The 286,826-nt window shown below is 46.9% G+C and overlaps 4 protein-coding genes and 2 long non-coding RNA genes across 23 annotated transcripts; 3 read left to right on the forward strand and 3 right to left on the reverse strand.

Moving 5' to 3' along the window:
• The first annotated feature begins 666 nt into the window (after positions 1-666).
• ST14 (ST14 transmembrane serine protease matriptase) lies at positions 667-40,582 on the forward strand. Of its 4 annotated transcripts, XM_067751583.1 has the most exons (20): positions 2,712-2,975; positions 13,619-14,759; positions 23,567-23,726; positions 23,949-24,076; positions 24,312-24,382; positions 24,924-25,081; positions 25,235-25,270; positions 25,545-25,785; positions 29,567-29,706; positions 29,884-29,981; positions 30,638-30,747; positions 30,832-30,962; positions 32,103-32,207; positions 32,498-32,608; positions 32,694-32,807; positions 33,045-33,167; positions 33,833-34,019; positions 39,068-39,342; positions 39,685-39,821; positions 39,898-40,582. In XM_067751583.1, the coding sequence occupies exons 3-20, from the start codon at positions 23,570-23,572 to the stop codon at positions 40,057-40,059; spliced, it is 2,484 nt and encodes an 827-aa protein (XP_067607684.1). In that variant the 5' UTR covers positions 2,712-2,975; positions 13,619-14,759; positions 23,567-23,569; the 3' UTR covers positions 40,060-40,582. The 4 variants fall into 4 exon arrangements, with proteins under 4 accessions (XP_067607686.1, XP_067607684.1, XP_067607683.1 ...); XM_067751585.1 differs by lacking the exons at positions 2,712-2,975; positions 13,619-14,759 and adding an exon at positions 667-718; XM_067751582.1 differs by lacking the exon at positions 13,619-14,759.
• A 113-nt stretch (positions 40,583-40,695) lies between these two features.
• On the reverse strand, positions 40,696-46,973 carry LOC137231055 (uncharacterized). Its single transcript, XR_010946365.1, has 3 exons — positions 46,067-46,973; positions 41,880-42,193; positions 40,696-41,204 (listed from the first exon to the last, which is right to left on the reverse strand). It is a non-coding gene; the product is annotated as an uncharacterized lncRNA (long non-coding RNA).
• A 7,938-nt stretch (positions 46,974-54,911) lies between these two features.
• ZBTB44 (zinc finger and BTB domain containing 44) lies at positions 54,912-125,727 on the reverse strand. 4 transcript variants are annotated; one of them, XM_067751589.1, is made up of 6 exons: positions 125,592-125,727; positions 83,457-84,529; positions 68,298-68,382; positions 65,721-65,830; positions 64,079-64,379; positions 54,912-62,298 (listed from the first exon to the last, which is right to left on the reverse strand). In XM_067751589.1, exons 2-6 carry the CDS (start codon positions 84,472-84,474, stop codon positions 62,016-62,018), a joined length of 1,797 nt encoding a protein of 598 aa, XP_067607690.1. In that variant the 5' UTR covers positions 84,475-84,529; positions 125,592-125,727; the 3' UTR covers positions 54,912-62,015. The 4 variants fall into 4 exon arrangements, with proteins under 4 accessions (XP_067607690.1, XP_067607689.1, XP_067607688.1 ...); XM_067751588.1 differs by having other exon boundaries at positions 65,721-65,833; XM_067751587.1 differs by having other exon boundaries at positions 65,721-65,884.
• Positions 125,702-202,179, forward strand: LOC137231058 (uncharacterized). Of its 11 annotated transcripts, none has more exons than XR_010946376.1 (7): positions 125,702-125,839; positions 126,532-126,656; positions 127,210-127,450; positions 127,538-127,700; positions 135,108-135,319; positions 162,203-162,277; positions 181,226-184,769. It is a non-coding gene; the product is annotated as an uncharacterized lncRNA (long non-coding RNA). The 11 variants fall into 11 exon arrangements; XR_010946368.1 differs by lacking the exons at positions 125,702-125,839; positions 181,226-184,769 and adding exons at positions 193,079-201,904; positions 202,058-202,179 and having other exon boundaries at positions 126,071-126,656; XR_010946367.1 differs by lacking the exon at positions 125,702-125,839 and adding an exon at positions 158,576-158,741 and having other exon boundaries at positions 126,214-126,656.
• On the reverse strand, positions 194,521-213,681 carry ADAMTS8 (ADAM metallopeptidase with thrombospondin type 1 motif 8). The gene is made up of 9 exons (XM_067751586.1): positions 212,587-213,681; positions 204,943-205,182; positions 204,007-204,142; positions 203,305-203,472; positions 202,032-202,333; positions 199,875-200,058; positions 197,341-197,513; positions 197,042-197,217; positions 194,521-195,097 (listed from the first exon to the last, which is right to left on the reverse strand). Exons 1-9 carry the CDS (start codon positions 213,640-213,642, stop codon positions 194,527-194,529), a joined length of 3,006 nt encoding a protein of 1,001 aa, XP_067607687.1. The 5' UTR covers positions 213,643-213,681; the 3' UTR covers positions 194,521-194,526.
• Positions 213,682-228,642: 14,961 nt separating this feature from the next.
• On the forward strand, positions 228,643-254,585 carry ADAMTS15 (ADAM metallopeptidase with thrombospondin type 1 motif 15). 2 transcript variants are annotated; one of them, XM_067751592.1, is made up of 9 exons: positions 228,645-229,973; positions 240,895-241,027; positions 241,765-241,932; positions 242,110-242,393; positions 247,322-247,499; positions 249,205-249,386; positions 249,487-249,662; positions 251,157-251,275; positions 254,042-254,585. In XM_067751592.1, exons 1-9 carry the CDS (start codon positions 229,017-229,019, stop codon positions 254,152-254,154), a joined length of 2,310 nt encoding a protein of 769 aa, XP_067607693.1. In that variant the 5' UTR covers positions 228,645-229,016; the 3' UTR covers positions 254,155-254,585. The 2 variants fall into 2 exon arrangements, with proteins under 2 accessions (XP_067607692.1, XP_067607693.1); XM_067751591.1 differs by having other exon boundaries at positions 228,643-229,973; positions 251,157-254,585.
• Positions 254,586-286,826: the final 32,241 nt, after the last annotated feature.

Genomic DNA, 286,826 nt, shown 5'->3' on the forward strand with positions numbered 1-286,826 from the left:
TGCTTCCAGGATCACCTAGCCAGGGAGAGAAGGCATGGGGATTGCGCATTGCGTCCTCATGCTCCTACCTGGAAGAGGTGTGTATCGTTTGCCATTTGCCATTTCCCTGCCCACAGTTAGCCACAGGGCCACACCTAACTTCAAATTCCAGCCTGTGCCCAGAAGGCAGAGAGCTGGAAACACTCTGGTGAAGAACATGAATGACTAGTGCTGTGCAAGCGGCTTTGTCCCAATGTGCAGAGATGCTTGTGAAGGAGAAGGGCTTCCCAGCGGATGAGAAGCTTTAGGAAAGGTGCAAATGTGGGGAAGTCTGGCTGCAGAAAAGGGGTCCTAGTAGGAGTGCTGGGAGGCAAGTTTGCAAAGGAAGACAGGTCACGCTGTGAGAGCCAGGCAGGAAGTTGGATTTGATCCAGGAGACACTGCGGGTTTTACAGGAGCTGTGGTTTAGGATAAGTAACCTGATTGCCTGTGCCGGAGAGGTCAGAGGGTAGCAAACTGGAGGCAGGAGATCCAGTTGCTTACTATTATTATTTTTTCTAAACGCACCACTTTACTTTCCTTGTAAGGCAGCCAGACATTACAAACCTTAAGCACGTGACAGTCACATGATTTCTTCAATAAGCCCTAGAGCTTCCACAACTCTCCTGGGGCCTACAGCCTGAGCAGTCCTGAGGAGTCTAACGGCAATGCTTCCTCCACAGACACACGTTCCTTTGAGGTTTGTTTGTTTGTTTAATACATTTATTTATTTTTATCTATTTATTTTTGGCTGCTCTGGGTCTTCCTTGCTGCACGTGGGCTTTCTCTAGTTGCGGTGAGCGGGAGCTACTCTTTGTTGCGGTGTGCGGGCTTCTCATTGTGGTGGCTTCTCTTTTTGCGGAGCACTGGCTCTAGGCACGCGGGCTTCAGTAGTTGTGGCGTGTGGGCTCAGTAGTTGTGGTTCGCGGGCTCTAGAGCACAGGCTCAGTAGCTGTGGCACATGGGCTTAGTTGCTCCACGGCATGTGGGATCTTCCTGGACCAGGGCTCGAACCTGTGTCCCCTGCATTGGCAGGCGGATTCTTAACCACTGCGCCACCAGAGAAGCCCTGATGTTTGGGGTGTTGAACACAAGCTCACTGGATCATTTGTCTTCAACACAGTCCATTTCTGTTCCTAAAAGTATTCACTGTACTTTCTTCTCGATGAACATGCTGACACCATCTTGAACAACCTCCTCGTCAGAGTTTCCCTGTCTTCATATATTCTAGCAGGTAGCAAAGGCCATTACAGCCCTTGGTTTGGACACCAACTTTCACACCTACGTGTTCAGGCTTATCTTTCAGAAGTTGTTCTATCTTGTTTACTGCTGAAGGGATCAGGGTGAGGGTGGCCTGGGTGGGCTGCAGCTTCCTCTGGCTCACAGCACGGACACTGGCCCGGACTAACAAAGCCGACATCCTCGCTGCCCTGGTGCCCCGGTGCCTCTGGCCAGAGCTTGGCCACCTCTCTCCATGGACAGGGTGGGCACATTCTCCATTTGCTTCTTATACTAATCCAGACAAAGGGGGATAAGAGCTTGAAGTGGGGTCTTCTGAATGGGGAGGAAAGAGAGGTGGTACACATCAGCTACTAAAGAGAAAGACTTGCTCAGGTCTGGATCGAAGTAGGTATGAGATGCAAGGGGACTGCAGAGTCAAAGGCGATTCCACGGTTTGGAGCCTAGGAGAACAGTATTATAAATGGAGAAAACAGTGCAAGATGGCAAGTCTTGGAAGGAAGTTCAGGGCCTGCTGATTGCAAAGCAGGGGTTTTAATTTTGTTTACTCTTGTTTCCCAGCACCCAGAACAGTGCTTAGCGTATAATATGTGCTCAATAATATTTGTTGACTCTGTAACGCCAGTAGAACACAAATGGAGAAGTTCCCAAGCAATTGCGAATGCCGAAGTGGCACTCCTTCACGATGCCAGTGCTAGGAAGGCAGAGTTACTTACTTGAAGCCACAAGATGAATTGCCAAGAAAGTGTAGAGAAAAAAAGGAGGAGGCTGAACCTTGACATTTAGGGGCCAGAAAATGGGTTTTGTTTGGGTTTGGAGGGGTTATAACTGAGACCTGGATGTGGAGCAAGGTGGGGAGAAACTGAAGATGCAGGGGGGAGGGAGGGAAAGAAACCAAGGTGGGCCTCTAGGAGGCGGCAGGGAGGTCGACTTCCAGCGGAAAGGGCCACTTCTACTCGAGGAGGAGGGCGAGGGGGTGGGGATTAAGTTTCGCAGTTGTTCGGTCCTTCCCGCCCGCCTCTTCCGTGAGGGGACAGTGTGCGGACCGAGGGCCACCCCCAGTCAGGTCGCCACTAGCTCTTCCACCAACTTCAGGCGGTGGCCTCGCTTTCCCGCTTCCCGAGGGGAGGAGGCGGTCCCGAGCCCGGCGGGATGGGGGTGGGGGAGGGAATGGGGAGGGGAGGGGGAGGGGAGGGGAGGGGGAGGGGAGGGGAGGGGGAGGGGAGGGGACGGGGAGGGGAGGGGAGGGGGAGGGGGAGGGGAGGGGAGGGGGGGGAGGGGAGGGGAGGGGGAGGGGAGGGGGGGAGGGGAGGGGAGGGGGAGGGGAGGGGAGGGGAGGGGAGGGGAGGGGAGGGGGAGGGGGAGGGGAGGGGAGGGGAGGGGAGAGGAGAGGAGAGGAGGAGGGAAGGGGAGGGAAGGGGAGGGAAGGCGAGAGGAGGGCGCGGGCCCGGGAAGGTGCGGCGGCGGCGGCGTGGCGGGCGGGGCGGCCCGGGAGCCACACCCTGAAACTACCTGTGCGCGACAGGAAGGGCCCGGCAGAGCCTCGGCGGCCGGAGCGCTGGGCCTGAGACCGGAACCAGGCCCGCCCCGCGCCCCGGCCCCGCGGCGATGGCCTGAGCCACACGACCTTCGGGACCATGAAGAGCGAGCGGGCGCGCAGGGGCCCAGGCGGCTCCGGGGGCCTCGGCGCGGGACTCAAGTACACCTCGCGGCCGGAGGTGGGCGAGCGCGGGAGGCGCGGGCGGCTTCGGGGCGGGACGCGCGGGGGTCCGCGGCCGGGGGCCTGGGGGGGCCGGGGACCGGCGGGCCAGGGGTCTGGGGGCCGGGGGTCCCAGGGGGCCGGCAGCACCGAGCTTCTCTCGGCCAAGGGAGCCGCTACGCTGCCGGCTTGTGGCCGCGGCGCCGACCCGACAGGTGGAATTTCCTGCTCGGCGGGCTCCCGGCCGGACCTTCGGTTCCAGCCTCGCGGCGCCCTCCCCGGTTCCGGCGGTCCCGCAGTGCCCTGTCCCGGTCCTCCTGGCCCTCAGGCCTTTCCCTGGCCTGGAAGGGGGCTCATCTCGGTCCCTGAAGAACTCCGCGCTGTCCGTGCACATCGGGAAAGGAAGAAGCGGCGCAGGCTCTGAGTGGGTGGTTTGGGTCGGGGAAGGGATGTTTCCAGGGGGCTTTGGAGTCCTAGCGTTCTTGGCCTCTGCAGGAATTTGTTTTTGTCTTGCTGGTCAGAAGGCAATGGAGCACCTGTGCAGAGGGCAACTGGGAGACCAGAGCTTCGGTTGCCATGGAGCCTGGAGCTTAGGACTCCCAGGTGGAGCTTGTTTGGGCTTCTCCGAGGGCGGGGATGGAGCCCTTTGGGAAGGTGACTCTGGGACAGGATGTGAGAACCTGCGTCTTGAGCTTTTGGAGACACTGAAGCAGGAAGCTCTCGTTTGGCAGAAAGGACAAGGACATCTTAAAAGACCTTAAAAACGAACATTAAGTCTTACCGTAGAGAGGCGGGAATGGGCTGTTAGCTGCTTTATTGATGGCCACACCTAGGTAGCAGTGCCCAGGCGAAACTAGCAGCCAGGCCTCCACCTCTCTGCCAGCGGGGACCCCGGCGTCCTGGAAGGCCCGCGCACCGAGTGGGCGCTGAGAGGCAGGGGCTGTTTCAGGAGGGAGCAGCGGATGGTCTGCCCCTCCCTTTCTTCCGGGATCCTGGGGTCAGTAAGCTCCTCTGCTACCCCGCACTGCAGCCGTTGCTCCCATGCCAGGCCAGATTTTGGAGGTCTCTCAAATCAGTTCCTTTCTCCAAGAGGCATCCTGACTGAGGGAGCTTGCAGAAGACCAGATTCTGGGGCTTCCGTGGTTCCCTGAACCACAAATAGCAACTGAGTCTGGGCACTCTTGTTTTCTCCACTTTTCCACCGGCTTTGCGGAAGGAAGTGTGGACTCAGCAGCCAGTCTGGAGGCTGGAGTCTGTGTTCCCACTGAGTGTCTGCCCTGCTGGAGGTGGATGCAGCTGGGTGGCCAGCTTCTGCGGCTTCTGTTTCCTTTCTGTAATTGCCGTGTTTGTGAATCCCTGATAATTGCCTCTTGGGGCTCTGGACTCCTGCCTCAGCAGAGGGCCTGCTGTTTGGTGTTTGTTATTTCAGCACTGTTTTTCTTCCCTCCCTCCGGGTCACTTGTTTTTTCTCACTTCCCTTCCTGGGACTGTCTCCTGCTGACCCTGGGAGAGCTGGGTCTTCTGGACTCGCCTCTCACCGCCCACGCTCCACACTGTCCTCCGGGCTCCCACGGAGCTCCCACCCGTCAGCCCTCGCTTCCTTCCCCCTTGGTCCCTGCTCATTTCTCACCTGCCGTGAAGCTCATCCGTTCTCCTCTGGGCTCTTCCTTCCACTCCGTTTCTGCCATTTTCCCCCGCGTGGGTCACTCTGTCTTTTCTCCTGCCAGGCTCCGTTGAACCCACTCTGTACCTCGTCCTGAGCTGGGCTCTCAAAGACAGATAAGATATGGTTGTTTCCCTTAAGGAGCTTACCTTCTTGAGAGCCACGCTAAGAGCTGTGTGTGAACATTAGACGTGACTCACTGTCCCGAAGGAAGTAGCCTGCTGTGCCCAAAGCTCCTTTCTGTCTCTCCGGGAAGTCTTCAGATGTGCCTCTCCACTCCGTGCTTTCCCAGAGCTCTCAGCCCCTGGATCACCCTGCAGTGTTTGCAGTCAGGGTCTGCAGACTCTCCCTTGACTCGTCTTCTGACTGGGAGGGGCAGCTGCTGTCCCTGGGTTTGTCCTCGGCATTAGCAGAGCCTGGCTGGGTCCTGCGGGGCCTCACACGGCACTGCTGCGTTTGAGTTCCTTGCTCCTGGCCTCTTCCATCCCTGCGTGGCTGGAGAAGGATTCTGTTTGGTGGTGCTTGTACTGGCTGCCTCCTTCCCAAGGCTGATGACTCCGGCCCCTGCCCCACTTCCACCTGTTCCTGTTTAGTGGGAAGTGGTCACCTCTGTGTTCCCCATCGTCTCCGGAGCCCTGATGTACGTGTTGTGTCTGGGGACTGTGTGAGCCCTGCCTGTGTGAGAGCAGGGGCACAGATGCCAGTTGTGTGGCTGTTAACGAGAAGTGGGAAGCCTGCCTCACCGGGTGTCCTGGCTCCTGCTGAACCTTTGATGGTGGCGAGGAAGCTGCTTTGAAGGAGCTCTCGGTTCCTCCTCAAGTCAGCATTGCCCTGGGTGAGACTCAGTGTCTCCTCGGCAAGCAGAGACCAGGATTGAGAAGTCAGATGTGGTGGGATCAAACTCAGAGGTCGTAGGGGCCAGGCTGTGCCGCTGTGGCTATTCAGAGTCTCATCGCTTTGTTAATTGGTCGAACATTCACTCATCCACATAATAGCTATTTATTAGGTGCCCATGGATGGAGCATGTGCCAGGTGCTGGGTAATAGCCCTGAGAAGGAGCCCAGTCACACAGTCTCTGCCCTCAGGGAGTTGAGTTCTGCATGGTAAGGACTGGGTTCTGGAGAAGCCTGCGGGCCGCTTAGGAGGGATGTCTAACCCAGGCTCGAAGGGCCAGGGGGGGTGAATTGTGGCCAGAGCCATCTGTGATGTGGTGACAGGAGCATCCAACATGGAGCCAAGACCTGGTGCTGCTGCTTTCCCGCCAGGTGATCTCAGAGATGTTACCTAATCTCTCTATGCCTCAGTTTCTGTGGCTATAAAATGGGGATGATATATATGTTACAGGTTTTTTGCAAAGATTAAAGGGGATGCTTTACATGAAAGCCCTTTATAAGTTGCAGCCTGGTGTACAAATCACACAGTTTGAATTTCTGAGTTGGAAAAGCCTCAAGACAAACTGTAAGGTGACGTCGAGTCAGCAAGATGCATGGGAAGAGGCTGAGAACCCAGGTTGTCAGGATGCTAACTGCGCAGATATGCGGCCTACCTGCTGAACACAGGGAATGTCTTCGAGGGGTGCTGGGGAGTAGCATCCCAGCCATGGAAACCCTCTTCAGTTTTCATTTCTCTCCCTTTACTTGGCTTCTATGAGGAAAGTCCTCCTGTGAAAGGGAAATGGATGCTAAGACCGGCTACACATCCCTTTCTTCCTCCTACCACACAAAACAGAACTTCAAGCACTTCTTCCTTTCTCGGTTCTTTGAGCCTGTGCTGGCCTCTCCGGAAGGGGAAGGCCCCGTGCTGGGAGGTGTGTGCAGGGGTGAGAAGAGAGCAGGGGCGCTGGTAAGCAGTGGGAACTAAGACTGAGACCTGGGTGCTGTGAATGGACAGCAAGCCTGCGGGCCTTATAACACCCTTCCCTCCACCTCGGTCCTGGGAAGACCTGGAAATCGTGGCCCTCGTTTAGGACACGGGAAAACTGAGGGTAAGAGAAGACAACACTAGCTTGACAGCTGCCCAAGGAGGAAGCCCACGTCGCCTGCTGCCCCTGGGAATCACTCGGGCGTGGGTCTGTCCAGAGCCGGCTCCTTGGTGAAGGCGCATCTCATCACAGGCTTCCCAACCTGGGCCTCTCACTGCTAGCTGCGGCCTGTGGCCGCCGTGGTTCCGGAGTCCCCTGCTGCCAGCTCGTTCTCTGGTCTGTGGTTCTGCCCAGGCTGTTGGCTCCTGTCTCTCCTAAGAGAGAAAGTCTGTTCTTGGAAGAGGAGTGAGGGTGTGACAAGCCCCTAAGGAGCCCAGGTCCCAAAGATGTGGCTTCTGACCCTGCGCACTGGCTACTACTGGCGTGTTTAGAATACGGATAATCATCGCTGAGTTTATTGAGCATGTACCGTGTGTGGGTATTGTACCTCTTAGAGTAAGACTATTATTATTATCCTTTTATAGGTGAGGAAAGTGTAGCACAGAGAGGCTAAGTAACTTGCCTAAGGTCACAGAGGGAAACAGTGGTGAGATCAGGATTTGAACTCAGGCAGTCTGGCTTTACTATATTCTACTTGGACTGCTGCAGTGCAAGGCGGGGCTGGCAGCCCAGTGGGCTCAGGAAGGGGAGAATTACTAAGGGTAAGAGTTGGTTTGATTTCGTAAGAAAATGGATTTTCTCTACTTGGGATTTTCTGAAATGCCTGGGGCTTAGCGCGTTTATAATAACCATTTGGTAGCATAGAAATGGGAGATGGGAAGTTCCAGGATTCTCATGGAGTTCTCACCCTGGCTGGCAGAGGTGAGAAGGGTATTTGGGGTTTGCTCAGAGCTCATGGGCAGTAATTGCCCTTTTTTCTTTGCTAAGAACTTTTTTTTCTTTTTATATATTTATTTATGTATGTATTTGGCTGCACCGGGTCTTAGTTGTGGCACACGGGATCTTTAGTTGCAGCATGTGGGATCTATTTACCTGACCAGGGATCGAACCCGGGCCCCCTGCATTGGGAGCGTGGAGTCTTAACCACGGAGCCACCAGGGAAGTCCCACTGAGAACTTTGCTAGAAGCAGATTCCTATGAGAATTCTGTCTTGGAATCTCCTATTTTCAGAATTTGCTTATTCTGTCCAGGCTTAGCAACAGAACCTTTTGAACCCTTGTGATAGTTGGCTAACCGGTCGGAATCTTGGATCCTCTGTCTCTCTGAGTTAGTTGGTGGTGATGATGGTGAAAAGATGGAGAAGAAGATGGTGATAATCATTGCTACCCATCACTAAATACGAGGACTTCAGTGTATTCTCTTTCTCTATCCTCACAGCAGCTATACGCGAAAAACTTAGTTTACAGATGACAACACTGAGGTTCAGAGGGCTTGCATAATGGCCCAAAGGTAGAGGCACAGCAGGAGTTCAAACCTAGATCTGTGCACGTTCAAAGCTCATAGCCTTAACCTCAAAGCCATTGTACAGTTGTGTTCCAAGGGCAGGGGGATTGATGCACGTCCCCAGGCAAATCCTAGGACACATCGTCCAACAGAGTGCTGAGAACCAGGCGCCAACACAGATCCACTAAAGACCTCTCACACCAGACTCGTCCGCTTTCTCCTCTTGATGAGGTCACTCACCTGATAGACCAGGAGACTGGCTGGAGATGGGATTTCAACAGGCTTTGGAAAACGTAGCTTTGTTTTCACTACACACACGATTAAAAATCATAAGGGGACTCATCAGGTTGTTTACGTTTTGCATGACTCTTTCCAGTCTTCGCCACACGCTTGGGTTTTGTCTAGTGTGTTGCTGTACACGTACTGTTTATGTTCTGGAAGGCATATCAGCCTCCTATCTGCTGTCACGCTGGAGGGCCAGGGGCTGGAGGAGAGTCTGGTCTGGAGGGGGGTGTCTGGCTGAGCAGCTGGGCCTACGAGGGTCCCCTCGTGCATCCAAGTCCTTTGGGGCGGTGGCCTTGGGGCTGCCCCTGATTCCCTCCTTTGTCATTTCTTTTTTTAAAAATTAATTTTATTTATTTATTTTTGGCTGCGTTAGGTCTTCGTCGCTGTGCGGGGCTTTCTCTAGTTGCGGCGAGCGGGGGCTACTCTTCATTGTGGTGCGCGGGCTTCTCATTGCGGTGGCTTCTCTTGTTGCGGAGCACGGGCTCTAGGTATGTGGGCTTCAGTAGTTGTGGCACATAGGCTCAGTAGTTGTGGCTCACGGGCTCTAGAGCACAGGCTCAGCAGTTGTGGCGCATGGGCTTAGTTGCTCCGCGGCATGTGGGATTTTCCAGGACCAGGGCTCGAACCCGTGTCCCCTGCATTGGCAGGCGGATTCTTAACCACTGCGCCACCAGGGAAGCCCTGTGTCATTTCTTATCTAGTAACAACTCTGATGAAGTCTTGGAGGTTTGCTTCTCAGCTCTGTCGATGATACCCTAGTGGGAGGGAAAGGCCGATACCTCGGATGATTTAATCATGAGTCAGAAGGACCTAGGCTGCCTGCAGGAGAGGCTGCTGAGAATAGCACTGTGTCCAGCTGCCTTACGGGTAAGAGCACCACCCCGACAGCAGACGCAAAACCTCCACCCTCCCACAGCTGAGACGTGAGGGGCCTGAGGAGTGAACGGCACCACAGCAGATCCAGAAGTTTGAGTTGACGAAGCCAGGCATGTAATGTGGCTCCCTAAAATGTAAAGTAAAAAATTTCCCCCTCCCCGATGTTTTTATTTGTTTATACTATTTTTTTTTTGGCTGCACCCACGAGGCATGCGGGATCTTAGTTCCCGGACCAGGGATTGAACCCAGGCCCTCAGCAATGAAAACGCGGAGTCCTACGCACTGGACCGCCAGGGAATTCCCTAGAGAGGCATTTTAATAACTTGGTATTTCCTATGCATATTTTCTAAAAAAAGTTGCTTTCTTTTTTCTGATCATTAAAGTTAGGAAAGGACTTTTTAAAGTTGAGCAATACAGAAATACACACAGTGAAATTCCTCTGAAATTCTCTTCCCCAGGTTTTATAACCCCTATAAATAGTTTGGTTTCTGTTATCCCACAGTCTTCTATTTCCCCAAACGGAATCATGATGTCATTCCTGTTCTGCAGCTAAAGACATGGTTGTAATGAATTAATTCATCACACGTTTATTACAAATCTTAACCCATGCTAAGACTGTGGAGCAAGACACAGCCCCCTCTCCGCTCCCCCATCCTTAAGGAGCAGATGGTTGACTTTGAGAGACTGAGAGACTGGGATGCGGGTATGTTTGGGGTGATAGGGAAACTGGAGGCTGTCACCCCAGTAAAATGGTGGGGCAGGGGCTTTCCTTGGGAGCATCTCAAAGGAGACACCTAAGCTGAGTCTGGAAGGGTGGGAAGTGCCCAACAATTTGACTTTTTTTTTTTCATTTAACATTGTATTTTAGAGAGTTTTTCCATGTTACTTCCTACTCTTTGAAAAACCGCTCTTGCTGTGTAAACTTTCATCAGGTGGATCTGTCATTCTGTATTATTATTATTTTATTTGTATTATTTGTGCTAATTGACTGTGTTATTGGACAATTAATGGAAACAGAGCGATGGGGATAAGGGAAGAGATTGACGGGCAGCCCTCATGGGGCCCTTGCTGGTCAGGCCCCGTTTGGATTATGCTGTTGAATTCTGGGTTCCACATCTTAACGGGAATGTTGCTGCTGTGCAGATGGCCAGAGGTTCAGAAAACACTTTGAACCGTTGTTGAGCATTTTAGCCAGAGAAAGAGCAGACCCAGAAGAGTATTTCAGGAGCTTCCCTGAGCTGGAGGAATTAGGCTGGTTCTATTGCAGTGCTAATGTGCAGGGCTATTGTGATGCCGATCGCCCTAGGGGGAAGGGAGAACTTTGTAACACCGGCCTTAACTGAAAATACTCTTTGCCCCAGAAAGGGTGGCCTTGGGAGGACGGGAGATGCAATGATGTCTAAACTGTTTCAGCTCTAAGAATCCGATTCCAAGGACACAGTTCTCTCCTCTCTCCCGTCCTTTGACTTCTGTGCACAGGTTGTAATTGTGGACTGGGGCCTCCAGGTGCCCTCCCCTGGCGACGACGGGGCTTTCTTGTTTGCATATTCAGTGCTTTCTCCCAAACAGCTAGATTTGTAGCTGAGTGAACATTCCTGGGAGCTACTGAAAAGGTGGAAGAGGCGTTTCTGAATGTAGTCAATTCCTGGAGGCTGGTGTGCTTGGGGGTGTTTCCACTAACTTCTGCAGATCCCTGGGTCCAGCAAGGCAGCTGTTAAAAAAGGCTAAAAGGTACTGCGGAATACCACTCAGCAATAAAAAGGAGCCAAGCATTGATGCATGGTGCTCCAGGGAATCTTGCTGAGTGAAAAAAGCCAGCAATCCCCAAAGATTCTATACTGGATGATCCATTTATATAACATTTTTTAAAAAATTTTATTTATTTATTTATTTTTGGCTGCATTGGGTCTTCGAGGCTGCACGCGGGCTTTCTCTGGTTGCAGCGAGCGGGGGCTACTCTTCATTGCTGTGTGCGGGCTTCTCATTGCGGTGGCTTCTCTCGTTGCGGAGCACGGGCTCTAGAGCGCAGGCTCAGTAGTTGTGGAGGGCGGGCTTAGTTGCTCCACGGCAGAGGGATTATCTAACATTTTTGAAAGGACGGTTTTAGGCTAGTGGCTGGGGGGCAGAAGGGAAGTGGGTATGGTTGCAGAAGGGCAGTGGGAGGGATCCTTGCGTTGGAACTGTTCAGAATCTTGACACTTGGTAGTTACAGGAACATACACCAGTGATTAAATCGTATGGAACTTAATAGTTACACACAAAAGAGTACAAGTAGAATGGGAACTCTGAACCAGATCTGTGGGTTATATCAACATTGTGGTGTTATAACGTCGTCTTACGAGATGTTACCACTGAGGGAAACTGCGCAAAGTGTACAAGGGATCTTGGTATTATTTCTTACAACTGCATTTGGATTTACAGTGATCTCAGCAAAAATGTCAATAGCTAGAAAAAGCACTAGCCCATGAAATCGGAATGTGGGCTCGGTGAAAAGTCAAGAAGAAGGTTGGAAAGGAGTTACACGGCGCTGCCTTTATCTCTGTCTTGTTTAGTTTCTTTCTTGTTTAGTTTCTTGTTTCTTAGTTTCTTAGTCTTGTTTCTTGGTTCTTTGTTTAGTTTCTTTCTGGTTTAGCTTCTGGGGGAAGCTGCCTGGTTGTGCCCCTGCGGGCAGATACTTCTGCTCCCGGTCAGGTGACTGGAGCGGGAGAAAGGTGGGCGTGGCTGCCCCAGGAAGATGGTCTCTGGCCAGAAAGGACAGGGCAGGTGCAAAGTTTGTGGGATCAAAGAGACTGGCTGGGTTTGGGGGTGCTGCTCTGTTACACAATCTTGGAGCCCATCTGAGATGGAATTCTCTGGTTGGAATTACAAAAGAGGTTGTGCCCTGGGGGAGCATTTAACTGAGGGCTGGGAGAGGGTGAGACCGGGAGGGCCTAAACTTAGACACCTCGGTATCGGTATCAGGTATAGCAGGTGGCCGGGCTGGCTGACACCAGAGAGCTTGGGGGGCTATCAGCAGATCCCTGGGGTGTGGACTGAGCATTCTCTCCCCTTCTAGGGGTGGACACCTGTCTGGAAAGTTGCCTGGGTCCTGGCACCTGCCTTGGGTAGGCTACGTAATTCTGGCTAGGAAGAGAGAAGTCCTTCCTCCCATCAATCAGTCAGGTTCTAACCCTGCGCAAGGTCAACGGAAGGGGGTACGGGGTAGAGAAGCAGTACAAAGAGGAAAGTGGGGCAGCCTGACCTCCTAGGACTGCCTGTCCGCCCTCTGTGGCTGGGGGCTATCATTGATGCCAAGGGTCTGAGGGAGGTGAGGTCCCAGCGAGAAAGACTGTGGACCAGGGTGGTCCTTGGACACTTCCTGGAGGGGCTCGGCCCTGGGCTGTGTCCTCAGGGACAGGCTGGGCTTGGGAGGTGGTGACAGGAGCAGAGCCTTTCAGAGTGGCAGGATGGTGCCTGCTTCCTTACAGCCTTGGGGGCCTCCTGGCTGGGGTCAAGGTTAGCACCCCCAGACCAGTGTTGAAGGGGTGGAAATCCACCAACTCCAACCCCTCATAAAAGAAAGAAGAGGCTTGTATCCACGGAGTCCGGTTGCAGGTGGTGTGGTACCAGTGCCACAGTGGCATGGGCGGGGGCGGGGGGTGGCCCTGGGCAGTGCCAGGTATCGGGAGGGGACCCGGACATGAAACCTGCAGGAGCTTGACGCTGGCTGGCAGAGAACCACCCGGTCCCGGGCCAACAGTGCCCGCGTTGGCTGAGTCAGCCCCCTGGGACTCTCCGTCCTGCTCTGACCAGGTGTGCAGTTTTGGGTTATTTAGTTTCCTTCAGTGGGAGCTATTGGCTCTCGGTCAGCTTTCTGTTCTCCTTAGACTCACAGATCTGCAGGTAATTCTGGATCCTCCTTAAGGCCCCGCAGCCTCACCCATTTTCCGGCAGGTCCTTCTTCAGGTGGGGCAGCTGAGGACAGTGACGAGGTTGAAGGGGAAGGGTGAGAGGGTCAAGCAACGAGAAGGCAGAGGGTTTGGGGAGTCCATCACCAGCTGACCGGCCTTGGCTGGCAGTGTGCGTCTGCAGAAATCCGCTGGCAGCCTCCGGGGCTTCTAGATGGTGCTAATAACCTATCGTGGGGAGATCCTGGGCGCAGAAGCCAAGTCCAGCCCCTTGCGCAGGTACCTCGCATCCCAGGCGGTTGCTTAAAATAGGCTGACTGAAACTGACACGACCCAGCTGGCTCCTCTCGCTGTGGCGGGAGGTGGGTGAGCCGGGCCAGCAGCCTCCTGGGAATGGTAGGCGGCAGTGTATTCTCACAGGCTGGTTCCCAAGAATGACCTGGGACGCAGGTTAGACTTGCGGACCCTAGGGCTCTGCTCCTGCCCTGCTGCATTAGGATCTCCCGGGAGAGGGGCCGGGGAATGTGGATGCGGAGCAAGCGCTGTGCTTCTTTTATTGATTTTTTATCGTTATTTTTCATGGCTAGGCAAGTGTGGAGTATGCTGGGCTGGTGCCGTCAACGGGAGCTTCCTGTTTCTTGAGAATCTGGCTTCTTTTGGGATCAGATGCCCCGGGCTGGTGAGCGGGTGGATTCCGACATGGGTTTCTTTTCCCTTCTCCTTTGTTGCTTCGATCGTCCTGTGATGAGCAAATCAAGTGTCCTTTCTGTGCCCATCATTTTGCTGGGCCAGGACTGCAGTGGCCACAGGCTAGGTGAAGTCCCCACCCTTGGGAACCTGCATATTGGCCGCACGCTGCCCACAGCCTCTTGGATTTTTTGTGGGTGCTGACTTAACTGGAGAGAGTCCATCAAAGTACAGGGTCCCTTCATAGCCAGCAGCTTGAAGAAGGGGCCTTTCTCCAGTTTCACCCCTGGTATCTCAGTGCTACGTGTTGTACTGTTCTCAGCATCTCCCAGGGTGACAAATGCAGTGTTAAGTTTTGGAATACACTCCTTGCTCTGTCGTCTCCGGTGGCCTTGAGCCCATGCTGAGTTTCTGGGGACCCTGGCCAGGATCTGATTGGAACTGGCATCGGGGAGCGGCCACGAGAGTCACGCCGGCTTTGTCTTTCCTCTTGGAAAGAAAAGCATCTTCGCAGTGCCATGGAATTGGCCCTCACCTTGGAAACCCGCTGCAGGTGCTGAGACTGTGCTTTCTTGCTTGAACCATCTCAGGGATATTTTATGGTCCTCATGACCACGGTGGCGGGATGACATCATCATGGAATTGAAATCCATCCCAGCTGGTGGTGGGTACACCGAGTCACGGAACTGGTGAGCGAAGAGTGCCTGCCACCAGTCCACGGCAGAGTTGGGAGTGGCACATGAAGCCAGCCACCCTCGTCTTCGTCTCAGGTCGGTGTCTCCAGCCAGTGACATCACCTCTGCCCCTTGACCTTGATCCTCAGCTGCAGAAGCACATCACCAGACGTCACGTGAGGGCCTTTCGGGGCCCCTCCCAGGACTCTCGGCCACCTCTTCAGTCTTCAGCTTCATCCCCTGCCTTCCCGGCAAATCACACCCAACCTTGGCCAAATGAGGAACAGTCTTTAAAAGGAGAGCCTGGCATGAAGATTTATTTCTTCTCCGTCTGCTTCGACTGAAATCTCGTGCAGATTTTTAGATCGTTAGTATTGTTTTTGCTATTTATAAACGTGAACCCTTACCAGTAGCTTTTCTCCCATGAGGACCGCACTGAGCTGCCAATGCCACCTTCCGGCTTTGGATCTGCGGGTCCCCGGAGCCGGTGGGAGAGCGGGCCCTGGTGAGCGAGTGGCCGGCCGTCAGTGTGCGCTTGGGGAGCCAGGTAACGGGTCCTCGCCAGCATGAGGGTTCTGTGGTTGACTTGGACACAGTTTTGCTTGCTAAGCATTTAGCTTTCAGCCCTGGTGAGTTTCGTACCTAACAGGAGTAGGGTGACCACAAAGGTCTTTCCTATAGCATCAGATGAAATATGCCTTTTCCTTTTTACCTTCTATAAATTAGTGTTTTGGACAACCACTGACCTTGGGGAGGATATGCATCATTTGCACTAGTGTGCTTAAACCAGCAGAAAGTATGATATTTTCCGGGGCTTCTCTGTCTCCCCTCCTGGATTTTTGGGTGGTGCTCCCTCTATCCCTCCAGGAAGTTGGGTGGGGATGGTGGTGATCTGATTTGCCCCTGCACCCCACCCCTTGGGTTCTCCCCCTTTGTCCCTTTGGGGCTTCACTCTGTGTGCACCCCTGATGTCTGTCTGTCCTCCAGGAAGTCATCCCTTGCTCTCTTGTCTGAGCTGGCCTTGAGCCAAGATCTAACTCGAGCTGGCCGGGGAGAAGAGGCCATGAGAGTTGCATGGCCTCTGTTTGTGGTAGGCCAGCACCTGCTTTACAACACTGTGTTTTGTATGTGCACCTGTAAATGTGTTTACTTTTACGAAAGACAGGACAGGCAGAGGCAGGCACCGGCATCCTCCCTCTTCTGTTGGCTCTGCAGTCTGTAGAGAGATGGTTATGTGTAGGGAGAAGGTTATGTTTTCAGTTAAGCCCGAACGGATGGGAGCTCCCTGCCACTTGCTCCCGGGGGCCACCCAATCCCGGGCATCCGTGAAACCCCGGCGAGGGTTGGTGTGGCTTGTCCCGCTTTGCTGCTTTACTGGCTTCACTCCCTTTGTGACTTTGGACAGGTCACTCCCTGTCTCTCAGCCTCAGTTTCCTTATCAGTGAAAGGACTGGGTTAGGCAAGATGATCTCTAATATGCCTGAAAGTGGGGCCAAGAGTAGGGTAATAAAAGGAAGTCATCTAGTTACTGATTAAACAGCATTTCTGGGCTGAGTGGAGCCTGGTATTCACAGTGCAGGGACGACCAGGGCCCTGCCTATGAGGCAGCGCCATGGCTGACAACTTGCTCCACGGCCAGGCTGGAGTGGCCCTTGGGCTCCACTGTCCATGCTGTTGGCCACCTTCCCCTTCCCAGGGAGTTTGCTTTCCCATATCCCAGAATACTTGCTCCCTGAGTTCTGGAAGCTGACCACAGGGAGGTAGAAAATCAGGATCAAATCTGCAGCTGCCACCCAGTGACTGTGTGGTCTTGCAAGGTCACCATTTCTCCCTGCCTTTCTGTAGAACGGCAGTGAGGGCACCAGTCACGCATGATTCCAGGATTGTTGTGAGGCTTGGGTAGGAAAACAGTTGTGAAATTACCCTGTACATTGAAAATAAACATATGAAACTATTATGTTACATTTCTTCCAACACATATAAACATAGACACACAGGGACTTGAGAGTCTGCCTGCCAATGCAGGGGACACGGGTTCGAGCCCTGGTCCGGGAAGATCCCACATGCCACGGAGCAGCTAAGCCCGTGCGCCACAACTACTGAGCCTGCGCTCTAGAGCTGCGAGCTACAACTACTGAAGCCCGTGTGCCTAGAGCCCGTGCTCCGCAACAAGAGAAGCCACCACAGTGAGAAGCCCGCGCACCGCAACGAAGAGTAGCCCCCTCTCACCGCAACTAAAGAAAGCCCGCGCGCAGCGATGAAGACCCAATGCAGACAAAAATTAATAAGTAAATAAATAAATAAAACATTTGTTGCCTTTTCAGTAAATCTCGAGATCCGGTGATGTAAGTCCTCCAGTTTTGTTCTTTTTCAGGGCTCGTTGCATTTCTATGTGAATTTCAGAAGCAGCTCATCAGTTTCTAGGAAGAGCCTGCTGAGGTTTTCATCAAGATTGTATTGACTCTGTAGGCAAATCTGAGGAGAACAGACATCTGAACTCTCTTGAGTCTTCCAGTCCATGAACACAGGCTATTGCTTGATTCATTTCTGTCTTTTAAATTTCCTCTTACCACCGTTTTGTAGTTTTCAGCATACAGGTGTTTTGCATCTTTTGTCAGATTTTCCCAAAAGTATTTCATATTGTTGATGTTATTGTAAGGGTTTTTCGTTTTGTTTTGTTTTAATTTCCAGTTGGTAATTGTTAATGTATAGAAGTACAATAGATTTTTAGATACTGATCTTATATCCTACAACCTTGCTAAACTCACTTATTATTTCAATAGCTTTTTTGACTTACAAAGCTGCAGTAATGGAGACAGGGTGGTATTAGCATACAGATAGACAAAGAGATCAATGGGATAGAGTAGAGTCTGGAAATAGACCCGTGTATAAAGGGACAACTGATTTTTGACAAAGGTGCAAAGGCAATTCAGTAGAAAAGGGATAGTCTGCACAACAGATGATAGTGGATATCCATATGTAAAGGGGAAAAAAAGAAAAAAAAAGAACTTTGATCCATACCTTGCACCATTAAAAAAAATTTTTAACTCAAAGTGGATTCTAGACCCAAATGAAAAACCTAAAACATTAAAACTACTGGAAGAAAACATAGGAGGAAATCCTTGTTGCCTTGTGTTATGCAAAGATTTCTTAAATACAGCCACAAAATCAGAATCCATAAAGAAAAACCTGATAAATTGGACTTCATCAAAATGAAAAACTTCTCTTCTTCAAAAGACACTGTCAAGAGAATGAAAATCCAAGCCACAGACTAGGAGAAAACCTTTGCAAAATATATATCTGATAAAGGACTTGTAACCAGAATACAGTAATAAGAAACTAAGCAAACCAATTTTTAAAACTAGGCAAAAGATCTGAAGAGATACGTCATCAAAGAAGATAAACAGATGGCAACCAAGTACCTGAAAAGATGCTCAACGTCATTAGTCAGTAAGGAAAAGGAACTTAAAACCACAGTGAGATACCACTATACTTCTGTTAGAACAGATAAAATGTAAAAGACTGACCACATCCAGTTTTGGATAGGATGTGGACAACTGGATTTCTCACACACTGCTGATGGGAGTGTAAAATGGTGCAGTCACTTCGGAAAACAGTCGGGCAGTTTCTTAAAGAGTTAAACGTACAGCTGTCATACAGACTTGCTATTCCACTCAAGGTATTTGCCCCAAAGAAATGAAAGCATATACCAGTACAAGGACTCATACAGGAACGTTTATAGCAGCTTTATTTGTAATCCCCCCCTACCTGGAAACAACACAAATATCCATTAACAGGTGACTAGGTAGACAAATTGTGTTATATCCATTCAATAGGCTACTACTCAACACTGGAAAGGAATGCACTGTTAATATAATAAACATAGTAACACAGGTGAATCTCATATGTTGCATAAAAGTAGTGTTGAGTAAAAGTAGTCAGACAGTAAAGAGTACATACTGTTTAATTCCATTTATATAAAGTTCTAGAAGAAGCAAACTAATCTTTACTGATGGGAATCGGATAAGTGGTAGTTTGGGGACAGGAAAGGGAGTCAGGAAGGAAAGGAGGAGGGAAGAGCCAGGAGGAAACTTTGGAAGGTGATGGATAGGTTCATTATCTTGATCATGGTGATAGTTTCATGGCTGTATATATATGCCAAAAATTGTACACTTTAAACATGTACAGTTTATTTTATGTCAGTTGTACCCCAGTGAAACTATTTTAAAAATTCCATAGAAGGTTTATGAGAGTAAGTTTTTTAAAAAATCCCAAAATAGAACTAAATGACAAAGAAATGTAAAGTATGAGAGGGGGGAAAAAGCCAGATAGGCATGTAGAGGATGTACTCCTTTAAAAACATTTATTTTATTGGAGTAGTGTTGATTTATAATGTGTTAATTTATGCCATACAGCAAAGTGATTCAGTTACATATATATATTCTTTTTCATATTCTTTTCCTGGTTTATTACAGAATATTGAATAGTTCCCTGTGCTATACAGTAGGACCTTGTTTATCCATCCTATATCTACTAGTTTGCATCTGCTAATTCCAAACTCCCAGTCCAACCCTCCCCTGCCCAACCCCCACTCCCCATCTTGGCAACCACAAGTCTGTTTTCTATGTCTGTGAGTCTGTTTCTGTTTTGTAGATAAGTTCATTTGTGTCGTATTCTATTTTTTTTTTTTTTTTTTTTTTGGCTGTGCCTTGTGGCTTGTGGGATCTTAGTTCCCCGACCAGGGATTGAACCTGTGTCCTCAGCAGTGAAAACGTGGAGTCCTAACCACTGGACCACCAAGGAATTCCCATGTGTCGTATTTTATATTCCACAGATAAGTGATATCATATGGTATTTGTCTTTCTCTTTCTGACTTACTTCGCTTAGTATGATAATCTCTAGGTCCATCCATGTTGCTGCAAATGACATTAATTCATTTTTTTATGGCTGAGTAATATTCCATTGTATAAATATACCATATCTTCTGTATCCGTTCATCTGTAGATGGACATTTAGGTTGTTTCCATGCCTTGGTTATTGTGAATACTGCTGCTATGAACATTGGGGTGCGTGTATCTTTTCAAATGATGGTTTTCTCCAGATATATGCCCAGGAGTGGGATTGCTGGGTCATATGGCAGCTCTATTTTTAGTTTTTTAAGGAACCTCCATACTGTTCTCCATAGTGGTTGCACCAATTTACATTCCCACCAACAGTGTAGGAGGGTTCCCTTTTCTCCACATCCTCTCCAGGATTTATTATTTGTAGACATTTTGATGATGGCCATTCTGCCTGGTGTGAGGTGATACCTCGTTGTAGTTTTTTTTTTTTTTTTTTTTGCGGTACGCGGGCCACTCACTGTTGTGGCCTCTCCCGTTGTGGAGCACAGGCTCTGGACGCGCAGGCTCAGCGGCCATGGCTCACGGGCCCAGCCACTCCGCGGCATGTGGGATCTTCCCGGACCGGGGCACAAACCCGTGTCCCCTGCATCGGCAGGCGGACTCCCAACCACTGCGCCACCAGGGAAGCCCTATTTGTAGACATTTTGATGATGGCTATTCTGACTGAGGTGATACCTCATTGTAGTTTTGATTTGAATTTCTCTAATAATTATTGATGTTGAGCATCTTTTTGTGTGCCTGTTGTCCATCTGTGTGTCTTCTTTGTATATTTTGGAAATTAAGCCCTTGTCAGTCACGTCATTTGCAATAGATGATGTACTTTTAAGCTTTGGTGTTCTGAAATTTCAACATGATATCTTTTGTTATGTGTGCTTTTTCATTTATCTTTCTCACCATTCAGCGAACCCTTTCAATCTGAAGAGACGTACCTCTCTTTGGTGCTTGGAAGTATTCTTCTAGCATTTCTCTGAGTACATCCTCTGCCAGACTCAGGAACTGGGCTCAGGTATTTATGGAAGATAGAGATGAGACAGGGAAGGGCATTGTTAGAAACCCCCAGAGCCCCACCTCCATCCCAAACAAAACTACTCCTACCCATGAGTCCCCCATAAGGGATGGGAAATCAGTTTCTCCAGACTTGAGGACAGCAGGTGCCAGAGGCTGGAGTGAAGGGGAAAACAGTCTCTTCTCTCCCATGTTCTGAATGGTAGTGGCTGGGGTTAAATCACCCCACCCAGAAGATTAGAAAACTATTCTCTGCAGTAACTAAGCTATCCCATAGAAAAGGTCTACACAGCCTAGCAGTTGGGAGTGCCCAGAAAAATATCTGGCTAGCCGCTGAATTGTGGCCCAAAGTGAAGCCACCTGTGGACAAGCCATGCCCACAGAGCTTCTGAACAACCTTTAGGACTTCATTCCTAAATATGGGTAAACAGCCACACATCCTCAAGCATTTGAGGAAAGCCTTCAACACGGAAGAGAAAGTCAACAACAGAGAAAAGTTACTCAATAGAAACATCAGGATGAGAAGACTTTGCCTCCAAAATTCATAAAATAAGAGAGAACTCTTGGAAATGAAAGTTTTGATAGCAGAAATGAAAAACTCAATAGAAAGATTACAAAACAAGATGGATAAGTAAAGCAGAGGATCAGTATAATAGAACTTACAGAAAGAGAAAGAGAAAATGCAGGGGAGGACATAATCTACAAAATAATACAAGAAAGTTCCCCAGACTGAAAGATACGAGTTTCCAAATTCAAAGGGCAGGTGGAGAGCTCAGTGTAGTGAAATTTAAAGACCGAATTCAAAGCATTTACTCAAGACTTTCAGAGAAAGGTAACAAATCATGAATAGAAAATAATGGATTTGTACTATTATCATATTTCTCCAAAGCACAACTAGAAGCTGGAAAACATTGAAGCCTTCAAAATTCTAAGTGCAAATTATTTGAAACTTATAGTCCTATACCCAGCCAAACCCAGAATTAAGGTCCTTCTAAACATGTGAAGTCACAAGAAACGTGCCTCTCTGGAAACTACTGAAGTATGTGTTCCACCCAAATGAAGTAAACCAAGAGAGATGAGACATGGAATCCAGGAAATAGGGGTTTTAACACAAGAGGGAGTTGGGAGTTCCCCACAGGTCCAGTGGTTAGGACTCGGTGCTTCCACTGCCATGGCCCCGAGTTCAATCCCTGGTCAGGGAACTAAGATCCTGCAAGCTGTGCAGTGCAGCCAAAAAGACAAAAACAAAACAAAACAACGACAAACCATACACACAAGAGGGAGTTGAAGGAACTTCCCAGGATGATGGTGGAGGAAGTTCCAGACAGCACTGACGGGAAAGGACAGAGTGCCCCCAGGAGGAAAATGAAACGAGAAATTCTTCGACAGGCTTTATATGTGGAAGATTAGAAGAACATTACAGTGCTCTTAGATTGTGTGGAATGACTTGGGTATATGTTAAAAAGAAATCCAAGTACATGAAGGTTCACAGCAGGAAAAACAACTCAGTTGTAGTGAGAAGCAAACAATAGTGAACAGTGTTTTCAAAGGCTAATAATGAAAACATACAGTATGGATATAATTTGTTTTAAACTTTAGCCCCATAACTATTGGGAGGATGGGTGAGAGACAGAGAAGGAAGGACATTGAAATCCACCCTATCATAATAGGAAATCAGCTGATTATATTTTATATAGATGAATCAAGTTACTGGTATTGGCATATTATTTAGAAATATGGAGACAAATTCCAGAACAAGCAGCTTGGGGAAACATTTTAAGTGCCTCTGGGCTGTGTTTTTTATTTTCTTTTAAAAAATTTATTTCTTTTTGAGATGTAATTGACATAATAAGATGTACACCGTGTTGATTTGATACATTTGTATATTGTAATATGATTACCATGGTAGGGTTAGCTATGGGATGTATGTCTGTGTTTGATATTAGATAGAGTCACAAATATAACCAATTAGGAAACTAAAGTTAGAGAAGCGAATATCCAGATGGGGCAGGAGTGGGGAGAATCTTCCACAACAGTGAGTAAATAGGTAATGTTTGAATGTGACAAATCATGAAATGGCAGTTCAAGGCCATCATTTACAGTTATGAGCTTAATGCCAAAACAGCCACATCTGTAAACTTAAAAATGGCCACATCTGTGGAATTTGGGGTGGGGCTACTGCTTTTATTACACACCCTGTTGGAGTAGGTATGAGGCAGTTAACTCTAAAAGGGCCCAGCCCGGGACTTCCCTGGTGGCGCAGTGGTTAAGAATCCGCCTGCCAATGCAGGGGACACGGGTTCGAGCCTTGGTCCGAGAAGATCCCACATGCTGTGGAGCAGCTAAGCCCGTGCGCCACAACTACTGAGCCTGCGCTCTAGAGCCCACAAGCCACGACTACTGAGCCCGTGTGACACAACTACTGAAGCCCGTGCGCCTAGAGCCTGTGCTCCGCAACAAGGGAAGCCACTGCAGTGAGAAGCCCGTGCACCTCAACGAAGAGTGGCCCCAAGCTCGCGCGCAGCAACAAAGACCCAACACAGCAAAAAAATAAAATTAAAAAAAAAATAATCATAAATGAATAAAAGGGCACAGCCCCTCCCCGGGTTTAGGGCAGCAGATAGAGTGGGTGCGGGAGGGTGGAAAAGTTGCCTACCTGTCACCGCGTGCCGCAGACACCTCACCTGCCCGCCCGTACTCATGCCCCCCTCTTCCTGGAGACCCCCCCGCCATCCTGTTTGTTGAAAGTTTTGTTTGTTTTTCACGCTCTCGGGTCTGAGCCTGGGTGTGGATTCCAGTAGAGCCCTGGCCTTCTCAGCCCACCTTGGGGTCCTGGACTGGGAGCCTTCAGGCTCAGGGCAGAGTGGCTTGTCCTGCAGTGGCACGGCAGAGCTGCCCAGTTTACTGACGTCTTTCTTTTGGCCGGTTAAACATTGGTGGAGCAAGGGTTAGGGTCAGGGCATACAGCGCAGCTTGCCCGAGGCAATCCTGGCCCTGCGCTGGGCCCTCTGTCCCCACATCTGTGCATCCTCCTGTGTCAAAGATGATTCATGTAGCTGACAGTCTCAACGACTGGGGTCAGGTGGGCTGTTTGTTTCGCTTTTATTTAAACTCACAGTTCTTAAGCAGCACGTGCCTGGGGATGCGTGGAGGGGAGGCCACTGCTCCTTCCTCCTGGCTTTTCCTTCCTGGGTGGACCTGACAGCGTGGAGAGGTTCTGCCTGAGGCCGGGGGTTCTGACCGGCAGTGCACTGATTTCTCTGTTCAGAACATGAATGGCTTTGAGGAAGGCGTGGAGTTCCTGCCGGCCAACAACGCCAGGAAGGTGGAGAAGGGCGGCCCGCGGCGGTGGGTGGTGCCCGTAGCCGTGCTGGCTGGCCTCCTGGTGCTGTCCCTCATGGCGGGGCTCCTGGCGTGGCACTTCCAGTGTGAGTGGACCCTCCTCCAGGGGCCCACCCGGGGCCGCCTGCTGTGAGCGGGAGGGAGGGAGGGTGCGGTTTGGGGGGAGGGAAAGGAGGGCTCCTCCCACGGGGAGGTGGTGGGGCTCAGGGTCTGCTCCCCCGGGGTGGCTGAGGGCAGCTGTGACAGTGGGGGGACAGGAGGGCGTGTGTCCCTTCCTCTGACCGCCGTCTTTCACTGTTCTCTCACAGACCGGAATGTGCGGGTTCAGAAGGTCTTCAATGGCTACCTGAGGATCACGAACGAGAACTTCCTGGATGCCTATGAGAACTCCAGCTCCACTGAGTTTGCAAACCTGGCCAAGAAGGTGAAGGAAGCGGTGAGTCCCGTCCCTGGGCAGAGCCCAGGCCCTGCTGTCGTCTCTGGCACGCGCACCCTTGCCCAGCAGAAAGGAGGCTCCCCTCTGCTCCCAGATGCCTGGGCTGGTGTGCGATGTGGGCTCCCGGGCACCTGGGAAGGGGCCCCGGGTCCCAGGAGGGAGGGAGCGGCCTGGGTGGGGGCCCGGGGTCCTGGGCGCTCTGTGGACCCCCATCAGCCTCCTCTCCTTCCCTCAGCTGAAGCTCTTATACAGCGGGATCCCTGTCCTGGGCCCCTACTACAGGAAGTCAGCTGTGACCGCCTTCAGGTGGGTGCTGGAAGGCCGGCGGAAAGGCGCTGCTGTGGTGCAGCGTCTGGGCCCTGCGGAGTGATGCGGCCGCGAGGTCCTGCCTAGAGAGCCAAGGCCCCAGTCCTTGTCCTGACTTCATCTCCAAAGTACTTTTGCTTTTGCTAGTCTGACTGAATCCCTATGGGTGCTGTGTGGCAGGTGGCATTGTCAGCCCCTTTCAAGCTCAGGAAGCAGGCTCTAGAAGCTGCGGCTCAGTGCGCCCAAGCTAGAGGCAGAACCCAGACTCCATTCCAGGATTCTTCCCGCTCGTGAGCCTGAGCTGCACTGCCCCCCGCAACACAGCACGTCTGCTTGGGCGTGAGGCTGTGAGAGGAAGAGGCCCAGGCCTCGGGCTCAAGGGATCAGCAGGTGGGTGGGCGTACAGGAGCCTGGGGCCCGGCCCGGCCTGGAGAAGGTCTCTTGGTGAGGCCCCTCGGGAGGCCTTAATCCTGCCCCATCTCCAGCGGGCACCTGGGAGGGCGTGGGCCCCGGCACCTCAGGCTCGCCCCTCTCTCCCCAGCGAGGGCAGCATCATCGCCTACTACTGGTCGGAGTTCAGCATCCCCCAGTACCTGGTGCAGGAGGCCGAGCAGGCCATGGCGCAGGAACACGTGGTCACGCTGCCGCCCCGAGCCCGCGCCGTGAGCTCCTTCGTGCTGACCTCAGTGGTGGCCTTCCGTGAGTGCAGGGGCGCCGGGGCGGGCATCCCAGGGCCAGTGCCCAGGAGAGGAGACTGCCTGCTGGCCGGCCCCTCCCTTTAGGGCAGTAAGGAAGCAGGAATACGGAAATAGACGCATCAGTAAATGCTTTACTCTCCCTCTTGCTCTTCAGCCACTGACCCCAGAACAGTACAGAGCACCCAGGACAGTAAGTATCCACCCTCCTCCCAAAGGAGAGGCGGGGGGTATGTGGCCAGATGCCCCTTCAGTCAGGGGGGAGTCACATGGTGGTGATGGCCAGCACATCCCTCTGCCTCTCCCGGGCCATGAGAAGCCCCCTTCCCAGTCTCTCCCGGGTCCAGAGCAGCCTGGGACGCCTCAGAGGGGCCAGGTTTGGCTGCCTCTCCACCTCAGGCGGGGATCCTGGTTGCTCCCCTCGTGGCCCTGCCCAGCTCTGCCCCATATCCTCTTGCCCCACACAGACAGCTGCAGCTTTGCCCTGCACGCCCGTGGCAGCGAGCCGACCCGCTTCACCACGCCCGGCTTCCCCGACAGCCCCTACCCGTCTCACGCCCGCTGCCAGTGGACCCTGCGGGGGGACGCTGACTCCACACTGAGCCTCACCTTCCGCAGCTTCGATGTCGCGACCTGTGATGAAAGTGGCAGTGACCTGGTCACTGTGTATGACACCCTGAGCCCCGTGGAACCCCGGGCTGTGGTGCAGTGAGTGTCCCGGGCAAGTGGAGGTGGGCAGCGGGAGCCTGGCGGCTGCCCGTGATAGGCTGGGCCTCCGGAATGACTGCAGTGGAGGCTGGAGGTTCAGGCCGCTGCCAGCTTGCAGGCAGCAGAGAGCAGGCGTGGTGTGGTCCTCGGCCCGAGCTGCAGGGGAGCATCTCAGAGGTGACTGTCAGCCTGGGCAAGGATGCTGGAGGCCCACAGGTCCCTAGATGCTGGGCACTCCTTCACCTGTCTTTTACCTGCCGGAGTGGAGGTGCCACCTGCTGTTGTATCCCTCTCCCTCTCCCTCCTCCCTCCTCCCTCCTCCCTCTCCCTCTCCCTCTCCCTCTCCCTCTCCCTCCTCCCTCCTCCCTCTCCCTCTCCCTCTCCCTCTCCCTCCTCCCTCCTCCCTCTCCCTCCTCCCTCTCCCTCTCCCTCCTCCCTCTCCTTCCTCCCTCTCCCTCCTCCCTCTCCCTCCTCCCCTCCCCTCCCCTCCCCCTCCCCTCCCCCTCCTCCCTCCCTCCCTCCCTCCCTCCTCCCTTCCTCCCTTCCTCCCTTCCTTCCTTCCTTCCTCCCTCCCTTCCTTCCTTTTTTTCTCTCTTTCTCTCTTTCTTTCCTCGAGACTTGTGGGATCTTAGTTCCCCGACCAGGGATTGAACCCAGGCCCTGGCAGTGGATGTGCCGAGTCCTAACCCCTGGACCGCCAGGGAATTCCTCCACCTGCTGTTGTAAATGAAGGTCTCGTTGTTACTCAGTGATAGTGAGGTCAACAGCTGAAAAGATGGGGCCACACAGGGCCATATGGGGAAGCACCAGGGTCATCAGGAGGCAGAGGGGGCTGGAGGAAAACGTGGGCAAGAGCCCTTGCTGTAGATTCTCCAGGAAAGGCAAAGCAGGGCAGGGCAGCACCTTCGGACCGGCTGGTTTGAATAACTCCAGCGGGCTCTGGGCCCTAGGGCTGTCTCCAGTCGTCTGGTACCTGGGTGATCAGGGTAGATGGAGAGTGGCCTGGAGCAGGGGACCTCCACAGAGAAGGTGTCGGGGTGTGGGCTCTGGATTAGTTAGTCTGCCTGTGAAAGTCTCACCCCAGTCTTTACTGTCTCCAGGGATTGGCTAGCCCTGGGGGGTGGGGCTGCCTTTCCAGGTCAGCAAGCCCCAGGTATCAAAGCATTGAGGTTATAGTAAATAAAAAGGCATAGATAGCAGGTACACACTACTATATATGAAATAGATAAACAAGGACCTCCTGTAGAGCACAGAGAACTATTTTCAATATCTTGTAATAACCTACAATGGAAAAATCTGAAAGAGAATATATCTACGTATAACTGAATCAGTTTGCCGTACACCTGAAACATTGTAAATCAGCTGTACTTCAATTAAGAAAAGGCATACTGCACCTGCTGAGGGTGCCGAGGTGAATCGGAGGCTGCTGGTGGGGGTGACCTGCCTTCACTCGGCTCCCCCTGCCGCTCCCGACTCAGTGGACCAGAGCCTCCCACTGCTGCCTGTGGAAATGAGCCGGGCACACGTTTCACAGCTAATAAGGTCTGAACTTCAGGCCCAAACCAGGAGGGAGCCATCTGCCACCACAGCTTCACAGCCAGGACTTCGGTCTAAACACCCTTTTCATGCAGGGTTTCTTTCTGTTTCTCTAACTGATTGACTGTACAACAAATGAATACCTGGTCCTGGGCGGCAGGGTGGAGAACAGACAAGCACGAAGAGGACAGACGCCACTCATAGTCTTCCTATCTGGAAATAATCACTGTTAAATGTGTGTTGCACGTTCTTATAGAATTTTTTGCTATGTGTAGGTTTGTGTATTTATTTTTAAAAAAGGGTTATGTGGCACACGTGGTCTTGTTATGTGCTTTGTAAAGATGGCGTATGTTAGGATCATCTTCCCAGGTGAGTAGCGTGTCTCTGACTGTCACTGGTAATGGCTGCAGGCTGTGGCGTTGCTTAGTGCACATGACATGCTCTTTGGCCCTGAGGCCTCTGGAGCCTGAGTGCTGAGTCTGAATTTCAGGCCTGCCACATTTTTTTCTTTTTCTTTTTTCTTTTTTTGGCTGCACCGCACAGCATGTGGGATCTTAGTTCCCCAACCAGGGATTGAACCCATGCCCCCTGCGCTGGAAGCGAGGAGTCTTAACCACTGGACCGCCAGGGAAGTCCCCTGACACTCCCCTGGTGATCCAGTGAAGTGGACCACCATTTTTTTTTTGAGGGGAGGAGATTTCTTTTCTCCATTTCTTTATTTATTGACTCTTAAATTAAAAAAAATTTTAAACTTTAATTTTATTTTTAAATTTTATATTGGAGTATAGTTGATTTACAATGTTGTGTTAGTTTCAGGTGTACAGCAAAGTGATTCAGTTATACATATACTTATGTCTATTCTTTTTCAGATTCTTTTCCCATATAGGTTATTTCAGAGTATTGAGTAGAGTTCCCTGTGCTATACAGTAGGTCCTTGTTGATCATCTACTTCATATAGAGTAGTGTGTATATGTCAATCCCAACCTCTTAATATATCCCTCCTCCCCTTCCCCCTTTGGCAGCCATAGGTTTGTTTTCTATGTATGTGAGTCTGTTTCTGTTTTGTAAATAAGTTCGTTTGTATCATTTTTTTTAGAGTCCACATATAGGCGATATCGTATGATATTTGTCTTTCTGTTTCTTCACTTAGTATGGTAATCTCTAGGTCGATCCATGTTGCTGCAAATAGCATTATTTCATTCCTTTTTATGGCTGAGTAATATCCCATTGTTTATATGTACCACATCTTCTTTATCCATTTATCTGTCAATGGACATTTAGGTTGCTTCCATGTCCTGGCTATTGTAATAGTGCTACTATGAACATTGGGGTGCATATATCTTTTTGAATTATGGTGTTCTCTGGATATATGCCCAGGAGTGGGATTGCTGGATCATATGGTAATTCTATTTTTAGTTTCTTGAGGAACCTCCATACTGTTCTCCATAGTGGCTGCACCAGTTTACATTCCCACCAACAGTGCAGGACGATTCCCTTTTCTCTACACCCTCTCCAGCATTTCTTGTCTGTAGACTTTTTGATGATGGCCATTCTGACTGGTGTGAGGTGATAGCTCATTGTGGTTTTGATTTGCGTTTCTCTAATAATTATCGATGTTGAGCATCCTTTCATATGCTTTTTGGCCATCTGTATGTCTTCTTTGGAGAAATGTCTATTTAGATCTTCTGCCCATTTTTTGATTGGGTTGTTTGGTTTTTTTGATATTGAGCTGCATGAGCTGTTTGTATTTATATATTTTGGAGATTAATCCCTTGTTGGTCGCATCGTTTGCAAATATTTTCTCCCATTCCATGCGTTGTCTTTTCGTTTAGTCCTGCCACTTATTAACTGTGCAGTCTTGGGTAAGTTACTTCACCTGTTTTGCCTCTGTTTCCTTATCTGTAAAATGGGGATAATAGTATTTAATGGTTGTTGTGACGAATACCTGAGTTAATGGATACAGAAGCACTAAGGACAGTGCCTGGCGTGTTCCTAGTAAGTGTTGGTAGTTGATGCCGTTACTACTGCTTTTGTTGCTATTATTTGGTCCATAGTGTGTTTAATGAGTCCTCTACTGTTAGGTGTTCAGTGTTTCTGAGTTCTTGCTGTTATAAACAGAGACAGTCTTTTGAGGAGATCCTTACTCAGGTAGCTGGTTGCCTGTGTGGGGAGGGCTTTGGGACCCCACCCTCGGCCCCTCTGCTGGGTTCTGTGCGCTCATAACGCCCGCCCTTCTGCCCCGCAGGCTGTGTGGCTCATACCCTCCCTCCTACAACCTGACCTTCCTCTCCTCCCAGAACGTCCTGCTCGTCACGCTGGTGACCAACACCGAGCGCCGACACCCCGGCTTCGAGGCCACGGTCTTCCAGTTGCCTCGGATGAGCAGTAAGGGGCAGCCCAGGAGGGGACAAGCCTCAGGACCACATTTGACGCTCAGGCTCTCCTGGTCATGGAGTGTCTGGTGCCCAGGCAGGAGCTTGAGGGAGGCTGGCCAGCTCCTCAGGGCTCTCGGCCTGCCTGGGCCCTTGGTCCTCACGCCCTCCCCCCTCCCCTTCCTTTCAGGCTGTGGAGGCGACTTGCATGCAGCCCAGGGCACATTTAGCAGCCCCTACTATCCAGCCCACTACCCGCCCAACATCAACTGCACCTGGAACATCGAGGTAGGCGCTGTGATGGGGGGGCGGAGGCGGCTAGAGAAGGTGGGGGGGACAAGGGACAGGGAGGGGGAGGGATGCTCCAGGGCACCAGGAGAAAGCACGATGAGTGCCTCCGGCCTCCCCTAAGGTGCAAGTATGGAGGCCGCAGGCGGGGCAGGTTCGGGCAGCATCCAGCAGACCCGGGCTCACACCCGCCTCCTGGCCGGCGCCTGACGTGACGGAGGGACCTGGGCCCGGGACTTCCCTCTCTGGCCGTGGCTCGCTCTGGGCAACGTGAGAGCAGGGGCGCCGGCCTCTTAGAGGAGCCGTTGGGACGAGGCCAAAGGCTGAGTGACACTCAGAGGACGCGCTTGCTGGACGGCAGGAGACAGGCGTCTTGCCGACGGGACACCTCACGCCGTCCAGTCGATGATGGGGGGGGGAATTTCCAGCCTTCTTTAGTAACGTAATAGTGTGTCTCGCTGTTTGCAAGTCTGGAAGGTCTTCCAAGCATGGAGCTCGGATCCCTCCTGCCACGTCCTTACTGCCCCCGTGGGCCGGAGGGAAGAACCCGGCAGCCGTGCTCCCGCCATGGTCCTGGCCCCGTGGCTGCCACGGGCCACCCCGGACTTAGGAAGGAGCGAAGCGGCACAGAAGGTCAGCAGCATCTCTCTCCCCAGGTGCCCGACAACCAAAATGTGAAGGTGCACTTCAAAGCCTTCTTCTTGCTGGAGCCCAACGTCCCCCTGGGCTCCTGCTCCAAGGACTACGTGGAGATCAACGGGGAGAGGTGGGTGTCGGGGGAGGGGGAGGGGGGCTGCCCCAGCCCCGGGGCGGGTCCTCTTCCTCCCGCTGAGGCCCCTGCCGCCCCCAGGTACTGTGGAGAGAGGCCCCAGTTTGTCGTGAGCAGCGGCAGCAGCAAGATCACCGTCCACTTCCACTCGGACCAGTCCTACACGGACACCGGGTTCCTGGCCGAGTACCTGTCCTACGACGCCAGTGACCGTGAGTGACACGCTCGGGAGGCGGGGCCTGGCTGGAGGGCGGGCCCGCGATGAGCTCTCTGTTCTGCATTTTATTAGCGCTGTGCTCTCCTGACTCTAGGCCACCGGGGCCGGTAGGATGCATTATCAGTTGCTGTAGTAGCTTTCTGCGGGGAAAAAAAAGGCTACCTTAGATGCACTCGTGAAAAAAGGCCGACAGTGAATGCCGGCACACACCGTGTCCTGTGGTCCCTGGGTGCGGCATCTCAGGCCGAGGACCCCCGAGTTCCTTTGGTCTATTGTCCCTATGGTTCTGCATCACTTTGAGAATCTGTGCTTGTCTCTGTGTGTCTTTGAGCACCTATAGGATTAACAGCATGCTTTTGAGACACATTAGAACATACTGGGGCTTGAGTCATCACACTAACTACTCCTAGCTTTGGAAATTCTGTGATCTCTACGGAAGAGGTCTGGCAGTTTCCGTGACCTTTAATTTCACTGTCCGCTGTGAATACCAGTTCTTCCACGTCCATGGTGATTATTTTGTTTCCACCCTGCATCCTAGAATAACCTTTTGGAAGTCACTTTTACTGCACACAAACGTCCAAATTTAAGTACAAATTCAACTACACGACTCACCGCCAGAAGTGTAATTAGATGAACAAACCGCTTTGTTAAGTGACTGAGCTACCTGTGCAGAAAAGTGACAACGGCCTCCTCTCCATTTTGTTATCTGCCTGATGACATCAGTTGTCAGACACATTCCAATTTCAGAAACCTCGGAATGTGGAAAATGTCTTAGAATTAAGGGAAGCCGGTGATGCCGTGTGACACTGGGGTGGGACACATCAGCCGTCTGCAGAGCTGCTGCTGCTGCGACTTGCTGACGGGGAGCCTGGCGCTCGGGGATGTGGCTGACCAAGGACACGGGGCAGTAGAACTGCATGCGCACCCGCCAGCCTCTCTCCACTCTGCCCGGGGCTTCCCGGGGTTTGGTCATGGGGGGAGGGGGAGGGACCTCGACTGGCCCTCGCCCGCTAGCTGTAGGAAGCCCCTTGTCACAGCTCAGCGGACCTGGAGACCCCCAGCTGCAGCCTCGCTCCTCTGAGCTGGAGGCGGGGCTGGGGGTCGTGGACTTGAGGCCTGCCCTGTCTCTCTGCAGCGTGCCCGGGCAGGTTCATGTGTAACACAGGGCGGTGTATCCAGGAGGAGCTGCGCTGTGACGGCTGGGCTGACTGCACCGACCACAGCGACGAGCTCCACTGCCGTGAGTCGGGGCTGCCAGACCCGGGCATCCTCTGCCCTTGCTGTGCCCGACTTCTGCCACCGACCCTGCGGCGGGATGGCCCGAGACGGTGGGGGAGGTTATTCCCGGCCCGGGGCAGACGACAGGCCGCCTTTCCTCGGGCTCCTGGGGGCCCCCTTTGGAGCAGGCGGTGCTGAGTCAGCTTCCACAGCCAGGCGGGACGTGGTCCCCAGGAGCGCGGTGCCCCAACTCCTGGGAAGAGCGGGTGCTGAGTGAGCCTCGTGTCTAACTGCGGCCCCTCGCCCCTCCAGAATGCAACGCCACCTACCAGTTCACGTGCACGGACAAGCTCTGCAAGCCCCTCTTCTGGGTCTGTGACTCCGTGAAGGACTGCGAGGACGGCAGTGATGAGCAGGGCTGCAGTGAGTGGGGCGGGGGGTGGCGGCTGGGCTCCCCGCGGCCCTCTGCTGACCCGCCAGCCCCTGCTGAGTCCTTGCGCTTTCCCAGGCTGCTCGCCCGAGACCTTCAGGTGTAACAACGGGAAGTGCCTCCCGCAGAGCCAGCAGTGTGACGGGAAGGACAACTGTGGGGACGGGTCCGATGAGGCCAAGTGCGACCACGGTGAGGCCAGGCCCCGCCCCCTTCCCTTGGGCGCTTGCCTGCCACACTCACGTGCAGCGGGTCCAGAGTTCAACACACACAGACCGCCCTGCACACTGAGTGTGCGAGAAAGGGTGTCGGCTGGGCACGGGTGCGGATGAGGGGGCAGGCCCAAGAGGGGCGTGAGGGGGAGGGACCATCAGCCTGGGTTCGGGAGAGAGATTGATTCCCTCCCCCTGTGTCCTCCTCCGTGAGCAGTGAGCACCGTCACCTGCACCAAACACACCTACCGCTGCCTCGACGGGCTCTGTGTGAGCAAGGGCAACCCCGAGTGTGACGGGAAGAAGGACTGTATCGATGGCTCGGATGAGAAGGACTGTGGTGAGCAGGGCTGCCGCATACAGTTGTGCAGGTTGTTCACTGTGCAAGGCGCATACGGAGGTGGGCATTATGTCAGCGCTTCACTCACCCAGCTCTGCCCTGGTGAGAGGGTGTGTCTGCCTGGAGGAAAGGATAACTTTGCTGATTGGCACCCAGGCACTGCCTCACAGGCAGTTCTGGTCCTGGAGGCAAGGCCCAGGGCAGCTAGTACGTCAGGGCCTCTGTGGCAGGGCTGGTGTCCTGGCCGCGGTGCTGGGCTGACCCCCGCTCTGTAGACCTGGCCACAGGGGCAAGTACTGGAGCCCTCGGCAGGGTTTTGTCCCCACCCCGCCCATACTTTAATTTGCAGCCTCTTGTGTATTTCAGAAGCGCTGGCCGTAGGTTACATGTGAGCAAAGCAGCAGCTGTTCTGTGACTTCACGTCACCCATTGCTCTTCCCTCAGAGCTGTGTCCTTCCGCATGCAACAAGAAAGTCTGGGCAAATGACACCCAAATTAAATCTAAGCTAACCATCAGATGTCTGAAGGCCCCTGTGCAGGAGCGGGAGGTGGGGAGTGAGGGTTTTGAATTTGGGGGCAGGGAGAGGGGCCAGGTGGCTGCCCCGGCTGCTGCTCCAGTGGCGGGGCTGGTGCCCCACTGTGACTCCCGTCTCTGCCCCTCCCAGACTGTGGGCTGCGGTCATTCTCCAGGCAGTCTCGGGTTGTCGGGGGTGAGAACGCGGACGAAGGTGAGTGGCCCTGGCAGGTGAGCCTCCACGCCCGGGGCCAGGGCCACGTGTGTGGGGCTTCCCTCATCTCCCCCAGCTGGATGGTGTCCGCCGCCCACTGCTTCGTCAACCACAGAGGATTCAGGTACGCCATGGGCCGGAGCGGGGAGGCCTCGTGCCGGCCCTAAGTGGGGCGCCCCTCCATGTTTCCTGGGGTGGAAAGGCCCTGTGTCTGTGAGTTGTGCCCAGGTGAGGCAGGGCCGGGACTGGAGGGGTGGCAGACCCCCCAGGATGGGGCTTAATAACAGAAGTAATAAAAATGAGTGTTTATTGGGTGCCCCTCTTGTCCAGCGGGATCTCAGTGCCTCTCCTAACAGCCCAGGCAGACGGGTCTGAACACGTCCCCGTTTTACAGAAACGGAGGGTCAGAGAGGTAAGGACATTTGCCTGAGGTGGTACAGCTTTTAAGAGGCAGAGCCAGACTGGGGCCCACGTGTGTGGATTCCAGAGCCGGTGCGGTCAGCCTCTGCACGGTGGAGACCCCTCGGGACCCTTTCATTCACCGCCTGGCCCTGGCTTGCCAGGCCACCGTGGGCGAGTTATTCACCTTCCTAGGCCTCAGGCTCCTGGGTGCTGATGGTGACGCTGTGATTTTTACGCTGAGAGGTGTGAGAAGGGAGCGCGGGGACGCACCTGAAGCGCTGAGCCCGTGCCTGGCGCACAGTAGGTGCTCAGCCCATCGTAGCCTCAGGTCCACGGCAGACCCGAGCCCGGTGCAGGGAGGGGCACCAAGCATGCCACCGGGCCATGCCGGCCTCTCAGGGCGGGTGGGCAGGGCCAGGCTTAGCAGGAGCAGGTGGCCCAGCGCCGGGGCTCTTTCTGACTTAGGTCCAGCCCGCCCAGGCCCTCTGGCCATCGGCTGCGGGAGGGGGACTGAGGGGACAGCTTGCTCCTGGAGACTCGGGCACAGGGCTCCCCCTCACCCAGGGCCTTCCTGCCGGGCGCCTGCCCTCCTGCCACGGGCAGCTGCATGGGAAGGGGACCCAGGGTGCCACGGTCGCCCCTTGGCCAAGAGAGAGCGGGACCACCATGGACTTCCGGGACAGACAGGACCCATAGCATGATGTAGGCCTAAGGCCAGACACTGGGGCCGGTCAGACAGGTGCACGTGCTGGGGGTGATGTAACAGCAGAGGCTTGGGGGGAGTGGGGTCAGTGGTGGACCCCGGGCGCTGCTGGGCTGGTGAAGTGCAGCCTGGTCCAGCCTGCCCCGCTCTTCTCACTCTGTCACACTCCACTCCACTCTGGGCAGAAGCGACCCGCTTTCTTCTTGGGGTGATGGGAGCTTACTTCAGAATTTTTAGAATGAACTTATCATTTTGGAGTGTGGACAAGTTGCAAAGATAGGACGCAATTTCCCCATATCCCCGCCCAATTTCCCTTGATGTTATCATGCTGCTTTTGTCAGCACCGAGAAACGAGAAACTCACGGTCCCTTACTAGGAACTTGCCTCTGGGCTGCCTCGGGGCTCCCCCGCAGGCTCCCTGGCACCGGTTTCACACCAGCATCCTTTCTGCTGCAGGAGTTTGTCCAGGTGCCCCCTTTGTGTCTGTTGTCCTGTCCCCCCAGTCTCCTCTGGTTCGGGACGATTTCTCAGTCTTTGTGTGTTTTTCGTGACCTGGACAGTCTGGAGGCCAGGGGCCCTGTAGAGTGCCCCCATCTGGATGCATCTGAGGTTGTTCTCGTGATTAGACTGGGGTCATGAGTGTTTGGAAGAAAGTCACGTTGTATCAGCAGGTAAATGATGTCAACGTGGCTTATCTCTGGTGATACTCAGCTCATCTCGGTCATCTGGTTAAGATGGTGATGACTTCTCTCTCCACTCGGAAGTGTTTCCCCCTTCTGTACTCTATTCTTTGAAAATGAGTCAGTGTGGAATTGCTTTGTAAGGAAGCTTTGTCCCTCTCTCCCATGTATTTATTTAATCATCTATTTATGTTTGTAGGGACTCGTGCATATATTTATATTTCGGGTTGTAATCCAATACCGTGTTGTTTACTGTCGCTAGATTATTCCAGAGCCGACCACTGAGAGCTCTCCAGGCTGGCGCCCGGCTCCCTAGGACATGCCCCCATTCTTTTGTTTTTCTGAGCCACCTCCTTGCTTTCGGACACCACCTGGTACTCTAGGCTCATCCTGTATTTTCCTGGTCCAGCCCTAGAACTAGGCATTCTGTGAGAAGAAACCAAGATCTGGGTCCTCTGCACCCACACAGCCGCCACCGTCCCCGTTCCTAGCCCCGTCTGCAGGGTGAGCTGGGATGTGCGTGGACTTCCTGAAGCACCTGCCCCTGGGCCCTGCCCGGCTTCTTCCTCTTTCCCTTGCTTCACCTTTTCATTTCTCATTTCCTTTTCCTTCATCTTCTCCTGCTCAGCAGTCTTACTTCTGCCCATTAATGCCCTCAACAGCCATTGCTACCATTGGCACCGGGAGAGAAAGCTGAATTAGACTTGGTCCCTGCACTTCCAGACGTCCCAGGGTAGGGGGACAAGTTGCCATACACATGTGCACGTAGTAAGGGCTGTGCCAGAGCTGGGGGGAGGCTGCCGAGGGCCCAGTGTGTGGGTTAGAGCTCCCCTGAGTGCTAGGGAGGGTGGCTGCTAGGAGTGCCTTTATGGGCAGGGTGTCTGGTCTGCTGTTGAAACGTGAGGGTGTCAGTGGACCAGGTGACTCAGACCTTCCAGACAAAGGGAGGGTTGTGAGCAGGGACAGGCAGGGAGGAAGTGTGCCAGGACCTGGAGTGCAGGTACTTTGGACACATTTCTGAGTCAGCAAGCGATCCCAGGGTGTTACCGAGAGGTGGCATCTCGTGGTCAAGGGCATGGGCTGCTGGGTTCAGACGGTGGCCCAAGACCACCTTGACTGGCTGGGGGATAAGAAGACGTAACACGTCGGGCGCCAGAAGAGTGCTTGGCGTGGTCGGCTGTGTCGACCTCTGCCTTTTGCCTTAGGTCTTGACGGAATGGCCGGGGTTTATCTGCAGGTGTTTCTTTGCCGCCATCTAACCCATCGCTGCTGAGTTGCCTCTTAACGCTTGGGCCTTCACCATTCTTTCTGTGTTTGCTGTCCAGCTGATGTGCTTGTGACGATGCAGCACGGGGATGTCACCAGTCGGCTCGACACGACCAGCTTTGGGGCTTTTTTTTCTCCAAGAGGTCCTTCATGACCTTGTGGAGTTTTCACACTGTCTTTTCTTGTCCTGCTTTTGTTTCTCTTCTTTGTCTTCTGGAAGTTCCAGGCCCTCTCTGGTGACTGACACTGAAGTCTTCTCAGATTCCTTCTGCTGTCGGACACAGTACTCATCGGCGGGCTCGAGCACACAGATCACTGCTAAGCTGTGCTTCACTAGACGTTCACGTACCCCTTTCTGAGCCATTTCTGAGTTAGGCGCAGCCATCGTGGCACTTCTTCCCCGAGGACGGCAGGCGGCGTCTCCCAAGAACAGGGAAACCCTCCCATGTAACCACCATACGGTTATCGCATCCGGAAACGATCGCACTGACGTAGCACTGTTAGCTGGCATATGGTCCGCATTTCAGATTCCTCCAGTTCTCCCAGTATTTATAGGTTTTTAAAAAATGTAGGATCCAGTCAAGGGATATGCTTTGTTTTAAGTCATTAGTTTTGACTCGTCTCTTTAAAATGTAGAACGGTCTCTCCCAGCCTTTTAATTTTTGTTCTTTAATGGCAGTACGTTTTTGAAAAGTCCAGGATGTTATTTTGCAGAATGTCTCTCGATCTGGTTGTTTTTGGTTGTTGTTTCATGATTAGAGTTAGGTTACATTTTTTTTTTTCTGGTCAGGAAACACTGCATAGGTGATGTGTCCTCAGGAAGTACATAATACCCCATCAGTGGTGACGATTTGGAGAAAAGTCTGATTACTTGGTTAGGGTGGTGTCTACCAGTACTTATAAAGGTGCTTCCCCCGTTGGTTATGACTCTTGGGTGATGCTTTGAATTGGTGTGTATATCTTTTTTTTAATATTTATGTATTTATTTATTTGGCTGCACCAGGTCTTAGTTGCGGCATGCGGGATCTTCCTTGCCGCGTGCAGGATCTTTAGTTGCGGCATGTGGGATCTTTTCTTTTAGTTGCCGCAAGCGGGATCTAGTTCCCTGACCAGGGGTCGAACCCGGGCTTAACCACTGGACCAGGAGGGAAGTCCCAGTGTGGCTATCTTGTTACCCAGTGGTTTTTAGCATCTGTTGATGATTCTTGCGTGTATCGGTTATTGCTGTGGTAGGTGTGAAATATGACTTATTGTGTCATTTCTTCTGTATTTCTTAGCTGGTGTTTTTCTGTAAAGCACAGCTTTCCTTCTCTTCTTATAAATTATTTTGAGATTATTTTTTAGCTTCAGGATAGATTCTCCTCCGCTTCTTGTATTGTTTATCACGTATAGCGCTCTAACCCCTAGTTTACTTTGGTGTCCAGATGAGCCAGATCTTGACTAGTGAAAGCCTTGTCCTACTGGCCCCGCCCTCGTGCCAGCTCCCACTCACTTCTGGTAACACAGTATATTCCTGGTTCACTCTATGTGCTGCTTGCTCCAGACCTGAAATCAGCCACTCCTCCAAGGAGCCTTGGTTCCTTTCCATGGGGAAGGATCGTCAGAAGCCACGTTCTGTCTGCTGTTGGGGATGCCATGGCTCTGAGGCCATCATCTTTCCGAACAGCCGTGAGCTTTTCCTGCTCTGATGGCATGTCAGCAGCATGGGGTTCTTCTCTCCTCCGCCTCTGCCTGTTGGTGTCTCCCTTTTCCCACGTGGGAAACTGGGTCCCAGCAACACCAGGGTCTTGTCTTTTTACTGGTTCAGTCGTCCCATACACAGTAGTCAGAATTGCTGCACCATCCCGCTGCCGACGACAAACCTGGTGAAGTTCCATCTACTTTTCAGCTCCTCTGGTACTTAAAGTATGTACCGCTGTGTTAGAGAAGTATTTGGATGGATGTGTCCCTTCCATGGAAGGGTAGATTAATGAGAAGGGAAATCTTTTTGGTAATGAGATAAGCGAGGGCAGCTGAGCATCGTCCTGGGGTGGGCGCGGGCTCGGGTCGAGGGGCACAGGGCACGGGGCCGAGGGCGCCGGCTCAGGCCTCCCTCTCCGCCCGTCCTCCGGCCCCCGGCAGGTACTCTGACCACAGCATGTGGACCGCCTTCCTGGGCCTGCACGACCAGAGCAAGCGCAGCGCCCCCAGGGTGCAGGAGCGCCGGCTGCAGCGCATCATCTCCCACCCCTTCTTCAACGACTTCACCTTTGACTACGACATCGCGCTGCTGCAGCTGGAGCAGCCGGCCGAGTACAGCGCTACCGTGCGGCCCATCTGCCTGCCGGACGCCGCGCATGCCTTCCCCGCCGGCAAGGCCATCTGGGTCACCGGCTGGGGCCACACGCAGGAGGGAGGTGAGCAGGGGTGGAGGTGAAGTTGGGGTGAGGGGCTGACAGCTCTGCCCGCAGTCCAACCGCTGTGGGGTGGGGGGGGGGGGCTCGTGGCCGTCCTTCTGTCCCTCCCTTTATCACACGCCTTCCCAGGGTGGGTATCGGATTCCTCACCCGACAGATGGTCAGCGCGGCCTGATCACTCTGCCCCGCTGCACAGCATCCCATCCTGGAGACGTGCCCTCAGGTTTTAGCCACGTGTGGGCCGCGGGCATCCGCGCTATTTCGGGGGCTCTGCTGGTCGGGTCCCCCCGCTGACTGCCGGCCTCCCCTCCTGCCCTGTCCCCCGCTTCTGCTGCCTCCCAGGCACCAGGGCGCTGATCCTGCAGAAGGGCGAGATCCGCGTCATCAACCAGACCACGTGCGAGCGCCTGCTGCCGCAGCAGATCACCGCGCGCATGATGTGCGTGGGCTACCTCAGCGGCGGCGTGGACGCCTGCCAGGTGGGCCGGCGGGGCTGGGGGCGGCGCGGAGGGGCGGGGTGGCGGGGCTCGGTGCCAAGGCCTGGTCTCCCCGCAGGGCGATTCCGGGGGCCCGCTGTCCAGCCCGGAGGCCGATGGGCGGATGTTCCAGGCCGGCGTGGTGAGCTGGGGCGACGGCTGCGCGCAGAGGGACAAGCCAGGCGTGTACACGAGGCTCTCCGTGTTTCGGGACTGGATTAAACAGCAGACCGGGGTGTAGCGGCGAGGTGCCACCCCAGGTGCGCACGTGCGGGCTGAAGACGGGATTGCTGGCCGGACCCCCGGCTTGGCCCCCGGAACCCAGACTGGGACCTGATCCCCGAGCCTCTGGAGATGGAGACGCGCCCGCAGGCCTCTCACCCACCCCACACCCCCAGCTTCCCAAGCGTGTTCGGGGAGGGGAGGGGAGGACGCCTGGCAGTGCCAGGCCAGAGGTTTGAAGACACAGCCTTTCGGCCCTGGCGCCACGCTGGGCCGGAGGCTCTTTTCCTCGAATACAGGGAAGGCTGGCTTCGTCTGCCTCAGATATAGGACCAGCTCTTGTTTGGACTTTGGGGCCCCTTGGGCGGGGCTGGTGGGACACCACGGGCTCCCAGGGTCGCCTGCTTCAGGAAATCCAGGCCTGAGGGACCTGGAAGTCAGCCGGGTCCAAGGTTCGAATGTTTTGCCGGCTCCCAGGGCGGGGTTCAGTGTGTATATTTGTGTGTATGAGTAAAACAAACACTTTATTTCTTTTTAGGTAATTTTTCTTTCTTACTGGAGTTGATGGGCTCCCCTAGCCCCAGCAGCAAGAAACTGGGTTTAAATTCCCCTCAGCACAGAGCCTGGAGTCAGGCTGAGAGTGGGGACCACAGTGCCCTGTGACAGTCCCCAGGCCAGCACAGGGCTGTGTTTCCTCCCTTACCTGAAGCTCCCCAGACAGGGCCTGGTGCCGGGACAGGAGGGGTGGGACGGGGTGCCGCTCCCCGCGATGGGGGAGGAGCTTTGTCCTGGCGGTTTCGGTCAGGTGGGGACATGGTCACGCGAATGCTGTGTGTGTGTGTGTGTGTGTGTGTGTACCTGTGCGCCTGCGCTTGCACACTTGGACACGAGAGTGTGCGTGAACTCACGGCTGTCCAGCGTGGGCTGAGTGGGTGGGTCCCGATGATGCCGCCTCGCTTGAGGCTTCTCCCATGTCTAGTGCTGTCCTTCCTCCTTTGATTTTTCCTTAGTAAATTACAGTATTCTCTCCCTTCTTGCTTGGGATGACTCAGAGGGACAGAGACGAGGATCTGGGGAGGGCTCAGGGAGTTCTTGAGAAGATGTTTGAGGGCCTTCCGTATGCCAAGGCTCTGTACGAGCTGGGGCTGGGGGATAGCAGCAGACCTAGGAAGAGAAATCAGATGGCCGTGTGAGGGAGGGTGGGTGGTCTTCGCTCATTGCTGTATCGCCAGCTCAGCTCCTAGAAGATGCTAACACATATTTGTTGACTGAATGGTCATTGCTCTCTATGTGTTTTGGAAACCAAAGGGAACAATCTGGGCAGACTTCCTGGAGGAGGTGAGCCGCCTCTTTCATTTTAGCCTGAGGGCCTTACCCTCTGGAAAGAGGGAGAAGTTTTGTCTTGACAGCTGTGCAAGCATCCACATTGGGTTTTCCTTCCAGGGAAGGGAAAGGGTATCATTTTTGCCCAGGTGTGGGGAGTAGGAGAATGAAGGTGCTGTCAGAAGACCCTGTGCAGATGGTGCCGAGTGTACATACCTGGTGTGTAGGGAGAGGCTTCACTTGTGGTCTGGTTCCCAAGGGTGAGAGCCCCTCAGGCAGCCAGGCCTGGCCTGTGCCTACCCACAGCACCGCTCTCCTGTCGGCACCTGACATGGTCCAGAAGACGCTCTCCCCAGGTCAGAAACGCAGGCGGGGTCATGAGACGACTTCACTGTCCCCTAAAGGCACAGGGGCTCCCTCTCCACAGCCCTCTGTCCCAGTCTATGGTGGTTTCTCAGCCTCATTGTTATCCTCCTGGGGCCCTTTGGGGTCACCCCGCTGCCTCAGGGGTCTCACTGGCATGTCCGGGCTGGGACTGGGCAGGTCATCCAGGACAGCGTTCCCACAGCGTGGCCCCGGGGCCAGGAGCATCCACACCACCTGGGGCGTCGCAGAGACTCAATTCTCACACTTCACCCAGACCTCCGGCGTCAGAGATTCTGGGAGGCGGGGCGCAGCCGTCTGCTTTAACAAGCCTTCCGGGTGATTCTGACGAACCACAGGGCTAAGAGCATCCGCATCTCTGAGTGCCCACCAGGTGCCCAGCACTGCGCTTTGCAGGCGTGTCCTGCGGTCCTGGCAGGGTCCTGGAAGCCACAAACATTTGACGCCTGGAAACCAAACAAAGCATCAGTGCCTTTCAAAAGACTGTGGAGCCAAATCCAGCGTTACTTCTGACCACAGATAAGAATCGGCTAAGACTCCTTAGCTAGTGGGAAGTCAGTCTCGTCTTGAAGCTGTAATGAAGACAGAGGCCCGAGCACAGTCAGGGCTGACGACAGGAGTGACAGCCGGCCCGGGTCTGCTCCTCTCTGCCGAGGGCAGCGGCGCCGGCACCAGCCCTGAGCCACCGCCTCAGCTTCCCGCACCCGGGTGCAGGCCTGGGGAGAGACTAGTGACCAAAACTGTTCCGCACACATTTTCATGTCCAGTTCAAGAACTCCAGCTCCAAGTGTGAGCAAGTTCAGTTCCGCCCGTGCAGCCTGCTGTGGCCGCAGCCAGGCCCACGACGGTGCAGTGCCGTTTGTGCGACCGCACCCAGGCAACCAGGCAGCGCTGCCCCAGGCAGGCACACGGGCCTGTGCACAAAGCGCTGCCTCGGCTTCATGCTCTCTGTTGCCTTCGGTTGGGTCCCCACAAAAGCTCAACGAACCACTGTGAGGCCTTTTCCTGACTGACTAGCCTGTTTTAGTTGCTAGGATCTTGAAACGAGCCATCTCTCTGGTCCCCCAAACTACCCTGCGTCTCACTTGTTTTAGCCACCAATCACAAGCATTAAAATGGAAGTTCAGTCAATGGTTCATCCTATTTCGTGGACAGGGATCTGATCCAGACCTGGATTCTGCAGGAGGAACAGTCTGCAGGGACCCAGGGCCGGGCGGGGCGTTGGGTGGGGGGGACCACAAGGGCGTAGGGAAGCTGTTCAGCCACCAGGGGGCACCGCAGGGCTTCCCAGGCCGCCAGCCTCCCGGTGGCCAAGGTGCTGTCACGGGAGAAGGGCCCTCGCTGCGCAGGGTGGGGAGGTGGATTGGGACGGACCCCAGGCCCAGCCGTTCTCGGAAGGCTGTCTCCTGCAGCTTCCAGTCCCTTCGTGCCCCGTCACAGGTGGGCAGCAGGAGGCCCCGCACCCACCCCTCCCTGCGGCAGGGGCCTGCTGGCCCTCAGGCTCTGGGACCCAGAGGATGAACATGCCCAGGGCGGGGTCAAAAGAGGTTTAGGGTTTGAGGACAGAGGTGACCAGTGGCAGGAGGTGGGTGTTATCCCCCGGAGGAGCAAGCGTGGAACGATACCCGTTACCACAGCTGACAGATGCTGCAGCCCGTGGGCAGGTACATTCTTACAGACACAGACACACACACACACACACACACACACACACACACACACACACACACACACACACGCACGCGCGCGCGTTCTTGGGGGAGGGGCAGGGCTGTGTTTTAGGGCCTGAGCTCCCGGTCCTGGAAACACGGCCTGGCTGTTACCACAGGACACCCTCCCCCTCTCTGGGGCACGTGGCATGCCCACAGATTCAATTCAGGGGGCCTCCCTCAGCTCTCTGTGATGGAATGAGGCCTCCCACTTTCCCAGGCTTGGAATCACGAGGGTGTGTGTGTTTTGCACACCTGCAGCCACACGTAAGGGAGATTGGACCTTAAAGCTGGTGTTTCTCAGACTTGAGTTTCTTGGAACACTGAAGCTCCAACATACCTACCATCTAATGAAAGAGCCACCTTACTTGTCTGATGTAAACCTCACAACAGCCCTATGGTCGTTCCCACTTTACAACAGAAAACCACGGCGCCAAGAGTGTAAGTAACTGCCCAAGGTCCCAATCTAGTCTCCTAGGACCCGGGCACCTAGGCTCTGTCCCCCATAGACTCTGTTACTCACACACCGTCGTTTCACGAGGGAAGGAACTTCTCGCGGGTAGAATGAAGGGGCCACGTTCTCAGAGACCCTGTGGGCCAGCCCCTAGGCTCGAGTCCCCCTTGCTTTGGGGAACTCCAACAGACCTGGTCACGAGGCCTCCCTGCCGTGAGAGCTATTTTCCAGGTGAGGGGTTTGCTCCAGGTGGGCAGTGCACTCGTTCTCCATCTGCTTTGCCAGCCCAGGTGGGATGCCGCTGTTTATTGGGTCCCTGGGGTCCACCTGGCCCAAAGCGTGGGGGGGTTTGCATCAGCCCTCGTGCCATTTCAACTCGTCCGGTAAGGGTGATGGGCCGGCCGAGGGAGGGAAGGGGGAAGTGTCTGTTGGAAGGGGGTCCGGGCAACTGCTTTCAGGTCACCAGGCTGGGGTTCCTCAGGGTGGCAATCTGGAACAGAGCTTGGAAAGCCACCAAATACCACTCAGATGATGAGAGCAGGCCCCCAAGCAGGAATATGAACATTTATCACCTGCTTTTATGTCTTCGGGTTGACCTAGAAGATCGTTCCAACCGTTCTTCCACAAGGTGACAAACATGGCATTGACAGCGGGGAGTGAAGACGTCAGAGGGGCTTTGAGCAAGTGGTGCTTCCTCTAGGCCTGGGCGTGGACAGGCTCCTCCCTGAGGAGAGGGAGCCGCCTCTGGCACAACAGGAAAAGGGGGAGCAAGGGGGACCTGGGTGCCAGCCGAGCGTGAGGGGGGCCTGGGTCCAGATTCCCTTTATGTTCTGGCTGTCCTCGCCCCCCACACCCCTGCTCCCCGCAAGAGAGATGCTGAGGAAAGCAGCCCTTGACTCTCAGATCAGCACTTGCACGACGCGCTGATTGCTTCTGGTCTGATATGCCTACAGTGATGACTGTATTTTGGTGAAGAAACCCCAGCTCTTCGGATTTCAGTTCATTTCATTATCTGTTTCCCCCTTTTCTTCTCCAGAGGGCTGCGCGCTCCTGTGCCATCGCCCTGCACCTGCAGCTCCGAGGCTGTTTTTCTGCCTTTTCCCCTCATCTCCAGTTGTTTCTAAAAAGTCAGGGTCCACAGCTGTTTCCAGGCGAGGTGGAATCAACTCCATTGTCTGGTTGTTCCGCTGCCTCAGAATCTTCCAGCGGGAGGGCCGTGTATTTTCCTGGGGTGCAAACTTAGCTTGCCCTTCCCCTTGGCTCTGTGCTTTCCTCCACCACACGCTTCCTTCACCCTGAGGTTATCACGATTTTCCCTGCCCACGCCCCTGTGGTCAGGAATAACTCAGTCTCCCTGCCAGACCTCTCTTCTGGAACTTCATACAGACTTGTTTAACTCGAAAAGAAAACTCTTCCACCCTTAGCCCGTGTTCTTTTTCCAAAGAGCTGCAAGTACACGGTGTGTGTGTGGGAGGGCTGGGGGACAGGAGAAGGACCAGGTCCCGAGAGGAGGGTAGGGGAGCTCTCTCCTTCCCTCTCCCTCTCCCTCCTTCTCTCTCTCTCTCTCTCTCTCTCTCTCTGTCAGACAACAGCTCCCGAAGGAAACAGGGCATCAGATACCTCTTTGAATTTCATAACCTAGGTACTGTCCAAATACTTAAAAGGACAAGAAAAATGTGTAGAAACAGACTAGAAAAAATTGAAATCTATGTTTGGAACACATGACCCTTGCAAAAACACGGTTAAAAAATGGCTTATTTATACCAGCCAGAAGAAAGGATGAGGAAAGAAGTCATGGATTCGACAGGCTTTTGCCGAGGGTCGCCCTGCGCCCTTTGTGACTTGGGAACAGGGCGGTTGTAGGATGAGGGCTGCTTCAGGCTCGTCGGGCCTGGCCTTGCAGACGCTGGGAAGCAGGTCCTGGAGCCTGTCGGGGGCCCTTGGTGGGTGGGAGGGAGTTCACATTCCCAGGAGGTGTGAGGTCACAGGGCCTGGCCACTTGCCTCCCCGGGCCTCTGTGACCCTCCAGTTGCTCAGTGGGGTAACAGCTGCCTGAGGGCTGCCCTTTTAGAACTGGAAGGACACCTCCATTCAACCTCACAGCTGGAAAGAAGCTTTGGAGGTCGGGTAGGTAGGAACCTGCTCTGCACACCTACCCTGCAGACGTGTCTGTCCCGCCGCTGTCCTCCCTGGGGAGGGTCCGGCAGCTCAGCTGCTCCAGTGATATCTACGAAGTGTCAGTAACGGGGCAGTGCGTGCCGAGTGCCTCGTGTGCATCACATCACTGCATCCTCCCCACAGCATCTCGCTCAAGGTTCCTCAGAAAGAGAAGAGGAAGGATGCAAACCCAGCCGCTGGACTCCAAAGCCCGTGCAGTTAAGTCCTGGACTGCCTTCCAGAGGCAGGGCACCCCCAACCTGAAGCCTGGAGGATCCAGGGCCTCTTGCCAGGCGATCAGCTCCGTGGCTTAGGCACACGTGGAAAAGGCCAAAATGAACTAGCGGGGCTCTGAAAGGGCTCCTTCAGCGTCTCAAAATCTTTCCCATTCCTATTTCCTTGGCTACTACCCCCGGCAGCCCCTGGGCATTTCCCTTTCTCAGGGGCCAAACCATCTGCTTTCTCTTATTCCTCCACCTAGGGCTAGTGGGGAATGGAGGGACAGAACGTTTCCTTGAGGTCTTGGCTGTGGGCAGCTGGACAACGTGCTCTGACCTGTGACTCAGAAGGGTCACTTCTGCCCTCAGCTTCCTCCCTTGAGCCATTCATGTCTGCTGAATGCTGGCTGGCCTTGGGGGAAGCCGAAGCAAAAGGAACAGAGGCCCAAAGTGATGGGGGCACCTGGGCTTGGAGAAGTGACTGGAAAAGGAGGACTGACAGAAGGCCTGCGGGGTCCTGCTGCGTCCAGGGAAATCCCCTTCCTCAGATTTCTCCAGTCCCAAAGAAGGAGCCACAGAATGAGCCTGGGTGGGGTGACAGAAATGTTTCTGGGTCACCAATGACAAGGACTTTCACTGGGACCTGGGGGAATGTCGCAACCGGAGCTGAAAAGACAATCCATTTTGTTCTAGTTCAAAGGCTTTTGAAAAATAAACGAGTGGTTAACAGTTTGAACTGTTTCGCTGGGTATTTATTTTAAACAAAAGCCTTTTAATTAGGTTTAATAAATATTTTGTAAGCTTGGCTTAAAGGCAAAGATTCTTTCGAGTCCCTGCCCTGGGGATCATTCTAGGTGAGAGCAGTAGGGGGCGCTCACGCCCTGCACGCCATAGGCACAGCCGCTGAAGCAGCCGGTCTGGAAGAAAGGTGTGGGTGGCCCGCCAGTCTCCACGACCTCCTCCCACCCAGTTCATGGTGAGTCTTGGCAAAGCCCAGATGTGGAACCCTGTGTTCCCAAGCGTGGAAACACCGCGTCTGGGCCCACTGTGAAGGCGGCTCTCCAGTGGCTGTGCTGCCTTTCCTCTTCCCGACCCCTCACCCCAGAGTGCGAACTTCATGGGCAGTGGCCACCATGGGAAACTCACCGTCCTGGAGAGGCTGGCAGGCGCTGGACGGCCAGCTCCGTAAGTGCAGCAGGGCTCGCTTACGTGACTCTGGAGCGCGTTCAGGGCTGGCATCACGCGGGCGTCCTTGGCAGACTCCTCGGCTGGAGCAGGTTTATGGGAGGCCCAGGAACTCGGGCGTCATGGTCACGGCCAGGGGGACTGAGCGTCCTCTTTCCTCTCTTCTTGGGGTCGGGGGGAGGGATAGAGGGCCCCCAGAAACTCCTCGGGTCGCCTTTTCCAGAATGTGGGTTTCCTCCCACTTAATGTACCTGGAAACGTTCCACGTCTCCAAGGTCAACACTGATCCCCGTCCGGCTTTCCTCACTGATGCCGTTTTCACGGACTAGGGAAGCTGATGAAGAGCTTCACTCCCCCACGAGCAGCTCATAATCAGGTGTTTCTCCCATCACTGAGAGTGAAAGTGAAAGGTAGGAAGCGTATTGAGGTTCGTGTTACACCTGTTTTTCATCTGTGACAGGACAGACTGCCATTATTATGAACCCATTTCCAGGATGTGTATTCGTCCCTCCTCACTGACTGACCTCTCACCGTGTTGCCAGGCTCGGGCATGGGGGTGGGCAGGAGGAAAGCGAGGCTGGGAAGGTAAGCGGCTCACGAGCCCACACACGCTCCTGTCCTGTGCGTCAGTCACAGGAGGGAAAGAGCCTTCAAAAGGCAGGCGGCGGAGCTGAGGGTTTCATGAAAACCTCACCCATGTGCAGCTACTAAAAGGTGAGGTTTTGGCCCTGGAAAGGTCTTAAGCATATTTGTTACCACATGTTCCTGTCACCCTAGATTAACATTATCTTGGACTGAGTCTGAATTACATTCAGCCCTGGCCTCCCCACATGCTTCTCATCCTCCTTGGGATTAGAAAACCCCTATTTTCTACTTATTACTCATGGGACTTCGTTATGGGTAACTTCTGGGAAGCAAGGACCAACCTTCCACGTCTACACTGAAAACAGATTATGCTTCTTATGTAACGTACTTGGAGTGACGTGTGGGGAAGCAGAGAGAGCCCCCCCCCCCAACCCCGGTCCGAGGTGCAGGCACCCGGGCGCTGAGGGCCATGCTGTGGGCTGAGCCCCGAGGAGGTATCTGGTTCCCACTGGAGCCTGGGGGTTGCTGGGCAGAACGAACTGCTGGGTTTTTCCTTTGCTCTTGGCTCTGCTCACCCCTCCAACCTACACTTTACGATGGGAGAGGAGCCGGAAAATCCACTGACGCACACGAGAGCTGGGGTAAACCAGTGACTGAGGGACTTCTCTGGCGGTCCACTGCTTAAGACTCCGCGCTTCCATTATGGTGGGTGCGGGTTCAAACCCTGGCCGGGGAACTAAGATCCTGCATGCCACTCGGCGTGGCCAAAAAATTAAAACCAAACAAAAAACCCCCAGTGACTGGGAGAGTCCAGGTGGGAAGGGATTCAGCAAACGGGAAAAACCTTTTACACCTGGTGCCTGTCAACAGAGGCAAATAAGGGGCTCCAACTGTTTGGCTCTGGGATGGCGGCTGTTGCTGACAGCGAGGGGTGGGGCACGGAAGAGCTTCTGGTCCCATTGTTTCAGGGGTGCAGGCCCAGGGCCCCCAGAGGGCGGGCCTGGTAGCAGCCCCAGGGAGGAGGTGCTGGGCGGGCAGGACTCCTGACATGGGGAGACCAGAACTGCAGATGGACCCTGACTGAAACGGAAGCCTCCCTTCTTCCCTTGCCCCTACTTCTCGTGTGTGTGTTTGTATGTATGCGTGTATACATCAATGTTTTGTGGCACTTAAAACGTGCAAGGCAAAGCTAGACCTTCCCCAAAGCTAATCTGTACCAGTCCCTCTCTCCTGGGACCACATGGAAGGCCCTGCCACGTTGGACAGTGGATCTGAATTCTCACTGGTGTCACACGGTCGTACCTGGGAGGCCGCGGGAGCTGTGGAACCCCTGTTCTGGGTAGAAATTATGCATGGATGTACCTGGCACGTGCTGGGCAGGACTGGATGAATCGGTGCTTGGTTTTTCCACGCATATGCACGTTTCCCCGTTTAAATCTCATCCTTTCCCTAGGCCTTCCTTGCTGTACCTCTTCAAAAGGCACTTGATAAAACTTTCCAGGGCAGTTATGCGTATCTCCTCACGTCAGGAGGTTCTTGGGGAAGAGCAACCGTCTTCCAAAAGCCACTTCATGTTTCCTATGTCAATGGAGATTACACGCTGGCAGCCTACACCTCATCTCTGGGCTCCGTGTACGTAGGAGCCTGTGAGAGTCAATCCCCCTGTAGGAAAGGATGTGTCTGGGTATTTGATACACGCAGGTCTCTTAAACAGCACCTTGAACTTAGAAGCCAAAAATCTGGATACATACAACGAGCTGTGTTAAAAAGTTAAATCTACAGCTGCTGCCGGTATCCAGCCTTTAAGCTCAGTTTCTAACTTAGAGCACCTGTTCCTTGGCCTGTGTTGGGGAAATAGACTTCTTCTGAGTTTGTCCAGGAAAAGATGTTACACGTGGAAACAAACTTCCTCCATCCTCCATGCTCAGTCTATGTCCCTTTTTAATCTCCAGGCACATCCTGTTCTGCTCTGGCTTCTTCCCACAGAGGAGTGGGTGGGGAGCCCAGCCTCCCTCCTGAACATGCCTGGTAGCGCCCTTGACCTTGTGTGTGGACCCTCACCTGCTTGGACCTGGCTTACTGGCCATCCTCTCACCTTGGCCATCAAACTGCTCCCTTACCCACCCCCACACTTTACCTTCAGTGTTGGCCAAACCCCTTCCCCTCCACCCAGATGATGAACCCCACGAGGGCAAGGTTTCTGTTGTTCCGTTCCATGCTGTGCTTGCAGTGCCTGGAAGTGTCTCGTGTGGCAGACACTCAGTGTCTGTTGAAGGAAAGTAGAAGGAATGTAAGCAGCAGAGGAAAGCAGGACGTGAGAAATGTCTTTGGAAATTTCAACCCCACCAACCTGGTTTAGTAGAAGCCAGGCTTTGCTATGAAAGGGCCACCCAGCTAAGTAACTTCCTTGCACGACTATTCCTAAACCTCTCCTCACCCTAACTCTGGGCTCAGCTCTGGAACCTGGCTCAGAACTCTGCCTATCTCTTTTTCTATTTTTGTCTAGGACACAGAGTTCCCCCTCAAAACCAAAGGGAGTTCCCTTAAGAATTTGACAACATCAAGTAAATAGCACTTGGAGGGCCTGAAATAGAGCTGATATTGTCCACTGTTCAGAGACTAGACATGCTTAAGATCCCAGCCCCACGCTCTCACCAAACCCTTCCCCAGACCCCTGCTCCAGTGCCACTCACGGCACCTTCCTCTGGGCTCTTCCCTGAACTACTTAAGTAATTCCTCAGTGATCGCAGTTCAGTCTGTGCGCCTTCCCTCTAATCTACTTCATGCTTGTTCTTAATCTTTCTAGAGCAAGCTCTGATTAAGTTGTCCCTCTGCCTCAAAATGTGTGATGCTTTTCTATTTCCTACCAAATTCAGTTCAAGTTCTTAAAGGCCTCCTCATCTGGTTCCAGTCTGCTTTCTAACATTTTCTCCCATTTTCTTTTCAGGGATACTGTAACTCTCAGCAAACCAAACCACTTTCACTCCCTGGACATTCCACCTCTTGTGCTTAGTGTTGTTTCCTAAGTGCCATCCCACCCCCATTTCTGCCAGTACAAATTTCTAGACCTCTTTACAAGGAAATTCCAGCTCAAATGTTCCTCCTCCACGTAGCCTCCCTGATCCCTCCAGCCAGGTCTCTCCCTCCAAATTGGCAGAGGACATGCTTTGCTGTTTCCCTCATGGTACTCAGTTATTTCCATATTCGTTTTATTTCTGTAAGTCTTTACTTCAGAAACCATAAGCTCCTAGGGTCAGAGACTTCATTCAATCAACCCCAGGCCTGGGGACACCTTGGTACAAGAGACAGGTATGGCCCTGTCCGAATGGAACTTAATCAAATGGAGTTTAGTCCAACTGCTTTTAAATAATCAATTACCATTGTAATAAAAGCACAGGATGCTTGTGAACCTAACAGGAAGTCAGAGCCCAGCGTGCGAGGCTCTGGGAATGCTTCTTTAGAAGTGAAACTTAGGTATGGACTTGATGGATGAGTAAACCGGACTGAAGGGAGGGAAATGGCAGCACCAGTGTTTCAGAGAACAATCTGGAGAAATTGTGGCCAGGCTGACGGCAGTTGTTCTGAGGATTAGACTTGAAGTGGGAGTTGAGGCAAACTGTCAGGTGCCATGCTTCTCGGTGCTCTGTCCTGAAGTTCCCTGGTGAGTACCTCTGAGCATTCTGGTAAAGTGAGCTTATGACCATTTCTTGGCAACATTCAATTATTCCTTCAACATTTTTTTGAGTTCTACTATGTGCCTGGCACTACAGCGAATATACAAATAGAAGACACAGTCCCTGATGTCAAGAAATAAATCAGGTGAGGGAGACACGCTAGTTATAACAGACAAGACTTTTTAAGTGGCTACTCTATACTAGGTGCTTGCTGTTCTAAGCCTTTTACACATAATCATTCCATTCTCATAACTGCCCCAGGAGGTAGCTTTACAAGACAGTGTGACTGAGACGTGGGTTGGTGTAGCTAAACAAAATCTGCTAGGGAGAGGGACCTTCACCCCAAAACTGGAGGTAGACGGGAGTGGGGACTGAGTGGCGGGTTCCAAGAGGAGGTGAAGCCTGACCTTTGTAGTGAAAGTCCAACTACAACTAGCCAAGCACAGCAGGCCGGGACGGATTTCCCAGGGAGCGGGAGGCGGACTTTAAGCAGGGCAGTGGCCCGGTTAAAATATGACCCAGCAGAAACGGGAAGGATGGACCAGAGGGGGCCGGACTGGAGAGAGGGCTGTTTTTGTTTCTAGGCCAGAAACAACAGAGGCTTGAATTAAGTAGCAGCAGCAGGGATGGAGAAAATGACAGAAAATATTACCAACAGGGGTGGGAAAGATAATCCAGAGGTGATATTTAGGTAAAATCACACAAAGAAAAGCACACGACCAGTTCACATATTTACAGCAAGGTCACCTGTAACTGTTTCACATCAGGAGAGTAAGTTAACTTGACTCTCCTTTAGAACTAGGCCCTGGCACAAAAGACAAAAACACCCATCTGCATAAACGAACTCACACTTTCTGCCAGCGTTACCCTCCCTCAAGGGTCTCCCAAAATGCTAGTGCCCCAAAGAATCGCAACGCTAGGACTGGCGGGGTCAAAGCTTCAGCGTTTTCTTCCTATCGCTGGGTCTGGGAGAGCTGAGCGCTGTATCAACTCAAGACTTCTCGGGTTGCAGCCCTGTTGGTGCCTAGGGAGTTCAGGGTGGCTCTACTGCCTTTCTATAATGGGTAGGAAGGGCCCTATCTGTGTGGGTCATACATTTGTTATTATGTCATTGGGTTTTTGAAAACCAAATCACTCACAGTGCTAGCATTTTATAAACTGTAAAACACTCTGAAAAGGAATTTTTACTAATCTTGTAGGTAGACTCATTTGCATTCAACAGAGAATTCTGTTTCTGGACAAAAGTTATCATGTACACAGGTCCTACCACATTTACCACTGCTGCCTGAAATGCCAAAGAGAGCACATCTGCCTCAGCCCCTAAATTAAAGTGGACTAGTGGAATTTTATTTGGTTGTGATCTTTTCTTATGTTCTAAAGCAACTTTCCCAACAGAGGGTCTCTAGATGGCAAGAATCATCAGAGGTAATTCATTTGTAGCTGGCCCTTTACTGAGTGTGTGTATGTGTATGGTGCTAAGCCTGTCTAGCTTTTCAGGTTCTCTGGTCAATGAGACGCACTCACTCACTTATTCAGTCTTTCAGACTCCAGCCAAAGGCCCCCAGAAATGTTAGCCGTGGAAAAAAGTAGGCAACAGTAGAAAGAAGGGTGTGGGACTGTATGGAGGCGCCCCACAAAATGACTCTAAAGACAGCTCTGCCCATAGCCTCTGCAGTGACTTGTTTGCTTATCTATAGAATGGGTGGGTATAAAAATTTCAAGTATTTTTGGCACAAGAATTCAAGAAAACAAATCAAGAGTTTAACAACAGTAAAACAGCTTTCCCTTCGTCCCCACGGCTGTTCAAACCCTGGTTCTCATCCTTTTGCTGATGAGGAAGCTCTTTCTGGATTGACTATATGCCCCATCTTAGTTTTCCCATCTGTATAAAAGTTTACCCATGTGAAAAATGAATTACATTACATTTTGGGATTTGATGTTTTATGAGCAAGTTCCCCCCATTTAAACTCTCAGTACATTTGCAGATCTCTCAGTTTAGTACTTAGAACAAACATTCTGTTCAGAAAAGAACGCCCCAACTGTGTATCCCAGTGCCATGCATCGAGGAGACAGACACATATCTTCCTTTACTACCTTTAGCATCATTCTCTGAAAGGAATTTTTCTGGCCTGTTATTCATATGCAAATCAAACTGTAAGGCAGGAGTACTTAAAATTCTACGTTCTGCATTTATATGGATCACCTGTGGCTGAGGTAGCTACTGAGGACCCCAACACAGTTTGCCGGCCTTGAACGGTTTGGTACACCATTGTTAAAAACACTCAACAGGGCTTCCCTGGTGGTGCAGTGGTTGAGAGTCCGCCTGCCAATGCAGGGGACACGGGTTCGTGCCCCGGTCTGGGAAGATCCCACATGCCGCGGAGCCGCTGGGCCCGTGAGCCACGGCCGCTGAGCCTGCTCGTCTGGAGCGTGTGCTCTGTGACTGGAGAGGCCACAGCAGTAAGAGGCCTGCGTACTGCAAGAAAAACCAAAAAAACAAAACACTCAACACACTCACTGAATGATAGAAAATGCTTCTTAAAAATTTATGCTTTTCCTCCCTGAACTTAAGTGATGCTGGTAGCTTGGGGTCAGGGCACAGTCTCCTTTGGCGGTTGCTCTCACTCTATAGACCACTTATTGTCAAAATCCACAGCAAGGTGCATCTGTAGTTAGAATGCCCTTCCTTCAGGCTCTCACAGGCTCATCACCTAGGCAATGAGTTGCCTTCCCCCAGTAAGTACCATTCTCTACTCCTTGGTTGTAAGGTATTATTGAAATATCCCAACAGGTCTCTCTAATCAATGAAGTATAGCCTCAGAAAGATTCAAGGCAACTTCTCAAGACATAACCCACCACTCAGGAAAGCAGGTCTGCACAAGATACCTGGCCAACAGCTCTAGGATTTGATGACTTTCTCCAACTAGCCTCCTTCATATTCTTTTCCGTTTTAGGGATGGTGTTCATGGACTCCTTGCCCTTTCAGCTCTTTTCTTACCTGCCCAGGAAGCTGATGTGTATGCTGACTCGCAGAACACTCTCTAGTCTGTACAAACTCAATGGATGCTTACTTAAGGTGCGCCTTAGTCTCATGACTTTTCTTATCCACTTGACCTCGATCAGCACCACCAATTCTTCCTTCCAGCCAACAGTAAATAACAACAGCAGGAAGTTTTACTCCATAAAGCATTAATAAGATATTTTAATGAAGGGTCGGGGTGGGGGGGGAACCAAACAAACCTTAGTCTTATGTTTCTATTCAAAGACACTCAAAACTATTTTTTTCCCTGCCCATCCCGTCTAACTGCAACTTTATTTGTGACCATGTAATAAAGGCTGGTTTAAAGTTTTTGTTTTTAAAAAAGTTTAAACCTTTTAAAAAAAGATTAAACAACCAGGCTAGCAAAAAGTACTCAATACATACTTTCCTTATATCAAACAAGCTAATATTTCAGTACAATGTAACTATACAGAATATATACGATACACATATATTCACAAAGCAAACACTATAGGCTCAGAACATATTTGAAAAAACATGATATTCACAGTGATTACAACAACTCTAAAAATGATTGTAACATTGAAACGGCACTTAGTATACAAAAAAGTCACAAAAATATATATATGTATGTAGTCACCAAGAACTATGGTTCCTGTAAAGTACTCATAGCCAGATACTAGTATATAAAATGTGAAGTTCTGACACTGTATACATTTTTAGGAAACAAAACAAATCCAAAACCATTTTTGTTACTGTTGAAAGTCAAACATGCCAAATAACTTAGCTATGGCCACTGTAACCAAGTAAAGCCAAACTTGAAGGAGATGATAACTGGATACAAAGCTGGTGAACTTGGGCCTGTCACAGGTAAGAAAGTTGTACTGGTTCTAGGAGGGTAGAAGACGTGACAACACCCTTCCACATAATTTAATTCACATTTCTTCCCCAGCATCACCTTCCCTCCCCCAAGGGTTTCACCAAATGCCACTGCCCAAGAAGAATCATAATGCTGTAACTAGCAAGATAAAAGTTTCTCCCAAACTTCCTTGATGTTGGGCTATAGGTGAATTTTAAAGCATGCATTCATTAGCTAAACAGGACCACCAGTCACCCATCTGGAAGACTGTGGTACATACACACCTTCCTCCTAGGCTGGATGTACTAGAAAGTACTCCAGTTTTTGAATGGAGCCAGATTTATATGTTAGCTCTGTAAAATATTGAGCTACTATAGCAGCAAATACAAAATTACAGAAACTAAAACAATTTTATTTAAAAACTGATTTCTGTTACATCAAAACAATTTTTTTCCCTTCACGTCTGTTTCCTTTAATCAGACATTAATTTCTTCTATCACTGAATTATGGTCTATTGTCTCAAATCGGCTTTTCATTATGCTGCTGTGGAAAAAGACAAGTTCAAATCCTGGAAAGTTTACATTTACTCTTAAAAATGGGAATACAGGAAATTTAAAGTAAAACAAAAAGTCTGTTCTAAAAGTATCTCTCACAAATATATATATTTAAATATTAAAATAGGCTACCTAGGATTTTTATAAAATGGCTTTTGAAAAGATAGCAGAGGCACAAAGAAGCCATATACTATCTTCCAATTGGACATAAGGTGCCACAAGGGTGCCCTACAAGGAGGCAGGCAATCTCTATCTGATGCAACAGGAGGCACCAGCAACAACAGAAAAATCAAATACATTATTGGGACCTGGATTGAAATCAAATTTTATTCTACAAGAGACTGTTGTATTTTTAAAAAATATCTTGAAATATAAGCATTAGAAGCCATCACTTTGTACAAGGAAGAAAATGAATAAAGTTTATGATCTCACTCCTGATCACCTGATGGCATTCATTTCAGGCACCTGAAAGATGAACAGCAGTGTAACTTTCAGTAATTTAATGGACCACTCTCAGTATGAGAGACTTTACATAGCATTTGTCAACTTGAAAACTGATAACTGAAATAAAAGAAAGCTCTTAGAGAAAACACAATTATAACCTAATCATAGAAAAGGTTCTTTCTAGAAAAAGCAGGTGTTTCTAGGAGCTGCAAGAAAGGCTTCCCATCTTTAAATGAACACAGCCTCCACTAATACCAAGGAAACAACATGTGTTTAGAGGAGATGACGGCTCCTCTTAATGTAGGGAAGATTGATCCTTCCTCAGCAGATGATGTACTTTGGTAACCTGAATATTCGTTTACAGGGTGATTTTTAAACCTGTTTAATTGAATAATGAAATCTGGCTATGGTTAGACCGGTATTTGGGAAAACAGGGACAATTTAATGAAAGTCACAACACTGTAGAACCTCAAACCATCAAGCAGCAATTTTACCAATAAATCATTACAATTGAGCCTAGGGCTTTAAGTTTACTCAGCAAAATCAGTCAGTTTAAAAGAGAAAGGCAATCATCAAAGAATCAGATTTTATAAACCAGGCACTTCAAACGGAAATTTAAAAATTTTAAGTCTTTAAAAAATTTTTTTTAAAGTTTTTTGTTTTCAACCAATGGTCTGAACCCTTAAATTCTTCGAAAACTATTATGTACATAAGAACCTTGGTATTAGTTGGAACTGGCCTGGCCCCTATGCAGAGGGAGCTATATAACCGAAGTAGCATATACACTTGAAGGCAGTCTCAATTTTTGGATACTGCCAAATTGAGATGCCAGTAACATCATCTCCTGACATCTCTGCAGAGACTATTTGTAAAGATATGGAACTATTACTTTTTTTTAATCATAAAAATATAATCACTATGATGTAGTAGAAATATCTGTGTCAAGTATGAAGTTAAAAAAAAAAGTACAACTATGATGTCACTAAGAGTCTTCATCCCATAATCTGACATAGGCTTAACTCCCCATTAATAAATCTCAACATATTTATAATCTAAAAATGAAATACCCATAGACTGTCTGCTCCTTAGTTGAACCTGGAAATTGGTTCAACTCTACTTCATTGTTAATGTGAACCATTATTGCTTTTGGCAAATTAGTCTTGCTGAGGACCTTCCAAATAAAAATACCCTATGGTCACCAACATGTTGTCAAGCAAAAATGACACTGAAAGATAAAAAAGGGTATAGGCAAAATATGGAATAACTTAAATTTTGACGATTTGAGCCTAAAGCCTGGGAGGAGTATGCTTAGCTATAAATATTCCTCATAGACATGGTTAATGTAATTGAGCACCTCCCATTCTGTACCACTGATTTAGAAAAGAAAATCTTGTTTGTATACATGGTTCTCTCAGTAACTTTCAAAATCTAAATATATTATAAATAAATCATCTTATGTCAATAACTTACACTGAAAACCATATTTACTACCTTTTAGCAAATTTGGGTCGCTTCCAGATGTGAACTTTACTAGTTTTTTCCCTCCCAATTAATATTAATAACTAGAAAACTATTCTCCCTCACTTAGTTGTATACTCCAGAGCCTCACATTTTCAATACAGGTGAAAATAGAGTAAGTGACACACAAAAGTTTTAATTCTCTTCATCAATTCCTTAAATCTCAAAGCCCTTTCGGGTACAATATTATAATTTTAGGATTGTTCATTCATCAAGTAATAAGAATAATTCTCTCCATGTGGTACACTAGTACAAACTGCCATTACCTTATAAAGTAACGTATTTCTCAGGGGCTACAAAGCTAAAAGAAACTGAACCATGATCTGAGAATCTTCAGAATAAAAGCCACTAAGCTAGTTAACTCGTCTCCATTTAGATTAAGTATGAGAATAAAAAATAATAAGAGATAAAATAAAAGACCGAAAAGACTTAATACAACTTCCAAAGGCTCCCAGGGAACCATTTACACATCTGGAGAGACTGGCTCAGTAGTTAGAAGGTAACAGAGTTACCAACGATAAGTATATTAGATGTGCTGGCTGGTTCATTCCACTTGGTAACATATTTTAACAAAATGGAAGTTTTTTTGTTTTGAAAACCGAAGGGCATGTGTCATAACATGGAACCAGAATGTAAGTTCTGTAAGCCAGAATGGTTGCTGAAATGTTAAAATGTAAGAATGAATGAAGCTATTTAAACATTTTAGTACACTTTTGCCTCACTGAAAGTGAGAACTTTAAAAACTGGCAATGTAACTAAATATATAACTAATTATTTAAAATGAAAATGAAGAAGGTTACTTTAAATTCAAAGTAAGAAATATCCATTTAAATACATTTGTGGGTGATAACCTCCATCTGCATCCCTTTCTCGAACTTAAAATTCAAAAAAATGAAAACAAGTATTAATGCTTTCGTTTCTGAATTAGTACAATCACTGACATGCTAGATGCTTCCACTGTTAGAATACACCCTTAAAAATGGAAAGAATGACTGCAGGAGCTGTAATATCCAGTATCACAGCAAACATCTTTGCTCATTTCTAAAGTATGTATATCATACCTATTTGGTAGCTTTAAAATGAAAAATAAATGCTTTTCTTATATAAAATACTTGGTTTAAAAAGGCAATTTATCTTGCATCCTAAAATTTAAGCCCTTCAACAAAGTTACCCCTCCTTGGGCCTTTCAGAAAGATAGCTATGCCAAAGTATTCTAAACTGGAATTTTTTTTATGTTTAGTTATACTGGTAATTTCTAATGGATGAGATAATATAACTGGCTTTCATCTCTGCAATGTTTTCCATATATTCTGGTAAAAATTATATATCCAGGCATCCTTCTCTTAGAGGAATTTTAAATAAATCTAAATAGTACTATATACAATTATCCCTCATAGCTTAGTTTCCTAAAACAGATCCATAAGCTAAGTATCCTTAAACTGTGTATCAAGAAAAATGTAGAGCCTCACTGAAATAGAAAAAAAGGACTCTTTATATCACATGTTAAGTACTGGTTAGTTACCTGTATTGATAAGATTTGGGGAGCAGAAAACCAACAATCGGCATTTTCACAGTAGATTCAAACGTTTCATAAAACTTGGAAATCTGTATAATTTGTAAATACCAATGAAAATCTAAAGTTTCCATTTGGGAAAAAATAGCCAGTGATGGTGGTCAATCCTACATTCTGAGAACACAGAACACCTCAGAGCTGCCAAAACTGTGTAGGACTCTCTTAATACAAAATTCTCAGGACGGGGGTGTGCTAAAACACTTTCAACCCACAAATCTCCAAATGGTTCTGATATATTTCTTCTCATTAACCCTATTTCTTTCCTCCTTTTCTTCCTTCCTTCCTTCTTCTTTTTTAAAAAAATAACTCTTAGAACTGAGGGCAACAATGACTCCTGGTCATAATTTTACCGATTCTTTGTTTTCTCCATTAAGATTTTAAAATTAACTTTTGAGATTTATCTACTGGTAGGCATAACAGTTTCCAAAGGATTATATTACATTAAAAATAAAAATTCCTGACCTTTCCAGTTGAGACACAGCAGTACCGCTATTAGTATCACAGTCTGTTGAAGAAAGTAATTCAACCTATTAGTAAAGAAGTATATATAATGGGAGGCCATCATAATCTGTGTATGTTGATTTTCCTGAAGGTACTATACCTATGTTTGGGAGCAAAGAGGAAACAACAGGTTCATGAGTGAGAAAAGGAGTTGGAAACAAGTTAAAAATAGCAGAATATTCAAACAGACAGAAAGAACATTAGCCTAAAAAAAATCTTCAATGAGTTCACTTTCCCTTCCTTTACATTTGTAGGGGATAAAAGAAGTTACAGAATTAGCCAATTAAAAAAAAAATGAAACAAATCACTATAACTTAGAAAAATTTTATTATTAACGACTAGCACCCAGACAAAACTGAGATCTTGTGTTTTAATAAGAAACTGTATTTTCTTTTTCTAACCTAATCAGGTGTTTTCATAATTATTAAACTTTGGGTATATACATAGAAAAAAAGAGTTACTCAAAAGATCATTGTTCATGGACTCATGAATATTTAGGATCAAGGTCAGTGATGCTTTAATGGCACCAGGTAAAAATGTATATTCCAGTCTAGAGTATCATATATGTTTCAACTATAAACCACGAAGTTTCTTTCTTTTCTTTTCTTTTTTAGCAGCAAGAGGTAATAGTCATTAATTTAAGGTTTTTAGTTTTTCTTTAGTCTTAACAATCCTTTTTTTCCCCAAATAGCTTTGAGTCATAGATCATCATTTTATAGACTCTCCTCTACTTCTACATTATTGCTTACATTGCGTAAAAACTATCCTAACTGCTTTTAATATGACATTTGGCAATGTCTTAAAATATTTTGGAATAAGGACAATTTATCACTGTCATATGGGTATTTTGTAAACAATCGCAGTTGGGTTAAGAATATAGCCTTAACAGAGAATTCTTTATTTTGTCCAAAACAGCAGAATAAAAACATCCTCAACAATACACAAACCTATGTATAAAATATAGAACATCTCCAGTATATCTCCTTTTCATGGGATCATGCCAAGTATAGGCAAGAGAAAACTGATTTAGGTAATGACCCAATTAGCCAGGCATTAACATTCAAAGACCAGGTAAACAGTAATTTTATCCAGAAAAGCAGTATGAAAGAGTTCCTATGAAGCCGATTCACACACTATATTCTCTGTTCCTTGTCATTTCACGCACAAGTTGACTATCCTTAACCATGGTTCTTCGCCTTCTTTCACAGAAGAAAGATTATTTGGAGGAGGGGTACTACAAAGGTACAGGGAATACCTACCCCAATACCAAATTTTCACCATGAAAAACTATAGTGACAAAGCTTAAAAAAAAAAAAAACACAAAACACGTGGGATTTCAGAAGTATATACCCTAATAATTTTTAAGAAAGCTCACCATAAATACTTCCAAAAACAACAGGCTTTACAAAAGACTGTACAATATCCTGTGTATAGGAGTAAACATCTATTCAGGCCATCTGCCAGATTCGTTCTGTAATATGTCTCTGGTGTACGCTTTCATTTCAGGAAGGTCAATAATCATCTGATTTCTTCTTGACCTAGTGATCTGTTGTTAGCCTACTCCTGATAATGGAAGAGGAAACTGATACCAGTTTTAAGTCAGCTGGTTCTCCTTAAGTCTCAAGGTTTCTATTATATTTCAACACCATGTTACTGTGCACTTACAGAAGCAATCTCTCAGTCATGAAAAATAAAACATCAGTTGCAGAACTTACAAAGTAAAAAGGGAAATTCTTTCCCAAACCCTTTTTTGCTTAAAAAGTTAAATTAAATTCAAATGTACAAGACCAAGCACAGGCACTTTCCAAAAATCAAAAATGAAGCCAAACCATGAAATTACTCAATAGTTACAGAAGACAGCTCTGATTTTGGGGGTTCCTCTCTGGTTGCCTCGGCACAAGCACTGGTCTTTGGCTGCCCTGGCATTTCCTCCTCTTTTTCTGTCAGCCCACCAAGAGACCCCAAGGGAAAAGTGCTTTCACAATTCTGGGTCGAGGAGACCTGTGAAATTACAGGCATCTGGACAGAGGAGTTGTTTTCAAAACTGTGTTCTCCAAGATCATACTGAACAAGGGTCTCTTCTTGCTCCTGGTTTAAGTAGTCCGGTACTAGGAAATCACTAGGTAAGAGGCAAAGGATGAAACAGGGAGTTAATTTTCAAGCCAGTAATAAATAAGACACAATACAAAGACCTGATTTGTAAAACAAGACTGGGATTTTTCATTTCTCTAATTTTTGAATGAAGATTAGAACTCAGGAATTTTCAACTTCTAAACTTTCCTAAATATATGAACCAAAACCATCCATTAGAACCAAAGTATACCAACTCTCCCTACCACCAAGAGAGCTAAGATTATCACCTTCAGTGTCACTCTGGACACCTAAACAGCCTTGCTTTTTCTATGTAGAAGAGTTTTTGCATACAAAACAGATGGAAATAGCATGTTCATTTAAACAAAGATCATTTGAATAACTTATGAGTAACCTTTCTTGGATTATACACTAATTATAAGGTATATAAACCTAGCTTTTTATTACTTCCTGGATATAAATTAGTTAAGAAACTAAATCCTCAGGCATAAGTGACCTTTTATATAATCTACTATATAGAGAAATGTAAAAAACTACTTAGATGCTTGATTTAAATCTTTACAGTTAAACAAAAAAAAAATTCATTACACTTTATAATGTCAATAACTAATATACTTAAGGTTATTTTATAATTTGTCCACTATTAATTTAAAAAACTGAAGTCTGCTCATCTGCAAAGCAATTTAAGATGTCCTATGTTATATTTTCTAAAAAGTGTTCAGGTGTTAAACAAGAGTAGAGGATAGAGGGCTCAGTACAGGGAAGATATAGAAAACAGGCGTGGTTAACTGGGACACTATTTTAGTCCGGAACAAAGTTTGTTATGTCATGTATAATCTAGGTTTAGTGATATGATAACCAGACACCCAGAGTTAGAAATGATTACATTAAACAAAATGTCTGGCTTGAAGAGAAAACAAAATCTATGCAGGAATAATTTACTGAAAAATAAGATTTAAAAAATGAAGGCAGTTAAAAATTTAAGATTTGATTTTATAAGAAACTAAGAATTCCTACAGATGTACAATTCTGATAAAGTATTAAAAATAGACAACAGAATTTTATATCTAGAGGAGACCTTAGAAATCATCTTTAAAGCTTACATTTTATCTTTCTCTACGTTTCAAGCTTCTTCATCTGTAAAGTGATGTGTTAAATCATAACACTAGTTAGTGGCAGAGCTAGAACTAGAACCTGATCCTTGGATACCCAATAAATCAGAAAGGTAACTCTATTATAAGCTTTTTATATTAAAAGCATGGAGCTCTAAACTGAAATAAAAAAAGGAAAACTTCATTTGATGTAAATTATCATATCCATTAGTTCTACACCATAGTTGGTGTAGAATTTTCTCTTATTATTTAAAGAAAAAAGAGAGAAGTGGTCAAGAATTTAATTAACATCCAAAGAGTCTGAAGTAATCCACTATCACTAAATATCATCTGACACGGTAAATTCTCCAATAAGGTCTATTTTAAAATGTACTACAGAATTACTTTAACCTTGTATTTAAAAAAACAACAACAAAAACCCACAAAAAAACCAAAACAAGCTGATAAGTAGTCTACTTCTGTAGGAAAAGATTTCTAATGCCAACTATAAATGTATTTAAAATTGTTTATACTTAGAAGGATCAGCAAAATTTGATCAGATCAGGAGATCAGAGCATTATTGGATAGTGGGAATTTAAAAGGCATGTGACTGATTAGCTGGCAACCTGATAAAAAAACACAGCAGGCTGCCCTAAAAGCAGGAAAAGAGAGTTTAGAAAGCAGTTTTCCTGGTTCGGTTTTTGTTGTGCACCTCACCTGCTCTGGAAGTAGTTTGCTAGCTCTGACGCTTCATGGTTCAGACTCCTCAGGTGCACGATTAAATTTCCAGAGTTGGTGAACATGGCGCCACATGTTTTGCACTCGTAAATCCGAGGCTTGCGGATAATGTGCCGGGAAACCCTCATGTGGTGTTTATATTCCCCGAAGGAAGTGAAAGTGGCACTACATATCTGGCACCGGAAACAGCGTTTACCTTCATGCTTTAGGCGATGCATCTTTAGCGAGTAAGCCCTGGTGAACTTTTTCCCACAGCGGTCACACTGAAATGGTTTAATTCCTATAAAATAAAGCAAAACAAAATATTATCTAAAAATAAAATAAGTGGAAATGTCATAAACCTCACAGACTTCTGAACTGTAATTCTGTAGCAAGAGATAATCTGAAAAGACAAAAATCATCAGCAAAAATGAGTTCCAAACTCAGTATCTCAGAAAAGGTACAGAACATCTAAGAAGTCGCTAGTGCTTGAAAAAAGAAAGCGAGAAAGAAAGGCACCATGGGGTGGGGGTAATTGAGGTAATATATACTCCAATGGATTTTTGAACACTTCCAAATCTTGTATTTTATAGACTTCAAAACACAATTTAACCAGAGTATTTAAGCAGAGCCCAAATCTTCACAAAAGATTACTTCATTTCATTAAAGTAGTGAGGTTTATATTGAGAAGATGTGAAAATGATCAGTACCTACTCTTCATTTCCTATCTCAAGAGAAAAATGAGAAGAAAAAAGGGAAATTCTAACATCTCTGAACATAATTAGTGATTGCAACAGAACTACTACTTGATTGAGTTTTTGGGTATTTAATGTAATAGTGATGGAAAAATATGTACAAATTAATATATGAAATATAAAGTATATTAATGGTCCCTTCCAATTCATTATCACAGTTTTAGCAAATAAAATTTCAAAACCCTTCAAAACATCATCCATTGATTCAACAAAGTCATAGGGAATTAGTGTTAGCACAGGGACTGTTAGACCTATCTAAGTGAGATAGTTATACAGCTGAGAATAGCGGTAAAGACTTCTTATCAGAGGTCAGTGTTCTATCTGCAAGAATTTTACTGCCTTTACGTGAACACTTAACTTAAACTTCAAATATGTTTTACACATCATTTATCCAAAATCTCTTTTACACCAAAAAAATACTACAAGGCTGACTAATCAGGGCACAGAGAAATTTAGGACTGTAGAATTAAAATTAAATTATTGTTATTAATTTTTAAAAACTTTTTATTTGGAAATAATTATAAATTTAGAGAGGTTACAAGAATAGTACAAAGAACACCAATATACATCCTGTTAACCCCATTTGCTTTACCGTATGTATTTGTGCTTTTCTCCCTCACATATATACACACATGCATCTGATATCCTTTTCATTTACATATTACACCCAACCCAAGTCTTAATGAGAATACTGATGCCTGTAAGCAAATACATTTCTGACACTGCACCAATTCAGCAATGGACCTATGTTTATCTGTTCTCACTAGACTTCCCAGAGATAAACTTTTTTCTAACTCAAAAGCATCTGTTTGCTGTTTTTAACTGGAAGTTCAAAATAAAATGTTTTGGAGTGCTCATTTATGCCACAATAGGGATGATGACATTACCTGAGTGGATGAGCATGTGCTGTTTCAGGTTCTGAATACGGGTGAATCGCACCCCACATGTTGGACACTGAAAAGGTCTATCTGGACCATTTGGACTTGGCCGTTCTGTGCTGCTGGTGGAAGGAGCAATGTAGAGTTGGTAGGGATACTGAACATTTTCCAATCTAAAAAACAGACCAAAGAAGGCAACCAGGCTCTGATTTTTAAGTTCAATAAACACTTCTGCACAACTTTAAATGAACAACAACAAAAAAAAAAACACTTTAAGACTTTTTGAAGCAGTTTAAAAGTTAGATTACAAGTTTCATTTATAACAAAAGGAGAAACAATGTTATTGTCCAGAATGTCAAGTATCTTAAGTTAAGCAAGGTCGTATGACCAAGCACATATCATAAATGATTTTACTTTAGGTATCTTTAATCTCTCTAATACTTTCCTTCCTACTACTGCTTTAATTCAGGCCCTCATCAATACACGGCTGAATTAATAACTCCTTCTCTTTAGCCCACACCCCTTTAACCCATCCTCACTGTTTCACAGTGATCTCTCTGATTAAATCAGTCCCCTGATAAAAATCCTGTGATGGTTCACTGTTATCTTCAGAGTGAAGGCAGACGAGACTCTGCATGATCTGGGTCTGTGTACTCTTCCAGCCTCATTTCTTGTCATACTCCCCAAACATACCCATACCAAGCAGTTCCTCCTTAACAGTTCTCTCTCAGTGCTGTGCTTTCATGTATTTAACTTCCTTCACGTGCTTAGATAACACTCCCAGCCGTTTTATGAAATGTACCCAAGAAGTTACCTCCTCCTCCCGAAAGCCTTCTTTGATTCATCAGTGGTTTAGGCAGGTACCCTCCTATGCAGAGCAACCGATCCCTCTGCAGATGACTCATGATTATCTGCTTACTTGTCTGTCTTTAACCTCCTCCCCCTCCCCCAAAGTTGGCTTGATCTCTTTGAGGGTAAAGGGTTATTACGTTTCATCTCAATATGCCCACCACTCAGCACAGTATCTAGTATAGAACAGACAACCTCATTAACGTTTGAAATTAAGGAATGTAGGCATATTTCCATTTGTTTACACCTTCATTAACGTATTCAAATGACTCTGGTTCATAACCTGCTGTATCAGGTTTAGCTATTCAAGAACAATAAACCTTGTTTGAGTTCTTTGAATCCTTCAAGTTTTCAACAAATATACTTTTTAAGTCTGTCCCGGACTCTAAGAGGAGGAGTTAATTCAGTGAAGTCTATATTCAGTGGTCAGAGACAGACAATAAACACTTGAGAAAATGATCAGAACAGAGAATTAAAACAGAGTGATCGGTGTTTTACTTTAGACTGGTGGTCAGGAAAATTTTCCTTGAGAACTGACACTTAGACAGTGATCTGAAGATTCAGGAAAGAGTGAGCAATGTGGAAATTAGGGGAGAAAGCATTTCAGGCAGAGTAAAGGCCCTAAAATGGCAGACAGGCCCCAAACCAGAACAAATATGGACTAGAAATATTCTAGGAACTGAAAGAAGGTCAGCGTGGCTGGATATGGTATGCAAGGAGGAGTATGGTCTGAAGGAAGTCCTATCAGGTAGGCCTGTAAAGGCATAGTGAGGAGTTTAGATTTTAAGTGTGAATCTACTGGAGAATTTTAAGAATCTGCTACTTAGAACAGCAACATAATCTGACTTAATTTAAAAAACAAAATCATTCTGGCTGCTACATGGAGAATGACTGGAGTAGGGGAGAATGAAATCAGGGGCCAGTTGAAGATTACTGTAGTGAAGGCAAAAGATGGTGATGACCTGGGCTGGGGTGGCAGTAGCAGAGCTGGAGGAGAAGTGGACTGAGAAGGAGGAGAAGTATATTTTGGATGCAGAGCTGACAGGACTTGCTTAAAGATTAAATATGGTGGTGGGAGGTGAGGGAAAGAAGGATCAAGTATAATTCCCAGAGACAATGCTTGGGGAACTGGGGGGATGATGGTGCTGTTCACCGAGACAGGAGGACTGGAGGAGCAGGCCTGAGGGGAGGGAAAGGCTAGAGTCTGTCTTGGCCATATATTAAGTCTTGGCCCTGCTATGTCTATGTGAAAATTATCAAACAGGAAGGGTCAATGTGAAGATAATGACTTGGGAACCATGAGTATATAGATAAGGGTTTGATCAACTTTTTTGGTAGCAGGTCAGATGTAATTATTTTTGGCTTTGCACACCACATGATCTGTTTCAACCATTCAACTCTGCCATCCACGGACAATATGTAAACAAATGAGCATGTCTGTGTTCCAATAAAACTTGATTTATAAATAAAGGTGGTGGCTGGAATTAGCCTGTGGTCCACAGCCTGCCAACCCCTTATATAGATACTATTTAAAGCAACTGGGCTGGGAAGTCTTGGAAATGCCAAAAAAAACCCCTTGTACTATAAGTTGTCTAATTTATGTGGCTACCTGATGACTAAAAAATATACTAAAGGGAGGTCGCAATAAACTTTTATATAATTCCCAGATAGAATGCTTGGGTTTAGAGTTACAAGCACAGCCCTTACAAGAAAATTATGTACTATGTTAGTACTAACCGATCATCATCATCTGCGTGAGCACTGGTGCTAGAAGTGCTCTGAAGTGTAGGTAACCCTTCAGTGACGCCTTCATCTACTGAACCTGTGAATAAAAAAGACAGCTGTCAATACTTTGGTGTAATAAATAAAGCCAAGATATAAATTGTAAGCTGTGTCTCCAAGCCTCTGAACAGATTATCTAATGTATATACCCTGAATTACCGGTCAGAAGTAGTAGTGTTCTATAACTTTTTAACTTTTGTTTAATTTTTACATTTTATTTTATTATTTGGCTGCATCGGGTCTTAGTTGCGGCACACAGGGTCTTCGTTGTGACGTGCGGGATCTTTTGTTGCGGTGCATGGGCTCAGTAGTTGTGGCACATGGGCTTAGTTGCCCTGCAGCAAGTGGGATCTGGATTGAACACACATCCATCCCCTGCATTGGAAGGCGGATTCTTAACCACTGGACCACCAGGTTAAGTCCCTACTTTTATTTTAATTAAACGTTTATGTGATTTTAAAAAATCACATGTGAAACAACAGCCTTATATCACTACTTAAATTCTTTCAAGAGTATTTCTTTGATATAAATTTTAGAAAGTAGAGCAATTCAAATGTAAACTAAACAAAAATTCACATAAAATTAAGTAATGTTGTAACAATCATTTAAGGAAGCACTAACAAGTTTTGTTTTTTAAAACTTATTTTATTGTGACATACAACTTACTTGTTGTACACATAACTTCCACATAGAATGAGAAAGACAGCTGTAAGGTGAACATCTGTGAAACCTCCTCACAACCCCCTAAAACACTGGCAGCATCCTGAAAGTTCCCATTACCCTTCTCTGATCACAAACCCCTCCTTCCAGGAGGCAACCATCAGCATCCTCTTTCATTTTTTTCCTTTTCTTCTTATCCTGCTTCCTTTTATTTATTTTTTATTTCCATTTGTTTTTGGCTGTGCTGTTCCGCTTGCTGGATCCTCCCCCAACCAGGGATCGAACCCGCGCCCTCGGCAGTGAAAGCGCAGAGTCCTAACCACTGGACCGCCAGGAAATCCCCTCCCCCTTCCTTTTAAAAAGTAATTTTACCTCAAATGCATATTTCCATAAACTAGGGGTTGTTTTATGCTACAACACAGCTGAACACCATCAAGGGTTGCTTTCACTCCAGTGGCAGAGTGGAGCAAGTGAGCTTGGGACAGAAGTCAAGTCTAAAATATTTACTATCATGCCCTCACCACGAAGAGTACGCAAGAGTACATACCATTTAATGGTGTCTGGTTTAAACTTTACATAAAATGAGTCACACTGTATGTATTCTTATGCCTTGCTTCTTTCCTTCAATATTGTGGACTTATCCATGTTGTTACATGTAAATGAAGTTAGATATTATTCATCATCTATCCAATTCACTCTTTTTTTTTTTTTTTTTTTTTTGCGGTACGCGGGCCTCTCACTGTTGTGGCCCCTCCCGCTGCGGAGCACAGGCTCTGGACTCGCAGGCTCCGCGGCATGTGGGATCTTCCCGGACCGGGGCATGAACCCGCGTCCCCTGCATCGGCAGGCAGACTCTCAACCACTGTGCCACCAGGGAAGCCCTATCCAATTCACTCTTGATGGACAGTTTCAGGCTACTATGAGCAACACTGCTGGGAATATACTTTGTTGTTTTTGTTGTTCCCGACCAGGGATTGAGAACGCATGCCCCCTGCAGTGGAAGCGCAGAGCCCTAACCACTGGACCGCTAGGGAATTCCCTGCTGTGCATATATTCAAGTAACAATGCACATACACATGCTTTTTTTTCTAGGGTATCTATTATCAGGAATGGACTTGCTCGGTCATAGAATATGTATTTTTTTAACTTCATGTATTTATTGAACCCCTCTTCTGTGACATGCCTGTTCAAGTCTTGCTATTGAGTTGTCCTTTTTATCATGAGTTCTTTTCATGTTTCGGATACAAAATCTTTGTAGGTAAAAGATGTTACAAATATTTTCCCCTCTTACATGGCTTGTCTTTTTACATTTTCTTTTGATGACCAAAAAATTTATATTTTAATTGAATTGATCAGTCTTTTCCTTTATGGTTATGGCTTTCAGAGCTTGTTTTTAAAAATCCTTCCCTATCTCAAATTACCTTATGAAAGATTTAGGTTTTGCCCTTGGCACTTGGGTCTTTTCTTTAACACACCTGGAGTTGATTTTGTGATGGAACACAGTTACTGGAAAGTCTGTCTTTTCTCCTCTGCTCTGCAGTGCTCTAAAAGCATGGGTCTGTTTCTGGGTTCTCTACTAGTTCCCTCTGCTTGTCTGTACTTGCATGAATGCCACACTTTAGTTACTGTAGCTTTATAATAAATCTTGATTTGAGGAGGATCAAATCCTCTCACCTTGTTCATTTGCTCCCTGAACATCTTGGCTATTCCTGGCCCTTCGCATTTTTTACATTTTAGAATCAACCTGTTGAATATAAATGATAATAATCATTCCATTTCCCCCTTTCTATTAGTTTGGAAATTACAGTCTTTTCCTATTCACTTTACTGGTTGCTTTGGAAATTAGACACATACTTAACCAAGTCTAAAAACTTTTCCTTCCTCATGGACAACAGAAGGATCTTACAACATTTTGACTTCATTTCCCATACACACCCATTCTTCAATTTACAAATTATTGCCTGACGTTTTACTTCTTTGTTTTCATAAAGCCCCTACTCTTTCATATAAGCAATGTTTGTCCACATCTGTTCACATGTTTACCTTTCTTTGCTCTTCATTCTCTTGTGTATATTAAACCTTCCATCTGTGTTCACTTCACTTCTACCTGTAGTCTATCCTTAAACATTTCTTTAATGATGATATACTGCTGAATTCTGTTTTTCTTTGAGAATGTCTTATCTCCATTCTTGAAAGATATTTTCACTGTGTGTAGACATCTGGATTGGTAGTTATTTCCTTCAGCATATTGAGGATATCATTTCACTGGTTTCTAATATTATTTAAAAGTCAGATATTCTTCTGAAGGTAATCTGTCATCAATTTTTTTCCCGGAATTTTCTCTATAATATGTCTAGGTTCATGTTTCTTTTCATCTCTTCCCAGTTTGGAATTTGCTGGCCTCTTATCTATGGACTGTTGTCTTTCGTAGATTCTGGAAAATTCTCAGCCATTCTCTCCTCTCCTTTTAGGACTTTCATCATACCTATGTTTGTACCATCCATAACCCTTACCCTCTTTTACACCTATAGTCTCTACCACTGTCTGTGTGATGGTTAATGTATGTGTCAATGTACTGGGCTAAGGGGTGACCAGAGGGCTGGTAAAATATAATTTCTGGGTGTGTCTGTGAGGGTGTTTCCAGAGAGATCAGCATTTAAATTGGTAGACTTTGTAAGGAAGATCATCTTCACCAATTGCAGGTGGGTATCATCCAGTCTGGTGATGGCCTGAACAGAACAAAAAGGTGAAAGAAGGGCAAATTTGCTCTCTGCTTGAGCTGGGACATCCATCTTCTCCTGCTCTTGAACATCAGCACTTCTGGTTCTTGGGCCTTTGGACTTGGACTGGGATTTTGGACACTAAGAGGCCAGCAGTTCCCAGGCCTTCGGATTTGGGCTGGAACCACACAACCGACTTTCCTGGCCTCCACCTGGCAGACAGCAGATTATGGAATTTCTAACCCTCCAAAATCATGTGAGTGAATCCCTCCGAATAAACCTCCTTCTGTATATCTATATATATGTCCTACTGGTTCTGTTTCTCTGGAGAACCCTAATAGTTTCTCTCTCTGTGCAGCACTCAGGTGATTTCTTCTAATTTATCTTCTGATTCACCAATTCTCTCTTCTGCTGAAATCCCATCTGCTGCCAAAATGTTTGATATCCATGTTTCGTGCGTGCTCTGGTTGTTCTGACAGTGATTACTGCCCTTGAAAATGATTTGCAGGGGACTGATTTGCTAAGGGGAGGATGAACATACCCTCTTCCAGAGAAGCTTTCTGTTCGCCTCTGCCAGATTCCTAGAGGGCAGGCCCTGTCTAACCCAATTCACTGTTTGAGATTCACTGGCCTACCCATGCAAGGAGTAAGCAGGATGTAAATCTGCAGGAGGCTGGTCTGTGCCCACCACTTCTCAGGGATGTGTTTTTCCCCCTTTTCCCTTTTCATCTCTTAGTCGGCCCACTGCCAAGGCAGCTGTTTCTAGAATCCCCTGTGGAGTCTGGAGGAAGGGGAGCAGGTTGAGTCCTAGTGCTTAATGCGTGGGGCAACTTCTTTAAGACTTCACAGGGTCGACCTCTGTTTCCCTCACTCTTCGACTTGATGAACCAAAGCCCTCTTGTGTTTTGGCAAATGTCTTACGTAAAAAATGGTTTTAGTGCTCTGATATGTACTTACCTCTCTGCATCAGACTCCCCCCTAAAATTAACCTGGCAGTTCCCTAACCATCTTTTCAAATACTTTAAAAGGTGACTTAAAATAAAAAGATCACGTTGTTTTCAGTGGGAGGGTAGATCCAACCAGCCTCGCCTGTTCTCATCAGGTACTAAACCCGGTCAATGTCTTTACGGCGTGCGAATAAGCTGTGCTGCCCCAAGTGAACAAACGAGCCTCTGCGGCTGTGCAGTCCTTACGGCCAGCACTCTTCTGGTTGCAGTATTTTAATGAAAGCTAAAAGGTACTAACTGTAACAGTTGTACAACACCATATACATGTGAACATTTAATAAATATCATCTGTTAACAGATACACAGGATGAAACTTCCTCCCAGTGAAAATTTTGAATCCGATACTTCAGTTTTCCCCCTTGGAACACTTGAATTTGCTGACATTAGGAACCGATTACATTTTCTACTTAAGTAAAATTTTCCAAAAAACTAACCGAATCCCTTTTAAGGCATCCAAGCTTACTTTATTAAATAATTTGCACTAGAAAATTTGTGACAGTTGTATTTTGCCTTGACTTCTTAAATAAATAATACTAAATATAATTCTTTTCTTGTTTCTTGATGACTCACGGTAATCATCAAGAACACCAATTGTTATACTGTGTTCTAATACACTGATACAGATTTTTTTTTTTTTTTTTGCGGTATGCGGGCCTCTCACTGTTGTGGCCTCTCCTGTTGCGGAGCACAGGCTCTGGACGCGCAGGCTCAGCGGCCATGGCTCACGGGCCCAGCTGCTCCGCGGTATGTGGGATCTTCTCGGACCAGGGCACGAACCCGTGTCCCCTGCATCAGCAGGCAGACTTTCAACCACTGCGCCACCAGGGAAGCCCTGATAGAGGTTTTTGAAAGAAGACAAGACCCTATGCATTTACATTCATCCCTAACTGCACCTCTATTCCTCCTGTCCCCTCACCCCCATCTCACCCTTACTGGTGTGTGTTTGGCATTCCTGTGCATGCCTTTTCTTTTCTTATTCCCTTACTATCAAGAAACATTTATGCTTTTCCCCTATGCCTATTTATCCAACTTATTCCTGATCCTTCTCATTTGTTTTTAAACCAGATGTGGGTTGGAGGACCAGATAATGTTGCATTTTGCTTAAGAAAGAGCTGTTCACTTGTCAATATCTTCCCACTGTCACTTTTTTCCTTAAAGAGGGAACTAAACACTAACATTTCAATCTGTCCTAGGATTAAAAACTGGAAAAATCCAGGTATTTGGATCTGGACAGCATGGACACACACAAAAATCTACTTTATAGTATTCTGCAGTTCTTCAGAACGCAGGCAACATTAAAGCTTATAGGTAAAGACTTGCAAAAAAGGCCTGAAGGTGTGATTAGGGCAGGCCAGGAAGACTGATCTAACTGAAATTTCACCATCAAGTAAACTGTAATACTTTTAGGAGGGAGTGGGGTCATGGTGAGGTGGAAATGAAACCCACTGTGCTTTGGATTGATTCTGGTGTTACCAGGAGTCTGCTTAAAAGGCTGGTCAAAAAGAACTAAAATGGAGTACGAGACATATCTAGCAGATGGTCCCTCTTAAATCTATTTCCATTCTAAAATATCTAAACCTTGGCCTCTAGATCCCTAATCTGATGGATAGAAAGCGTGGAAAGTAAAACAAAGGGTACTCTCTTCTAGTCCATGGCACATTAAATGTGCCAAAAATAAAAACAACACCAAGCTAAATTAAGAGTTAAAACAGACTTTTAGAAATCTATCCATACTGTGGACATTATAACACATAGTGTTATATCACTTACGTAACCATCAGCACAAATAAATCTTGTAAACTTTTTCCTGAGACGGTGGTTTCTGCCCATGACAGCACAAGTAACCATATTAATTGGAATTTTAATTGAACTGATTTAATAGCAGGCTATACCAGCAATTTTACTTTGCTGAGGTGATAGTGATGTTTCTTAAATTACTAAAATGAAGTTTCCGGGCTTCCCTGGTGGCGCAGTGGTTGAGAGTCCAACTGCAGATGCAGGGGACACAGGTTCGTGCCCTGGTCTGGGAGGATCCCACATGCCGCGGAGCGGCTGGGTCCATGAGCCATGGCTGCTGGGCCTGTGCGTCCGGAGCCTGTGCTCCGCAGCAGGAGAGGCCACAACAGTGAGAGGCCTGCGTACGGCAAAAAAAAAAAAAAAAAAAAAAAAAAAGAAGTTTCCTTTCTAAACTATAGGGATTCTGGGACTTCCCTGGTGGTCCAGTGGGTAACACTCTGCACTCCCAATGCAGGGGCCCAGGTTCGATCCCTGGTCAGGGAACTGGATCCTGCATGCCGCAACTAAAAGAGCCCGAATGCTGCAACTAAAGATCCTGCGTGCTGCAACTAAGATCCAGCACAGCCAAATAAATAAATAAATAAATAAAAATTAAATAAATAAATAAACTATAGGGATTCTGCTCTCAGTGGTAATGAGGACTAAGAATTCTGAATAGAACCCTCTCTCTTATACAACAGTAAAGCGGATTTATAGAGACAATCAGCTTTGCATGTTAAGGGCTATTTTATCAAGAGAGAATCTACTCTCTTCCATCATTAAGGAGTGCTGTATAATAGCTTCTATTCCATCAAACTGATTTCTGTTTTCGCTAACCGTTGTTTAAGTACTTAAGACACTTACAAAAACCATTCTGGTGGTGAAAAATAATTACAGTGGTCCAGCCACTACTGAGCTTTTACCATGTTCCAGCCACAGTTCTATATGTTTTAAACAACTTATTTCATACTTGAGAAAGAGGAACTGGCCTGACACTGACACTTAGGAGTGGGCCTGGTATTCACAGCTAGGCCTAGTATTTTCTGTTGGACATAAAACAATCTTGCAGAACACCAACATCAGACCCGATCACACTGGTCTCAAACACATAATTTTTTTAAGCACAGACAAAAACAAGGTCACTGTGCAATCACAAAAATACCAAACCTCCCCCTTCTAGCTAATGGAAGTCCCTGCTGGCTTTAGGTTTACTTTGGTCTGCATTCCTAGATATTTGTTAAGATTCTCAGTCACAGAGTTATTTATGCTTTCCGACATCACCAGTCCCCGAGCAAATCCCACTTACTTGAATTGGATTGAACAAACAATCCTTTGTTCTTGCAGCTGTCCTGAAATCACCTAACACAAGCCCAAATCCTCTAATAAGTCCTTTCTAACACCCTCTTATTGAGAAGCCCGAAAGACCCCATGGTGTGTGACCTCCCACACTTCAAATGGGTACTGAACTCAACTTGTTTAACCAGGTATGCTCCTGGTGGCCTCTGGCAACAGCGCATTGGCAGAAATGAAGGGCTCATCGAGATTTGGCTGAAGGTCTTTCTGCCTTGCACTGGGAACCTCGACAACAGAGTGCATATCTAAAAGTCCTTCTGAGGTGCAACCTGCTTCTGGCCGGGAGGTAAGCTCATGCTCAAGTGAGCTCAAATATTTCACTGAAGCCTTTCAGTGTTGGGCTTATTTTGCTTTCCTAGAAAAAGGTCTTTGGGGAATATTTTGTTTATCCAGTTGGACTTGTCATTGTTCCCTGACAAAACTGTTTTCTGGCCTTCTAACACCTGCTCCTATGATCTATCTATCTAGTGTTGACTCTTGTCTACAAGAGAAATACACTGTAATGAGAGGATGGACAGAGACCAGACTGGTCCATCTGAACTGGCCCTGGAGGCTGAGTTCAGAAGATCTCCGACTGGCAAAAACATTTCAAAACTTTACAAGGTATGACATATATGAGCCTTGAAAATATAACAGAAAGTGACAGAAGTCAGTCAGAAAAGACTACACAGTGCATGCTCCCATTTATACGAAATGTCCAGAACAGGCAAATCTATACAGTGTATTAGTAGTTGCCTAGGGATAGGGGTAGGACTAGAAGAGAGGCATTGTTAAGGGGTACAGGGTTTCCTTTCGGGGGGATAATTACACAACTCTGTGAATATACTAAAAACCACTATAGTATACACTTTAAATGGGCGAATTTTATGATATGTAAGTTGTATTTCAATAAAGATGTTTAAAAAAACCTTATTAGGACTTGACTTCAATTTTGTCTTTGTGTGAACTGCTTTGCTTAGTTTCAAATGCCCAGAACCAGGAGGCTTCATCTGGTCCCTGGCCTCTGCAACTGGAAATAAAAAGTTACACAAGCATTATTCTTATGGACCACTGCAGTTCTTATGAGTCATCTCAATCTGAAACTGCATCTCTTCCAGGCCAAACATCTGTTTCCTTCATGTTTTCTCCATAATCCTAACACGTTACACTTATCTCTCAATTGACTCAATTTCACCAAGGACAATTTGGAATTGGAAGTAGCCATTTTGCAGGGAGCTTCCGACATGAACAAGATTGTCCATCTGAGATACATCAATATTGTACCAACACTGGGGCAGGGATTTCAAGAGCTACCCCATGGGTATTTCCAGTGTATGGCCTTCCCAGCGATGACACAACCTTGGTAAGACAAAGATAGGAACCAAGCATTGATGTATATCTTTAAACACCTCCAAATGAGCTATGAGTTTGTTTGATGATTGTTTATTTTTAGGGTAGATTGAGGCGTCCTCATGCTAAACAGCTATGCTGTAACGGCAAAAGAAAAATTAATAGATTCTGTATTCCTGATTGGGGAAATCCCAACTATTCTCAAGTAACAGGACCACACATTACACTGATGTTGCTCTGAAAGAACTCCATAAGCTGATCTTTTACTCAGACTCTCCGCTGTCCCCATCACCCACAAACTTCAAGAGAGAAATAAAGAGAACACATGAGATCTTAAAACTATACTTATCAAAGCACTTAAAAACCCTCTTAACTTCCACAGTCTTAAGTACTGCCAAGAGCCTTGATAGCAATAAGACAAATCATCTCTACGACCCACAAGTCGACTCCTTATGAGTTGATAGTAGGCTGCCTTTTTCAAGTGGGAATTTTGGTTTAAATCTTAGGTTCTACACTGATACTACAATGATACCCCAGGTTTATCACAGAGAAGAGCTTATGAATGATTTAAAATCTGGAGTTTTGGTTTTCTGGAAAAGATGCCACCAGAGAAAACTCTCCATTGATTATCAATAGAAAGGAACTGATCAGATATTGTTAACAACTGATTCAGTGGTAACAGTTTGAGGTGGCATTCATTGGATTCATGTTTCCCAACTTAAAAGACACATATCACACCCTTCCAACTCCTGTGCATCCATTCCTTCTAAGGAATTCTCCAGAAGATACTGACTTCAAAATGGACAGCTCCTACCCAAGATGACAAAATCAGATTAATTTTCTGATTCTTCAGTACTCTTTACTATTAATCTTGACTATTAAAACCAATACGATCTTTCATCTTCATCCTATTGTTTCTGAACTCCTAAGATCTCCTTCTGCCACTTAAGGAAAAACAAAACTCTTGTACTTCCCCCCGACCCCAGACCATAGTTACTAATCTGAATTTAACAGATTGCTGGATCTATTATCCTCCATCTGACCCTGCTGACAAAAACTTAATAACTGTTCTTTTAAGCACTACAGAAGGCAGATTCCCTTTTATAGGGAATATTATATCATATCCCAGGCTTCGGCCATAGAAAAATGGACCCTGACCTCAAATTAACATGTTTCTGCTGAAGTCATTACAATCCTAACAGCAAGACCTATTCAGTCAGAAAGACACTAATCCTGGGACCATCCTGATTATGATAGCCAGTTCGTTCTCTTCAGAGATACTTGAGCCTGGCTTGCAGGAACTATTTAACTCCACTTAAGGAATCTGTCCATTTTAAGGGACCAAAACTGGCTCACTCTTGCTGTAATGAATGATACTTACATTCCAATACGCCCACTACTAGGATACTACTTCTATGTTGGACACAGGGTTTACACATGCCCGCTGCACACTAACTCATTCTGTATATTTAAGTAACTGTTTGGGATTTTCAGGTATTAAAACCATCACCCCAACTTGTTCAACTACAGGTGTGTTCCTGGTGGTCTTGCTGGAGAGCACTGACATACTTAATAGATAGGTAATACTACCATTACTTTATGGTTATGGAAACCTGGTGAGGTTCAGTGACTTGTTCAAAGTCACACATCTAGTAAGTGGCAGAAACTGGTAGCAGACTCCAAACCTGCCTGACTCCAAGTCCTGAATTTTTAATCATTATGCTATACTGCATATATCCTCAGTGTCGCAAATTCTTCCATCATTCTAACTGCTCACCTCAACAAGTTTATTCACTATTCATACACAAATCGTCAAATTTCTCAACATCTTAACTGACCCTCATAACAGTCACTTCTCTTTTAACGGCAGATTTTAGAGTCTAGGAAAAACCCCTGAATTTCTTCATTAGCATAGTAAACTGTGGATTATCTAAAACTATTTTATCTTTGGTGTATACAGATAATCGAATACTTCAAGACAAATAATGAAGCCCTATCATGAAGTCCTTCTCACTTAAACAAATTTTCCTTAAACCATACCAGATATAGATGGCCAGCTTTTTGAGAAGCAAGACCCAATCTAAACTTAGCAATTATTTCTCTCTTAAATTTGCTGTACTTATTGTATTTATTGGGAGTGTCAGATTTTATAACTTTTTGCTGGGCAACTGGCAATAAAAAGAACAGGTAAAATCTTATTTGAATTAATTTCATGAGTAATTAAATTATTATTTTAGAATTTCATAAGGAGTATTTTTTGTTTGTTTTCTTTATAATGAGTATATTCAGTATTATACTCTCAGTCTCTAGAATGACAAACTACCTGCTATATATCATCTTTAATAAGTTAGTAAAATTAAGTACTCTTATGAAGTATTCTTATGGAATATGGAAAAAAAGTACCACACACATCTTCCTCTTCTCCCTCCTACATTTTTTCACTGCCTAGTATACCTGAGGAATTTAACTTTTTTCTGTAGGGCTTTATTTTGGTGTACAGATTTGGAGTTAAGATAGGTTAGTTGAGAGTGATTAGTACATCTGCTATGAAGACAAGGGAAAAAAACCCTAATTTGGATTATCTGATTATATGATATTCAGATCAGAGTTCTTTGTATGTCTGCTTTGTAACAGAACCTACATTTGTACTAGTATATATTGGAAAGGAAGTATTCTTATAAAACTGAAAGGCTTATTCTACTTATGCTCCTAACTTCTCTATTTAATCATGTTAATAATATAATAAAGGCAAAATGTGAACTGATTAGATATACTTGAGTGGTAAAATAAGGCTATTTCACATATCTAATAAGGCTATTTCACAAATTTAGTTAGAAAGATACTCAGATTAATATTTGGCTTCTAAGTTCTCAGATAAATAATTAAAATAGTAATTACTTATTAGTTCATTATTCAGAAGGTACCAAGGTGTTTCCAAGATTAAACATGTTAGTAATTTAACAAAAACTTGGTCACATTGTCAAATAGCTAGGATCTCCTGCCATCAAATATATTACTGAGTGTGTGGTCACTTGAAAAGCACAAGTATCTTGTCCCAAATTTCGGAATATTATCTTTAGTAGGTATATGAGTAGAATTGTGTCCCCCCCCCCGCCCCCGCCCAAGACATACTCAAGTCCTAACCCCTAGCACCTGTAAATATAGCCCTATTTGGAAATAGGGTCTCTGCAGATGTATCAAGTTAGATGAGGTCATACTGGAGTAGGGTGGGCCATAATCCAATGACTGGTGTCCTTAGAAGGGAGATGTGGTGCTGAAGCCAGAGACAGAGGGAAGGCCCCATAAAGATGGAAGCAGAAACTGGAGAGATGCAGCTACACGTTGAGGACTGTCAAGGAATGTTAGTAACTGTCAGAAGCTAGGAAGAAGCAAAGGATCCTTCCCTACAACCTTCCCTGCCAACACCATAATTTCAGACTTTTAGCCTTCTGAACTGTGAGGAAATAAATTTCTCTTGTTTTAAATCACCCAGTGTGTGGCGGCTGCTGTGACAGCCCTGGGAAACTCATATGGTGGATCAAAATCCAAGAAATTAACAAAGGTAAGGGGCCCTCCTGGTTCTCCAATCTTTGGGAGAAAACCTCTTTATTGATCTTTGTTGGGTTTTCTTCTCTCCCTGAACATAGATACTTCTCAAGGATCAGTTCTCTGGCTTCCGCTCTTACACACACATTTTCCTGTTGAGAGTCAATCTGTCACTGCTAAAAGTCCTAAACTGGTAATCTCCAGTCTTGATCTCACCCACCCTGCCTTTCAACGGCTCTGTGGCATGTTGCCTGGTCATCACCCAAGCATGGTTCACACGGAACAAATCTTGCTGACTTACTCTTAAAACTGGGCTCCCACCTCCTCCCAATGATTTTCATAGTAGTTATGGCATCTAATAGATTCCTATCGAGTGTACAATTACCGTTATTTTTTGTACCATTAAGAAAGAAAAAGTAACTGTAAAGATTATTAATTGCAAAACATATTTGAATTTAGAGATAATAAAATATGAAAAACTGTGACTTATAATCAATGAATATAATAAAATGTTATCAGTATTTTCCTGGTCATCCAGGTACCCTGACCCTCTTATTCCCTCAAACCACATATTCAATATCATCAGGTAGTAATGATTCTTCCTTTACAAAGTCTCTTAATACTCATTTTCTTTATAGTATTATGCTAAGCATCTTCATTCATACAAAGACAACTGTACTGTTACTGGTTTTTGGACTGTCTCTCCCCAGCCAACCCCCTATGAATTTGACCAATATCAAATTCATTTTCCTAAAATATCTGTAAATGTTTTATTTTTCATTCATTTAAGGCAGACTCTTTATTACCACTAGGATAAAACCCAAGCTTGCTTGGCCAAGCTGTGGTAGACACTGCTAGTTGCATACAATATCCATTCTCCTGTAATTTTGTGAGGCAGTTACATACCCAACTAATATACATGTATTCCCAGATTCTCTTGCAGCTAGGAAAGATGACGTGACATAAACTGGCAGAAGTTTTTTGGGGACTTCTAGGAACATATTCCATACAAGAGTTACCCCTTTCTAGAATATGAGGCTAAAGATGAAGCAAAAATCTTATAACCATGAAGCAATAAATATACGGATGACAAACTAAGGACGGTGGATTATAAAAATATAAGGGGCCTAGGTCACTGTAGAGCCACTCTACCAGTCCTGGACTTCCTATTTCTGAATATCTTATGCAATAATAATAAAATCCCATTTGGTTTAAGCCATTTTGAAGGGATTCTGTTATACGCAGTTGAATGCACTCCTAGCTGAAACTAGTGTTCAAGGCTTTTCACAACATGTTCTCAACTGCTCATTTTTCTTATTTCCCATTATTTTCTATACTTGTAGGCTTCCATGCTTTATTCACATCATTGTGCACTGAATTCACTGCTTTATCAAATATGCAATGTTCTTCTACCCCTCTGTGCTTTTATACATTTTCAAAGAAATGTCGTTCCCTCACCTGGGCAAACTCCTACTTATTATGTAAGATCCAGCTCAAATACACAGTGTTAACTTGCTCTTTCCTTAGTGAACCTGTAACACATTGTTCCTACCTCTAGTCTAGTGCTGATTGTTGATTTACTCATCTGCTTCCCCAATTAGACTATTAACTCCTCAGATGCAGGCACTATATGTCTTTTTCATCATATATCCCCAAGTTTGGCACATGGTTAAGTTTTCAATAAATATTTTAATCAAGAATAAAACACTAACTGGATTTTTTAAACTGGTATTTTTTGCATTGAAAGTAATTCACTAATCACAGACATATGAACTGTGCCATCATATATGTGTCCCATCATATACTGTTCAACTATTTTCTTTGCTCCCCGTGGGTAACTTATTAAAAAAATATTGTAGTATTAATACCATCTAAAAAACCCAGTTACCATGTTTTATTCTTCTTAATACTTCCTATAGGATACAGCACCAAACTTTTATCTAATAAGCACTTAAAAATACTTGACTTAGGGACTTCCTTAGTGGCGCAGTGTATAAGAATCCACCTGCCAATGCAGGGGACACGGGTTCGATCCCTGGTCCGGGAAGATCCCACATGCCACGGAGCAACTAAGCCCGGGAGCCACAACTACCGAGCCTGCGGTCCAGAGCCCGCGAGCCACAGCTACTGAAGCCTGCATGCCTAGAATCCGTGCTCTGCAACAAGAGAAGCCACTGCAGTGAGAAGCCCATGTACCGCAACGAAGAGTAGCCCCCACTCGCCGCAACTAGAGAAAGCCCGTGCGCAGCAACAAAAACCCAACGCAGGGACTTCCCTGGTGGCGCATTGGTTAAGAATCCGCCTACCAATGCAGGGAACACGGGCTCAAGCCCTGGTCCTGGAAGATCCAACATGCCACGGAGCAACTAAGCCTGTGCACCACAACTACAGAGCCTGCGCTCTAGAGCCCGTGAGCCACAACTACTGAGCCTGTGAGCCACAACTACTGAAGCCCAAGTGCTAGATCCCACACTCCGCAACAAGAGAAGCCACTGCAATGAGAAGCCCACGCACCACAACGAAGAGTAGCCCCCTCTCACCGCAACTAGAGAAAGCCAGCTTGCAGCAACGAAGACCCAATGCAGCCAAAAATAAATAAATAAATAAATTAAAAATAACAGACCCAACGCAGGCAAAAAAAAGAAAATTAAATTAAATCTTTAAAAAAAAGAAAAGCTAGACTTGACTTCATAGCATTATGGAAAACATAGAAGACACTATACCTATAGAGGAAGACTGTGGACTAATCAGAAGGTCCTCTTGGACTTGTTCACTTCCTGGCACTGTCTGCTGATCACTCAGTGAACTCTGAGATGCACTGACAGGCTGGGATACTTCCTCATGGACCTCCTCATCACTTAACCTTTCTACTTTGACCCGGACATCTTCCTCGGTACCCAGAGGTAAGGTAGTTTTTGTGCTCTCACAAGTCACATAATCAGCCATTCTTCTACCTGTCTCAGATGGGCCAGGTAATTCTAAAGTCCGGGTATTTTCTGCTTGCTTAAGCTTATCAGGCTGAATCCTTCGATCAATTCCAAAAGGAAAAGTCCAGGGAAAAGCTAGAGAAGAGTCAACTGGTTGATTTCTATTTTCTGAGTAGGAAGCTGAAGAATTCAATACCTGTGGAGAACTTGTTTGTGTGCTACACTTCACAGGACTTTCAGGAGACATAACAATGTAGCTTTTGCGCTTTCTCCTCGACTCTCGGCAAACAGGAATGGTTCTTTCTACCACACTGCACTCTGAAGACACTGGAGAAATGCTTCCATCTCGAGACGTAAAATTGCAGTTAGAGTTATTTTCTTGTCCAGCATCTAGACCCTTTTCTGGTTGGCTGTTGGGTGTATTCCATAAAATGCTTGATTTCATGAACTCTGAGCAGGTGCTAGCAACACTGAACATTTGCATATAGCTGGCTGCAGCTAGAACATCAATGATATTTTCTGTGTTAATTGACAGAGTGGCTGTGTAAGCATATTCTAAAAGGGGTATAAAGCCAGTCACTGTGACATGATGCAAATCCAACACATTCTTGTTCTCATCCTCTGCTTGGCCTACAAGTTTGGTGCGAAAGAAATCACTGCAAGCTGCTAGTACCACCTTATGTGCCCGGAAGATTTTGTCCTGGACACGAATAGTGATATCACAAAAATGTCCATCATTTCGAAGCATATTTAGCTTTCCAAGCATTTCCTGGCTATGGGAAGAAGAGCTATGAGTAAATGTTTTCACACCCATCTTTTCCTTCCTCTTCTACCGATGCTCTTCAAGGATGCAAATGAATCAGAATGTCCTAAAAGATACATAAAATAAGCATTAATTGATGGTTTAGTAGCTGAAATAAAAGGTGATTTAGATCGTTTTCATGAGGCCACCATGCTAAATCAACAAGCTGAAAGATGGTAGTGAGAAAGTTAGTTCAAGGTAAGAAATATATTAAAATACATTCTCTATATCTGTCCCCTAAAGTGTCCTATCAGTGGAGTCTGTGAGCTAATGTCACACTTAATGAGCTGCATAGTTTTAAATAATAATAATTTGCAAATAATGACAATTATAGAATACTATTTTCCAGATATAGTTCTAAATGCTTCACATTCGATAATTTGATTGTCATGATGTCTCTACCAGTAGGTACATTTTATCCCCATTTAACAGAAAAAGGTTAACTACCTTGCTGAAGTCAGAAAATTATTAAGTGGCAGACCCAGGGTTCAAATCCAGTCAGGCTGGCTCCAGAACCTACACTCTTAACCTCAATGCTTTATCCTGCCTCTTTTAGGATATAAAGTGAGTAAATACAAGTGACCAAGAGTCTAAGTTTTATGACGTGATAGGTCTGCATTCTTTCTTCAACAATTCCTCCAAGGCTGTTTGTTATAAGGACTAAATGAGACAATACACGCCGCACATGCTGAGCACAGTATTTGGCACGTTGTGAGCACTCAAGTGAAAGCAGCTACTGCTGTTTAGATTACTAACACGATAAAACCACCTTCCTGAAAGAAAATTCATAAAACAAATAATGTTTAGTAATCAACTGACTGGATTTTCCCTTAAAAAAAAAAAGTTGGTTTGCCTGTATCACATTTTACATTTATTCACTAAAAATGTAAAAAACTGACATTCTTAAATACTTTTAATTTTGCAAATCTAATAATACTTTTAAATAACAGTTTTTACAGTACTTTCCCCCTAAACTCTTTTTACATCCTCTATGTGAAAGTCACGGAGGCTTGTACTAGCCCCTTGATAAAGGTAAGAAAACACTAATGCTCAGAGAAGTTAAATGGCTAACAAATGACAACCAAAGCTAAGATCTGGGTCTTTTGACTGTTAGATTGCTTTTCCAATACAAGAACACATAGCTAAACACATATATATGGAATTTAAGAAAAAAAAAAATGTCATGAAGAACCTAGGGGTAAGACAGGAATAAAGACACAGACCTACTAGAGAATGGACTTGAGGATACGGGGAGGGGGAAGGGTAAGCTGTGACAAAGCGAGAGTGGCATGGACATATATACACTACCAAACGTAAAATCGATAGCTAGTGGGAAGCAGCCGCATAGCACAGGGAGATCAGCTCGGTGCTTTGTGACCACCTAGAGGGGTGGGATAGGGAGGGTGGGAGGGAGGGAGACTCAAGAGGGAAGAGATATGGGAACATATGTATATGTATAACTGATTCACTTCATTATAAAGCAGAAACTAACACACCATTGTAAAGCAATTATACTCCAATAAAGATGTAAAAAAAAAAAACAAAAAAACCCCACATAGCTATGTACATCAATTATTTTATCTAAGACAAATAACTTTTCTTTTTTAAAAAAAAAAAGTACTAAAATAAATGCAAAACAAATTTGGGGAAACACTTTTTGTATATCATCTCTAGATAAAGAAGATTTCAAATGTCTCAAAAATATAGCCACCAGTTAAAAATGGTGTTGAAGATCATGAATATTTAACTGACCTGGAAAAATGTGTGGTTCTGAGTATTAAACGAATGCACAATTACTGAATACAGTGAAAACTCAATAGTGGTCATTATTATGTATTTAGAGAAAAATGTGATGAGTATATAGACGATAATCATCTTTGTGAAATATATACACACATGTTTATATTTGTACACACACACACACAGAACAAGAGAACATGAGGTCTTAACTAGAGATTCATGGATTCACTAAGGGCGCCATGATCCTTCTGAAATTGCACACAGAATGTGTGTATTGATGGTAGCTTTCATCATATTCAAGGGAATCACTGGTAGACTATGGGTGTTTATTCTCTTCTTTTTGCACATTAAACAATTTTTTTCTTTTAAAAAGCACCATACTGCTGCAAAACCCTAGGGTTTCAGTTCCTCTTGGTTCAAACCCCAAAGTCATGCAGAGTAGGTCTACTTCTTCTTTCCCCTTGAAAAAGCTTTCAAAAACTGAAGATGGCAATCACATTCCATTCTTTCCTAAGGTTCTATTCTTTAAGCTAAACATCCCTTGTCCTTTTAAGTTCTCCTTAAAATTTGATGAACATCCTTGCTATGCTCTCAACAATCTCCATTTCCCGTACTCCTTTAAGACTGGTTCCCAGGGTTGTACACAATATGATAGGTATGGCAGAATTATAACTTGAGCATAACTTTACTATTTTTACCTCCCTTGTCTGGGTACAAATATTGGTAAGACTAGACCCGGTATTCTGACAGTCAAATCATACTACTGACTGATTTTGTTTATACTATTGAAAACTTAATTCAATAATCGACTGATTAGATGTGAGGAACTTTATTATGTAAAGAGAGGAACACAATTAAAAATAAAACATTGTCCTTGACCTCATTAAGTTTACAGTCTTGGGCTTCCCTGGTGGCACAGTGGTTAAGAATCCGCCTGCCAATACAGGGGACATGGGTTCGAGCCCTGGTCTAGGAAGATCCCACATGCCACAGAGCAACTAAGCCTGTGCGCCGCAACTACTGAGCCTGAGCTCTAGAGCCCGCGAGCCCCAACTACTGAGCCCGTGTGCCCCAACTACTGAGCCCACATGCCACAACTGCTGAAGCCCACGCACCTAGAGCCCATGCTCCACAACAAGAGAAGCCACAGCAGTGAGAAGTCCCCGCTCACCGCAACTAGAGAAAGCCCACGCGCAGCAACGAAGACCCAATGCAGCCAAAAAAACACAGAAAACGTACAGTCTTTATGAAGACGACACACGTACCTAATTAAAACTACACAGCTAGTGCTATGTGAAAGCAAACAAAGAAAAATTTAATTCTGAACGTGCAGGGCAGGAGAGGCACCATGGAGGGCAGGGAGTAATGAAAGTAGAGCTCTGCCAGGTGATAAAGCAGAGGAGAGTGCCAGGCTTTCATGGGACCTCACACGATCTCAGTGAGCGCTCACCATCCTGACGTGCCTTGCGTACAGTGTGTGCACTGTACTGGCAAATTGTTGTTAATGGCACTATAAGTTACTCTAAATGTGGGCATGCAGAGGTCGTCAGTTCAAACATCAATCCACTACATAAACATCACTTTCGAATGTTCTTTGTAAGTAAATGTACATGTGAAGGGGAAAAGATTTAAAAAAGACACCCTAAAGATTTCCAGCTCAATAAATATAAAAAATTCACTGAATATCCCAACATGAGAAGACAAAATGACCAATCTGAGGTTCTTCTTAGTCTGATAACACAATAAATGGCATGAAGCTCTGGGCCGAGCCAGCCAGGTAAGGCCGCTGAAGTAACTACCCTGACCAGAGGCGACATCTCAAATATAAACCTGCCTGTGCGCTTTCCCAAAGACAAGCAATCACAACGAGACACCAGGCAGCTAAGACTGATCTGACCAAACTACCATTTAACATATCTGCTGATTTCTCTCTCACAGGAACGAGATGAAGAGGGAAAAAAATGGGAAAGCTTTATTTGGAAGATTTTTGTTCATTTGCTGTACCCCAGTAAACTGGCTTCTTTAAAAGCCAGGCCATGAGGAGCACTTAGTTTGATCGGGATCACATGGTTCAGGGAGGAACATGCCTTCAAGCAAGTGATACTCATAATCCAGGGACCATCTGCATGAACACAGGTGTGAAAGCAAGAAATTAAATACTATATTTGGAGAACATTTCAATCTTGGTTTGGGTGGAGGCCCCAAACAACAGATACTGCATCCAAAGTGAGGTGCAAGGCCACCTGGACATGGAGGCAGGGGAAAACTTAGTTTCAACCTTGAGTTACACCCACCTTCAACGTTCAAAGAGTTAAATATTAGGAAAGGACTTTGCCCAGTGATCGGTGTGTTGTGAGTTTCAAACCCTCTCCCACTCCCTTCTACTCCCCAGTAATGGAAAGGGGTTAAGGCAAATTTGCCCTTTGTTTCAGGTCTACAGAAAATGTGTCACACTTGAAAAAAATCTAATAGATACAAGTCTGATTTAAACTCTGGCCAAGACTACGAAGTACGCTTACCATCTCCCGACAGTATATAAAAGCAACGCCCGGAGTGGCTGAAGAGACTCTGGTGCCCAAATGCTGGGTTGCACATCCTGGTACCGCCATGTGTAGCAGTGGGACCTTAGGCAAGTCACCAAACGTCACCGTAATTTCTTCAGCAGTGAAACAGGGATAACAGAACTTACTTCAGAGAGCTCTGAGCATTAACTGGCCTGATACACATAAAGTGCTTTTAACAGTACTTAGCACGAAATAAATGCTACAGAAACATCAGCCGCTGCTGCTACTGTTATTAAAGACCTTTTCTTATTCAATCCTGGCTTCTCTCAATCCTGGAGGGTCCAGAAACCACAGTCAGCAAATGAGGAGGAATAAAAGGGCAGAGAGGAAAAACAGAAAGAAAAAGGAAGGCAAACAAACCTCACTTTCCACTGCAGACCTAGAGTAGGCCTGAGGTGGGCAAAGAAGAAAACCTTTAACTCTGAATTAAATTTATTAGTTCTCGAAAATAATGTTTCTATTCCCTGAAAGTAACTAGAAAAGTTATTAAGACTTGCCCTTCAAGAGGCTGGAGGGAGTATTAACCCCACAGAATAAATTTATGAGGATGGTGGAAGACAAAAATAAAATGGATTCTGAGTACCTTCCGTAAACTGTGTTTGTTCAATGTAATGGTTACACACATATGGTACAAAGTATAATACAGATGGAGGTATGGAATGGACGGAAGATGAAGATTAGACTGGGAAATGCCCTGTATGCCATGTATTTATTACATTAATTTCCCAACACAGGTCTGTGAAAACTTAGTCTCATGACATACTCTATAATAAATTACACAGACAAATATAATTTAGAAATACTGCAGTAACATACATTGTGGCAAAACTTGGGATGAAATTATGTTATTTGAAAAAGTCATACCTAATATGGATAGTACAGAAGCCAGAAAGTATATCCTGAAATTTTTATAAATTAGATAATTCTATTTTAAAAAACCTCATATCTTTCCATATGCATGTAGATGAATATGTATGTGTGTAGTTATATATTTAATTTGGAACTCATTTAAAATTCTCAAATAAATATTTTTTCAATCCAATTACTAATGCAGAATTTATGTAGCACTCAAAATAAAAATGTATTTTGTAATAGCTTGCAATTTGAACTAGTGAGTAATTCAGAAAGTTTCCTTCCCATCCCTTTTATTCCAAATTACTTATGAAATAGTATATACGTGTTTATGAAAGCGGCCGTTGCTAAACAACATATACTTTAAGGAGAGAAAAATAGGGCTTCCCTGGTGGCGCAGTGGTTGAGACTCTGCCTGCCGATGCAGGGGACACGGGTTCGTGCCCCGGTCTGGAAGGATCCCACATGCCGCGGAGCGGCTGGGCCCGTGAGCCATGGCCGCTAAGCCTGCGTGTCCGGAGCCTCTGCTCCGCAGCGGGGGAGGCCACAACGATGAGAGACCCACGTACCGCAAAAAAAAAAAAAAAAAAGGGAGAGAAAAATATCCCATGATTCTGTTTTGCAGTTGGGTTGAAAAACATTTACCAAATAAGGTATATAGCCCAGTTGCTATAATAGTTTAAGTTAGACAAATATTAAGTTTTGAATTCTGACTCTTCCATTTACCATTCAGGCATTAAATCTTAAGTCTAGTTACTTCATCTCTCCATGCTTCAGTTTTCTCATTTGTAAAACAGGAATGGAAATTACACTTTCAAGATAGTCAAGAGGACTGAATTAGCACAATTCCTGGCACAAAGTAAACATTCAATAAACGTTAGCTTCTATTATTACCCTAGAAAAAGTGTGAATAAAATGAAATGGAGATAAAATTTCAAAATATCTACTCTATTTCTTGTATGACACAGAGCACATCCTGAATATGTATATTTTGATATAAAGATTAACTGATAAAAATTATCAGAGGATTTGAGATTAAAATGGAGTAGCTCGGACTTCCCTGGTGGCACAGTGGTTAAGAATCCGCCTGCCAATGCAGGGTTCATGGGTTCGAGCTCTGGTCCAGGAAGATCCCACATGCCACGGAGCAACTAAGCCCGAGTGCCACAACTACCAAGCCTGCTCTCTAGAGCCCGCGAGCCACAACTACTAAGCCTGTGCTCTAGAGCCCGCGTGCCACAACTACTGAGCCTGCGCTCTACAGCCCGCGTGCCACAACTACTGAGCCCGCACGCCTAGAGCCCGTGCTCCACAACAAGAGAAGCCACTGCAACAAGAAGCCTGTGCACCTCAATGAAGAGTAGACCCCACTCACCGCAACTAGAGAAAGCCCGTGTGCAGCAACGAAGATCCAACACAGCCAATAAATAAATAAATAAAACTAAAAAAAAATGGAGTAGCTCTTCAGCATATAAAGTGAGGTGGCTGCCTCAGATGATTAAAGAGAAAGTAATGAGACTGCTAACCTTGAAACTAATTTGCGAGGATGTGAAACTTGATATTTAATAAGAATTTGCATGTTTAAATATCCAGCCACATCTCAAAACTGGAAACTAATTTTCCAAATTATACTAACAAGGTTTTAATTATGCTAAAACTGAACTGAGATAACTTCGTTCCCACCCTATATTCTAATTAAAACCAATCAAGGACAGAAAAGAAGGTTAGGGAGAGAGACATACTGAATTTAAGATGCCTCTAATAGGAATATCCAGGTGGAATTTATATATGAAGTATCTGTACTAGTTGACTGTGTAGAGTAGCAAATGCAGCACTAGGACCTTCAGATATGTTATCTCACGTGAGGTAAGATGATAATAATCTGATTTTACAGAGGAATTGAGACTTGAAACACTGCTTGTTTGAGGACACTTACGTTTATGTTTATACCAATGCTAAGGGCCTAGGACCTTATGCAATAGGTAACCACTGGAGAACCACTGGAGAGCAGTGTTATTTACAGCTACATTTTAAGATTATCCTGGTAGCAATACAGAGGGTGGCTGTTAGAGCAGTACAAGTGTAAGATAAGATAAAATCGGACTAAATCAGTGGCAGTGAGGATAGAGAACATAAACTGAGAAATATTTAGGAGGTAAAACCACCTAGGCATGATTTTGTGTTGGGGATGGGATGGGGGAGTAGTAGCAGACAAGAATGTAACCCTAGGTTTTGACATGGATGGTTGAGTGGATGGTATTTTCACCAAACAAGGCAGTGAAAGAGGAAGAGCTGGTTTTGGTAGGGCTTATATTTGAATGAAAAGAAATATTTTGGTTTTAAGCATACAATCTGAAATACTTCTGAGAGGAATATCCGAGAGTACACGTATATATGAAGTTGCCTATTCTGGTCTGGAGTTCAGGGAAGAGGTCGGAGCTGGACCTAAATACTGGGTTTTACATAGGTCACTGGTAAATTTCATCCTGTTGAATTTGTTAGAGCCTAAGACATCTAAAGAATGTGTAGGGAGCAGAGGCAGAAAAGCAAGTTGTGAGAAGCTTGGAGCAAGCAGAGAGCAAAAGGATTCGGTGAAAACATTTTATGGTGTCTAATTTACATTTTGAACCTGTCCAGTATTTAGCATAATACAGAAGCAGTGAAATACATGAATGGATAGATACATGTCCTGAAATTTCTATCTGGTTTGGCTATATAAAGTGCCTATATCTATTCATTATCAGTGGTTAAAAGGTGAAGATAAAGTTGCAATTTGAATTTACAGCCTTGAATTTGAATTAAAAGCATCAGTATGAACTCATAATGTAGTTAATCTTCAGCCATGAATATCCCTAGCACCCAGACTGGCTTTCAAATTCCATTTCCCACTAAAAGAAATCACGGCTCCTTAGAGAAAAGACAGATTGCACTTTGGGGGCAGTAAACGTCCACCTGGAGCATCTTATCAGCTATGCAAGGAAGCTATCAAAGATCACTAGGGGTATGCCAAAACGCAAGTCACTTTGAGGAGGTTCCCAATGGCAAAAAATGCAACAGTAAACTGAATCAATGAAATACATTCATGAGTTCACATGACACTAGAAACAAAAACAAACCTAATCCATCACCTTTAAAGATGCTAATGAACCAAAAAATTATTTTGAAAACTGGTTTTAAAAAGAAGGAAAGAGGGACTTCCCTGGTGGTCCAGTGGCTATGACTCCATGCTCCCAATGCAGGGGGCCCAGGTTCGATCCCTGGTCAGGGAACTAGATGCCACATGCATGCTGCAACTAAGAGTTCGCATATCACAACTAAGAAGCCCGCATGCCACAACTAAGGAGCCCATGAGCTGCAACTAAGACCCAGTGCAACTAAATTTAAAATAATAATAATAATAATAAAAGATCTCACATGCCACAATGAAGATCCTACATGCCTCAACTAAGACCCGGTGCAGCCTAAATAAACTAATTAATTAATTAATTAATTTTAAAAGGGGGGGAGAATAAAGCATTTATCCTGCCTTTCCAATATAAACAGTGTTTTTAAGTAATCAAATAGAATATGAAAGGTTTCTCTTTATAGAAATATTCCAGCCAATAAATGAAGAAAGAATGTCAGAATTAGAAGAACATAATTTTGCACGCCCCCCCCCCAAATAAAGAGGCATTAATCATCATGGTTTATAACTTCACAGAAAGAGCAGTAAGACACTGCAAAAAAGACTGAACAAAAATCTGACCAAGTTTCTAGATCCAACTACCAATTCACAGTAAATACAGAGGAACAGGAATATATTAAGCTATACCACTGCAGTGCAAACGGCAAAATTTAGACTGTGAGAAACTCTACAGGACAAAAGACTTGGAAGGAAAAAAACAGCAAGGAAGAAAGAGATAAAGGGGGAACTAGAATGGGAAACTCTGTGCATATCTTAAAGAATAAACATAAGATAATTGGAAATTTGTTTTTATTGACTACTTGAAAATGTCAAGAAATTATTGTTAATTTTTTTTTTTTTCTGGTACGCGGTCCTCTCACTTTCGTGGCCTCTCCCATTGCAGAGCACAGGCTCCGGACGCGCAGGCTCAGCAGCCATGGCTCACGGGCCCAGCCGCTCCGCGGCATTTGGGTCTTCCCGGACCGGGGCACGAACCCGTGTCCCCTGCATTGGCAGGTGGACTCTCAACCACTGCGCCACCAGGGAAGCCCCCTCACTGTGGTTTTGATTTGCATTTCCCTGATAACTAATGATGCTGAACATCTTTTCATGTGCTTATTGGCCATTTGCAAATCATCCTTGGAGAAATGTCTATTCAGCTACTTTGTCCATTTTTTAACTGGGTTGTCTTTTTATTATTGAATTGTAAAAGTTCTTTATTCTAGATACAAGTTGCTTATCGGATATACAGTTTACAAAAATTTTCTCCCATTCTGTGAGTTGTTATTTCACTTTCTTGGTGTCCTCTGAAGCACAAGTTTTTAATCTTGATGAAGTTTAACATCTATTTTTTTCTTTTGTTGCTTGTGTTTTTGGTGTCATATCCAAGAATTCCTTGCCAATGCCAATGTCATGAGGAATTACCTCTGTCTTATTCTAGCAGTTTTATAGTTTTAGCTCATTTTGAGTTATTTTTTATATATGATGTGAGGTAAATGTCCAACTTCATTCTTTTGTATGTGGCTACACAGTTGTCCCAGTACTATTTGTTAAAAAGACTACTTACTCTTCCCCATTCAATGGTCTTGACAGCCTTGTTGAAAATCAGTTAAGCATAGATATATGGGTTTACATCTGGACTCTCAATTCTATTCCATTGTTCTATATGTCTATCCTTATTCTTGATTACTGCTACTACATAGTAAGTTTGAAATCAGGAAGTCTGAGTCCTACAAATCTGTCCCTTTTTCAATATTGTTTTGGCTATTCTGGGTTCCTTGTAACTTTATTTATTTATGGCTACGTTGGGTCTTCGTTGCTGCGTGCAGGCTTTCTTTAGTTGCAGCGAGCGGGGGCTACTCTTTGTGGTGGTGCACGGGCTTCTCTTGCTGTGGAGCACGGGCTCTAGGCACATGGGATTCAGTAGTTGTGGCTCGCGGGCTCTAGGCGTGCAGGCTCAGTAGTTGTGGCTCACGGGCTTAGCTGCTCCACGGCATGCGGGATCTTCCTGGACCAGGGCTCGAACCCGTGTCCCCTGCATTGGCAGGCGGATTCTTAACCACTGCACCACCAGGGAAGCCCCCCTTGTAACTTTTAGAATCAGGGTGTCAACCTCTACAAAAAAAATATCAGCTGAGATTTTTAAAAAATTCATTAATTAATTTATTTTGGTTGCATTGGGTCTTAGTTGTGGCTTGTCAACTCCTTAGTTGCAGCATGCATGTGGGATCTAGCTCCCTGACCAGGGATCGAAACCGGGCCCCCTGCTTCGGGAGTGCAGAGTCGTATCCACTGCACCACCAGGGAAGTCCCTCAGCTGAGATTTTGACAGTGATTGTGTTCAAGTTTATAGATTAGTTTGGGGTGTACTGCCGTCTTCACAACACTGAGGCTTCCAATCCATGAACATGGGGTGTTTTTCCATTTACTTAGACCATCTTTAATTTCTTTCAACAACGTTTGGCAGTATTCAAAGTACAAGTTTTGCACTTCCTTTGTTAAATTATTTCCTAAGTACTTTATCCTTTTTGATGCTACTGTGAATGGAACTGCATTAATTTCATTTCTGATGGTTCATTGTTCATAGTACTCCTTTATAATCTTTATTACTTCCTTCCTTCTGGTTGCTTTAGCTTTAGTTTCCTCTTCTTTATCCAGTGTCTTAAGCGGAAGGGTGGTTATTAATTTGAGATCTTTCTTCTTCCTTAATATAGGTATATACAACTATAAATTTCCATCTAAGCATTGTTATAGCTGCATATCATAAATTTTGGTACATTATATCTTCATTTTAATTCATCTCAAAATGTTTTCTGATTTCCTGTTTGACTCCTTCTTTGACCCGCTGGTTCTTTAGGAATGCATTGTTTTATTTTCACGTATCTATGAGATTTCCAAAATTTGTCCTGCTATTGATTTATAATTTCATTCCAATAAGGTCTCAGAACATACTTTGCATTATTTCAACCTCTGAAGATCTCCTGAGGTTTGTTTTACGGCCTAGCACATGAGCTACACTGGAGAATGCACTTGAGAATGTATATTCTATTGTTAATGGGTGCAGTGTTGTATAGTTGTCTGCTAGGTCTAGTTGGTTTATAGCGTCTACTTCCTGTTGATCTTCTGTCAGCTATTCTATTCTCTTTATTTATTTTATTTTTTGGCCATGCCATGTGGCATGTGGGATCTTAACTTCCTGTTGATCTTCTTTCAGCTATTCTATTCTCTTTATTTATTTATTTTTTGGCCATGCCATGTGGCATGTGGGATCTTAGTTCCCCAACCAGGGATCCAACCCATGCCCCCACAGTGGAAGTGTGGAGTCCTAACTACTGGACCACCAGGGAATTCCCAAGCTATTCTATACATTACTGAAAGTGGTGTATTGAAGTCTCCATCTATTAATGCTGAATTGTCTATCTCTCCATTTCTGTCCATTTTTGTTTCATGTATTTTGGTACTCTGTTGATAAGTGCATTAATTTTTATAATTGTTGTATCTTCCTGATGAAGTGACACTATTATCATTATAAAATGTCCCTAGTGACATTTTTTGTTAAAGTCTATTTTGTCTGCTATTAGTACAACCACCCTGGTTTTCTTGTAGTTGCTGTTTGCATGGTAAATCTTTTTTCTATTCTCTTTCAATCTGTGTCTATCTTTGGATCTAAAATGTGTCTCGGACTTCCCTGATGGCACAGTGGTTAAGAATCCACCTGCCAATGCAGGGGACACGGGTTTGAGCCCTGGTCCAGGAAGACCCTACATGCCGCAGAGCAACTAAGCCCGTGCGCCACAACTACTGAGACTGTGGTCTAGAGCCCGTGAGCCACAACTACTGAGCCCGAATGCCACAACTACTGAAGCCCATGCACCTAGAGCCCATGCTCTGCGACAAAAGAAGCCACCACAATGAGAAGCCCGCGCACCGCAACAAAGAGTAGCCCCCACTCGCTGCAACTAGAGAAAGACCATGTGCAGCAATGAAGACCCAACGCAGCCAAAAACAAATTAATTACTTTTAAAAAAATGTGTCTCCTGTAGACAGCATGTAGCTAGATCTTTTTTTTTTGGTAGCCCAGTTTGAGAATCTCTGCCTTTTGACTGTTTAATCCAGTCACATTTAATGTTATTATTGATATAGCTGGACTTATGCCTTTCATTCTAATTTGCTTCTGTATGTCTCATGTCTTTTTTGTTCCTTTATTCTTCCTGTAGTGAATTCTTTTGGATTCAATGAGTATTTTCTAATATAGCACTGTAATTTCCTTAATGACTTTTCTATTTTTTTGAGTTACATTCTCAGTGACTGCTCAAGAGTTTACCATATAAGTCTCCATATAAGTCTCAACTTATCAGAATCAGCTGTTGATTTCTACTAGCTTAATATCAGTGACACAAAGAAACATTACTCCTTCCTCCCTTTTCCTAGTACTATTATTATATATATTATATATATATATTAATGTTACAAACACAACATTGTTATGATCATTACTTTACCATCTGTAGTCACTTGTGTAGCCCAATAGTTTTGTTCCCTCCATTTTTGAGCTATTATTGACAAATACATTACATTCATTACACTTCTATATGTTATAGGCCCAATATTATATTACGTACCTATTTTATAACTTGCGTTTTAAATCAGTTATGAGAAGAAAGAAAAATATCCATTTCTACTATTTTTAATAATTACATATTTACCTATACCAGTGCTCTTTTGTTTGTGTGTGCATTTGAATTACTATCTAGGGTCATTCGCTTTCAGCCTTAAGAACTTCTTTCAGTATTTCTTATAGGGTGGTCTGCTAGCAAGAAAATCAGTTTTTGTTTAAAATATTTTGCTTTCACTTTAGAAAGACAGTACAGGATTCTTGGTTGACAGTTTTTTTCTTTGAGCACTTTGAATATGTTATCACAATGCTTTCTGGCCTCCCCTATTTCTGATAGGCAGTCAGCTATTAATCTTACTTGGGGGGTTCCATTGTAAGTAACGAGTTATGTTTCTCTTGCTGCTTTCAAAATTTTCTCCTTGTCTTTGATTTTCAGCATTTTTACTATGATAGGTCTGTTTGGAGATTTCTTTGCATTTTTCTTCCTTGGGAGTTCATAGAGCTTCTGGATATGTAGGTTACTGTTCTTCAAAAAATTTGAGACGTTTCCTGTCATTATTTCTTCAAATATTTTTTCTTCTCTTTTCTCTCTCCTCTCCTTCTGGTAATCCAATTACACATATGTTGGTGTGCTGGATGGTGTCCCACATTTTTCTGAGACTGTTCATTTTTCTTCATCTTTTTTCCTCTCTGTTCTTTGGTTTGAATAATCTCTATTGTGCTACGTTCAAGTCTGCTAAATCTTTCTTTAGCCAGGTCAAACCTACTAATGAGTCCCTTTAGTGAATTTTTTATTTCTGTCATTGTGTTTTTCAATTCCAGAATTTCTATCGTTCTTTCCAATAATTCCTATTTACTATCAATAGTCCCTGTTTTATGTGAAATTGTCATTACACCATCCTTTACTTCTTTAATCACGCTTTCCTTTAGTTCCTTTAGTTTCCTTTAGTGAATATATTTACAATGGTTACTTTGAAATCTTTTTCTGTTAAATCTGATAACTGGTCTCTCTCTCACAGGCAGCTTTTGTGTTGCCTGCTTTTTTTTCTGGTATATGTAGCCAATATTTTATAACTATAAATGGAGTAAAACCTTTAAAAATTGTGAATCACTATTGTGTATACCTGAAACAATATAATACTGTACATCAACTATACCTCAATAAAAAAATTTTTAAAAAGCCTTCTACAACTATTAAGTCACAGGACACGAGGTAAACATGAAGAAGTCAAGTGTATTTTTATACAATAGCAATGAACAACAGGAAATCTAAATTTAATTTAAAAAATTTTAAACCCTCAATATCATTACAGTAATCCCAGAAAAGAAAACTTAAATGTAAAATTAAAAAATCATGTACAGAACCTATATGCTGAAAAGTATAAAACATGGATAAAAGAAATTAAGGAGGACCTAGGTAAATGGAGAAACATTATTTTCATGAATTGGAAAAGAATATAATAAAAATGTCATTCCTTCTCAAATTGTTCTACAAATTTAACATGATTACAATTACAGCAGGATTTTTTTTTGTAGGTATAGACGAGATGATTCTAAAATTTATATACAAAGCAAAAAGAACTAGAACGGACAAAACAATTTTGAAAGAGAAAAATGAAGTTAAAGTTATCAAAGTAAGTTAAACACTTACTATAAAGCTACCGTAATCCAGATAGAGTAGTATTAGCAAAAGGACAGACACAGAGACCAATGGAACAGAAGTGAATCCAAAAATATATCCACACAAACATGGCTGATTTTTGACAAAGGAGCAAAAGCAATTCAATGGAGTAAAGAAAGTCATTTCAGTAAATGTTATTGCAACAACTGAAATTCCATATATGAAAAGAAAACCTTGACTGAAACCTCATCCTTCACCCACAAGTTAACTCAAAATGGGTCACAGATCTAAATGTAAAGCTAAAACTATACAACATCTTTAAAAAAAGATAGGAGAAAACCTTCGTGACCAGAGGTTAGGCAAAGAGTTCTTAGATATTAAACCAAAAGCACAATGGAAAGCAAAAAGATGATAAACTGGACTTCAAAATTAAAAACTTTTGTGAAAACACTATTATTAAAAGAGGATGAAAAGACAAGCTCCAGCTTGGAAGAAATTATTGGCAAATCACACATCTGTCAAAGAACTTTTATCCGAAATACGTAAAGAGCCTTACAACTCAATGGTAAGAAAACAACCCCATGAAAAAATGGGCAAGAGAGAGTTTTGATTCTGGGCCAAGATGAATATAACACTTTTTTCTATTCCTTCCACTTAGTACAGTTAAGCACTATGTACATTATGTATAAAATAAACATGAGACAACTTTGAAAGAGAAATAGTAGACCCGCAAGGAATGACACTGGTGAGTCCTCTGAGTTTTGTATTTACCTATTATATCCTGGACTGGGTGAAAGGAGCCAGAAGGCCAACAAATGCCAGAAGGTGTAGACAAAAAAAAAAGTTCCAAGAAAAGCCAGCTCTTTATAGCCAAAGAACAAGGCAAGAGGAAGCCTAGGAAGAAAGAAAATGTTTAAGACAATAATTGCTCTACTCAGTCGAACGTCACAGAAAAAACTCTTACTTCAACCACGTCAACACAGGCCAAGAGAGGAGCTGAGATGTTTCCCTTTCCGCAAGCGTAATGAGGTGCCTCTGCCCCCTGTTGATATGTGTCAGAGAAGGCCAAGGCGGGTACGGACTTCCATCCCTGCCCAGTGATAAAGAGGATCCTCATCAGTCAGTGGAGGCCACAGGGGAGCGTAAACAAAGTGTTCCTCCTTTTTCACCAGGGTAGTTCAACACAAGCCTAGTGGGGAATTCAAACTTCCAACTCTGACCAGCAGTAACTAGGCACTACTTTCTCCACCATGTATTTTTTCACCTCTACCTAGTAGTAATGAGGCAGAGCCCCCCCTTCTCTTGCTGGAGTTGTGTCTGAGGAGGCCTGCTAAAACTGAAGATTTAAGTAAGATCCATAGCCTCAACATAAATCCAAAAATGTCCAGGATACAACAGAAAATCATTCATCATACAAGGAACCAAGAAAAACGTCAATTTTAATAAGAAAAGTCTATGGATGCCAACACTAAAATGATACAAATGTTCTAACTGCTTGACAAGGATTTTAAAGTAGCCATCATAAAAATGCTTTAAGGAATAATTATGAACATGCCAGTAACAAATGAAAAAATAGAAAATGTCAGTAAAAGAATAAAAGATAAAATACAATAACTGCAATGAGATACCACTTCACACCCACTAGGATGTTGTTATCTGCCAAAAAGACAGACAATGACAAATGTTGCTGAGAAACAGAAAACTTCATACACTGCTGCTAGGAATACAAAATGGCACAGCCACTTGGAAAACAGTCTTGGAAGTTCCTTAAAAGGTTATACAGAGTCATCATATGTTCTAACAACTCTACCCACCCAAAAGAATTGAAGAGATGTCCACATAGAAACCTATACTGCATAGCAAAATATTCACGGTACTCAAAAAGTAAAAACAACCCAAATAACCATCATTGATGAACGGACAAATAAAATGTGGTACATTTATACAATGGAGTACTATTTGGTAACAAAAAAGAAATGAAGTACTGATACATGCTACAACATGGATAAAATTTGAAAACATTATGCCAAGTGAAAAAGCCAGTTACAAAGGACCACATATTGTATGATTCCTTTTATATGAAATGTTCTGAACAGGAAAATCTAGAGGGACAGAAAGTAAATTAGTGGTTGCCTAGGGTTGGGGAGTGGGGAAATTTGGGGGTAACAGCTAAGGGGTTCAGGGATTTTTTAGGTAATGGAAAATGGTCTAAAATTGATTGCAGTGATTGATGCACAAATCAATGAATATACTAAAAGCCACTGAACTGTACACTTTAAATGGGTGAATATGTAGGGTATGGTATACTAATTTTAAAGCTGTTACAAAAAATTCAAGAGATAGTTCAACAAAAGAATGAAGAGGACAGGGGAAAGAGTCAGTAAACTTGATGATAGAACATTAGAAATTACTCAGTTTGAACAACAGAGAGAAAAGATAATGAATTGCGCCTGAAAAGATAATGAATTGCGCCTAAGGGACCTACGGAACTATAAAAAAGATATAATATGGATATCTTCCGAGTTCTGACAGGAAAGGAAAGAGAGGCAGGGGCTGAAAAAAATAATGGCTGAAAACTTCCCAAATTTGGCAAAAACTCTGAGATTTAAGAACACACCTGCACAGGATAAATTCAGAGAAGTCCATGCTCAGACACATCATAAGCAAACTGTTGGAAACAGAAAGACAAAGGAAAAAATCTTAAAAGCAGCAAGAGGGGAATGACTCCCTACTTATAAGGGGAAAACAATTCAAATAATGGAATCTTTCTCATCAGAAACCATGAGGCCAGAAGGAAGTGGCACAGCACTTTTTAAGTACTCAAAGAAAAGAACTGCCAACCAAGAATGCTATAGCCAACAAAAATCATCCTTCAGGAATAAAGAGGAAATCAAGACATTCTTATATGACTGAAAACTAGAGAATCAGATGCCAGCAGGTCCACCCAAAAAGAGTAAGTTCAGACAGCTCTTGAAATGAAAGAACAATGAAAAATATCAAATTACAGTGACCCTTTGAACTGTGCAGGTCCACTCATAATGTGGATTTTTTTTTTCAATAGTGAATACTACAGTACTACATGATCTCCGGTTAGCTGAATCAAGGTTCGCTGAATCCAAGGATGCAGAACCTTGAATACGGAGGAACCCTCAGATTTGAAGGGCTGACTATAAGTTATACACAGATTATCCACTGTGCAGAGGGTCAGCTTGGTGCCCCAATCCCTGCCGTGTTCAAGGGTCAACTGTATAGGCTATATAGTCTTTCCTTCTCCTCTGACTTTTCTAAATTGTTTCACATAATTGAAGCAAAAACTATAACAATGATGTGATTCTCAAAGTATGTACAGGAAATATTTAAGGCAATTATAAACAGGGGAGTGTAACTTCAAAAAGAGGTAAGCCTTCTATACTTCACTCAGACTGGTAAAATACTGACAACGGTAGGCTGTGATAAGTTATTTATGTATATGTAATACCTAGAGCAAATTCAAAATAATACATACAAAGACATGCATTCAAAACACTAAGGATAAATCAAAATGGATTCTCAGAAAGGTACAAGTAACCCACAGGACGGCAGGAAAATAACAGAAACAAAGAAGAGAGGGAACAAACAAAAACAAAAAAATGGCAGACTTAAGCCTCAACATATCAATAATTTCCTTGAATGTATGTAATCCAAATAAAACCAACTAAAAGACACAGACTGGTAGAATGCATATTTTCAAACTATGAGCCAACTACATGCTATCTGTAAGAAACTCACTTCAAATATAATGATATAGGTAGGCTGAAAGTAAAAAGATGAAGAAAATATACAATTACACTGTTCAATGAAGGAGCTACTAGAGATATGTGGTTATTTTAATTTAAATAAATTAAAATAAATTAAATTGAAAATTCAGCTCCTCAGTCTTACTAGCCATACTTCAAGTAATATATCAAAAAGCAGTTTTACTGTATTGGTAATGTGCCCATATCACTTTATTAAAAAAAAGTTTTCCAAAACTCTATTATAAATGAAAACACCTGTATTATCTAATAGGTTATTTAATTAACAGCAGTTAATAAAGGTTTTTTTATTGTGGCAAAATAAATAACATAAAATTTACCATTTTAACCATTTTTAAGGGTACAGTCCAGTTGCTTTCAGGACATTCACACTGTTGTACAACCATCTTCACTATGTCTGCATCTTTTTCATCATCCCATAACAAAACTCAGTGCTCATCAAACAATAACTCCTCATTCTTCACCCTCTACCAGACCCTGGTAACCAACCTTCTATTTCTACCTCTATGAATGTGACTACCCTAGGTACATCATATAAATGGAATCATCCAATATTTGTCCTTTTGGAACTGGCTTATTTCATTTAGCATAATGTCTCATCCATTCTGTAGCATGTATCAGAATTTCCTTCCTTTTTAAAGACTGTATAATATCCCGCTGTATGTATATTTTGTTTATATATTCATCTGTTGATAAAAATTTGGATTGTTTCCACAGTTTTTTAATCCTCTACTTAACTAATGAAAGCAAGATTTATTCACAAATTCAAAGAATCTCCATGTAGAGATCAATCTTGGAGGTCATCTAGTTCCACAGCCTTCGAATACTTAAAAATCATTTGATAGAAGTTACCACAATCATAAAGTTCTGTATCATCTTAAGTAAGAGTGGCTACCACTTTAAACTGTTCACATTTTCCAAGTTGGCAGTTACCACCAGTATTTTAATTTTATTTATTTAGCCATATCACACATGAAAGAGGATGGTCACATATATGATACACCTCCATGGGCAAAAATTCAGGTTTTAAAAAAAACTGTGTTAAATAGTTTCTCCAAAGAAGATATACAGATTGCCAACAAACACATGAAAGGATGCTCAACATCACTAATCATTAGAAAAATGCAAATCAAAACTACAATGAGGTATCACCTCACACCAGTCAGAATGGCCATCATCAAAAAATGTACAAACAGGGCTTCCCTGGTGGTGCAGTGGTTGAGAATCTGCCTGCAAATGCAGGGGACACAGGTTCGAGCCCTGGTCTGGGAAGATCCCACATGCTGCGGAGCAACTAGGCCCATGAGCCACAACTACTGAGCCTGCGCATCTGGAGCCTGTGCTCCGCAACAAGAGAGGCCGCCGCAACAGTGAGAGGCCCGCCCGCACACTGCGATGAAGAGTGGCCCCCGCTCGCCGCAACTAGAGAAAGCTCTTGTACAGAAACGAAGACCCAACACACCCAAAAATATATAAAATTTTAAAAAAAATCTACAAACAATAAATGCTGGAGACGGTGTGGAGAAAAGGGAACCCTCCTGCACTGTTGGTGGGAATATAAACTGATAGAGCCACTATGGAGAACAGTATGGAGGTTCCTTAAAAACTAAAAAAAGAACTACCATATGACCCAGCAATCCCACTACTGGGCATATACCCTGAGAAAACTATAATTCAAAAACAGTCATGGACCACGATGTTCACTGCAGGTCTGTTTACAATAGCCAGGACATGGAAGCCACCTAAGTGTCCATCGACAGATGAATGGATAAAGAAGATGTGGCACATATGTACAATGGAATATTACTCAGCCATAAAAAGAAACGAAATTGAGTTATTTGTAGTGAGGTGGATGGACCTAGAGACTGTCATACAGAGTGAAGTAAGTCAGAAAGAGAAAAACAAATACCGTATGCTAACGCATATATATGGAATCTAAAAAAAAAAAAATCTGAAGAACCTAGGGGCAGGACAGGAATAAAGACGCAGATGTAGAGAATGACTTGAGGACACGGGGAGGGGGAAGGGTAAACTGGGACGAAGTGAGAGAGTGGCATGGACACACATACACTACCAAATGTAAAATAGATAGCTAGTGGGAAGCAACCGCATAGCACAGGGAGGTCAGCTCGGTGCTTTGTGTCCACCTAGAGGGGTGGGATAGGGAGGGTGGGAGGGAGACGCAAGAGGGAGGAGACGTGGGGATATGTGTATATGTATGGCTGATTCACTTTGTTATTCAGCAGAAACTAACACACCATTGTAAAGTAATTATACTCCAATAAAGATGTTAAAAAAAACTGTGTTAAACATATATAAGATAAAATTTGCCATTCTAACCATTTTTAAGTGTACAGTTCAGTGGCATTAAGTACATTCACACTGTTGTGCAGACAGAAGCATCACCTACTTCTAAAACTTCTTCATTGACAAGGCCAGATTTTGACAACCCTCAAAAGAACTGCAGAGAACAAAAGCAAAGAGCATCAGACTTTACTTTGGCATGGTATTCCCAAAAGGATTTTACAAAGTGTGTAAGAAATAAGTTCATCATTTAAATAAATCAAAAAATTTCATTTTTATATAAAGAAAATAAATTAATATGTTCAACTTCACTTTTAAAAATTGAGTTTGACAAGAAGGAATCTTGATTTTTTTTTTCTGATTCTCTACTCCACAGACAATATTAAAAAGCAAGATTAAAATCATTCTTGCTTATAGGCAATATGGAAGTGCAACTCACACTTTGCTTACTCATCCTTTTCATTAAAAATTTATTCATGGATAAAAGTTAATTGTAATAATCACACTTAAATAATTCATAATTGCCACAACTATTAATGGTACTGTACATTAGTAATGGTTCTTCACAATAGCTCTTAGCTTTAACTCACAACTGATAAAGAGACAGCAACCACAAAACCTCTGGTAATATCTGGTCCGTTGAGGACCCTGACTCAAATTGGTCAAGAACAGGACTTCCTACAGCAACTCTGGAAATCACCAACCTTTGGAGATACAGACAACTATGGAAAAACATAGCACTTTGATATAGTCAATACTATGTTAAGTGTCTCCAGAGGAAACATATGTCAGACTGTGAAGTATGTCTCTGGAACTGATAGTTTTCATTCTCTTATACTATAAGAGAATGTTTCATGGCTTGAACATTATCTTAGAGCTTAAAGAGATAAAGGATGGAGGAATAGGTTGAACAGATGCAATTTTTCCCCCCTCAACTGGGAAAAAACCCTCAGAAAATAGAATGAAGGAACTTGAATTTTAAAGCCGAAAGGTGTATTAGTAGATTATGTGTTTAAAAGTTTAGTTCACCAAACATTACCAAGTGCTAGATACTATGCTAAAAAGCCTAGAAACGTTAACCAGTCATAACTTAATGGAAGATGGGACTGGAGCTCAGATTACTTGATTCTTGGAGTCTACTGCTTTGTACAAAAATCACAGTTAAAAACAGGACCTGGAGCCAGTATTCCTAAATTACAAGTACTCTTTCCACTGATTTGATAATAGTATAAGAATAATTGTTTCCATATAGGAAACAATTGGAAACAGCTTGGGATGGGAAAAGGTTATGACTCATTCAAGTAAATACCTTTCTAAATTTTCAAACCAATGATTTAGTTAGGCAAATTCTCTAACAAAATGTTTGAAATAAAGAAAAAAATTTTAAAAGCTGAGTTTTAGTTGTAGTCTTTGCTGTAAAACAACCTAAAGAGGAAAAGGTGAGTAAAAATACCAAACATTAGCCTATTGTAATTATCTGAATGTCCCAGAAAAATACATGCTTATAGTTACAACTCTTCAATCTATATAGAAATCTTCAATAAAGGCTTTAAAAAACCTATTAATTTGAATTTTCTTAGAAACTTACTACCTCAAATCTCCCCAATGAGCAATATATATCTTACATCATAACTCCTTAATTCCTATTAAGGTTTTAAATTCTAGATATGCCATAGATAGATACTCTTAGTATCCACACCCCTTTGAACTATAGAAAATTGCTATAAGGATAAATACATTGAGTCTTTTGACACAGTACAATGCATTAATTAAAAGAATTAAAGTCTTTTCATATTGCCCAAATCCAGCAACAGATTTCTCCACCTCATGTATAACTAAGCATTATTTATTTCACTATACTCAATTATTAATTCATATATTAATGGTGCCTAGAGACAGCTTATATAGTAGGAAGAGCAATTGCTTTTTAGTTCAGACAAACCTGGATCTTTGTTGCTGTTGTTGTTTTATAACCTGTTTATTATTCAAGCATAGTTAATTTACAATATTTTGTTAGTCTCAAGGATACAGCATAGTGATTAAGGTTTTTCTGCAGACTACATTCCATTGTAGGTTCTTACAAGATATTGGGTATAACTCCCTGTGCCACACAGTAAATCCTTGTTGCTTATCTGTTTTATGTATAGTAGTCTGTATCTGTTAATCTCATACTTGTAATCTGTTCTTCCACCTCTCCCCTTTGGTAACCAGAAGTTTGTTTTCTATGTCTGTGAGTCTGTTTCTGTTTTTCTGGGGGTTTTTTTGGCTGCGCCATGCTGCTTGCAGGATCTTAGTTCCCTGACCACCGGGGATAGAACCCATGCCCGCTGCAGTGGAAGTTCCAAGTCCTAACCACTGGACAGCCAGGGAACTCCTGTTTTTTTTTTTTTAATTAAAAAAAAATTTTATAGTTTTAAAGGTCACTTTCCATTTACAGTTATCACAAAATATTGGCTATATTCCCCATGGTGTATAATACATCCTTGAGCCTATCTTACACCCAAGAGTTTGTACCTCTCACTCCCCCACCCCTATATTGCCCCCCCCAACTGGTAACCACTAATTTGTTCTCTATATCTGTGAGTCTGCTTCTTTTGTGTTATATTCATTAGTTTGTTGTATTTTTTTTTTAAGATTCCACATATAAGCAATATCATACAGTATTTATCTTTCTCTACAAACCTGGATCTTAATCATGACTATATCATTGAACTGACTGGATGCCCTTACACAAGTTAAATGTGGCAGGGGTTTAAATGAGGTTAAATGAGTACATGGGAAGCACCCAGTGCCTAGCACATAGTATACCCACAAGAATGTGATACAGCACTGAGTACCAGATGAAGTATCCTTATTGATAGGTCTGACTCTCTCACCTTTGGCTGAATTAATCTCAAATCTCTAACCCCAGCATCCTTCCTGAACTCCAATTCTGGACCTCTTATGATGAGCAAGAGTGCTAGATAAATCCATCTGAATGTGTTTGCCATCCTTCAAATTCACTGTCTGAAACTGAACTCAAATTCTTTCTCCTCAACTGATACTCCACAACAAGACTTCTAACTATTAATGATAGATGCTTTCAATTATCCAGTCACCCAGAGCTTAAAATCTAGTACTCATTTTTGATTCACCATCTCCTGTCAAAACTTGGAAGTCTTCCCTTAGCTAATCTCCCTTCATAGGCAAATTCAGAAAAATTACAGATACTCCCCAACTTATAAATGTTTATTGATAATTCAAAGTCATTCTCCAGAGCAAGAGTGTTAACTATACCCACTACCAAGAAACAATAATAATGGTTTTGCATGGTCATTTAAATCTTTGCTCTAGTCTTCATTAGTTTATCTCTCTGTGCTTAGTTTTGAGGTAGTTATGAATACTATTAAATCCATCATGGTCAATAAACACAAAAACCGTTAAACTGAATAAAGAGAAGTATGTGATTATGGTGGAAACAAAACGCAGAGTTAAACATTTTAATAAACAGTGAGAAAGGATGCTGCCCCCCACCCCGTGAATGGAATAAATCACTGAGCAGTATGAATGATTCTGAAGTACGCACAACAAATCCTGCAATACGTAAAGATGCCATATCTATGAGATAATTGATAATCATCAGCTAGGGAGACAAGGAAAACTAGTAAAATGGAAAAACTTGTGAGTATGTGTTTAGAGTAGCATCAACACTAGATGGCAAGATTTCGAACTCTTTAGTCTCAAGGACGCCTTTACACTCTTAAAATTTACTGAGAATTCCAAAGAACTTTTGTTTATGTGAACTATATTTACTAATATTACCACATTATACATTGAAACTTAGAAATGCAAAAACTTCATTCATTAAAAATAATAAGCCCATTACATGTTAGCACAACATATTTTTCAAAAACCTACACTTTCTCAGAACAAAAGAGAAGCAAGAGTGGCATGGATTTTTGCAAATCTCTTCAAGTCTGGTTTATTATTATTATATCAGTGGAATCCTCCTATCTGCATCTGCATTCAGTCTGTTGTAATATCCCACTTCAAGTAGCCTCTTGAAAACTCCACTGTACACCATGAGAATAAGAATGAAAATGACAAACAATATTTTAATACTATTATGAAATTGTTTTGACCTCGTGTACCCTCTGAAAGCTTCTGGGGATCTCAGGAGAGTTCCCACACCACAGTAACCACTGCCTTAACATTTAATGTTAAATCAGGAGATGGTTAGATATCTGTAGACAAGAACTTAGAAAAGGCTCAGCAAGGTGAATAGACTGCTGTTCAAACATCTGAGCCAAGCCAGAGAAAGACGGTTTTGTATATTCAAATTTGCACATCAAAGAGTAGTAAAATCCACTTGTCAAGATAATCATAAAGGACCAACTGCAACATAGACATAATAGATCTATTTAGGTAAAAGTTAGTCAAGAAAACGTTAAAATGTTTATCTGGCTAAGAGGAATAGAGCTTGCTGGGGAGATTCAGGGGTTAGGGTTAGATCTCCTTGCTGATTAAAAAAAAAAATAGGCACACAAAACAAGCCGGTTAGGTGTTTTCATCTCTGGACTTAAGGCTTAGAACTGTAAGGGGTCACCTTGGAATCATAAGGAGAGCTACCTTAAAGATGGCAAAGCAAAAAGTTGAGAATTGAGGCCCTTGATGATGTCACTGAATTGCTGAGTAACTAACTCTGAAGCTGTCTTACTCTAGGATTTGTTTTGTTTTTGTTTGAAATAGTGAATGTTCTTAGTGTTTAAGTCACTCGATTCAAAGTTTTCTGCTACACAAAATGAATATCCATATACAGATGTCCCATAGGTACTTCAACAGGTCCAAATGAATTAATCATCACTTCTCACAAATGTACTCTTCCTCTTGAAGTTCTCTGGCCAATGATACCACATTCCAAAAAGTGAAAAACCTAGGAGTCATCTTTGACTTCTGTGGTAAACTAAAAAAGGTCACTCCTCAAAATATGTCCATGAACTACTCCCTGGAATTTGCAAATGGTACTTTTATGGCAGACTTTGCAGGTGTGATTAAGTATGCCAAAATAGGAAGACTTCTCTGGATATCCAGGTGGCTCCTACATACAATCTTTAGCATTGTTCTAAGAGAGAGGTTAGAAGATTTGACACCAATATCAGAGAAGGTGATAGGAAGACAGGCAGAAATTGGAGTGATTTGGCTGCAAGGCACAGAATGGCTACACAGCCACCAGAAACTAGCGGAGGTAGGGAATGGATTCCCCACCCCACCAGAGCCTTTGGAGGAAGCGGGTACCTGCCAACATCGTGATTTCAACCCAGTCATACTGATTTTGAACTTCTGGCCTCCAGAACTGTGAGAGAATAAATTTGTTGTTTTAAGCCATCCAGTTCCTGATAATTTATTACAAGAGCCACAGGAAGCTAATACAACTTCTATCTTTCACTTTTCCTCCTAACACAGACTTGGTCACTAAGACCTATCTCAAATCCACCCTTTCTTTTCTCCATTAGCCACACTACCTTGGGCTACTTAACATCCTGATTGGTCTCCTTCTCTTTAATCTCACCAATCTTGAGTTAATCCTCCATCACTGTTCACATTGTCTAAAATCCAATGATTTTAGTACAGCAATTATTACCTCATGCCTTAGCTATCACATTGTATAACTCTGAACAGCACTAAGTTCTTTTCAGCATGTTCATATATGTATCACCGGACATCAACTGATTTCAATACATAACGTACTCAAGATAAGGCAGACTATTATCCTCCCATTATAGTGATGAAGAAACTGAAGCTCAGAGGATAAATGACTTATCCAAAGCCATAAGGCAATTAAACAGCAATTTACATCCTGATGCTAGTCTTTCTTGCTATATATCTCATATTCTCTCTGCTCTATTGTGCTTTTAGATGCTTCAGTTATCTTTTCTTCCTTGCTCTCCAACACAACTCTTTGCTCCAGTCAAACTGATCTTTGACTCATTCTCTGAACATACTACACATATTTCCACTTCCCCACCTCTGTTCTCATTTTGGAATTCCCTTATTGCTCTCAATGGGTCAAATACTACTCTATTTTGTTCTTCCTTCTTCTCTGGATATCAGCAATACCTTCCATTTGCATGCCACTTTTCAGATTACAGTGTATTTTCTTTGGATCTTAAAAAATCTTATGAAGTAGATTAGGAAATTCTTCAAAAATCACAGAAAATAAAGATCAGAAAAAAATAAGTGGCCTAATAGGGCCTCAAAATCAAGTACTCTGACTTTAATTCTCTCCTCATTTTATTATTAAACTATGCTGCCCTTCCCTCCACTGAACTCCTGTAGCATTTTCTGTCTTGACCACTGATCTGAGATTTGATATAATACCAGTTTAGGTATTTGATATAATACCAATTTAGGTTTACCAGGTATATGTCCTGTCTCTCCAAGGATAATTCCAGTATATTTTTAGAATCAATTATACCTATGTTCTTTAAAAATCATTTTATAAATGCTTGAAGTATAACTGATGTAAAATAAACCAAACATATTTAAAGCATACAATTAGGTCAGTTTTCACACAGATATCAAGATAAGGAACATTTCCATGACTCCTATAATTTTCTTTGTGCCTCTTTACAATCTTGCCCTCCAGCCCTCCTACACCCCCCCAACCACGAATTTGCTTTTCATTTTAGACTAGTTGCATTTTCTAGAATTTTAACATAAATGGAATCAGGCAGTATATATTTTCTTATTCATCTGGCTTCTTTCACTGGATATAATTATTTTGAGATTCATCCATGCTGTTAGGCTCAAGAATTTTTGTTCCTTTTTATTGCTGAGTACTCTTCCATTGTGTGGATGTACCACAGTCTGATTATCATTTAACAGAGGACAAACTCTTGAGTTGTTTCCAGTTTGGGGCTATTACAAATAAAACTGCTATGAACATTTGTGCACAAGTCTTCGTGTAGACACACCAGTACAGTTTCTAAATCATTTCTGTCTCTACACCATTTACATGTGCTATACTCTTATCAGTAACGTTCCTTATTATAGTGCAGTGGTTCTCAACTAGGCATCGCTTTACGGCCACAAAAGGATCACTGCTCTTTTAATCAGTATTTTATGTATAATAGGTGATCAATTAGCTGCCTACAGATTTTGCTGTCCTATAGATCCATATGCTATTTGAGGGAAAAGGTTGAGCCTGTGTATATTCTTTAACTGCCTAACACAGGGCATTTTTAAAAAGCTGTATAAATGTTTGTGACTTACGGTGCTTACTTTTGGAATAAGCATATTCTTTTATGTTCATTCACATTATTAATAAAAGTATAATTATAAATGATGGACAACAAAGTAAAACTTGAGGCAAAATAACTGAATTTTTTTTTTTTTTTTTTTGCGGTACGCGGGCCTCTCACTGTTGTGGCCTCTCCTGTTGCTGAGCACAGGCTCCAGACGCGCAGGCTCAGTCGCCATGGCTCACGGGCCTAGCCACTCCGCAGCATGTGGGATCTTCCCAGACCGGGGCACGAACCCGTGTCTCCTGCATTGGCAGGCGGACTCTCAACCACTGCACCACCAGGGAAGCCCCTATAACTAGCCACTTTTTAATCAAGTAAAGGTTTTAATCATTTTACTATAGGAAGAAGTTCTTTCTAGTTCAGAGCTTCGAGAAGAAGAGAGAATGAGATTTACCTGGAGTTAAACAATAAATCAATTAAACCAGTGATATTAAACTATTAGAATTTCTTCTCATTGCTGGTAACCACAGAGTCATGCTGATTATTAATTTCTATATCCAGGGAAAATAAGTTAATATACATTGAGTAACTCCTACCAAGTGTCTTTATCACACTCTGGTCTCACAATTCTGGGAAAAGAATTTTTAAGATCCAGTTATAAAGGAGGAAACAGAAGGTTAAATTAACTTGTCCACATTCCTATAAGTAATAAAACCAGGATTTGAAAAAAAATCTGTCTGACAGAAAACACAAATTCACAGTCCCCTCTCTCTCCCCATCCCATCAGTTACCATATACAAGAATTCAATCACAGTACTTAAGGGATATCAGCTATTAACCTCAAATCATTTTTACCAGAAAAAAAGCTTGAAGAAAGGGTATATCTTATTCAGTCTCTTGGATTCTTACATAAGCAAATCAAATTCAAGTCAGTTTTAGCCAATTAGCATTTAAAGAGCTCTGTTTCTCTAAAGAGTGTTTTAAGTGTTCCTACCAAGTACTCATGAGTCCTACTATGTATGCTTTAAAATACGTACACAAGTATAGTGGCTTTACCTAATACGCTTTTGTACTGTTGCCAACCTTATATGTGTCTTATGGATTGAAGCGTGTCCCTCAAAAGACAGGCTGAAATCCTAATCCCCAGTACCTGAGAATGTTACCTTATTTGGAAACATGCTCTTTAAAAAGCAATCAAATTAAACTGAGGTAATTAGGATGTTCTTATATAAAGTGAAATACAAAGACAGATGCACAAAGGGAGAATGCCATATTAAGATTGAAATTATGCTGCCACAAGCCAAGGCACTAGTAAAAGCAAGGAGAGAGGCCAAGAAGAGATCCTTCCCTCATAAGTTCCTTCCCTTAGAAGGAACCAACCCTGCCAACACCATGATTTCAGACTTCTACCCTCCAGAACTGAGACAAAAGTTTCTCTTCGGGCTTCCCTGGTGGCGCAGTGGTTGCAAATCCACCTGCCGATGCAGGAGATACGGGTTCATGCCCCGATCTGGGAAGATCCCACATGCCGCGGAGCGGCTGGGCCCGTGAGCCGTGGCCGCTGAACCTGCGCGTCCGGAACCTGTGCTCCGCAACGGGAGAGGCCACAGCAGGGAGAGGCCTGCGTACCACAAAAAAAAAAAAAAAAGAAGTTTCTCTTCATGCCATCCAGTTTATGGTTACAGCAGCCCTAGCAAACTAATACACGCCTGCTTTTCAAAATAATGTAAAATGTAGCTACATTAAATTTTAATGGACTAATAAACATTCCAATTTAAAAGGCAGAGAGTAGGATTAAAAAAGCAAGCCCAACTACATGTTCGTTACAGGGAACTTACTTTAAATAAAAAGAGAGGTATTTTAGAAGATACACCATGCAAACAGCAAGTAAAGGAAGGCTAGAGCTGGCTATCTTGAATATCACAAAGGTCACTGGTACACAGTCTTTTCAAGTGCAACAAGGTATGTTCACCTAGTCAGACCATATGCTGGGCCATAAGACAAATCTTCTAAATAAATTTTAAAGGAATGAATGCACACAGACTATGTTCTCTAATCACAATTAAAAAATTAGAAGTCAATGAGTTATCAAGAAAATTTCATGTATTTTAAATATAACACACTTCTAAATAACCCATAGTGATGAAGGAATCAACAAGAGAAACTGCAAAGTATTTTTAACTGAGTAAAATACTGAAAATACATTATCAACATTTGTACAATGCAGCTAAAGTAGTGCTTAAAGTAAAAGTTATAGCTTTAAATATATATATTAGAGAAGGTCTAAAAATCAGTGTCCTACCACCTCACACTCTACCATCTCACATTCATTACGATGACTACTATAAAAAACAAAATAACAGAAAATAACAAGTGTTGACAAGGATGTGGAGAAATGGAGCCCTTGTGCACTGCTGGTGGGAATGTAAGCGTAGAACTATGGAAAACAGTATGGCAGTTACTCAAAAAATTAAACAGAATTACCATATGATCCAGCAACTCTACTTCTGGGTATATACCCAAAGGAACTGAAAGCAGAGACATGAGCATATACTTGTACATGAATGTTCACAAGAGCGTTATTCACAATAGCTAAATGTCTATCGATAGATAAATGAATAAACAAAATGTGGTATGTACACACTGATGTGGTATATACCACATTGTAGTATGTACAATGGAATATTATTTAGCCTTAAAAAGGAAGGAAATTCTGATATGTGCTATGATATGGATGAACCTTGAGGACATAATGCTAAGTGAAACAAGCTAGTCACAAAATGACAAACGTTGTTGGATTTCAATTATATGAGGTCCCTAGAGCAGTCAAATTCATAGAAAGAAAGTAGAAGGGTGGTTGCCAGGGGCTGGGGGGAGAGGGGAATAGGGAGTTATTGTTCAATGAGTACAGAATTATATTACAGTTCTGCAGATGAAAGCAGTTCTGAAGATAGATGGTGGTGAGAGTTGCATAATAATGTGAATGTACTTTATGCCACTGAACAGCACACTTAAAAATGGTTAAGTTGGTAAATTTTTTATCTGTACTTCACTACAATTTAAAAAAAAAATCAATGGCCTAGGTTTCTACCTTAAGAAGTTAGAAAATGAGCAAGACAAACCCCCCCAAAATTGAAGGAAACAAAGCTCAGACATAAATTAAACAGAAAATAGAAAAATCACAGAAAAAATTAAAGCCAAAACTTGGTTCTATGAAGAGACAAGCAAAATTGGTAAGTCTTTAGCTAGACTGACCAAGGGAAAAAGAGGTGGGAAAAAAAGGGGGAGGGGGCAGCAGAAGGAAAACATGGGCAAGTGATATATAGAATGACCATGTTACCAAGACCAAGCTCACTCTGCTTGCCACATGACAGGCGAGTAAGTCAGGAGACGAGGTGTTGAGGCAATGAACGGTGACTTTACTGAGACCGAAAAGATGGCAGATTAGCAGCCTAGAGTACCATCTTATCGGGATGGGGATGCTAGTTTCTTTTATAGAACAGAGAGGGGAGGAGGTGAGGAAGTAAGTAAGTCTTGCAAAATATCTCCTGGTTCTGGCCAGTCCTAGGGAGGGGATGTGTTAATTTCTTCTTCTTTTCTGCAGCCATTCACAGGTGGGCAGGTCACTGTTTCCCTGTGAGCTAAATAAAGGCACTTCAGTTTAACATTCAGGCAGAGGGGCAGGCCATTATGTATGCCTATACCTATAGACAGAACAAAAACAATGGAAAGCAAAGGTAAAAGTAAAAGAAACAGATCCAACATGGAGTCAGATTTTGTTCTTCCCTGTTACAACCAGGATGGTAGAATGCTCCAGAAATGAAGGGCATAGAGCATTTCAAGGAGGAGTGGTTGACAGTGTCAAATGCTGCTGATAGGTCAAATAAGATATAAAGTCTATTCAATTTATCTGCAAGGAGTCACTGGTGACCTTAAAACAGCACATAATGGAGAGGCAGTAGAGTTAGATGCTAGATTGCAATAAAGACTATATAGAAATGAGCAAGTGAAAATTTTGAGTAGACAATTCAATCTAAAGAAGTTTGGCTCTAAAGATAGGGCAAGGGGGTTAGCTGGAGGGAAATAAGGGCTCGAGGGAGGATACTGATATTTTTATAAAATGGGAGAAACTACAGAATGTTTTTTCCCCCCAATAAGCTTTTCTAAATTGTGGTAAAATATACAGAGAATGTTTTGAGTATTGGTGGAAAAGAATCAGAGAAGGAAAAGATATAGAAAACGTGATAACAGATAGTGTAAGATCCCTGGATAAATAAAAAGAAACTGGATTCAGTGCTTGAGTAAAAGAATTAGCCTTAAACAGAAAGAGACCCAGTGTAAGAAAAAAGGAAAGGAAGGGTATATAGTTACAGTTAGGCTTATAGGTGGGTGGTGAGAAGAAGTAGTGGGAGTTCTTTTCTGATAGCTTTGGCTTTTACTTCTCTCTGAAGTTATAGGTAGAGGTTAGACTGCTGACAAGAGAGGACATAAAGCAGAATTTTGAGGAAAATGAAATATGCAAAAAATGTGTGGAGGAGAAAAAAAGGATGGCTAGGTGGCACTGAAGGCCCCACTGAAATTGGAGACCACAAATTTCTAGTGTCAATAATCTATGGCTTTTGAGTTATGGATATCTCAAGAAACTGTTAAAGAATAATCAATGGCTTTGAACCATTTTTTTAAAAAAAGCAGTAATAATCATTAGTTAATACTTACATAGTACTCAATATGTACCAAGCATTATTCTAGGCATTTTTTACATATTAAATAATTTAATTTTCACACAACCTTTTGAGATAGGTATCACTTGGTATCTCCACTTAACCAAGGAAAATGAAGCACAGAGTTAAGGAACCAGCCCATGGCCATACAATTAGTAAACACTAGAGTCAAGATCTGAACCTAGGCGGCATGCTCAGTGATGCTTTACACTGAACTGCCTCTCAAAGTAAAGCTAAGTGAACCCAGTTGAAGGAAGTAGGAAGAAAAGAGGAGGAAACATACCAGGCAGGCCAAAAACAGAGGCAGTGATTCCTGTAAATAGAAACAATTCTCACAGAAGTAGGGTATAGTTTCATATGGCACAGTAAAAGGCACCAAAGATAAAAGAAACATGGAGTAATGGAAAGCCACAAAAAGGAAATGAGCAATGTTGGGTGATCCAAAGCAAAAAGAAAGAAAAGCAAAAGCAAAGGAAAAAGTAAAACCCAGATAGTCAAAATGTAAAAAAGGAGAAAAAGGTAAAAATGGAAGAAAGCACACACATGCACGCACGCACACACACACGCTAGTAAACACACCAGTAAAAGAGAAAAATGAAATGGAAGCAAAGTAAGTATGCCTCGAGTCCCTGAAAACTCTTACATTTTATTTTCTTTGTTTGGACCAAAGAATTTACTAATTTTATCTAAGTGAATAAAATTAACATTTAATAGAGGGTAGTTCTGAATAGGCTTGCTTGCTAACAGTAGGTGAAGATCAGATACTTAGGTTAAGATCTGAATTAGAGAAAATCATTTTTAAAAGGAATTATCTAAAGTCATTTCAGAAGCCCGAGGGCAGTAGTTCCACAAAATCCTGATTCCAAATATTCAAAGTCTTGGTTATATGGTACCCAAAGATGTTTGTACAATAGTTATGCTGAATGCATCAAAAATTATCAAAACCGGGCTTCCCTGGTGGTGCAGTGGTTGAGAGTCCGCCTGCCGATGCAGGGGACGCAGGTTCGTGCCCCGGTCCGGGAAGATCCCACATGCCGCGGAGCAGCTGGGCCCATGAGCCATGGCTGCTGAGCCTGCGCTCCGCAACGGGAGAGGCCACAACAGTGAGAGGCCCGCGTACCACAAAAATAAATAAATAAAAATTAAAAAAAAAAATCAAAACCAAGTAAACAGCAAATCTTGTCAACATAAAAAAAATACATATATATACCACTGAATACCTATAGAAGAACAATATAGAATACAGAAATTACAAATTCTTGGAGTATCAAACATTTGTAATTTTTAAGTTTTTTTAAAGCTATACAATTATTAAAATGGAAGAACATTCAATATGGAGACAAAGAAGATGTTCTCCTAGAAAAGTGAGACATTAGTAAGTTTCATCCATCAACTTTCACTCTTATAAGACAGTTATCAATGTGAAATACCACAATGATATAAGCCAGTGATGTATTCCATGATCAGTTATGTAAAAATGTGCTGGCTAAGGTCACCTCTGGCCCTAATAATGTTAGTGAAGAAATTAATGTAATATTCAATGTGTCCTTCAAGCAAGAGTGTAATATAAATTTAATGTATCTTTATATTTTTAAAAACACATATGCAATCACTATTTTATTTTAGATCCTGTGGCTAAGAATCCAGAGATTTCCAGCTCATTGTCTAAAATGGGGTGAAGTATTTCTGATATAAAGAACAAAGGAAAACTAATGTGGCTTTCAGCTTAACAGGAGATAAATTTCAAGCAATCAGTCTGAGGTACAGGGAAAACTGTCTCAGTCATGAATGCGGTTGCATTTAAAGTAAAAACATCCCATTATATCTTATATAAAGACATGCTCAATAGTCTACAGAATACCAGGAAACCACAGGAGGGGAAAAAAAAGTATATATATATATATATATACACACACACACACACACATACACACATTCAATATATATAATAAAGATATTAAAAAATTACAGTTGGAAGAAGCCAAATTAATTAGGATCCCCCAACTAATGAAGGAAACCCCTTTACAACAGTCTTTGATGCTTGACCATTTTCAATAACAAGAGAGTTTTATCCTTTACAAGGCTAGGAAGACTTAAAGTTTAAAACCTCCAACACTGCAGACTTCCCTGGTGGCGCAGTGGTTAAGAATCCGCCTGCCAATGCAGGGGACACGGGTTTGATCCCTGGTCCAGGAAGATCCCACATGCCATGGAACAACTAAGCCCATGTGCCACAACTACTGAGCCTGCACTCTAGACCCCGTGAGCCACAACTACTGAGCGCATGTGCCACAACTACTGAAGCCTGCGTGCCTAAAGCCCGAGCTCCAGAACAAGAGAAACCACTGCAATGAGAAGCCCGCGCACCGCAACGGAGAGTAGCCCCCGGTCGATGCAACTAGAGAAACCCCATGTGCAGCAACGAAGACCCAACACAACCAAATAAATAAGTAAATAAATAAAAATTAAAAAAAAAAATTAAAACCTCCAACATTTTATTAGGAAAATTTTAGATGCAATCTTCACTGCTGCTATAGGACTAATGTCAGTCATGCACTTCCTTTAATTTGATTCATGCTGAGTGAAAATATATCCAATTTTATGACATATATTTAGTTGTGAGGTGCAGCAAAGTAGTTAAGTGAAACACTGAAGACAGACTTGAGTTTGAAACCTGGATATCCGTTTCCTTATTTGCAGATACCAGCAGCAATAACAAAGGGTTAGTATGAGATGTGAATGAGATGATGTATGAAATGTCTAGCACAGTGCTACCTTTTTAAAAGGGCTCAACAAATGTTGGCAATTATCATCACTGTATTAGCCCACTCAGTCTACCACAATAAGCTTTAGCTGCTATGTGAGTGTATATACCTATGCTACACTTTGTGGCATTTTTTCATCACCTTATGTGTTCTAACCTTGGGTAGTATATTTTACCAAGATTAAAGACAGAATGAAGGCAAATGGGACCAAAGCATATGCATTCCTCATTTTCCCACTCCATTTCCTGAAGGAAAGAGATGTTTGCTCTATTACCAAAAGCAGTGATGGTGTACACAGAGGGAAACACACCGTGGGCACAACTTTTCCTGGGTGATAAGCAGCTTATAAACTGCATAATTGTATTCTGCTTATTTTACACAACCACTGATTGCTCCCTTATATATTCTCATTTGTAGGCATAATTATAATTTCTATCAAATTTGCCCAATCGAAAAAAAAGTGCTATGCTCACTGATCATATATCCAAATACCTTTTATATTTGCAGATAGCATATGTATGTCAGTTTTGCTGTGTGACATATAAGTAGATGGATTCATAAAACTCTACCAACTACATGCCCCTTTAAAGACATGGTTTTCAGAATTCCCCGGTGGCCTAGTGATTAGGTTTCCGGGCTTTCAATGCCAGGGCCCAGCGTCGGGGAACTAAGATCCCCCAAGCCTGCAGCCAAAAGGAAAAAAAAAAAAAAAAAAAAATTGACCAAACAATAAAGATATGATTTTCAAAGTAAAGCTTGCAAAAACAAGCTTGAGGGCTTCCCTGGTGGTGCAGTGGTTGAGAGTCCGCCTGCCGATGCAGGGGACGCAGGTTCGTGCCCCGGTCTGGGAAGATCCCACATGCCTCGGAGTGGCTGGGCCCGTGAGCCATGGCCGCTGAGCCTGCGCGTCCGGAGCCTGTGCTCCGCAACGGGAGAGGCCACAGCAGTGAGGCCCGACTACCACAAAAAACAAAACCAAAAACAAACAAAAAAAAACAAGCTTGAAATCTACTTCTCTGCTCACCTCTGAAGATTAGTCTAGTGCTTTCTCTTTGCCAGAGGAATCGGAATTGAATTGCAAAATTTAAAAGTACTCCTATATCGCTTCACATAAGTAACATACTTTGCCCACTGCAGTCAAGATTTATGAGATTAGATATTAAAAGGGCTGACGAAGTTAAAGAACACTTCATCTTAAAAACTAATTTGGGTGAGTCTTCTTTAAGCATACTTTTAAAATATTATTTTGACTTTTGAACCTTGTATATATTTTATATACTCAAACATAAAAGTTTAAAAGGGAGCCCTTTTACACTGTTGGTGGGAACATAAACTAGTGCAGCCACTGTGAAGAACAGTATAGAGGTTCCTTAAAAAACTAAAAATAGAGCTAACATATGATCCTGCAATCCCACACCTGGGCATATACCCTGAGAAAACCGTAATTCAAAAAGAGTCATGGACCGCAATGTTCACTGCAGCACTGTTTACAATAGCCAGGACATGGAAGCAACCTAAATGTCCACTGACAGATGAATGGATAAAGAGATGTAGTATGTGTGTATACAAACACACACACACACACACACACCCCTCCAGACACTGGAATATTACTCAGCCATAAAAAACAATAATGCCATTTGCAGCAACATATACGGACCTAGAGATTATCTAACTAAGTGAAGTAAGTCAGACAAAGACAAATATCACATGATATCACTTATATGTGGAATCTAAAAAAGTGATACAAATTAACTTATTTACAAAATACAGACTCACAAAGAAAACAAACTTACCAAAGGTTAACCAAAGGTTACCAAAGGGGGAAGGGGGGATGAAAAATTAGGGGTTTGGGATTAACAGATACACATTACTAAATATAAAATAAACAAGGACCTATGGCACAGGGAACTATATTCAGTATCTTATAATAACCTATAAAGGAAAAGAATCTGAAAAAGAATGTATGTATATCTGAATCACTTTGCTGTACACCTGAAACTAACACAACATTGTAAATCAACTACACTTCAATAAAAAGTTGTTTCTTTCTGAAAAAAAATAAAGTTTAAAAAAGAAAACCTTAAGATAAAAAATGAAACCAGGGCTTCCCTGGTGGCGCAGTGGTTGAGAGTCCGCCTGCCGATGCAGGGGACGCGGGTTCGTGCCCCGATCTGGGAGGATCCCACATGCCGCGGAGCGGCTGGGCCCGTGACCCATGGCTGCTGGGCCTGCGCGTCTGGAGCCTGTGCTCCGCGGCAGCGGTAGAGACCGCAGTGGTGAGAGGCCCGCGTACAGCAAAAACAAAACAAAACAAAACAAAAAACCAATTAACCATATCAAATTGACAGTATAACCAAACAGAGGAAAGTACTTCAAGTGACTTCTGAACACAGTAAGTACTCTGATTATACAGCCTTCATGTAATATATTCTAAGGACAAAAATAGATGCAAAGAAACCTTAAACTTTACTCAGTTTATTGTTAGTAATGATATTGGTATGATAATTTTGAAATGATTTTAAGTATACATAGTAGGATAAGGCAAGTATGTTAATTTTATTAGGAACCAAGATTTTTGTTTAAGACAAAAGAGACCAATATAGAATCAAAGAAGTTAAAGAAAAATCTGCTACGTTAAATCTGAATTGGATATCACTAAGAACTTGATTCACAAGCTAAAAACCATTTTTAGTTCTCCCCTCTGAAAGGGCCTAGAAATAGTGACACTCCAGCAGCAATGAATATGCCAAACATCCAGATCTTGGTGTCTATACACCGTTTCTCACTACAAAGAACCAAGACTCCTTAGATTAACAGCCCATTCCAGATCTGAAACAAGGAAAGTAACAAGGCAAGCCTGGGATATCCTGTGCCAGAAAGCACTCCCAGCACTAAAAAGACACAGGAGACAGCTTGAAAAGGTTCCTACTGTCCAAATTTGGGACAGTTAGATCAAGAAGAAAAACGACTGTAATGGTTATTAATAAAAAAAATAAATAAATTAAAACCCATGAGTCCATAGCGAAACTTTTAACGCAAGTTCATGTGCCTGACACACAGTGAGGCCAAACAAACTGAAACGTCGGAGTCTGGAGCAGAGAAAGGTTTACTGCAGGGCCATGCAAGGAGATGAGGTGGCTCATGCCCTAATAAGCCCCAAGCTCCCCGAAGGCTGGCGAAGTACTTTTAAAAGCCAGGTGAGGGAGGGAGGTTGCGAGGTATGTGATCAGCTTGTGTACAATTCTCCGACTGTCTGATGGTGAGGCAGCAGGGTGGTGTCACAGGGGTTAACATTATCAGTCCTTAGGCAACAGGAGGCCTGGGGCTATGTGCTCAAGGTCGCCAAGGAGTTAACATCTTCCATTTGTTGGAGGGGGGTAGGTTTACATCTGCAAAACAACTCAGGAAATGTGCATCAAACACTATTATCTAGGTACTTCAGAGAGGAGCCACAGCAGAGGATCTGGGGGAAGGCCCTCCTGGGAAGGCCCCATGGGGCCCTGCTCGTTACAGTTATCCCCATAAAAAAGAAAAAAAAAAAAAAAACCCTTATTTGCCACCATTGGGGGTGACTATTGCCCCAGTATTCTTTACTCTGAATACTGATAACTGGAGGGAGGACATTAGCATTTTTAGGAGGAAGTTTAGTTCACTCCTAGTTAATGAAGGAAATCTTCCAGACAGAAAATCTCCAATAAAATAACTGATTTAAGCAAGAGTCATCAATGGGTGCTAAAATCACTGAGCAAAGGGTAGGCAGAAACAGGTAGTTGCTTGGTGTCAAGGAACTACTCCAAGATCACGTACAAATCACAAACAGGGAAACCACATCTTTATAACAGATCTGGTAGTCACCACTTTGATCAAGTGGTCACATTTAGTATCCTTAACAGTGTGGCAATCTGACGTTAAATACCTCCTAAATGGCATAACATGAAGTACACAGCATCATCTATTAAATATTCTTGCCAAATAAAGTTTTCCTTAAGCTACTCAAGCGTTTCTTTAGACCTAACTTCCAGTAACAGGAAATTCAGGGTGATAGAGGAATTAATTAAATGACACCATTAGGAAACAGACAAACCCAGAAGTGGGAGCATTCTATAAAGCAAGTGGTTTGGTTAATTGTCAGAATAAAAAAAGATGGGTACTCCTCTTTTAAAAAAGGACTAGAGGCGTAATCAACAAATGCAATGCTGGGGGTAGGGGTAGATTTCCCAAAAGAGACCTTGGCATACTAAGGAAATTTGCATATGGATTGTTAATTTAGAAAGGTGTTGATAATGATACTGGGGTTAGAATGTCCTTAGTTTTAGGAATCCATGCTGAAATACTGGAGTGTCATGGAGTTTGCAATTTACTTTCAAATGATTACATATTGAGACACACAGAAAGGGAGGAGAGGGGGGAAATGGCAAAAATGTCAATCACTGAATCTAGGTACTGGGGTGTTCACTGCATTTTTCCCTCAATTTCAGAGACTGACATTTTTCATAATTAAGTTTAAAAAAAAGTGTACCTGTACTGAGAGGAATGGTAGAAAACACATCTACACTGGAATTATATCTGGATACAAATCTCACCTCTATCACTAACTAGTTGTGTGGCCTTTTAAAGCAAGTTACTTAATATCATTTGAGTTTGTCTCATCTGTAAAACTCAAGTAATAGTATCTTAAGTCATTAGGTTGTTCTGAGAATAAAATCACATCAGATATGTAAAATGCCTAGCAGTGTTGCACACAATAAGTAAATCTGGTTTTCATAATTAATGCAATCATCCTAAAATACAAGACTACAGGAAAACATTCCTTTCATTATTGCCACATTCCATGATTAGGAAGCTACATTAGGTAAAATTAAATATCCATTGGCAGTGAAAGTGAAGTAATGGGGGTAACTGTATAAATGAAGATTTACATAATATTTTTTTAAATGCAATAATTCCGACCGAAACACTCTAGGCAAAAAAAAACTACCTACCCAAACAACTGGTATCTATCAAATTGTGAAGTCTGCGTTTGGTATTAGCCGCTTATCCGAATAAAACAGTAAGAAAATAAGTGGAAGTTAAAGAGAATGTCTTCCTAACCAACAGAAAATCTACTTATACGTGGAAAAAAATGTAAGTTCTGGCCTTCATTTCTATAAGTCAGTCCCAATAAAGCAGACTTACTGGGCTTTACTCTAAATTCTGGTTAACCTTCATACAACTCACAAGCATGCTTCCTTTCATCAGTTCTAACGTACTCGTCATTTCACTCGCAGGTAACCCTTTTCTGGTTAGGCCAGCAGAAAATGACTAGATGCAGACTGATCCCCAGATAGGAAACAAAAAAAGGTTTTCATTTTTTGTTTTTTAAGTAAGTGCCAACCTTTTCTTCCCAGTACCAGAGAAAATAAGCAGCAGGGGAGAGGAGGGAACAGTGGGTCTCGCGCTGCGGGCTCGACCAGGTGAGACGCTAACACTCCGCCTCCTCGGGGTTAGGGTGCTGGGCACACACGCGTGCGGATGCGGGGCGTCCTGGGAGATCGGGGCAATTTCTCCTGGACGGCGGGACCCAAGGCCAGTCTCCTTCCCGAAGGCTCAGATGCCATTGAGGGGACCCTGCGGGGTGTCTCCCGGCGCGGAGAGGGTGAGGAGACCAGGCGTTCCCTTCCGTCCAGCGTCCAGATGGGGGACGCACGGCGTCAGCCCTTCGGAGGGCGCGCCCGAGGGCGCGGGCGGCGAAGAGGGGCCGGCCCTGCCCTCCCCTCCCCGTTACCTGCGGGCGGCGGTGCCAGGGCCCGGAGGCCTGCTGCTCCTCCTCCTCCTCCCCGCCAGGCTGAGGCGGCGAGGGGGTGGTGGCGACGGTGGCGGCGGCAGCCCGGGGGGAGGGGGCGGAGCGCACGGCCCGCTCCCTCTCTCCTCCCCCGGGAGGCGGAGGAGACCCTATCTCGGGCCGCCGCGCCTAGGCCCGTGGACAGCCTGCGGCAGGGGCATGGCGGCCCCGAGCAGCGGCGTGCCTGCGAGGTGGGAGAGTGCGAGGCGGCGGGAGGGGAGCGCTCTGGGGGCCTGAGGGGAGGAGCGAGGGGGCCCGGCGAGCCGCGCGCGGGCGGCCGTTGGGGGCGGTTGGCCGAGGGCAGGCGGCCGTTTGGGGAGCGAGGCGACGGCTCGCGTTTTCCCGGCGGGGCGGGGTGGGGAAGGGGAAGGGGAGTGAGGGGAGGGGAGGGGGAGGTTGGGAGGGAGCCGCCGCCGCGCGCGTGCGGGCCGGCGCCGCCGCGGTTGCCGCTCCGCTCACTCCAGCCTGTTTGGGGGCACTTTGTTTGTGTCCCACAATGCTCTGCGCGGGCGGCCGGGCTGGGGAGGGGGAGGGCAAGTGGGCGGGGCGGAGAGAGCTCGGGGGCGGGGCGCGAGCTCGGGGCGGGGAAACGCGGGTACTGCGCAGGCGCAGAGGACGCTGCTCCCGGTCGCCGTCGCCCGAGTTTGGTCTCCCGACGCACCCGCGGGTTTTGACAGGAGCCGTGCATCTTCATGCCTTCGTGAACACGTGTAGAGTTACCTTCACAGGCCGCCTAGGCCCTGGCCAATTCGCCCTTCCTCTGCCCGTCCGCTCAGCCGGCTTCCCGCTAACCTTGACAAGCATTTCTGCGCACGGTGCACGCTTCTTGCATTTTATTTTCCTTCTTTGAACTAAAACCGAAACAAACTCCTGTTTTCTCGAGTGGTTTCTGTAGCGGCGCTGAACCGGAACACCCCAGATGCTTTCTCTCGGTGAGAGGGTGAGCTGGTAGTCAGCCCATTTCTCACACGCGGAAACTGAGGCCTGCGGAGAGGCGGCCCCGGACAGGTGAGGATGCCGTGCGCCGCTGGCTCCCGCACCCGCCTCCCCGCAGGCAGCCAAGCCCGGCCGGTGTCCGGCTCCCTGCGGCCTCTGCAGCCCGGGGCGTCCTCTCGGCGCCCGAGGATTGTTCTAGAATTTCCCTGGGCCACCCGGCGGGAGGTGCGGTTTTGAAATGACTGGAGAAATCCATCTTATTCCCCCAACACGGGGTCACCTAGAGCCGCTCCCCAAATATGCCTGTTCCTTTCACACCTGGAGTCTCATTTGGTTCCACCGCCACTAACTTGACTTTCCGGCGAGGGAGTATGCGGGGGGCTTGAGAGTTCTCGGTCAACTGCAAAATCGCGTGAAGTGTTAAAACTCCGGGACTCCAAGCCTTAGCGTCCCCGGCCCGGCGGGCGAGCGCTCGGACGGGGCCCGGTGGCCCGGAGGGGCGCCCTGGGCGGCTGGCAGAAGCGCGCCGCAGGCTAGTCGGCCGGCCGCGCTGGGGCCAAGGGGGTGCGGCCTGCAGCGCCCGGGGGGCTCCTCAGCTGCATGCTGTGTTTTCCCATGCCTTCAGGTTTTGCACGGAAAAACTTCTCCAAAGGGCTTTGTTCAAGGTGGCCGGCACCCCGTCTGAAGTAGAGTGGCGTTTTCTTCTGAAACACTTGGCAACGTCTTGCATTGATCTCACTGAGAGACAAGCACCCCAGCACCCTAGCACCCCCTCTTTCTAGCCACTGAAATCTACGTGAGAAATAAAGGCCGTAAAAAGCAACGTCAAATTGTATAGTCTTCTGCGGTTTCCAACAGATTTTCAAGTATATATAATGTTTAATCCCAACAGCAATCGTAATACGTAGGTTTTGCTGTTATTCCCACCATCATTTTTATTATTCCCATTTCAGAGATGAGGAAAGTCAGGAAGATGCGCATGAGGCCCAGAAAGTTTGTGCTGAGATTTGAAGAAGGAGAAGAAAAAGAAGGCGGAATGCTTACCCTGGAAGGGGAACGGCAGCGACAGAGCAAGTCTCAGGAAGGGCCTGGTGTGTGTTAGAGCAGGTGCACAAGGTAATACCTGGAGAAGAATCAGGGTGGGAATAAAGCAGTCAAACAAATCCCGCGGACCTCTCCTAGGGCATTTAATCGGAGAGTCGATAAGGGACCTCTAGGCAAGTCCTTACTGCTTCCCAGGGGATTGAGGTGGCAGCCCTGGCACAAAATACAGCTTTTCTTGTATTACTCTCTTGTCTTTTCTCCGTTTCCTCCCTTTTTGTACTTTTCTGTTTTTCATTTTATATTTAAAAATTATCATCTTCTCACCCCACCCCCTCCCTGGGACTGGAGGATAAATTAACCACCCAATGGCTGTGGGACCCTAAGGGCACAGGGCTAGATGGTTGGATAGGGTGTGAGAAGATATAAAAAGATTAACTTTGTAGGAGTCCTCTCCTCTGTTTTGGCTTTGGGCAGGGTCACTTTCTGTGGCATCTGCAGCCTCCCACTTTCTCCTGGGCTAGTAGAGACTTGCCCTTGGGTTGGCAGAATATATACACCTTTTTTCCACACTAGGTTAAATAATACTGCTGGGAGGATTTTATGAAACCAGAATCCTGCACACAGGTGAAACAAACAAACGGAGACAGTTACGAGGAACCTTTAATTATTAACCTGGTGTAGGTGATTCTGAGGAATTCAAATTCCAGGCGAAGAGCGTTTTATTTCAGCCCTGAGCTGTTCGGGGGGCCAAATTCTGGCAGAGATGGCACTCGCTTGTGGTAGACCATAAGGGCTGAATGGGAACTTAGTTACTTAGTCCACAACTTATTTCAGAGCAAGAACACTGGACACTTAACTGAAAGATCTCTAGTCCAACTCGGATAATTCCAATAGAGGAGAACTCACTACTGCACAAAGCAGCCTTGCTCCCCTATTAGATCATTCCAACTATATTAACAAAATTAGCCTTACTCCCCAACCCTGAAACTTGCACCTCTTCTGGTATTCCCATTTCATCATCCATCCAGTTGAGCATGTCAGCTTGGCTACTTCACTACTCTACCACATCTCAGTTCCAACCCATCAACAAGTCCTGCTGAATTCGTCCATTCCTACGACCACCATCCTAATCTTGTAACCAAGCAGGACCCCATGGGGCCTTCCCTTCCCAGGACAGGCCTTCCCCCAGATCCTCTGCTTTAGCTCCTCTCTGAAGTACCTAGATAATAGTGGATTTGATGCACATTTCCTGAGTTGTTTTGCAGATGTAAAAAAAACCCCTCTCCAACAAATGGAAGATGCTAACCTTGATCACATAGCCCCAGGCCTCCTGGAGCCTAAGGACTGATAAAGTTAACCCCTGTGACACCACCCTGCTACCTCACCATCAGACAATCAGAGAATTGATAAGCTGATAAGCTGATCACATACCCTGAGGCTCCCCCTGCCACCCTGGCTTTTAAAAGTGCTTTGCCGACCTTCGGGGAGCTCCGGGCTTTTTAGGGCATGAGCCTCCTCATCTTGCATGGCCCCGATGTTTGTTTGTTTGTTTGGCCTCACTGTGCATCGGGCACATGAACTTACATTAACAATCTAAGACACCAACCAATACCTTGTACCCGGAGAACTGTAATACCACCTACCTGGTTTCCCGAATATACCCCCCCCTTCTCTTCACTCTCTGCATGGTAGCTGGAGTTAAAATGCATAGTGATTTTATCACACAACAATGGCTTCCTATTATTTTTAGGATAAAATCTCAAACTTTTACCATGGCTTTCACAGCTACAAATGTGGGCCTGTTCAATACATAGCTTCAGCTTCAACTCTCATTATACTCTTTCAAGGAACATGCCAGATGCAGATTTTTTTTTCACATCTTCTAAAATGCCACACTCTTTCCTCCAGTGCACACATTACTCCCTCTGTATATGTATACATTGTTCCTTATCTAATTCCTCTCAATCCACACATCTCTTCTACATAATATATGTATTTAAAAAGAAAAACCAGGGCTTCCCGGTGGTTCAGTGGTTAAGAATCTGCCTGCCAATGCAGGGGACATGGGTTCGAGCCCTTGTTTGGGAAGATCCCATAAGCTACAGAACAAATAAGCCTGTGTGCCACAACTACTGAGCCTGCACTCTAGAGCCCACGGGCCACAACTGAGCCCATGTGCCACAACTACTGAAGCCCATGAGCCTAGAGCCCGTGCTCTGCAAGAGAAGCCACTGCAGTGAAGAAACCCGTGCACCGCAAGGAAGAGTAGCCCCTGCTCCCTGCAACTAGAGAAAGCCCGCATGCGCAGCAAGGAAGACCCAACACAGACAAAAATAAATAATTAACATAATAATAATAATAAAATAAAGAGAAAAACCACAAGCCCAAATGGCGTCACTTTTGCTAAAGCCCATGGTACCAAACCTAGATTTAATACCTGACCTAATTGCAGTTTCGACCTTTACCGGGAATGTAATCTTAATCAGCCAGTTTGGAAGTTTCTGGTCAGCAATAATAATAATCTGTCACAGGGACCCTCTCCATTCCCCACCTCATCCCGCCCCAGGAAGAAGATGCAGTCTGCATGATGAAACCCTTGCTGTCACTTCCCCCCACAGAAGAAGGTGTCCTGGCCTAAAAATAATCCTTTCTATTCTTTTATTAAACATCCCTTGCCCCCCACTTCTTCCTATAAAACCTCCCATTTTGTACAGCCCCTCAGAGCACACTTCTCATTGCTAGATGGGATGCTACCTGATTCAGGAATCGAATAAACTGAATTAGATCTTCAAATTTACTGAGATGAATTTTGTTTTTTTAACAAAATACATGAACATTATGAGATATAACTTACATACCATGCAATGCACCCATTTAAAGTGTTACAGTTCAGTGTTTTTTAGTATATGCAGAGTTGTGCAGTCATCACCACAGTCAATTTTTGAACATTCTCGTAACCCCAAGAAGAAACTCTTGCCATTAGCAGTCACTCTCCCTTCCTCCCCAGCTCCTCAGCCCTAGGCAACCACTAATCTGTATACTTTCTGCTTCTACAGATTTGCCCATTCTGGACGTTTCATATAAATGGAATTCAGCTCTCTTTCTGACAACCACTCATTCAAGGCCTCCTCCCCTGTTTCCCCTGACTGTGTTAGATCCCATGGTATAGATTCTTAGAGCTCCCTGCATTTCTCCAACACTCTTCTAATTACCACTGTAGTTACCTCTTATCATTCACCACTTTAATCCCAGAGCCTAGCACAGTGTCTAGCCCATAATAGGTATTTGATAAATGTTTAAGGAATGAATCATGATTAATGAAATAAATGAATATGGGGGCCAATTTTATCAGTTAGTAGAATGGCAACTTCCCAAGACCTGTGATGTCAGGGAAGAAGCTTGTGCTTCAGTAGACTTACCCATTCTTCTCCAAGATGCCAGAATATCCACAATTAAAGTCCATCCTTTTTTTTTTTTTTTTTTTTTTTTTTGCTGTACGCAGGCCTCTCACTGTCGTGGCCTCTCCCTGCCTCTCCACAGGCTCCAGACGCGCAGACTCAGCGGCCATGGCTCACGGGCCCAGCCGCTCCGAATGAACCCATGTCCCCTGCATCAGCAGGCGGACTCTCAACCACTGCGCCACCAGGGAAGCCCCAAGTCCATCCTTTAAAAAAAAGTCCATCCTTTCGATTTTTTTTTTTTTTAATGTTTGTAGCAGCTTTATTTGTAATTGTCAAATCTGGTCACAACATCCTTTTGATTTTTGAAGACTCGTTAGATCTTTAAGATGCAACTATTGAAATACAGCTCATCTTCAGATGGGGAATTGGTGGTTTAATTTTTTTTTTTAATTCAAGGAAGAAGGCGATGCTTTGGTCTCAGTGATTTGATCTTAATGCTTTTGTTTGCTCGCAGCCCACCTCGCCTCCCACCACAACACTATTTTTCTTCCTCTTCACAGGATTCACAGCCAGACTTCTCAAACCTAAATATTATCCGCACTCACTGTTCTTTGCTCTTGCTTCTCCTTCTTTACTTCTCATCCCCTCTAATTTGATCTTCCCTTGACTCTACCTTCTTACTGTCACCAATTGTTTCTATGTTGCTAATCCAGAGGATATTTATTTGCACTCTCATCGTACTGGATTTTTTGGGGGGAGGGGGTGCCACACAGCTTGTGGAATCTTAGTTCCCCGATCAGGGATTGAACCCGGGCCCACGGCAGTGAAAGCGCCCGAGTCCTAACCACCAGACCGCAAGTGAATTCCCCATCTCACTGGACTTTTGAGCAGCATTTGGACTTGTTGAGTACTCGATCAAACTTGAAACACTCCCTCCCTTGTCTTTGCTGACATTCTCAGTGTGCATGCAGGGTTGAGAACTAGTGTTTATACTATCTTCCGGGACTAGTGAGCCTCAAAAATGTGGTCTCCAGACCGCAGCATTAGCGTCACCTGTCAAATTGTTAGAAATGTGAATTCTTAAGTCATATCTAGACCTACTGATTCAGAAACTCTGGGGTAGTGGCCCAGCGATCTGTGTTTAAATGAACTCTCCAGGTAATTCAGACCCTTGCTCAAGTTTAAGAACTGGTGCCCAGGCAGACCTGTCTAAACTCTGTGAGCCATTCTTTTTTTTTTAATGCACTTTTTTTTTTTTTTTAAGAGAGACTAATATTTATTTATTTATTTATTTTTTGCGGTATGCGGGCCTCTCACTGCTGTGGCCTCTCCCGCCGCGGAGCACAGGCTCTGGACGTGCAGGCTCAGTGGCCATGGCTCACGGGCCCAGCCGCTCCGCGGCATGTGGGATCTTCCCGGACTGGTGCACAAACCTGCGTCCCCTGCATCGGCAGGCAGACTCTCAACCACTGCGCCACCAGGGAAGCCCTTAATGCACTTTTTAAAAAATTTATTTATTTTTATTTTTGGCTGCATCGGGTGTTAGTTATGGCACATGGGCTGCTCTCTAGTTGGGGCGTGTGGGTTTTCTCTCTCTAGTTGTGGCACGTGGGCTCAGTAGTTGTGGCACGTGGGCTTAGTTGCCCTGCAGTATGTGGAATCTTATATCCCCAAGCAGGGATCGAGCCCACATCTCCTGCATTGTAAGGCAGATTCTTTACCACTGGACCACCCAAGCCATTGATTCTTAAATGCACACTGCTAGCCCATATCTCTCTGCCCAGCTCCAGATGTGCCTGTCTAACTGCCTACTAGTTCCACTTTGCTTGGTTGTCTCAGAAATACCTCAGACTCAACATGTCCAGGGTAGACGAGTGGCCTTCTTCTATAGACAGTGTTCTCGCTCACTGTTTTCTGATCACCGAAGGGTACCATTTTAGAACCAGGCACAAAAATCAGAACCCAGGGTCATCTCTGACACCTCCCTCTCTCGATTTATTATTAAATTATGTCAATTTTGCTTTCCAAATTTCTTTTAATATAAACATCTTTTTTAAAATTAATTAATTTTATTTTTGGTTGCGTTGGGTCTTCGTTTCTGTGTGAGGGCTTTCTCTAGTTGTGGCAAGCAGGGGCCAGTCTTCATCGCGGTGCGCGGGCCTCTCCCTACCGCGGCCTCTCCTGTTGCGGAGCACAGGCTCCAGATGCGCAGGCTGAGTAGTTGTGGCTCACGGGCCTAGTTGCTCTGCGGCATGTGGGATCTTCCCAGACCGGGGCTCGAACCCGTGTCCCCTGCATTAGCAGGCAGACTCTCAACCAGTGCGCCACTAGGGAAGCCCCCTTCTTCTTTATTGTGGAGAATTTCAAACATATAAAATATAGAAAGGACAGTTAAAAATATATAAACATGTACCTAACACTCAAGCCCCCGAATCCAGTCAGTGGCCAACATTGCCTCGTCCATACCCCCTTCAATTTTTTTCCCCTTCCCATATTATTTTGAAGAAAAGTCCAGATGTCATATGATTTTCTATGTAAATAGTCTGTATTTCTAAAAGAGTTCAAAAAAAAACTCCCAATGCCATAATCACAAATTTAAAATAACAATGATTTCTTAATGTCATAAAATATCCTGTTACTATACACATTTCCAATAGACTCATAAATATTCCTTTTTTTTTTAAACCAAATGTTTCAGTGAGGAACTATACTGTGTTTGGTTGGTACATTTTTTTTCTTAATTAAAAAATAAATTTTTTTGGAGTATAGTTGATTTATAATGTTGTGTTAGTTTCAGGTGTACAGCAAAGTGAATCAGTTATACATGTACATATATCCACTCTTTTTTAGATTGTTTTTGGGTTGGTACATTTTTGAAAGTCCTCTGTATTTATTTTTTCTTTCTTTGTTTTCCCGTTTTTTGTTTTTGTTTTTTGGTTTTTTTGCCACGCCGCTAGGCGTGTGGGTTCTCAGTTCCCTGACCAGGGATTGAACCCGGGCCATGGTAGTGAAAGCCCAGAATTCTAATCACTAGGCCGCCAGGATTTAAGGAAGTTAGTTGTTTGTCCTTTAGTTTTTGCCACAATCCAGATTTTGTGAGTTGCATCCCCACAGCATACTTTAATGTGTTACCTTGTCCTCTGTTATTTTCTATAAATTGGTAGTAAGATCTAGATGTATTATCAGACTCGTGTTTAATTTTTTGGCAGGATACCTTCCTAGGTGGTGGTGTATTTTTCCATTAGGAGACACACAGTGTGTGCTTGTCTCTCTTTTTGTAGTGTTAACAGCTGTTGGTGAATAATGCCTGCATCAATTCATTCATTAGGGGTTTTAAAATGGTGATATAATTCAATCATTCTTCATTTAGAAGCTACAATATTTCTACAAGGGAAATCACCCCTCTTCAATTATTTGATTACCTGTTGGTATAGTTCATGTAAGAAAGCAGGATAAATGCTTGATTCTTTCCCTTTCACTATCTCTTAACCCTGTCGACTCTCATTTTCAACTGCCACCATCCTGATCCAAAATCCTTAACCTGACCTCCAAGATCTTGAACCTTTAGTGCCCTATTCATCTTGCAAGGTCCTGAATGATCTGGTCCCTGTCTGCTTCTCCAGCCTCATTTCCTGCTATTTTCCTCCTCCTTTTCTCACTATATCTAAGCCTCAAAAAGCTTTTGATGACCCCTCTACCTGGAAAGCTTTCTCCAATGTCCTCTTCCCTTACTAACTCTTACATTGCTTTCTTAAGGAAGGCTAGATTGGTGTTCCAGTTATAATCTCTTATACCACCTTCTACTTGTCCTTCATAGCAAGTCTTATAGCTTGTATTATTTCTGTGATTATTTGTTTAATATTTGCTTCCCCCACTAAACTATAAGATCAAAAAAGTCAGGGACCTTGTCTATTTTGGTACCATATTTTTTCCTAAGCTTAATTTAACGCTCGTAATATAGTATGTATGCAAAAAATAAATGTTGAATAACATTGAATTGAAGTCAGATTTGGGAAAAATAAACATTTGTCTCGATTTGTAAAGAGTAAAGATAACTAACATTTTTTTTTTTTTTCAGTACGTGGGCCTCTCACTGTTGTGGCCTCTCCCGTTGCGGAGCACAGGCTCCAGACGCAGGCTCAGCGGCCATGGCTCACGGGCCCAGCTGCTCCGCGGCATGTGGGATCTTCCCGGACCGGGGCACGAACCTGCGTCCCCTGCATCGGCAGGCGGACTCTCAACTACTGCGCCACCAGGGAAGCCCGATAACGAACATTTATTGAGAACAAGGTACTCTCCTAAGTTCTTCTAATATTCATTATAACCTTATGAAGTAGATATAATTACCTGTAATTGACAGGTAAGGAACTGAAGAGAGAGTAAGTTCACATAGATAGTAAATGTCAGAGTCAGGATTGAAATCTAAGCAATCTGGGGACTTCCCTGGTGGCGCAATGGTTAAGAATCTGCCTGCCAATGCAGGGGACGCAGGTTCGATTCCTGGTCTAGGAAGATCCCACATGCCGCGGAGCAACTAAGCCCGTTCACCACAACTACTGAGCCTGCACTCTAGAGCCCCAACTACTGAGTCTGTGAGCCGCAACTACTGAAGCCCATGCACCTAGAGCCCGTGCTCCGCAACATGAGAAGCCACCGCAATGAGAAGCCTGCGCATGGCAATGAAGAGTAGCCCCTGCTCGCCGCAACTAGAGAAAGCCCACTTGCAGCAATGAAGACCCAACGCAGCCAAAAATAAATAAATAAATAAAAAAGAAATCTAAGCAATCTGGCTCTAGAACCCCAGATATAAGGTTAAAACCCTAGTATACTGCAGTCTGTAAGAACAACAACACAAATGTCTACACTGGAGAGGAACTGACCTCAATTCTTTGAGCCCTAAATTCAAAAATTCCAGAGAATTATTAGCTTATTAGCTTAGGTCAGGTACTCATCCCTAAACCAACCAACCAAAATCAACGTGATGGGCATCATTAAGAACATGCAGCTTTTATGCCAGATATGTGGATGCAAAGGGGCAATTTCCAGAAGAAGGGGGAATGCCAGGCAGGCAATCTCATAGAGGGTACACACATATTTCTTCCCATACATCCAGTATCATAAATTCCCTTGTCCAACAAAATGCACTTTTCCCACATAGAACAACAGATACCTTGCCTCCTCAGTGAGAAGCTATTCAAAGACATAGCTAGCTACCACATCCGTCTCTGATTCCCAGCATCTCTGTTTGACCATGTCTGCATATGATTGCACACGGTTTTGCAACCTATCGGCTAAATGACAAACTTAATCACTCTCAAAACAGTAGAGTCACAATCGTTTGCAAAGATTCTAAAGTCAGCTCCTGATGCTGAATTTACCTTGGGCCAGTGATAACCTCCAAGACCCATATTAGGCAAAGTTATCCCAGAGGCCACAGAGGAGAAAAGTGCATAGACCAAACTAAGAAGCTCAAATCTCACAGTTTATCAATAAATTTTAAAACACATAGTGAGAAGTAAGGGGAAAGGTGGGGTATGTGAACACACATTGGATAAGCTACAAGCACAGTGGAAGAACCATACTACCTGAGTCTGGATTATACAGTGTTCATATTCCCATTTTTTCCCTGTTGTGTTAGCTTTCCTCTCTGGTGGTGGGGCTTTATGGGAATCAGAGTTGCGTCTGAGCAAGGGGATCCCATAGACTGAAGGTACATAGGGCCATCATACACACTTGTTTATTGGAATGATGCAGGGGCAAGTATACCTGGCAAATACTTGTATCTCATCAATTACCCTGATGAGTAGCTGTGTTTTTTTTTTTAAAGTAATTTTATTTAATTAATTAATTTATTTACTTTTTGGCTGTGTTGGATTTTCGTTGCTGTGAGCGGGCTTTCTCTCTAGTTGCAGCGAGCGGGGGCCACTCTTCGTTGCGGTGCGCAGGCTTCTCATTGCGGTGGCTTCTCTTGTTGCAGAGCACAGGCTCTGGGCGCGCAAGCTTCAGTAGTTGCAGCACGCAGGCTCACTAGTTGTGGCGCACAGGCTTAGTTGCTCTGCCGCATGTGGGATCTTCCCAGAACAGGAATCGAACCTGTGTCCCCTGCGTTGGCAGGCAGACTCTTAACCACTGCGCCACCAGGGAAGTCCAGTAGCTGTGGTTTCACCTACATTTCTCGGGCAGAGGACAAGTGGGGTCAGCAGGGCATCATCGATGGGTGGCTCATAAACATTGGATGCTTGGTGTATCTCACGTGTATTTAGTGAATCAGGAATATTTGGTATGTCTTGGTCCTTCCTTCCCTGTCTATCTAGTTCAGAACATGTATGCTCTACTTATTTTTATATCTCTCCAGCATTCCTCGCATGCCATTGGCTTCTGTACTCCGTTTCATCTAGCTGCCTTGTTTTTTTGTCTTCTTTTCTATAGTAAACATGGAAAATAACTAAATTATACAACAAACACGTTACAAATATTAAAAATCAGGTGTAGAAATTACCTTGGAAGATCTCTTAAATCACCCATAGAGCACAATATGTTGTACTTATGAGCCACTTTGGAGGCTGACATGCCACCTCTCACTATGTCTGACCCAGTGGGTCTTCCCTCCAGTGTGAGGACAGATTGCTCACTCCTCTGTTGAGTACCAGAGAAGGTTGTGGGCTTGTTTAGTGACTCGCACTCAGACTGCTGGGTGTCCACGAAACTGAGACCAGAAACTGAGTCCAACCAAGCAAACGACAGATTCCCGTCTCCCACCTCCTGCTTACTCTGAGCATCCACTCGCTGGATGAAACAATCAATGAAATATTGCCCAGTTGTGGGAATAAAAAACCAGACTTCCCACAGTAGCCATCTAGATGGGGGAAAAGAAGTTCCCAACTCCCTTAGGCGTGTTTTTAACACTGGCTGGTAATCGTGCTCTATTTTCCTAGTCAGTTCACTCTTTTGCTTTCCTACAGGACTATTTCCTAACGTCTCCTCTCCTGTCAAACCTCTAATAACTCTTCTTTACTGTCACTCACAGTTGATGACCCATAACATGAATGACCACAAATGTAGTGGCTGAGATCAACACAAATATATTGTCTTATAGTTCTATGGGTCAAAACGTCGACACAGGACTCACTGGGCTAAAATCAAGGTGTAGGCAAGGCTGTGTCCCTTTCTGGAAGCTCAAGGGGGGAACCCATTTCCTTGCTTTTTCGGGCTCTAGAGGCCACCTGCATTCCTTGGCTCATGGTCTCCTGTCTGTAAAGTCAGCAACTCTCTGACCCTATATCAATTGTCACATGTTGCTCTGATGCAATCTTCTGTTTCCCTCTTCCAGTTTCGTTTGTTTGATTTTAGTAACAGCTTTACTGAAGATCTAATTCACATACTATACAATTCACCCATTTAAAGTGTACAATTCAGTCATCTTTAGTATATTCACAGAATTGTGCACCTTTCACCACTACCAGTTACAGAACAGTTTTCGTCGTCCCCCAGAGAAACCCTGTGCCTTTAGCAGTCACCCTGTATTCTCCCCAGCCCCAAACCCTGGCAACCGCTAACTTACTCTCCGTCTCTATGGATTTGCCTATTCCGGACATTTCATCTAAGTGGAATCATACAGTACATGCTCGTTTGTGCCTGTCTTCTCTCACTTAGCGTGTTGTACTATGTGGCCGTATTTCATTCCCCTCTTCCACTTTTAAGGACGCACGTGATTAGATTGGGCCTGCCCAGATAATCCAGCATAATCTTCCCATCTCAAGGTCCTTACCGTGAATCACATCTGCAAATTCCCTTTGAACATGTAAGTTAATATTCACAGGTTCCAGGGATTAGGATGTGACAACTTTGGGGGGCCATTACTCTGTCTACCACAGTGACCATCCTTTCTATATCAGAAAGGAAAGAAAAGCAGTCAGAAGAGAATTTTGACAGACTCTTTATCACCACATCTACCCACCCATCCCCACTGTGTGGATCCAGGGACTCTGCCTTCCTTCCTGTGGGGTGGTTGAAACTCTCTTGCTCCCAGCATTTCCTTCATTTTGTTTCGTGGTTTTGTTCCCCCCACCCCCGCCCACATCTTGCAGCATGTGGGATCTTAGTTCCCCAACCAGGGATGGAACCCGTACTCCCTGCAGTGGAAGTGCAGAGTCTTAACCACTGGACCGCCAGGGAAGTCCCAGCCCTTCCTTCAGAGACTGCCCCTTCCTCTGCTGCCAGCAAGGCCTCCCTGCCACCTGGCACCAAGCCATGTCCTCTTGCTAACTCAGTAACACCACTGGAGCGATCTCCCTGCTCTCTGCATTATCACTTCGCCCCTTCTCCAGGATCATTACAACTGGCATCAAAGCAACTTGTAATTTCTCCCTTCTTAAATTCTTTCTTGACCTCTTCCTTCTCCTTCTACTGCCCCATTTCTTTGCTCCCTTTTACAGCAAAACTTCCTGAAAGATTCGTCTGCCTTGTTTCCAATTCTTTCCCTTTAAAATTTTTTTTGTTGTTGCATGGTTAAATGTACATAATATAAAATTTGCCATTTTATCTGTTTTTAAGCATACAGATCAGTGGCACTAAGAACATTCACACTGTTGTGCAATCATGACCACGTCAAGAACTGTCCAGAACTTTTAAATCATCCCAAACAGAAACTCTGTACACATTAAACGATAACTCCCAGTACCTCACCCCAGCCTCTGGTAACCACCATTTGCTTTTTGTTTCTATGAATTTGAGCATTCTAAATGCCTCGTATAAGTGGAATCCTGCAGTATTTGTCCTTTTTTGTCTAGTTTATTTCACTTAGTATAAGTTTTTAAGGTTCATCCAGCTTGTAGTACGTATCAGAATTTCCTTCCTATTCCATTGTATGTATGTATGTACCACATTGTGTTTATCCATTCATCCACTGATGGACATCTGGGCTGTTAACACCTTTTGGCTAGTGTGAATAATGCTATTATGAACATTGACGTACAAGTATCTATTTGAGCTAGCTCTCTTAAATCCACTCCAGTTAGGCTTCTGCTCTCACTGCTCCACCCAGACAGCTTTTGTCCAGGTAACGGATCACCTCTGGATTGCTGTAGCCAACGGTCAATGCTCCATCCTCGCCTCACTTAGTGTCATCTGGCTGAGTTGATCATTGCCTCTTTGGGATGCTCTTCACTTGACATCTGGGACACACCACCACACGCTCCCAGCTCTCCTCCCACCTCTCTAGGCACCCTGTCTTAGTCTCCTTTGCTAATCGTCCTTACTGTCTCCTCCTCAGTCCTTGGACCTACTCTGTTTGCAGAGTAGGTTTGCACTCACTCCCTTGGTGGGTGATATCACCCTGTCTCATGGCTTTAAATATGCTGACAACTTCCAAATGTATATCTCCAGCCTGGGCTTCTCCCTCGAATGTCAAACTCCAGTAATCTACCTGACATCTCTGTTTGAAAATCAAGTGGGCATCTTTGATTTAACGTGCCCTACACTAAATTCCTCATCATCCTTATCCTACCCGCCCAAACCCAATCCCCTCAGTACTTCTTCATTAATTCGTTGGATCTTTATCTTTCTAGTCGCTTAGGCAAAAAATCTGGGAATCATCCTTGATTCCTCTCTTTTGCTCCCACTCCACATTCAGTGCATTAACAAACACTACTGGCACTTTCTTCAAAATATATACAGAATTTGACCATTTCTCACGACTTTCAGTGCTACTACCTTGATAGGACTTACCAGCATCTCTTGCCTGTATTATTTCCGTAACCTCCTAACTAGTTTCCCTGAGTCTGCTCTTACATCTCTTCAGCCAGTTGTCAACATAGCAGCGGAGAGGTGCCATTAAAATATTAACATCTCGAGTCATCCCTCTACTCAGAATCCTCCAAAGGCTTTCCATCTAACTCAAAGTGAAATTCAATGTCCTGGTAATGGTTTACAAGACCCTACACAATCTCACCCCTCCTTAGTTCTGTGACCTTACTTCCCACAGTGCTCTATTCACTCACCTCTCTTTAGCCAACCTGGCATCATTGCTTTTCTCAAACACACCAGGCATGTCTCTACCCGTACTTTCTATTTCCTCATTCCTTCACTGCCTTTATTAAGATGCCACCTTTTCAGTGAGAACTTTCCTGATAACCCTATCTAAAATTGTAATCCTGCCAGCAGTTTACTTTTCTTCATTACACTGAAAACTTTCTAAGATACAATGTAATTTACTTATTTTATTTTATTGTTTTCTTTTCTGCCAGTAGAATGTAAATTATATAGGGGAGGGATTTTTGTTTCTTTTTTGTTTCTTTTGTTCATTGATGTATACACAGGACGTAAAACACTGCCTGGCACACAACATGTACTCAAAAAAGAAATGAAAAACCATATTTGATACAAGGCTCTCATGAGGGCAGTAAGTTGATGGTGAAGGCAAATGATACTCTCAACGTTTTCATCTAGATAGGAAGCAAAGTTACCTGCTGGGTCAGAGTTGTGGTGCATGGCTTGAAGAGAATGTTGCAGATTTGCAAGAGCACTTGTGGGAAATAGGAAAGGCCTCACAAGCGAGGTCCCCAAGCCCCACAGAGGGTCTTGCTGAGGGTGAAAATCTGGAGATTTTCTCCAGAATCTAATAATAACTACATGTATTGAAAGTGTCAGGAGTTGTGCTGAGTGCTTTGCCTTTACTATTTTATTTTGTTCTTACAATAACTCTGAGATACATATTATTATTTACATTTTACTGGAGAAAAATGAAGCCTTAGAGAAGTTAAATAACTTGCCCAGGGTTACTTGGCTAGTGAATGGCAGAGCTGGGATTCAAATTTAGCTGTTTTACTCCAAAGTCCATGCTTGCACTGTGTTCATCATAGGCTTGCTATAAGAAAAGGGATTTTCAGATAGATCCAATCTTGAGTGTTTGCCACATGGGTGAGGCAGAATAAAAGAAGTCTACAGGTGGGTTGTAGGAAGTAGAATGGTTGAATGGTGTACTGTGGATTCCAGTCTGGTTAGGGTTGGCACCATAGCCATGAATGGAGTAAGGTTCCTGGACAAATGGAGAGATGAAGGGATTAGAGTTATTAATGAAGTAGCAATGTAAGGGGACTGCCAGTCTTAGCATCATGGCAGAATGAGCCAGTGAGGATCTCTGTTACCCCTTTCCACTGCACAGGCATAGAAATGATGTTCCTGGTGCCAAAAGTGAAAGAGGAGCTAAAATCTGGATCTGTAAACATGATTCATTGGTCAGGGAGATAGCAAAGCAGTGTATATACTTTAGAGACTAGGTACTGGGCTCACAACACCTGTATAAGGATAGGAGATAGAGCCTTAAGAGAGAACAAGGCAAGAAGCTGGAACTGAGATCCCTAAATCAAGCCAGGACTCTGATAAAATTACCCCCGGTATCTCAGTGAAAACTACAAACTTCCCAGGGGAGTAATAAGGAAATGTATTTCTGCCCCATGTTCAGATTTTGAATCTGAATTTTCCTTATTTTTATTAATGGGATTCCTGAAGAGGAGATATTAGTATAAAGGCTGGTCCTGGACAGTTTGTTATCCTGGACAGTGAAATCCTTTTTGTGCCTGGAAGATGCAAATATAAAGTCACTATGTAGTATACCTCCATCAACCAGGAGACTCACATGGGAAAACTAATCTCTATTGAAGATGAACTTATACTCAAAATTCCAAACCACATGGGAAATGATCCATTATGCAGAGATTTATCCAAATCTAATTCTATCAATGGAGTTAGAACTCTGAAACCTTGTTTTTATGAAACAGTCTTGAAAAGATTATAAAATAAGTAGTTTGAAACTAACTAAAGAGATGAAAGAAGATATAGAAATCATAATGAGAAAACAAGACTTTGAAAATAGACTGGGTAGATTTGAAGAAGAGCCAAATAGAGTTTCTCAAAATGGAAAACATTTTTATTGAAATGGAAACTGAATAAGTGGGTTAAACTGTAGACTAACACATTAATGAATGATTTGTGAAGTGAAACATAGCCAAAAGGTAACTATGCAAATCATTGCACAAACAGAAAGGATGGAGACTATGAAAGAAAAGTGGAGATATAGAGGATACAGTAGCTTCCAGGAAAAGAAAGTAGAAAGAATGGGGGAGAGAGCAGAACCAAGATGGTGGAGTAGAAGGACGTACTCTCACTCCCTCTTGCAAGAACACCAGAATCACAAGTAGCTGCTGGACAATCATCAACAGGAGGACACTGGAACTCACCAAAAAAGATACCCCACATCCAAAGACAAAGGAGAAGCCACAATGAGACAGTAGGAGGGGCGCAATCACAGTAAAATCAAATCCCATAACTGCTGGGTGGGTGACTCACAGACTGGAGAATACTTATACGACAGCAGTCCACTCACTGGAGTGAAGGTTCTGAGCCCCACGTCAGGCTTCCCAACCTGGGGGTCCGGCAACGGGAGGAGGAATTCCTAGAGAATCAGACTTTGAAGGCCAGTGGGATTTGATTGCAGGACTTCAACAGCACTGGGGGAAACAGAGACTCCACTCTTGGAGGGCACACACAAAGTAGTGTGCGCATCGGGACCCAGAGGAAGGAGCAGTGACCCCAGGGGAGGCTGAACCAGACCTACCTGCTAGTGTTGGAGGGTCTCCTGCAGAGGCGGCGGCGGGGGGAGTGGGGTGGCTGAGGCTCACCCTGGTGACAAGGACACTGGCAGCAGAAGTTCCGGGAAGAACTCCTTGGCATGAGCCCTCCCAGAGTCTGTCATTAGCCCCACCAAAGAGCCCAGGTAGGGTTGCCTCCAGTGTTGGGTTGCCTCGGGCCAAACAACGAACAGGGAGGGAACCCAGCCCCACCCATCAGCAGTCAACCAGATTAAAGTTTTACTGAACTCTGCCCACCAGAGCAACAGTCAGCTCTACTCACCACCAGCCCCTTCCATCGAGAAACTTGCACAAGCCTCTTAGATAGCCACATCCACCAGAGGGCAGACAGCAGGAGCAAGAAGAACTACAATCCTGCAGCCTGTGGAACAAAAACCACATTCACAGAAAGATAAACAAAATGAAAAGGCAGAGGACTATGTACCAGATGAAGGAACAAGATAAAACCCCAGAAAAACAACTAAATGAAGTGGAGATAGGGAACCTTCCAGAAAAAGAATTCAGAATAATTATAGTGAAGATGATCCAGGACCTCGGAAAAAGAATGGAGGCAAAGATCAAGAAGATGCAGGAAATGTTTAACAAAGACCTAGAAGAATTAAAGAACAAACAAACAGAAATGAACAATACAATAACTGAAATGAAAACTACATTAGAAGGAACCAGTAGCAGAATAACTGAGGAAGAAGAACAGATAAGTGACCTGGAAGACAGAATGGTGGAATTCACTGCTGCAGAACAGAATAAAGAAAAAAGAATGAAAAGAAATGAAGACAGCCTAAGAGACCTCTGGGACAACATTAAAAGCAACAACATTCACATTATAGGGGTCCCAGAAGGAGAAGAGGGAGAGAAAGGACTAAAGAAAATATTTGAAGAGATTATAGTCGAAAACTTCCCTAACATGGGAAAGGAAATAGCCACCCAAGTCCAGGAAGCGCAGCGAGTCCCATACAGGATAAACCCAAGGAGAAACATGCTGATACACATAGTAATCAAATTGGCAAAAATTAAAGACAAATAAAAATTATTGAAAGCAGCAAGGGAAAAACAACAAATAACATACAAGGGAACTCCCATAAGGTTAACAGCTGATTTCTCAGCAGAAACTCTATAAGCCAGAAGGGAGTGGCATGATATACTTAAAGTGATGAAAGGGAAGAACCTACAACCAAGATTACCCAGCAAGGATCTCATTCAGATTTGATGGAGAAATCAAAAGCTTTACAGACGAGCAAAAGGTAAGAGAATTCAGCACCACCAAACCAGCTCTACAACAAATGCTAAAGGAACTTCTCTAAGTGGGAAACACAAGAGAAGAAAAGAACCTACAAAAACAAACCCAAAACAATTAAGAAAATGGTCATAGGAACATACATATCGATAATCACCTTAAACGTGAATGGATTAAATGCTCCAACCAAAAGACACAGGCTTGCTGAATGGATAGAAAAACAAGACCCATATATATGCTGTCTACACAGACCCACTTCAGACCTAGGGACACATACAGACTGAAAGTGAGGGGATGGAAAAAGATATTCCATGCAAATGGAAATCAAAAGAAAGCTGGAGTAGCAATACTCATATCAGATAAAATAGACTTTAAAATAAAGAATGTTACAAGAGACAAGGAAGGACACTACATAATGATCAAGGGATCAATCCAAGAAGAAGATATAACAATTATAAATATATATGCACCCAACATAGGAGCACCTCAATACATAAGGCAACTGCTAAAGGCTCTAAAAGAGGAAACCAACAGTAACACAATAACAGTGGGGGACTTTAACACCTCACATACACCAATGGACAGATCATCCAAGATGAAAATAAATAAGGAAACAGAAGCTTTAAATGACACAATAGACCAGATAGATTTAATTGATATTTATAGGACATTCCATCCAAAAACAGCAGATTACACTTTCTTCTCAAGTGCACATGGAACATTCTCCAGGACAGATCACATCTTGGGTCACAAATCAAGCCTCAGTGAATTTAAGATAATTGAAATCATATCAAGCATCTTTTCTGACCACAACGCTATGAGATTAGAAATGAAGTACAGGGAGAAAAACAGAAAAAACACAAACACATGGAGGCTAAACAATACGTTACTAAATAACCAAGAGATCACTGAAGAAATCAAAGAGGAAATCAAAAAATAACTAGAGACAAATAACAATGAAAACACGATGGTCCAAAACCTATAGGATGCAGCAAAAGCAGTTCTAAGAGGGAAGTTTATAGCTATACAAGCCTACCTCAAGAAACAAGAAAAATCTCAAATAAACAATCTAACCTTGCACCTAAAGGAACTAGAGAAAAAAGAACAAACAAAACCCAAAGTTAGCAGAAGGAAAGAAATCATAAAGATCAGAGCAGAAATAAATGAAATAGAAACAAAGAGAACAATAGCAAAGACCAACAAAACTAAAAGATGGTGCTTTGAGAAGGTAAACAAATTGATATACCATTAGCCAGACTCATCAAGAAAAAGAGGGAGAGTACTCAAGTCAATAAATTAGAAATGAAAAAGGAGAAGTTACAACAGACACCGCAGAAATACAAAGCATCCTAAGAGAATACTATGAGCAACTCTATGCCAATGAAATGGACAATCTGGAAGAAATGGACAAATTCTTAGAGAGGTATAACCTTCCGAGACTGAACCAGGAAGAAATAGAAAATATGAACAGACCAATCACAAGTAATGAAATTGAAACTGTGATTTAAAATCTTCCAACAAACAAAAGTCCAGGACCAGATGGCTTCACAGGTGAATTCTATCAAACATTTAGAGAAGAGCTAACACGTATCCTTCTCAAACTCTTCCAAAAAATTGCAGAGGAAGATACACTCCCAAACTCATTCTATGAGGCCACCATCACACTGATACCAAAACCAGACAAAGATACTACAAAAACAGAAAATTACAGACCAATATCACTGATGAATATAGATGCAAAAATCCTCAACAAAATACTAGCAAACAGAATCCAACAACACATTAAAAGGATCATACAACACGATTACATGGGATTTATCCCAGGGATGCAAGGATTCTTCAATATACACAAATCAATCAATGTGATTCACCATATTAACAAATTGAAGAGTAAAAACCATATGATCATCTCAATAGATACAGAAAAAGCTTTTATGATAAAAACTCTCCAGAAAGTGGGCATAGAGGGAACCTACCTCAACCTAATAAAGGCAATATATGACAAACCCACAGCAACATCATTCTCAATGGTGAAAAACTGAAAGCATTTCCTCTAAGATCAGGAACAAGACAGGGATGTCCACTCTCACCACTATTATTCAACATAGTTTTGCAAGTCCTAGCCACGGCAGTCAGAGAAGAAAAAGAAATAAAATGAATCCAAATTGTAAAAGAAGAAGTAAAACTGTCACTGTTTGCCGATGACATGATACTATACATAGAGAATCCTAAAAATGCCACCAGAAAACTACTAGAGCTAATCAGTGAATTTGGTAAAGTTGCAGGATACAAAATTAATGCACAGAAATCTCTTGCATTCCTATACACTAATGATGAAAAATCTGAAAGAGAAATTAAGGAAACACTCCCATTTACCATTGCAACAAAAAGAATAAAATACCTAGGAATAATCCTACCTAGGGAGAAAAAAGACCTGTATGCAGAAAACTATAAGACACTGATGAAAGAAATTAAAGATGATACCAACAGATGGAGAGATATACCATGTTCTTGGATTGGAAGAATCAATATTGTGAAAATGACTACACTACCCAAAGCAATCTACAGATTCAATGCAATCCCTATCAAATTACCAATGGCAGTTTTTACAGAACTAGAACAAAAACTCTTAAAATTTGTATGGAGACACAAAAGACCCAAATGGCCAAAGCAGTCTTGCGGGAAAAAAACGGAGCTGGAGGAATCAGACTCCCTGACTTCAGACTATGCTACAAAGCTACAGTAATCAAGACAGTATGGTACTGGCACAAAAACAGAAACATAGATCAATGGAACAAGATAGAAAGTCCAGAGATAAACCCACGCACCTATGGTCAGCTAATCTATGACAAAGGAGGCAAGGACATACAATGGAGAAAAGACAGTCTCTTCAATAAGTGGTGCTGGGAAGACTGGACAGCTACATGTAAAAGAATGAAATTAGAACACTCCCTAACACCATACACAAAAATAAACTCAAAATGGATTAGAGACCTAAATGTAAGACTGGACACTATAAAACTCTTGGAGGAAAACATAGGAAGAACACTTTTTGACGTAAATCACAGTAGAGTCTTTTTTGATCCACCTCCTAGAGTAATGGAAATAAAAACAAAAATAAACAAATGGAACCTAATGAAACTTTAAAGCTTTTGCACAGCAAAGGAAACCATAAACAAGATGAAAAGACAACCCTCAGAATGGGAGAAAATATTTGCAAACGAATCAACAGACAAAGGATTAATCTCCAAAATATATAAACAGCTCATGCAGCTCAATATTAAAAAAACAAACAACCCAATCCAAAAATGGGCCAAAGACCTAAATAAACATTTCTCCTAAGAAGACATACAGATGGCAAAGAAGCACATGAAAAGCTGCTCAACATCACTAATTATTAGGGAAATGCAAATCAAAACTACAATGAGGTACCACCTCACACCAGTTAGAATGGAGTCATCAGAAAATGTACAAACAACAAATCCTGGAGAGGGTGTGGAGAAAAGGGAACCCTCTTGCACTGTTAGTGGGAATGTAAATTGATACAGCCACTATGGAGAACAGTATGGAGGTTCCTTAAAAAACTAAAAAAATTACCATATGACCCAGCAATCCCACTACTGGGCATATACCCAGAGAAAACCATAATTCAAAAAGACACATGCACCCCAATGTTCCTTGAAGCACTATTTACAATGTCCAGATCATGGAAGCAACCTAAATGCCCATCAACAGACGAATGGTAAAGAAGATGTGATACATATATACAATGGAATATTACTCAGCTATAAAAAGGAAGGAATTTGGGTCATTTGTTGAGATGTGGATAGTCTAGAGACTGTCATACAGAGTGAAGTAACTCAGAAAGAGAAAAACAAATATCGTATGTTAACGCATATATGTGGAACCTAGAAAAATGGTACAGATGAACCAGTTTGCAGGGCAGATATTGAGACACAGATGTAGAGAACAAATGTATGGACACCAAAGGGGGAAAGCGGCGGGGGTGGGGTGGGGTGGGGTGTGTGTGTGATGAATTGGGCGATTGAGATTGACATGTATACACTGATGTGTATAAAATTGATGACTAATAAGAACCTGCTGTATAAAAAAATAAATAAAATTAAATTAAAAAAAAGAATGGGGAAAGGCAATATCAAAAAGATATGGGCTGAGAATTTTCCAAGTATTAGAAGACTTGATTGTTCAAATTGAAGAAAGCTGACTCATGAGCAAAATAAATCAATAGCAACCCTTATGTAAACACAGGACACTAGAGACAAAGACAAGGGTCACCTACGGAGAAAAAAAGTATTAACCTGGTATCTCGTCATTGAGACTAGAAGCTAGAAAACACTGGAATAATATCTTTAAAGTTCTGAGAGAAATAACCGGTACACCAGAATTCTATACCCAGCTAAACTAACATAGAATATTGAGAATAGGATAAAAACATGTTCAGCCAGTCAAAAGACTGAGAATGTATCTCTCAGTGACTCTTTCTGAAAGCATCATTAAGTGTAGTAACTCAATAAGAAGGAAACTGGAATCGGAAGAAATACATGGAATGCAAGAATCAGTGGTGCTCAAGTAAGCAAAGCAGGTTTACTGGGGAAAAAGAGAGTGAAAAAGCTGGAGGTTTAGCAAGTGTGGTCATGGATCTGTATATTTAGGCTCAATATTTCATAGGTGGAGGAGTCCTGTGTGCTGATAAGTTTCACGTAGCCTCAAGGGTGGTTGACTAGAGTGAGCAGCGTGAAGATCATTTGATGCCAGAAAGTCAAGAAGTTTTGAAACTAAGATATGGGAGGGACCATATATTATACTGATTATTTTCCTCCACTGCATCCCCAATAGATTCTCCAGTCTTCTCTCAGCGCTGCTTTGGATATGTAAGACTGGCCCCTATGAACTGTGTCCTGCAGGTGTCCTTGCTAGCTGGCTTCATGTGGAGTTTGACAAATTGGAGTCACTGGCCAAAAATCAGTGTGAGTGAAAGAGAGAACAGAGTTCCTTCCCAGTCTCTCCCTGCTTCAGCATTGCTTCTCTAGTAGCATATGTGTCTCTCCATGACTAGAGTTCCCACTAATGGCCCCTTTTCCATGGATCCAGCTCTCACTGGGCTCAGATAAGTCTCTTCTTCTTGAATTTTGACCCTATGAATAACAGATTTTTACCCCACTGATTTCTAGGTAATATCAGGAGATAATTCTCCACGGGTCTCTCATGTTTTTGTACATCTTGTGAGTAAGGTACTAAATGCCCTTTGTTGCTGATGATCTTTTCAAGGATGTTTGTATACCGAATAGCCTTGGAAAGTGAAGGTAGTGTCTCTCTCTGGAGCAAAAGGCAGTCATACTCACTGTCCAGTGTAATGAAGATAACGTCTCCCTCTGAAGCAAAGGGCAGACATGCCTACTGCCCATTATAAAAGATTGCATTTCCTAAACTCAGGGTTTCCTGGCCTGTAATTCAACCCATCACATGTACAGTTGTTATCTGGCCCCCTTCGTGTCACTCTGGGGGAGTTGAGGCTTAGATAACCAAAACAAAAATGCTGATGCTCTGGCTACTGTTATTGCTATGTGTAGTCAACTATCCTTCATCTTTGATCCAGGAGTGTCATGTCTTCAATCACTGCCCATGAAGCTGTAACAGGCTATCTCATTAGCTTTCAAATAGGGTAAAATCTCAGATCCCTAACAGTTCTTGACAGGTACCTTGGCATCTCTTGTTTGTTCCCTTAAACCCAACAGTACTTCTAAAGGTAGTTCTTTCACAAAACCCGTCTCATTGAATTCTATTTCCTGCTGGACTCCTGCCTGATAGATCTAGATAGTTTGAAATCTCTATGGTCAGTTAATTTACGACAAAGGAGGCAAGAATATACAATGGAGAAAAGACAGGCTCTTCAGTAAGTGGTACTGGGAAAAGTGGACAAATACATGTAAAAGAATGAAATTAGAACATTTTCTTACCCCATACACAGAAACAAACTCAAAATGGATTAAAGACCTAAATGTAAGACTGGATACCATAAAACTCCTAGAGGGAAACATCGGCGGAACACTCTTTGACATGAATCACAGCAATATCTTTTTGGATCCATCTCCTAGAGTAGTGGAAATAAAAACAAAAATAAATCAATGGGACCTAATTAAACTTAAAAGCTTTTGCACAGCAAAGGAAACCATAAACAAAACAAAAAGACAACCTACGGGGGTAGTGGGGGGGAGGAAGAGGAGCTTGTTTTTTAGTGTGATATTTACCTAGCGATAATAAAGTGAAAATCTTTTGCAAAAAAAAAAAGGCAACCTACAGAATGGGAAAAAATATTTGCAGATGATGCAACCAAGAAGAGATTAATCTCCAAAATATACAAATAGTTCATACAGCTCAATATCAAAAAACCAAACAACCCAGTCAAAAAATAGACAGAAGATCTAAATAGACATCTCCACATAAGACATACAGATAGCCAAAGGCACATGAAAATATGCTGAACCTTGCTAGTTATTAGAGAAAGGCAAATCAAAACTACAATGAGTTATCACCTCACACTGGTCAGAATGGCCATCATCAAAAAGTCTACAAATAAATGCTGGAGAGGGTGTGGAGAGAAAGGAACCCTCCTACACTGTTTGTGAGAATGTAAACTGGTACAGCCACTATGGAGAACAGTGTGGAGGTGCCTTAAAAAACTAAAAAATTGAGCAATCCCACTCCTGGGCATATATCCAGAGAAAACCATAACTGAAAAGACATGCACCCCAATGTTCACTGCAGCACTATTTACAATAGCCAAGACATGAAAGCAGCCTAAATGTCCATTGACAGATGAATAGATAAAGAAGATGCAGTATATATATATATACACTGGAATATTACTCAGCCATAAAAAGAATGAAATAATGTCATTTGCAGTAACATGGATGGACCTAGTGATTATCATACTAAGTGAAGTAAGTCAGACATAGAAAGACAAATATCATATGATATTGCTTATATGTGGAATCTAAAATAAAAATGATACAAATAAACTTATATACAAAACAAATAGACCCACAGGCATAGAAAATAAACTTATGGTTACTGAAGGGGAAGGGGGGTATAAATTAGGAGTTTGCAATTACCATATACACAGTAATACATATATATAATAGATAAACAAGGACCTACTGTATAGCATAGGGAACTATACTCAATATTTTGTAATAATCTATAAGGGAAAAGAATCTGAAAAAGAATATATACGTGTATATGTATAACTAAATCACTTTGCTATACACCTGAAACTAACACAACATTGTATTGGGTTGGCCAAAAAGTTCGTTTACGAACTTTTTGGCCAACCCAAATAAATCAACTATATTTCAATTAAAAAAAGAAATCTCAAGGGATGTGCAACAATTAATTTTCTGGGTCAACTTGGCTAGGCTATGGTGCCCAGTTATTTGGTCAAATACCAGCCGAGATGTTGCTACGAAGATATATTTTTAGGTGTGATTAACATTCTCTCTCTCTCTCTCTCTCTCTCTCTCTCTCTCTATATATATATATATATATATATGTATGTATGTATACCAACTTTGTTTAAAGCAAATTACCCCTCATAATGTGGGTGTGACCCATCAAATAAATTGAAGTCCTTAAGGCCAAAGACTGAGGCTTCTTACAGAAGAAGCAGCTCTTCCTCCAAACTGCAGCATAGAAACCTGTGTGAATTTCCTGCCTGCTGGCCTGCCCTGCAGGTTTTGGACTTGCCAGCCCTCACAACTGTGTGAGCTAAGTCCTTAAGATCAATCTCTCTCTCTCTGTACGTATATATCCTATTTGTTTTGTTTCTCTGGAGAACCCCCGAGTAATACAGGGCGCTACAGAATTTAGAGGAGCTTATGAACACAATGTCAAAGTCCCCAAGTAATGAGTGGGAGTTTCCGAAGCAGAGTGTGAGACAGCAATAGTATGAAAAAGCAGTATGTACCCCAAAGAGTAGTATTTCTTCAGTCTAAGTGGAGAGGAAGGAGGATGCCTCAATGGTGCCTCTAGGCGACAAAGACAGCAGAATGTGCATGATGTGGCCCCAGCTTACACATGGAAGCTTACACCTGTCTGTATCATTCATGTGCCTACCCTATAAAAATGACCTGAAGCTCTTAGAACCCAGCGTTTTACTTTCTAATGCCTCCTTGACTTTGGTCTTGTAGTTCCTTCCACCAGGAATCTCCTCCCCCTCTATTTCCCATCTCTCCAGGGTCCTTTAATCTTTCATAGTTCTTACCGCCTCTCCTATCTGCCAAACACCTTCTCCTCCTTCAAGTCTCAATAAAGCTTTCCTAAAAAGCAGAGTTAGGTGTACCGTGTTCCCCAATTTTCTAGAAATTACCTTATTCTGTAATTCTGTGATTGTATGTCTGCTCCCTCATTGGTCTATGAACAAGAACTTTCAGCTCAGTATTAAATATATGTATTTAGGACAGGACCTATCGTATAGAATGTGCTCTATACCTGTCTGTTGCATAAATGGATGAGTGAATAAATAAATTTGTCCGTGATGTTGTAAATGGTGGAATGGAATTCACACTCAGGATTTTCTTACTCTAAAGCCTGGTCTTCCTCTCCCATATATGATGTGATCCAGTTTTTTTAGGAATTCTGCAGATAGAATCTACCTGCTAGGAAGAACAATTTCTGTCAGCACTAGAAGGAAAGAAGAACAGTTATGGGAAAAAACGGCTGAATGCCTGTTAAAAAAAAGAATAGAGCATAGTAACACTTGTTTTATTTTTGTTTTGTTTTTGTTTGATAGCTACCCTTTTCTGGTTGTTGACAAGATTCCCAAAGGATTGATCTCAAATATGGATTTAAGATTTGATTTGCCATGCACAAGATATATGTTAGAAGTCCTCTTTGCTTCAAAATAGAAACCAGTTTGGAAAGCTCCCAGGTTTACTGATAATCAGTTTATTCTCATAAGCCTTATTACATACAAGGTTGAGTGGGTGACTGCCCATATAGTTTGATTTTGATGTCACACAGGGGAACTGCTCCTTTCCTTGAATTACCCTGTGGTGGATGGAAGGAGTATAGTTCCTTCTATAATGTGATTGTATGTTTAGACATCGGTTCCTTTAAGGCAAATTCTCCTTTCTATTCAGTGGGCTCTCCAATTTACATCTGTACATCAAGCATTTTTCCTGAACTCCACACTTAAATAGCCATCTGTTTCTACCCCACAGGTGCAACATTTCTGAACAGAAATGATCCCTCTTGCCCTGGACCTGTTTCTTCTGAGTTTCTCGTTTCAGTGAACCATACTACCTCTCACCAAATTTCCCAAGCTAGAAACCCAAGAGTCTTCCCATCACTCACATCCAACCAATAACTAGTCTTCTGAGTTGTTATCATGAACATTTCTCAACTCTGGCTACCAGTCTCCATGGGCGTTGCCAGTGCCTTATTCAGGCCCTTTATCAGTTCTCACTTGTATGCCTGGAGTCGAGCCCCTCATCTGTCCATTGTCTTGGTGTAGCCAGGAAGGTCTCTTTTAGAGACCTACCTGATCACATGATTCCTCTTTCTGAAACCTTATACAATGGCTACTCATTGCCCTTAGAATAAAGTACAAACTCCCATATTATATAAGGTATGCACTTTCTGAACCCTGTCCAACTCTTCAATATTCACCCTCCTCTCTCCACCCCACCCCCGCCAATTTCATATCATATATTATCCCATTTCCCCAATATGCTCATTTTCTCTTTACTGTTTGTGTCTTTTTACATATTGCTCCTCTTGCCTGAGAAACTTATCCCCTTTCTCCTAGCCAGGAGTTAGCCACTCCTATATGTTGAGACTCAGCTCAGTCACTAACATCTTCGGAAAGTGTTTCCAGATATTTCCTACCTGAGCTAAATGCTCATACCTATGTGCTTCCTAAATTCCCTACGCTTACCAATATCATGGTACTTATCACCCAGTTTTGTCTGTTAGATTTACTTTCATGCCTTTCCAAGCAGATTATAAAGCCCTTTATGACGGAGACTATTCTGTGTATCTTTGAAAGCTGAGAACCTATCGGAGAGTTGACATCTGGTTAGCAATCAATACATTTGGTTGAATAAGGGGAAAAGATCAAATGACAATGGGTGGTTCGAGAGGGCTATGAAAACACATTTTATCTTCAATATAGTTTAAAAAATTTATTGTAAAATATATATAACATGAAATTTACCATTTTAACCATTTTAAAGTATAAAATTCAGTGACACTAAGTACATTTAAATTGTTGTGCAACCATTACCACTAACCCTTTCCAGAACTCCTTCATTATCCCAAACAGAAACTGTACACATTAAACAATGCCCATTCTACCTTCCCCATAGCACTTGGTCACCTCTAATCTACTTTCTGTTTCTGTGAATTTGCCTATTCTTGGTAACTCATGTAAGTGGAATTATATGGTATCTGTCCTTTTGTACCTGTATTATTTCACTTATTTTTATTTTTGGCTGCATTGGGTCTTCATTGGGTCTTAATTGGGTCTTCGTTGTGGTGCTCAGGCTTCTCATTGCAGTGGCTTCTCTTGTTGCGGAGCACGGGCTCTAGGCACATGGGCTTCAGTAGTTGTGGCACACAGGCTCAGTAGTTGTGGCTCATGGGCCTTAGAGCACAGGCTCAGTAGTTGTGGCACATGGACTTAGTTGCTCTGCAGCATGTGGGATCTTCCCGGATCAGGGCTCAAACCCACGTCCCTTGAACTGGCAGGTGGATTCTTAACCACTGTGGCACCAGGGAAGGCCTCTTTGTTGAGAGATTTTGATTACTGATTCAATCTTCTTACTAATTATAGATCTATTTAGATTTTCTCTTTCTTCATGAGTCAGTTTTGGTAGGTTGTATGTTTCTAGGAATTTGTCCACTTTATCTAGATTATCCAGTGTGTTGGCATACAATTATTCATAGTATTCTCTTATAATCCTTTTTATCTCTGTAAAGTAAATAGTAATGTCCTTTCCCCCCAACCTTATTTAGTAATTTGAGTTTTCTCTTTTTTTTCTTATCCAATCTAGCTAAAGAGTTGTCAACTTTACCGATTTTTTTCAAAACATCAACTTTTAGTTTTGTTGATTTTCTCTATTTTTTTTTATTCTCTATTTTTCTCCACTCTAATCTTTATTATTTCCTTCTGTCTGTTAGTGTTGAGCTTCCCTGTTTGTCTTTTCTAGTTCTCTTAAGGTGTAAGTTAGGTTATTGATTTGAGATCTTTCTCCTTTTTTTAATGTAAATTTTTACGGCTGCAAATTTCCCTTTTTTTTTTTTTTTTTGCAGTACGTGGGCCTCTCACTGTTGTGGCCTCTCCCATTGAGGAGCATAGGCTCTGGACACACAGGCTCAGCAGCCATGGCTCATGGGCCCAGCTGCTCCGCGGCATGTGGGATCCTCCCGGACCGGGGCACGAACCCATGTCCCCTGCATTGGCAGGCAGACTCTCAACCACTGCGCCACCAGGGAAGCCCAAAATTTCCTTTTAATACTACTTTTTCTGCATCCCACAAATTTTGATATGTTGTGTTTTCATTTTCATTTTTATCAAGGTATTTTCTAATTTCTAATTTCTCTTCTTTAACCCTTTGGATATTTAAGAGTATGTTGTTTAATTTCCACATATTTTTGAATTTTCTAATTTCCCTTCTATTTTGATAGGAAGATACTCTGCATGACTTAAATCTTTTTAAATTTATTAAGAATTGTTTTGTCATCTAACATATGGTCTATCTTGGAGAATGTTCCATGTGCACTTGAGAAAAGTGTGTATTCTGTTGTTCCTAGAGTTTTCTGCATATATATGTATATATATACATATATATTTAGTTTATGGTGTTGTTTAAGCCCTCTATTCCTTATTAATCTTATGTCTGGTTGTTCTGTTCATTACTGAAGGTAGGGTTTGTAGTGTCCAACTATTTTTTTTTTTTTTTTTTGGTACGCGGGCCTCTCACCGCTGTGACCTCTCCCGTCGCGGAGCACAGGCTCCGGACGCGCAGGCTCAGCGGCCATGGCTCACAGGCGCAGCCGCTCCGCGGCATGTGGGATCTTCCCGGACCGGGGCACGAACCCGCGTCCCCTGCATTGGCAGGCGGACTCTCAACCACTGCGCCACCAGGGAAGCCCAATGTCCAACTATTTTTGAAGGACTATTTCTCCTTTCAATTCTGTCAAGGTTTTCTGCATATAGTCTTTGGCTCTGCTGTTTGGTGCATCTATGCTTATAATTATTATATCTTCCTGATGAATTGATCCTTTTATAGATATATAATATCTTAGATAGTCCTTATTTGTCTCTTGTAACAGTCTTTGACTTAATGTCTATTTTGTCTAACTAGTATAGCCGCCCTGGCACTCTTTGGATTATTGTTTGCATGGGATATCTTCTTCCACCCTTTCACTTTCAGCCCTTTTGTGTTTTTGGATATAAAGTGAATCTGTTTTAGACATTATATAGTTGGATTGTGTTTTTAAATCAGTTCTGCCAGTCTTTGCCTTTTGATTGAAGAGTTTAATCCATTTACATCTAAAGCAGTTACTGATAATGAAGGACTTATTTCCATCATTTTGCTATTTGGTTTTTGTATGTCTGTTAGCTTTTTCGTTCCTCATTTACTCCATTATTGCTTTCTTCTGTGTTTTGTTGATTTTTTTTGTAGTCACACATTTTGATTCCCTTCTCATTTCCTTTTGTATATATTCTCTAGCTATATTTTTGTGGCTATAATCATGATCACATTTAACATCCTAAATTTATAACAACCTAATTTGAACTGACACCAGCTTAATTTCAACTGCGTACAAAAACTCTACTCCTATATAGCTCTGTCTTCCCCTGCCACTTTATGTTATTGATGTCACAAATTACATCTTTATGTATTATGTGCCTATAATAGTTTCCTAATGCTACTCTAAAAAATTATCACAAATTGGATCACTTAAATAAGAGAAATTTATTGTCTCACAGGTATGGAGGCTAGAAGTCTTAGATCAACATGTCAGCAAGTTGCTATCTTTTGAGGCTGTGAGAGAGAATCTGTTCCATGCCTCTTACTTAGCTTCAGGTGGTCTCTTGAAAATCTTTGTTGTTCCTTGGCTCGTAGAAACATCACCCTGATCTCTGCCTTCATCTTCATATAGCATTCTCCCCGTATGCCTGTCTCAAATTTCCCCTTTTTATAAGGACAGCAGTCATATGGGATTAGGGGTCCACCCATTCCAGTATGACCTCATCTTAACTAATTATATCTGCAATGACCTTATGTCCAAATAAGATCACATTCTGAGGTACTGAGGGTTAGGACTTCAACTATTAATTGGTGGTGGGGGGGGGGGACATAATACCACCCATAACAGTGCCCAATAACATAGCTCTGTAATTATTCTTTATGCATTTTTTCTTTTAAACACTTTATCAGAGACCTTTGTTTCTTCATACAACTTCAAGTTACTGAATAACATCCTTTCATTTTAACCTGAAGGACTCCCTTTAGCATTTCTGGTAGGGCAACCTAGTGGTAATCAGTTTCCTCAGCTTTTGTTTATCTAGGAATGTCTTAATTTTTCGTTTATATTTTTAATTTTAATTTTAATTTATTTATTTATTTGTTTTTGCAGTACACGGGCCTCTCACTGCTGTGGCCTCTCCCGTTGCGGAGCACAGGCAGCCGCTCCACAGCATGTGGGATCCTCCCAGACTGGGGCACGAACCCACGTCCCCTGCATCAGCAGGCGGATTCTCAACCACTGCGCCACCAGGGAAGCCCTTCATTTATCTTTGAAGGCAAGTTTTGCCAGCTATAGAATTCTTGGTTGACAGGTTTATCTTTCAGTACTTTAAAGATTTTATCTCATGTCTTTCTGGCCTCCAGGGTTTGTTGTGAAAAATTGGCTGATATTGTTATTGAGAATCCCTAGTACGTGATGATGATTTACTTTTCTCTTGCTGCTTTTAAGACTCTCTCTTTATCTTTGGACAGTTTGTTTATATGTCTTGGTTGGGTCTTTTTGAGTTTATCCTATTTGGAGTCCATCAGGCTTCTTACAGTTGTCGGTTTATTTATTTCATCGAAGTTGAGGTATTTTGCCATTATTTCTTCAAATAATCTCCACCCCCCTCTTGTCTCTTCTGGGACTCTCATAATGGGTATGTTGGTATACTTCATGATCCCTTAGTTCACTTTTCTTCATTGTTTTTGTTTCTGCACCTCAGACTCTATGATTTTGATTGTCTTATTTTCAAGCTTGCTGATTCTTTCTTCTCTTTGCTCACATCTGCTGTTGAATCCCTCCAGTGAAATTTTCATTTCAATTATTGTAATTTTCAGCTCCACAATTTCTGTTTGGTTCCTTTTTATAATTTCTGTTGATATTCTCATTTTATCTATAAATGATTTTTCCTGGTTTCCATTAGTTCCTTATCCATGTTTTCCTTTAGGTCTTTGAGCATATTTAAGTTTTATCTAGTAAGTCTGATGTCTGGGCTTCCTCAGGAATGGTTTCTGTGAATTGATTTTGTTCCTTTGAATGTTTGCCCATTTCTGTCTATGCCTTGCAATCTTCTTTTGCTTAAAATTGGATATTTAACTACTATAATATGGTAACTCTGGGGACCTCCCTGGTGGTCCAGTGGTTAAGACTCCATGCTTCCACTGCAGGGGTGCAGGTTCAGTCCCTGGATGGGGAACTAATATCCCATATGTCAGGGGCATGGCCAAATATATATATATGATGACTCTGGAAATCACATTCTTCCCCTTTCCCAGGGTTTGCTGGTTTTGTTGTTGTTATTGTTGTTGAAGGCTGTAATAGTCTGTTTGTTTTGAGTGATTTCCTAACTATTTTTGCAGAGGCTATTGCTGGTCACATGTGATCACTGAAGTCTCTGTTCCTTTAGCTCACATTCAGCTCAAAATCAGATGTTTTGATAGAAATTTTCTTGAGTGCCAGGAACTCTTCCAGTGTTTGCAGATTGGCTCTGTACTAGGGCATTCCTTCAGTACTTAGCTAGGCTAGTTCTGAGGCTAGCAATCAGTCAGGTAAAATCTTAAGGTCTTCTCAGCAATTTTCTGAGCACGCATCTTGCCCGGGTGTGCATATGGCTTCCTAAATCCCCCCATATTTTTGACTGCTTTCAAATGTCCTAGATTCCCAGTCTTACCCCAGATTGTCCTCTGCACCTTAGAAGGTCTATTGTATGTTTCCACCTATAATTTCTTGCTCCAGGAGTCTGTGGGGCTATTGTCATTTGCAAGTTTTATGAGTAGTGTCCACCACTTTTACCACCTGATTTCTGAGTTAGACATAACAGAGACAGGCTCTTGTGTCAGTCCTTCAGGTATCCACCGGACAGTTTAAATGTACACAATAATTTGCAAATAATTTCTGCTCTGCTTCTTCTAGTTTGAGGAATGATACTGGAAACCAGGTTGCCACCACTTCAAGACCAAAACCACTGCCATGCTGGGGAAGGGTGGAGTAAATGTAACTAAAAATGCCACAGAACTTTCCTGCTGTTTTGAAGATGGCTTTTTCTTTTCTTTTCTTTTTTTACGTTTATTTTATCTTTGGCTGCATTGGGTGTTCGTTGCTGCGTGCGCGCTTTCTCTAGTTGCGGTGAGCAGGGGCTACTTTTTCTTGCGGTGCACGGGCTTCTCACTGTGGTGGCTTTTCTTATTGCAGAGCACGGGCTCTAGGCCCGCGGGCTTCAGTAGTTGTAGCTCCCAGGCTCTAGAGCGCAGGCTCAGTAGTTGTGGCGCATGGGCTTAGTTGCTCCGCGGCATGTGAGATCTTCCCAGACCAGGGCTTGAACCTGTGTCCCCTGCACTGGCAGGCGGATTCTTAACCACTGCGCCACCAGGGAAGCCCCAAGATGGCTTTTTCTTGATTGGGTATTTGTTTGGTGGCTCAAAACTTTGAGTGTTTTCCAGAGCTCCAGTAAGATTGGTTCAGACAGTTTCTGCCTTTTTAAAAAACATTTCTGTTGGGGAATGAAAACTTGGAGCTTCCTAGGCTGCCATTTTGCTGAAGTCTTTTCTTTAACCTAGTTTTGCCTTCACTTGGACTTTCACCAAAGAGCATCAGAGCACTTGGCATGTAACCTAAGTGAAGGTGTGTGTAGTTACTAAAAAATGGTGGAGCAAAGACGCTCTGAGCCACTGTAAGGAGGCTTGGAACAGGAACTTGCTTGGAGAGTTGAAATTTTATAGATGAGGAATCCACTAGGTTATTGGATGACAGTTGAGAACAGATAAGCTTATGGAATGAACTTCTGTCCAGGTAGTAAATTGCTCAGGGAGTTGGTGCTTGCTGACAGTGTGGGACAGCTGTAGTTACATGCTACAAATGGTTGGGTCTGATTTCTGGATGCATATTAATTCCAGCTCATGAAGGGTCTTGAGCGATGCCAAAAATGACCAAGTAGAAGAAAATGTGAAGATAATGATATGGCTGGTTCTAGTGCTGAATTAGATCCTCCCCTCAGAGCTCAGAGAATCTAATTCAATTCATTCCTAATGGTAGCTGTCATATCAGCTTGTCCTAACCCTGACTGTGGTTCACAGCTCTATCTCAGAAGTGACTTGGGAGGAAAGCCTTTAGTAATTGTCTTCACCTCTCCATTTCTTCACTCTTTCTCCTATCATTAGTATCCCCTGCCTCTCCTCTCCTTTTTCTTCTCTGCCTACTTGTCCTCCTTTGCCTCCTACTACCTCAGTGAAAATATGATCCAATCTGCTAAATGAATTCACATTAAAGTGCACATAGCCAAAAGACTCGAGTGTAAACCTGTCCAGGGGCTGTTTGCATTTTAACAGAAGTCTGTATAACATTTCTAATTGTGAAGCTCTAAGTATTAGCTGTTCCATAGGAAGGAGAATTCTTAGAGGACCTGGTTCTAACTCAGAATGTTTTTGAGGTATACTCTACTCCAGATAGTATAAAGAAATTCCCAATTATAAAGGGACTTTAGAAAATCAAATTTCTCCTCGCAATATGAAAAGACACTCTGAGGCTGATTTGAATGTGACATCATTGGATAATGAGCTTTTATACCTTTCCAGCCAAAGATACCAAGGATAAAGCCGAAACTTTGATCATATTGAGAAGTCAGGTCAGGGAGATTTTCACCTTGCTACAGGAAAAGAAAGTCTGATGAGGAGGAATAGAACAGATCTAATTTAGAATCTTAACTGTTTTAGAAGATAGTAAGCAGCCTTCATACATTAATATGGCCTTTCTTCCCAGTCATCACCAGAAAATCTTTGGGATACAGTACACAAAGAGAGGAGCTGCCAGTGCTGGAAGGACGGGTCCCAGAAGGTAAGAGCAAAGAGCGGGAAGCACGTTAACACTGATTGAATTTAACCTCTACCAGCCTCTGTTTCTTCCTCTGTAATGTGGGAACAGTAATATCTATTGAAGAGGGTTAGAACTCTTTTGACTGCAAATTATAAGAAGCCATATTGAACACATGAACGTAAGTTAAAAATAAAAAAAGGAATTTGTAGTCTTTTATTCCTGGTTGTCCAAGGGCATTGGCTTTGGAGCAAGGCTGGATCCAAAGACCCAAATGATGCCTTTAAAACTTTTTGGCTCTCCATTTCTTAGCTCTGCTTGTTTTTGTGTGGTTTTTTCTCAGATAGTTTTAATTTATGTGTCAGTTAAGAAGATCTAAAGAAGGTATCTCCCAGCTTAACAATTCCAACAGAAAATCTTTTTCAAATATCATTCCCAAGGAAGATTATATTGCCTTGCTCAGGTCAGATGTCCAAACCCTAGCCTATTACCGTGGGTTGGGATTTTTGGATTGGCCAGCCTAGGTCGCATATATAACACAGTATTTGGCCAGTGTACCATAATTGACCGTCTCTCCAGGATCACATTGCATGAAGGGGGAGTTCCCTAAAGGATTCAAGAGACAGAGGATGGGAAAGGATGCTGGGCATGAAAATATGGTAGCTATTATAATCTACCAAACCTACCACTATAGGTTAAAGAATCAAATGAGCAGACACAGGGAAGCTGTTTATAAACTATAATCATAATTAAAACATCATTCAAATAATGATAAATACCATGTTCATTAAAATCGAGAAAGCCGCATCATATAACGATGGCTTTACAAACCAGTTGGAAAAGACGGACTATTCAACACCTCCTGTGAGATAACTGGATGGAAACACTGCATGTAGGAGCCGCACCTCCCACCATACACTAGCATATCCTCTAAATGGATTAAAGATTGAAACATAAAAGTGAAACCATAAAAGTGTCAGAAGAAAACATGATAAAACTCTTTTATAATCTTGGAATGGGGAAGGTCTTCCTAGCCGTTACTTAATATTCTGAACTCATAAATAATATGACTGATAAATAAAACTACATCAGAATGAAACCTTTGCATGATGAAAAACATCATTTGAAAAAAAAAGGCAGAAAACAAATAGAATAAAAGGCAGTGGGGTGTTGGAGATGGCCTGCACTGGCTCACAGGAGCTGATTATTAAATTTTAGAAATTTTGCAAGCTGGTTGTCAACCACAGCCATTATTTAAAATTAAGTTATATAAACTTATAATTAAATAAAGAATGAAACAAAGGTAATATATGCTCAAAGACTCATCACTCTAATTGTTTAACTACATTTTGCTATCATCCATGCTCTTGGAGTGATTTACATCTGTTGTGTCTGTATCATGGAGATATTACATAATGGCCTGGTGTTGCACGTTTCTCCCCAACTCCACATTTAGTGATATGTTGGTAGCTTGAAATTGGCTGTGGTGGGAATATTTACATCATGGAACTTGGCAAATGCTATAAACCAGGATTTATTTTCCCCAGAGACCATTACTAAACACTAACCAACACACCACTGGAAAAAAATTTTGAAACTCACATTACAGAGAAAGGGCTAATCTCCCTATATGTAATGTGCTTCTTATAAGCCAAGTATACAAAGACGATTAACCTAACAGAAACATAAGAAAGGTATGAAGTATCCATTCATAGAAATAAAGAGGTACTCTGTGTCACAAGAGAAATGCAAATAAAAAACATACTGAGGTATTATTTTTTACGTACTAGATTAGCAAAATTCTAAGTTTGATAAAACTCTGTTGGCAAGGTGGTGGGGAGACAGACATTTTTTTTTGTTTTTACATTGCTGGTGAGGACTTAAATTTATATAACCCCTTTGGAAGGCAATTTGGCAATATGTATATAAAATTACCAAGACATAAACTATTTGACCTAGCAATCCTATCTCTGGGAATTTATACTATTATATGGTATAGAGTGCTTTTGTTTTTTAATAGCAAAAGACTGGAAACAACACAAGTGTCCATCCACATGGGCTGGTTTAATAAACTGTGGAACATTTAAACAGTAGAATTGACTGGAACTGTAAAAAAAAAAAAAAAAAAATTGAAGACACCAAATTGAACTTGAAGAATCTCCAACTTATATCTTTCCCTTCCATTTTATTGAGAAACAACTGACATAACATTGTATTAGTTTAAGATGTACAACATAATTATTTGATGTACATATGTATTGCAAAGTGATCACTACAATAGGTTTAGTTAACATCCATCACCTCACATAGTTACAATTATTTTTTCTTGTGATGGGAACTTTTAAGATCTACTCTCTTAGCAACTTTCCGATATACAGTACAGTATTGTTAACTATAGTCACCATGCTATATGTTCTATCTCTAGAACTTACTTATCTTAGAACTAGAAGTTTGTACCTTTTGACTGCCTTCACCCCAGTTTCTCCCTCCTGCCCCCAGCCTCTAGCAACCACCAACCTCTTCTCTGTTTCTATGAGTACGATTTTTTTTTTTAGATTTCCCATATAAATGAGATCATGTAGTATTTGTCTTTCCTGTCTGACTCATTTCACTTAGCATGATGCCCTCAAGGTCCATCCATGTTATCACAAATGGCAGAATTTCCTTCTTTTTTATGGTAGAATAATATTCTATTGTATAAATATACCACATTACCCATTCATCAACTTACATTATTGAATGAAAAAAGCAAGGTTAATATCAGAGTAGATAGTATGTTATCTTTTGCATAATAAAATAAAAATATAGTTATATTTGATTTGCATAAACAAAGTCTGGAAGGAAAGTAATAAAAATGGTTACAGGACATGGTTGCTGGGTGGGAACCAGTCAGGCAGAGAATAGGGTAAGAACAAGGCCTTGTGTTACCTTTTTACACTAAAATGAATGTTGAACTATGTCAACATACTACCTTTTTACAAAATTAAATGACAGGAAACAAATAAAAACTTCATTGAAGAGCGCTTGACATTCAATAAGAAGTTACTGAGTGGCTATTATGTGGCAGGCACTGTTCTAGGAGCTGCACCCAGAAGGTAGCACCATTTCATGTAAGTTGTGATGTGAAGCCAAAGACTTCGTGATTGTCCTCAGCCACATAAACCACTCTTCAGATGCCACATCTTCCCTTATGTCCGTCCAACGGTTTTCTCTTGTCCCATTAGTTTCATATCCATGACCTCAACAGGGTCAAACTATCCCCAGGCCATTCAGGTCTAGCAACAATTTAATGATTGTGTTCTTTTCCGTGTAGATTCTCTGTTTTCACGTCTTGGTCATCTTTCTTTTTTTCTTAAACTTATTTTATTGAAGTAGAGTTGATTTGCAATGCTGTGGTAGTTTCTGCTGTACAGCAAATTGATGCAGTTACATACATATATTCTTTTGCATGTTCTTTTCCATTATGGTTTGTTATAGGATATTGAATATAGTTCCCTGTGCTATACAGTAGGACCTTACTGTTTATTCATCCTATATATAGGACATCTTTCTTCTTGACTGTGTTGTTTAACGTACTCAGTGGAATATGACATTTTAAAAGTTCAGGTCTTTAATTTTGTGGACAGTGAACAAAATAGACAAAAATCCCAGTGACTTTACATTCTAGTCGTGATCAGGGAAGGGCTTTCTGAGGAGGTGATGCTGAGCACAGACATGAGAGATATGAGGGAGTGTGCCTTGTCAGTATCTGGGGTTATGCTTGTCCGTTCACAATAATTACCATTATCGCTGCCCTCAAGGAGACTGCAAAACGTTACATGTGCACATGCCCACACACACACACACACACACACATGCTCATATTTACCATTATTTATGAGCACAGTAACGCTGCCAAACCACGTAATGGCTGTGTCCTGTCAATGCCATAATATCTGGTAATGACGATGGGTTTGAATGGAGCGAACCTCTTTGTCTCTTGCTCTGGCCCCAGTAAGCAAGGACACAGTCCACATTTGCTAAGCCTCTGGCTTAGATTGAGGGGTAAACCTCTGATCGTGGGGGCTTAATTCTCTTTCCAAATGAAGCTAAATGTTCCAAAAAATTAAAGCCTTGACCTTTTAATATCATATCCTACCAACCAGAGTAAATAACACCCTCGAAAAGAAAGACATCCGAGATATGAAAACACATCAGAGAACATACAGAGAAAAACAAAACATTAAATTATTACTAGACCTTAAGGGCCATGGGGGATATTTTTACCATGCTGAGGTCATAGGTATGAGCCTGGATTGGATGAGAGACAACTGTTGGGTGGAATTTGAAGAGTGGTTCATGCATGTTTGAAGATACGAATTCTTTAGCTTTACATAACAACTTAACATAAGCTGGTGCCTGTTTCCTGTAGTACTTGTGCTCTCTTTTACCCCAGCTCCTACTGCATTTTTTCCCTTTTTTATAATTGTTTACTAGGTGGTGAGACCCTTAGAGGGGAGTACTGTGCATATTTCCTTCACATCCCCAGCACCTAGCACAGCCAGCCCTGACATTTAGAAGCTTTTAATAGGTGTTTGTTGAAAGACTGATAGAGACATGCCCTGTGAAGCAAGACACTGGATAACATTGTAGATATGGCTTTGGCCTGGGGGATTTGGAGTCCAAAGGCCTGCTTTGTTTTCCAGTTAGGTGGGCTGATATACTGCTGGGTGTTTTGGTAGCTGTTAAGATGTCTTGCTCCCATTTAGCTTGTGCTCTGCACGCACAAGCAAGGCAGCTGGCTCAGCACCGTTCTCAGGTCCCTGCCAGCCGGGTAGGCTCTCCCATCAATCTGTCCCAGAGTCTCCCACACCCTGTGATCCGACAGTAATTCAATCCTCTTCCACAGATTTCTCTGATCTCCCTCCCTGCCTTCTCCTCACCTCTTTCCCTTGCTGTCTGAGCTGCAGACTTCGGCAGCCATGTGGACTAAAGCAAAAGTGAGTTCATCCACAGAGCATGTGCCTGGGCAGCCAAGTCCCCCAGGTTTGAATAAAATGACCCAATCTATTTGGCATTCCCTGGGCAGTCACATAGGGACATGTCCATTCTGGGATGTCCCTCAGCAGGGCAGATGCTGCCTCAGCCAGACTGGCCAAGAGTCCTTGAGTGGGGTTCCTGGTGAGAGGCACAGGAGATCAGAGCCCACCTCCCTCCCACCCCCATTCTACTAACACTGATTTTGCCTTAATAATGAGTTCGCAACAGGAATTTCGGTTCCCAATTCCACCTGGATTCTTCCCAAATAGAAATCCTTCACCTGGTCTATAGCTGCAAATTTAAAAGACTCCAAATTGTGGCTTTCATGAACAACAGAATACTTTATTTCTAAGGGGTAAAGAATTGGCCGTGGCTAACGAGTTACAGTCTGATGTACAATGCCCTCTGATTGTGTATTATATATTAGCACTCTGGACTTGAAAGAGACAATTGTGTAATGTTTGCCCATTAATTGAGAATAATCATCTCAGCTGCACAGTACTGCATACCAACCAAGCGTGTCATTCTTACATCCAACAGCTTTTAATTGTTGTGTTGCCCTTTAACGGCAACCTTTCTCAGAGTTTGGAGAACAAAAACAGAGTCCTACCTAAATATCAGCTCCTTCTCACCCTGAGAGAAAAGAATCTATTTAGATGGAAAGGATTTGAGTTGTCTAATCCCCAGGGAGTGATCATGCCTTAGCAATTTCCATTATCCATCAAGTCTAAATGCTAAGGCCATGGGATTGCTTCTTCCTAATAAAGTTAGGAAATGTATCAGACAAGAAAGGGGCTTACATGATTATACAGTAAGTTGAAGACTAAAATAGAAGAAGTGCCTTAAAACTCATTGTCAGAACCCTTTTGAATGCAAGTAACAGAAAATTTAACTCAAACTGTCTTAAGTGAAAAAAAGTTGTTGGCTCACGTAACTGAAAATTCCCAGGATGGAATTGCTTCAGCATGTCTCGATTCCAGGGCTCCAGTTTCCTTTGAGCTTTGGTCCCATGTTCCCCATATCTCAGCCTTTCTCTCCTCTGTTGCTGCGTTCTCAGGTGGGCCCTCCCTTCCTCTGGCAAGCGGGCAGCTGGCAGCTCAGCTCCAGGCTCACAGCTCTAGTGAAAAGTCCCAAGGTGGAATTTCACTGGACCAACTTGGGTCATACTCCTTATTCAGAACCAGTCATGGCGGCCAGGGGGAAAGGAGTATGCTGATTGGCCAGGCCTTGATCACACTCAGCCCTGGAGGTGAAGGGCAGGGTCAGATCCATCAACCTGAACTACATGAACTGGCACTAAAAGGTGGTGATGATTCTCTAAGAAAAAACCGTCACTTCTACCAGAAAAATGGGACTGAATGCTGAACAAACGAGAACTGAGGCACCATCCCTTCATCTCAACCTCACGGATGAATGTTTTGCAGGTTGGAAATGTAAGCCTCACATCTTCCACCAGAAGCCTGTCCATAAAAAAGATGACCATTTACCAAGTGCTGGACATTGTACAGGGTGTTTTACATGAATCCTCTCATTGAATCCTTGTGGCTACCCTACCAGGGAGGTATGACTAACCCCCTTTCCTTAAGGGCCTGGAGGCACAGGGAGATTAAGTGGCACACCCTAAGCCCACAACTATTAAAGGGTGAGTGATTATGGAGCTCTGGCCTAACTCCAAAGCCCATGCATATTCTCCTTTTGTGTGTTTCCCAAACTTGCCCATTTACAAGACTTCTGGAGTGGTTATCAAAATGAAAATACAGGTTCCAGGCACCCACCCACATCCCACTCTGAGATTCTGATTTGGTAAGTCTGGGCTAAAGTCTGGGAGTCTCTTTTGTTAACAAGCGCGCTCAGGGACTCTTATGATCAGACTCACAGGTAAAACCTGCACGTGGCTGCTGCCACCGCCAGCCCCTCTTCCTGTCTCTCCCTTTCCCCGCAGAGGCTCCGCGCGGACCGCTTTAGCTGCTGGTCATGTTCAGTCCACATCTCCAAAGATGGGGTGCATAAGAGGTTCCACTGGTGTATGGGAGGCAATATTTTTCCTTTTTCTTCAATTTCTATTTAACTTTTATCTAAAAAGAAAGAAATCCAGCTTTACTAAAATTTGATATCCAAATTGGCACTGGCATTCTCCTTCCATCATGAGCCCTGGGCTATCCATGCTACCTGAGGGGCCTAAGAGGCGGGTGAGGGTTCCACGACGCACAGGGAGAATGGTGCCCCACATTTGTTTGCCTCCCAGCGACTGAGACCTTATTGTACCTAAGTGGAATTATAGGTTATATTACCCAGTCTCCTGTACCCCAAAGTCACCCCAAAGTCGGGCCCAGATGGTTTTGGAGACAAGTTTTACAAAGTCATCAACAAACATATAATCCTTATATTATACCTGTTTCAGATGATAGAAAAGGGGGACGGCTCCCCAGATCTTTTTATGAAGTTAGTATAACTTCGATACCAAAGCTGACAAGGACAAGATAATTATCTATTAACCACACTTAAGAATGTAGATGCAAGATTCCTAGGTAAAATATTAGCAAATTTAATTCAGCAACATAATAAAGATAATAAGTACTTCACATGAGTAGGATCCGTGGAATACAGTTGTGCAGTGTCCTTATTTGCCTCCCGCTCTTGTCCTTGTAAGCTGAATTGTGGACCAATTCTTCCTTGCCACTGAATAAATGAAAACTCATTCACTTTTTTGGCCACTCCAACTAAAAAGTCCTTTGATCATGAGAAATGGTCTCAGTTTATGAATTAAGATATATAGTCCCAGGTAATAGTCAAAACTTCCAGCATCACCAAGTTGAAGCTTATCTTCATCCCCAGCCTGAGTCTGCAACAGGTGGAAAGCTTGCAATGGGAATAGACAGCACGGTGTGTGTGCCATCTGTTTCCTCGACTAGGTTTTCTCCTCCTCCCCTTGCACTCATTAGGTGGTCTCTGGCTCCTCTAGAATTGAAGCAGGGAAAGAAAGGGGAGCAAAGGGAAAGGTCCTACTGGCCCAGCCCCGTTATGAGCTGGTTATCAGACCACCCGGGACTGGGCGGAGGTTTAAAGCTGACTTTTTCTATCCGGAAGGTCTTCTGTGGGCGTTTTGGGGCACCTGCTGTTTCTGGGAATCTCTCATTTCCAATTTCATTCATATGGGAGAGTGCATCTTTTCCACCGGGTTACTTAGCTTACCATCAGCTCTAGTTCTTTATAGAAGCTGGCCCTCTTACATGGGTCTAAGATGATCCCACAAAGGCAAGTCTTTCCTATGGCCCACAACTGGCTCAGGGGAAATACCTCCACACTTCACTCAGATAAATTCTGGGGATGTGGGATCTCCCTAATACCTCCCTTTGCTCCGTCGTCAGAGCAGCTACCAGCCAGATTTCTCAGATGTTAGACACAGTCTACACTGTCCTTCAGGCTCCGGGAGACTCTGTGGGGGAGCAAGGAGCCAAGAACTGAGATTCCATTTCAAAAAAGAAGAGGTGGAAGTGAGAGAGTGGCGTGGACATATACACACTACCAAATGTAAAATAGATAGCTAGTGGGAAGCAGCCGCATAGCACAGGGAGATCAGCTCGGTGCTTTGTGACCACCTAGAGAGATGGGATAGGGAGGGTGGGATGGAGACACAAGAGGGAGGAGATATGGGGATGTATGTATTCGTATAGCTGATTCAGTCTGTTATACAGCAGAAACTAACACACCATTGTAAAGCAATTATACTCCATAAAGATGTTAAAAAAAAAAAGAGAGGAGGTGGGACTTGTTCTATGAGATATGAAGGCTTATTTTAAAATAAAAGTCTTAGAAATTCGGACATAGTGGGATGGCACAAGAATTGGAAAATGAATCAATGGAACAGGATAGGAAGCCCAGAAACACACTCACACATATGTGGACCCAATATGTAATAAATGTAGATTTATAAATAAATGGGAAGACAAAGACCGTTCAATAAATGGTGCTTGGAAAATTGATTATGTGTGTGGAAAAACACAAAGTTGGATCCCTCTCTTACATCACAGGTGGGTTAAAACCCTACAAGTAAAAAAAAAAAAAAAAAAAAAACTTAAAACTTTTATAAGAAAATACAGGTCTTTATGACCTTGTGTATAGAAAGATTTCTTAGGCTTTACACCAAAACCTTGAACTGTATAGGAAAAACTAAGGACAACATTTTATTACATCATATTACAAAAAACTTTCTGCAAAAACAAAAGATACCAAAAACAAAGTAAAAAGACGAATTGCAGACATTTGGGAAAAGATATTTAAAATGCAAAATCTAACAAAGAAAATAGTATCCAGAATATAGAAAGAACCCCGGCGAGCCAATAACGATGATGATGATGATGATGATGGCTGGGCACTGTCCTAAGCACTCGAGATGTATTAACTCATTTAATCTTTACTATGCCCCTACGAGACAGTTGTTTATCACCCCCACTTTACAGATGAAGAAACGAGCACAGAAAGGGCTAAATAGTGTGCCTAACATCACTGATAGTTAAGTGATAGAGCTGAGCTTGAGCCTAGGAGTCTGGCTTCAGTTCCTATGGTCTTAACTACTGTGCTCTCAAACGCAATAGAAACAACCACGCAAGGAGCTGACACACCTCACTAGCAGTCACAGAAGTGAAAATTAAGATGCCAAGGAGAAATCACTTCGCAAATTAAAAAGTCTGATAATACCAAGTTTGAGTGAGATTGTAGGAAGAAAGTGGGAACTTTTGTACACTGCTGGTGGAAGTATCAATTTGCACAACCATTCTGGAGAGCAATTAGCAGTATCTAGGAAATCTGAAGGTGCTCATACCCGAAGACTGAGCAGTTTCACATCTAGAAATATACCCTAGAGAAATTCTCATGCTATGCACAGTGAGGTGTGATGGAGAATATCCATTGCAGTATTGTTTGTAATAGCAAAATTTGAAAACCAAAGAATTCATCAACAGGAACAGAACTGTGGTATATTTATACCAGGAAAGAAAACGCAGCAGTTAATATGACCTGGCAATATATCTACCAATATGGGTAAATATAAAAAATATAGTATAGTGTGGAAAACACTGGTTGAAATAAGATACACACAGTGTAATACCATCTTATAAGATTTAAGTATCTGCAAGACAATGCCATTCAATATGTATGTATACAAAATATGTAGTAAAAGAATAAAAACTTAAACAAGAAGGATAAATAACACATTCATGGTAGTATTTACCTCCAATGGAAAAAAAAAAGGGCAGTGAGATGCAAGAGATGTCCACACAGAAAGTCTCAATTATGTTTGCAAAGCTTAATTAAATAAAAATCCTGACATGGGTCTCTAAATACCATTTCCCATGGTGAAATGGCTGATTCCAGGTCTGGGACAAGAAATCTACATGATGAGCCATGGACCACTTGTTTTGCAAGGAAACTCTCCCAGACTATTAGAGGTCATGTCAAAACAACACAGGAACCACTTTAAAGGGGCCCTTATTGGCCAAGATAGGGCAATTTCTGCATCAAAAAGAATAATAACTTCAATGGATTAAAACCCATCAAATACATAAAAAACATGAGTTCATAATGAAACCAAAAAAATCACAAACAACCTAATAGCCTTGCCATTGGAAGTTGCTAGGGTAATATTTTTTTATTCTGAAAATGAATAAATAATGAGAAAGTATTTTATCTTTTCTATGCCATATATTATGGGGTAACTAAATCTTTCATACAAGTAGGTCCTATAATAGGAGAATTCCAACCAATAAATGCAGAAGGAATGATAGAATTTTTAAAAATGCACTATTTTCCACCTCTAAAGAGATAATTGATCTAGGCAACTTCCATTAATGAGGCTAAAACTATTAGCTGAAATGTCAGTGGGGAGCATTATGATGGAAGGGTCAGGCTGACACCACCTACACCCTGTGATCAACCTTAGCCTCCCTAAAAGTGGGACAACACAAACATTATATGTGGTGATGCAACAGGAAGTATCTCTATAACGTTTCTTGCCTAAAAAACTGATCCTGATTTTAATCAAGTCATTAGAACTGCTGTTAATTTATAGGAAATACGGAGGATGGAAGAACTACTTAAATGACAAGGATACAATTGGCTAAATCCAAAAGGTGGGACATTCTGTGGGAGAAATGACCCAGTCTGTCCAACTAATAATGCATTATGCTGCAACAAAAATGGCATTAGAGAAAAAGGGAGGGTGAGTTATTATCGGACAAAATAGACTCAGAAGAGATAACCAAATGCATCGTGAGGCCCTTGTTTGGATCCTGATGGAAACAAATCCACAGTAAAAAGACTGGGAAAATCAAGGAAATATGCATAGGGATTGGTAGGAGAGGACTTTAAGGAATTATTGTTATTTTTGATAAGTGTGATGAAGGCTCAGTGATTATGTTTTAAAATGTGCCCTCAACGTTAGAAGAGTGTACTGGGACTCCCCCGGTCATCCAGTGGTCAAGTCCACGCTTCCGATGCAGGGGACTTGGCCAAAAAAAAAAAGAGCGTAACATGGTGAGACACCTTTCGAATGGTCTTTTACCCCAACCCTTCAAGGAAGCTTAGTGAACTGCAGAAACAAGTCAGGTACTTCAAGGTCTGTGTGATGTGGGAGCCCAAGAAGAGAATGGAATGAAACCGGAGAGGAGCAGTTGGGCCCTCTGGGGAGGGGAGTGCTGGAGCCGAGCGCTAGAATGCCACACCAGGGTTTGTAAGGTCAGCACGGCCCACAGCCCAGACTGGGGCTCCAGTGGCGTCGCTGCAGCCAGAGGAAGGGCACGGCGTCCGGGGACTGAGCTGCCGGGAGGAAGCAGCCCACGAGGAAGGTTCTTGTTACCGCTGAGAACTGAGCCTGAAGTGAGCATCACGGTTCCCACTCCAGGCTGATGTGGCTTGAGGACATGTGGCTGATGCGTGGAGCGTAGATCTGGCATCTCACATACAAGCACAACAGTCCCAGTCCAGGAAAACCCATCTTACGGCTGGGGACATAGAGGCACAGAACCGTTTAGCTTTTTATCTCTTAGAAAGGCCAGGTGAGAACTACCTTCTGATTCCAGGCTGCAGCACTAACCCCCAACTGCCTGTAAATCTTTCTGATTTTCTGCACCCCTGTGTCTAACATGCAGAAAGACTGTCAAAGGAGGTGCAGGCCTCAGCCCAAAGGGTGTTAATAACTACTATCTTCTTTCTGAGCTTTTATCAGGAACTGCTGTTCACAGATCATACCGTGAGAACGTTTGCCAGAGAGTTCTCAGGAGCAGGCTTAACTCTTCCTGCTGTAGCAGAACTAGCCTGTTTAGTGATCTTCTCCCTTCTTGGAGCCTGGGGCCTCTACCAAGCCAGGTCCACCCTGTCCCTGGTAGCTGGTGCTCTGCTCTTGTGATCTGATGCCTGCTTCCCGGTGGAGCCCAGGGGGTTGGAATGCTTCTGGGGCAGTTTGCCAGCAGCAAGAAGAAAAAGCTTGTCCTGAGAGTTTCCATTCATGGGCTCTGAACCAAGTCCAGGGAACCATCTACCAAGGAGGTCCTGGTAGCGTTGTGGCCAGGAGAGACAGGAACACTTGCAGACAGTTGTTCTCCCGGCCCTGCCTGCTGATGGAGGCGTCTGTGATTGGCTGATTTCTCACATTCTGCACAATTAGGCTGCTTCTTTTGATAAAATTCCCTCCTCACCGTATCCATAGACTCTAATCTGGGAATTACTTTTTTTTTTTTTTTGGCTGAGCTGCTTGGCTTGCGGGATCTCCGTTCCTCGACCAGGGCTTGAACTCAGGTCACGGCAGTAAAAGTGCTGAGTCCTAACCATTGGACCACCAGGGGATTCTCTGGGAATTACTTTTGATCCTGAAAAACTTTTGCTTTTTGGATGTATTTAGACCCTGTCTGCCCTGTTTATATAGAGTAGGACATCTTCCTATTATAAGTGCTCATCTGTACCCTCTATGAAGGCATGGGACTAAAAAAAGGGGTTAATGAGAAGGGAATAAAAAGAACTAGGGTATCTTTTCTGGTCTTCTTGAAGAGAATCCCATGACATATATGCCAGAGATTAAAAAATAGAGGCTAATATTGAGCAGAATGGCCTAGAATAAAGAGCCTTGCATTGGGCAATATGATTTCCATAAGCATTTGGTCTACACTGGCCTCGGTTACTTTGTCTGTAAAATGAGGCTAATAATAATTAACCTAAGTAACGGTAAGAGGTTCAACCTGATGAGCATCTGGAGTGACTTTCCTTTTCCTTAAGTCTGGGAAATACTGACAATCCATCCCATTCATTCAATTATTTATATTGCTTTATATCCTCATTCATTCATACATTCCTTCACTCAACAAGTATTCATGGAGGACGTATTATATGAAATTAACAATGCATGGTACTATGGGAGATAAGATAAAAGTTTGTGTCCCCAGGAATTTCCATTTTAATTGGAGAGCAAAGATGTACATGGAAAACTGTAATACAGAGTATGCCAAATACAGTAAGAAAGGTGCCAAGTGCTATGAGAGTTCAGAAAAAGAGAAATTGCTTCCAGGAGGAAATTTCAGGGAAGATTCAATGAAGGATGATGTGGTTAGACTGAATCTTGAAGAATAAATCAAATTTGAATAGGCAGATATGGGGGAAAATAGTCCAGAGGCCCTGCAAAGGCTTGAGCAAAGATCTGGGGGTGGAAATGTGTGGGATATGTTTGGGAAACTATAAATTACCTAGAAAACAAACTGGAAACTGTCGAAGATATTTGAGTGGAAGACCAATTAGAAGACAGCTGCTGCAGGTCAAGGGACAGTTAGTGAGCATTTAGCTCAAGGGGCAGGGGAGAGAAGGGGATGTGAGGACTGGCTGGGGAAAGGATTACTGTGGGGATGGAAAGGAAGGGATGGAGGTGAGGGAGGCTGGAGGGAAGGATCCTCACATCTGCTTCTTTTCCTCAAGGTTGGTGGTCACCTCCCCAAACCTGACTGTCCCTCTACTTTTTTATTAGAATAGTACTGGCTTTAATACCCAATTATCCATTCAGAGCAAGTCAGAGTTTGGACAAACAGCGATACTGTTTGGCTGTGATCTTCATCTTGGAGGTGATCTGTGCTTTGCCTAGGTGTCACTTTGCCCTAAAAGTCAGTGAAGGAGTCGGCAACAGGTATTGAGGCCTCACGTCTCCTTCTCCGCCCCCTTGACTCCAGACGCTCACTAACTGTCCCTTCAACTATGGCAGTTGTCTCCTAATTGGTTTCCCACTCACAAAGCTTCAACAGTTTCCTTTTTTTTTAGATGATTTATAGTTTCCCAACTATACAAAATATATTTGTATATACTTTCAGTAAGAGTTTATTGAATATCTCTGATGTTTAAGGTGATGTGGGGAGAGGGCGATTATGTCTCACCCACAGGAGTTTACAAACTAGTGGGGGGGGGAAGCTGTGTATGTAAATAATCAGACAAAACGAGGTGCGTGAAAAGTGCCATGAGCTGAGCACCAGTTCCAAAGAGGCAGCATTCAGTCCTGGTAACCTGGGAGAGCATTAGGCCGACAAAATGAAATATGGGTCTGTCTATAAATGCCCAAGGGTGGGGAACCCGAGAGGAGTGGGAGGCTGGCGGTTGGCACTGCAAGTCCACAAAAGCAGCGGGTTTCGTCAGGGTACACTGCCGACCGGTGGTAACTCTGGGAGCCTTCAAACTCCATTTAGCCATTTCCCACACAACCAACCATGCTGACTTCTGCAATCTGCTTTCCTCTGGGTGGAAATTGGCTTAGTCTCGGTTGTAGGGCATGCCTAAGGCATGGCGGCATGAAGTCAGCGCAAACTACGTGGGCTCCCAACGCAAGGATTTCAACAAGACTGGAGTTGGACAATGGAGCTGATGCAGATGGGACAGGTGGTGCCCCCAGGGCCCTTCATGTTGCTTTCAGAGTCCATGTGGTTTGTTCAAAATCCCACCTACTGCTTTCTCCAAGACCAGTTTTCCACACTCTGAGAGTGGATTTCTCTTTGTGGTCTGTTATGCCACTGTGTGGTTTCCCCTACTGTATTCTCTTTTGTGGTTGCAGGGCAAACCCTTTCTTGCCTGCTGCTTCCAGGAATGTGTGGTGTGTATCTCAGCGTGCTATACCAGAGGGTTTTATTTCACCTCCCTTGAATGGAATGGTAGTCATCCAGCAGGCCTGGGTGCACATATAAATAGACGGACACGTAAGCCTGCGTTTCATATCCAGAACATAAACCAGCCACCACCGCGCGCTACACGGTCATGTTTTGATGAAAGACTGCTGACAGCACCACAGACCATGCCGTGGGGCCCAGCGAACCACCTAATCCCAACTGCTTTATCCCAGGCATCGATGGGGCACATTTCTCTGCCAGGAACAACTTCTTTCCAGCCACCAGCAGCTCTCAGTTTCTTTGGCTTTTCCTGCTTCAGCTGCCCGTTACTGGTGACCCTCAGTCAGAGAGGCCAGGGTGAACACGGAAGACTGAAATGTACAGCTAATCCCCCCATTTTTTTTTTCCAGGCAGAAAATTTAGACCCATTTGCCTGTGAAGCCCTTTGACTCTGGAACTCATGTCAAAAGGGCCCATTGAAAGCTTAGCATTTCCACATCTCCTGCCTAACTTTCTCCAGCGTACAACAGGGGAGTGTCCCGTCCTAGACTCTGCAGGATTAAGTATGAATTCCTGCCATTCAGATTCTATACAATATGGTCCCAAACTACCTTTCCCATTCTATAACCACTATGTCCTTACTTTAGCCTCTGTTTGAGTCTTGTCCGCTTTCCATTTTCCAAGGCCACTTATATCACTATGCCATTGTAATGGTCCCCTCCCCTGTAACAGTCCCCCTCTCGCTGCCTGTTGAAAGCATTTCTGTCCTCTAAGGCTGCGTTTCATTCCGAGACCTCCATGACCACTCCCACTGGTGTCTTTCTCTCCAGAGCGTGCATTGTTTCTACTCTTTACTCAATGAGTCATTAATTACTTATGATAGATTCTTTGTAGTCTTGTACACTGATTAGAACTGACATTTTTCACATTGGAATGCTAGATTCTAGTCTCCTCTAGAGTGGAATCCCCATGAGGTCAGGGTTCGTGCATTATCTTCCTTGTAACTCCTACGGTGTTAAGTGCTGTATCTATAAGAGGAGCCAGGAAGTGCTTGTTGATTGAATGAATAATAATCCACTCTTGAAAAATCAGAGCTTTGGCAGTGTCTGTGAGTGAATCCAGTGACCTTTCAAGGACATTCTCTGGCTAAGCAGCGAAAAATTGGAATATGAGGTAATAATTAAAGTTATTCTCAGGTCCAGAAGGGAGCTCAGAGACTATCCCTCCACTGAAGTGCCCTGGAGCCATCTAGAATGTCAGCTTAACTCAGCTTCCACGCTGGGTTGCTTCCACAGTTTTGGGTTTCTTGGCATTCTAGTCTATGGATTCAGAAGACCTGATTTTTACAATTGTCATCCCTCAATAACCTTCATATATTTATTCAGGAAATACTTGATTTGAATTAAACTGGGAGCAGTTCTAACCTTTTTCTAGATATTGTGGAGAATGGGTCTGGGATGTTTGAGTAAGATGTAAGTGCTTTTTATACAACATTTGAGTTTTGAACCATGCCTTTGGAATTCCATAAGTACCTGAAGTGTCTAGTCAGTGATTGCAGCACTTGTTCTTTAAATAGTGGATTTGACTTTTGTGAACCTCTAAATATAATTTTTAGATAAATCTGATTAATAAAATGGAGACTCAAATATGGTAATATTTTAGCAAAAATAAGGAATAAAAAAATTAGAAAAAAAACCCCCATGATTTTTACGTGTGGCTTATAAAAGGGCTTTGAAGGTGATTCCAAAAGAAAACTTTCAGAAATGTATTAAATTATGGAAGCATTACTGTAATAAGAATAACTTTCACTTACTGAGCATTTGTTGTGAGTCATTAAGTACTTGATATTCAAAATCTCATTTAATCCTAAAAGCAACCTGATGAAGAGGGATTTTATTAGCTCCATTTCAGAGGCATGGAAACTGAAGGTTAAAATAGTTAACCTGGATTTGAACGCCAAAGTCAATGTACCACTGTGACGACCATCTTGAAGGACAAACACTGATTGCATATGAAAGGTGGAGTATTTCCTGCCATATCAGTAAAGAAAGTATGTCACAGTCATCACCAATTGCAGCCACCACTGCAATGGATGTGAGCTGGAGAGCCCTGAGGGAACTCAGGAAGGAAAGAATACCTGCCATCTAGCAGCCATCAGGCTGCAGCCACTCCCCACGGTGCACCCTGAGGAGACTCGGGATGAGAAAGTGCAGGATACTGGCCCCAGAGAGCTGAGGTGCACATCAAAGGAATGATTTCAGTGAGCACAGACTCTTGCATCTTCCCATCCATAGAAAAGCGCTAAATTCCTTAACTTGGGATATCTGGTTTTCTTTCATTAAAAATAATCTTTTGGGGACTTCCCTGGTGGCGCAGTGGTTAAGACTCTGCACTCCCAATGCAGGGGGCCCAGGCTCGGTCCCTGGCCAGGGATTCACTCACAGACACTAGATCCCACATGCATGCCGTAACTAGGAGTTCGCATGCCACAGCTAAGGAGCCCGCCTGCCGCAACTAAGACCCAGCACAACCAAATAAATATTAAAAAAAAAATAATAATCTTTTGATGTTCTGGCTCCCTGTCCTTTGTTGCAAAACTTCTGTTGATATATAACCTGGCTCCCACCTCGCCTCTTTGGAGCAGTTTTCTCAGGGTTACTTGAGATGTTGCCTCCCGGGCCTGAAGTCCTAAAAATTCCCGCCGAATAAAACATAACTCTCAACTTTTAGGTTGTGAATAATTTTTTAGGTCCACAGATATGTTCAACTTCTCATGTTTAAGGCCACTTAGGGCTGGTCATTGCACAACTCCGGGGTCAGCACTTGCCCCCTGCTCATAGCATATTTGGGTCGTTTTTAATGACACCTTTCTAGCAGATGGCGGTAAACTGTCTTGAGCAAGGTGGGTGGGGAGTGGTTCCTGATTCACAGTTGCTCAAAAATGGTTCTCAGTGCTCTATGGTCACATGTAGAAGGCAGGGGCCGTAACCTGGAGAAATTAAAAATCTTGAGCAGCTTCTAGATGAGCCATCTTGGAACTGACAAATGAGGGTTCTTATTACTTAGGGTCTGAAGTAATATCTCACTTGCCCGTTGTCATGGTACTGCCCTTCTTCTGTATTTGGAGTGAACTGTAATCTCCTAATCTTCTTAGTTATTAACGTAATTTAATGGAACAAGAAGTGTGTTGAGAATCTCCTATGCAGAAGAAGCTATGATAGTTCCTTTACAGGAGGAATGAGGATGGGGAATGGTGGGGCATGGAGAGACCTGGTGGAGGTGGGAATTCGAGGGGAGATGCAGGAATGAATGCGTGGCTGGATCTTACTTTATAAACCGCAGAGGAGACTGAACTATCAGGACCGTACATAAGTATTATGACGGTGGGGTTGGAGGCAGGATATAAACAAGAATCCTTTGGGAACCTAAGGGAGAGAGGAGTTTATTCGGTCTGGGAGAGCTGGAGAAGCCTTCACGGAGGATGGGCCATTTGAGCTAACTCTTGAAGGACGGGCAGGCCCCTGACAGAAGGAGAAGGAAGGAACAGGAGCAAGAAAACATGAGGTGAAAGCGGTGTAGCTGCCAGAGTGAGCTCTGCATACATGTGTTGGGGCAGGTAGGGACTGTGGCAGAAAAAGTAAAGAAACTTGAATACCCTCTTAAAGACTTCAGACTTTACTGGGCAATGGGGAGTCCCTGAAGAACTCTGAGCACCGAAGACCTTTTGATCTCTTGATTTTCCGGAGATGACTCCTTTTGCATGCAGTTCTTGGCAGTGTTGGCTACATTATGCGGGCGCGAGATTTCACTTTTCTTTTTTTCTTTCCAGGGGAGCCGTCTCAAGGAAAAGGACCTTATTGTTCTTTTGTTCCCTGTCATCCAGGTCTGATACTCTGTTTGCCATTTCCTCTCCCTTCCCTTTGATACTTGTGGCAGGGGAAGTTGTATCGTTGGTTCCTCCTGCTGACATCTGGGTCAGGTACTTGACTCATATGACCTCATGACTATTCTTTTCGGAGAGTTAGATGGGATAGGGAGTGAGTTGTCGTCACTGTCCATGGGTTGAAAACTCAAGAAAGTTTAGGAATAAAAGAGTTGGAGGAAGAAACGTATAGACGATGAGATGGGACATGCATCAAAGCACAGGACAGCGCGCGCTGGGTTGAGAGAGGTCCCGAAATAGAAAGCGCTTCTCTTGGGATTCACACTGCAGGCCTTGGCAGGCGGCCCGCCCTTATCACCGTTAATTTTCAGACTTTGGAATTGGGCACCACACCCTGGTGTTAAGCTGTTAACCTCCAGAATCAAGGCCACAGCTGCCGGGAAGAATTCCTCTTTCAGGCTGTGGCCTCAGCAGAGTTCTCCGTCTGGACGCGCCACAAAGGGTGAATGCTCCTAAATTCAGTGCCATGATTCTGGGACTCTATATATACTCAGGCTCCCACTCCTTTCCTCCAGGATGCACACACAGAGCAGAACTGTCCTGGAGTGGATCAGGGCACTGCAGTTGCAGAGAGAGAGACAGACAGACAGACCGCCCTCCTTTGTTCTACTTCCCGGAAGAGTAAAATTGGAAAAAAATGCGGATACTTTGAGGAAATAAAGGACATTTCTAGAGCCTGGATTTTCACAGCAGAAGTCTGCTCTGGGTCTAGAGACAGGTCACAGTTTTCAGATTCGGGAGATCTTGAGACTTCCCCCAGTTTTCCTTGCCGTGTGCCGTGACGTTACACGCAGGCCATCAGCAGGGGGCTCTCTCAACCTTAGCAGCTGCTGTGGATGCCTGGGAGGCCACGCCATGCAAATGAGAGAAGAAACGCAGATCTGACTGTGAGTTTAAAATCCAATGCCCCAAAGTCCTTTGGAGAGAAGAAACCCTAACCCATCCCGAAAACAGACCACTTCAGCAAGAAGGTATTTGCTAGCGTTTACATTAAATGACACTGTTTAAATTCCTGGATCGAGGTCAGCGTAATGTTTATGCTCAGAGTAACACGTAGCTAAGTTATCCTTCAGAGAACCTAAGAAGCAGAACAACTCTCTGACCAGTGGTTTAATTGTTTCTGGACTGGCGGCTCAACGATTCCTAAATATTGAATCACAGCACCATCAATCACCGTCGGTCCCAGGTCTGAACCAAAGCTTTGCAGATGCCAAATCCCTATGTGGCATTTGCCCAAAATCACGCCGGCTAAACACACAGTGCCTGATTGATAAAGCGTAATGTCCGGGTAGCTAATGGCCGCTATCTGTTAGGGCCGTTGGAGCTGGCCAACTGCTCTCAGTTAAGATGGAAAAGGCCGCATGGTGAAGATGGAATCAGGAAAAGGAAACCGGACACTGCCAGAACCACATCTGTCTGGAGTTAATATCTCCTGGGAGTGTTGTAATTTTCCACTCTGTGGACACAGCAGGCTGGGCTCCAGTGCAAGTATTAGTAGGAATCAGGGTGCCCTCTTCCTTGGAAGTTCCTAGACAACCTCTGTTCAGGTTTTATTACTACCTAACTCTGTTCTTCTTAGCTCTAGGCAAATAATCATGTTCCTTTATTACAACTTCAGCTGAGACGTGTTACAATGCATCTTGCCATTGATGGTTTGATATCAGGTATGCTTCTTTGAGGAAATTACAGGAGAATGTCCCAAATTCCCCAACAACATTTGGGAGGCATCTTGGACTTTTATTTGGGGGTGATGGGGACACACCTAGTCAGTGGGTGAGGTTTTGTAACGTTTTCCAATTCCAGGGAAGAGGAGGCACCATATTGTGACCAAATTCTACCTCCCACCTGTCCCCTATAAAAGTGTACCAAACAGAGGAACCAGATAGCTCCCAGGCAAACTGCACCCTGAGCGCCGAGTGGACTCGAGGGGACGTGGGCTTTGGGAGGTCAGGGTTAGTCGGCAGGATCTGGAGGCATGAGCATGAGTCCTCTTGGTGACAGAAAGGCAAACACATCTGAGTAGAAACTTTGGGGAAGCCACTCCAGGGTACTGCGGTGGGAAACTCAACGGTTTCTGTTTGTACTGGCTTCGTTCATTCACATGTTTCTCATCAGCTGCATTCAGACTGATTCCATTTGCAAAGCTCTCCTGGCAGTCTTGGTGCATGAGGCTTGGTGGCAAAATCTCCGGCAGTTCTGATCCTGCCCAGGCCCTGCTCTTCTCGTGTAGTTTCTTGGCGCTTCAGCGTCTAAGCAGAAATTGGCTAAGCAGACGCAGCAGTTGAACAAAACCAAATGTAAAACAGAACGTTGGAACACCGAATGAAGAGATATTTCTATGTGTGGGGAGCAGGAATGCAGTGAGGGGCAGTGAGGGAGGGGCTTCCTTAGAACCAGACTGAATCAGGCTCCCATCTTGTCAGCATCCTCGCTAATTACGCCAGATCAAAAGTTGTATCCCCTTTACCCTTCCGTCTCACTAACGGATGCAATAGAAAATATTTGGGTCCCTGGCCCTCACAGGAGTTGTGACCCAAGACACGCTGACACCACTTAATTTTTCTCAGAATCCTTTAACTTAGCTTTGCACACTCCCATCAGCTTCCTTCTTAGCACCCACCTCCCCAGCCCCAACCGTTTCACATGTGTGGCTCATCTTTTCTTCCTCCACTTGACGCTGACTTTTCTTGTACAGTTAGGGAGGATGCTTGTCATCCCACCCTTTATATCGACACGGCAGGGAGAGGCCATCCAGTTGGAGAAACGTCCAAGCCCTCTCTTCCCACTGTTGAGACTGGGAGAAAGGCACTGCTGTCCACAGCCCTTGGCCGTTTCCCAGGAACTGACAGCATGTGTTCTGTGGCTCTTGTCCTGCGTGTTGCTGTCTGGATTTGATTTCTGCATGTGTGGGTCATGGGGTCTGAAATTAGGGTGGAGACCTAAGTATTAGGAAGGAGAGAGTCCATTGGCTTCAGGTTCAAGACATTGATCCAGTCCAGTAAAACTGGTACGCACACGCATAAACACGTATGTGCACGCACACACGCACGCACTTCCACGCACACACAGGGTGGTCTCACAGTCACGCAGTTCAAAACGCAAAAGGCAAAAAGGGGCATATATATCTTCCCGCACGCCTGTTCCCCAGCTTCTTAGTCCCCTTTGTAGATCCCACCAGGGTTTACAGTGTCTCCTGTCCCTGCAGACATGTTTTAAACATACATTAGCAAATAAATCTTACATTGCCCCACAGTTGGTAGCATACTATACATAGTGTTCAACATCCTTTTGTTTTTTTTCACCTTTTAAAATGGCTGCATAGTGTATCATTGAATGAATTTCCATAATTTATTTAACTAGTCCCATATGGACGGGCATTTGGGAGTTTCCAATCTCTTGCTATTGTAAAAATATAAAGTGTCTATTCTGATCCTCAGATCTTGTGTTTATTTCCCAAGTCTCCACACTCAGAGGGGGAGGAGGGTGGTCCACCCTCTACACGTCTGCCCAGCCTGGCGCTGGCTTTGAAGCCCCAGAGCCCTGAGTCAGACATGGCCAGCGTGGCTCTTTTGTCCCTCCAATTCTCGCCGACTTGCCATCACACAGAGAACTTATGCTACCGATTCCGGTGTTCTCTAACTTAGGTAAGTTTATGCTTTTCTTTCTCCTCCTCTGCCTACAGCCTCCTCCAACCCAGGGATTTGGTTGTAACCAAAATCCTGATCCAGCAGGTGATGCCTCCACTCTCCTAAGACTCAGGGTATTGAACCCCCTACACTTCCATAGCACGTGGTAATGTGCAAAGCACACTCATGTAGCGTTCTTTCATCTAAATCTTACACAAATTATCTGAGGTTGGTAGGACGTTTTCTCCATGAAGGAACTGTTGTTCAGAGGGACTGTGTGGCTTGCCCAAGTTCACTTAGCTGATAAATGACAGACACAAAGCTCAAAGCCAGATCATCTAACTCTCAGTCTACAGTTTTTCGAATACACATGCTCACCCTTTTGCCATGTATGTGACATCCAAGTCAGCTTTCAGCTTGGAATACAGTGGAGGCTAAGATCTAGCAAATTTATTCTCAATTTTCATTTCCATCAGTAGATAGATTGAGGCTATTCAGACAAAAGGAATTATGCACCACTTCATCTACATGGATCCGCTGGGATAGTGTACAACACGGTGAGGGCAACGCCAGCTGTCCAGGGAGCAGGAAAATATGGTGGGAGAGGTGCCAGGGCTGGAGGCACACGTGTGATGTGGAGGTCAGGGGATGGGCTTGGGAACGGGCAGCAGGGAGAGGGGAGAAGGACGTCCGTGCACGGAGCGTCCACTGTGTGCCACGCTCACCCTTTAACCGCTCACGGGACTTGGGAAACACGCGCACACAGATGCGGCAGGCCCCGCTGGTTCCCTCAGGACGTGGTAGCGGGGCGTGGTGGGCCGCCTCTGCTCCACCGGCGGGCAGCCAGGGACTGAGTGACTTCACACACCGAGCTGACCGCGCGCACCGAGCTGGTTTCAGCCTCCTGTCCCCAGCTCACGTGCGCGGCTCTTTCCTCCCCCGGCATGTGTTTCCTCTCCTCTTCGGCAGCTCCCCACCTCCTAGGAGCACAGTTTGGGGCAGCTTTACTGCATCCGCTCACCGGGCATCCTCGGCTGCACCACCCCGGCGCAGGGATCCGGGCTGCGAAGGGGCTGCTGGCAAGGTGTGCTGCCACGGTGGAGAGAGCCGCCCCGTCGGAGGCAGGGGTGTGAGGGCAGCCAGGGCACTGAACGTGCTCCTGCAGAAGAGGAAGTTTTGCAGGGGCGCTGCCAAGAGAGGCACTGGGCCGAGAGGAGGGCCCGGTCACCGCAGGCTCAGAAGCTGTGCTGAGGGCCTCAGGAATTGTCCTAGAGGCGGTGGGAATTACACAGGAACTTGAAGGAGGTTGTCTCCCCGTGAGCATGCACCGAGGAAAGGTCGTATGTGGACACGGAGGAAGGGGACTGCCGGCCAGCCAGGAGGTGGGTTCTCACCAGGAACTGACCGTGATTGCACCCTGGTCTCGGACTTGCAGCCTCCAGAACGGGGAGAATCCGATTCCTGTTACTTAAGCCCCTAGTCTCCGGCGCTGTGCCATGGCAGCCCACCTGGCAGAGACGCACACAGCCCTGTGCCTGTTGGCTCTGGAAATCCAGGGCGAGCACAGAATCCTCGCCCCCATGGAGCTTGCAGTCTAGTGGTGGGGAGAGGGAGGCATGAAATGAACGCTCCTCGCAGACATATGTAGTTACTCTTATGGAAGAGAGTAACAGGGCCTCGTTTAGACTATGGAAGACAGGGGAGGACTTCTGAGGACGGGACCTCCAACCTTCAACGTGAAGGATGAGTGGAGGGAGCCTAGCGTGAGCCGAGGAAAGGGCATCACAGGCTCGGGGAGGGTGCGTGTGAGGCCCCCGGGTGAGAAAGGGCTTGGAGAGAAACTGACAAGACACAGTGTCCCCAGAGCAGGGAGGGACATGAAATCAGACTGGGAGCTCCTGGGGGCAGGTCGCTCGGGGACTGGCAGGTCTTGCTGAGAGGGTTACATTTATGTGCTCATTAAAGGGTTTAAGTGGAGAAGTGAAATGATCCAATGTTCAGGTTTAAAAGAGAACTCTGAATAATGTGAGAATCAGGTGGGAGGGATGGGACGTGCTGTCTGTTCCGTCCCGGGTTGGGGGTCCCGAGCAGCTGGTGGACTAGAGAGAAGTGGTTCACGTGGAGGCCAGTGCATAGGATGGGTGGCGGGGAGGGGAACAGGCACAACAGCTGGGAGAGGGTGAGTTTGAGGCCACTGAGTCTGGCGGGGAGCTGGAAGCATATGGGCCTGTGGTTCAGGAGACAGAGCCAGCTTGCGCGGAAAGAGGGGAACACAGCAGGCCCGAGGCTGCCGTCCTTAGAGACACCTGATGGCACGGCTGGCCCTCGGCTGGTGTCTGGGACCTCGGCTCTCAGGGTGTCCCCGTCACCAGTGAACCGACAAGGCTGGTTTTCCGCGCCTAGACTGTCTGCGCAGACCCTGTGGTTTATGGTGGATGCCGGCTTTCCTTCCGGGAGTCTGGCGTGTTGCTGTGTGCCAGGCGGAGGGCGTCCCCATGCGCAGCCCTCGGATACAGCCCTGAGCTCTGAGTCTCTCCTGGGCGTCCCTGGGCTGAAACCTCACACGCGTGTGGCTGCATTTTCATTGCTGGGGAAGAGCGAGCTCCGTGCAGCCCCCGTGGGAGGCAGAGAGCACGGAAGCCTCACACGGATTCTCTGGACCCGCCCGTGTCTCTGTCCCTTATGATTCGGCCGGTATCCTCAGCATGTCTCTAATAAATCTCATTCATGAGCACAAGTCGCCCTGAGTCTCGGGAGTTCTAGCGAATCTCAGAATGATGGGGTGGTCTTGGGGACCCCGACAGTCTCGGGATTTAAATTTGGGAGTGATCAGCATGTAGGAAAAAACCGTAACCACGTGACCGTACGAGATTTCCGCCCCCCGCCCCCCACCCCCGGAAGAGTGAGTAGGACCCTGAGGATCTCCGCAAGTTAGGAGTGAGCGGGGGACAGGAGCCACGAAGGAGGTGAGGACTCAGGCAGCCGGAGAGAGGAATGTCTGCAGACTTAGCAAGGTCACTGACGGCCTTGGCCAGCAGTCCTGTGGGCAGTGGTGGGGAGAGCTGGCTTGTTAGGGGGTGAGGAGGGTGGAAGGAACAGAGAGGGACGTGGGGAGGTGTAAACATATTGTTTGTAAGACAGAAAAACAACTTGATCACTTGTTTTCTCATGTATTAAGTGTCTGCTGCATGACAGGCTCTAGGCCAGACGTGAGTGATGCAGTGAGCACAGGGTGTGGTCCAGACCTCACGGAGTCTGTGGTCCAGCTGAGTGTTTGAAAAGCAAAGTGCACAAGGCCGTGCGGGTGTTGCATCTAGCCTGAGGGTTTCTTTGACTAAGTGACCCTGAATCTGGGAATTGATGAATAACTAGGAATGTGTTGAAGTCCGGGGAGTAGAAAAAGGGAAAAAGGTCATTTCAGGCAGAGGGAAGAATATATATGGGCTGAGGACCTAGAGAAGGTGGAGGGCTCTGGCTTCTAGAAGGGATTGATTCTGACCGGCGGAAATACCTCAACATGTAACAGAAAAAGGAAAAGAGGATAGGTTTTAAAAGAATAGATAGAGCTACAGGTAAGGCTTAGGACGGGCGGTAAGACACCGAGCTTTCTTGTATGATGACTTTCATTCTCTTGTGGGGCAGGGTTTTGTTTGTTTTGTTTTGTTTTGTTTTGTTGTTTTCATCCCAGCCCTGTTCTGAGATCTAGAGCATTTGGGGGCTAGAAAAATAGAAGGGGTCTTTGGTAATATAACACAAGATGGAGAAGAGGGAGACATTCTTTCAGCATCGTAACACACCAGAGATGGGCGAGCATGGGGGAAAGGCTGCTGTCATTGTTGTTCTTGGTTCTGTCCCCAGGAGGGCTTTTCCACCTCCCCTTCCTCCACCCTGACATCTGAAGTTCAAGCTCCCTGCAGCAGTGAAACCAGACAGAGTGGAATAACTGATCAGTCATGTCAGGGGACAAGCACAAGGAAAGGCATTACTCTGGCTGGGCGGTGGAGAACAGAGGTGTGGGCAAGGATGACGGGGTAGGGACTCCTGGAGGCCTAGGACCTGGCGTGCTGTGCCCTGGAGGACCTGGGAGACTCATTTAATAAGGTCCCGAATCTCTGCTCTCTGACGGACTTGATAGTTACTGGAATATGCCTCTTGACTCTAAAATAAGGCAGAATCAGGATGTTCCTCTAGACTCGAGTCCGTAGCCTGACCTGTCAACAGCGAGACCGTGTCCCCTCTCTCCTCGTATCATGGGAGATGCAGTGTTGGGTTCTGCTGAGTAGGTGGTGGTGAGGTCTTCCACTCACAGCAGGATCATGAGCTTGTGAGGAGAGTGGAGAAAGTGGACGATAATCTTGTAGAGAAGCAGCAACAGAGCCGACGAGGGAAGCCTGTGTGGGTGGCTGGTCAGAACTTCCACTGGAGATGCCAACTTCACGGTGGTCCCACATGCTCGGGGGTGTGGAGCCCGGTTGCCAGAGTCACGACGGCGAGCCTCAGGCAGAGGGTGGAACGGTCTTCGTGGGCTCTGCTGTGGAGCCCCAGACAGTCAGTGGGGCAAGGAAGGTGGGAACGTTGGAAGATCGAACTTGAGGTGCTGGAACACGGACTTTAAGCACACAGGGAAAGAAGAAACAGAGGCAGAGGCAGAGAAATAAAGATGGGGACGTGTGTATGGTGGGCCGTCAAGGATCTGGGGTCCCTAGAATAAGTGTAAGGGGAGCAGTGAGAGGTCGGGAAGGGTCGTAAATTGTGGTTGGGGGGCAGGATGTTTAAATCTATGACCTCAGAGGTGGAGAAGTGGTGAGGAATAAACAAGCGAGCTCAGGATGTGGTCTTCAGAGGCCCACACGGACCTTCGTCATCACCGGGTCCCTCTCTTTGATGCGACATTCACACGGCTTTTCTCTCTCCTTTTAGCCTCGGATGCACCTCTCATCTCAGCTACGCTTTTTCCACTTTCTGGTCCAGCAAGAGAAACTCACAGCATCTTTTCTTACTTCCGGAGAAATTTATTCCACATGTGTCTGATTCATTTGCGTTTACAGAAACTCGACATCTCCAGTGTCCAAAAACCCTTTCAACTATTTTTTTCTTCCCTTTCTTAGAAACAGGAAGTTGTGTTTGGCTGAGGGCAAACTCTTCCAGTGCCCCTGGGACTTACAAGTTGTTTGGAATGAGGAACGGTGAGGGCTGGGGAAGACTCTTCTCTCCTTTCCTGGGGCAATTGTGTGTCTGCCAGGGGTAGGCTGGGCAGCTCGTGGGGCTGGAAGACTAGCCAGGACTTTCCTGTCTCTCGTCGCTGAGCCCCAGGCCTGAGGGAAAGTATGTCCTAAAAGAGACAGGTGCGTTTGAAGGCTCCTGTGTTCCTCTCTGCCAGCACTAGCATCTCAGCTCAGGCTCTACTTTTGCGCTGGGTCTCATCTTTCTCTTCCCAATACTTGAGCAGGGTCTTGTTTTGGGGGCTGTGGGTTGGCTGACACTACCGGGAAGGTGACACTAGCCAGGAAGGCCCACTACCTCCCCAGTGGAGTATCAGAGAATTCCCCATGTGAAGAAGCAGGAACAGAGCTGTAACGGGGCGCACCTGTTCTGATACACCTGGCCAGGTTGTTGGGAAGAAGTGTTGACCTGAAGAGCAGACAGGTGCCTGGGAGGGGCTGACGTGGTGCCCGCGAGGCAGGGGCAGCAGGGGGGTCGCAACCCAACCACCCTGCTCACTCAGCGCTCCAACTTCCAGTTCCCTTTGCGAGTTATTTCGTTTTGTTTAGAACTGTTTTGAATGTAAGGTCGATCTGACCACAGTACGTCTCTAGTGATTACCTAGATTGAACCAGCAAAAACAGCAGCTTAGGTTGGTGCCTTCTCTCTCTCTCATATTCCGCGGGCAGCTTTCTCGAAGCTACAAGCTCAGCGGAGGACCACGGGGAAAGGTGCTGTACTAGGAGAGACCTTTCTCAGAAAGACACGCCATCCTGCAGCCGAGGCCACCACAGGCAGTGAACCCCGGTTTGCGTGCCTCCCGGGCATGGGTGCTACTGCCTCTCTCCCGTCCTAGGACTCACGGGCAGAGCCTGCTCAGGACCCTGGGCTGGCTGAGTGTCTCTAATCGATGGTGGAATTAGGGGAGGAGGGCGCTGCCGGGGATACACGTCTCTCCACTCCGCACGGAGCACACCCTGGGTGGAGGAGGACAGGTGTTGAGACGGTGACTTAGCCTTTGGCCTAAAATGCTGTCGTCACAGTCTTCGTCGCGCTCACCCCATCTCGTGTTTGACTTTGGCCGTGTACTTAGTAATCTAGCTTCAACTCACCCTAGAGGCGAGAGGAAGTGACGCGACTATGGCAGGAGAAATCTGGAAATCTGGAAATCCAAGGATAGCACTAGCCTCTGGTAAATTCCATGTTTCTGGTCACTCTTATGGACAAACCATTCCTAATTCCCCAACAGCCACGGGTGCCCCGCTGCTTCCCGGAGGGGCTTGGAGATCTGAGGCATAGCGTACAGAGCCCAGATCGCTGTGGGCTCGGGAGCCTCTTTGCCCGCGACCAGGTGAGACTCGGACTCTGGGGGACTCAGGCCGCGTGTGAAGGCCTGGTGCACAGCAGAGGTACCACCTCACTTCACAGGCCTGAGAGCGAAACTGTGACAAAGCCACTCTATCTGTCTGGACCACACAGAGATATCACAGCAAAGCAAAAGACAACATATTCTTAAGAACATTCCTCTTGTTCCTGTCCTTTTTGTTTGTTTATTTGTTTGTTTTGGTGGTGGTAGGAAGGCTTGGTAAAAATGAAGAGGGCTCCAGGGGAAAGCAAGAAGAACTAATGTTTGGATGCTAGGAAGGAGGAAAAGTCCTCAGTAAGAGGGTCTACTGGCTAAAATGCCCAAACACGAAGGATCTAAAGCTAGTGGACGTCATCAGAGAGCAAGGTGTGGAGCTGGTGGGAAGACATTCCCATCACCCCTGGGAGAGAAGGGTGGTTTACTAAAGCGGGCCGGGGAACATGCTTCTGTAAATTCACAAAGCCCTCTGGTCCGCTACAGGAGAATAAAGGGCAGAGAATAAACCCCAGACAAGGATTCACTGGTCTTGCGGACAGAGGTTGGAAATGGACTTCGATGCTAATGTACCACCTTTGAAATATTTCTGGCGGGAGCTCGGAGGATCAAGAGGAATGACCAAGTTACCTGCTGAGTCAGGGCTTGTGGACTTCCGCGAGGAGGCACCACTACCGTCTCTGCGAGGAACTCTAGCTGGAAAATGCAAGCTCTCAGCAGAGGAAATGCAACCTTCCCTTCTCTGGGCTAGAAGGGTGGTCGTGGTAGGCTAGGGGAAGTGATGGCGTGGTCTCTCTCTGGTAGGCAGATCTGTTTCCTGAGTCCCTGAGCTGCAGCTGTTGAGTTTCCAGACACAAACAAGTACGTATTCTGTGAGCCTCGCTGAGGCCACACAGCAAGGAAGAGCCAAGCTGGATTCCATTCTGCTTTGCGCATCAGCAGCCCAGCTGCCAGCTGAACTCCAGGGCAAGCTCTGCGCCTGGTAACGATGCAGAGGCTCTAGGTACGGCACAGCTGGACTGGCCTGGGTGGTTAATGGGGACACACCTGGCCTTGACTATTCGGGGGAGAGTGAGAAATGGAAGGAGATGAAGGGTTGCAGGAACATACGATCCATCTCAGTAAAGCCGGTTCACAGCAAGGACAGATCTGGCTTTCCTGGTCGTCAGCAACGTGCCAGTGTGTGTGTGACTGTTTATGCTTAGGTAAGCCCGGCCTCCCACTCACTAAAAGCCGGCAGTCGGGGAAAAGTGGTCCGCGGTGTCCACGGCCACCGTGTAGAGTGTGCACCACAGGACGACCAGCTGAGGGCACGGTAGGGGCTGACATCCCTGCCTGTTTGCCCTGCCTGTGTCCCAACGGCTCGAGTCCTCCCAGTGGGCACCTTTTCCTCATTTACACAAGGGCTCCGTGTAGCATCCTCTCTGCCCAGGCCACTTTTTACTTGAAGGGGTCTTGAGAGAAAGCTAAAGGGAAGGACAAGGGGGGTGGGGTCAATGGTGACAGGAAAAGGGACGATGCAAATTTAGATATTTTCCTGCTTTTCCCTAGAATGTCATTTCTTGATGTCGTCTGTTCCTTTTCGCCCACTATGACCAAGGACTGAGCTCCCTCTACACCAGACCATATGGAAGTCGAGCTGGGGGCTTCATCTGACCAGGAAGAGATGAGGTGACATGGAGGGAAGATGGGGTTTGGGAGGCTCTCAGGCAGGTTTCAGGTGGCTAAGTGGGGAAGGTCAGGCTATGTAAAAGGGCTGATTGGGACAGTTGCAACTCGCCTGGGTCAAAAGAGTTGTGAGCTGGGAATGACATTTGGCGTGGAGAGAAGGAGCTGAGGTCATTGGGATGATGTTACTTGGAAACAGGTGCAGCATTCCTCAGATGCGAGGAGGATCTTGTATCTCTGCCTGGTCAGTGTGTACATGTGAGGATGAGGACATATGCAGAGTGGCGTGGCATGGGCTTTCTCGAGAATAACGTTGTGTTACCTCAGAGCTGGAAGTTTCCACTAGAGCAGTGGTTCTCAAAGTGCGGTCCCCAAACTAGCAGCCTCCACGTCACCTGGGAACCTGTTAGAAATGCGGATTCTCAGGCCCTGATCCGCTGAATCGGAAACTCTGGGGTGAGGCGCAGCCATCTGTGTTTCAAGCAGCCCTTTAGATGACCCTAATGCCCACTGAAGTTTGAGAACCACTGGTCTAGATCATGCAGATAAAGACTTGCCTGAATGACCTGGATTCAGCAGACGTGAGAACTCGGGGGAGGCCCCAGAGGTGCAGGCAAGGTGCCAGCCTCCCTGGCTGTGCTCAAGGTGAGCCGACCTAGTTTTAGCCTCTGTCCTCGGGCCCTGGGTCCCCCGCTCTTTCCGAAGAAATACCGAACCAGATCAGACCACTCCACTGGCGCAAGATCACACTTTAGTTCAGAGACACATTTGCATAAATACTTGAAATGGACCCAGCCCTGCAGGTGGGAGCCTCCACAATCCTGTGGCTCGCAGCCCTCCAGGCGATGGGTTTAATACTGAAGACACTCCTGGTCATTTCTGAAGAGAGTTCGGGGTGCAGCCACAGTGCTTGCTTTGACACTCACCATCCACCCCTACCCCACATCTCTCTTTGACTAATTTTTTCCCCTCTGAGGTAGATTATTTAATGAGGGAACCAAGTAGAAATAACTTTTTTCGTTTAACTTTGTTAGTCCTTTGCAAACAGGCTGACCGAGTCTTCTTTTTGGGTCCGTGAGAGCACTCTTTACCTTTTAACCTATGCCCTCTACTTGAACCCAAGCAAGGTCCAACCCACTAGATAGTAGACATTAGCATCTGTGGTTTGTCTCCTCTCCTCTCCTCCCCCCATGGATTCATGCCCAGCTGCAGCAGTGGGGGGCCTGGGTAGGCAGGCCACGCCACCCCCAGACGTGGGGTCACCGTAGCGTGACCCTGGTCTGCACCCCGGGCGCCGAGTCCATGAGCATAAGCCTGGCCCGCCCGCCGGATCACGGGGCGCACGGCTGGCTTCCGCACGGCTTGGCATCCTCAGGCTTCAGAGCCTCGTCGCAGGTGGCGGAGGCCTGGCCTCCGGGGTCGCGGCACTCCACCGCCCGCCGCTGCCAGCCGGCCCCGCAGCTGCTGGAGCACTCAGACCAGTCTCCCAGGACCCACTGCGCGTTGAGCAGGGGCTGGATGACGTTGGTCGTCGCTCTCTCTTTGCTGCTCTGTATGCTGAAGTTCACGTCGTTAGGGACAAAGAAGGTATACTTGACTTTGGGGGGAAAGAGCTCCCCAGGGGCTGTCAGGAGCTGCACGGTCAGGGGCTCAGGCAGCGGCCAGAAGCTCTGCAGCCGCTCCAGGGAGGTGATGGAGCCGCTGTACTTGAGGATGGTGCCCTTCACCAGGATGTCCTGTTCCACGGCAGAGATGGCCAGGTTTCCATTGAGCAGGTACTGCCCGTCGGCGGTCTTCAAGGCCAGGTAGTTGCCGTCGTTCTGGATCCCTGGGTGGCTCCGCTGTTTCACGTCGATGTTAGTGGCGCCGGCTGGGATGGTGACGATGTCATTGTAGCCATAACTATGACAGGAAGACACCTTTAGGACCCGTGGCTCCCCAGCCCGGTACTCAGGAAGTCAGCATGCAGGGACTGGGGGTGGGCAGACAAAAGTCTGCAAGCAAATAAGGAAGTAGTCGCCCCAAAGTGCCCAGTAAATTAGCTGCGGAGGCCGACAGGAACACTTGGTACACCGGGACTTTTGCTTGGCCTGGGAGCTCTATCTCAAATGTTTGGAGTTTAGATCTCGACAATGGCACAGAGGGGAAGGCAGCCTAGAGGGGGTGAACGCTGAGCCGTTGCTGCCAAACCTGGGCTCTTGGCTGAAAAGAGATCTCAGGCACGTGCAGCTCCTTGCACTGGTGTAAACTTTGCTTGGCCACTTTCATCCCAGAGCTCACACCCAATGTGGGAAAATCTGATCCACACAGCGATTCCAGAAGCTGACCAGACGGACGCCTCACGCCACCTCCTAGAGTCCATCAGCTGCTGGTATTTGGTTATCGTGGCTCTAGGGCAGGGCGCAGGGCAACACAGCCTGCTCTGAGGAGCCTTCTTCTGGGCGTGCCCAGCACCATGAGCGGGGCTGTCTGGGGTGCTGGGATGCTGTTTGGGGGAAAATGTTTCAACTTTATCGTGGGTCTGGGGCTTTATGTGGGATGGAGAAACCTTAATTCTTTTTTTTTTTTTTTTTTTGCGGTATGCGGGCCTCTCACTGTTGTGGCCTCTCCCGTTGCGGAGCACAGGCTCCGGACGCGCAGGCTCAGCGGCCATGGCTCACGGGCCCAGCCACTCCATGGCATGTGGGATCTTCCCGGACCGGGGCACGAACCCGTGTCCCCTGCATCGGCAGGCGGACTCTCAACCACTGCGCCACCGGGGAAGCCCAGCCTTAATTCTTATTCTTCTCTTTTGGGGTGGAAGTATTTGGCTTCGTAGGCTGGGAGGGGAGTGAGGAGGATTGAGGAGCACAGGCACGCTGCTCTTTGCTGTCCTTGCCTCGCGCCCACTGGGCAGCTGAGAAAGGACCCCACGCCTAATGCCTGAGAGAGCTCTGGGAAGGGACTCAATGTCTGACTGTCCCACACCCCGTGCTTCTTTTTCCTATATCCTTTGAGTTTAAATTTGAAAAGACTCCTGAGTTGTCTGCCAAACAGGCGGATTCTGTTTTCTGAGGCTGATGAGAGGAGAGAGAGTGAGGGAGCCGGCTAGGGGTGCAGTGTGGCCGCAGGCCCTAGCCCTTCCTCCCCGGGAAGTGTGTGTGGGACAGGAAAAAACCGCCCGGGAATGGACAAACCTAGGCTCACCTCTGGCCGCCATGACCTACCACTGTGACCCTGGAAGAGTCATGTAATCTCTTTGTGCCTTAGTTTCCTCGTCTGTAAAAGGGGAGTAACGGTCTTGGCCCCCATAGACTTATTTTAGGAATCCGTCGAGCCCGCAGAAGTGAAAGCTCTTGAACAGATATAGGAGCTTTATGAACGTGTGGCTTTAAGGTGTGAGAAAGCGTCTGGAGTTCTCAGGTCCGTGAAGCCCCGAGGCTGCCAAGACCCCCTGTGGGCCCCCGTTTCTGAAGATGCACCTGCAGAAAGGGCAGGGCCCGCCAGATTAGGGTGAAATGTCCTTCCCACAGCAGGCCTGGAAGAGCTGCTTTCTGGCAAAGGTCCCGGTTACTCCGTGTAGCTCTACTGCCAGTTGACTCATAGAAGATACATCCCTATCCATGTGGCCTCTGGCTGCCCTGAGAGCCGTCATCTCTGCGGGCCAGACCCCGGGCCAAGCGCTCTGCCCATCTCGTGCCTCGCCACAGTGACTCTGAGATAGAGAGGATGCCGCGTTTTATGAAGAAACTGAAGCTCAGTGCTGCACGGGGATGGAGTGGCAGCCACAGTGCACACTTAGGCCCCTGTGACTCCAAAGCCCGGTCCGCTCGCGCAGCCAGGGACAGAACTTCCGGAGAGACCCACCTGGAGGGGTTGAGGGAACCGGACACCTTCCTGCACGAGTTGCCTTTGCCGCCGCACACGCCGCATTTGTCCAGCTTCCTAGGCGAGTCCACCACGTGGTCACAGCCAGCCTTGACACACTGGCCACGGACACAGATGGCCAGAGTCTCGGGCCCGCACAGGGTGCCGTCGATCACCTGCAGTGGGGGAGGGAGGGGGCGGTCAGAGGGCCCAGTGAGCACTGACGCCGCCCACTCCTGGGCTCAGGCCAGGGGGCCTTCCTCCCCACCTGTGCACCTGAGTTCCAGAAGGATCCTCACCTTGGCTTCGAACACTTTGAACTCACTCCGCCCCCGGGCTCGGCAGAACAGCTTGCAGCGGTCCCGGGGGGACACCCCTGCGTACTTGGGGACCCACTGCAGCAGGTTCCCATCCACGTCCGTGTAATTGTAGGCATTGTACTTCTCACACTGCTGCTCCCTGAAGCTTTTCCCTGAAATGAGGGCGAGAGGGCATGGAGCTAACAGGCTGAGCTGAAGCAGGGAGGACCCCACGGGAGAAATGCCGAGATTCCGGGCACCCTTCTTCCTCCCGGACTTGACCCAACCCGAGGACACAGGTCCAGTGTCACCTGGGCCCAACTTTCCTAGACACCGACCTAAGGCCTGACTCACGGGGCAAGGAAAGGAGCAGCCAGCCTCAGCTGGGCTTTCTGGGGAAAATATCTTCCCGTTTGGGGAGAATATTAATTCTGCTTTACAGATGGATAAATTTAGGTGGGGACGGGGGAACCACGGAATGACACGTGGAGTTATGTTTTTGGGCCTCTACTGATCGTGATTTATCCTGACCTCCGTGGACATGTGGCCGAAGGCTCCCAGATCTACGTCTCTAGTTCTGACCTCGCCTCTCCACCCCACTTGCTGTAATTCTGGGTCTCTCCGGGGGAGCTCCATTTGTAGATGCTGCAATTACCTCCAGCTCAGCGAGGCCCAACTCCATATGGTTTCTGCATATGAAGAACTGGCTGGATTTTCATTTGGTGATGCTACCACGTTCCAGCCTGAGACCGGAACCCTGGTATCTTCTGAATATTTGCGCATCCACATCCACTATTTCCAACCTGTCATTAAGTCCTGCACTCTACTCAGGACGATCTGTGATCTTAAATGTCTCCTTCCCACTGTCAGCATCTCGGTCCACTGCTCGCAAGCCAAGGCCTGTGGTTTCCTGTGAGACTTGGTGCCCAGCCTCCGACACACAGCCTGCTTCCTCTCCCGTCCTGCTGCAGGCTGCCTCCAGAACAATCTGTCTGAATTAAGACCTGGGTTTTTCCCTTCCACAATCCTGAAGTTAAACCCGCTCTTACTACCGAGGTTCTCCACGCCAGCTGCACATCTGCATGGTCTGAGGAGCTTCAAATCCCAGGTGGCCGTGCACTCCTCCTGAGATTCTGAGTCAGGACACCTGAGGCGTCTGGGCCTCTGTGTTTGGAAAAGCTTCCCCGGTGACCTGATGGGACAGCCAGCACAGAGAGCCTCCTGAGGCTATCTTAGCTTTTACGCACCCTTGGCTGGCCTGGAAACGCTGGCCCACTCTGCCCAGCTGTGCCCTGGGGGGGACCCTAGCCCCCATCGCAGCGCGTCCTCCTGCACTTCATCACCGTCTCAGCCCTCCGGGCCCCGCTCAGCCCTGGCTCCCCAAGAAGCTTCCGGCCAGGCCAGGCCTCTCCTCGCTCTGGATTCCTTGTCGGTCTGGGGTCTGTGCCTCACAGACTGACCTTTAATTGCTCTGTAAAAGGGGTTTGGATCTCTAACAAGATCTGCACGTTCCCTGAGGACAGAGAACATGCTTCTTATGTCATTATAACACCTATTCCAGTTCTAGCCACACAAGAGGCACCAAAACACTCACTGACTGAGATGGCTGGTCCCGGTGCACCTGAAATCCTGGTACCGCCTAGGCTCCGTGTCTACCTCACGCCTATATTCATTCCCCTCCCCTTTCTCTCTCTCTCATTCCCCCGGGAACGCTTCACCCGTGTGCCAGGCAGACCCTCACAGTTCCAGGGCAGGGTTTCTAGAGCTTCGTGCCGTTACTGATCTTCCTCATCTTGCAAAACTGCAGAGCCTCCAGATTCCCTCATTAGACACCATTCCGATGCCAGTGCGCCTCTGCGCCTGGATGCGTCTCTCTGCTTGTCGTTTGCTGCCTGCCAATACTTCCTGGGGCTGCACGGATGGGATGGTGGGGAAAAGACCCGCAGTGGTTTGCTCTCACACCGTCTGCTGCCCCTGTGGTAATGTGTGGGCTTTGTAGCAGGCACTGGGGAGGACGTTCCCAGGAGAGGCAGAGGTGGGGCTGCTTCCCAAGAAGGGGCCACCAGGCAGTTACCACGCTCCAAGGGGAGACGGGCAACTCTTCTCAGGGGGAATGTGCGCTAGGGTCAGATGCAGAAATCTTCCCTCCACCCTGAGCTGGATGTTGGCTGGAAAGATATTGGAGGTTTGACTCTGACCCTAGCTTTGGAAAACGCCTCCATTCTGCATACAGACGAGGGTTCAGACGTTATCCTAGACGCCCGCCCCTCTGCAAAGCCCTCCCCCAGCTCTAATGAGTAAGTTTGGTTGGGAGTGACGCCCTCCATCTCCGCATCTTGGAAGACCAGGGCAGTGTCTCTCCTCGACTTTGCCAGGCTCTCCCCGGACAGGGAGAGCGGTCCCGGGTCGCCACGGGCTGCTCTAAACCATTTATGTCTGCACCCAGGAAAGCTCTGCGCCCGGGAGACCCCCGCAGTCCTCTGGGGATCTGCTGCAGGCAACCCAGCAGCTGCTCTGGCCGGTGTGGCGATTACCATCAGGGGGGCACTCCTCCGTGTGGCACGATTGGTACTTGGCTCTCCGACCCAGGCAGTATCTCCCTCCGTTCTGAGGCTCGGGGTCCTCGCACTCGCGGTGTGAAAACTGTACTCCTCCTCCGCAGGTCCGTGAACATTCTCCCCAGGGTCCCCAGGGGGACCAGCCTCCATCCACCACGGCCTGCAACACACAAGGCTGCGCTGAGTGGGGAGCAGAGGGCAGGAGGCCTCGGCTCTTGGTGTGACCTCCTCACCTAGTTGCGCCCGTCCTGGCGCACGCAGTTCGGTAAACTGCCTGATTCACCTGTGCAGGGGCTGTGTGGCCCGTGCAGCCGCGGCTCCCCGATCGCAGTCTGTGCTGGCCCTGCTCGCGGCCGGCCCCCTGGTGTCAACAACAGTGCCTTGCCCTTTGTAAGGTGCTCCACAGGAGTTGCTGAGTGAAACACTTTTACGGGAATAAGGTTGGGTCTAACGCAGCAGCTGTCCATCGGCCGGGACACGTGGCAGTGTTCGGAGACCCTGCGGTTGTCCCAGCTGGGCAGGGTGTAGGCTGCTGGCCTCGAGCGGGTGGCGGGCAGGGCGCCGCTAAACATCCAGCCACGAGCACGAGAGCCTCCCACAGCCGGGACGCACGCAGCCCAGATGCCACCCGTGCTGAGGCGGTTACGTTCTGATCTAAAGGACTAAGCTCTAGGAGGTGTGGCCACGAGTCTGCCAGCTGCCAGGTCCAGGGGTAGGATGGTGCTGGGAAATAAACTAGAGTGGCTTCCAACTTTACAACTGACCCTGAGGGCAAGGCATTGCCTTGGGTGGGTTCGTTAAGGTTTCGAAATGAAAATAATTTTTAAAAAGTTGCAGAAGTCATACGTGCTCGTATAAAAAATGAAAAATACAGGTGTAAAAAAGAAAGTAACGCTGACAAAATACCACTGCCCAGATGAAACGACTGACGTGATTTTCATCAATATCCTTTTGTGCCTTTGCTCTGACTATAGAATCATGACGGTGCCAGGTTTATTTTACACAGATATGATTCTGTCGTATACATACATATATATATATATATATACAGTATTTTATGATCTGTCTTTTCCCCTTAACAATAGGTGACAAGCATCATCCCGTGATCGTTTTCTGGCCACCTTTCCCTGTACTGGGCTTGGCTGTGGTGCTGGGAAAGGTTGGATGGGCTCCCTCCCTGCCTCTCCCCTCAGGAACGTGTGAAGCGCACGCTATAGGACAGGGCTGGGAGAAGCTCAGTGTCGGGGTGTGGGCTGGGAGGGGGCTGAGAATGAATCCGTGGATCCCGTCCCGGCTCAGGCTTAGAAGAAGCATGTGGTTTCCCCACCCACGCGGGCTCCTGGGCCTCAGTGCAACGGCAGCACCCCCGAGGACAGCCCTGCGGAGGGTGAGCGCACAGGCCACCCTGGTGACTCAGAGCTGGGCCGGGCCCAGGCTGCGAACCCGGTGGATGCTGTTTCACAGATGGCTCAGTGACTCGCCGAGAAATGTGATCGGCCTCCCAGTTCGGATGTATTAAGAGCAGAGGGCAGAGAAGCAAATCATTCAAAAACTCTCCCTGGCATTGCCTTTTTGCCTTTCCGTGCGAGGTTACTCTGCCAGGTTTTCTCTGCCTGGTCAGAGGTGACTCTGATTCCTCCTTCCCTCCTCCTCGAGCAAGGAGTTCCCACAATTACTCTCACTCTCCTGACCCCTAGCTATGCACTCGGCTCCGCCACGGGTAGGATGTGAATACCTTCCCCTCATTCTCGATTGGATGTCCCTCCTCTGCTGTCACGCTACCTGTTTATAACAGAATTCATAACGGCTTCTGTCTGTTGCGTGCCCACGACTGCTCTTGCGCTGGAGCGTTCCACACCTAGCCCAAGCCTCACAGGCCTTCAAGTCGACTCCGCGGCAGCCCCACAGGCGGAGTCCCCCAAATGCCCGGAGCCCTTCTGACGTCATCCATCAGTCCTGAACAGCTCCTCTCGGCTTTGGATAAATACGCTTTGCTTTGTCCAAAGGTGAGTGATTTTCCTCATAGTTGCCCCTAGGCCCAAAGTCTCTTAGTTCATGGCTCTCAGGTGTGGTTTCCTCCTTGGAAACAGCCCTCCCCGTCCCTGTCCTGCACTCCCAGTGGCCGGCCCTCACCTTGGGCTTCTCTACTTCCTCCTCAGGCAGGCAGCTGCCATCCAAGCAGAGGCTCCCGGGCCCGCAAGGCGTCCCGTCCGCCCAGGGCAGGCTGCCGTTCTTCGTGTGGCAAAGGGGCTCGGCGCCATCCATGTGGCACCAGAGCTGGGCACAGATGTCCTGAGCAGAGGTGTTGGGGCAGTGGCGGAAGCCCAGCCCAAAGATCTGCTTGCACTGTTGGTCCAGCTCGTAGAGGGCCCTGCGGCCTGGGAGGCCTGTGGGCAGAGGCAGGGCCGAGGTGGGGGCGTCCAGGAGACAGTCTCCTGTGGAGGAAGCAGAGAAATAGGAAGGAGGGGTCCCCCCCATCACACTCGAGGCCTCCTTGACCTCCGCCTACAAACTGTCAGCACTCAGTCACCCACAGAAGCTCCTCCAAGTTTTGACTATCAGTAGCAAGTTTTGTTTTAAGGGTTGCGTTTCTTTTGGTATCCAGAACATCTTACACGCATTCAGTGTTTACCGAGGGCAGGCCAGCTAAGCGTAACACTAACCTAGGTCACAGTATAATTGCGGATGTAAATGGACTCTTTTTAAAAAATTTTTTTTTGTGGTACACGGGCCTCTCCTGTTGCGGAGCACAGGCTTCGGACGCTCAGGCCCAGCGGCCATGGCTCACGGGCCCAGCCGCTCCGCAGCACGTGGGATCCTCCCGGACCGGGGCACAAACCCGTGTCCCCTGCATCGGCAGGCGGACTCCCAACCACTGCGCCACCAGGGAAGCCCCTAAATGGACTCTTGAAAACCAGACCAGGAGAAATAAAGCCAAAGTATTGATGTTGGACAATCTATTATTTTTGTATCAAGAATCAAGAACCAGTTGTGTTTTCACTGCTTTACTCAACAAGTCAGGCTGTCTTCACCAAGCACCTCGCCCCACTCCTTGCCCTCACGGGGCGCTTCCTGCCTCTCTGCCATTTGCACGCTACCCCTGTGATCTATCGCTCCAGCCAGAAGCTCCCTTCTCCCCTCTGCACGACAAAAATTCTTCCGTTCCTTCGAGCTCTGTTCGAACCCACCTCCTCCAGACAGACCTTCTCAGATTCCTTCCGCCTGCTCTGTGGGTTAATCTAAAGGGACTGCTGGAAGCTGGGCCACGGAAGGGCGTGCTCTGTGGAGTGGTCAGAACACTGAGCCCGGCGGGGTGGCGGGGACACAGCTCCTGAGTCTCTCCCAGGCCGAGACGTCTGCGCTGCAGGTGCCGGCCGCTGGCCGGGGAGGAGCCTGGGGGACCTACCGTGCCCGCCGTCCAGGAGCTCCGTGAGGTACATGGCGCTGCAGGGGGACCAGGGCAGCGTCTTGTTCAGGTGGACGAAGAGGGGCGCCATCATGTGGTGCTTGCCCAGGGGTCCGAAGAGCCGAGCACAGGGCTTGGAGTCGTCGTGGGGCATGCTGAGGACGTGCCCTGGGGAGGACGAGACCCGCGGTCCACCCAGCGTCGCCACTGCCCTCAGCCGTCCGCCCAGGGGGCAGAGGGCCTCTGAAGGCCTACGCGGCGCCAGCGCCTCGAGGGACCACCACGGCGCTGCACTCATTCCTCAAAGACTCTTCCCGGCCCACCCCGCCTGCCTCTCCTCTCCCAGGAAGCTTGCTCAGAGCTCCAGGAACACCGGGGTTCCTTTATTTTCTGCCGGGGCCTGTGCGGATTCACACTTGTCTCAGTCATTCGCTAGCTGACCTTCCAGAACCCTGACTGCTTAGCCGGGATGCGGCCCCACGGCTCTACCCGAGCGCTGGCATTTCCCTGGTGACCTCCGAGGATGGCCCCGTGCTCAGGGTGGGGGTGGAGAGAGCACGAGGGCAGAGTCACCCTGCCGGAACAAGGAGGGGTGGCCCCGAGAGGCGGCAGGGTCCTGGGGGGGCCTCGCTGGCTGGACTCGGGAGGGCTGGTCCTCCCACCCGGTCCAGCAGCCCAGGCCTCTGGCGTGGCGAGCCTTACCGAGCTCGTGGGCCAGAGTGTAGGCCGCCTGCAGGCCCTCGTCCTCGATCACGGAGCAGCTCTTGCTGGGGTCACAGATGGTGCCAATGTCCGCCACGCCCAGGGTGTCACACAAGCCCTCCTTCCCGCAGAAGTTCTGCTCGCGGAGAAAGCGGGACGTGAGGACAGACACAGGATGGAAACGCTTCCCATTCCTGCGCCTCCGGAGACGCAGGACACGTTTTAAGTCAAATCCCTATTTCTCCCCAAAGGCCGTTTCTCCTTCTGTGTCGGCGTGTCCTTGGGCTGCCAGACACTCGGAAAGCTCGTCCCGGGAGGTGGGATAGCCTGGCGGTGGTTAAGGGTGTGGACCCCACAGCGAGGTGGCCGGGGCCTGACTGCGGGCGCTGCCACGGGGTGGCAGCTCTGTGCCTCGCTTTCCCCAGCTGTAAAGTGGGGCTAAAAAATGCAGCACTCGCCTTGGGGTTGTGCGTGAGGCCTGGGGGGTGAGCAGGGTCTCCACACGTGATCACACTTGCTGGCCTTCAGGAAGCCATCTGTTTAAACCACACCAGGGAGATGGGCAGGCCTCCTGCCATTGGGGAAATCTTGAGGGGACCCCCTGGTTACCTCCACCGCCTTTAACCCCCACGGCAGCTGGACCTCCCGTCTTAGTTCCAGCTCCACATTGCTCTCCGGGCAGTTTGAGCCCGTTTCCTCTTGTTATGACCTCGGCAGACAGCTGCTCACAAAGTTCTGGAGCAGAGCCCCCACGAATTCCTCTCCTTCCCTCGCAAATACCTCATACGTGTCCTCGTGACCTCCCCCTTCTTGTCCACGCACGAGGCTCCTGGTGTCTAGCTGGGGCCAGCAGGGGACCGGTCCCCGTGTCTGGGCGGCCGTGGCCCCCTCGGCGCGCCCTCCCACCCCGCCCCCGGTTCCCAGCGGCCCGCGGACCTGTCTGGTGAGCAGGATGGCCGTGTCGAAGTGCTCGGGGTGCCGATCGCTGGGCTGGTTGAAGCGCCGCTGCCAGCGGCAGAAGTTGCGCAGCGTCAGCCCGCCGTTGTCGGACACCTCGGGGCCCCATCTCTCATCCTCCACGATCAGCACCTTCACCACCATCAGGTTGATGGAGTTCCTGATGCTGGGGTGCTTGTAGATGTGGGCCGCCACAGACATCAGCGTCAGGATGTGGTTCTGCAGGAAGGAGGAGTGCAGAGGGAGGGGTAAATCTCCTGGCCGCCGCCCGCCCCTGCCGTCACGCCGAGTGATGCCCCCTGTGTGCTGGGCATCGGTACACAGCACCTCGGTGAAGGCTCCCAGAACCCCCGAGGCCCTGGCATCACTTCCCTTCACTGTACATATAAGAAGTTCACGGCTCAGTAGGTGGCCCAAGGTCCCAGAGCTAGTGTGTCAACCAGCGTGTGAACCCAGAACACCTGGCTCCAAAGCTTAAGTGTTTAACATCCTGACCAGCCACATGTGGCCACGGACATCTAAATCCATTAAAATTCAATAAAATTAAAATCCTAGCTCCTCTGCCACACTGGCCACATTTCACGAGCACCAATGGCTGTGAATGGCTCGTGGCTACTGCATCGGACTGAGCAGACAGAACATTTCCATCATCACAGAAAGTTCTTCTAGTGGACTGCACTGGTTATTCTACCTTAACCCTGACACCAACCGTCTCCCTGCCAGCCACGCATCCCCTCTCCACCCTCAGCCCAGAAGCAATTATCTGAGCGCTCAAGGTTAAAATCCGTCGAGAATTTTCCTGATGTCTGCTGGGGCAACCCCTACTCTTCAGGATGGGAAAACTTTGCTCTGATGACCACTCCTAACAATAGCTCCTCTGCAGATGGTACACGTGTCACCTCATTAAATGCTCACAGAAACTCTGGGAAGTAGGGATTGTCATCCCCATTTCACGAACGAGGAAGTGGAAGTTCTCGCAAGTTAAATAACTTGCCTACAGCCGCGCAGCTCTTAAAGCCGGAGTGCCAGCCCAAGCATGTCTGTCTCTGAGGTCTACACTCTTCTCAGTAAGTCTCCCAGGGCTTGGCCTCCTGGCTTCTGCCTGGACAGCCCAGAGGGTTTATTCCCCTCTGCCTGGGGTGGGAGAGAATCGGGTGGGTCGCTGAGACCCAGGCGCTCAGCCTCCCACTGCTTCCGGTCCCACCAAGGCCAGCTGAAGGAGTTGACATCGGTGCTTGGCCTCTGCCCCAACCCTGGGCTGCCAACTGCTCCCAAGGCTTTGGGGGAGGCCAGATGGGGCTCACTCTTCTGCCTCCAGGGCCTCCAGAAAGGAGTCCTCTTGGATGACTTTGCAGAACAGGAGACGAATGGCGCAGAGGCATACAGGCCTTCAGGCCTCCAGCCAGCCTCCTCCCTGCTCCCTAGGGCACCACCTCCTGTGGCCTCTCTTTCTTCCCTCCTGTGTTCTGGAAGGTGGGAGAAGAAGAAAGGAAAGGAGGGTGAAAGGCTAGAGACAGACATTCCATGGGCGGAGGCCATGTGTGGGAGTTCCAGACGAATCCCACTGTTTGTGAATGGGATCTGTCTGTTCACCTCGCAGGCGACCAGCCAGATATTTTGTAAGTTAAGCCCAGCAAACAGGGGTTGGCAGGTTACTTAGTGTGTCAAGCACTCCAGCTATGTTTAGGCTGATGTAAACATCTTATCAGCAAAGCTGAAACTTGGCACCAGCCCCTGGAGTCGGATTCCTGAGGGAAACAAGCAATTACATCAGTATGCAACTGGGGGCGTGGGCTGAGGAGCACAGCTTTTGCTGGGGCCTACTTCCTCCAGGCCTCTGCTGCGTCCGGGGCCTCCTACCCCAGGAAGGACCAGGGGCCAACTCCGGGAACTTCTTCCGAGACAACCTGAAACTCTCCTCACAGGAGGCCTTCCTTTCAGTCCCACCTTCACAATCTCATAACTGGGGAGCTGATGTCTTACAAAGAAGGTGTGAAGATGAGAGATGCCCCGAAGGCTCAGAATAAGGAACTGGAGACCTAAGGTCTCTGAAGGGTCTGGTTCCCAAGCTGCCTGGTCAGACTAGCAGAGGCCATGTGATGGGCGCGTCCCCGACGAAAACCAGAGGTGCACACGTACAAACTGCTGCACAAAGGCCGGCACGGGCGCGCATCCCGACACCGAGGTTCTTGGAGTCTCCTTGCTTGAGTTCAGGCAGCTCACGGCATCTTCTCCCGACACCGAGTAACAACTGGGGGGCCGAGCTGGCTTGAGAGCCATTTCCCTTCCAGGAGGTGGGTTAGGCGGGAGGACATTTGACGGTCCTTCTGGCTGCTTTCTCAGAAGATAATTCCCATCGCAAGAGGGCTGCCAGGACTGTGTGCGCCAGAGTTTCTGTTCAAGTCCCCATTCCTGGTCTGGCTCACCTCCCCTTCTGTCTTGCCTCACTGCACTTGGGGACGGGATGCCCTGCCACCATCAGCTCCTCTGAGGAACGGTGGCCCGGCTCCCTGTGCATCTGACAGCGCCCTGGGGGAAGGGCCACTGGGCCTGGGCGGGTGAGCGGCCGTGAGTCTGTGAGCCCCCGCTTCTCGGTCCATTTCCTGGTCCAAAAGGGCAGGCCTGACTTCCAGTCCCACAGAGAATGGGCCCAGGAGCCAGTCAAGGAGAAGGTTAGCTCGCTTGCTCTACCGCGCCCTGTCGATTTATACCTCCCTGTGCACTACGTGGGTGCGGGCTGCGGGCTGCAGCAGGGCCCCCAGCAGACAACCTCCCCACAGCCAGGTCGGGTAGGTCAGATCCCAGGGCCAGGCGGGCCGGGGTGGTCACACAACCCGATTCTGGAATGGCCCGGGGATCTCCTGCCCTTGGGTCTCCTTAGGGAAAGGTGGGCACTTTTCAGGGGGCCTCCTTCTCCATTGGCGCCCCCAGGACCTGGAGGAGCGAAAAGACACTCCGCCAGCTAGGCTGGGACATAGCCCTCTGATTCTCTGAGACACAAACAAGGAGATTCCTTCCCCGGAGCTCCCCCCACCCCCACCCCCCGTGCAGCCAGGGCCAGCTATGGCGGGAGTCTGGCGAAGGCTGGGCCCGGGCCAAACACACTTCCAGCAACTACTTCTCTTCAGAGCGTCATCCCTGACGCTGTGGGCCCAGCGCTCTCCTCGCAGCACGCCTGGGAGAGGCAGGGAGAGGAGGGGTGGTAACGTGGAAACTCCGTGGCCTCCGCAACGGGGCCATCACTCTCCCTTCTGGCATCTCTCTGGGGCCTGAGACTGCTGGGGAGGAGGGAGAAGCAAAGGGAGAGGAAAGAAGAGATGGAGAAAAGACAAGGTCCTGCACAGATGTCCTTCCTCCGTCCTCGTCCTCCAAGCAGCGAGGGGCAAGGCCACGTCGCCGAAGCACGCAGTTTTCAGCACCACAAGGGGCCCAGTGGACACAGTCCAGGCAGAGCAGAGGCTGAGAGGCAGGTCCTGGGCTGCGTGCGACAGCACAGCTGGCACAGCGCTGGCTGGCTCTGACGGCGTGGGACTGCCCTGCCCCCCTGCCCTGACAAATGCGTCACCCGAGGCAGCTCTAGCGCCAGCCACGCTTCGCCGCGCACCTACGACGTGCCAGGCTCTGGGTCAGGTGCCTTCAGTGTTTTACCGTCTCCTCCAGACACTGCCAGGACGTTGGTATAGCTGTGCCTGTCAGGCTGGTGAGGAAATCGAGGTACAGAGGAATGGGTGACTCGCTCAAGGCCACTCACGTCTATTTCCTGTCAAAGTCTGTGCTCTTCCTCACGGCACTGACTGCCACCCTCTTTGCTGCTGCAAGGAAGACTGCAGCACAGCCCGGACAAAGCATGCCAGCCAGCCAGCCAGGGTGCCCCTGATGTTGTCTCTGCCCAACTCCCCCCGCCGCCCCCCTCGGGGGGGAGGGGGAAGTGGCGAATCAAAGACCGTTGAATACTAGGGCCTTCTCTTTGGGAAATACTTCATAGAGTCCATCCCTCTGACGGCAGCAGACCGAAGGGATGGAGAAGACTTGGTCTTCTGCCAGTGGGGGAACATACTTCACATGCACATTACGTGGCCTGTGGAGACTCGGGCATGTGTCTGTTTCTGTTATTATCCAAAACAGGACACTTTTCAGAGTGAAAGATGAGACTATTAATAATGATGCCAGAACGAACAGGCCTAGATGGAGGCTGTGCTGGGCAAGCCGGGGTACTTGGCCACTTCGGGTATTAGGGCTGGCGGGGGAGACATTTCCCCACGGGGCAAGGGCAAGGGGAGACGAAATGGCTGTGACTTGGCCCTTCCCGGAAACCACCTGCGAGTAGCCTGAATCTTGGGACTCCTCCTCTGGGGGCCCTCCCTGCTCAGCAGCGAGTTCAGAAGCTCAGCCTGCAGCCGCTGCCCTGGAAGGACAGCTTCCCAGACCAACCCTGGGGCGCAGCACGGTCCCCACGCGCCCCTCTCCTGCTCCAGTTTCATCCAGGGAACAATTAGCTGTGGCCGGATGCAGACAGAGTTAACGGTCTCTTCTGAGGTGGTCCCTCCTTTCAGGACACCCCCTTTGTCTGAGCTCCTTAACTCTGAAACCAGAGAAGAAGGTGGGAGACGGGGCCCCTCCTGTCAAGGGACTGACTGAACTCAAGTGTACAGAGTCTGGAAGACTCCCCTGTCGCTTAGCAGTGAGACCAGCCTTGCGCGCGGATGATTCTTTCTCTTGGCCTCGAAGGCGGGTCCTTCTCAGGACCGGGCCTCCCACTGCGGCTGGACGTCTTTGGGCTGCTGGGTTCAGTGACCCAGTCCCACAGCGTGGATGATGTCGGGGGAGCCAGGGCCTCACACCCTCCAGGTGCTCAGGAGGCGGCACCGCCCTCGGGTGCTGGAGAGCTGGCCTTTCTTCCTCTGCCCCTTCACAGGCACTTCCGCCCAGGTGCAGACTGAGCACACTCAGCGGGCGGCTTCTCCACGTGGTGCTGAACTTTCCAGAAGACTCACCACGAAGCAGCCTCGTCGACGTTTGGGCTAGAATCGATTACCTAGTGCAGGCGCCCCGCTTCACAGGTGAGGGGAAGGCGCTCTTCACCCTCCTCACACACCCCCGCTGCCGGGACACCCCGAAGCTTTTTCCGTCCGTATGAATGTAGTCTCCAGGAGGCCCCTCGGAGAGTTACTTGTAAAGAACTAGGCTCCATGTGGGGAGGTGGGTCTGGGCAGGCAAGGTCGTGGGGAACCGGCCCTTGACATCCGCTCCTGTCTTGGCCGAGCCAGGAAGCCCAGGCAATGGAGCTGAGAAGTTCAGGTCTGCTCTGTGGCATCTCCATAGCCTGTGAGTGGTCGGAGCAGAGGGCCAGGGGCCAGTCACAGAGACAGCTGTGTCTCGGCCCCTGCCCCACCCCAGCGCGGCGACAGCAGGGTGCAGGCAGTGACGTGATGAGACCGAGGTGGAGGCGGCAGGGCTGGCCCCAAGGAGAGAGGGAGCCCCCCGCCCGCCCAGGGAGAGGACCTCAGTCTTCAAGGTGCCCGATGCCTATTGCGACGCGCTCTCCGGGCCCGAGGGAGCCGGCTGCTGCAGAGGTGCCAGTCTGTGTGGTCCAGAAACCTGTGTGTGTGCAGGCGGAGCAGAGGGGGCAAGCGTGCTCTGCGTCACCCAGCCAGGGGTCATACGAGGGTGGAAGTGCTCCTGGGTGGCTCTGCAAAGAGCAAGTCAACTTGTCTGGTGCAGCAGACCTGGGCAGAACCCAGCCCAGCCCCTGGCTTCCGTGGCTTGGGAGCCCTGGCGGCAGCAATCACGTCTGCTTTCAGATGGCTCTGACCTCCGGAGCTGCCGAGTGTGTGCTGGAGGCAAACACACAGCATCTGAAGTGTCTGGGCGCTGAGCTCAGAGTGAGATGGTAGGAAAACGTCAGGGAGGACATTCTGGCTCTGAAGACAGAAAGGCAAATTTCTCTTTCTGCTGCTGCTCTGTGTTCTTGTTGGCTTTCCTACCTCCTGGTTCTCAGGCAGCCGTCAGAAAGGAGTCGTGCGTGGGAGGGGCTGAGCCCCTCAGCTCTGGGTTTGCGGTGAATGTGCTTTCTGATGGAGCCCCTGGTCGCTGGAGCAGCCATCCTCACCCGAGACGGGAGAAGCCCACCGCCCTGCCGCCCTCTGGAGGACTTGCTTGCGGAAAGGAGTCAGGGAAGGCGGCTGGTACCTCCCCCTGCTCTCATGGAAGGCAGGGAAGCAGATACTCAGTCAGTGCAGACCCACAGTCCCGGGGGCGGACCACACTGACGGCTCCAAGCCGCCTCCCCGTGCTCTGGGAGGACTGAATACCGGGACAGCGCACACGGAGCCTGCGGGGCTTTAACGGCCCGGCAGCAGCCAGGGGAGCGGCCAGCTCTTCCCACCCTTCCATCTAGAATGCATTTCCCAGTGACTGCAGAGTGAGAAAGCTGGGGCGAGAAGATGGAGGGCCGGCTGCACCTCGTCTAGACTATGCTGCACAGGGAATGCCGAAGCACTAGGTGCCCGCAACAGCTGGGCACAGGCTGAGCCTAGAATAGGGTCCCAGCCAAGACTGCCATCACCGAAAAGGCAGCAACTGAGCTGCAGCAGCGGCCAAGGTGCCTTTTTCAGGAAACTGTGACCGCCGGGCAGGTCAGTTCTTCTCCACCGCGCACGTCTCTGGTTCTGCGCTCCCCCAGGGAGGAGAAAGTGCAGCCTCTCCTGGAACCCTTCCACTTCACGAGGTGTTGGGGTGTAGGGTGACACACACACCTCCTGCTGTTTCTGCACCGTCCTGGAATCTAGTGGGAAATGGCCTGGCTACAGGAGCTGTCCCCTGGAATCAGCTTTCCTGTCCCAGCTCCGTAGAGAGCTGTGTCTGGGCGGAGAGCAGCTCGGGCGGACCAAGGATAGTTCTGGCTCCACCAGGAACATTCACCAGAGGAGTTCAGATCCCCACCCCCTTCTCCTTCCCTTTTCCACTAAAGCTTCAGTTTCCCGGGCTGAGCCCCCAGGCAGAAATTCTGTTCCCCTCCCTTGTTGTGCTGATGCCGGCACTGCCAAGTTCTGCCAGGGCTGAGTGCCAGGTTGGCAAGGTGTCCGTGCCCCTGATCAGAACCAGCTGGGCACACAGAAGTTGGGCAGCCCCTTTCCAGGTTCAACTCCCTGCAAACAATGTCTTTTACTTATGGCAGCCTCAGTTCTGTAGGCAAAGGGAATCTTTCCATCCCAGCTGCCTCTCCCTGGGAGCCTCCCAGGTCTGGAGACAGCAGAGGGCGGAGAGGTGGGGGTGGGGTGGAGGTTCTCCCCAGATGTTCACTTATCATGTCTGTTGGGAGGGGCAGGTGTCTGGGGCGTGGGGGGCGGGCTTTAAAACCCACCTTCAGTTCAGGATGTGAGGGAGGGGGGTGAGCAGGGAGGAGGAAGCCCAGGACCCGCCCTCTAAGTTGGAAGGGACGCATGGGAGGAGCTGGAGGTAGCCCAGGTGTCAGGGGTCAGGAAAGGAGTTACTGGGCTTTCTCAGAAAGGAAAGAACCTTGTCTGGGGTGAGGAACGGGAAGGGTTTTCTCAGCGGGACGGAAAGGGAAGAATTTGGAGACTCTGGGAGGTGACCGGCGTCTCCGGGCACAGCGAGTCCTACCTGCAGGTCGGCTCCGTAGAAAGCAGCCATGGACGCATCGGCCACCAGCAGCGTTTCCACGAAGCGAGCCTCAGACACAAACCGCTTGGTCCTACTCGTGGCCCCCAGGGTCGGCGGCGGCTCGCTGGCGCCTTCCGCCTCCTCGTCTTTGCCCTGCTCGTCGTCCTCCTGCCTCCGACCCTCTCCCTTCTCCGCCTCCCACTCGGGCGCTCCCGGCAAGGGCTGGGCTTGGGCGGCGGCTGCGCGCCCGGGCCCCCAGCGCTGCAGGCGGTGCGGCTGGTGCAAGGAGCCCCCCGCGCCCTGAGGCTGGATGGTGAACTCCTCGCCGTCCAGCAGGAAGGAGCCGCTCAGCCCGCGGCACAGGCTGACGGCCGCCAGCGACTCGGGCTCCCCGTTCACCGTGCCCGAGAAGAAGCAGCTGCGCAGCTCTTGCTCGCCCCCGGCCGCCCCGCCGGAGCCCCCGAGGCGCTCGACCTTGAACTCGGGCGCCAGGAAGCTGGCGTCGGGCGCCAGGCGCAGCTCGAAGTCGCGGCCGAAGGCGGACAGGTGGAGCGCGAGCTCGCCCGCGCCGCCCGGCAACCGCGTGGGCACCACCAGCGCCGAGGCCGGCCCCCCGCCTCCAGGCCTGGCCGGGGCGCCGCGGGCGAGCGGCGGCGGCGGCGGCGGCGGCAGCAGCGGCAGCAGCAGCAGCAGCAGGAGCGGCGGCCACCGGGGGGCGGCGCGGGGCATGGGGGCTGCGGCTGCGGCGCGGGCGATGGAGGAAGCGGGCCCGGCGCGGGCAGGTGCTGGCGGCCCGGCCGCTGTCCCCGCGGGCAGGAGGAGCTCGGGCGGTTGGCCGGCCGCGTGGCCCGTGGGCGCCTGGCGGCGGCGGTTCCCGGGCGGCCCCTCCGGCTGGCGGCGCTGCCGCTGCTCCCGCGCCCTCCCGCCCAGCCGATCGCGAGCAACTGGCGCCCCGGCAGCGTGCGCGTCCTCCGCCCCTGCCTTCTCCCCACCCCGGGAAGCACAGAGTGGGCTGCCGAGCCCTTCGTATTTATACTTCCTTCCCGGCTTTGACATAAGAGGTTTATTTTTGATCTCTCACTATTCCCGTTTCCCCTCCCCTGGGATCAGAGAGAGAAACTGAAAAGAGGGAGCGAGAGAGGAGAGAAAAAAAATTTGGATGAAATGTAAAACCAATCAGGAGTCAGCGGGGCTCGCTCCCCCGCCCCCCCGCCCCCCTTTAAGTGTCAACTCCAACTTTTTCCCCTTCGCTTACGCGCTCCCACATTAACTCCTCCAGTGCTGGACAGGCCCCTCAACCAGCGTCCTTGGGGAGACCCCAGTCGCTCCCTCCTCTGAGGCCAAGTGCCCGAGACATATACCCCAGGAGACCCTCACACCGGTCCCAGCGACAGTGTCACTTCGGGGATCCGACTATGCAGAAGAGAGATCTCCAGAGAAGGTTCCAGAGCTTTTCATTGTAAGGCAAAAGAGGGAGGCGAGAAAGGTCATATTAAAGTCACTCTGCACTTGGTGTTTTCACCCCAAGCTGTGGATCGGGGCAAGCAATATCACCTGGTTAAGGCAGCCAAGGACTTTGTGACTGCCTGGGCCGGGGCTGGGGGCAGAACCCAGCACGGGGGTAAATTACACCAGGGGAGGCGGCAGCAGGGTGGAATCACGCCGGGGCAGGTAAGCACTTGGCGAGGAGGGCACCTGAGCTCCAGGGGCTTCGTGTCTGGCCCTGAAAACTCAACTGGAACAGTGCTCAGCTGCCCGGGGACCTCAAGAAAGGTGGCACTCCCACCCCCCATCGCACTGCCCATGGCTGTGGGTACCAGAGTGTATGAGAGTTGATTCATTCTGTCCCACAACGTCACCTCCCTGGGATGAGAGGGGCTGAAACCTGGAAAGGGGCATGGTACGGTCCTCTCTCAAGACCACAAAAAGCAGCACTGGCTGGCACCCCAGTCCTAATGGCACAGGTCTGGGCTGGGCCAAGGATCCTGTTCTCTAAGGAGTTGTTCTCTGAATTGTCAGTGTGGGAGATTCCTGGGGCTCAGGGCCTTGGCCGGCTCACCTACCCCAGCTGCCCAGTTCTCCGCCTGGGTTGCGGTGCCGACACAGTCGGGGTCACCCCTTCTTCATTTTAGCCCATTCCGCTCCCTCACCATCTATGCAGGATCAGCATGAATGTGAGACTCTCAGGGCTTCTTACCCCCAAACAGGAGCGCCTCACAGACACAAAAGTTCCTTAGCGACTACAGAGTCCCAGGGCAAGTCCTGGCAAATTCCCTCCAAGTGTCCCCTCTCTCTGCTTTCTCAGAAACACAGAAGGCTTTGAGTTAGATGAAAGGAAGGATGAGCTTTCTATCGTATCATGCTCCCGAGAATTTTCCTGGATAATTTACGGGACAGGAATAACTGGAGTGTTGGGGAAACACTTCCGGAGGCAGGGGGATGGAAAGAATGGCCTCTTCAATCCTTTTCCAAAAATGAGCAAAACACTTCATCCCAGGACAATGGTATAACAGCCCTGGGGGAGTCTGACCGGGGCAGGCAATGAGTAATCCCATTTGCCTCAGGCCTTTTGTAACACTGTGACCATCGGTCTTTGCTTCCTAGAGCCTAAAGTCCCCTATTCACCATCCCTCCAACCCCTGCCGCCCAGTAGAACTCCTGATTATCAATAGTAATTGGGTCCTTACGTTTTCTTTCTTTGTCCTTCGCTGGGGAGGCAACGGTTGTGCTCGGTCCCCTTCCTCCCATGTGTACATTAATGGCTGCAGGTGGGAGATTTAACCAGACCAGGGAAAGTCTTGGACATCCTTGGGCCTCCTGCTTTCAGATGGGAGGGCTCTGGGAGTTGTTGTTTTTAGGTAGAATGAAATGCCTCCAAAGACAGCTCTTTGGAGAGAGGTCAGGTCGTGGACTTTGGGCTCCGCCCTTCTGGATCCACCCTTCCCGGGAGCTGTACGTACCTTGCTGGTAACTTCAGGGTGGTGCCTGCCACCTGCACGGCATCCTCAAGGTGTCAGGCTTACCGTAGCTATGCTTCCACCTAGTGCCCTTGCCGCTGGGACTGAGGGGGTCCCTGGCTTGTGGTGAAAGCCCTCAGAAGAATGGCAGGTGGAAACAGTACAAAACAAAATGCAACAACGGGCCAGTGAAAATCCCGGGGGGGGATCTGCCAGTTGCGGATTTCCTACGTTACCACGTTCCTTCCCAAAATGCATAATTACACCAGGGGCTGGCAAACCACGGCCCGTGGGCTAAATCCTGCGTGCTGCCTGCTTTTGTATAGTACACAAACTAAGGATGCTTGCCACTCCCATTTTTGAAATGATTGAAAAAAATGGAAACGAGCAGTAAAATTTCACAATGCTTGAAAATGTCCACACACTGCAGTGTCCATAAATAACGTTTTTCCGGAAAGCAGCTGCAGGCGTTCATCTACACGTTGGCTGTTCTTGTCCTATAAGGGCGGGGTTAAGCGCCCCTAAAATATATGTACTCTCTGGCCCTTTACAGAAACAGTGTGTTGACCTCTGGATTACAGTAGAGCGACCTTAATTTGGAGTCCTCAAATTTGGAATGTGGGATAATTTAGACTCAGCGTCTGTGATTCATGTGGAATAAGAATTTTAACATAATTTCTTGCTCTGAATATGAAGGGGAAATTCTATAAAAAATGAAAATCAAAATATCTGTCTTTAATTCTGTATCTAGCAATTATTGAATTAGTCCTTAAATGATTAAAGGAAGTTTATGTTTATGGTACCTTATACTACAGGTTTATTATGAATTTCAAGTTCTTCATTAACGCCTACTATTAGTAACTGGTTATCGCTTAGCTTATCACTAGAGATTTATAGAGTGTATATGATACATTTATAATGTATCCTAAGCTCTGCTGTCTCTAGAGTCTCCTTCCAATTGGAGGATCCATTAGTGGCCATCTGATCCATTGCCACTCAAATTTTGCAGAGAAAAAACAAATTCAGAGCTTAAATGACTTACCCAAAGACACATAATTAGTGTTAAAATGTTTCCTAAAATGCTGTGGTACCACTGCATGAAGATAAAAAAAATGTATTGCTTTCAAATTTCATTTGCAATCCGTACCTTTCTGTTAAAAGCCAGGCAATGTTCTAAAGACTCATTTAAACGGAATTTCCATTAAATCCTCGGTAATAGCATCCATCTTTTGACTGCTAGCTGTGGGCCAGGCACTGTGCTGAACAGCTCACAAAACATGATTTCACTTTACCATCAAGACAATCCTCTGAAAAAGGCATCTTACAGATAAAGAAATAGGTTTAGAGAGGTTAGATAACTTGCTTAGGGTCACTCAGTTAGTAAGTGGTGGAAACAGCGTTCTTAACTAAGGTCGCATTCATAAACTACTCATTAAATATATTTTTCTAGTGATGATGTCCTACACTGAATTAATGTTTCTTTGTTTAGAACCAAAGATTCAATCATGGTATTACAGAGCTGGAAGAGCCTCTAGGATTTCGATTTCAAAGAAGGGAATAAACAGCTTTTCTCAAAAGCCTGTGATGACATTTAAATATAAACAGAGTTCTTTTATTCTAAACAAAATAATACCTTTTTTTGCGTCAATTCTTGTTCATTTTCTATAACTTTGGTTAATTGCTGTGACCCACACATTGCCTATAACAGAGGGAGGATTTCCTGGTCCTTCTCTGTCTCACTAGTGAGCTCAGACCCCCAGCAGTTCGGGTTTGGTTTTTGACATCACTTTTGTGCTGATGTGCCTTTGTATTCCCTTTGGTATGCAGGGTTTTGTGAGCGCCACTTGTACGTACACAAGCAGTCCTCTGTGTTTTTATTTGCTTAATCCTTTCTTAGTCCTAAATATTCTATCTTTTGGAACCTTTGGAACTTCACCCAGTATATGAACTTCACCCAGTATATGGAAAATCTTTAATTCATATTCTTGGGGCCACTTTAAGTTCAATGTCCTAACTCCTGTGCAGCGCTAGCGAGTCTCTGATTATTTTTCCTACCTTCATCTGGCTTTTCTAGTGTTTACAGACAGTCTCAGTGGGCACACTCCCAATCCTGTTATTTACATCACCGAGAACCAGATCTCGCGCAAACTTTAGTCCGATATTGACGTCGACTCGCTTGCTGACCAGACGTTGATTGATTTTAGTATAACGAGCAGAGGCAAACAAGCTTTTTTTGTATATTCAATGACTGACTGCCAAGTATTGGGCTCATTGTGGGGCACTCCAAATATAAGGTCGCCCCAGATCCATGTGGGCTGCATCTGTGATGACAATCTGTGGTCACTACCGTAACTGGCCAGTCACTTGCGCATTTTGAGTCTTACGTGCGGTAACGATGGCTGCAAAGATGAATGACAAGAGGCTTGGGTCATGTTTGCTTTACCACAAAATGGCCAGCAGGTGGCACTGTTCAACTTGACATTTATCCACCGCAGAGCAACTTTTTCCAAAGTTAGAAATTTCTATCACATCATGCAAGCCTGAGGAGGCAGTCCTTCACAATTGTGCACGTAAATCTAAGTGTTCATTCTATTTCTCACACCCAGTGCCCAGAGAAGGTTGAAGGAGGTGTCGTGTGGTTGTCCTGCTTGCTATAACCTGTGCTTCTCCCCTTCCCACCATCTTTCCTTCACCTCCATTTCCGGTCTTCATCAGACCAGTGTGTCTCCACTCAAATTACCTGGCAGTCTTGGAGAGCTGACCAAGCCGCGGTGTCTCCAGGGCCCGGGACCACCTTAATCATGAGGATGGTTTGGCTTTCGTGCATCCTTTAATCGCTAATGGAAACAATCCATTTCCTCTACATCTTCATTATTGATTCTCACCACCAGATGGGAGTCTTGTCACATTTACTTTTAATAGCCGAGGCAAGCGGATCTGAAGCCTCTCTCAACAATGGGTCTAATTAACCACTTCTGATTATACACACACAGGCACACACATACGTATAAATATATTTTATTGTACTAACGTGCAACGCTGCATTCATTTCTCCTTGTAACAGATGGAAGAAAAGAGGGTTGAAGGAAAAGAGCTGGGATTTCAGAATGGAGGGTGACTTCTCAGGGCAGATGAAGTGCTTACTCAAGGTCATCAAGGGACTTGATATAAAAACGATCCACTTTTTATAAACATGTTCCCAGTGAGTTAGGATGGGAAGTGCTAAGAAGAGTGCTTGGCCCACGGTAGGCGTATGTAAACGGTCACTGTTTTCCATCACATCGTCATCACTGTCATCATCGTTATCTACCCGCCCTGGCCTGGTAGACTAGTCGTAAAGTCTCTGGAGTTTATCATGGCCTCATTCCCCTCACCCTCAGCTTCTCTCTTCTTTAGAGTTGTCCAGGGTGCTTCCCTGACCTGCTCTCATTGACAGAAAGGAATCCAAGTCATGTACACTTTGGTTTGATAGCAAATACCCCTAGGAGTGTTTGAATTTTAAGAGACCGGAGGAAGGGGAACCAAAAGAAATAAACAACTAATGGTGGAATTTCAGATACCATGGCTGTAGCGTGAGCGAGAAATCTGGGGGCCAGGGACACACACCAGGGCTCCTAAGTGATAGATGGGGGCACCCGAAAGAGTGTTAAAAGAGGATTTAAAAAAAACTTTTTATTCTATATTGGAGTATAGTTGACTAACAATGTTGTGTTAGTTTCAGGTGTACAGCAAAGTGATTTAATTATACATACACATGTGTCTATTCTTTTTCAAATTAAAAGAGGATTTTTGAACTGGGCGGGGGATGATGTTATGAGAACGTGAGGGCCCCATCCATTCTATTTTCCAGGTGTTCTTGGGCAGTGGAGGAAATGAACATTCTCTTGATTCTGGATAAAAACTCTAGATATTTTTCTCTTAGACATCTGGGCCTAGTGCAAACTGTCCACCCATCCCGCTTCCTGAGGTTACAGGACTTATTTCTTTTTTCAGGACATTCTTCCCTGCAGTCCTCTCTGTCTGCATCAAGCTCACTGGATCTGAGAATTTAAAGAGGACGGTAGACATTAGATGAGGCTGGCAGGGGTCAGTTCTCCATCCTCCCGTTCTACAGATGGGGAGGTTGAGACCTGCAAGGCCGTCCTTCTCCCCAAGTCACACAGCTGGTCGACAGACAGGAGATTCAGGGCCTGAATGTGCGTTCTCAGCCTGGCGTTCTCTCTGTGTCCCATCTAACGCCACCTTCTCCTGCAGAGCAGGACCTGAACTCAGAGGGTTCCTCTGACACGACCCAAGTCCCAGTGCTGCCTGGAGACGGGCCTGGCGGCAGAGCCCCAGTCCGTGGGTACAGCGAGGCATGCTGGTGTATTTCAGCATCCTTCGTCATCCAGCACGTTATCTTCACTCAGAACTCTTCCCTGGTATGTTTGCTTTTTCTCCAGTAAAAGAACCTTCCATTAAGGAAGAATTCAAAGTATTTAGACTTTAGCCCTATTTAGTGACTTACAGAGGAGTGTTTCACCCCGAGTGATACTATCGAAGAATGTGGAGGTATCTTGCGAATGCCTCAAAAGGTGATGGGGAAACAGGAGAGGCCTGAGGACTTAGGAAGAGAGTGGCATTTGAGCAGCCACGTGGCTGGGGAGGAAGGGGAAGAGGATACAGATGGAGGGCCTGGTGCCCTTGCATGGAAAAGCTTTTTAATTAGCATCGAAGCTTCGAAATATCGAAGGCTTTTTTTCCACGTCTTGTCGTGTGTGTGTGTGTGTGTGTGTGTGTGTGCGCGCGCGCGCACCACGCACCCGCTCATACCTATACCCCGCAGTGTGTGCGTGGGCCTGTGCGTGCACGCGTGTGCGCGCGCACACACACCACACACACACGGACATTAAAGGAGCTTTTGCACTTGGGAAGGAACGGAGTTCAGTGCGTCTTTCAGGTCTGGAGCGGCAGGAGTGGCGGGCAGTGAAGCAGTCACTGGGGCAGGTGCGAGGGGTGTATTTGTTACCTGCGCACTTGAGTGCGGAAGCAGGGAAGTGACGTGACTGCATCCATCTTTTAGAAGGATGACTCCAGCAATTACGTAGAATGAGGATTGCATTAAGGGAGAGATTGGAGTAACAGGGACCTGTTATGACACGCTTTCCAGCAGCAGTGTGTGCCTGAGGGAAGGAAGGGGCAGTGGAGACGCACAGGAACGCACTGGAGTCTTTGAGTTCGTCTGGTGATGGTGCAGGGGGCTGAGGGGAGGGAGCAGGTGGGGCTGACGCACGGCGTGATGAGGTGGACAGAGGTGCCTTTGTCCCAGTTGCGGAAAACGGCACGAGGTGTATGTGTACGCGCGGGATGCTTTGGGAATGTGCGTGGGAGGGTGATACCTTTGGTTTCAGACCTGTTGAGCGCCCTCTGGGACGGCTGGTGGGGATGGATACACACCCACGAGGCTCAGGCAGGGGTGGGGCCGGGCGCGTGGATGTGGAGCTGGCTGCCAAGATGGGTAGTTGAAGCTATGAGTGTGCTCTGCTCTGCAAATGTGTGCGCAGTTAAGGGGCCTCTGTTTCCTCCTAAGTTTCTACTCGTCTTCCCATTCCTTCACTTTCCTCTCTTTTCGCACCTCCCAGGGTGCAGGTGAGGCCAGCCTGTCTGATCCCCGTTCTGGGGTCTTTCCCGAAGAGTCAGCACCCTTGGTTCTCCTTGATGAGATGCGGTGATTTTCACCCACCTGGGCTCTGTGGTCTGCAGGTGTCTTCCAGTGGGTCTGTTGGCTGATTCGGATGTGAGGGTGGGATGCCCTGGTGAAGGAGGAGATTCCTAGCAGGCCTGGAGAGAGCAGGGGAGAAGTCTTTACTTGGGAGTGACTCGCTGTCTGGAGTCTCACCAACCACAGCTGGAAAGTACTGGAGGGGTTTCTGGGCTGATCCTGCCAGGTTGGCTGAGAAGTGACATTACTGGATCCCATCACCTCTTGACTCTTGACAGTGACCAGGGAGATCGCACAGAGGTGCTGGGAGGAGGATACGAGCGCGGGCAGAGCGCGAGAGCCTTGACGAAGGGGACGGCATCCTGCCTCGCTACAGAGCTTTGGGGCGCCCTGGCTGGGAGCAAGCGGGGATCTGCCGGGCCCCCGGGCTCTGCTCTGGGACCCCCGCTCAGGTGGGAGGGGACCCGGGCCAGGAGAGCCAGAGCAGTTTTCCTTTTCCCGATGGACTGGTCAGGGGCTCGTTCTATTTTCTACTTTAGTTTTTTTTAAGTAAATAATTTTATTTATTTATTTATTTTTTGGCTGCGTTGGGTGTTCGTTGCGGTGCACGGGCTTCTCATTGCGGTGGCTTCTCTAGTTGTGGGAGCACGGGCTCTAGGCGCTTAGGCTTCAGTAGTTGTGGCTCGCGGGCTCTAGAGCGCAGGCTCAGTGATTGTGGCGCACGGGCTTAGTTGCTCCGCGGCATGTGGGATCTTCCCGGACCAGGGCTCGAGCCCATGTCCCCTGCATTGGCAGGTGGATTCTTAACAACTGTGCCACCAGGGAAGTCCCGTTCTTTAGTTAAATACCACAGTTTTCTGCCGTTTAATTTCTTTCTTTCTTTCTTCTTTTTTGGCCAGGCCACGCAGCATGTGGGATCTTAGTTCCCCAACCAGGGATCGAACCCATGCCCCCTGCAGTGGAAGCGCGGAGTCCTAACCACTGGACCACCAGGGAATTCCCTGTCCGCCCTTTAATTTCTGATGTCCTGTAAGCATGTCCGTGAATGCTGGGTCATGGAGGCTCAGGTGGGAATTGTCTCTGCTGCTCTGGCTCCTGCTCTGACCTTGGCCGTCCGTGGCACCTGTTCCCTTTGCCCCCTCGCATCTCTGCTTCCAGGGTGAAGCCGAGAGGCCTAAGTGCATGGACCCCATTAGGGACATACCGGGGGGGAGGCAGTTCACAAAGCATTTCTAAATGAGATGCCAGAGAAAAAACTCAAGGACAGTAGCTTCCTAAGTGGACACCCTCTAGTCCTGGGAGGTGCGGTAAGAACCCTTCCAGCCTGTTGGGCTCAGGGAACAGAGAGATGGGTGAGCGCAGTGTGGGAACACGAATCAGATGTGGCCCAGGTGGTTTATTTCTCGTTGTTTCTGAGACCCACGCCCCCAGAGCTGGGCTGTGACCCTGCCTGGGAAGGTCTCTGTGCCACCCTCTCGCCCTCCTACCCTCTTAAAGCACCTCACTTGGTGCCCATTCTCTGAGATTCTACTGTAAGAACTTTGTTTTGGAAAAGGCTTTGATCCTTTTAAGGTGTAAATATACGTGAATGGGAAACATTTTAGAGCTGTTATCAGTTGCTTGCCCCTTAGTGCAAATGAGGCCGGTGGCAGCAGCAGATTTTGAGAAAGCGGAGTGAGGATGCAGGAATTGGAGAGAGGACAGAAAGCCTGGCGGGGGTGGTGGTGGTGGACGGGGAAGCAGAGAGTGGAGGGGGCAGGGTGGGGTGCAGACGGGAAGAGCTGGCCCCCGGGGTTTCCACGGGCCACATGCCCCTCCCCCCCATTTTCCCCACAGGAGCTCGCCTCAGGTTTTCTTGGCAAACTCCTAAAGTGAGAACAGTATCATACTTTCTTTTCTTTTCTTTTTTTTTTTTTTGCGGTACGCGGGCCACTCACTGTTGTGGCCTCTCCCGTTGCGGAGCACAGGCTCCAGACGCGCAGGTTCAGCGGCCATGGCTCACGGGCCCATCCGCTCCGCGGCATGTGGGATCTTCCCGGACCGGGACAGGAACCCGCGTCCCCTGCGTCGGCAGGCGGACTCTCAACCTCTGTGCCACCAGGGAAGCCCTGTATCATACTTTCTAATTACAGGAGTCCCAAATGATGCTCTTCACTCTGTGGGCTCCGTGGGTCCTTACTAATGGCAGTAAGAATAGTCCTCGTCTTTCGTAGATAGTTAGGGAACTCAAAGCTGCAGGAGCCGGGGCCATCTAGCTGGAACCCCCAAACCCACCGCCAGAGCTGGGGCTGGGCGCCGGCTTGCAGATCTGCCGTTTGGGGCAGTGAGCTACCCTCAGTCACATAAGGGCTGCCTTTTTTCTGCCCAGGTCCTGCTGTGGCCTATCTGACGTTCAAGTATTTTAACGACAGGTGTGAGAGGAGATTTTTCCTCTTGTTTGGGCGCAGGCAGGACTTGCTAAGCCTCCAGGAGCAGAGGGATGGGCTTCTGAGGGTCTACAATTCTCCCAAAGTTACCGGCAAGGTTTTGAGTGTGTGTCTGCGCCTGGGTGTTTCCAGGGATCAGGTTTCTCAGTGTTTAGGACATCCTCTGTGGTCCCTAAGAGGCTCAGGATCGCTACATTGGAGCAAACTGTGACCTATGCTGAGTTCCATTGGGTTGGGTTCCCTTAGTGCCCTAGCTTAGAAGGAAGGAAGTGAAAATGAATAGAACAGAAAATAATGCTCTTTGAATACAAATTAAATAATACTCCTCTGCTATGTTAGGGTGTTCCCTGTGACTTTTTGTAATAACTCCAAACACAGTAGCTCAGTCACGTTAGGGCCATCAAGTTGTTTTTCTTACCCATAGTGGAGATGTTACTCCCGTCCCACCACTCCCCCTCCCCCAGTGTTTTGTGAGGATAAAGTGAGATACTATATATCAATATGAACTCCTTTGCAGATCACATGCTATTCTGTACACGTCAAGTATTTTCATGAAGAAGGAGAATGGGTTGATGGAGAAGAACACGGCGCTTGGGAGGAATGATGAAATTATCCTGGGGCCTTTTCTGACATCCTGACGTTGAGAGGCGGTGCTTCCTCCTGACCGCGCAGGGGGCCTGGGGCTCTGGTCCAAAAGCCCAGTCTTGAAGCTACTATGGTGTATGCTGACGATGGTGGGAAAGCATATACTGGAGGAGCAGAGCAGCGAGAAGCTTGTTGGGCAGAAAGAACGAGCTGCTTTCTAAACCCCCAGGCAGGAGCTGAGGATCTGCCTCATTTCATCTCCATTCGAGGTGTTGCTCCTGCACCAGTTCCAAGGCCAGCGATCTCCCGAACGGCCAAGAGCTCCACAGTGACTTACATTGGGGTGTGTGTGTGTGTGTGTAAATCTATGAAATAAGTTACTAAATCGGGGATCCTGAGATATGAGTGTGGTGGCTGTTAATTAAGACTGTTGAAGGGGGGGCTCAGGGTGCAAGAAGGAGGAAGCCTGGAGCTATTATCTGGTGAGTGTCCCCAGGCCACGTCGGGACCCTTGGTTCTAACCTCCTAGCGTCCAAGAGAAGAGGTACGGGACTTAAGTACCAGAGGGACGTCTATTAAATACTGAGCCCCAGAGGAAAACCAGAGTGGGAAAAAATAAAGTTAAATATTTCCTGTGAGCAGAGAAGAATGGACCCAGGCCCAGGGCTATAATTCAAGGGGCCTTAGGTGAATCTCCAGCTGCCTCAGCTGTCTCCACATCTGGGGGAAGACCCAGAGCTCCAGCACTGGTGGGAGCCCGTGCATGATGCCTTTAACACTTCCCGAGCCTTCCAGAAAGCTTCCCTAATGCCTCTGTGCGTGTTATCTGCTTTGCCCGTCTCTATAGCACAGGTTCCATGAAAAGCAGATTAAACACACCTGGGACTTTCAGGGATCTTTGCCAGAGAATGGTAGAGACATACAGCACGCACACAAAAATGGTACGTTCTTAAATCTATTTTCTGATCTAAATGTTAACATGGTAAACCAATGATTTAATAACACCTGATCTGAGGAGTTGAGAGACACCCCTCCCCACTGAAATCTTGCCTCGACCACAGGGCTTCTTCCTCCTTTCTCCCCCACTCTCTTTTCTCCTTAATTCTTATCTCCCGTTTGGGGAGATACGCCAGGATGCTCGATTTTACAGGAGGCAGAAGTCATCCTTGGTCCTGACGTTGGTGAATAAGCACAATCTGAAAGAAGTGAGTTCTACGTCTCCTAACGGAATCCTGTGGCTGTATCCTCTGGGTCAGCCAAGCCACCCACAGCCGCTCTGGGGACTGTCACGGAGACTCACGTGAAAGAAAAGGAAGCCCCGGTTTTGCTGAGTTTCCGGTCCAGTGTGGCTGTAGCCCAGTCCCAGGAAAAGGGTTTAACATTTAATTAGCGACAGGCAAGGAAGTTCAAATTGAATGTTCATTTGCTAGAAATGGAATACACCTATGCTGAAGGAACTAAGAAAAAAGGCATAATTCCTATGCTGAAGGAACTAAGAAAAAGGCATAATCAAAGCCGTGAGAGTTAAATGAAGTGGTTTCCTATAGGAGGTGAGAGTGATAGAGACGAGCAGAAGAAGGCAAACTAATTACTTTAGCTAGAGCCAGGTTTTCATGGAAAGCGTAAAGAGAAATGAGTTTATAAGATGAGCAAAGCAGCTCGCCGGCAAGGAACTTTCTCTCTCTGGACCTCAGCGGCCTCAACCATGACACGAGGGTCCTGGGATGGGTGACTAGGGTGCCGGGCTGAGGTTCCGTCCCGGAGGTGTAGGGAATTAATAATTATGGGAGCAGTTGTTAGGCGCTCCCAGTTCTCCTAGGAGATAGCCTTACCCCCATGTCGGAGCTGATGTTCCTTGTCCGCTGCGAGTGGCCGAGCTGAGATTAGAAGCGGGCAAATCCGTTCATTCACTCAGTATTTATGGAGAGCTCCCTGTTGGCCAAACGCTGGGCCAGGCCCTGGGGAGGTAACAGTGAAAGGGGCAGAGGAGGTCCCACTCTCATTCTGTAGTTGGGGGGGTTCAATAAAGAAGGAAAGACCCAAGTGAACAAAACAGGTTTAGATAGAGGTAAATGCTGTGGAGGAAAAGAAAACACGGACTCATAACCATGACTTCGGGCTTGTTAGGTTGGCCTAGGAAGGCCTCTCTGAGGGGGTGGCATTTGGGCTGAGGTCAGAAGGCCAGGAAGAGGTCAGCCTAGTAGGTGAAGGGCAGGAAGGCCAAGCTGAGGTATCAGATCTGACAGCAGGGCCAGGCCCCGATCTTTCTTTGGGGGAAGAGCTGTTTTTTATCTCCCAAAGATCTTAACATCCTGGAGGACGGGGAGAAGTAAGAGGGTGGCACTCGCAGTGTCCTAGTATGGAAGCCTCCCAAAGTGACATTGCGAGGCCCAGCAGAGCTGGGAGAAGGTGGTCCCACTAGCTTTCCTCCTTTCCCACTAGAAATACCAGAAACTTCAGAAGGTGATGACGCAATCATCTTGGAAGGTCAAGTAAAGCTTGGTAGTTCCCAAGCAGGGGGAGACCAGCGTTAAATAAGAACGCATATAAAACTCTTGGTGCAGTGCTTAGCGGTGAGTAGGGGCTCAGTGCACGCTCGTGCCTCTGAGGACGTCCACGTGGCCTGTTTCTGTGCTCAGGGGTGAGAGCAGCTGGGGTGAGACTGGGGAAGGGGAAGAGAGGCCCACAGGTGGGCAGAGGCTGCTTCTCTTGGGCCTGCCATCGTGAGTGACATGCCATGGCCCCCTACCAAACCCCATGGATCACAGTGAAAGTAACCTTGTAACTCACCATTAAAACTGCTGGGTGTAGGAAAACAATTGCTTGCCCTAAATAAGTGACTTACGATTGCCCTTGGTGGTCTGAGTTTCTCTTTACTTATAGGCCCTCTTTAAACACTCAAACACAGAAGGCCTTTGGAAGCGTGGTGAACTCTCTCTCGCTCAGCCTCCTCCACATGCACACCCTCTCTCTCTCATCTGCAGAGCATAAACACCGTCTCCTGCTCACTCACAGAATGCATCTCAGCCCCATGCATCTCGGTTGAAGAGGGGCCCCAGGAGACTCACGGGGCATCCGAGCGCCCTTCCTGTTCCAAGGCCCCAGGGGGCTCTTGCAGATGGGATCCTTTACGGGGAGAAGATAATGGGCAGAAAGCGCGCTCCGCCACGAACCAGTCCCAGCTTTCTCTTCCTTTCAACAACAGGGTTGTTTACTCGCGAGCAGCCACTTTCCTGAGAAAATTCCAAACTTCTTCTGAACACCCCCTTCTCATGCTTCCCTGTGTCACATAGTCTCCTGCCCCCTCCTCTTGCAAACTCAACCCAGAGCCCTTTGGTTCTGGGAAGATGTTCCCGGTATCAGGAGAGACTAGGAAAGGCTTCCTTCCTCTACTTGACCTCCTCCCTGGTCAGAAGAAAAGATGTGGATTTTACGGCGAGCTAGGGAGGACCTCGGGGCCCAGAGCCTGACACCGGGCCCCTCGGACTCCCCGCACGGGAAGCGGGAGCTCACGGACAGACGGACATCCCGCCCACACACCCTCAGCGTGCACTCCAGGGTCCTGCGTCTACTTGGTCAAGGATCAGATGAGAGGAAGTCAGGGAGGAAGTACTTTTTCTTGATGATTTTCCCACCGTCCGCCAGTGCCTCAGCCCCTCTGGGGCGGGAAGAGCACCTCTTACGCTGCCTCCCGCCCCTGCGCTGGGGGCTGTCCTGGAGGGTTGGTGGCTTCCGAGGCTCAAGAGCTCAGATGACTCTGCACAAATAATTAGGAAGCGATGGGGCTTGTTATTAAACATAATTTATAAGTTCACATAATTAAAATGTTAGGAATGACTGTGGAAGAGCCGACTGGCAAAGTTCTTGAACATTAACCCTCAGTATCATCCCAGCCAGCACACCACCGCCCCCGTGGCAGACTGTGGACCTGGGCGGCCCCGGCTTCCAGAAGGTCCCTCCATGTGCCCGCGAATGTGCACATGTACAGGGGGCAATTCTTGGTTCTGGGACTTTTAGGGGACACTAGGATGAGGAAACAGCAGGGATGCTGCAACGGTAGGGATGAGGGGGTCAGTGGCAGGTCTTCATGTCCAACTCCTGACCCCGACTGCCTTGAGGAAAAGGCTAAGACCCAGAGAGCGGCCGGATGGTGGGTCCGGACTGATGTGTCGGGCACTGGGGCTTAGCGTGAGGGCAGGACACGAATCCAGACTCCGGCGCTGGTTTCTCTGGCCAGCCCACGCCTCCTGCCTCAGCTCAACGCCACTCCCTCCCCGCCAAGTGGCTCTCCGCTCGGGAGGCGGGACCGAGTTCTTCGGTGGCCCCAGGAGGCTGCAAGCTTTGGGAGGGAGGGGAGGGAGGGAGGGCGCTGACTGGGCAGTCCAAAGAGGAGGGGGCCTTTAATAGGCTCGCCCAGCGCCTGGTTTGCGGCGCTGCGAGCGGAGCGGCTGCGGTTCGGAGGAGCGGCCGACACCTCCCTCTAGTTCTCGGCTGCAAATCTTCGTCCTTGCACTTGACAGCGATTGTACTTAAGCTCCCAGGGCGCGCTTTGCTTGGAAAGGCACAGGTAGGAGGCGCGAACTGCCCGGTGCACGCTCGCTGCTCTGCGAGGAGTCTCCCTCCCCGGGGCTCTCCTTTCTGGGAGCTGCGGGCGGTCCCAGGCGTCGGTGGTTCCGGTGTACGGGCTGCGAGGAGACAGTGCCGGCGGCCGGGGAGCCGGCCGAGCCCTTCCCAGAGCGCTGCTGTGCGCTGCCCGGCGCCATGCTTCTGCTGGGCATCTTAACGCTGGCTCTCGCCGGGGCACCCGCTGGAGGCTCAGAGCCAGAGCGAGAGGTGGTGGTCCCCATCCGACTGGATCCGGACATCAACGGCCGCCACTACTACTGGCGGGGTCCCGAGGACTCCGGGGATCAGGGACTCATTTTTCAGATCACAGCATTTCAGGAGGACTTTTACCTACACCTGACGCCGGATGCTCAGTTCCTGGCGCCCGCCTTCGCCACTGAGCATCTGGGCGTCCCCCTCCAGGGACTCATCGGGAGCTCTCCGGACTTGCGACGTTGCTTCTACTCTGGGGACGTGAATGCCGAGCCAGACTCGTTCGCCGCCCTGAGCCTGTGCGGGGGGCTACGCGGAGCCTTTGGCTACCGAGGCGCCGAGTACGTCATTAGCCCGCTGCCCAACGCCAGGGCGCCGGCGGCGCAGCGCAACAGCCAGGGCGCACACCTCCTGCAGCGCCGGGGCACCCCCGGCGGGCCTCCCGCAGGTCCCAAGTCTCGCTGCGGGGTGGCCTCAGGCTGGAACCCCTCCATCCTGCAGGCCCTGGACCCTTACAAGCCTCAGCGGATCGGCTTAGGGGAGGGTCGCAGCCCGCGCAGGTCCGGGCGCGCCAAGCGCTTCGTGTCTATCCCGCGGTACGTGGAGACGCTGGTGGTGGCGGACGAGTCGATGGTCAAGTTCCACGGCGCGGACTTGGAGCATTATCTGCTGACGCTGCTGGCCACGGCGGCGCGACTCTACCGCCATCCCAGCATCCTCAACCCCATCAACATCGTCGTGGTCAAGGTGCTGCTTCTCGGAGACCGCGACACGGGGCCCAAGGTCACGGGCAACGCGGCCTTGACGCTGCGCAACTTCTGCGCGTGGCAGAAGAAGTTGAACAAAGTGAGTGACAAGCACCCTGAGTACTGGGACACCGCCATCCTCTTCACCCGGCAGGTGAGTTGATTTGTCACCTCTTTGGACCCAGATAGCCTCCATTTTTTGGGGGGGAGGTCACTGCCCTTAACTCTCTAAATGCCCTCTCTGGCGCGCAGTCACCTCCATCTCCCACCCCCGAGTTGAAATCTCGTTGACCTCTTCCGACTGCCACTCGGGATCTTCCGGGGAGAGCCGGCTCCTAGGCTCGGTGGAGCCCCGGCTCTTGTGCATACGGATGCACGTGGGCGGTCAGAGGAACGCCTGCTCCTTCGGAAGGTGTAGGCCCGGCGCGGCCAATGAGCGCCTCCTGGATCCAGCGCCGAGGGGCCGGAACCCAGGAAGTTGCCGCCCCGGAGCCGCAGTTTGTCTCCAAGGCAGATAGGAGGCGCTCTGAGGATGGTGTTGGCGAGGTCCGCCCCTACTGTAAGGAGGCATCTAAGTCCTTTCGGACGTATCCTTCCGAGGCTTCTTTTTTTCTGCTTGTGGAACTGGAAGTTGAGCGCCTGGTGCCTTTCTCGTGGGTAACACGCCGTTATCCTCTACCTGTCCTGGGCCTGGGAAAGCTGGATTGGGATAGAGGGGCTCGTTTGGGATTTTTCGTGGGTTGCAGTGAAAGGACGGAGACTCAGTCAAGTCCAGGCAGCATTTCCGTCTTCCTCGCTGCTTCTCTTCCATCTGTCTGTGCTGGGCCTGTCTCCTCTTGGAGGACCTTCTGGCCCATTCAGAGCAGGCAAACCGTTCGAGGCTTGGAGTGTCAAGTGGAGCTTCACTCAGAGCTGAGTTGAGAACGTCTCTTCCACTTTTCCCGTATCCCTGTTGGTGGAGTGTGACCCTGTGTCCTGATGTAGGCTCCGGGCAGAGCAGGCAGGGCTGCTCATGACCCAGACTCACCGACACTTCCTATGATGGTGCTTGACCGCAGGACTCCATCTCCTGGCCCTGGCGGTGCGGAAGTGGAGTGGGCTCGGGGCAGAGCATCTGGGGATCTCAGCTGCAGGGTTGGAAAGATACCGAGTCTTGGGATTAGAAAGACAGATCAAAAAAGCAGATCAGAAAAGCAGCTCTGCCTTTTGCTATGGATCTATTGAAAATTTAGATTCATAGTTGTTGCGGTGACTGGGTGCTGTGTTTTCGAATTCTTGAAATTTCTCAGGTACAGGAGACTGGGAGGAAAGCGAGTATCCATGTGACCTGCTGCGCCCTCTGATGTGGGGGGCTGTGTTTTGAATCTGTGCCAGGCTCTTGTTTTGTTGACATCATAACCGCAGGCTTCTGGGGGTGGCAAGGAATCCTCGGGTACCTATGGGGCCCTGACTCTCCACTGTATCCAGATGGACTGGCGCACACGGGGCTGGAACAGGAGCTGAAGACTTCCCCACTAACCCATTTGGCACAGCTGGTCCCTTCCTGGAGCTAAGCTTCCTCCTTTCCCAGCCTTCTCCTCCCACCACCTGGTTCCTCTAGGGAGGCCTTTGGCCCGAGTCCGTTTCCTTGCGCTCATTCTTCCAACTGAGGTCTGTGGAGCTGTCACTGCCCAGCCCCTACAAGCACTGCCTGAGTCACGGGGAAGCTGCAAAGGAGGCGGCTTCAACCTCTGCACACAGCCCAACTCGGCAGTCAGATGGCTGGGGAAAAAGCAAAGGCCAAGAACAGGATCTCTTAATGGGCAAAGCAGCTGTTGCCCCATCTGCTACCTGCGATGCCCCTGTGGAGGCCATTCACTGGTCTAAAGTAACAGACCTCCGTCTCTACTGCCTGGTGGTGAGGCTGACTTTTGGAACCAGCCGTAGGAAGAGCACTCCTGCTGGGAATAGGGGCCATGCCGTCAGAAGGATCCGCCTTTTGAAGAAGAAGCAATCAAACAGCGTGACAGCTTCTGTTTGTCAGTGGTGTGTGCTAGACCTCCCCTAGGGGGCTATGTTGACCATGCATAATGGGTACAAGATGTATGACCACTTGGGTCGGAATGTGCATGGGATGTGCGTGGTGTGACTCTTAGAAGCTGTCTTTCCCTTGGGCGTGGAGAGGGCAAAGCCAGAGAGCGGGGAGGCTGTGTCGGCAGGCCCATCATGCAGGTATGCGCTTCATGCTTCAGAGCAAACGTCCCTCCTCCTCCTGGCCGGTACAGACTTCAGGGCCTGCTGCATTCCCAGAGTCTCAGGAATGGCTCATTCCTGAGCTCCCCGGGGAAGGTACAGTATGAGATGAGAACACCAGCGCGCAGCTGCTCTTTCTAGACGGAGGCCGACGTGGTCTCCAGGAACTTGGGGCCTCCTCTCTGCTCCAACGCGAGAGGGACTTTTGTCTTACTTTGTAAGGGTGGGGAGTAATCTTTTAAATCAGATGTGTGAGCGTCTCTGCTTAAACCCTATTTATTGGAATAGTGGTGTAATCCATGCTTTTTCAAACTAAACTTTGAAAAGAATATATATAATTTGTTTGGATAAGACGTTTTTTAGAAAGGTGCTTATTTTGTAAATTACCTTTTGTCTCTAAAGGACCTTGAACTGACGGACACCGTTTTTTTTTGTTGTTGTTGTTTTTAACATTTATTTATTTATTTGGCTGCACCGGGTCTTAGTTGCAGCATGTGGAATCTTCGTTGCTGTGTCCGGGATCTTTAGTTGTGGCATGTGGACTCTTAGTTGTGGCATGCAGGATCTAGTTCCCCGACCAGGGATCGAACCCGGGCCGCCTGCATTGGGAGTGTGGAGTCTTAACCACTGGACCTCCAGGGAAGTCCCTTTAGAGTCACCTATTTCTTGGTTGCCCCAGAGAAATTGGAAAAATGGCGATTGCCTCTTTCTGATTGCACTCCGGTTGTGTTTCTCACGGGGAGGAAGCAGTTAGGAAGGGGTCGGGCTTGGCCGGACAGTACTTCCTCCCGTGAGGAAGAGGTGAGAGCAGCTCCAGGGAGCTCCTGGTGCCGGGGTGCCCAGCAGAGAGCAGGAGGAGGTCAGGCCCGGCAGGCGTGGAGTTCCCCTCTGACGTCTCAGAGCTGTAGCGGTGGAAACAAGCCCGGGCCAGGCTGTGGGGAGCCTGCTGTCCCCTTGGCAGGTGGATGGAGGGCTGTGGGGTATTGAGATCAAAACACTGGGAAGATGAGACCCAGGGAGGATCCTTTACTGCCCACAAAGGAGAAACAATGGATCCTACAGCAAGGATTTTGACAATTTGAGGAGTTTCCTTAAAGATTCGGAATAAGTCCATTCCCGTAGGAAGAGTGCACGTTGGATTCTGCGAAGCGATCAGCCTCCAGCTCATAACAGCAGGGTGAGGTCACAGAGGACTGGAACCAGGATGTGTGGAGAATGAGAGCCAGCCGTTCCATGTGCACATTTATTTCTGAGAGGAGGAGTTTCTGTGGCTTCTGCTGTGCTGGGCAGTGGTCCAGTGGGACCGCACTTCTCCAGGCCTTCTCTCTCTTTAGGTCTAGCGCCTCTGCTGTTTGGGCAACTTCGTGGTCCACTGGCTTCCATTCATTTATCCATACATTCTCGTAACACTTCCTGAGCATCTATTATTTCTGGTGCTATCCTGGGCTGTGGAGCTACAGATACTCCTAAGATGTGGCCTCTGGCCTCCAGGAATTCACTGTGTGTCAGGGACCCCGACAAGGAAACAACCCATTACAATGCTGTGTAAGTGCCCTGGCGAAGGCTCGGACCCTGTCTTCTGGAAGCCCAGAGCGGGGTCATTCTCTTTAACACTGCAGTCTGGAAGCTGAGAACAAGGGACAGACAGATGCTGGACCGAAGGAAAGGCAAGAAGGAAGGAGGTGGTGGTGATGGGACAGGAAGCTTGTTCTCTATCTTGCAGGAGGCCCTTCCTCAGGCCACCTTCTGGTTTGCTATTTGTGACATTTCCTCCATGGGACTGGCTGTTTTTTAGGATTCATAGTTTGTGGGTTTTATTCCTTCCTTTACTGGTTTTTCCTGCCGCACTGAGTACCGTGGTTGCTGCTCCCTCGTCCCCTTCTCTCCCCTATTTCTTCCGCGTTGTCTTCTTCCTCTTGTGGGGTCATCGAGGCAGGCTCTCTGTCCTCGTTCTCTTCTCTTCCTCTCCTCACTCATGCTCTCACCGTTCCTCCTCTCACGTCCCAAGGCTGGCGCTCGTCTTCCCGTTCTGGCCTTGGGTTTTGTGGGGATGTATATGTATTCTACACTGTGCAGAAAGGACCCACATTGTGGACCCTCATTTGAAACAGAGGCCAGTTCTTTCCATGATCAACTAGTTGCAGCATGGCAGTGAAATTTAGTGTTCCGACAAAAGAAATGCTAATAATAAAATAATAATATGGATTTTACACACATCTCTCAACACAATAAAAAGAATCATAATTTTGTCAGGATCTTTTAATGTTTTTTAAAAAATATTTACGTATTTGGTGGCATTGGGTCTTAGTTGTGGCAGGCGGCATCCTTAGTTGCAGCTCGTGGGCTCCTTAGTTGTGGCACGTGAACTCTTAGTTGCAGCATACATGTGGGATCTAGTTCCCTGACCAGGGATCAAACCTGGGCCCCCTGCATTGGGAGCATGGAAGCTTAACCACTGTGCCACCAGGGAAGTCACCAGGATCTTTTAATTTTTTTTGATTTACCATGTTGTATTAGTTTCAGGTGTACAGCAAAGTGATTCATACATATATATATATATATATGTATATATATATATATATATATTCTTGTTCAGATTATTTTCCTTTATAGGTTATTACAAAATATTGAGTATCATTCCCTATGCTATATAGTAAGACCTTGTTGTTTATTTTATATATGTACATATGTGTTATAGTTTATATATATATATAAGACATATGTAAGTGTATATATGTTAGTTCCAAACTCCTCACTTATCCCTCCCCCAACCCCTTCCCCCTTTGGTAACTGTAAGTTTGTTTCCTATGTCTGTGAGTCTATTAGGGGTTTTTTAAATAAGTTCATTTGTATCATTCTGTTACATTCCACATGTAAGTGATATCATATGATATTTGTCTTTCTCTGTCTGGTTTACTTCACTTAGTATGATAATCTCTAGATCCATTCATGTTGCTGCAAATGGTATGATTTCATTCCTTTTTATGGCTGAATAATATACCATTGTATAAATATACCACATCTTCTTTATCCATTCATCTGTCGATGGACATTTAAGTTGCTTCCAGGTCTTGGCTATTGTAAATAGTGCTGCTATAACACTGGAGCGCCTGTGTCTTTTCGAATTAGAGTTTTTGTCTTTTGTGAGAAGCTTTTTTGAAGTCAGGTCTCGGAGGAAGATGTTAGCAGAGAGAGAGAGAGACAGCTGTAGATCTGTCATTTAGTAGTTTGTAAATCTTTATCACTAATTGGAAACTCAACCCCACTCCTTCTGGGAGGGAGGAGGAGAGATGATTCTCCCTGGCCTGTAGGGTGATAGCTCTTCTGCCCCGTTTCTTACAGCAAATAAGCAAGCTGGGAGTGATGGGGGAGGGTGGGGAGGAAGTTTGGAGGGAGGAATGTGCCCTGGAATCTTTTCTTTCTTTTTTTAAACTCTGGTTAGTCAGGAGGGCCAGCGAGGTCGGTCCCTCAGTAGGTCCTGCCCTTCAACGTCTCTGTAGGTGTTGGCCTCGCGTGGGGCCCTCGCGCTCACCTTGCTGTGACGCCGTGCCCGGGTCGCAGGGCGCAATGGAAAGAACACAGGCGCCGAGTCGGGCAGAGCTGAGTTGGGATCCTGGCACTTGCACTTTCAGCAGCGAATCAGCTGTTTGAACTACTCTCCCCTCACCTGTAAAACAAGGAGAATGAAGACGACCAGGGTACCTGCCTGGCAGGGCTGTTGAGGGGCCGAGCTGCCGAGGGTCCCAGAATTGGTGCCCGGTTACGGCAGCCGGTACCGTCGCTGCGTGAGTGCTGCTCAGTATGTCTGCGGCTGTCCGGTCGTGACCGATGGGTCCCTGGCCAGAGCTGAGGTTTGAGACGGCCCTGCTTCAGAGCATTCTGCCCCATCCCCCTGCAGGTGTGCCCAACCCTTCCCATCTGTGTGGAAACTCCGGGCCCCACGGTCGCCATTCCCACTGACCTTCCGGGCAGGACCCCTCTACACCTTCGTAGCCCCTCCGATGGGCCCATGCATGTCGCCATTGTTCAGTGTGTTCGCAGGAGGGAGGTGCTGATGCGGTGAAAGGACCACAGCGCTCTGCGTGCTCAGGTAGTTTCACCTCCCTTCCTGGGGACTGTTCATCCAGCTTTTGAGGCTGCAGGGCTGGGAGAGGGAGCCTCGGGTTCTTTGGCATTTCATCTTCGCTCTCTACCATCAGGCTTTGCCCAGGAGGAGCCGGCAGACGGTGCACGGCAGGGCTGGGGTCAGTGTGTCTGTGCAGGTGTGGGATGGGACCTGGCGCAGACCCCGTTCCCAGAGCACTCATGGCCTTTAATCCTGCCTTCCCCTCTCCCCGGGTCTCTCCGGCCTCTGCCCACCTGTGACCCACCAGCGCTCTGGGGGCAGAGGGTCCGGAATGGATGACCTTGCCCTCTTGAGACCCCCCAGCCCCTTCGTTCTTTGGGAGCACGTGCCCTGGAAGTAGCATGTAAGGGTGAGGAGGGCCCAGCTCTGCTGATGCACTGCCTGGGTTCAGCCCTCCCTCGGCCCCTCCCTCCTAGTCTAACCTGGGCTTGCCGTTTGACCCTGGGCTGGTTACGCATCTTCTCCGGGTCTCATCTGTAGGACACGGCCTGGTAATGGCATCTCCTTCACAAAGCTGCTGTGAGGATTCTGTAAGCGAGCAGGTAAAGCGCTCAGAATATCATCTGTGCATGAAGGCCAGCTACTGTTGGACGTGGCACGCACCCTTCCTTGAAGTGACGGCTTCTGGAGAAAGTTGTTTGGTCTTCCTGCGGTGAGGTTGCTCTGCTTCCTCGGTGATGTAATTCGTGTTTGGTTTCGTCCATCTCTTGCTGGGATACCACTTTGTATATCTTGAGGTGTTTATATCCCAGTGGAATCTGCTGATAGAAGCTGCCTGGGTGAGCTAACCTCTTCTTCCAGGTGTCCTGAGTCACACCGCCCAGGCACTGAACTGCTAGATTTTTTTTCTTCTAACAAAGCCATGCCCTCCCATCCTCGGAGATTACAAACAGAAGTGGATTCTGAGTTGGATGAAGAAATCCAGTGACGCCTGAGAGATTCAGCTGGGTGACAAGCTGTGGGGCAGTGTTAGTACAAGGGCAGGGTGGTTTCACCAGCGATTAGGACACCCTAACTCGTGTGGTGCTATCCAGACCAAAGGCCACTGCTGGCCTGGTGTCAAGAGGCATGGATGCGGACCCCATTCTTTACGTCATAGCGGCATGGCCTTGGGGGAGTGATCTGAGCTCACGGAGCCTCAGTTTCCTCACCTGCAGAATGAGAGGGTGGCTCTGAGGTTCTGGGAGTAGAATTCTTGGAAGCTGTGACGCGGCCGTGAACGTGAGCGCTGGCTCGCACACGTAGGAGTTCGGTGTGAGCAGGAAGTTGGCGCCGTCGGAACAGGTATCTTCTGCCGCATTAAAAAAATGAATGTGCTTGATTTTGTGGGTCTCCCTCTCTTCCTACCGCTGAAAACACGAGCATCTCAGCAGATGGTGGGGGAGGTGAGAGGAGGTGGAAGGAAGGCCGTAAGGAAGGCAGCTGCGAGGCGTTATCCTTATTTATTGATTTGTTTCCAAAATGTGGCTCTAGTCCTAAATTATTTTTATAAAAAGAGACAATCAGAAAAGAATAATCCAGGAGGATTAAGCTGTTGGCCAAGATGATTCTTGGGTCATTTGGAAAGGCAGTTGCAGCTACAAGAAATGGCAAATCACCAGAAATAGCGAGGGGCTAGGCTGGGCGGTGCCTACGCCCTCCAGGTGGAAGGAACCAGAACCGTTTCAGTTTCTGGAGACAAGTGCCTGAGCTGAAGAGGTTAAGGCAGCTTGAGTGCATCTGAGTTCGTTCCAGAAGGGTGGAGACACACAGGGCCACAAGCGAGGCACCATGGGACCCTGCACAGCCACCTGTGGGAGTTCAAAGCGTGGAGGCCCAGGGAGGCCCCATCTGAGTCCTGACTCAGGGCGAAGGGCCAGGCAGAGGGCCGGGCGGCACCTCTGACCCCAAGCAGCTGATCTTCCCACAGCGATGGGCTGGGTACCGCGGAGCAGCTGCCGTCAGCTGCGTCCGACCCTCAGGAAGTTTGCCGGTTCTTGCCTTGCTCTTGTTTGATCCAGGGAAACTGGGATTTCTTGATGGAAAGAACAGGTTGCTCCTGGCCAGGAAGGGCCTGCAGCTGCATGTCTGCTTCAGAGAGAATCCACACTCACCGAGAGGAAGGCAGCTTTTGGCTTTAAGGACCTCCTGACCACAGAGGCAGGCGCGGCCGCCGGACTCCGGCCTGAGCTCTCACCCTGCTCTAGCCTTTTCCGCCGAGCAGGGCAGGAGATGGGCCTCTGAATCTCCATGTGAGTGACTTCACGCTTCTGTGACTCAGTTTTATCAACTACACAGTGTGGTCAGCAGACCAGATCAGCGTTAGGGTTCTTTCCATGCTACAAGCAGAGCGTTCTGGGTGCTCCTTTTATAACCCAGAGGCCAGGGGGTGGGGGTGGGGGTGGGCTGAGCACCCTGGGATCGGGAAGGAGCAGAGGCTTCAGGTGCTGGGACCATCTGGGTTTTAGCTGGGAGCTGGCCCTTCCCCAGAGGAGGAGAACGAGGGGACAGGAGTGACTTGCCCGAAGGGACACACCTGCGGCGTGGTGGGCCAGGACCAGACTCTGGGCTTCCTGGTGCTCGTTGCCGTGCCCTCTCGTACACTAGGCCAGTGCTGGGTGCACATGGTGGCCCGGGGACAGTGTGACACGCTCGTCCTGCAGGCTCTCCCTACGGGCTGTGACCGCCAGGCTAGGACTTTCAGGGGCGACCACGTCTGTGGGCTCCTGTGCTCTCGTGCCCATCTCCCTCTGGCCCTGCACGAGCCTTCCTGCCTCCCTCCATCCTCCGCTCCCAGGCCGCTGCGCCAGCCCAGCCTGCTCCTGGGCGGCCACGCTCCCTCCACCACCGGTCAGGTGAGCCTCTCCCACGCCAGCCCTCATGCGTCCCGACAGCAGGTGTTTTCTGGGTTTCAGGACTCTGGCGGAGGGAGAACTTTCTGGGGAGTGAGCCTTTGGAGAGGGAAGGGGACTTGGAAGAGACCGGAATTCGAGGTCCCCCCGGGGGCTCCCAGAAGGGACAGAAGAGCCGTGAGCAAGAGCGGGACAGCCTTTTACCCGCCAGTGACTCGGGTGCCCTCGGGTTCAGTCTGATCACCCTGGAAGCTCTCTGGCCAGAATCACTGTGAACTCATGAGGAGGTGTGACTGTCACCTGACCGTGAGAAGCCAAGTCTGACCGCTCAGGTGGTAAACTGCTGAGCGCTTGGGATTAAATTTTGCTGATTTTCTGTATTGTGACCACGTTTCCTCCTATGCTCCCTGGTCCCCCTTACACGCCCTGGCTGCCCACCTTTTCCCCACGTCAGCACACGTGCACACACACACACACACACACACACACACACACCACACACGCACACATACACCCCTAGGGAGATACACAGCTGAGGACAGCTCTCTGTGCCTGTTGTGTGAGCCCCTGGGCTCGCGGGGGAAACACCTGCAGTGCGTGGACTCAGGAGACGCTGAGTAAACAGCTGCGATGAAGCGGACAGAGGGTGACTGTCCAGTCCTCAGACCCTGACTGGGACTCGAGCTTCTCTAAGCTTCAGGGGAGTCTGAAGAGGTGTCTGTGGAGGGTGATGGTGCCGTCATTACTCTAGTGGATGCTGGAGGATTAACTGGCGCTGTGTGTGTCAGGTGCCGCCCAGTGTCAGCATTTCCTCAGTCGCCACCGTGATTAGCTGTGATATGAGTCGCGGTCTCCACCGCTGACAAATGGGTGTAATAATACCTCTGCCTCCTCAGACTGTGGTGGGGATTACACGAGATGCTGCACATCAACTTCGTGTAAACTGTCAAATGCCAACCATGTTAAAGGCAGGGATGTGGCGTAGAAAGTACCAGTGTCACCCGTTCAAAGTGTCTTCTCAGGAGGAGCAGAATGTGTACAGGTGTCTCATCCTATTTCTCCGGGCTCCGAAGGCACCTGGATGCGTTGCTGGCCCATGATGCTCCTGAGTCCTGCGAGCTGTGCCCCCAGGAGACCCTTCCACGTACGTGAAGAGTATTCCATCCAGGCTGCCAGAGGCTCTGGCCCCGCTGCAGGCTGTTTCAGTACAGAAAGAGGGACCTTCCTGCTTAGGTCACGACTCATGTAATTATCTTCTTTGGAGCGGCTGTGGAGCCCGTGGTCCCCCAAGCTTCTGTGGCCAGTAGAGCTGGGTCTGCATCCGGGCTTGTCTCTGCCTCTCTCTGCCTACTCCCAGCCCGCGGAAGCCGGGCTTTGGGCAGGGCGGGCCCTTGGCCAGTGACCCGTTGGCTGAGAATCTGAGCTTAATTCATGGTGGTCCAAAGGCAGTCCCTCATCAGGGATGAGGCTCCCAGAGCCGACCCTGGCTGGGGTGGTGCCAAGCTCCCACCCCCTTCTGCCCAGTTAGCCACAACCGGAACCTCACTCGGCTGGGGAGTCGCCGTTTTCGGGGCTGGAAGGCTGTGTCTATAGAAAGCGACGGTCCTTTCAGTGTAATCCTGTACCTCCTAATTTCCTCCCAGGGCCTCCCTGGGTAGGATTTGGGTTGCATCTTCTCAGCAAGCCACCGAGCTTCCCTCCTGAGGCTTTTTCCCTGCGTGCATTCCATGAATGACAGCCCTGCAGCCCCCCTGGGCAAAGGGCCTGGCTGGGAAGTGCCGGGCCTGCTGGGACCCGGAGCGGGGGGAGTGCCCCTCCTTCCCATCTGGTCCTTCTGTGGCGTCTCTAACTTCCGGCCGGCTTCTGCTTCTCCCCTACCTGGGCAGGACCTGTGCGGGGCCACCACCTGTGACACGCTGGGCATGGCTGACGTGGGCACCATGTGCGACCCCAAGAGAAGCTGTTCTGTGATCGAGGACGACGGGCTTCCCTCGGCCTTCACCACAGCCCACGAGCTGGGTGAGGCTGGGGGCTCCTGGGGGAGGGAGGAGAGTGCCCTTCTGGGCCTGCACTGGGTGTTCTGGGCAGGGGTGGGCGTCTATGTTTGCTCCCTGGGGCTCCTTCCTTAGGGTCAGAGTCGCCCTTGGTGATGGTTCACTTTCCCGATCGCCCCAGCCCAGGTGGCCGGTGGCACTGTGTCGGTCAGCAGTCAGAGTGTCTCATCAACTAGGGGCCAAGGGGAGAGGACGTTCCCTACCCTGCTGTCCTCACTGAGCCCACAGCCGATGGGCAGGGCAGGACCTGTGAGATCATGCTCTCTCTCTCTTTGTATTTTTAAAATAACAGCAATAAAACCCCAACATGATTTTTTAAAAAAAATATTTATTTATTTATTTGGTTGCACTGGGCCTTCGTTGTGGCAGATGGCTTCCTTAGTCGCGGCTCGTGGGCTCCTTAGTTGTAGCACGCAGGCTCCGTAGGTGCGGCATGCACGTGGGATCTTAGTTCCCTGACCAGGGATTGAACCTGCACCCCCTGCATTGGGACCGTGGAGTCTTATCCACTGCGCCACCAGGGAAGTCAGTCCCCAGGAACATGATCTTGAGGACGCTTGCGAAGCAATCTACCGTTAGGCAGAAATGACCCGCTTGAAAGCCGTAGACTCAGGTCCTCTAGCTCCCGCCCCCCACCCGCCCCCCAGGCTGCTCCACGCTCGCCCGCGTGCCGCCCTCTGAGGCCTCTCGCCTCCCCCGCAGGCCACGTGTTCAACATGCCCCACGACAACGTGAAGGTGTGCGAGGAGGTGTTCGGGAAGCTCCGGGGCAACCACATGATGTCCCCGACGCTCATCCAGATCGACCGCGCCAACCCCTGGTCCGCCTGCAGCGCCGCCATCGTCACTGACTTCCTGGACAGCGGGCACGGTGAGTGGGGCCCCGGGGAGGCGGGCTCGGCCCCGCCCTGTCTGTGCCGCGTGACCCGCGGCGTCTGACGGGGCCCATTCTGTTCCCCTGGCTTCATGCCCGCTCCCGTCGAGACCCTGTGCCGGCCACGGCCACCTTTCTGGCTCGCCCCTGATGAGCGCCCTCGGCTCCCCGCAGGCGACTGTCTTCTGGACGAGCCCAGCAAGCCCGTGTCCCTGCCTGAGGACCTGCCGGGTGCCAGCTACCCCCTGAGCCAGCAGTGCGAGCTGGCCTTCGGCGTGGGCTCGAAGCCCTGCCCCTACATGCAGCGCTGCAGCAAGCTGTGGTGCACCGGCAAGGCCAAGGGCCAGACGCTCTGCCAGACCCGCCACTTCCCCTGGGCCGACGGCACCAGCTGCGGGGACGGCAGCTTCTGCCTCAAGGGGGCCTGTGTGGAGAGACGCAGCCTCGGCAAGCACAGGGTGAGTGGGCTGGGGGGCGGGGGGTGGACTCCGGGGGCCTGCCCTGGGGACCAGCCCTGGCACACACTGCTGTGTGGCCGTAACTATCTCACTGCTGCTCTGTGCCTCGATTGCCCTGGCTGTGGTCCTGGCCCCTTCTTGACTCTGAAACCAGAGAGAAAAATGAGGCCGGTCAGAGAAACTGGTGAGGCCGTAGGCAGGTGGGGTGCTTTCCCAGGGGCAGCGGGCCTGGCCCTGAGCTGCACCCGGGGAGGAGCTCTGGAGCCCAACACCTGGAGCTCGGACTGGCTCACTGCCCGCTCCTTCCTTTCTGCCCTCAGCGGGAGTTTCATGGCCAGGGAGCCGTGGGCTCAAGATGAGCCAGGCTCAGAGCCCTATGTGTTACATCCCGAACCAAGCTTCAGTTTCTGTTGTGACTGGTCGTTTTTGAAGTTGAAACATAAATGAACAAAAGTTATTTTTTCCCGATAAACAGGAATAGCAGCCAAACCGGAACAAATTCAGAATCCAAATACTCTCTGAATATAATAAAAACTTTGTTTTCTCCAGATCTTGGGTTGGGAGAGCAAAGGGATTTGCGCTTTTCCACCAAAAGGAATAAGAAAGAGGCCCATCTTCTCCCTTGATCCCGGCGGGAATTGTCCAGCCCTCTCCTGCCCCTGCCTTGGCCACGGGAGGGCTTACCTTGGGGTTTTATGTACTCAGAGGCCATGGATCAATAATAAACAAGCATTCACCAAGCGCTTTATCCATTGCCCGGAGATGGGCATGGTACAGAAGGATGTAGAGTCTTCTGTGTTCTGGGAATATATGTTTAATTAAAGCTTCATTCATTCATTAGGCAACAGCCCGCTCTATTCAGGGATCTGGGTAAAGTACTGTGGTGGTCAGAAAAATGAATGAAACATGGGCCATGTCAGAGAGGGCTCACAGTCTAGTGGGGGAGCTAGAAATGTAACTGTAATCCAAGACGCAGAGGGGTGTGTGCTGTGTGTTGAGACAGAGTGCGAGAACGTGTCGTGGAGAGCAGGGATGAGAGATTAATGATGATCAGAAGGGCCTGAAAAAGCCTTGGTGAGGAGGTGGGATTTGAAGAGAGCCTCTAGGGATGAGTAGGGTCTCAACAGGCAGAGCTGGAGCAGAGTCTGGGTGGTGGGCTGAGCTGGAGGCTAGCGTGGATGGGCACTCCATTGGGGGCATCTTTGGGAGGGTGGTTCGCTACTAGCATGTAGTTGCCTTGACCACCAGCCTGATGCATTGAGGCCGGAAGGTCCTGAGGACAGGCCGGTCACTGCCAGTTCCTTCTCTTGGGAAGATGAGTCAGAGGATAAAGAGGTTGGTTAGGGGGATACTGGATACAGGAAATGTGATGGGGGAAGCTCTCTGGACCTCTCAATCCATCAGGAGCCAAACCCACTCTATCCTCAACCTTCTTTCTGAGCGAACTGTCCCTCCTCCACCCTGGCCCTTTAGGGAGGACACTGCCTTCATTAGCTAAAGTCAAAGCACAAAACTTGTCCTATGAGTCACCCCAGAGATCTCATTTCAGGGGTCCCACTCTGTCCACTGAAGCCCGATTTTCCCAGCTCACTCCCTCCAGTTTGGGGACTCCGGCAATTCTTCAATCCCATTTGACCTACAGTCCCTTGACCTGACATCTTTCCATCGTCCCTCAGGCTTCTCAGGCCCTCACCAGCCTCTTACTGAGCTGAGACACAGTGGTCCATCGTTGGAACCACTCCTTCACGTACACTCCTCTGCCCCCATCCCCATTCCTCGTACTCACTGGGCTAAGCCACCACCCTGGTGGCATCCGACTCCCTCACCTTCTCAGTGGTGCCAGTGTAGGTGAACATGGCCGGAGAAGCACACGCAGTCCTGCTCGCTGGCCTCCGCTTGAATCAATGACCTGGACACTGCGGTGGGCCTGCCCAGGGGTCACATCACGTTTTATCTCCTGAGTTCTCAGTCTCCCAACCTCTTCAAGGAAAGCACCCTGTCAATCTCCTCTCTTTCCTGCAGCATCAGATTGTCCCCTGTGTTGAGTCAGATCGTTCCTATCAGGATGCATGCTTGCTGTAGTTTCTTCCACCTCAAACTAAACTTCTCACGATCCTTCCTGTTCTCATGTATCACAGTCTCTCTCCTTGACTCCCTTTTTTTTTTTTGCCGTATGCGGGCCTCTCACTGTTGTGGCCTCTCCCGTTGCGGAGCACAGGCTGCGGACGCGCAGGCTCAGCGGCCGTGGCTCACGGGCCCAGCCGCTCCGCGGCATGTGGGATCCTCCCGGACCGGGGCACGAACCCGCGTCCCCTGCATCGGCAGGCGGACTCTCAACCACTGCGCCACCAGGGAAGCCCCTACCTGACTCCCTTTTACAGCAAAGTTCCTTGAAAGAGTTGTATGAACCGGCTCTCGCCAACGCCTGTCTTGCCACTTTTCTCTGGAGCGCATTCCAAACAGGCTTTCAGTCCTCCTGTTTCTCTGAAATAACTCTTCTTAAGGTCACCAATGACCTGCACGTTGCTGCTCGGTGATTCCTGCCTGACCTGCGAGCAGCATTTGACTCGGCCATGGCTCTCTGCCCTGAGGACACAGACTCACCTGCCTTGGTTTCCCTCCTCCCCCAGCTGCCCCTTCCTCACACTCCTGTTTCCCAGCGTTGGGGTGGGTGCTGCAGAGCTCGGTCCTCGCCCCTGTCAAGATCCACGCCACCTTCCCAGGTGGAGCATCTAGATCGCTGGCTGTAGACGCCCTTTACGTTTACATGTCGAACACTCCCAAGTTTGCCGCCCAGACCTCTCTCCTGGACACTGCCTGTCTCCCTGGATCTCCATCGCCCCATCTGGATGACTGATGACCGTCCTAAATACGACATCTGTAAAATGCAGGCCCTCGTCACCACCCCGAACCTGCTCTGGCGTCTCCCATGCGCTCAGGCCAACGCCCCTTTGCCCCAGACGCACGTCCAGCAATCCCTGTGGACTGTCTTCAGAATCGACGCAGAGCCTAACCATTTCTCACCACCTCCTCTGCTGTCACCCCCTCCATGCCGCCGCCCCCGGCCCCGTGGATTATCCCCCCTGCCTCCTAACCGGTCCCCCTGCTTCTGACCTTACTCCTTACAGACAGTTCCCTCCAGAGCAGACAGAGCGATCCTTTGAAATGCAAGCCAGGTCCTCTCGCTCAGACCCAGCGAGAGCCCCATCTCTGTCTTCAGCTCTTCCCGCTGCCTCCTCGGGGTCTTTGCGCTGGATCGCTCTTTCCCTAGTATCGACATGCTTCACTCCCATACTTCCTTCGGGCCTCTGTACAAATGTCACCTCAGCGGTGAGGCCTCCATGCCCCCCTGTAACACAGGGCAGCCCCCTCTCCAGGGCCCTCCCCATCTCCCGCTCCGAACACCTGCTTTAACCCCATCTGACACCATGTGCGCAGGCTTATTTTCATGGTCTGTCTTCCCTGCTGGGATGCAGTCGCTTCAAAGGCAGGGGTTTGCTGCACATGGTGCCAGGCTTGTGGTAGGAATTCAACAGATGTTTGGCAAATGAGTGACTGAATGGCACATGGCAGGAGTGTTTCCTGTAGGAATGGGTAGGAAGAAGTGATGCCAGGTAAAAAAAAAAGCATAGCCTCGTCTCAGAAGCCAAAGGAGCAAAGTTAAATATTGAAGGTTGGGGACCACGGGCCTGGGCACGGACTCTTTCATTCTTTAGGGGGGGGTCACTGCTGACCTTTGAGAGGGGACACTGCTGACCTTTGAGAGAGCAGTTCCCGTGGTGCAATGGGGACAGAGCCCGTACTGCAAGGCACGGAGGAGGGAGCAGGTAGAAAGAGCAGGTGTGGCTGATTCTCTGAGGAAGGGAAGGCATGAATGAGGTGGGCTATGGTTTGAGGAGAAAGCAGGGTTAAGGGAAAGTGTCCTTCCTCAGGACGAAACTCTGAGTATCTACCTAAGTTAAGGTATCTGTCTTACCTGCAGCCAGTTCCTGAGGGGCTCCATGCAGGTTCGCGGCTTTGGGTGACCTGTGACAGCCTCTCCACCAGCCTCGTACACCTGGGCCCTGTTGCCCAACTCGTGTGTATTCAGGGCTGAGAACTGGCTTTACTGTCATCCTAAGAAAAACATAATGAAGACTGTAAATTTTCTCTCCCTTCTCCACCCTCTTGAAATTAAAACAACACTGCATAATTCACCCCAAAGCCAAACAGTTTCAGGATTGCTCAATAGCCTCCTGTCTTTATCTCCTCTTAGCACAAACATTACATCTGCTTGTAGTGAAACTTTCTCAAATTTAACCCCGGATTGAGGTGAAGACCAGTCTGGTTTGGTGAAAAGTCTGAATTATGGAAACCTTACAAATAAAAATATTCAGATATCTATGGCGACACGGTTTACTGGCCATCCTTTAGACTCAGAGACTTTTGTAAGGTCACTAACGACACAGAAAGAGAAACCCTGAGCTCCCTCGCGGTGGTAAGCACGGAGCTAGGACATTTCACACACGCTGCATCATTTAAATCTTCCGTCTGACCTCACACCCGAGGTCGATGTGCTGGCCCCATTTTTGCACACGAAGCACCTGAAACTTAAGGAAGTTCCTCTGCCTGCTCAAGGCCACCCATGTGGCGAGGGCAGAGGCCCGGGTGGAACTTGCCTGCCTGACTCCACAGCCAGGAGCCCTGTCCTGCGCGCGGCCTCCTGTGTAACTGGGGGCAGTGGGCATTCGCTAATCAATGGGCTGAAGTGTCGTGTGCGTCCCAGGCACAGGATCATCTGCTGCTCATTTTCTCCCTCGTGGCACAAAGTGGGTTTCGTTCCGGTGGGATGGCACGGTGGAGGCTGTCCCCGAGGGGCTCCTGTGCGGGCTCAGCGTGTGGGTGCCGTGCCCCGACCCCGCAGGGACGTAACAGACCCTTCCTCACAGGTGGACGGCTCCTGGTCCAAGTGGGAGCCCTACGGGCCCTGCTCTCGCACCTGCGGCGGGGGCGTGCAGCTGGCGCGGAGGCAGTGCAGCAGCCCCGCCCCCGCCAACGGCGGCAAGTACTGCGAGGGAGTGAGGGTGAAATACCGCTCCTGCAGCCTGGAGTCCTGCCCCAGCTCAGGTGAGCGGGGGCGGCCGCGGCCGGGCTGGGGAGGTGGGCGGGAGGCCACAGAGCTCCTGCAGTCGAGATTCTTACTCCCAGGGCACAGTCCGGACGTGCAGCTGTGCAGAAACCTGGGGATCATTTCTTGGCCCAGCCACCTTTGCCAGGGCTGTCTTCCTCTGATGCTGAGGCTGGGAGTCTAGATGGCCCAAGGGGACAGGATACTAGAACCCTCTTAGTTAAGAACAGACAAGCCCATCTTCATAAGCAGAAGTTTTTTTTTTTTTTAATAGGTTAGCTTTTAATTTGTTTTCTGAGAATAATCCTTTGCAATAACAATAGCAGAATGGAAATAATATGGTTTAGAAAAAAAGGAACTGTTACATATCCCTTGTTTGACTTTCCTACAGACCACGATCAGCTGTCTGTAATTTGCTGGGATAAAAGTAAATTACATCTTTTCCACATTCTCAGTTTCTTGCTATTTTTAATGAGATTGGGATAGGTACAGCCCAGTTTCAAACTCAGACACCATTCTTACTTGTATACAAGCAGGAATTCTTTCTTTCCTTCTTTCCTTCCTTCCTTCCTCCCTTCCTTCCTCCCTTCCTCCCTCCCTCCCTTCTTCTTTTTTTCTTTCTGGCTGCGTTGGGTCTTCATTGCTGCGTGCGGGCTTTCTCTAGTTGCATCGAGTGGGGGCTGCTCTTTCTTCCACTGTGCGGGCTTCTCACTGCAGTGGCTTCTCTTGTTGCAGACTCTAGGCGCACGGGCTTCAGTAGTTGTGGCACACGGGCTCAGCAGTCGTGGCTCGCGGGCTCTAGAGCGCAGGCTCAGTAGTTGTGGCGCATGGGCTTAGTTGCTCCGCGGCATGTGGGATCTTCCCGGACCAGGGCTCGAACCTGTTTCCCCTGCATCAGCAGGCGGACTCTCAACCACTGCGCCACCAGGGAAGCCCCCCAAGCAGGAATTCTTTATCCAAGCCTCAAGAACTTGGGTGGGAGGAAAATGACATCTCTATATTTACTAACCTTTTAATCTAAAATTTAGTATTTCCTTCAGTTAGAAATTTAGTAGTTTTTACTAACCTTTCCACCCCAAATTTAGTATTTCTCTTAATTAGGCAACAGACTACAATGCTAGTCACAGTACCTGTGGCTCTGCCACTAGAGATCATGGGTATTTTCACGTGTTGCATATTTTCAGTTGTTGCAGATTCCTTAAAATGGCGTTTGAGCTCATCACTAGCTCACAGTTACAGCGGGTTTTAGACTCACTGTTGGATCTTGTTATTTAATGGGTTAACAAGGAAGCACATAAATCACAAATATGTTTCAAAATATATCGATAGTTGCATATAAATACAGTTGGTGTTCTTTGTAATCTATGTATTTTATGCATTTAAGAACGTTCTGAACGCAGTTTCAATAGACTGCTGGGGGGTTCTGTTTAGGACTCCTGTTCGAGGGAACTTAAGGCCAGACCACTGGGGGAGGCGGCACACTGCCCGCGGGATGCGTTGCCATCTGTCTCCTGCATCCTTTGGTCCCCGCCTGCCGTGGTCCTCTGGGGTGGGCTGGTTTCAGTGATGAGGACGCCCCGGCTGAGGGTGAGGAGGAACCGTTTAGAGCCAGGGGAGGCGAAGCACCCCCGGGGGGCGTCTCTCCTTTGCCCTCTCCCCACCTGGCCCTCCCTTTAGCTTCCTGCATGTGTTCCCCCTCCCCAGCCTCTGGCAAGAGTTTCCGGGAGGAGCAGTGCGAGGCCTTCAACGGCTACAATCGCAGCACGAACCGGCTCAGCCTGGCCGTGGCCTGGGTGCCCAAGTACTCGGGCGTCTCCCCACGGGACAAGTGCAAACTCATCTGCCGAGCCAACGGCACCGGTTACTTCTACGTGCTGGCACCGAAGGTGGGTGAGCCTGGGCAGGAGGCCAGGGCAGGGGTGGCGTCTTGGGGAGCATCAGGCTGAGCTGCCCCCCTCCTCTTCTCCCCCTCCTGGGCCACTGCAGGTGGTGGACGGCACACTGTGTACCCCTGACTCCACCTCGGTCTGCGTCCAAGGCAAGTGCATCAAGGCTGGCTGCGACGGGAACCTGGGCTCCAAGAAGAAGTTCGACAAGTGTGGGGTGTGCGGGGGAGACAATAAGAGCTGCAAGAAGGTGTCAGGACTCTTCACCAAGCCCATGTGAGTTCTGAGCCCTGGGGGGTGGGGGGAGGGAAGGAGGGCAGTTCCCGTGGAATGGCCCCCAGGCGTCGGAAGCTTGGGTTAGATGGAGTAAGTGTCAAATCCCGGCCGGTACCCTTGCCTCAGAGGCCACTCGGGCTCGGCTACAAGTATGATGTTCATTCATTCATTCATCTGACAAAGACGAAGGCTTGACTAGGAGCCACTTAGCTGGAGACGATATTCAGGCATTTGGCAGAGTTGTTAGGGTCTGTCTAGAACTCTAGAGTGAGACTGACCTGTGTTCAAGTCCCAGTTCCCCATTTTCTGGATGAAGCTGGGCAGGTGGCGCAATCTTAAGAATTCTAGACTTCCCCACGTGTAAGGTGAGCACGATGCTAGGATATCTCATGTCCCGCTACTGTGAGGATTAGGGAGTTAATTCAAGTGACATGCTTAGCATAGTACCTGCTGCATAATAAATGCTCACTAAATGGTCATGGTGATGATAACAAAACATACCTGGGGACAGATGTGACAGCCTCCCCCTTTTCTGAGCCCGAGGCCCTGGCCTTGGGGACAGGATTAAGCTGAGAATGGCACTAAACTGCAGGGAGACAGAGGAGCGAACGGCTGGGACTGAGGGAGCCCCCTCGTGGGAGATGGGTGCCCAGATCAGCCGAAGAAATGTCTCTGCTGAGCCTGGGCTCCTGCCTTTCCGAGGTCCCTTTATTTTCACGGGGATGTGCTCCTTGCAAAGTCCGGACCCAAGCTCTGGAAGAAGCAGGGGCAAGCAGAGTCCCTGCTGTCTCAGTCGAGGGGTGTGCTTGGCTCTGAGGACTTGGGGGTCCAGGTGCTGGGGGCAGTAAGGCCTCGATGGCTGTCCAGGAGCCTTGCCCGCCCCCTGGACACAGTGCCCCCTGCCGAGCCCTGGGTGCAGCCTCTCGGGCACTCGGGTGCTGCAGGCAGATGGTGTTGCAGGCTGTCCCTCAGGGACCCGCAGGGGAGACCGGGCTGGGAATTAAAGGTATATCCCCGGACTCTCTTCACGGGCTAAATGGCAGGTGTCCCTTTCATAGACTAGTGGAGTGGGAAGGAGCTGAGACATCTTCTAACCTGCTCATTGCGTAGATGAGGCCCCTGGAGCCCAGAGAGGCTGATTTGCTTGAAACCACCAGGGAGCTGGCGCCCGAGCCAGGGCTTGGCGTAGGTCCCTGACCCCAGGGTGTGCACCTCCCTGCATCAGCCCCAGCCCCGGCCCCTCCCGTCCTCCTCCCCCTTCCTCTCCGCTCCCTCTGGAGGCGGTAGGTGCAGCCAGCACATCCACGGGCCGGCCGATGTGCCCACAGCCTCCCCACCTCTCGGTTTGTGTGACCCATGGGCTGGGCCAGGCCCAGTACTCTGCCACCTGTGTGACCTGCCCGGGGTTTGGGAAGGGGAACCCGTCCCGGCGTCGGAGGGCAGCGAGGTCCTGCGGCAGGCATCGGTCTAACGCTTACTCTTCTGCCGCCGCAGGCACGGCTACAATTTCGTGGTCGCCATCCCGGCGGGCGCCTCCAGCATCGACATCCGCCAGCGCGGCTACAAAGGGCTGATCGGAGACGACAACTACCTGGCCCTGAAGAACAGCCAAGGCAAGTACCTGCTCAACGGGCACTTCGTGGTGTCGGCCGTGGAGCGGGACCTGGTGGTGAAGGGCAGCCTGCTGCGCTACAGCGGCACGGGGACCGCAGTGGAGAGCCTGCAGGCCTCGCGGCCCATCCTGGAGCCCCTGACCGTGGAGGTGCTCTCCGTGGGGAAGATGACGCCGCCCCGGGTCCGCTACTCCTTCTACCTGCCCAAGGAGCCCCGGGAGGACCGGGCCTCGCCGCCCACGGACCCCCGGGCCCCCTCCGTGCTCCACAACAGTGTCCTCAGCCTCTCCAATCAGGTGGAGCAGCCAGACGCCCGGGCCCCCGCACGCTGGGTGGCGGGCAGCTGGGGGCCGTGCTCGGCCAGCTGCGGGGGCGGCCTGCAGCGGCGGCCCGTGGACTGTCGCGGGCCCCCCGGGCAGCGCGGGGCATCCGCCTGCGACGCCGCCCACCGGCCGGCGGACACGCGCGCCTGTGGGGATCCCTGCCCGGCCTGGGAGCTGGGCGCCTGGTCCCCCTGCTCCAAGAGCTGCGGCCGGGGCTTCAAGAGGCGTCCGCTCAAGTGCGTGGGCCACGGAGGGCGGCTGCTGGCCCGGGACCGGTGCAACCTGCGCCGGAAGCCCCAGGAGCTGGACTTCTGTGTCCTGAGGCCGTGCTGAGCGGAGCGCTCCGCCGCTTAACTCTGCAGCCCCTCGCGCTGCTGTCTCCGGGGCGGCCACGGGCAGAGGGCACTGGCCGGGGCCCAAGCCGCGAGGCCACCCACATCCAGGGACAAGGACCTGGGCCGGGAAGCTAAGTCACTAAGGCACAGTCTACCTCACGCCCGGCTCCTCCGGGGCCAGCCTCGGGGTGAGGCTGCGAGGTGCTTGGAGCTGGGCAGGAGGCACCGGGCCCAGTCTCCCAGGGACCTGGAGGATGGGCGCCTCCCAGCGGAACTTCAGGGACCTTGGCCCCCGTCAGGGAGGCCGCAGGCTGCTGGAAGAGCCAAGGCCCGGCAGCCTGGCGACTTCAGGGGGCCCCAGGGCTCTGAGCCGTCTCTGAACGAGGCAGGATTTTGTGGTGCTTTCAGCCGCTTTCTTTTCTGACTGATGTGGACCGAACAGTGAAAACTGGCTGGGGGTGGGCAGAGCTGAGGGGCAGGGGGCAGGTATAGCTGGAGCCTGGGCCGCTCCATTTGGGGTGAGGTGTGTGGGGGACAGTCCCAAGTTCCTCACCTTCCTTCCACTCTCGGCCATCCCTCAAAGGGCCACCTCCTCTCCCTGTGTCGTAGTCTTCAGACTAGTGGGAGGGCTTCTGCATAGGTGTCCTCTGGGTCTTTGCAGGTGGAGGGAGGCGGTCAGTAAGGAGACTGTTGTCTTCTTCAAGAGGGATCCGACCATCAAAAAAAAAAAAGATGCTGGGGTGATGGATTCTGTGCCCGAAGCAGGGAGTTTGAGGAGAGACCTAGAGGGTTCTGCTGTCACTGGGGCTGGGTCTGAGCTTTGCAGGAATGTCTCCCTAGGATGGGGAGGAGGGAGCCCCAGTTCTGATGGCTTCTTCCTCCAGGGAGCCAGATATAAGTCAGGCTGTTACCTTAACCCAGCATTGCCACAGTCCTGATCCCACTAGGGGGACGTGGGACATGCCCAGAAGGGCCAGGTGCTGAACAAACAAGTAGGCACCGTCCAGACAGCTACATGCGGTCTTGCCTGGGGTCTGTCAACGTTGCATCACAGGCTGTAGTTTCTGCAGTTGGATAACGGGGTTCACTGTTTGCTACCTCAGGCTCTGCTCTCTGGGAACCCACCCTTGTCCCTCCCCGGGGCAATGGGGACCCTGGTGCTTCCAGCAGCCCCGCTGTCCTCCCCTGTAGATGGAGCTGCCCAGACACAGAGATGAGATGCATGCTTCGTGCTCCCCTCAGCCCGCCACCCCCCGGGCCTCCAAATGCGATGACAGGGTCTCTCTTCAGGTGCCATGGGGACAGGTTTCAGGAGACACCAGGAATCACTTAGCTGACCCAGGGGCCCTTGGCAGCCACAAGTAGGAACTGCCGGAGACTCGTCTATCTCAGAGACACGGTAGCAGAGTGGAAACCGGATGTTTCCTACAGCTCCAAGGGGGACGATGTTTTGGAGTTAGGGATTCTTTGGCCAAGCAGGGTATTTCTTGAGGGTGCAGCTGCCCCAGCACGAAGACGGGAGGTTCTGCTTCAGAGAGTAGGTAGTGAGTCCTGGACCTCGGTGAGGTGACAGCAAGCACTGCCTTCCCTGGGAAAGGCAGTCAGCCCTTTGATTTGCCTTCCCCTGATAGAATCCACAAACCAGCCGACCAGCCAGGTGAGCCTGGGATGGTGTTCTAATCCCAGTCTGACCCTGGCTGAGCCCTGAACACGTTCCCACAGGGGGCGAAGGGCAGGAGGATGTCGGAGGCTGGGCTGCAGCCACCCTTGAAGAAAGGAGCGAGGAGGAACCCCCCTCCCTGCCCGAGCGAACACTGGGGCTGCAGGGCAGAGGTGGACCCCCGCTAGCTGACGACAGCACCGCACCCTGTGCTTGGTGCAGCCCCCCTCGTGGAGGAGAGGGTGGCGCGGGGGCGTGCGGAAGGGGCGGGGACCGGGTGGGTGGGAAGGGAGGTGCCGTCCCTGGGGGCGCCTGGCCCCCAGGGGAGCAGCTTGACGGATCATTTCCAGGAGGGACAACTAACCTTGCTCCTGACGTAAGCTGGGTCTCAGCGCTCTTTTCTGTCGTGATGTTTTCCTTTTACCTTTTTTTTTTTCCTTTTTAAAAGAAGTACGAGCAAGACAACTTGGGAGGTGTGTCTTGTCTGGGACCATTTCACTAATCCAACCATACTCTCCAAGGCTGAGCAGAGACGAGCCTCAAGGCGCAGGTTTCTGGTGATGGAGACAAAGTTAAGGTGGTCTCTCATGTCTGTGGAAGAAGAGGAACATTCTGGGGCTGCAGCAACCTCTTCCGAGGGGTGTGGACCAGTGAGGGTCTGGGCTCAGGAGCCCCTGCCTCCTCTGCCCGTTGTGTGCACTGATTGCAGGATCTCAACCTCGTGGGCCTCGCCATGCTGGAGCGGGGGCAGGCGAGTCGAGGACGGGAGGAGGGACCCGAGTGCCCCCAGCCTGGGCACTGGCTCCCGAAGGCACTAGACACTGTCGTTTACCGAGACCCCCTTGTGTTTGGTTCTTTTGCATTCCGTGTGTGTACTGCAGAAGGATGGAAGGACCTGGGTACTGGCTGGGCTCTGTATACTGTGTATACGTGGGAGCTGGCCGCTGCGGGGACAACGGCCTGCTCCCAATAAAGTTGTATTTAAGACCCGTGTCCTGCCTCTGTGACTTCATCTCAACCACACACACCTTCCCCAGATCTACTGAGCACCCACCATCAGCCAGCCTGTGGGTCCCCGTGTCGCGCAGCGCCCAGGCTGGCAAAGACACAGATGGTGACAGGTGTGGTGAGTGTGAAGAGGGGTCGGACTGGGGCCAAGAAGGAGCACTTGGGTCTGGGGGTGTGGGGAGAGGGGCCGGGGGGCACACCCTGCTGAGTGGCGGAGGGGATCCAGCGGAGCGGGTGTGCAGGTGGCCTGAGGGGCGGCCTCTGGGGCTGGACCGAGGTCAGGGGCCCAGCATGCTCCCGGGCACCTGCCTTAGGAGGGATCCCGAGTTTTCAGAGGGAAGTTTCATTCTGTTTGGAGAATATTCCCTTCTTCCTTGTTTTGTTTTGGTCGGACCATGTTAGCAGACGTATGGGCACGGCAGGGGCATGACACATTTTAAAGAACATCCAACTAAGAGTCCAGAAACTTGCCTTGGTCTCAGATCTGAGATTGTCTCTGGAATCCCATTTCCTAATCTGCAAAGTGAGGAAGGTAGATTTCCCGTTCCCTTAGGGCGTTTCCAACATTCACAGTCTGGGTTTCCAGGGACAGTTACGGTTTACACTTCGGTGGATGATTATTTGGTTTCAATTTGGGATTCAGAGATGAGTGACGGGTCTAAAGCGGGGGCTGGGACAAAGCTTTGGCACTGGATAGAAAGTCGTCGTGGAAGGAGTGGGGAGCCAGAAGGGGTTGCATGACTCTCCGAGCTAGTTGGAGGCCTGGACGGGATGTGGAGGGGCTGAGGGTTGCTGTCTAAGCTGGCAGTCAGCAACGGTAAGATCTCTGTAAAATTACCCAAAACCTTGTCCCGTTTCTGGGGTTGTTATTTTTGGTATCCCTTCTGTTTTCCATCGTGGCAATAGCCAGCAAAAGCTTTGTGAGGGAAAGTTCCCATGGCTTGGTTTGGGGGTAAAGGAAAAACCGTTTCTCTGCCTACAACACTATTGACACCAAATGCATGTGGTTTTTTTTTTTTTTTTTTTTCTTCCTCTCGCCAACCAATTTTCCAACTCTCCGGGCACCAACTGGGTGTCGTATAGTTTAATTAGTTTCTGGAATTAGCATCAGTCTTCACAGGTTAAGAGCTCAGTCCCACAAGAGTGCCTGCACTTCAGACACATCACAAGTAATGCGTCCCCAGGATCCGCACACTTCTGACCTACTTGGCTACAAAGTTGAGGGTTCCCACAGTTCCCTCTCAGGCTTGATAATTTGCTGGAACGGCTCACAGAACTCAGGGAAACATTCGCTGGTGTTTACTCGTTTATCATAAGGGACATGATCAAGGACACAGATGAAGAGTCAGACGAGGAGGTACATAGGGCGAGGTCCAGGAGGGTCCCGACGCAGGACCTTGTGTCCCTGTGGACTTCGGGTGTGTCACCCTCAGCATGTGGGTGTGTTAACCAATCCAGAAGCTTCCCAGCCACACAGTGTAGGGATTTTTCTGGAGGTTGCCTCACATTGGAAACTGCAAGGGATTGAAAAGGAGCTCTGTACCGGGAACCAGCATCAAATATCAAAACGAAAAGATACTCCTAGCACCTCTATCACTAAGGAAATTACAAGTGCTTTAGGAGTTGTGTGTCAGGAACCAGGGGGAAAGACCGATATATATTTCTTATTGTGTTGCAGCAAATAACAGAGGAAGGGGAGAAGGCTGGGTCCCACCCCGCAGTGGGTCTGGGGGCTCAGGAGCGCCCCAGGCAAGGTAATAGGGGCAGCGACTTACACTGAAACGTCGAAAGCAGACAAACCTGCCTGTGTTTTCAAGCTTTCTGGAGAAGGAAGGAGCAGTTTCCTAACCTCACTGGCCTTTAAAGAGAGGCAGGAACAATTTGCTTTGTAATTCCTCCTCGGGAGAGGAATGTCTTCTTGCCCCAGTAGAGAAAAAGCCTCTATGATTGCATAAAGGTCTCGGCTCCCTGGGCCATGCTCCCTGTGCCCGGCGGGCCCTGGCTGTTCCCCAGCAGGCTGCGCTGGCACAGCCCACGGCCGCGTGTGTAACCCCACAGTCTTTCCATGGCCCTTGGCTTGTACCCAGCCCTACCGGCTGAGTCAGGCCCGAAGCTGGCAGTCCTAGCAGCAAGTCCTAGAAGAGCCCAAAGTCTCCTTCAAGCTCCCCAGACGCCACCCTCACTTGCCAGCCCACGTGGCCCGGAGGGGATTGCGGTGGCATCCTCACTGCACCCATCGTGAGGCCCAAGTGGGAGGAGACCCCTTACCGCCTCCGTCGTAGGGCCCTGGAAGGGGAGGCTCCTCCCTGCCTGCATCACGGGGGCTCCGGCGGGAGGAGACCCCAAGCTGCGTGGGAAGCTCAGCTCCCCTTCACCTCCCACCCAGCAGCACTGCTCAGTCCCTGCATGCAGCTGGGAGGGCCTCGCATTGTTTTCTTCTGCGCTAGTGGTCAGTAATGTAAATCACATTCCAGGCACTGGCCCGGATGTTGTTTAGGGAGATAACAGTCCCTGGCTTCCAGAGGCATTCCAAGGACGAAGCAGAGCTATTGGTTTCCAAAGGAGAGTGATCTTGGCAGAAAGGGCAAGATAGAGGGAGAGGATAGAGAAGGGAATCTCCTTCTGAAAAGTGGGATTTGGGAAAATGGTGAAAGTACTGTGATGGCAAGTGCTTGGAGGTTGATGAGGTTTCAGCTGCGTCCCTGAGCTGTCCCAAACAGTCCCCTTCTACCCGCCCCTCTCCCCTGTCCCCACCAGGGCCACAGTCCTAGGCAGTATATGCAGGGGTTTAGGCCACTGCTCCCTGGAACTTCTGACCCCACGGGACTGGGATTCTAGACTCATCAGAGAGGACCTGTCACCACCACAGGTCATCAAGCAGAGACTCCTGATGTGGTGCTGCTGGTGGTGAGGATTTTGAGGGAAGAGTCTTTGGGAGGCCTAAGGACATGTATCTGGGGGAGGCCATGACCCCGTCAAGGACCCTCCTGGGCCTGGGTCTGCAGAGCATGGGGATCTGGCCCAGGCCGCAGGTACACACACACGGAGAGCAGGGCCTGGGGCCGGTCAGGCACCAGGGAGCGATTCCCAGACGGAGGCTTCCCTGGGAACATGCGTCAGACCAGGAGGGGTGATGGAGCTTGTCTTCTCTGGAACTCTGAGGACCCTGCTCCGTGCAGGCAGCGTTTAACCTACAAACACGGTCCCACTTGGTCTTCACAGCCACCCTCTGTGGGTTGATCAATCCAGCCTTCTAGATGCTGAAACTGGTCTTTCAGAATATGAGGTGACTTGTACAGTTACCCTGGCAAGTGGCGGAGCCAGGATTCAAGCCCAAGTTTGCTTCCTTCCAGAACTAGGCTCTTCCCTACTCCACTGTGCTTTAGGAGGCCTTGTCAGCCTCCTGGTATGGCAGGGAGACAATGACCTTTCTTCAGTGACCAGTGTCCTGTTCTTCTGCGCTGAAAGATTTCTTGGGATGACTGAGAGCATGTTCTTGAGGCAATGTTTTGTGGTTTCTAAAGGACTTCTTAACACAACCCAAACATGCCCTGATTCCTATACAGGCAGACCTGGGAGATATTGCAGGTTCTGTTCCAGATCACCGCAATAAAGTGAATATCGCAAGGAATCGAGTTGCACAAATTTTTTGGTGTCCTGGTGCATATATAAGTTATATTTACACTATTTTGTAGTCTATTAAGGGTGCAATAGTATTATGACTAAAAAATGTACATACTTAGATTAAAAAATACTTTATTGCTAAAAAATGCAAACCATTGGGACTTCCCTGGTGGTCTAGTGGGTAAGACTCTGCGCTCCTAGTGGGGGGCAGTGGGGCCCGGGTTCGATCCCTGGTCGGGGAACTAGATCCCATGTGCCACAACTAAGGAGTCCATATGCCACAACAAAGAGTCTGCATGCTGCAACTGAAAAGACCCTGCATGCTGCAATGAAGATCCCGTGTGCCACAACTAAGACCTGGCACAGTGAAAGAAAGAAAGAGAGAGAGAGAGAGAGGAAGAAAGAAAGAAAAAAACTAAAAAAATTTACTAAAAAAAAAAAATGCTAACCGTTATCTGTGCGAGTCGTAATCTTTGCAATACTAACATCAAAGATTACTGTCACAGACCACCATACCAAATATCAAAATCGTAATGAAAAAATTTGATACACTGTGAGAATTACTGAAATGTGACACAGAGACATGAAGTGAGCAAATGCTGTCGGAAAAATTGTGCTGATAGACTTGCTCGACACAGGATTACCACAAACCTTCAATTTACAAAAATGCAATACCCGCGAAGCATAATAAAGAGAGGCGCGCTGAAAGGAGGTCTGCCTGTAACCTCTCCTAACAGGAAACCCATGCGCTTGACTGCCTTCTTGGTATGTTTCCCAGGGGAGCGTTTTCTGAGGTTTTTTAGGGCTGGCATTTGGCTCTTGGAAACATTCTGCCACCAAATGAACCTAGAGTTCAGAGAAGCCCCAGAAGTCTCGGATGGTTTGAGCTACTTTGAGTCAAAGGAGCAGAAAAGAATGATGAGATGTGAGTAAAACTGGCAACGGAGTCCAGCAACCCCCATGACTCGTTATTTTCCTTGAAAACCTGGCAGGGAAAAAAAAAAACAAACCCAGAATTTTTTTTTCATTTTTTTTCCTTAAACTAATTATTAAATATTGAAGTCATACACAAGGAACAAAGAATATAAAATAAAGCCTAGGTGCTAATCACCCGGTGTAAGAAATAACACATCAGCAGCAGAGTCGAGGCCCCCCTGGGGATGCCTGCCCTTTCGTGCCCCTCCCCACCTCTGCCCAGGGTAGAGGTGGAGCCACCATTACCTTGAATTTGGTGCTTATCCTCCCCAGCCATTCCTTCATTGTCTCACTACATGTGTCTGTATCCCCGAACAATGCCTAGTTTGCTTGGCGTGCTTTTCAACCGTCCATGCCGGGTAGCATGTGCATTTACCTGCAGGGACCTGTGTTCTTCAACCTCTTACCTTCTTTGCTTGACGTTCTGCCTGTAGGCGTCATTCACGTGGGTACATGTAGTTCTAGTTCGCTTGCTTTTCTGGTATATTATTTCATTATTTAGATAGGAATGATGGACATTTAGGTAGTTTCCAGAATCCTGCTAAGGTAAACAATTCTGCTGTGAAGACTCCTGTACATGTTTTCCAGAGCATGTGTTATGTGAGAGACTTTAGGGGTGGAATTTCTGGGCCATAGTGTATTTGCATCTTCAACCTTATTATGAGCTGTTTCCAAATTGTTCTCCAATGTGATTCTACCAGGCCCAGTTTTCCCAATCTGCCTTACTATTTTTTAGGGGCTGCCTTACCCACCAACCAGGGTTGCTTCTTGACCCACTAACCTGTTGGGTAATGATTCACCTGTCTCCAATTTCTTTCTCTTTTTCTCACCCTCTTGTTCCAAGGATTCCAGCAGGAAATAGGCACACTCAACTTAGGATAATGTGAGGAGAGAGTTAAATAAAGAGCAGGTTACAAAGGTGTGGGCCAGGGTAGGGAAAACCCAAGGGCTTGTGCAGCAACCCAGGTAGTAACTGTTGGGCTTAGTTTCCACACCCCCTGAAAGGTGAGGGGAGAAAGGTGGCGAGGACCAGAGTTAGGGAGCTCTTTGTAGACACGGCAGCCAGATACGTGCTGAGACTTTTGATTGGGGGACACAGCTTCCATTGCTTTAACTATAAAAGAGGGAATAACGGTACTTACCTCTGTGTGAATCAGTGGACTGATGTGTCCAGCACAGTGCCTGGGCTGTAGCAAGCACTCAGTAAATGCCATTAGTTATTACTCTAAACCTGGAGTAAGTTACACTGCCTCCAGAATTCTCAAAGAATTTTCATAGCTGTTATTTCCCAATCTGTATTGAAATATGAGTGGGCTTAAGGTTATTCCTTTCGTAGCTGTGTCCCTGACATTTTAAAAAATAGGAAATGTGTCATCTCCACTTTCTGTACTTTGCTGGGACTCTGCCTACTGCCTTTTCTCTAGCACCTCAGGAGCCAACATGGTTCCTGCTTCCTAGATATTGCAGAACTATTTCTGGGGGATGACTCTCCAAGGTTCTGAAGAATGAGTTTCTCAATCTTTCCCCCAATTTTTATAACGAAACATATAAAACTGGAAAGACATACAAAACTGGAAAGAGTAGAGTTATCCTCTGCTTAGAATCTGTGATTATTATTTTACTGTATTTTCTTCATCTCTTTCATCGAGAGACCTTTTTTTGTCAAACCATTTGGGAGTTGCATCCTGACCCTTCACCCCTAAATACTTCAGCTGCATTTCCTGAGAATAAAGATTGTCTTCTACAGTCTACTATAAACATGATACCATCATCATACCTAAGAAAACGAACAGTTCCGTGTCAGCATCTGATATCCAGTCCATATTCGCATTTCCCCAGTTGTTCCAAGAATGTCATTTATAGGATTCAGTCAAGCTTCTCACCTGGAATTTCATTCTCCGGTTGTTTCCTCACGGTGCCCTTTGACCTGTCCCATTTCCCCCTGTATTCCCCGCGTGGCTCTCATGCTGTCCCTGGCATCCAGGGGCTTGCAGGGCCTGGTGTTCCACTGTTGGTGAAGCTGCTGGGTTACTTGGTCTCCTTGACTCTTTCTTAGGTGCCTGAGGACATTCACGCTCTCTGTCATCCGTGGAGTGGAGTTCAGCCAGCCGTCTCCCCTTCAGTTCCCCTGCTCTTCACTGAAGTCCAAGGTCCGTCTCTCCTTTTTACATGTGCATTTTTTTTTTTTTTGCCCCACCGAGTGGCTTGTGGCATCTTAGTTCCCCGACCAGGGATCGAAGCCGTGCCCCCTGCGGTGGAAGCGTGGAGTCCTAACCACCGGACCTCCAGGGAAGTCCCATCTCCTCGATCGTCAACACCCCAAGACGCTGTTAGGGTGAAATAATAGGCGTGCACCTACTCCAATGAAAGGCCTTTCATGTGTCCTCAGTTTTAATTAAGTGGGTCATTTAAGTTCAGTGATTCACTCATTTACTCCACAAATATCTGTATATCTGCCAGGTATCGGGCACCAGGCACTGAGAATATCTAGAATATTCTTTTCTCTGCTTCCTTTTGCTGCTTCTGTGCTGGGTTCCTCTGCTCTGTCTGGCTGTTGCCCTCATGAGTTCGTCTTCCTCTTTTGGCCCTTAAATGCCGCTCCAGTGCAGCCCTCTGTGCAGCTCATTTCACACGCTCCCCTCCCTCCCCCCGCATCACGCGCTCTCCGGTTGCTTCAGTTAAAACCGGCACAGGGATGGCTCCTGAGTCTGCATTCTAAACCTCCCCCGGGCCGGTGCTCGCCAGACTCTCCCTGGCAGGGACCCCACATCTCATCACTCACTAGTCACATGACTTAATTCCACCTCCCAGATGTCTTTAAAGCTGTCCCCTCCATTCCCGTCCACGGCTGCTGCCTTAGTGCAGGCCAGCATCACGTCTCATCCGGGAAATGTCAGGAGGCTGTCCCCCATCCTCTGTGGTTTCAGATTCATCCCCTTTCAGTCCTTCCTCCAGGAATAACTTTCAGCCTTGATAGTAGATGGCCCACTTTGCGCTCTCCCGGCAACTCCGTGTCCTTCTGACACTGCACTAGTGGTTTGTCTGTCTCTTCGGTTACACTCTGAGGACCTCGAGGGTGGGCCCTAATTGACCTTGCACTTGTGCTTGGCACACAGCCATAATATAACAGTAATAGCCATCCCTCAGCATTAACCATATACGAGGGTTCTGTTAGGGGCTTTGCTTGCATTATTGTATTTATTCATCATACTAACATGATGCATGATGTTAAATTACTGTGCCCGTTTGCATATGAAGAAGCTGATGGCCTAAGACGTAAAGGACCCAGAATGTGTTCTCCCAACTTCTAAGTGGCAGTCGGGTCTCCATGCTCCATATTTCTGAATGAGTTATAGAATGAAACCTCTTGTGCTGGCTCTCAGGAGGTTCACATTTCACCGGGGGGCCAGGCGGATGACTGTGATGTAGAGTGGGAGGGGCTATACTCAAGGTATGTGTTAGGTCTACGGGATTGTAGAAGAGGAAGTTGCAGTGATAACTTTCAGAGGATCTGGGAAGACCTCACAGAGGAAATGATGCCGGAGCTGGGTCTTGAAGAGTGAATAGAATTTGCTAGTAGCTAAGGAGGGAAGGCGTTCCTCACAGTGGGGTCAGCATGGGCAATGGCACGAGAGTGTCAGGAATGGAAGTACTTGCTATGGTTGGACTCCAGGGTGCTTGGGGTGGAGTGGTGGGAGATGAGGCTTGAAGGTTGGGCTGGGGTCTCATCATGAAGGCCCTTCATGCCACCTTAAGGAGTTTGTGCTTTGTTTGGTGGGCAGTGGAGAGCCATGGAAAGATTTAAAATCAGATATTGAACTCAGATCAGATTTTAATCAGCTCACAACTCCGGTGAACTTGAGCAAGCATGGATTAGGATAGGAAAAGGCTGTTGGCAAAACACCAAGTAAGAGGCCCCGGCAATCTTCCAGATTCAAGACCACGAAACCTAGACTAGGGCGGTGTAAGAGGATTGGAGAAGATGACATAAATTCTAGAAATGTATATGGTTAAGGGTGAGCTGGTCTTGAAAACTAACTGTGTACAGAGTATGACAAGGAAAGAAGTGTCAGAGGAAACTGCAGATTAATGTTTTCCCTGTCAGTGACTTCCGTGCTTTACAAAGGAAGTGTAAAATGAGGTCATTCTCTGACACATGGATATGACCATGGAACAAGGGGAGTGGAAAGTGGAAATTCTTGATCTCCTGTCTGGATTAAGTTTTGAAAATATAGTACTGCCAGGATTCAGAGGGATGGGATGACTGACGGTTTTCTTTTCTCCTGTTGCCCCTTACTCCCAGCCACACCTTCTTACTAACTGCCTTAGTTCCTGTAATCACATTCCCCTCCCTCTAATCTTACTATTCTGTGGTTAGCTTGGCACTGAGAAAACATACAAGGAGACGTGGGAGGTTGAAAGGAAAAGGAAAGAGTAATCAGAGGAAAAGACAGTGAGATAGTTGACTATCTTTTCCTCCACATACAGTTGAAAGCAACTGTATGGTATTTCAAATGTATTTCAGCATAGGTCACATAAACATTTATTTTTTAATATACCCCCTGTATCTTTCCATTAACCATACACCGTGCATAATATATTTCAATACACATCTCTCAGGATGGGAATAGCGGGAACATATGTTAACAGAGTTATATTAACTCTAGGGACAATACTACTGGGTTACGAGATATTATGTCTCCATATGGTACCCATAAATGATCCTGTGGCTTTAATGTGTAACACACTCTGCTTTGGATTGGCAAATGGATTGGAGTCAGGCTGAGAAAAATGAGAATCTTCCGGATGAGAAGGTTTATACTGTTCTGGGCAAGAAAACCTTCTTAAAAGCAAACTGGGTAAATCTCCTTGCTGCCCAATCTCTATCTAAATGAAGATTCCAATGGTTAGGCCACTGCTATTTTCTCCCCACCATGCTGGGAAAGTCTGACACATACCTATTGCCTTTGAGATAATTAGATAAAGACCTAACTGCTCAATGGGAAAGTCTCTCCATCAGTCTAGGGCACTATGTCTGAGCCACTTTGCTCTTATTTCTTCAAAAGTCACCTATCTACACATGGCTCTGGTAGCCTGGACAGTCATGGCCTGAGAGTCAAGAGACCCAATCTTCTTTCTAGGCTATGCTACCACCAGGTGACTTTCTGCAGGTGACTTGTCTTTTCTCGGTGTCCATTTCCTTTTTAGATGAGGCATTCAACTTAATCAGTAATTTCACGGTCCCTTTCAAGCTTTAAGACTCATCAATTCCATAAATTGGAAATCTCAGCTCCAAGGGGATTTTCAAAAGCTTTTGTCTGTCACTTTTTCTGAAACAAAAAAGATGTATTTTTCGGCTTTATACTTTGGAAATTTCCATGCTTCCCCACTTTTTTGGTAAGTGTCCCATCCGAAGCATGCCTACCTACTCTTCCATCTGCAGGTAGCCCTTGGAAGGAGAATAAATATTTAAGAAATCTCACTGCAACATAGGTTTGCTACAGCCTCTGGGGTTTCCTTAGTCTTTTTTTTTTTTTTTTTTTTTTTTTTTTTTTTTTTGCTGTACACGGGCCTCTCACTGCTGTGGCCTCTACCATTGCGGAGCACAGGCTCCGGACGCACAGGCTCAGCGGCCACGGCTCACGGGCCCAGCCGCTCCGCGGCATGTGGGATCTTCCCGGACCAGGGCACGAACCCGTGTCCCCTGCATCGGCAGGTGGACTCTCAACCACTGCACCACCAGGGAAGCCCCTCCTTAGTCCTTCTTGGCTTCTAAAGCAGTTTTGGATGTCATGGACTAGGAACGTGATATTAAATATTTCCATTTCTTCCCTCTACTGATCAAACCCATACCTAGACACAAAAATCTGTTTTACACTCTGCACTGCTGCCTAGTGGGTAGCTCTCATCACAGCATTCTCTTTATACTGGGCCTTGGGGAGAGAAACCTGGACACCTTTTGGAAAGTGGGATAATAATAAGGCTGCTGCCGCTAATAATGGGGGTTTTTCTACATCCCACCCAGGCACTGTTAAGTCTTTATATGTTGTGTGTGTTTATAGCTTATAATTATTTATATGTTACATGCGGTCTATCCTCACAGCAGCTTGATGGATAATAGAACAATAAAGTTAACTATTATTCCCCTTCTGCAGATTAGAAAACTGACATTGGTTAAGTGACAACTAGGTTGGTAGGATTTAGGGCTAGAAACAGTGAGAATCGTTCCTCCTGGGTCTCTGATCTCACAGAAGTTCTCAACCGCCGAGTTTCTGTCTCAACTGTTGTCTCAGGCATCGGAAGAGAAGGGGTTTATTCTTGGACAGTGCCTTCCGTTTAGTCTGATAACTGTCTATTGTAGTGTGTGCTTGGAGCTTTACAAGAAAGAAGCCCAAGAAATGGTCCTTGCCCTCAAAGGGCCTATAGTCCAGTTCAGAGAGTTCTGCATAGTCTTAGGAAATAAATAAATAGTGCAGAGTAGTCCGGAAAGTTTCCTAGAGGAGAGGAGGAGTTGGGGTGGGTGAGGACAGCCCAGCTTGAGTCTGGAGGCTGGAGAGGGATGGGAGGGGGCAGAGTGTGCATGGAGTGGAAGGTCGTCATCTCCTCGAGGCAGGCACTGCGTCCTTCCTTATTCTTTTTTCTCCTCTTCTCCCTTTTCCGTATTTATCATTTTCTCACCAGAGTCCGGGAATGTGGAGTGTGAGACATAGACTTGCACTCAGAGGGCCCACAGTCGAAGGGAGTGACTGTGTGATTAGCCTGAGTCAGGGCAGCAGCAGGGGTCGTGAGGCCTCTGCAGAGGCAGAGGTGCTGTGCCGGAGAGGGGCGGCGGGAGAGGGTGGATAAGAACCGGGCCTCGAGCCCTCACCCGGAAAGCTGGGGCTTTACGCTGAGCCACAGACATGGCGAGTCTGGTTTCTGAACAGGGACCAGCATTCTGAAATCACATGGCATTGACGGTTTTTAAGAAAGAGAAATGAGGAGAGGAGAGAAGAATATAGACTTCTATTCTTGAGTCTCTGTGTTAACGCGTTGAACTCTTTGAAGCCAACTACAGGGAATTCTCCAACGTGGCTATGCCGCTGCCTCTCTCCACCGGCAGCTGCCTCTCGAGGGATTTGGCAACGACAACTGAATTGACCTCTAGTGTCACATGGCTTCCTAGGTCTTCGTGTGGCCTCTGTGAGTTTAAGAAATTGCATAGGAACTCAAGGGACGAAGAGCTGGAGCTGGAGACAGAGCAGACTCCTTGACTTTGGTGAGGCTGAGGGCTTCTGTCGTCCTCCTGGAGTTAAGCCTGTGCCTGACTCTTTTTCTTTTTAGCTCCTTCTCTATGAAAAAGGTCCAATGCAATCCGAAAAATGAAACGGGCAACATAAAAGGGGGAGCGGGAAGCCAAGTGAGTGCAGAAAAAGAACAGTAATAAATTACTTAACAAACTACATGCATGCAAAACTCAAAGCTCCCGGGCGATAGGTACTGACTTACAAAACATGCTTCTTAGTTGACATGAGAACTCTTCCTTGATGAATTTAACCTATGGAAACACTCACTCATAAACGTGTAAGAATATTCCTAGGGATATCCATTATAGCACTCTGTGTAATTGAAAAGGAAGAAGAAAGAAAGAAAGAAAGAAAGAAAGAAAGAAAGAAAGAAAGAAAGAAAGAAAGAAAGAAAGAAAGAAAGAAAGAAAGAAAGAAAGAAAGAAAGGAAGGAAGGAAGGAAGGAAGGAAGGAAGGAAGGAAGGAAGGAAGAAAAGAAAGAAAGAAAGAAAGAAAGAAAGAAAGAAAGAGAAAGAAAGAAAAAGAAAGAGGGGAAGGAAGAAAGAGAGAGGGGAAGGAAGGAAGGAAGAAAGGAAGAAAACAAGGGAGGGAGGCCTTAGATTCCTACAAAAAGAGAACTATTTAAATCAATCATGGTACATTTATCAAAAAGAATTCCATGTGGCAGATGAAAAGAACTGTGATAAAGCTGTGTATTAGTTTTCTGGGGCTACCATAGCAAGTACCACAGACTGGGTGCCTTAAGCAATTTTGTCATAGTTCCGGAGGCTGGAAGTCTAAGATCAAGGTGTCAACAGGGTTGCTTTCTTCTCAGGCTTCTCTCCTTGGCTTGCAGCTACCTTCTCCTTGTGTCCTCACAGGGTCTTCCCTCTGTACCTGTCTGTGTCCTTTACTCTTCTTATAAGGACACCAGTCATATTGGATTAGGGACCCTAATGACCTCATTTTACCTTAACTACATGTTTAAATGTCCCATCTCCAAATACAGTCATATTTTGACGTACTGGGGGTTGGGACCCCACCATATGAATTTTGGGGGAACACAATGTAGCCCATAACAAGATACACATACTCATATGGAAAGGTGTCTAGAATTGTTAAAAATAAATAAATTGAAGATCAGTATAATAAGTATGATGCCATTGTGAAAAAACTAGTATGTATGTAACAAATATGAATGTATGGGGACTTCCCTGAGAGTCCAGTGGTTAAGACTCTGTGCTTCCAATGCAGGGGGCGCGGGTTCCATCCCTGGTTAGGGAACTAAGATCCCACGTTCCACGCGAGGCGCGGCCAAAAACAATTGAAAAATATATGCATGTATGTACACCAAAAAACATTTGGAAGGATGTGTGTCAAACATTTAGCAGTGGAAATCTGTGTGAAAGAGGTGGGCATTGTGGTGAAGGGGAGATGGCTGTGTAACAATGGATTATGGGGATTTTTTTCCCATTTATTTATTGTATGAATTTCATTTTTAATATGTTTATTTTGGGGATTAGCTTAGTGATAAAGAGCACAAATCCCTAGACTGGGGTTGTTTGACTCATGATTTGAGCACAGACTCAAATCCTAGCTTTGCCTCTTTGTAACTGCTTCTCTAAACCTCTGGGGATTTCTTTGTAATGGGGAAAATAATAATAAGATTTTTATGACAGTCACATTAGATAATGAATGTGAAACATTAGGCACAGTACTTGGCACCTACTAAGACCAATGAATGTTAGCTATTTTTATTACCGTGTTAATAAAGAAAAAAAGCTCTCACTTGCAACTTGGGGTAAAGAGGTGTGTCCTTAACCCCGGAGTGTTGTTAATTGAATCTGGTTCAGTGGAACACGTAATTGAAAGTCTGCCGCGTATGCAAGGCGCTGTGATAAAATCTGCAGAGGAGCAACTCAGGTCAATGCCTGCCTGTGAATAGCTAACAAAAGGCAGACACAGCTTCGTCTACAAAATAACCTTAACTCACAGGAGTCTTGTGACTGTCTGAGGGAGAAACACCTGTAAAGCACTTAGTAAGAATTCAGTATCAGACAACCGTGGCTATTGTTATTACTGTCCTCTCTTTTGTAGTAAAATCTACTTGGAAAATTAAATTTAGAAGGCAGTTCAGGAAAGACAGATCCAGGGAGATTACTTAAGGGAAGTGAAATCAAGCCATGCACATTCTGGCCTGTTCCAGCCATCTCTAGAAGCAGATAGGAATACCTGTGATGGCTGGTCACTGTGTGTGGTCTGCTCGGGTGAGGGGGATGGCGGTGGGGTGGGGGTTGCTGACAGACTTCCTTTTTCTCTTTTTCTTTATCTCTTTTTTAACCTTTTATTTTATATTGGAGTAGAGCCAATTAACAACGTTGTGATAGTTTCAGGTGCACAGCAAAGCGACTCAGCCATGTGTATACATGTGTCCATTCTCCCCCAGACTCCCCTCCCATCCAGGCTGCCGCAGAACACTGAGCAGAGTTCCCTGTGCTGTACAGCAGGTGTTTGCTTGTTGGTTATCCTTTTTAAATACAGCAGTGTGGACATGTCAATCCCAGACTCCCAATATTCCTCTTTGGTCACCAAGAGCGTCTTTGTATATAGCTGCAAGTTAGAGCTACTTAGACCACTGTCCCACCCTGAGAGACTGGCCCTTCCTCCACGCGAATGGACGCGTTCCTGCAGATTCTCGTTCCTCGCCCTGTGCCTTGGAGCACACTTTTTTTCGTGGCCCCCTGTTAGCCAGTCCTTGCTCAGGTGCACTGTGCTGGTCACCGCTCAGAAGTGACAGCGACGTCCCGGCACTGGGGCTCTTCCCTCTTGGGCTCATTACCAGTCCCGGGCTCGTCATCTCCGAGTGGGGCGCGTGCCCTTCCTGCCCGCTCTGCTCCCTGTGTGCCCCCTCCTCCTCCGCATCTGCGCCTTCGGACTCCTCCGTGTAACCCTACGGGGCTGGCTTATCAAGACCCACTTGACTGAAAAATAAAAAGGATATTTGGGATAGAAAAGGAGAGCAGTTCATTCCTCCTTTCCTTTGAAGGAAGTCTTGTGGAATTGGCCTTTGAGTGGAAGAGAACGTATATATGTATATATATATACGTACCCGTATGCGTAACTTTGAGTGAAAGAGAACGTATACGTACCCGTATGCGTAAACGCGTATATACGCATAGGCTTTGGGCCCGACGCCGGAAGTTGGGAGGGGTCCGGCCAACCGGCCGCAGGAAGAGGCCCAGGGAGCCGGCGGAGGGAGAGGGACGGAAGGCGGCGCATGCAGGTGGAACCCCGGTCTCCAAGGCAACAAGCGACGGGGAAGCTCAGGTGAGCGGCCGGGGGTTGGGCTCACACGCACACCTGGAGCAGGTGCGGGGCCTTGGGGAAGCCAGGCCGCGGAGCCGCCTTTCCGCTCAGGCTCCAGAGCCAAGCGTCAGGTTCAAGGCGGGTCTGCTACGAACATGTGTGACCTTGGCTCCTTATCTGTACCTGGAGGTGATAGCGGTACCTGCCTGGCAGGTTCGCCGAGTGGACTAGGTGAGATAACCTGTGAGAAGCACTCGGAATACTGAGTGCCTGGCGCTCTTCGTGTCGCCCGGTGCGCGCGGAGCGTGAGTGACGCAGGGCGCAGATGGCGGCGCGCGGCCGGCGGGGAGGGGAGGCGGCGACGGGTCACCCCCGCGGCTCCCGAGCCCCGCCGTGGCTTCCGGCCTCTCACAGCGGGAGTGACTCAGGCAGATTCTTAGGGGAAACGTCCCCCTCCCCACAAGGTCACTTTTCCAAGCCCCCAGGGTCGAGAGGGGCACCTCCTGAGCTTCAGGCATCAAGGGCCCTCTTTCTTTGTTGGATCCTGGGGGCCCGGCCGGCAGAGAAAAGTCGCTCGGCTGCTGGTGTCGCCGGATCAGAGCAGACCCCCCCTCGCCAGACAGGCGTTTCCCGAGAGGAGAAAGGGCCACGGCTGGCTCCCCGGGGCCTGCGTGGTGGAAATATGAAGTGAGACTTCCCTTGCACCAGGGGAGCCTGAGCCAACCCCGGCCCGGCTTATCTCTTTGCTCAGCAGTGTTTGTTTTAAGAAAATCAAAGCACGTTTCTCTTCTGCATTCTTCGAAGGGAGCGAGCTGGCTGCTGCCTGGGGAGGAGGGCTGCCGGGTGCCGAGGGGTCAGCTCACAGCTTCCCTCTTCTCGGTCCCCCTCGGGTCGTCCCCGTGCCCCTTCCTTGCGCAGCTAAGCGGTGTGGCGTCATATTGCGTCAGAGGCCCCAGACTTACGGCTATGCATCCTGCAGCCTCTCTGAATTTGGCCCTGGGAGGCGAGGCTGCTTGGAGTTCACCCACCTCTGAGGACCTCCTGGCTCCGCGGTCGCAGCCCTTCCCCTCCGCGCAGCTGTAGCCCCTAGCCCCTCCTCCGCTCCAGGCTCTGCAACCCCAGGCTCCTCCTTGCTGGACCATCTCCCGTGACTCTAGCCTCTAGCTTCTAACTCACGAGTCTGCAGGCAGAGAGGCCTTGGCTGGACAGGAAAGTTATCCCTGCCGCCCTCCAATTTCTGCTGCTTCTCCTTTCTCCCGTCCCAGACCCACTAGTGGTGGAGCGAAGGCCATGTTCTCCTTCCCCCGCTCCTGGGAGGGTCAGAGCCCCTGGTTTACCCCCCACCCCCCCCAGCCACCTCCACTGAGGGTCAGAGTTTCTTATTGGCAGCCGTTGAAGGGGCTGAGACCAGCTCTCCAAGGCCCACCACTGGATTGGGAACAAACAGCTCATTGTTTGAGGTGCTTTTAGGACCACTCAGAGTCCACTGGGTCACCGGGTGCCCTGGGCCAGGACTCAGACGATGCCTGCGTGTGAACTCTGGAAGGCCACTTGGGGCTTCGGGGAGCCAAGTCACAGCAGCAGCAGTGAATAGTGGGTAACCCGGGGAGTGCTTACAGGGTTCAGATCGCTTTTCATGGCCAGAATCTTGCAGTATAAATTGCAGTGTGCCTAGGTTTAAACTTTTTGTTTTTTCGTTTTAAATATGGGTATTTTCAAACACACAAAAGAAGAGAGAATAGGACAGTGAAAGCCCAGGTACCTGGTCACCCAGATTCAGAAAGCCCTGACTTTCTGCTGCTGCTGTTTCCTCAGCGCTGCCACCCCCATGCCCAGTTCTCGCCTCTCTCTTTGCAGCACTCTCTTCTTTAACTTGCAAACAATTGATGACTTTTAAGATGAATTTGTCACATGGCCTTCTGCCACAGTAATTATGGTTTATTATCGTGGCTTTTCTTCTCTCCTCAGGAGACGTGATCTGTTTTAATAGAGAGCTGAATCCAATGGCAATTTATTGTCAGAAAGAGCAGCCCAAACTCATGCCAAATGGAAAATAGTAGTTTGAGGCAGGCATTTTCCGACCCCCAGTCAGACAGCATTAAATAATTATGTGACTGGCCGATTTCGCAGCTGCATGGGGCTGGTGGGTCGGCCGGGGGCTGGCTCATACTGGAGCCCTTTCTGATCCTCCCCCAGAAGCAGGGCCTCCCTGGGTTAGAGGCCTGTCCGCAGCCTTGCTGGTTTGGGGAGGGGACAGCTGAGGATGCTGCCCACAATGTTATTCATCAGCCTTTTAAAAGGACGGACACCCTAATTCCTGCAAAAGGCAGCTCCTAGAAAGGGTTTATCTTTCCCAATGTCGGTATGATCTTTTTTTCTGACAGTGAGAGCTCAGAACGTTATCACATTTTGCTTTTTGCCTTGGCTACCAGGAAGCTTAGCACTCAATTTAGAGCCCACATGTTTCTGACAATGAGAGCTCAGAACGTTATCACATTTTGCTTTTTGCCTTGGCTACCAGGAAGCTTAGCACTCAATTTAGAGCCCACATGCAGTGACTGTTGCACCTATGGTTCTAGTTAACTTATCTCCCCCAATTCTTCTCTCCATTTCCGATTTCTCAATTTTATCTTTATGTGCCTGGGGCTTAGGGGTTTTATTGTACCCAACCTTCAGTTTCACTCCTTTGAAATTAGGAGTGGTAGAAATTAAAAACAAAAGCAAACAATGCAACCTCACCTTCCCTGTGATCCTTGCCCACAGAGCCTTGTTTGTGAGAAGCCAAAGAAGTTAAAGTACTAGGCCCAGTTCACGTAGCAGGTGGTGCACACACACACACACACACACACACACACACACACACACAAAATGCCTTTATACACACACACACACATACATACACACATATACATGTATATACAATGCCTTTACACTTTGTAATTTATGGTTTATACTTTTTTTTTTTTTTTTTTTTTGCGGTACGCGGGCCTCTCACCGCTGTGGCCTCTCCCGTTGCGGAGCACAGGCTCCGGACGCGCAGGCTCAGCGGCCATGGCTCACAGGCCCAGCCGCTCCGCGGCATTTGGGATCCTCCCAGACCGGGGCACGAACCCATGTCCCCTGCATTGGCAGGCGGACTCTCAACCACTGCGCCACCAGGGAAGCCCTATGGTTTATACTTTTAAAAGGGCTTCCTCATCGGGAGCAAATTGTCTCAGTTTGTCCTTGATTTATTCTTTCAACAAAGAACTCACTGCCCACTTTATCTGTGTCCTGCTAGGCAGTATGGGGGACAAATAAATGTAAAACAAACACGTGTCCTCAGGGAATTTACACTTTAATAGGGAATATCAGACATGTTCATCTAATTATAACACAAGATAAGAAGTGTGGGAGTGTTTTAAATAAAGTTTTTAGGGGTTGAGAGGAGGGAGAAGTTATTTGAAGATGAACGAGGGCAGACTGTGTAGATGGTTGGCATTTAAGTTGTTTTTTTTTTTGATGTGGACCATTTTTAAAGTCTTTATGGAATTTGTTACAATATTGCTTCTGTTTTATGTTTTGGTTTTTTGGCCCCGAGGCAAGTGGGATCTTACTTAGTTCCCTGACCAGGGATCGAACCCACACCCCCTGCACTGGAAGGTGAAGCCTTAATCACTGGACCACCCCAGAAGTCCCTAAGTTGATTTTTGAAGGCGAGGGAAGACATAGATATAGACCCTCCTATCTTGCTATGCCCTCCATGTTACAGAGGATGAAATCAGTGCAGAGAGGAAGGAAGTTTTCCCACATCACCCAGTTAGAAGTTATTACTGTTGTAACCACCCCATCTGCCTCTCCGTGTTGAAGCTGGTCCTGTGGCTTTAGGGCGACTGTAGGCTGGATTGAATTTGTTCGTAGGTGACAGTTATTTAATTCATGATATTTAAATTGTCAGAGCCCAAGCCTTGGTTTTTGGGGCAGTGCGTTTTTTTATTTGCAAGGGACAAAACATTATCTTGAGCTAACTTAGGGTAAAAAGTGGGAATGCGTGGAGGCCACCAAAGTGTCTCAGATCATTTAAGGAAGTGTTGAAGAACCGACTGGGGCTCAGGGACAGCTGGGACCGGGCAGGACATGTCACAAGGAGCCACTCTTTGTATCTGTGGTTTTATCAGAGTGTCAGCCTACCTCCCCCCAGCCTTCCTGCCCTCCCCAGCCTGTGCCCAACCTTCAGGGCTGAGCTTGAATTAGGAACTTGGGACATGGATGTCTTTTTCCCAAGGATGCCTGCCCTTGCTCTGGTCTGATATAGAACTTATTCTTTGTCTGGCTCCTTTGAAAGCAATTGTATGTACCCCCTTCCTTCTGCCTGACCTCCAATACCCCTCACAGTCCTGAAGGAGAACTGGCTTCACGTGGTTCTTAGGACAGGGCGAGGCAAGGGGGCCCCGACAGCTGGCGTTTTGCATCCCCTGCTGCTATGACTTTAGGATCTGCCGTGTTCCATTTCTGGATCTCTTCAGCTCTCCTTTTGTCATTTTTTTAAATAAAAATTTTTATTTTGAGATAGCTGCAGATTTCAGGCAGTTATAAGAAATCAGAGAGAGCCCATGTGCCCTTTACCCAGTTTCCCCAATGATAACATCTTGCAAAACTGTACTGTAATATCACAACCAGGATACTGATGGCGACACAGAGCATTTGCAGCATCACTGGGTATCTTCATGCTGCCCTTTTATAGTGATTTCCCTCTCACTCTCATCCCCTCCTTAGCCCCTGGCGACTGCTAATCAATAGTTTGTTCCTCTTCGTTGTGAGTCGTATTCCATGGTATGGCCGTACTGCAGTGGGTTTCAGCATCTGGGCTGTTATAGGTTTTTGGCTAACACGAAAAAACCTGCTATAAACATTTGTGTACAGGTTTTTGTGTGAAATGTCTTTATTTCTCTGGGATAAATGCTAAGAAGTTCAGCTGTTAGATTTATGGTAGTGGCATTTAAAAAAAATTAGACATACTTAAAGAACTAGACATTTTAAAGTGCAGTATTAGGTTCACAGCAAAACTGAGCAGACAGTGCAGAGATTTCCCGTATATTCCTGGCCCTCTCGCACATGCATCCTCCCCACTATCAATGAGCCTACCTGGCACAGCATTATTGCCCAAAGTCCACAGTTTATCTTAGAGTTTACTCGTGATTTTGTACATTCTGTGAGTGTTGACAAATGTATATAGGTCCACCATTAAAGTGTCACACAGAGTATTTTCAGTGCCCTAAAAATCCTCTGTGCTGTACCTATTCATCCTTCCTTCCCTCCCCGCCAGGCCCTGGCAACCATTGATCTTTTCATTACCTCCATAGTTTTACCTTTTGAGAATGTCATATACAGTAGTTGGAGTCGTACAACATGTAGACTTTTCAGATTGACTTTTCTCACTTAGTAATATGCATTTAAGTTCCCTCCGTGCATTTTCATGACTTGATAGCTCATTTATTTTCAGTGCTGAATAATATTCCAGTGTCTGGTTTTACCACAGTTTATGTGGCCATTCACCTACTAAACGATATCTTAGTTGCTTCCAAGTTTTAGCAATTATGAATAAAGCTGCTATAAACAATCATATGTAGGTTTTTGTGTGTACACAAGTTTTCAACTTATTTGGTAAATACCAAGGAGTGGAACTGCTAGATCATATGGTAAAGTATATTTAGTTTTGTAAGAAACTGCCAATTGTCTTCTGAAGTGACCGGCTGCACCATTTTGCATTCCTACCAGCAGTGAATTAGAGTTTCTGTGGCTCTACATCCTCACCAGAATTCGCTGTTGTCAATGTTTTGGATTTTGGTCATTCTAATAGGTGTGTAGTAATATGTTGCTGTTTTAATGTGCAACTTCTTAATGACATGTGATGTTGAGCATCTTTTAATATGCTAATTTTCCTTCTGTATATCTTCTTTGGTGAGGTGTCTGTTCAGGTCTTTTGTCCATTTAAAATCAGGTTGTTCAGTTTCTTATTGTTGAGTTTTAAGAGCTCTTTGCATATGTTGGATATTAGTCTTTTATCAGATATATCTGTTGATATGATGAATTATATTAATTGATTTTCAAATGTTGAACCAGCCTTGCATATCAGGGATAAATTCCACTTAATCGTGGTGTATAATTCTTTTTATACATTGTTGGATTATATTTGCTAATATTTTGTTCCACATGAGCTTGAGAAGCATCTGTGTTCTTCTGTTGTTGAGTGACATAGTCTATAGATGTCAATTATATCTGGTTTATTGATGCTTTTGAGTTCAACATAGAGTTCAACTGTGTCCCTACGATTTTCAGTCTTCTGGATCTGTTTCTGATAGAAGAGTATTGAGTCTCCAACTATAATGGGGGGTTTATCTATTTCTCTCTGAAGTTTTATCACTTTTTGCCACACGTTTTTGATGCTCTGTTGTGAGATTCAGTCACATTAAGGATTGTTATGTCTTCTAGGAAAATTGATCCCTGTGTCACTATGTAATGCTCCTCTTTATCCCTGATTACTTTCTTTGCTCTGAAGTCTAGTCTGTCTGATATTAGTATAGCTATGCCCTTTCTTTTGATTAGTATTAGCATGATGTATCTTTTTTTTTTTAACATCTTTATTGGAGTATAATTGCTTTACAGTGGTGTGTTAGTTACTGCTTTATAACAAAGTAAATCAGCTATACATATACATATATCCCCATATCTCCTCCCTCTTGCATCTCCCTCCCACCCTCCCTATCCCACCCATCTAGGTGGTCACAAAGCACCGAGCTGATCTCCCTGTGCTATGTGGCTGCTTCCCACTAGCTATCTATTTTACATTTGGTAGTGTATATATGTCCATGCCACTTCCTCACTTCATCCCAGCTTACCCTTCCCCCTCCCCGTGTGCTCAAGTCCATTCTCTGTGTCTTTATTCCTGTCCTTCCCCTAGGTTCTTCAGAACCATTTTTTAAAAAATTTTAGATTCCATATATATGTATTAGCATACGGTATTTGTTTTTCTCTTTCTGACTTACTTCATTCTGTATGACAGACTCTACAGGTCCATTCACCTCACTATAAATAACTCAATTTCGTTTCTTTTTATGGCTGAGTAATATTGCATTGTATATATGTGCCACAACTTCTTTATCCATTCATCTGTCAGTGGACACTTAGGTTGCTTCCATGTCCTGGCTATTGCAAATAGAGCTGCAATGAACATTGTGGTCCATGACTCTTTTTGAATTATGGTTTTCTCAGGGTATATGCCCAGTAGTGGGATTGCTGGGTCGTATGGTAGTTCTATTTTTAGTTTTTAAGGAACCTCCATACTGTTCTCCATAGCAGCTGTATCAGTTTACATTCCCACCAACAGTGCAAGAGGGTTCCCTTTTCTTCACACCCTCTCCAGCATTTATTGTTTGTAGATTTTTTGATGATGGCCATTCTGACCAGTGTGAGGTGATCCCTCATTGTAGTTTTGATTTGCATTTCTCTCATGGTTAGTGATGTTGAGCATCCTTTCATGTGTTTGTTGGCAATCTGTGTATCTTCTTTGGAGAAATGTCTATTTAGGTCTTCTGCCCATTTTGGGATTGGGTGGTTTGTTTTTTTGATATTGAGCTGCATGAGCTGCTTGTAACTTTTGGAGATTAATCCTTTGTCAGTTGCTTTGTTTGAAAATATTTTCTCCCATTCTGAGGGTGGTCTTTTGGTGATGTTTATGTTTTCCTTTGCTGTGCAAAAGTTTTTAAGTTTCATTAGGTCCCATTTGTTTATTTTTGTTTTTATTTCCATTTCTCTAGGAGGTGGGTCAAAAAGGATCTTGCTGTGATTTATGTCATAGTGTTCTGCCTGTGTTTTCCTCTAAGAGTTTTATAGTGTCTGACCTTACATTTAGGTCTTTAATCCATTTTGAGTTTATTTTTGTGTATGGTGTTAGGGAGTGTTCTAATTTCATTCTTTTACATGTAGCTGTCCAGTTTTCCCAGCACCACTATTGAAGAAGCTGTCTTTTCTCCATTGTATATTCTTGCATACTTTATCAAAAATAAGGTGACCATATGTGCGTGGGTTTACCCCTGGGCTTTCTGTGCTGTTCCATTGATCTATATTTCTGTTTTTGTGCCAGTACCATACTGTCTTGATTACTGTAGCTTTGTAGTATAGTCTGAAGTCCAGGAGCTTGATTCCTCCAGCTCCGTTTTTCTTTCTCAAGATTGCTCTGGCTATTCAGGGTCTTTTGTGTTTCCATACAAATTGTGAAATTTTTTATTCTAGTTCTGTGAAAAATGCCATTGGTAGTTTGATAGGGATTGCATTGAATCTGTAGATTGCTTTGGGTAGTATAGTCATTTTCACAATGTTGATTCTTCCAATCTAAGAACATGGTATATCTCTCCATCTGTTTGTATCGTCTCAAATTTCTTTCATTGGTGTCTTAAGAGTTTTCTGCATACAGGTCTTTTGTCTCCTTAGGTAGGTTTATTCCTAGGTATTTTATTCTTTTTGTTGAAATGGTAAATGGGATTGTTTCCTTAATTTCTCTTTCAGATTTTTCATCATTAGTGTATAGGAATGCAAGAGATTTCTGTGCGTTAATTTTGTATCCTGCTACTTTACCAAATTCATTGATTAGCTCTAGTAGTTTTCTGGTAGCATCTTTAGGATTCTCTATGTATAATATCATGTCAAGCATGATGTATCTTTATTCATTTACTTTTAACCTATATGTGTCTTTATACTGAAAGTGGGTTTCTTATAGACAATGTATAGCTGGGTCCTTTTTTTTTCTTTAATCCACTGTGACAATCTCTGTCTTTTAATTGATCTATTTAAACCATTGACATTTAGTGTGATTACTGACATAGTTGGATTAATCTCTGCCATATTTGTTACTGTTTTCTATTTGTTGCCCTTGTCTTTGTTCCTGGTTTTGTCTTCCACTCCTTTCTTGTCTTTTGTGGTTCTAATTGAGTATTTTATGATTCCATTTTCTCTCCTTTCTTAGCATATCAGTTATACTTTTTTTTTAACTTCTTTTAGTGCTTGCCTTAAATTTTGAAATATACATTTACAACTAATCCAAGGCCACTTCCAAATAACATTATACTGATTCACAGGTACTGCATGTACCTTATAATAACAAAGTTATCCTAGTTCTTTCCTTTCATCCCTTGTATCTTTGCTGCTATTCATTTCACTTATACATATGCATAAATAATACATACACACAGAAGCATACACAATTGAATACATTGTTGCTATTATTATTTTGAACCAACTGTTATCTGATCAATTAAGAATAAGAAAAATAAAAGTTTTATTTTACCTTTACTAATTTTTTCTCTAATGTGCTTCCTTTCTTTATGTAGGTCCAAGTTTCTGACCTATATCACTTTCCTTTTCTCTGAAGAACTTCTTTTAACATCTATTTCAAGGCAGGTCTAGCAACAAATTCCCTCAACTTCTGTTTGTCTGAGGAAGACTTTATTCCTCTTTACTTTTGAAGGATAATTTCACAGAATACAGAATTTTAGGTTGGTCATTTTTTCTTTTCAATACTTTAAACATTTTACTTCATTTTCTTCTTGCTTGTATGGTTTCTACTGAGGAGAATTCAGATGTAATTCTTATCTTTGCTGCTCTAAAGGTAAGGTGTTTTTTTTGTTTTTTTCCCCCTGGCCGCACTGTACTGCATGTGGGATCTTAGTTCCCCGAAGAGGGATAGAACTGCGCCCTCTGCAGTGGAAGCGCAGATTCTTAACCACTGGACCACCAGGGAAGTCCCTAAAGGTAAGGTATTTTTAAACCTTACCTCTGTCTTCTTGAGACGTATTTTATTTTAATCTTTGATTTTCTGCACTTTGACTGTGACATGCCGAGGTGTTTTTGTTTGTTTGCTTGTTTTTGCATTTATCCTGCTTGGTGTTCTCTGAGATTTTTGGTTTTGTGGTTTAGTGTCATTAATTTTGGGGCAAAAAAAATCTCAGTCATTATTGCTTCAAGTATTTCTTCTGTTTCTTTCTCTTTTTCTTTTCCTTTTGGTATTTTCATTACATGTATGTTATACTTTTTGTAGTTGTCCCAAAGTTCTTGGATATTCTGTTCTTTTTTTTTTTTTTTTCCCCAGTTCTTTTTCTTTTCGCTTTTCAGTTTTGGAAGTTTCTATTGAAATATCCTCAAGCAAAGAGACTTTTTCCTTAGCCATGTCCAGTCTACTGCTGAGTCCTTCAAAGGCATTCTTCATTTCTTTTACAGTATTTTTGATCTCTAGCGTTACTTTTTCTTTCTTCCTTAGAATTTCCATCTCTCTACTTACATTGCTCATTTGTTCTTGCATGCTGTCTGCTTTATCCATTAGTGCTTTTAGTAAATTAATCATAACTGTTTTAAATTCCTGGTCTGATAATTCCAATATTCTTGCCACATTTGAGTCTGGTTCTGATGCTTACTCTGTCTCTTCATACTGTATTTTTTGCCTTTTAGCATGTCTTATAATTTTTTTCTTGATGGCTGTATATGATGTAAAAGAAACTGGTAAATAGACCTTTAGTAATGTGCCAGGTTTTGGAGGGGGGAGGGAGGCTTTCTATAGTCCTGTGATTAGATCTCAGTCTTTTAGTGAGACTGTGTCTCTGGAATGTGAACCTTACACATGCTGCTCAGTTTTTTTCACCTCTTTAATATCAAAGTTTGTTACTCGTCATTTCTTAGTAGTATCCCATGGTATGAATGTGCCACATTGGTTTCAGCATTCACCCACTGAAGGGCATTTGGGCTGTTTCAAATTTTTGGCTATAATGAGAAAAGCTACTATAAATATTTGTGCATAGGTTTTTGTGTGAAAATGTCTTCATTTATCTGGGATAATTCCCAGGAGTGCAAATTGCTGGGTCATATGGTTGTTGCATGTTTAGTTTTTTAAGAAACTGCCCAGCTGTTTTCCTGAGTGGCTGCACCATTTTATGTTCCCATCAGTCATGTGTGAGTGATCTTGTTTCTCCCATCACTATCTTTTATTTTAGCCATTCTGGTAGGTATGCAGTGATACAGGGGGTTTTAATTTGTATTTCCATAATGGCAAATAATGTTGAACATCTTTTCACGTGCTGATTTGCCATCTTTAGACCCTCTTTGAATATGGCTCTAAATGTCTTTTGCTCATTTTCTAATTGGATTATTTATTTTTCTACTGAGTTTTGAGTGTTCTATATATATTCTAGATATTAGTCCTTTGTTAGATATGTGTTTTGAGAATATTTTCTCCCAGTTTGTAGACTTCTTGGTAGGGTCTTCTGCAGAGCAAATGTTTTGAATTTTGATGAAGTCCAGTTTATCATTTTTCCTTTTGTGCATTATGATTTTGGTTCCATGTCTAGGAACTCTTTGCCTAGCCCTATATCTCAAAGATTTTCTCCTATTTTAAAAAAAGTTTTACAGTTTTATGTTTTATATTAATGATCCATTCTGAGTGAAATTTTTAATGAGGCGTGAGACTTGGATTGAAGTTCATTTTGTTGCCTCTGGGTTTCTAGTTCCTCCAGCACCATTTGTTGAAAGGCTATATTTGCCTCCATGAATTGCTTTTGCACCTTCGTCAGTAAACAGTTTGGCATATTTGTGTGGGTCTGTGTCTGGGTTCTCTATTCTGTTACATTGATCTGTGTAGTTTTCCTTCTGCCAGTACACACAGTCTTCATTACTATAGCTATGTAATGTCTTGAAATTGGGTAGATGATTTCCTCTTATTCTTCTTTCTCAAAATTTCTTTTAGCTGTTCTAGTTTGTTTGCTGTTCCATCTAAATTTTAGAGTAACTTTGTATACAGCTACAAAAATCCTTGGTGGCATTTTGATAAGAATTATGTTAAATCTGTATATAAATTTTGGGAGAATTGACATATTTACTATGTTGAGTCTTACAATCCATAAGCACGATATGTCTCTCCATTTATTTAGGAATTCTTTCTTTCATTAGCATTTGGTAGTTTTTAACATAAAAATTCTATACATGTTTTGTTAGATTTACACTTAAGTGTTTAATATTTTTCAGTTATTGTAATGGTACAGTATTTGTACCTTTGGTGTCTATGTGTTCATTGCTAGTATGTAGAAATGCAGTTAACTTTAAAATGTTTATCTTTTACCTTGGAAGCTTGCTGAACTCACTGAATTCTAGGACCTTTAAAAACATAGATTCCTTGAGATTTTCCACATATATAATCATGTCATCTGAAAATAGGGATATTTTTATTTCTTCATTTTGGATCTGTATGCCTTTTATTTCCTTTCCTTCCCCTATTACACTGGCTAGAACTTTCGGCACTATGTAGATGAGAGTAGTGAGGGCAGACACCCTTGTTTTGATCCCAGACTTGGAGGGGCGATAACATTCATTTTTTCACCATTAAGTACATTGGCTGTAGGTTTTCGTAGATGCTTTTTATCAGTTTGAGGAAGATCTTTCTATTGCTAGTTATCTGAGTGTTTTCATCATATATAGGTGTTGAATTTTGTCAAATGCTTTTTCCACATTGACTGATATCATCATGAGCTGTTTCTTCTTTAGCCTGTTATATGGGGGCGACACTGATTGTGAATTGAGTCACCCTTGCATAGCTGGAAGACACCCTATTAAATTATACACTTAGTCAAGTCAAATTCTTTTCTGTATTGCTAAATTCTATTTGCTAATGTTTTATTAAAGATTTTGGTGTTATATTTATGATGGATACTGGTGTGTTTTCTTTTTCTGTGTTGTCTTTAGTATCAGGATAATACTTCATTAAATAAATTGAGAAGTGTTTCCTTCTCTTCCATTTTCTGGAAGAGATTGCATAGAATTGGTGTTAAATCTTCTTTGGGTAGAATTCTCTATGAAACCGTTTGGGCCCAGAGACTTCTCTTTGGGGCATTTAAAAAATTACAAATTCAATTTTCTTAATAGTTAACTATTCAAATTGTCTACTTCATTTTGGATGAGTTGTGATAGTTTGTGTTTTTCAAGAAATTAGTCTATTTCATTTAAGTTGTTAAATTTATGTATGCAGAGTTGTTCATAGTATTCTCTTATCCTCATGATGTTTATGAAGTATGTAATGTTAGCCTCTATTTCATTCCTAATATTATTAATTTATATCTTGTCTTTTTTTCTTTTTTAATCTTCTTAGAGTTTTGTCAATTTTATCGATCTTTTCGAAGAAGTTTTTTGTTTCATTGATTTTTTCCCTATTGTTTTTTAGTTTTTCAACTTCATTGATTTCTGCTTTTCTCTTTGTTTTCTTCCTTCCACTTTTTTGGGTTTATTTGTTCTTTTTCTAGGTTATTGAGGTGGGAGCTTAGGTCATAGATTGGAGACTTACACTGTTTTCTAATGTATCATTTAGGCCTATAAATTGCCCTCAAAGCACTGCTTTGTCTGTGTCCCACAAATTTTGATATGTTGTTATTGTTTTCATTCAGTTCATTTTTTTTTTTTTTTTTTTTTTTTTGCGGTACGAGGACCTCTCACTGTTGTGGCCTCTCCTGTTGTGGAGCACAGGCTCCGGACGCGCAGGCTCAGCAGCCATGGCTCACGGGCCCAGCCGCTCCGCGGCATGTGGGATCCTTCTGGACCAGGGCATGAACCCGTGTCCTCTGAATCGGCAGGCGGACTCTCAACCACTGTGCCACCAGGGAAGCTCCATTCAGTTCAATTTTTTAAAAAAAATTTTCCTTGAGAATTCCCCTTTGACCTATGTATTATTTAGAAGTGTGTTGTTTATTTCCCTGTTATCTTTCTGTTACTGATTTCTAGTTTGGTTCCACTGTGGTCAGAGAACACACTCTATGTGATTTCAGTTCTTTTAACTTTGTTGAGGTTGGTTTTGTGGTCCAGGATATGGTTTATCTTGGTATATGTTTTGAGGGAACTTGAAAAGAGTATGTATTCTGCTGTTATTGGGTGGAGTGTTCTGTAAATGTCAATGAGATCCTACTGGTTGATGATGGTGTTGAGTTCTTTCATACTCTTGGTGATTTTCTGTCTAATTTTTCTGTTAATTTTTGGATAGTGGTATTAAAGTCCCCAAATATAATTGTGGCTTTGTCTATTTTTTCCTCTCAGTTCTATCAGTTTTTGCCTCACATATTTTGTAGCTTTGTTGTTTGGTACATATATATTTAGGATTGCAGGGGAAGGTCACCTTCTACTGCCAGGTGAAAGCAGAATTCTGAATCCCTCACTGGATCTCTCTAATGACACCTGAGGAGGCTCCTCATTACTGCTGGGCACGGGGGGCGGGATTTCTGGCTCCTTGCTAGGCCTCCACTGAAGCTTCCTGGCTGGCAGGGGGAGGAGTGCCTTGTTCTGCTTCCCATGTGGCCTTCACTGACTCTAGGGAAGGCAGGGTGTGGTGGTTTCATTACTGCTGGGTGACAGTGAGTCCTGTCTCCTCTGACACAAACTCTGCAGGTTGGGGGTCACCTCATTATTTCCATGTGGACTTGAAGTCCATGTCTCCATTGGTCTCCACTTGGACCCCAAGGGAAGATGACGTCACTGCCCGGTGGAGATGAAGCTCCCAGCGCCCTTCTTGACCTTCTAAGTGACAGTACCATGCAGGGATGTTGAGGGTGTCTTGTTGCACCCTGATGGAGCAGGTGAGGGGTAGCTCCCCACCCAGCTTTCCTGGATCACAGCCTTTTTCTGTGGCATTTGGCTGGAGTAGAGCGGTGATCGACTACAAGTTTTCTGTCTTTCTAGGCTCCCTTTTCCTGGTTCTTTGGCCAAAGAGAGAAGAGTTTTTCTGGGAGTTTGTCTGTTTTTTGGTCTGTTTGCTCTCTTCTTCAGCTCCAAGTCTGGTACATACGAGGCAAAAAATAAGCTCAGAAAACTGACTGCTGTGTTGTCATCAGATTCTGAGGTCCCTCGCCAGTCTGCCTTTTCCATTCCACTTTTCAGAGTCTTCTTGTATTTGTTCTGTATATTCTGTCCTGGGCTTTTAGTTGTATATGGTGGAAGGAATAGGAAAAATATGTCTACTCCATCTTCCCAGAAATGGAAATTCAGCTCTCTCTTTGAACCCTCACAAAAGTTATCACAATAGTCTAAATTGGGGACTGGGATCCTGGGGAAGGGCAGCTTTTACAATTTTTAAATTTAATTTTTTTATAGTTTAAATACATATATTAAAAATACATTTAACACTTAATATTAACAGCCAGGAACTGTGCAAGCTGCTTTACAAATATCATCTCATTTAACCCTCACAATTACCCTTTGTATGGGCATTGCCTGTATGCTCAATTTACAGATCAGAAAACTGGGGCCTGGTAAGCAGTTTACCATGAGTTGCTCAGATGGTGAGTTTAGAGCTGGGCTCTGAACCTGTACCTGATTTCAAAGATTCTCTTGAGATGCTAACCTCTCTGTTGTCTGGGAGGCCTGGCAGGCTGCTGGCTTGTTGATGGTTGTTGACTGAAGGAGTTACGTCTATTTGGCCAGAATCTTACTTGCTGTGGTCGTCGGTGTCTTTCAGGACTCTCACTGACCCAGGAGGGTACTGGGGACAATTCTTAGAGTGTCAAAGGTTGAGCTCAGGATCTCAGGGACGATTCTCCCTTCTTTACAGTCTCCAAACCAAAACAAGTCCTTTCCTTATAAAGGGTCTGTTCTATCTGACTGCCTCATAGAAACTTGGATTTGTTTAAAAGTTTGGCCAGGTTCTTTAACCAGTACCTAACTTTATTTGTACCCTTGAGTCTCTAAATTAGAAAAGAAAGTCTTCCTCAGCCTAAGGAGGCCTCTGGCTGTGCCTGTGAATGCCTGTAGAAGGAGATTTTTCCCTGTCATATGCTTGCTGGGTTTTTTACTCAGGAGGCCTGGTTTAAAAACAAACATATAACGTTTGTCTTGGAGCTTAACTAATTCCACCAACCTGACATTCTCTTTAAAGTGCAGTCGTGACTGCAAAGGATGTGGTGAAGAAAAAAAGGAACACCCTTCACATGTCATATCCCTGTTTCTGGCTGGAGCTGAAAGCCCACTTTTAACACTCTTTCCTGCATGGGATCTGCTTCTATTGGAGAAGCAGCTGGGGGAAGGTGAAGGTTGAGCATTAAAGGGATAGAATTTGTAGGTTCCTGGGAAATGTAGCCACATGCAAACAAACGTGTGGGTGTTCCTTGATTTTCACCCTCACATTTTAGAAACTGTGATGAACCTGTAGGCAGAAAGAATGTGTCTAACTTGACACAAAGGCTTTGGAATCAGAGACAGATTAGTTCCACCTTGGCTTCTCCACTTGTGTATCATTGGAAAGGGTCCTTAACCTCGCCGAGTGTCCGCTTCCTCAGCTGTGAAGTGAGGATGACAACACCTGATCCAGTGTTGCTGTTGGGAGGATTAGAGTAGACAATGCAGGGAAAATGCCTGGTACACAGTAAGTGCCCTGTGAACATTCACATACGTGACACGATCAAAATGCAACTTAATATTTTGTGTGTCTCATCATCCCTTTAAAATTACTCAGCAGGTGCAGTCTTCTCTTGCCCTAGAAGGATACTCCAGCAGGTACATCTTACCAACACATTAATTCTCCAACAGCCTCAATTCAGAAACTGCAATGTCCAGTTGAAGACAATAGTAAAAATTCTGAACTAGATTTAATGTTAAACTTCTTCCCCTCCCTTGGCTCAGGTGAGCCTCAGGCGGGGTCCCTCTGGAGCCTGCTGTAGGAGCAAAGTGAGGGATGTGCTTGGTTCTCTATTTTTCAGCCCTTTCTTCTCATCTTCCTCTCTTACCTCCTGATTGGTTTCTTTTCCCTCCATGGATGGGAAGGTGGATGGGGAGTGGTGAGAAAAGGTAGGGGGCAGAGGACATAGAAAAGGTTCATTCTTGACTGGAAATTTCCCAAAGTGGCTTTGTGCTTTGGGTGTGAAGAGCACTCTCTTGTGTGGGTACTTTGGTGGGTTCTCCCAGCACGCTCCCTCCTGCAGACCCCTCGACCCAGAAGCTGTATTTTAAATCTACAGAACTGTATAAAAGGAAACCTGAACAATATTATTTACTTAAAAAAATTGA

Source organism: Pseudorca crassidens, chromosome 9 (assembly GCF_039906515.1).
Source record: "Pseudorca crassidens isolate mPseCra1 chromosome 9, mPseCra1.hap1, whole genome shotgun sequence".
NCBI lineage: Eukaryota > Metazoa > Chordata > Mammalia > Artiodactyla > Delphinidae > Pseudorca > Pseudorca crassidens.

What these genes read in the sequence shown, in the direction of transcription:
- ST14 (XM_067751582.1), top strand. Translation starts at nt 2,895, where the DNA reads ATGAAGAGCGAGCGGGCGCGCAGGGGCCCAGGCGGCTCCGGGGGCCTC. An exon ending in GTCAACCACAGAGGATTCAG is followed by an intron (nt 34,020 to 39,067) that starts GTACGCCATGGG and finishes GGCCCCCGGCAG; the next exon opens with GTACTCTGACCACAGCATGT. An exon ending in GGGCCACACGCAGGAGGGAG is followed by an intron (nt 39,343 to 39,684) that starts GTGAGCAGGGGT and finishes GCTGCCTCCCAG; the next exon opens with GCACCAGGGCGCTGATCCTG.
- ZBTB44 (XM_067751587.1), bottom strand. Translation starts at nt 84,474, where the DNA reads ATGGGTGTGAAAACATTTACTCATAGCTCTTCTTCCCATAGCCAGGAA. An exon ending in GCACATGCTCATCCACTCAG is followed by an intron (nt 64,380 to 65,720) that starts GTAATGTCATCA and finishes TTTATTTTATAG; the next exon opens with GAATTAAACCATTTCAGTGT. An exon ending in GCAAACTACTTCCAGAGCAG is followed by an intron (nt 62,299 to 64,078) that starts GTGAGGTGCACA and finishes CCTCTTACCTAG; the next exon opens with TGATTTCCTAGTACCGGACT.
- ADAMTS8 (XM_067751586.1), bottom strand. Translation starts at nt 213,642, where the DNA reads ATGTCAAAGCCGGGAAGGAAGTATAAATACGAAGGGCTCGGCAGCCCA. An exon ending in GCTCCTGGACGGCGGGCACG is followed by an intron (nt 202,334 to 203,304) that starts GTAGGTCCCCCA and finishes CTTCCTCCACAG; the next exon opens with GAGACTGTCTCCTGGACGCC. An exon ending in TCAAAGTGTTCGAAGCCAAG is followed by an intron (nt 197,218 to 197,340) that starts GTGAGGATCCTT and finishes CCCCCACTGCAG; the next exon opens with GTGATCGACGGCACCCTGTG.
- ADAMTS15 (XM_067751591.1), top strand. Translation starts at nt 229,017, where the DNA reads ATGCTTCTGCTGGGCATCTTAACGCTGGCTCTCGCCGGGGCACCCGCT. An exon ending in CCATCCTCTTCACCCGGCAG is followed by an intron (nt 229,974 to 240,894) that starts GTGAGTTGATTT and finishes CTACCTGGGCAG; the next exon opens with GACCTGTGCGGGGCCACCAC. An exon ending in CTTCCTGGACAGCGGGCACG is followed by an intron (nt 241,933 to 242,109) that starts GTGAGTGGGGCC and finishes GGCTCCCCGCAG; the next exon opens with GCGACTGTCTTCTGGACGAG.